Below are 288,358 nucleotides of genomic sequence, written 5' to 3' on the forward strand. Positions count from 1 at the left end.
GACCTTCTGAAATCAAATATAATCTCACTACCCAAAAAGTCCTGACTGCAATCTCTAGTGAAGGCTCTGTAAACATTGAGGGTCACTGAACTGAAAGTCAGGAGACATGGCCTCGGGCCCATCTCTACTGCTAACTTGCCACGAAACTTTGGTCTCTATGTTTTTCAGACCTTAGTTTCCTCATCTATGAAATGAGACAGGTGAGTTGATTTAAGAGGTCGTAAGTCCATGTTTCATTAGGTTAATAAGGTATTTTGGGTAACTTTAGACCGGGGTGGATACACTCTCTAGTTTAACTCTCTTTTTTACCACACTAAACAGTAAAACTTACTACCTTATACCTGGACCACTTTACTCCTTAGTGATCTGCATGATCTCTGACCACGTGGCTTTTCCGGACCCTCCCCGCTGAAAGGCATGACGCTAAAACTCTGCCACGTGTACACTCTCCTACCACTGAGGAGACTGCTCTCTCATCCGTCTTCACTGTAGCGTGAACCATCTGAAGTTCCACCCACTGGGTGAAAACAGGAAAACACACATGCGAAAAAATGACAATGAGCTCCTCATTGTGAAAAGTAGAGACTGTCATACCTGGACAGAAAGATGCCCGGGACAGTTTGCAAGCAGCTGCCTTTCAAGTAGCGAAGGTGTCTGGATGAGTCTTCATGGAATAAAAGTAAAATTATTTGAATAGTCCACAAGCTTATTATTCCTGCAAAAACAACAACAAACAAAAACACAGCCCTCCATCTTAAGAATATATGGTTGTCAGTAGATTATACCTAAGCTCTTTGAGGGTAGGATCTACTCCTTAGTTGTCTTTGTATCTCAGTCACACAATGTAAGAACCCACATAGTGTACACTCAATACATGTTTGTAGGATGATTTATGTGAATAATTTTTTCTGCCACGATTTGCAAGTCCTCTGTGGCATCATACACTCTCTTGCTTTTAGGTTTCAAGATGCTATTTATGGCCTCTGACAGGCAGTAATTTTCTCCTTTCTCCTATCTTACCTGGTGACTCCCTAGACACCTAGAATCCAAAAAAAAAACCTAGGTTGGGTGCATTCCTTTCTCTCTTAAATCCATTTTGCATAATTATGGGCATTATGTCCACTAGATTCTAAATCCTGTAAGTGCAGAAAATAAGTCTATTTCACTCCTTGCAGTAAACCCAGCATACAGAACAGTACTTGGTACAGAAGAGGCACGAGAAACGCGTATCTGGCCAGAGGAAGGAAAGCTGATGACGAAAAGAGGGAATGAGAGGAAACAAAGACTTAAACTTATTTATCAAGAAAGATAATTCAAAGTCTTAAAAAATCATTTGAAACAAGTTGCAAAATGATTGCTGAAAAATTAAATGGAAGAATTTACATAGATCATAATCCTCAATATTGGTTTTTTCTCCTAAGAATTGTTCCAAATAGGTAGGAACACGATGCCATTAGTTCAAGCGAGGATACTTCGTTTGGGTCAGGAAAAGGTATTAGAATATACAACTGAATAGTTACGAAGAAGTGTTCACGCATGGCAAGTATAGTATCAGATGGTTACAATGTCCAATAGCCATATTCACATTCAGAATATATTGATTTCAAAGATTATAATGCACAAATGCTGCCTGGTAATATTTGTTATTCTATAATATATAAAGAAATAGAGTTGTGAAGGACATGAGGAGGGTCAAATTTCAGAAAAAACCCCACCAATATAAGGCATATGCAGTCTCCATAAACTAATTAAGAAGTAACTTAGTCTTCATTTTAATATTATTTAAGCTGAGTTGTGAAATTTTAAATTCCTGAAGCTAGATTTCTGAATTCCTCTGGCAAAGTTTATCTTCTTGGGGGGGGGGGGGGTTGTTATTAAACCGATTAACCTTGCAAAGGGAAGGTTAAAAGGACTTCTGTAGGCTGCATTCTCACAGCATGAAAGAGAACAGGCAGAAGCCCAAGTGGACTGCTGGTAGGGTTCAAGGAAAGGCTTACACTAGCAGATGATCAGCACTGTTCTTGCTAAAATTTGGCAAAGAAATACACTGTGGTTTTTTCAGATGACAGCATCATAATTCATTTAGTTCTCCCCTACCTTTTCACAAAAAGGCCAAAACCCCACAGGAAATGTGAGCACTGACATTTTCTACCCAGGATCAAAAACTGACTATTTTGCCAGAAATTGAAAACAATATAGCTAAAACAGTAAATACACTGTGATGTGTTGAAAGAAATAGGCTGCTGGACTGGCCAGTGACACAATCCATCATTTCTATTTTAACTTCTAATGGATAGAATGAATACACACACACACACACACACACACACACACACACACACACATTTAGATTGGCAGACTTCCATGAAAGTATAATGAAACCCAAATAATATAAAAGAATCCCTTTGCATTAATTTACAGATTATGCCCCCAAAGATTTCCACTAAATACTGTGCCTTTAATGGCAAGTTTGATTATACATTTCTAGCTGATTTCCACGCAGTTAAAAGCTAGCTTAAGGGCCATCTAGAAGGCATGATTTCTTTTCTTTCCACAAAATGCTAACGCTTCTTTATCATTCTGTATTCAGTCATGAACTCAGCTGCACAAGCCAAACGTAAAGATTTTATGGGGCAATCTATCACTCGAATTCGTGAACAAGAATACAAGTCTCCTCATGCAGACACAAAGGCAGATTTCCATTTTTATGAATGAAAAAGAACCTTGCATAAACATTCTTTATTTAAAGTTTCAAATGAAGAAAGCTGCAAAACAAAATGGGAGCATTTTGTTTTATATGTCAATATCTTGTAAGAGGGGCGAAGTAAGGGATCTGGCTCACATGATTCCCAAGACAGCAGTATCTCCTTTGCATTAAGTACATAAATGAGATTTATGGCCACTGACCTAATCTTAGATGCCAAAATGTACAGCAGGAACAGCTTTCTGAAAAACTTAATTTAAAATTATGGTGTTAACAAAAGCACTTTAGGAAGCAGATAACACCCCCGGCACACATACACGCATGCATCTAGGACACGTGACTGCAGAAGGGAGCCGTGGTTATTTGCATAAAGCTGAGAATTCATTTCAGAGATAATTCAAATCTACAGGTTTTACTTTTTCTCCCTACCACCTTGATGTTTATGAATTTCTAAATAAATACCTATCCTCAGACAGTTGATTTTCATCACTACTGGTCATTTTAATACCAGATATTCAGAGATTCAGGTTTTGGGGAGGTTTCGAATAAAGAAAAAGAAGGAAATATGTTAATCGATTGTATGAATTTTAAAGCACTTTCCTTACTAAGTACTAACTAAATTAGCACCTTGGCGAGAAGAAAGGCTTGACCTGCTGTACTCATAATACTTTCTTCTCTGAAGGAGAGAGAGGGGCTGGGATGTCACTGATCCACTGGGAACCACTTGGAGAGTTTCCCGAGTAACTGAGTTTTGCCCTTAAAAAGAAAGACCAAAAAAAAAAAAAAAAGGAAGAAAGAAAACAGTACATGAAACCTATAATGACAGATGCCAAATCAACACTTTCCTTAAATAGTCCTATAAAACAGAATTCCTGGAAAAAATAACATCCTGCAGAATAAAATGTCAAGTGAAAGAAACACATTCTTTCCTTTCTTACTGGGTTTTAACAAGTGAACTAGGCCTAGTTAGGGTAGGTCAATGTAGAGCAATGAATGTTTTTCAAATGATTTCGAGATTTTGCTCTTCAGTGCCGATTTGAAACACTGTGCATTGCAGGTGTACATACACATAGCACCCCTGAAACAGCTCAATCGTGCAACCAGGTAACAATTTCATAGGGCTAAGACGGTTTTTTAAAGTAACATTAAAATTTGAAATTAAAATGCAAGATTAAAAAGGACACTAGGTTCTCTATGTTATCTGAACATTCAATTCTAAATTCCTGTCTTAGTTTAGATCGTCCCAAAAGAAGGTCTAGAATAAGAACATGGATGTAGGTAGTTTATTTGGGAGGAGAATCCCAGGAAGCTGAGTGAGGAGGCATGGGGAGTGAGACAGGGAAGCAAAAGCCAGTTACGCTATCGAGTTGGTTAATGATCTGGGCAACCAAGCATCAATTCTACCGGGGATTCTCTGAGGAACTCTGTCGAATGTGCCTTAGAATTGCTCATCTGAAGGATGTTAGGCTGGTGCAGTTATTCACAGTGCCCTGTCTCCCATTAGTTGAGGGTTGCTGCAGGTGGCAGTAACTCCCTCACCCTTGCAGGCTTCCCTGGCACAAGGCCGAGGAAGCTCCGCTGGCTTCAGAGAAAGCCCCGAGGCAGAAGAACGGAGAAGTGTGCAGCCGACTTTGTGCTCGAACCTTGTCAGTGTGCCCAGAACGCTGGCTCGGCACTGCTATAGCTGGGATCAGAGGTGGGCCAACCGCGTGTGACGGAGGCACCGCAACCTTGTGTCTCAGATGCCAGGCCACCTACAGCAATTATCACTATATTACTTTGAATCCGTTCACAGGATGGAAATTGGTAAAACTCTTCACACATCTAAAGTTTTTGCATTTAAAAATATATTATTATTCCTAAATTTAAAAAAAGCTGAAAACAATCTAATTTACAAAAATAATATGTTCACATACCCTATTCAATTTTCTATCCAATTAACTTTTTTTTTTGGTGTGTATGTGTGCACTTTCAGAAGAAATTAATGTTTAAATTAGGAAAACAGATACATTTAAAGTTTAAGGAAAAAGGGAAGGAGTCAATGATAAGAGAAAGAAAAACTATCCCCTAAATAGGTATTCATAACAACTAATTCTTACATTGCGTCTGCACTACAAAGTTACTTAAATGAAAAATAATGAACTTGATCAGTTTTATTCTTTTTTTATTTCAATAAAGAACAATCTGGTTTGGATTAATTTTACATTTTTCAACTAGTTATTTTGTCATCATGAACATACACATTGTCTTCATTGTATTTTTTAAAAGGCCATATATCATTGTGGTTAAAATTGCTCAGGCCTTGGGGTCAGACGCCTGTGCTTGAATTCCCACTCTACAACTTATCGAAGGTGCAAAGTAGTGAAAATGACAGTATTTAGTAATATATTCAGTAATTGATACTTTAGGATTAAGTTATATAATACAGACGAAGCCATCAGAAAAGTATCCACCTCATAACTGCTCAGTAGCATTGGTGATTATTAATATTATTAATATTCTGCAAAAGTTAGAAACTACAAAGTCATAACAGCAAGTTTGTAATTATGTGTACATTCATATGCATTTATACTATAAAGCAATAAAGGAGAAAAAGAGTATATAACTGAGTAAAATATAAACTCAGTTTTATAGAAGGGGAATCAATGATTTCCAGATGGGGGGTGCAGTTCCGTTCTGGTCCCCTTCCTCTGTCACAGCGAGGATGTTATCCTCATTACAGTTCACCGCATATGAGCAGTTACCCATAAACAGCTTGTTTGAGGATGCCAAATGCCGAGAAAAAAAGATTAGTGAGCAGAATAAGAAATGATGAACCAGGAAGCTAAAAGAACCCCCCAAAAAACAAAAACCCAGTGGAAATAGGATAGTAAGGGCAATTTACATTTGCGTAAGATATGACTAAAAGGAAATGCAAGAATTCTGTCCAGTAATAGGAAAACTGAACTTCTAAGAATGGCAAACAAGTTGATACTGGTGACACAACATGGTCCATGACCAAAAGTATTACTCTGTAATAGCTACAGTTAGGTGTGAATGATACAGAGAAAGGGGAAAAAGATCACATAGCTATTAAAGGCAGAAGAGACAAAGTAGAAAAGCATCAATTTAAAATTTTTAATAATTAAAAAATTCCAACAGGAAAATATGTTGGTCATGCGGTGGCAGGCCAGCATAGAAAGTCATGTGATACCACCATTAAAAAATACAATAAATCATAAACTAATAAAATTGTCTAAAGTAGGACAAAGTAATATGAATGAATAAACTTAAAGCATTGGGCATACCTGTAAAAAACCAAATTTATGTTCCATCTGGGCTATATTTGTTAGCATATTGGTACAATGGATCTAAATTACTGTAGGGAGCTAATGGGCACCAAATAGACCATAGATGCCCTTTTTTAATTCTTCAAAGTTCTCTAATTTTGAATTTAAAAGTAGAGTAGAGAAGGACACTATTTGAGATTCTGTAATTTTGGGTCTAAAAGAACATAATTTTTTCTAAAGATGAAAACTATGTAAGGTCACTTAAAGAACAGCTTTCATCAATTAATCCCAATGGACGATTGAGTTTCTAATAAAATCTGATTAAAATAGGTAGACATACCTATTTTATAGGTATATAATCTTAAAGGTATATAATATAATCTTGAAGGGATATATAGGTATATAATAAAATATATCTTGAAGGTAAATTTGTATATCACAGTGGAAAATAAAGTACAATTCCCCACCCCACCCCAAGTTTTTTAAAGTGGTTTTTAAAACTGTTTTCACATCAAAATATGGGTTTTCACAATATGAACCTGAGAAAAAAAGTGTTTCTGGAAAACTAACCAATAAATTTTTAGAAAAGTCAAAGATGATTAATTCCTGCTCCTCAGGTCTGCTTTTCTCAATAATTTTAAATGGAGGGCCAGTAATTAATGAGTTATCTGACTTCCTTCCTTTGGGTGTGGTCAAATTACAACACGGCCCAGGCCAGTCTTAGTGCCACCCAGTGTTCACAGTGACCACCTCAAGGCTAATCTTTTCCATCTAAGCTTTCACTTACTTCTTTTATCTTCATCATGACTATGTTGAAGGAAAATCCAGATATTCTAGCATTTCATGCATATATCTCAGCAAGTAAACATAAAGAATTGCCTTATCTTTTCAAATATAACCACAATAAAAAGATCATGACTAAAAAAAATTCCTTAATATCATCATCTACCTTGCCAATGTTCACATCAAAATTCGGTGAAATACAATAAAATGTAATATAATTTACCAAACAGTACAATAAATGGCGAAAGCAAAACCCACATCTAATCTGTACATATGCCTTAATTTTTAAAACACATTTTGTAATTAATTCAATGTTGTTTTTTATATGAATTATTATCAGGTAGAGTTCTTAAGTATCTGAAATTATTTAATTTAAAATCTCTATTAAGCAATATAGAAGGATTTGACTTTAAGATTCTGTACTCCCCAATGTATCCACTTTTCCCTGCAAATAATTGCCTTATCTATCCTCACACATGCATACAAACTAAAAATGGGTGATGCTACTTCTATGCCCATCACACAAAAGTCTATGATGTATTTCAAGTTGTACTCCTTCTTCATTTTCTATTATAAACTGCTTCATGTTCCAATAACTGTTTTGTGTATGGTAGCAATGAATAGCTAGGGCCCTGGACTACTTTAAAAGATGGCTTTTATATCAATCATCTACCCTCTGACAAATTTAAAGAGTTACCTAATTCACTACAACTTAATTCAACAAATACTTATTGGGTGCCTCCTAACTGCTAGGCTCCGTGACGTTATATGTACTGTGATGTTATCAGTCAATAAGAGAGAAATAATCTTCTCATCAAGTTTATAATCCAGTCTAGTAGAAAAACTATAAAAATATACCAAAGCACTGATCATGTAATCTACTTCTAAAATTATGAAGTGTGATATTTAAAACAATCGCTATCGGCATTTTTTTCACATGTTGAAATACGATTTTACTATGAAAAAAAATGAGGAGAGGCAGAAAGTTTTGCATATAGAAGGCAACTCAATTAACATTAATGGGACGAAACTGATTAACTTAGGTTTTTTTCTGGATAAGATATTCATTACTTTTCATGCTTCATACCAGTTAGCTGTGTTTAAGGCAGGTTAAAGAACTTAACAATTAAACATGAAGTAATTAAGATCAGTTTGAAACCTCAAGTTTGTGTTTTACCATGAGATAGTGTTCTTGTTTAGAACTTTATGATTGCCACTGACGATACAGAGAGGCCAGACTGGAAAGGACACACGCTCAAGTTCAAAGAGGAATGTAAATTGCCAATCCTGAACCCATTAAAAAATGTTCTCAGTGTTTTAGAAAAGTATTTGGTCCAAGCCGAAAGCCCCATTATATATGCAATGGAAATGAACTTTAGCTTATAATAAGGTGGGTCAAAAATCTAAACCAGAAATTCAAAATATACTTGAACACTTGATGTGAATAAGGAAAGAAAGTCTCCAGCTAAGTGAAAGCTGTACATCTGAAAGTTCTTGGGAGACTCAATTACTAGCCCCCATTCTTTTAGGAAACATAATTCAGTAGAGGCTTAAAAGGAATGTAAAAAATGCTAGATTCCCAAAGGATAGCATATTCTCTTATTAGATATTCACTTACTTAGGGAAATAAATGATAGGTATGAAATTGAATCAACGAAAAGAAGCAATTAAATAGGATATGATATAATACAAGGCATACTTTCCTACATGGGGACCAGGGTCCAAATGATAAACAAAATAAAAAGTAGGTTATTGGAGTCCATAATTTTGTTCTGAACGTTATTTATGTATTATGTCATAATTAAAGAACAGACAAAAATATAGCAGACACCAGTTCCTATCTAATTTCAAAATGAATTAGAACTACCTTATGATCTAAATCAAGGGAATTAACTTTAAAATAGTGGAGAATATAATTTTTGCAGTGACTTTAACCCTTTGCCATTAGTAAAGTATTAGAAAAAGAGCCACTTAGAGAAGAAAATGTTTTTTGTTAAAAACATGTTTGAATTGGATCAAGAATCCATTCTCTCTCTCTCACACACACCCACACCCACACCCACACCCACACACAGGGAAATATATCAACAAAAACTGTCAAATATGTAGTTGCAAAGTATCATATTAGATAGTATTTGATCCATAAGGATATAATTCTTTTTTTGAAATTTGAGGTTGTTTATTACACAAGGTTATTACAATGTACAATTCTATTTTTTAATAGATCTTATTTGATGCCTGTTACATTCATGCATATCACACTTATTTTAGAGATAAGAAACTGAGGTTGTTATAAGTTTTATAGCTTAACTGAAGGCACAGAGCTACACAGTTTAAAAAAGCCTCTGACTGTTGTCTTTTAAACATTTTTTTTCCTTAAATTTATTTTTTCAATTACAGTTTACATTCGATATGACTTTGTATTAGTTCCAGTGGACAGCATAATGGTTAGGGACCCTGTACTCTACCCCGTGTCTCCCCTGATATTGCCAGTACCCACCTGGCACCACACATAGTTATTAAAATGTTATTGACTATATTAAGGGTAGAATTCTTGGTGGCATCAAACATACTGCTAACAATCATTCTGAAAATAGTATCATTCAAATACATCAAAATTTAAACATTTTCTATGATTATAGGAGCCATTTCCTAATTAATAGATATCATTCATTATTAATCTTATTATATAATAATAGTAATATTAAATATTAGATTATTTTTAATATTTGAGATGGACTTTTGGGGGTTTTTGCATTAATCATTAATTCTCCTTGAAACATTTTTATTTTCTATTCTGTCCACAGCTGCTTTACTGCTTCTAGGATTAAATCCTTCATCCCACTTTTAATATACTGAAAAGGCAAATATAGCAATAGAAGCATTATATTAAAAAAAAAATCTTCTGGCCCTGGTCAGTGTGGCTCAGTTGGTTGGAATGTCATCCGTATACCAGAAGGGGTGGGTTTGATCCCCAGTCAGGGAACATACTCAGGTCTCAGCTCGGTCCCTGGTCAGGGTGTGTGCTGGAGATGACCGATGGGAGATGATCGATGTTTCTCTCTCACATCAATGTTTTTTCTCTTTCTCTCCATTCCTCTCTAAAATAAATTTTAAAAATTCTTCTGTTTTCTTACAAGTATTCTGTATTTGCAAAAGATTGAAAAGTTTCCCCTGCCTCTAACATATAAGTACAGATTGTGTCTTTGATTATAGACCATTAACATATTTTTAAAAGTTCATTAATGAATTTTAGCACAAATAAGAGTTAGACGCAAAAAATCTAGAATTCCCTCCTAACAGATCATTTTCCATGTTTCTTCTTGTTTTTTTTTTTTTTTTAGATGCATAAATTTTACACATCTACAATCATACCATAGGCATGATTGTATGCAATTGATAATATGTAATTACCAATGTCCCTTTAAAATAAGTATTTTCAGTGGATCTATACTATTCCATTGAGTTGATGCACAATAATTTAACTGTTGTTATTAGAAATAAAAAGGCAAGTGTGTTCATATTTAAAATATTAGAAGAGTATCTGGTATATGGTTAAGTTCTACATTGGTATTGGTTTTGGTTTTCATTATTACTACTGTTATTGCTATTATTATTATAATTTGTTATTAAAGTAATAAAAATAAAACTTAAAAAGAATAAAATGAGATATAAAAATATTCAAATAGGATTGATATGTATATATTCTTGAGTAATCCTAAAGAATCAACTAAAATGATACTATAAATAATAAAACTTTGTAAGCTAGTTCTATAAAGTGAATTTATATAAAATCAGAAGCTTTCTTTATGCAAACAACAGCTTGTTATAAAACATATTGGAAGAAAGTCATAATTAGAACTAACATTGCTCAACACTTGTGCATATGTGCAAATAGCACTGTTGCAAATAATGTATTGTATTTGCCAATTTAATTTTCACAACTATCTTGTGAGGTGCTACTACATCATCCCTATTTTATAGAAGAAACTGAGGTGCGAGATCAGAAAATTTGCTTAAGGTCACTCAACACGAAAGTGGAAGGAACCTGGTTCACTTTCTAACTATTTCTTGGTATCCATAAATGAAACTTTTCCTAAATTAACCCTGTATCCAGGAACCTTACAAAACCCATACTAATTCTAAGAATATGTCTGTAGATTTGTTTTAATGTTCTATTTCTACAATCATAATCTGCAAATAATGATAGTTTTATTTCTGTCTTTTCCTAATTTACATTTACTCATTTTTCTTGTCTTCCCCACTGGTTGAACTGAAGTAGTAATTTCAGGCATCCTTACCTTGTCCTTAAACTCCAATGAAAATATCTCCTCATTTCCCACTAAGTGTGATGTCTGCTACACTTATTGCCGGTGATCACATGTTTTTGTCTTTATTATTCTGCTAATGTTGTCAATTCACTGACTGATTTCCGATGTTAAATCAGCCTGGCATACCTGGAGTAACCCAACGTGGTCTTGATGTAGTAGCGTTCATTTTTATATCCTAGGTTTAATTTGATAATATTTTGTAAAGAATTTTTAAACCTATATTTATGAATGAGATTGAGTTACAGTTTTCCTATTTCTTAATGTCATTATCAGATTTTATTATTTCCCAGTATACTTTAATAAAAATAAAGAATTACAAATCTAATGCAAATATAGGTCGAACATGTACCAAATGTCAGTAGGTCAATTTAATCTATTGAGGAAAGTTGGCCCAGAAGAATCTGAGGGAAGACACATATGTCATGAGAGAACTCTGGAACAGACATACAAAACTGGATACTATCCTACAGGGCAATAAAGTTGTAACTTCTGATGTTATCTTTTCTACTTTATGGAAATAATTTACATCCCTAATAAGCAAAATCCATATATTATTTAGTAACTTCATTATAGAGTGTGGGCCTTAATTAGTAAACAATAAGTAAAATAAAAAGTTCATCTCCTGGAGAATAAACATACTTTGAGTGGGCTTGTTCAACAATCTCCAGAATAACATTGAAAAAACATGCAGTCATCCTTTCCAAAATATTTTCTACAGAAATGTCAGTTATACTTAAGATTATAGATTATACTAACCTCATAAAATGAGTCCCCTCTTTTTTTTTCATGAGTTTCTGTAAAATTGTCAATTTCCCCCTTAATTGCTTGGTAAAATTTCTACCTATAAGCGATAATACCTGGAAATCTGTGAAGGTTTTTAGTAATTAATTTAATTTATTTAATATATATAGGTCTATTCAGATTTGCCATATTTTTCTGGTGTTGAGTTTTTTTTGTTTTTTGTTTTTTTTTTAATCCTCACCAGAGGACATTTTTCCATTTTTTGTTCAGGTAGAGTGGGAAGGAGAGAGAGGAACAGAGAGAGAGAGAGAAACATCGATGTGAAAGGGACACATCGAGTGGCTGCCACCCGCACAACCGACCAGGGCCGGGGACAAACTGCAACCGAGGTACGTGCCCTTAGCGGGAACCGAACCCGGGTCTCTCAGGACCGCAGGCCGATGCTCTAACCGCTGAGCCAAACCGGCCAGGGCTGGTGTCGAGTTTTTAAAAAATTTTTCCATTTTATTGATGTTTTCAAGTTTAGTAATATGAGTGGTTGGCAATATCCTCTTTTATTTTTTTTAACATGAAGAAACCATAACGATGTCTTCTTTTTAAGATTTCTGGTATTGATCATTTGTGCCTTCTCTTTTTGTCTCGATCAGTATTGCCAGAGATTGCTCAAGCTTAGTCATTTCCAACTGGTGGCTTTGGTGACTTCTCCATTTTTATCTTTATATTTTATTTCATTAATTTCTTTTAAAAACTTTATTATTCTTTATTTCTTTGGGTTAAATTGCTATTCTTTAACTTGTTATGAAACTCATTGATTTTTTAGCCATTTTCCCTATATGTTTGAGGCTACAAATTTCATTGAAAATTCTGCTTTAACATTATTTCACAATTTTGATATATCAGAGTTTTCATTAGTGACTTGTTCAAAAGTTACTAATTTCCCTTGGGATTTATTCTTTGTGTCATGGATTATTTAGAAATTTATTGTTTAATTTTCACATGCTTAAAGATTTTCTAGCTATCTTTCTTTCTTAATGTGGTAAAAAAAAGAAGTAACAAAATTTACCATGTTAACCATTTCTTTACTTTTTTAATTTTTATTTTTTGGTGGTACATACCACTAGTGGGAACCGAACCTGGGACTCTCTGGTCAACAGACCGATGCTCAACCGCTGAGCCAAACTGACCAGGGCTCATCTTAACCATTTTTAAATGCATAGTACTGTAGTAACTATTTGAACTTAGTTGTGCAACAGATCTCTAGAACTTTTTCATCTTGTGAAACTGAAACTTTATACCCACTGAGTTTTTCCCTCTTTTCCTCCTCCCCCAAGTCCCTGGAAACCAACATTCTACCTGCAGTTTTTAAGAGTCTGAGTACTTTCGATATCTCATATAAGTGGATTCACACAGATTTGTCTTTTTGTGACTAGCTTATTTCATGTATATAATGTCATCAAGGTTCTTCTATGTTGCTGCATAGGATGGGCCTCCCTTTTTTTGAAAGGCTAATAGTCCAGTGTATATACATATTGTCCACTTTTCATTATCGGTTCATCTTTTGATGAACATTTAGGCTGTTCCCACATCTCAACTATTGTAAATAATGTTACAATAAATGTGGGGATGCAGATTTCTCTTTAAGCTTCTGATTTCAATTATTTTGGATAAATTCCAAGAAGTGGGATTGCTGGGTTATATGGTAGTTTGATCTTGAATTTTTTAAGGAAATTCCATCTGTTTTCCATAGAGACTGCACCATTTTACATTCCCAACAGTGCACAAGGGTTCCAATTTCTCTACATCCTCATCAATACTTGGTGTTTTTTTATGGTTTTCTGATTGGTCATCCTAATGAGTATGACATGATATCTCATTGCAGTTTTTATTTGCATACACTCGGTGATTAGTGGTGCTGATCACCTCTTTATATACTGGTGGAACATTTGTAAATTTTCTTTGAAAACGAGTCTATTCAAGGTCTTTGCCCATTTTTAAATTGGATTTTTAAAAGTTGTTTTTGTTATTGCCAATCGAATATCATAAATCTTTTCCTGTTTCCTGTATGTTTTTTTTCTAGGTGCTTTAAAAAGTCAGGTCATACATTTAAGTCTTTGATCCATTTTGATTAATTTTTGTATATGGTGTAAGGTAAGGGTCCAAATTATTATTTTTTTGTATGTGGATATCCAGTTTTCCCTGCCTCATTTGTTAAAAATACCATGCTTTCCCCACTGTGTATCAGGGACACCCTTGTCAAAGATCATTTAACCACACACATGAAGATTTATTTCTGGGTTCTTGATTCTGTTCCATTGGTCTATACATGTCTGTCTCTATGCCTGTCCCATACTGTTTTTTTTTGATCCTCACCCGAGGACATTTTTCGATATTTTGTTCAGATAGAGTGGGAGGGAGAGAGAGGAAGAGAGAGAGAGAGAAACATCGACGTGAAAGGGACACATCGAGTGGCCGCCACCCGCACGACCTGACCAGGGCCGGGGACAAACTGCAGCCGAAGTACATGCCCTTAGCGGGAACCGAACCCGGGTCTCTGTAGACCGCAGGCCAACCCTCTAACCGCTGAGCCAAACCGGCCAGGGCCCATACTGTTTTAATTACTGTAGTTTTGTAACATGTTTCAAAATAAGGAAAGTTGAAGCCAGCATTGTTTTTTCATCTCAAGTTTGCGTTTGCTATTTGGGGTCCTTTGAGATTCCATATAAACTTTAGGATAGTCTTTTTTTTTTTTTTTAATATATATAGTTTTATTATTGATTTTAGAGAGAGAGGAAGGGAGAGGAATAGAATCATTGAAGAGAGAGGACATCGATTGCATGCCCCCCACTGGGAATTTGGCCCACAACCTGGGCATGTGCCCTGACTGGGAATCGAACCAGCAACCTCAGCAACCTCTTGGTGCATGGGTTGATGCTCAACCACTGAGCCACACTGGCTGGGCAGTCTTTTCTATTTTTGCAAAACAAGTGGCATTGGGATTTTGATAAGGATGGTATTAAATCTGAAAATTGCTCTGGGTAGTCTATATAATTTAGCAGTAAGTCTTCTAAACTATGAACCTGGGCTGTCTTTTCATTTGTGTCTTTAATTTTTTTTTTTTTTTTAAGCAATGTTTTGTAATTCTCAGTGCATAAAAGTCTTTCATTTCCTTGGTTAACTTTATTCCTAAGTATTTTATTTTATTTTTTGAGGCTATTGTAAATGGGACTATTTTCTTAATTTCTTTTTCAGATTGTCTTAAGTGTATAGAAATGCAACTCATTTTTGTTGATTTTGTATCTTGAAACTACTAAATTTGTTCATTAGTTCTAACATTTGTGTGTGTGAGTGTGTGTGTGTGTGTATGTGTAATCCTTAAAGTTTTCTGCATATAAGATCATGTCTTGTGCCAACAAAAATTTACATCTTCCTTCTGATTTGAATGCCTTTTATTTCTTCTTCTTATCTAATTGCTCTGACTAGGACTTAGTACTGAGTTGAATAGAAGCAGTGAAATTGGACATCCCCCAATTTTTCTTAATTGTAGGGGGAAAGCTGTCAGTTTTCACTATTGAATATAATAGCTATGAGCTTTCACCTATAGTTTTTATTATGTTGAGGTAACTTCCTTCTATTCTTAGTTCTTTGAGTGTTTTCATCATGAAAACATGTTGAATTTTGTCAAATACATTTTCTATATCAATTGAGATAATCATGTGTTTTTGCCCTTCATTCTGTTAATGTGGCATATTATATTAATTTTCATATGCTGAACTATCATTGCATTCCATGAATAAATCTCAGTTGGTCATGGTGCATAATTCTTTTAATGTATTGTTGAGTTCGGTTTATTTGTATTTTGTAGAGGATTTTTACATAAACATTTATCAGAGATATTGGACTGTAGTTTATTTTTTCTTGCAGTGTTTTTGTCTGATTTCATATGAGGGTCATGTTGGCCTCATAAAATAAATTTCAAAGTGTTCCCTCCTCCTCACTTTTATAGAATAGTTTGAGAATAATTGGTATTAATTCTTTATATGTTTGGTAGAAATCTTCAGTGAAGCCATCTGGTCCTTGGCTTTTCTTAGTTGGAAAGTTTTTGTTTTGTTTTGTTTTTTAAATTTTATTACTGCATCAATCTCCTTACTAACTATAGGTCTGCTCAGATTTTAAATTTCTTCATGATTCAGTCTTGGTAGGTTGTATAGTTCTAGAAATTTATCAATTCCTTATAGGCTATCCACTTTGGTGGGGGGGGTGGCATATAACTGTTCATAGTAGTGCCTTATGATTCTTTTTATTTATGTGATACCAGTTGCAAAGTCTTCTCTATCAGTTTTGATTTTTTGTAATTTCAGTCTTTTATTTTTCTTTGTCCAGGTAAATGACTGTCAATTTTGTTGAGCTTTTCAACAACCAACTCAGTTTCATATATTTTTCTGTCGTGTCTCTATTCTTTATTTTGCTTACTTCTGCTTTAATCTTTATTATTACCTCTCTTGTGTTAACTTTTGGTTTAGCGTTTTTTTTTGTTTTTTTTTCTGGATGCTTGAAATGTAAAGTTAGGGTCAATTTGATATCTTCTGTTTTTATTTCAACTGAACTTGTTTAGTTGTGTGAGGTTTTAACCATAAATTACAGATTTTTAGTGATGTATATAATTGTAGGAGTTAAGAGTAAAACAATGCTTTTATAAAAGTTGACTGAAAATATAGTTTTCCTCAGTTAGACTGCTCCTTCTCTTTCCATGCATATATGTATGCATCTTACATAAAATATATAACTATGAAATTCAGCATTTGCATTCTTATTTACCTAATCCTAAATTTTTTAAATTAAATTTATTGGGGTGACATTGGTTAATAAAATTATATAGGTTTCAAGTGTATAATTCTATGATACATAATCGGTGTATTGAATTGTGTGCCCACCACCCATATATTTGACCCCCTTTGCCCTTTACTACTCCCCACCCCTTTCCCACTGGCAACCACCATAATGTTGTCTGTGTCTATAAGTTTCTGTTTGTTCATTAGTTGCTTTGAGGTTTATATTCCACATATGAGTGAAATCATATAGTTCTTGACTTCTTCTATCTGACTTATTTCGCTTAGCATGATATTCTCAAGATCCATCCATGTTGTAACGAATAGCAATATTTCATCTTTTCTTATGGGTGAGCAGTACTCCATTGTATATATGTACCACTTCTTCTTTATCCAATCATCTATTGAAGGACACTTTGGTTGCTTCCATATCTTGGTCACTGTGAATAATGCTGCACTGAACATAGGGGTGCATATATCTTTGCAAATAAATGTTTTCAAAATTTCCAAGTAGATACCCAAAAGAGGGGTTGCTGGGTCATATGGTAACTATACTCTTAATTTTTTGAGGCACCTCCATATTGTTTTCCATAGTGGCAGTAGCAGTTTATACTCCCACAAGCAGTGAATGAGGGTTCCTTTTTCTCTGTAACCGCTGCAACACTTATTACCTGTCTTGTTGATATTAGCCATTCTAACAAGTGTCAGATGGTTATCTCTTTGTAGTTTGAATTTGCATTTTCCTAAGAGCTGGTGAAGTTGAGCATTTTTTCATGTATCTGTTAGCCATTTGTTAGTGTTCTTAGAACTAGGTGTTCAAGTCCTCTGCTCACTTTTTTATTTTTATTTTTATCCTCACCTGAGGATATTTTTTGCATTTATCTTCAGATAGAGCGGGAGGGAGAGAGGGGGGAAGAGAGAGAGAGAAGCATTGATGTGAGAGAGACACATCCACTGGCTGCCACCCACATGACCCCAACTGGGGCCAGAGACAAACTGTAACTGAGGTATGTGCCCTTAGCAGGAACTGAACCCAGGACTCTGTCTGCAGGTCGATGCTCTAACCACTGAATCAAACCAGCAAGGGCAAGTCCTCTGCTCATTTTTTAATTGCATTGTTTGTTTGTTTGGTGTTGAGTTGTATGAGCTCTTTATATATTTTGGATATTAACCCTTTGTCAGAGCTTTTGTATGCAAATATCTTCTCCCATTTAGTTGGTTGCCTTTTTGCTGTGTCAGCAGTTTCTTTTTGCTGTGCAGAAGCTTTTTAGTTTGATATAGTCTCATTCATTTATTTTTGCTTTTACTTCTATTCATTGCTTTTGGGTTCAAATTCATAAAGTCCTCTCTAAGACCAAGGTCCATAATTTTAGTACAGATGTTTTTTTTCTATGGAATTTATTGTTTCAGGTCTTATAGTTAGGTCTCTGATCCTCAAACAGTAGTCTAATTTCATTGTTTTGCATGTGGCGTTCCAATTTTGCCATTCTGCCAACATCATTTATTCAAGAGGTTTTGTTTTTTTCTAAATCCTTACCCAAGGATATTTTTCCATTTATTTTCAAATGGGGGGGGGGGAGGAAGGGTAGAGAAACATTGATGTAAGAAAGACACATCAATTGGCTGCCTCCCACACTACTCCGACCAGGGCTGGGGACCGAGCTGAACCAAGGTACATGCCCTTGACTGGAACCAAATCCGCAACTCTTTGGTCTGTGGGCTGATGCTCTAACCACCAAACCAAACGAGCCAGGGCTGAAGAGTCTTTGTTTTAATCTCCACTGTGTTTTTGGCTTCTTTGTTGAAAATTATTTGTCCATATACATGTGGGTTTATTTCTGGGTTCTCAAGTCTGTTTCATTGGTCTGTGTGTCTGTTTTTCTGCCAATACTATGACATTTCAATTATTGTCACTTTGTAAGATAATCTAAGTCATGGAGTGTGACACCTCCAGCTTCTTTTTTCTCAGGATTGTTTTCACTATTTGTCATCTTTTGTGGTTCTATACAAATCTGATTTTTGTTGTTGTTCTATTTCTTTAAAAAATGCCTTTGAGATTTTAATGGGGATTGCTTTATCTTCCTTGTGAATGGACTCTTTTATCATTACTGAATAACCCGTGTCTCTTAAGATAGTTTTTTACTTGGAGTCTGTGTATCTAAGTTTGGCCACCCTATTGTCTTTAGGTACCATTTGCATGGAATATGTTTTTCCATCCTTCCACATTCAGCCTACGTATGTCCTTATATTTGAAGTGAGTCTCTTGCAGACAGCATAAAGCTCTATCTTATTATTTTTTATCCATTCAACCACTCTGTGTCTCTTGTTTGTAGAGTTTAATCCATTTATATTTAAAGTAATTACTAGTAGAGAAAGACTGGCTATTGTTATTTTGTCAATTGTGTCTTTATGTCTACTAGTTATTTTGTCATTTTTTCCTATCTTGCAGCTGTCCTTCATGTTTTGTTGATTTTTTTTGCAGTGACATGCTTTGATTCCTTTTTCATTTTCTTTTGTGCATTTTCTATAGGTATTACCTTTGTGGTTATCATTGGGATTACATGAAATATAACAATCCATTTTAAACTGATAGCAATTTAACATTGATCACATATAAAACTCTATTCCTTTACGCTCTCCCCCTCCCATACTTTGTTATTGATGCAAATTATATCTTTGTATATACATAGATATACAAAATATATCTTTGTATATTTTGTATCCTTTAACAAATTTTGTAGTTTCTAATACTTTTATTTATAAAATTCTATACACAATTAAACATAACTTACACACTACCATTACAAGATTATGTATATACCTATATATTTATCCTTATCAAAGAGTTTTATATTTTTGTGTGCTCTACTGTTGCTACCTAGTGTCTTTTTCCCCCTAACTTGAAGAACTCCCTTTAGCACTACTGTTAAGGAAGGCTGGTCTAGTGGTGGTAAACTCCCTCAGCTTTTGTTTATCTGAGGTCTTTATTTCTCCTTCCTTCACCTTTTGGCATGCTTAAATTTCACCTAAATAAAATGTTGGGGTAAAAAAAAATTATTATAAGAAAATTTCAAACTAATACTAAAGAAAGAAAAGAAAAATAGTACTAGCATATACACACCAAAGGATATTAAAGGATATTCAGGTCTTAACATAAATGTCATTAATTAGAGTTAAATATGTATTTCTTGAGGACAAATATTACAGTAAAATGAACAAATCATATGTAAACCATAAAAAGATTTGACAAATGCATTATCATCATACTAAAAGTTTCCTCATTCTTATTTTTGAAGGATATTTTTGCTAGGTGCAGAATTCTAGGAAGACAGTTATTTTCATAAAGCACTACCAAAGATGTGATTCTGTTGTTCTAGCTTATTTTTTTCCCCTCTTAACATTTAGGTTTCATTCTAATAGCTGCTTCTTTGAAAATAGCCCGTTTTTAACACACTTTGGCTGCCTTTAGCTTCCAGAAGTTTTATCATCACATGCCTAAATATGGTTATCTTTTCCCTTTGTTTGTGGTTCATAAGACTTCTTAAATCTGTACCTTGGTGTGTTTCAATTTTGGAAAGTTCTCAGCTAATATCTTTTCAAATATTGCACTAAATATTGCATTATCCCTCTCCTCTCTTTTTGATACTCTAATTACATGTATTTTAAGCCTTTCCCCGCTGTTTCTATTTCTCTTAACTTCTAATGTATATTTTCTATCTTTGTTTTTCCCCCAGATTTCATACTGAATATTGTCTTTTTACTTCTCTTCCAATTTACTAAATAACTACTTACAGGTTTCTGGCAAGAACTTTACCCTTTCCATAACTTATTCCTAACACCACAGCTCACCACCACCATTTGCCATATGACCAAAGGACTCCTCTTATTACCCTCAATCTGGGTTTACATCAGTCACCACGGAAGCCCAGGTATCTCAGAGCATTCTTTTAAAAAAAATGTTTTTATTGATTTTTTTTTTAGAGAGACAGGAAGGGAGAGAGAGGCACAGACATTGATGTGAGAAAGAAATATCCATTGGCTGCCTCTTGCATGCCCCCTACTGGGGATGGAGCCCACACCCGGGCATGTGCCCTGATTGGGAATTGAACGGGGACCTCCCAGTCCATGGGATGATGCTCCATCCACTAAGTCACACTGGCTGGGCTCTCAGAGATTCTTATTCCATAAAATCCTAACCTCATTTCTTTGGGCAGTGAGGCAACTTTCCCACCATCCCCTCTATTTTATATATTGGATTAAGTTCTCTGTTGCGTTCCATAACATGCAAGCTCCATGAAGGAAACAATTTCTGGATGTTCAATTCAATATTGTATCCCCATTGTGTGAGCAGTACCAGGCATACAGATGGAAACACTCAATAAATATGTTAAATGAATAAGTAGTGTGCCACTTCTCTTTCATAAAAAAACGTGAAATTTTATTAAAACACTAAATAGAAACTTCATTTTTTTTAAAAACAACAATAACAACAATAGGTTGCATGGGAGAGCACAACGACTACAAAATATATTTTTAAATAAAGATAGTCAATTAGAGTTTGAAAGCTGAGAAGGAAATCAATTAACTGGGTATTTTTATTATCTTCTCCCAAACTGATGAGTCTACCAGATTCTGGGTTCAGAAACAATCTTCCACAGTCCAATTTCATTCCTGATTCGCTGACACAGTGGTATATTGTTGCTACTACTGAAATCTATGCATTTGGGACAGAAATGAGTCAAGAAGCTTTTTAAATTTGGGTGAATCTGATGCTTGGTACATTAAGGTGCTTCACTGATCATTTGTAGCAGCAGTAATTCAGGGCTACCTAAGGCCAAAATTCATCTGAGACCCAAGTTACATCATTGAGGTTTATGGAATTAGGTTTTAAAACCTGCCAAATGCCTTGCTCCCTCTTACTAAACCCGTTTTCTCTCTTCAGCCTGAGGGCTAACAGGGGGAGAGGGTGGGGCGAGATAGGAAAGTTGTGCTAAACCAAGTGTTGGTAAGTAAAAGTCATCCTTTTATCTTCCTCCTTCCTTCCTCTCTTCTGTAAGAAAATACAGGGGTGGGCAAAAGTAGGTTTACAGTTGTTCATATGGAGTATAATACAACAATTAATAAATAGTAGTAATACAAGAATAAACTCTGTGTTTCACTTACTCACATTTATAAACCTACTTTTGTCCACCCCTGTATTTTGAGGTGGCCGCATATCTCCTCGGAGGGAATCTTTAAATTTATACATATTGCTAAGAGCGGTGAGAACGAATTCCTGGGTACGACATACTCAAGAGACCTGCCATTCAAATACTTTCAGTCATCATCTCTATATTTTTTCACTTGTGCTCTAAAGGACCCTGGTATGTCTCTTTCTACCTAGACTGCTAAACTGTTGTAGAATAACATTTAAATATTTATTTATCACAGGAACTCACTACACCACCCCCTCACCTCAGTTCATTTCCTTAATCAAATATTTTAAAATGTAAAACTATATGCCCATTGTACGGAGTGAGGAATTATAAAGAATTAAGTTTCTCTGTATTTTTCCCCTGCATGCCTGCTTCTCCTAAAGAAATCAGTATTATCAGTGTGATCATTATATGCCACTTCTTATTATCCTCATTTAAGTGTAAATAAAAATATAAGCTCCCTGCCTCCACCAGTATTTCTTAGAAAAACAGAATCATATCTTACACATCACTTTTCACCTTGATTCAATGGGATGGCCATAACTTCAGATTAGCCAAACCAGTGATATGAGTCATAATGCTTGGAATAATGATTACCTATAATAACTTTAATTCAAAGTTATAATTAAAATTACACTGTAATTTGCCAATGTGGACCTAACAGTTTTTAAAAAAGAGTAGGTGCTCACAGTATTTGTTGCACTGAAGAGCAAATAAAAGCACAGAGACAGTTTACTGTTATATATTTTTTCAGTATATTTGATATTTCAGAAATAAAGTAAAATGAAATGAAAGAGCCAAGAATGGGCTATGAGAATATGGTGTTTTTAAAATTTACAACTTCTAGGAATGTGAGATTTTATAATTATATAACATATGAATTGTTACATGAGATTACTTCAATAAAAAAAATAAAATGCTAAGTGATAATAGGGTACATTAGTAAGATTGGGGCTAAATTTTTGTGAACCTTATCTTTTTATAATGCAATGGCTTTGCCAACAATTAATTTGAAATACTGGTTTTCCATAAAGCTGTTTGAAAAATCTAAAGTAACTACTATATAAAAAAGAAAAAGCTTCTGAATAGTTAAAAGTAAAACTCTTGATTCTTCTGTAAAGGTTATGCATTTTAATACGATCTTTTGGCTGATTTATGTAAAGCTTTGTATTTTTCATTTTCTCAAGCCTGTCACTGTAGTGATGTATGGTATATTTTAGCATCAAGTTTGCCATGAGCAATAAAGTCAGGGCCCCCAAAGAAATTTTAATATATTTCTCCATTTTTAACCTGGAGCTTACCATTTTTTCAGTTATTTTGTTGGGATCCCATGTTTAGTTGATATATTTGAAACATTCACATAAATAATTTAAGATTTTTAACTTAAGAAAAAATTTAAATAGAGTAATTATTCAGTAGAAAAGTTTAAGGGTTATCATATATAAAGTGAAAATCTTAGTGATAATTTAAATTTACATTAAATACTCCTCTAAAAGTTGTATTTTACATTTCAGTGTGCTCAGGTCATTTTTCTCTAACAAGATATAAAAAAAAATAAAGAAAATAATGACTCTTGTTAAATGGTATGCAAAATAAAATGGAAGCACATGTTTTTAAAATTCTGTAAGAAGAAAAAAATGAAGTATGAAAATAATGATCAGTTAAATTAAAAAGTTTGGTGCTAGAACTGCTAGATATCCACATATTTAAAAATAGAATCTAGACATAGTCCTTATGTCCCTTTACAAAAATTAACTCAAAATGAACCTTATGTAAAGTACAAAACTATAAAATACCTAGAAAATAACATAAGACAAAATTTAGATGACCTTGGGTTTGGTGATGACATTGTAGATATAACATCAAAGCCAGAATCCATGAAATAAATAATTGATAAGATGGACATTATTAAAATGAAAACCTTCTCTGTGAAAACACTGTCAGGAAAAGGAGAAGACAAGCCATAGGCTGGAGAACATACTTGTAAAATATAATGTTAATACAACACTACTGTCTGAAATATGAAAAGGACTCTTATATTTCAATTAAAAAACAAAGAGTCAATTAAAAAATGGGCAAATGATCTGAACATACACCTCACTGGAGAAGATATAGAAATGGCAAACAAGCACATGGATAGGTGCTCCACATCAGTGTCACCAGGGAACTGCACATTAAAACAACAATGAGATATCACTGCACACCTAGGAAAATGGCAAAACAAAATAATGACAGCATCAAATATGGAGAGGATATAGAGCAACAGAAGGTTCCCACTCATTTCTGGTAAAAGGCAAAATGGTTCAGCCACTTTGGAAGACAGGTGGTGGTTTTTTGTAAAACTAAACATTCTAACCATATAATCCAACAATTGTGTTCCTTCGTATTTACTCCAAAGAGTTAATAAAACTTATGTCCACACAAAAACTTGCACCTGAATGTTTTGTAGCAGCTTTATTCATAATTGCAAAATCCTGGAAGCAACCAAGATGTCCTTCAGTAGGTGAATGAACAAACTGCGGTATATCCAGACAATGGATTATTATTCAGCACTTAAAAAACTCATGAAAAGACATGGAGGAACCTTAAATGCACATTACTAAAAGAAAGAAGCCAATCTAAAATGCCAATATATATTATCCCAACTACATGACATTCTGGAAAAAGCAAAACTATAAAGGCGGTAAAAAGATCAACGATTGCCAGAAGCTGGGGCAGGGGTGAGCAATCAACAGGTGGAGCACGGAAGGTTTTTGGGGCAGTGCAAATGAAAGTACATAGCGATGGGTATATGTCATTACGCATCTGCGTGCAACCAGCATCCAAGAGTGAATCATAATGTAAACTATGAACTTTGGGTGATTATGATATATTAATACAGGTTTATCAATTATAACAAAAATACCACTCTGGTGGGGGATGTTGATCATGGGGATACTATGTTTGTGTGGGGGCAGGGTGTATATGGGAACTGTACTTTCTGCCCAATTTTGCTGTGAACCAAAATGGCTCTAAAAAAGAAAGTCTATTTTTTTAAAATTAATTAATTAATTAATTATTTTATTTCCTCACCCGAGGACATTTTTCCATTTTTTGTTCAGATAGAGTGGGAGGGGGATAGAGAGAGACAGAGAGACATCGACATGAAAGGGACACATCGAGTGGTTGCCACCTGCACGACCCAACCAGGGCTGGGGAAAAACTGCAACTGAGGCACGTGCCCTTAGCGGGAACCGAACCCAGGTCTCTCCGAACCGCAGGCTGACACTCCAACTGCTGAGCCAAACTGGCCAGGGCAAGAAAGTCTTTTTTTTTAAAAGTAACCTAAAATCAGCACAGGTCATACTGAAAAATTGCTTTTAAAAAATTAGTTATAAAATAACCAGTAAGAATTAATGATAGTCTTCCTGATGGTGCAGTAATATTGAAACAATGAATATACTATAAACAAAAATCATACAGCACTTTGGTGATACCCAATAGAATCAACTTGATTGGCTAAGTGATTGCCTTTTCATCCTCATTTCCAAATGCTTCTTGTGCACCATGATACTATTGGCAGACATAAGAGCAGTAAAGAGACAAAAAGGAAAATAAGCCAGTGTGACAAAAGCAAAATATGTCACAGAAGTGAGGGCTGTATATGAAGCAAAACTAAGAAAAAAAAGGCACATATCCTATAGAGTATAGAGGACATGAATAGGATGTGTCAATAAAAGTCAGAGTAAATCCCGAGTAACTTGACAATGTAATGAACATGGCATTCACATTCCCCCAATTAATCAATGGTTCCATTAACATTTTTCTGATGACAAAGAGGTTGTGAGAAAAAGCTGGACATAATAATTGAGAAAATACTATGTAATTTTTTCATGTAAAAATGGCAGCTCAGTAAACATTGTTCAAAAATGCTTTTTAAGAATTGTGTATGTAATTAGACGTTCTGTAGTTGTCAGGAACTGGGGACACCTAAAAGAAAAAAGGGAAATGCACCATATTTATTCAGTGTCAGTAAAGATCCACGTTAAAGAAGTAACATTTTTTTCTGCAAGTGGGAAAATCGGACTATGAAAACCAATGAAGTACCAAAACAAAGTGAATAATTAGCTGCTGAGGTAGAGAAGAACATATAACGGCTACCATGTCTAAGCAAGGATTCAGTGGGTTTGATTTTCTGTGTAAGCACAGGGCAGCAAAAGCAGCAGAGACTCAAAACAAGAGGTTCCTTTCAGTGGGTCTGAAGGACATTTGGATAATACAGCTTCCTTCTCTTGAGCGTTACCAGCTTTTTGGTAAGAGGTTACCAATAGTCATTTTCTGGCTCAATTCAATATCTATTTCCAATTCTGTTTATCCTAATTTTTATGGAGAAATAACACCAATCATTTTTCTCTAGTTTTGGAAAATCTCTCATGCTGAGAATTCTGGGGTTACCATTTTTTTCCGTTTCTTTGCCAATCCCCATTAAGCCTCTTGATTCTTCAGATTCCCTATCAGATAGATAATTGTGGGCATGTCTCAGGACTTGGTGATAGAATGTTAAAGATGCAGAAGACTTTCCCAATCCTTTACATCTCAAGGAGCGAAGCTTTCAATCAAATGGTCTACTCTAGGTCTTTACCTATTCTACAATACATCTTTAAACTGACATTCTGCTGTATCTTGATAATCAGTGTATTTAAATAAAACTCTTGCCCTGGTCAGTGTGGCTCAGTTAGTTGGAGAGTCATCCTGTGCACCAAAATGTGGCAGGTCTGATTCCCAGTCAGGGCACGTACCCAGTTTTTGGGTTCGACACCCCCACCCCACTGGTACATGTGTAGTCGGGGCATGTGTGGGAGGCAACCGATTGATGTTTCTGCCTCACTTTCCATCTTTTACTTGAACTTCTGTTCCCTTTGATGCTTTTGGAAAGCTTTTATTTCTGCTTTGCTTCTCTCTTAAACTTTGCAAGACAAAAATCCAATTCATCCTCAAACCTTTCCCCTAAGGCTTATGCACTACTACCTAATTCTTATTTTACTAGATAATTTAAAATTTGGTTATATACTGTCTTACCTTCTCCTTGATATATATATATATATATATATATATATATACACACACACACACACATATATATACACACACACACACACATATATATACACACACACACACACACATTATTCCCTTTTCAAATGAACTACAAACTCTTCAGAAATGTAATATCTTTTGTATCATATAGAGCTCTTAAAATGATAAACATTTACAAAATTCTTAGTTCTTGACAGAGGATCTAAAAAAAAATCACTAATGATAAAATAATTTTTACCCTTTCATCTGTTGTTATAGTATATTATATATACAGAGCCAATGCACACATCTCAACTGTCTCTTGAAATCACTGGGAATCTCAGGTGTACTTGCCTTGTCCTCCAGGTGCAATTCTAAGAAGCGTAGGTAAGCCACAGGTGCAAAGGCATCAGCTGAATGTATGACTACTTCTGATGAATCTCTGAAATACAAACATTTTATTTATTTATTTATTTATTATCCTTACCCGAGGACATTCTTCCATCTTTTATTCATATAGAGTGGGAGGGAGGGAGGGAGGGAGGGAGAGAGAGAGAGAGAGAGAAACATCAACATGAAAGGGACATATTGAGTGGCTGCCACCCACCCGACCCAACCAGGGCCGAGGAAAACTGCAACTGAGATACGTGCCCTTAGCGGGAACCGAACCCGGGTCTCTCTGGACCGCAGGTCGACGCTCTAACCGCTGAGCCAAACCGGCCAGGGCTGAAATACAAACATTTTATAATGCACTTATTTACTATATAAATTGTGTCAAATCAGTCCTGTTAGTGACTAGAAGAGACTCCCCCAAATCCTCATTTTGTATTTATTTCCACTAGTATACAATATTTAGTAATTAACATTTATTTTTAGTAATCCAATATTTAATTGACAAAATAATCAAGAATACTAAACTTTCAAAAAGATAAAAAAGCTTTTCATCTTTATGAGAACACAGTTCAACTTTCAGGTTCATTCAATGGTCTCTGAACAATTTTGAGACTTAAAACTCCTATTCAATTTCATTTTCAAAAATTTCCTTGGTATGGGCTAACCATTAAACAATAGTGCTTTATCTTCATTATTCTTTTCATTTTCAAGAGGTAATTCATTCAGTGTTTCACACACAATCTCAATTATCCTTCACAAAAGCAGTACTGGTGATGGTTTTAAGCTCTAGATGAACTCTTCACACTGCAATATCATTGCTATTAAAATTGATTGCCTGACATAGTAATTACCACATGCAGGTAAAATGGTATGAACTGCTTGCTGGCACCATATGGATACATGTAAATTAACTCAACTTTTATCAGAGATACCCTGTAAAGCACATATGAATAACTAAGATTATGCATGAAGTTCTAATAACTAATTATTTTTTATTGTTATTTATTAAGAGAAAGCACTAGTGTTTTACATTTCAGCTAAAATTTAAAAATAGAAATTCCTCACATTTCTTAAATGCCTCAGGAACTGGTGCAACTGTTTTATTAACACATTGTTAGCATTTTACCCATTGTAGAACTGCTAAAAAAAGTGACTTAAATATTTGACTCTGACATTAATGCAAGATATTTTTTGAATCAACTTGTGAAATGCAAAGTTGTTTAGTGGCAATGGAAGAAACCTCAAAATATTTGGCTCCAAAATACTAAATTTTCATGGGCAAAATCTGTTTACTTTCCCCTTGAAAAATCAGAGATAGAGAAAAATGTTTTACGGTAATAAAAAAGTCAACTACTATTCATGAACCTTTAGTATCAAATATGAATCTTGTTAGTGCTTAGGAAAATACAAATAAAAAGGGCTTCTGTGACATTAAAAAGAAACATAATATAATATAAATAGAATCATTAAGGAGTCAGAATACCAATAGAAAGATATAACCTGCCTTCACAGGCTACATCAACCAAAAGATGCCTCCAGGTACAGTGTGCAGGAGGAGAAAAAGAAAGTAAAGGGAGGGCCTCTTCCTTTCTACCACCTGGCTTGACCTCTTGGTTTGTTAGCCCTAGTCTTGCTGTTTCTCCATTTACTCAGGACTTTCCTGTCCTGGTCCTGTCGTTTGGCTCATCAATCAGATTCAGATTCTGACTCCTGTGTACAATCTCGCTCTCAGCAATTTCTGTTCCTGATCCCAGGCTTAGAAACGGACCCTGAGCCTTAATTATGCCTAATCTAGGCAGCTTGGTTTTGATACCCTTGACAGTGGAGTGCACCCAAATTATCATGAACCCAACCAATGCTATGTCAGGATAGAGGGTTCCAGGCCTTTCCCACTCATGCCAGTTATCCCCACTAGAAACAGAAGGATGATAGCCAACAGATCACATAATTGATGTAACTACTCCATTCTGAATCACGATTGTTATCCACAGAAAATATATAATATTCTGATCACTAAACAAAGAGAAAAAGGATTTTTATGTATTCTAAAAAATCTATAATCTCTAACTGACCAACATCATTTCACTGACATATATAAAGCCAGAGTCAACGGGAAAGACGAACTCTCAAAGGAACAGGTTTAGTTTCAAACAGAGTAATACCACTAGTGTTCTTTTCTCTTTCAGAAACTAGCACGTGAGACTCAACTGCCCAGGATCTCTGGTTTCTGTCTGCTTCACGGATTTCTCTGAAATTTAGAGCAGAATCTGCCAGAATATCCTCAGAGTAACCCAGAAAATTAATAGCATTTATGCCACAATAAAAATGTTTACGAGGGCTACCCTCCTCCCCTTTCCCTATTAATACAAGTAACAAGTGTGGTCAATACTTCTTCTACAACCAAGGCTTCTCTGTGGCCAAGAGCTGGTCTGTGTTCCCTTTCACTGACTGTGAGGCCTACCTCTGGCTACAGCTTTGAAAGGGCAGCTAGGCAGGCCCCAGCCTTTGTCCTCTGACACCATGCTCCCCAGGTGTGCCGCCAGGCTCTACCCCCTCACTTCAAAACACACACACACACATACACAGATATGATCTCTTGAGACTCAGCCATGGTCTTGATTCCTATCTCTCCTCTAAAAAGTCAGCTGCACACAGATACTCCCTGTGGACTCACACCCTCAGACATCTCCAGTGTCATTTCTGTGAAGCCTCCCCTGGCATCCTCAGTCAGTGCACGTTTTCCTTTTGTGTGTGTTTTGGTAATACATTTATAACCCTTTCACAACACACCCACTACATTACAACCATAGCCTTGTGCATTTGTCTCCCGTAGAGAGGGATGAAGTTTTGTTCACCTTTGTCTGCCTGCCCCTCACATCTCTTCCACCAGCTCAGTACAGAGTATGTTGCCTGGTATTCATTAGACATTTATTAAATAAACAAATACATGTATAGTTAAACTTTGTTAAGTATCTTCATGTTTATATACTGTCTATTGAAATTATCACAAACCCACAATGGTTTTTCAATTACTTAGCCTCACATAAATATATACTTTTTCCTACATGCACACTCCATGTATCACATGAACATGTATATAGCCACACATGCATTCCGTAACACAACATAGTATCTCTAACATAATACAAATAAAGCTTCATAGGTCTAAAAACTTAAAGTGCAATTAATATTTTTAAAATATTGTAGGAAAGACTGGTATAAGTCTTTGGAAGTAATTTTTTAAAATTCTAACTGGAGCCCGGCTGGTGTGGCTCAGTGGTTGAGCATTGACCCATGCACCAAGAGGTCACTGGTTCAATTCCCGGTCAGGGCACATGCCCAGGTTGTGGGCCTGATCCCCAGTTGGGGCATGCTGGAGGTGGCCAATCCTTGTTCTTCTCTCTCATCGATGTTTCTATCTCTCTTTCCCTCTCCCTTCCTCTCTCTCTAAAATCAATAAAGAAAAAACTGGAATATTTACTATAAACTTTTCATGTCAATTAATAGGTGAGTAATCAGGTGAACTGAACAGTTCGTTTTGGCATTGGAGGGGTCTAATAGACCTGTCCTGACATCTCTCTTTAATAGCATGACTAATTCCCCTCATCCTATTGTGTCAGTCAGGCTTAGGTTTCCTTGTTTACAAAAGGAGGAGGTGAAAAAGATTAATTTTTCAGGTCTAAATAGGCCTTCCGGTAATGTAGTATTAAGGAGCACATGGCTCAACCCAGCCAGTGTGGCTCAGTGGTTGAGCGTCGTCGACCCACGCACCAAGAGGTTGCCGGTTTGATTCCCGGTCAGGGCACATGCCCAGGTTGTGGGCCCTATCCCCAGTGGGGGGCATACAGGAGGTGGCCAATCGATGTTTCTATCTCTCTCTCCTTCTCCTTTCCTCTCTCTCTAAAAATCAATAAAGAAAAAAAATTACAAAAAAAAGAAAGCACATGGCTCATAATTCTAGGTTGACCGTAAAGTCTTCTGGGTGCTCTAGGACCTCAATTTGTCAAGTAAATGGGAAAAGCATTATTCTTTGGCACTTTTTCTTCTATCATGTTTTTTTGCTTTACTAATTTGGTCCCATATTAATAAGTAAATATACTGCAAGTTTCCAATTATACTATAATTTCACCCTACTATGCAAATTACTTTCTTGAATAACCAGAGTATTATTTCATAGAAATAAGACTTAATGCACAGTTCATTCATGAGTTGTTTTTAATCATCATAGCCTGAGAAATATCTTTCATTTACGAACTTACTCTTAAGACTCTTACCCTTTACCATCTTGTATCATAACATATGCAGAAGTGCCTTCCTCCCACCCTTTCAAGGAAGGAACTATTTGCACATCAATGGTGCTCAGAAGAAAGCTTTGGACATAATAACTACTTGATAAATATTTGCCAAGTAAATTATTATTATGTTGATGATTACTAATGCAAAAAAGTTAGGAGGACAAGAAAGAAGCAAGAGTGAGTAAATATTGCATATGGTAATACAAATGTTTTGGCCACATTTCACAAGATATGTGTATTTTTTGGAAACTCCACCTAAAGTTGTCATAATTTTCTTAGATCACACCTTCCCTCATTATGTACAAAGAAGTCCCCTCTTTGTGTCAAAAACACGAAAGCTGTCTGTTCCATACAGAATTCCAATCTTGTATCAGATGAGGTTTCTGAAATCAAGCATAATTCTGACATTTTTTTCCAAGAAGCACAGGAGCTTAGAAAAAGCAGATAAAGTGCTCTCTTAGCATATGAGAAGAACAACATAAATTAGAGCATGGATAATAATGTAACAAACTGGAGAAAGTTCCTGTTTTTCGTTACACCAATTTTAACAATTTATGGCAAAGAAATCACACTACTCACCATAAACCAAATTCACTTAAAAACAAAGTTTATTTGTAAAAATAACCCCAAATAATTGAAGAGAGATGTTTTGTGTTACCATTCTATGTAGTTAAAGCTAAGCAAAAGGAAAAAGAGGATGGAGTTAATGGAACCCACAGGCTACCGATGTGGCAGTTTATCAAATGTAGCTGTAATGAAAGATAAATAATACAGGCAATTCACACTTCATGAAAGGATAAAAGTGTCAGTGTGTAGGAACCAGTTTTACTGCGGGCCATAATCAGCAAGTAAACGAAAGTGCGGTGTCTAAAAAGTTTATAGCCTTCTATGAAGGCCTCGTCTTGTCAGGTATTGATTTAGGTATTCAGACGACTTCACTGGTATTAAACAAATTGAGTGTTTGTGAACTTAGAGGACATGTTCTATTTCTCCCAACAAAAGTTGCCTCTAGCTTAATGTTAAGTTGCTCCCATCACTTAAATTTAAGGAAAGGGAAGAAAATGCTGAAATGATATCTTACACAATTATTTTCTTCTTAAATAGAGGGCAATCCAAAGTGAACGTCTCATACTCTCCACCTTCTCCACAAACATGGACTCCGTATTTCTTAGAAAGCTAAAAATAAAAATAAGAAAAAGATGCAGTATACTTAAAATTAGATAGCGATAAGACTCAATTAACATATTACTTTGTCCTAAAAAATAACCATGTAAGAAACTTTAATTACAGAATAGATATAAACGCTACAGGAAAATAACTTTATATTTCTGCTTCAAACATGTATTTAAAGCCATTTGAAAAATGTTATGATGAAGCATGAGTTTTTTTAATAATCTCCAAATCCTTATAAAAGGTGTAAGCAACCGACATTTTTATGTCTAATGAGGAAACTTAAAGGATCCTATGAATTTTAGGACTGTACTAGCTTTAGATTGGAAGGGAGGCTCAGAAAGACAGGGACTAAGTCATTATGTAGTAAATGAGAATATATGCGGCCAACCTGTGCTTCTCCCCGCCCTGTGACCTATATATAGAAGGGAAGAAAAGAAGTGCTTAGAGCATTTTTCAGAGATAGGCACAGAAAGCAATCCAACAGTTTTTCCTTAGGCCTGTGAACAAAAGAAGTCACACACATGGTTATTATGCTTACGGTGATTATTAGTAGTCAAGTTCCAAGGGTACTGAGAACTAGGAAGTTCCAAAGCTGACCTCAAGCCTTAGCAACTAACTCCAAGAATGACTGGGATAGCTTATAATGCCATCTAATTAAACATGAGATTAAAAACACAAACAAGCAAAAGACAAAAACCCTGTGATTTTTTTTTTTTATAATTTCTTTTCCTTTATTGATTTTAGAGAGAGAGGGAGAGAGAGATAGAAACATCGATGAGAGAGAACATTGACTGCTGCCTCCTGCATGCCCCCCACTGGGGATTGGGCCCACAATCTAGGCATGTGCTCTGACTGGGAATTGAACCAGTGACCTCCTGGTACATGGGCTGGTGCTCATCCACGGAGCCACACCAGCCAGACAAAACCCTGTGATTTGTATTAAATGTAAGCTATATTATGTAAATGGTCCTGCCACGGACAGAGAGAGTCTCTTACTTGGCGGGTCCATGGCTGGCATCAGCGCTGGGAGCATGCTCATTAGCTGTCGGAATCTTGCTGCTCCTGTGCTGGGGCTTTATCACCACGATTCCATCTCCTTCATTCTGAGTTTCAGAGCTTTCCCTGCTTACAGCCGCTCCTAGCCCCAAGTCCTCATAGCCCAAAGCAACAGTGACTCCCTTCATGTTCTCTGTTGCCAGTGCCGGGACTGTGGTCCAAGTCTTCAGTTTTACCTGCACACTTATGCATTTATTTATTTGGTTATTTTTGTGGTTGTGCTACAATTCTGAATCCATTACATTTCAACTACTGACTGTGTGCCTTTAGGGACTTAAAGCATGGATCTATAAGAATTCTACTGTTCCCTCCAAGGATCAGTAGTAACGTGAATGACACTGTAAAGCCACACAGCAAGAAAAGTGAGGGAAAGAAAACTTCTATAAAAGAGCTCACAAGAGCAAAGCAGATAAATTTTCACCATGTTGGGTTATGAAGTAGAGAATCAGCAAGGCAGAACTATGGCAGTTGGTTCTTATAGGAGCAGATAACAGGAACATTAGTTTTCCATGTAACTATTGTTAAGATAAACTTGTTAAAAAACATTTGAACAGATATAAATGACCTGGGTCATTTCATGGCTTATCAGAATGTCTGGGACTCTGAGCATGTAAAAAGTAAATTCTTAGTAAATAAAAAGAAAATTACTTATGTATTCTATTTTTTTCTGACACACTTATTTATATAAATATTCCTATTCATAATAACTCCATTTGAATGCTACAGATTATTGAATTGAAAAGGTTTAAGGGTATCATGATTTCCTTGTCTAATTTTTGATTCCTTTAAAAAATTGTAATAACCATAACTGTGAGAATGTTTAATTAAATCAAGGGTTTCCTTCTTTTAAACCAGACTCATTTATCTGTTAGTCATCTTAAAATTGAAAAAAAAAGGGCAGATGAATTTGCACTTTACCCTCATCCTGCCTCCTACCACCTAGAGAAAACTATGAGGTTTATAAAATCTGCCACAATTTTATTGTATAAGTGATATGCTTAACAAACAAAATAATTCCATGCTGCATATATTCATTTATAACACTTATTCATGAGGTACTTACTGAATATCTACTTTAGGTCTGGCATTATTTTAAGTGCTGGGGATAACAATGGGAGCAGACATAAATTACAAACAGCTTACTGTCCGGAGGTAGAGAAAGAACGTTAAACAAGCAATTGCAATAGAGGGCAGTGGCGGCTTTGATGGATGCACTGGATGCTGTGGAGCGTAAAGCAGGAGACTCAGCTAGAAGGAACTCAATAGGCTTCTCAAAGGAAGTACAACTTACGTTGAGATATGAAGGACGAGGAACTAGGAAAGGCTAGAGAGAGCGATGGAGGGAGAGAGGGAAAGGAAGAGAAGACAATAGAGAAGGAAAAACTGTTCCAGAAGGAACAGCGTATGTTAAGACCCAGAGCATACGGCGGGTGTTAGAAATGGAAACATTTGGCATAGCTGGAGCATAACGAGAAGAGTAGTAGAGAGATGAGGCTGAAAAACTAGAGAGAGGACAGATCTTATGGGGCTTCATAAGTCATACTAAGTCATTACCCTAATGTCACTGAGAACCTATGGGTAGGTTTTAAACAAAAAACTGACCTGATTTCATTTTTCTTTTAGACACATTCTGTCTACACAATGGAGAATGGGCTGGCGGGGGAATACGTCAAGAAACAGAAAGAACTGAGAAGTTGCTGGAGGAATCTAGGCAGAAGGTGAAGATTCCATGAACTCAAGAAGCAGCAGTGAGGATGAAGAAAAGAGGGCAGATATTTTGAGGGAGAATTTTAGAAAGTCAAAATAATGATTAATTGAATAGGAGAGTAAGAAAAGCTAATAATAATAATAATAATGAAAATCCCCAGCTTTCTGCACTGGGAAACTGGATAGATGTCTACTGGTATCTCAGCACAAGCAACAGTTTGCTGGGAGAGTCCAATGACCTGATCCTTTTGAAATTTCATGTGGCATGTGATACCACTGGTGTCTCAAATCTTTGTGATTACTCCCCTCAGGCTTCCATGATACTGCATTTGCTATGCTATTGTTATGCTTCTCTGGTTCCTTTCCCTCCTTCTGCTCCTAAATTAGAAATATCCTTCAGAATTCTCTCTACAAGATGTTCTTCTCTCTCAGTTTATTCGCTTGGATAGTTCATGCACCTCATGGCTTCAAGCATCACCTTTACACTATTCTGCTGCTGCTAATAGTAACATTGTCACTACTAATTAAAGACTATTTGCTTTATTCCTTAAAGTTAAGAAAATGATCTTCAAAGTGACTTTTAATAAAAAAGCATATTGGCCCTGAAAGAAGATAGATTTAAAGAATAAATTCCAGTTCTGCTACTTCTCAGCAATGTGACTTTGAAAAAGTAACTTACCCTCTAAGTGATTCTTCATCTATAAAATGTAAACATCAATAAATCAACAAACAACAAGTGCTGATGAGGATGTGCAGAAAAAGAAACCCTCATGCACTGTTAGTGGGAATGCAGACTGATGCAGCCACTGTGGAAAACAGTATGGAATTTCCTCACAGAATTAAAAATGGAACTGCCCTTTGACCCAGCAATCCCACTTCTGGGAACATATCAGAGGAAACTCGAAAGAATATATGCACCTCTATGTTCACAGTGGCATTATTTACAACAGCCAAGATCTGGAAACAGCCCAAGTGCCCATCAGTAGATGAGTGGATAAAAAAACTGTGGTACATTTACACAATGGAATATTACTCAGCCACAAAAAAGGAACTCTTACCATTTGAAACAGATAGCTAGACTTTGAGATTATTATGCTAAGTGAAATAAGCCAGTCATAGAAAGACAAATACCATATGATCTCACTTATATATGGCCAATGAACAAAATAAACTGACAAACAAAATAGAAAGAGAGGTATGGATACATAAATACATGGATATACATATATATACATATACATATATATATAGCACAAAGACATAGACAAAAGTGTGGTGATAGCCAGAGGGAAAGGGGGGTGGGGGCTAGGTGGAGGTGGGCAAAGGGGCAAAAATGGGGAAGAAAGAGACTTTGCTTGGGGCTATGGGTGCATGATGCAGTGTGCAGATGATGTTTTGTTGAGTTGTACTTGAAAACTGTATAATTTTGTGAATCAATATCATCCCAATTAAATTCAATAAAACATTAGAGCAACCATACAGGTTTGTTATATGATTAAGCAAAACAATGCATGAAAAGCACTTAGCACAGAATACGGCACTTAGTAATAAGCACTTCATACATACACAGCTAACTGTAGAAACAGGTAAGGCACATATCATAGCAAGCCACAGTCAAAGCAGCACTACATAACTGGTTAAAAGCAGTAGCTTTGGAAACACAGTCCTTTGTTCAAATCCTAGCTCTGCCACTTTCTAGCTGTGCGATTTTAGATCATATAAGCTACCTGAGCCTCAGATTGCTGATCTGTAAAATAGAGATAACACAGGACCTACCTTATAGGAATGCCTAATGTATTTTCCAGCACATAATAAATAATAAAATATCTACTAATTTTATTTTTCCCTTTTCCTGAGGGGAGAACCGGATTGATCTGAAAAGGTTATGTAGGTTGGAACTAAACAAAAGCAGAATTTAAGGTCAAGTCCTGACTTACAGAATGATGATAAATAACAAACCTTAAGTCAGTATAGCCTGAACTTCTCAGTTGTGCTCCAAGATCATAGTTTAGAAACACATTCCTTTGGTTTATGACATCATTTAAACTCAGTCTGTTTAAAGCCAATTTTATCTTGTTCTTTCCCATCCTGTTCTCCTGTACAAAAATATGTGCTTCTAATCTCCCCAGTCATTATGCGTGGACTAATTAATCTTTGGTTTTTCCTTTCCCAGCTCATGACAGTTTGGTGCTCATTCCTTTTTCATTTTTCCATCAAAATCTTTCTCTCAGTTGTGTTCTCCATCCCTACTGTCAGGGACTTAAGTCCTCACACCTGTTTCATGTAACAGCATCTTATGCTCTATTTTCATTTCCAATTTCTTCCTCTCCCAAATCTATAAATACTGCTGTCTGACTAAATTTCCTGAGATACATTTTAATAATATAAATCCCAGCTGATAAGCCTTCTATATCTTGTTATATCTTACCCCAAAATTGCCTGGCTCATCTCTAAAGGCCCATTATGACTGGGTCCTAAATTCCCACCTTACACCAGCTCTTGGTTTCATTTAAACCAAGTTCCTCATTGTCTTTGCATGTCTTCTTGCCAAGGTATCTTCATTCTTATCGGTTCACTTTGTTGCCACTACCCATGTGAATTTCACCCAATCCTTCAAACCAGTTTAAGTGCTAACCTTTCCAGGACATCATCCTTAGCTCCTCCAGGACATGTGGCCATCTTACACCTTCCCCCTACTTGTTAGACTCTACATTTCATGAAAAATTCCAAATCTTTGGCTTATTTTGTTCTCCTTATAGCAATTACCATAGAACAAGGCACATAAGAAGTCCTTACAAATACCTATTATTCAATTCTGTTAGTACCACATGACATTGATGATTATGAGTTCAACTATAACACACACTCAGGAGAACGGGAGGGACATGTTTAAAGCCATATGTTGCAACAGCCACTAACTAAGGAGGACCTCCACAATCAATGGACACTACTGCCGGTCCAACTCCTTCAGATATGCCTTTAAGAATGGTACTCCCTTCCTCTAAAACCTTCCAGTTCTCTCACTGTTTAGATCACTGAATCCTCTCTTCAGTAGTCAAAATCTTTCACCACTTGGCTTCAGTCTCCTTTTTTAGCTTCCTTTGCCATTTCTCCAAATATCTTACAAACAATCCAACCAGTTAAAAAACCTTACCCATCTTTTAAGCCTAGTATGGCTGTCAATTTATCTCTAAAATTATTCAGCATTCTCTCAACAACATGTGATTATTTTTTTCTCTGAAATCCTAAGGCACATATTTTTTTACTTTCTTAGGGTACATTTTAATATACCTTGTAATTTATATTTATAACAGTTATTGGACATCTCAGCTATAAAATTTCCTATATCCTTCCAACTCAGTTATGTTCAAAATTCAAAATATCCTGTCAAAGACATTCTGCCTTCTCTTGACTCTCAAGGTCAGTTAAGAGTGTTCCTTTCCATAAAGTCGGCACTGTAGAGAACAAGGCTTAAAATTTTGTCTCTTTCACCCACAACATCAAATCAACTCTGGTGAAATTCTCTTTCTCTTTTGCTTTTTGTTTAAGTGATAGATAGCAGGGATTGCAAATTGTGCTTTTGTACAACCATAAAGAAGACAGGTTAACTCCTAGAGAATAGAGCTTGAAGCAAAGCTTTAAGCTTCAAATCTGCATTGCACTTATCCTGGTTTAGCTCTTACAGCACCCAGCAGAGTGGTATACTCCTGAAGGAGTCAACACACATCTGCTTACCACTGACTCAGGCTAGACGTCTGATTTCTCAATTATATGGGGACAGTCTTGGAAAAGCAACCAAATCTATATATTCATAATTTTTTAATGTAATATGGTTTCACTCTTTCATCTAACAGACAAATTTTACTTAGATGATCTTAAGAAATTTCTTGATTAAAGAGTAGCTGCTGCTGGTAAAGATGGTGGACTGAATCCATGCATCTACTCTCATTTCCTTCTAAAATATTATTGGAAAGTATGTCATAAAAAGGCATAAACTCACAAAGATGGAGAACAGAAGAAACAAAGTGACAGAATCAACCAATTTAGCAGAACAAGGTATACCGAGTCCTAGACCAACAGTGGAGAGTGCAGAGGACCAACCCAACTGACAGGGCAGAATAACTCCTTCCTCTAAAACAACAGGGCAAGGAACTAGTGACACCGGACACCTCTAGCAGTGAAGGGAAATGAAAAGGGCACCAAAATAAGAAGGATTGATTGGCAGTCTGTTTAACAAGCAGAGATATCCCTGGATCCCTTCCCTCTTGACTGTCTCCCTTCCACTTGGCAGAATACTGGAGGTACCTTCTCTTAGAAAAATTGGCTTGAGATAAATGAGACACAGCTGAAGGCAGAGGCACTACGCTATAATAAAAGAGGGATTCAGTTAATGTAAGCATGCAAGATTCTGAAAACTCTACCCCTTTTCCCTGCTCAACTCCAAGTAAAAAAAAAAATGCAACATATCTTCACTTCAAGACAAGAGACTGGAGAATCCTTTTTGGGGAATCTAACCAGCTCAAATGAAATGGCCTAACTTTACTTCCCTACAGTGAAATTCAGGGTCAACGACCCTGTCAACACACTTTGTGCTTAATATAAAAATGTTTGGCCCTGGATGGGTGGCTCAGATGGTTGGAACATTGTTTTGCACACCCAAAGGTGGCTGGTTTGATTACCAGTCAGGGCTTGTGCTGGTTGTTTCTCTCTCACATCTATGTTTCTCTCTCTCTCTCCCCCTCTCAATTCAATAAAAAAATTAAATAAGAAAAAAAACCACATTAGGATCTACTCCTTTTTTTTTCTTTATTGATTTTAGAGAGAGAGGAAGGGAGAGGAAGAGAGAGATAGAAACATCAATGAGCAAGAACATCGATTGGCTGCCACCTGCATGCCCCACACTAGGGATCTGGCCCTCAACTTGGGCATGTGCCTTGACTGGGAATCGAACCGGTGACTTCTTGGTGCATGGGTCAACTTGGCTCAACCACTGTGCCACAATGGCTGGGCAGGCCCTACTCTTAAATAAAAGCAGAACACCAAAGATTAGCAAAAACATCTCTAAAATGAAATCTAGAGATCAAAACACACTATGCAAAAGGGAACAAAACAAAAATCCACGAATAAAAAGAGGAGATTACATTATAAGGACATACTATTATAGATTATATATATATATATATATATATATATATATATATATATATATATATATTAGAGAACAAAACTGAGCTTTTAGAAATTAAAAATATAATATGAAAAAAAAACTCTATTGAAAGGTTTGAAGGTAAAATTAAAAAATTCTCCCCAAAAGGGCAAAATAAATTAGATAAAAATTAGGAGAGAAAAGTGAGAAATTAAAGGAACATCTAATTAATAGAAATTCCATGAAACAAAAATAGAGGGGAGATAAATACCAGAGAATTAATTCAAGAAAATTTCCCAGAACTGAAAATTTCAATCTGAAAATCCTACCTAACCCCAGCAAAATGGATAAAAACATACACATTCAAGTCACGGCACATAAGAGTCTATAATTCCAGGGGCAAAAGAAATAGCTTACATACTCTCAGAGAGGAGATGAAGAAATGATCAAGGTCACATATGAACAGTCAGGAATGAAAACGACTTTGGGCTTCTCAACAGCATACCAATCTGTCAGGAAATAAAACAGTACTATCAAGATCCAGAAGGAAAATATTGAAAAATGGAATTCTATGAACTGCTAAAGATCCAATCAAATGTGAGAAAAGGATATAGTCATTTATAGATACACCCAGTGTCTCAAAAATTTACCTCCTATGTACCCTTTGTTAAAAATGTTCTAGAAAATGTGCTTTACAAAAATTAGAATAAACAAAGACAAGAGAGACACTGGATCCAGGAAATGAGCTCCAACACAGAAGGAAGGTAAAGGGACCTCCAGAACTACGGTGAGATGTGAGGATGACAGGCACAGAAGGAAACTGGTCCAGATCACACCAGTCAGAAGGCCCTGGAAAAGGCTTCTACAGGGGCAGGAAGCTGACAAAATACTTAGTATGTTTGAACACCTGGATAAGAATTAGAAAACTGGCAAGGAATATAGTGTTGAATTCATGACAAGTACATAGAATACTAAATAAATGAAGAAAACAAGAAAATATTAGTTCAAGGGAAAAAATAAAAAGTTGTACAGGAAATGTTTACCACCAGAGTTTACTACCTAACTCAGCTATAAATTGGGGTTTCAAGGTTATGATAATATAAACATTGACTATTGACCCAACGAGAATTGCAATATAACCATATGGGAAGATAGAAGGAGGGAAAGTGTACACATAAGTGATGGAGGAAAGGGGAGCTCAGACAGCTAGATGTACATATTCTAGAGTGGGAAAACAATAAATAAGGCTAAAATAGGGGGGCGGGGTCATGAAGTACCAGTGAAGATGTAATTTAGAGACATGAAGGTAAATATCTAAATAACCAACTTTAAGAGATGAAAGGCTGATGGTTTACTGGGAGGAGGAAAAGACTCAGAAGGTTGTTTCTGTACCAAAATTTGAAGAACTATTTGAGTATGAACTGTGACAACATTGTAAATTATCACAAAAATAGGAATGCTCTTAAACATTTAAACAAACAGTTCTAAACTTCTGAAATTTGATACAACTTAATTTTAAAAATATTTTTTAGAGAGAAGAAAGGAGTGAGAGAGAGTGAGAGAAACATTAATGTGAGATAGAAACATTGATCGGTTGCCTCCTGCACACACCTGGATGGGGATCAAACCTGTAACCCAGATATGTGCCCTGACCAGGAAGCAAACCCGCCACCTTTTGGTGTACAGAATGACACTCCAACCTACCGAGTCACACTAGCCAGGGCAATGCAACTTTTTAAATTAAAATTCATCTCTTTTTTCTAAAAAGGAGAAAAAAATCCTTGGGTGGGGATGACAAAAGATAAACAGAATCCACTGTTCACTTATCAGATGATTCAGATGATAATTTTAGGAACCTGCAGAAGTTTAAGAAGCAAAGGCTAAAATTACTCTATAGTTAATTTAGATTAATAAATATATAAGCTTTAAAGTTGTATTTTTTAACCCAGAAATTACATTCCTAGGAATTTATCTAAAGAAAATAATAATCAGAAATATACATAAAGATTTACTGGGGCTCTGGCCAGTGTGGCGCAGTTGGTTGGAGTGTCATCCCATACACCAAAAGGTGGTGCATTCGATTCCTGGTCAGTGCACATACCCAGGTTGTGGGTTCAATCCCTGGTTGAGGGTGCATGTGGGAGGCAGCCATCAATGTTTCTCTCTCTCTAAAATATAAAAATAAAAATACTTAGAAAGATGATAATCATATAATCATAACATTATTTACAATAATTAAAAAATAAATAACATTATTTTAAATAATTTAGAAATAACAAATATTTCCAACAAAAAATAGTTTGTTAAATTTGTCATGACACATTCATATGTAGAATATAAATATGATGGAATCTATACAACTTTAATATAATTAATATATTAATTAATATATTTTCAAAGTAGATTTAGTTTGTGGAAAAATAAACATTGAATAATGTTAAGGGAAAAAAGATAACTTGCATGTATAGTTGAAACTATGTAAATAAAATGTGTGTGCCTATACTTCTAATATATTTCAATGTTTATTTTATTTATCCAGCACTCTGCTGTTATATGCACATTGAGTTTATTTTTCTAACAGCAAACGTGTCCTTCATAATAGGCACCTACCACATTTTAACTACTGGCCCTCCCAAGAATAGACATCCATATAGCCTCCAACAACATTAATACCATGAAAAAGAACCCTACAAAGAATATTCTCACTCACGCCTTCTTATGGACTGATAGAATTACTACTTCCTGGAGGATACTAATATTTAATCTAGGTATTGCAACATTGCCCTCCACAATGGTAGTACCAATCTACCTTCTTAGAGGGCTACTATCAATCCCCTATTGTCAACAATTGGCATTATCAAGCTTTATCATTTGTGCCAAACTACTACAACGTAACATCTCACTGTTTGCAAAGTTGAAAAGTTTCAGAATTATTCTTCAGTAATGACAAATTTTACTCATAATAGTAAATGTTGCTAACATTTATTGAACACTTAGAATGTGCCAGAACCTGAGCTAAGCACCTTACATATCATTCCATTGTTGTTATTCCATTTTATACATGGGAAGCTAATAGATCAACATGTCTGGTAAGCAGTTGAGTCAGCATCGGCATGTGGGCTCCTAGGCACAGACTGAATGAACTATTGGGTCTGAATGAACTATGGAAAGGATTCTTGCATAAAGGTATCATCTTCTCTCCACCATTCCTGCCACTGACCTCTGTAATTCTCACAATTAAATATTCATTTCTGCAAGGGAAATCATTATGTATGCAAAATTCTCTTAACTAAAAATAATAACTTTTAGACACAATATATTAAAGGTAAATATATTAGCTAAAATAACATTATATTAAAAAGTCCACATTACACAAGGGTACATGAGAGGTGGTTCAGGAGCTCTGAGGCAGGTGAACAGGCTGGGTTCCTCTACCTACCTCTTCTTGGCTATTCAGGAGACCTGTGTCAACAAATTGAAAAATGAATATGTGGTTGATCTTTTATCTCACTGAATGAGGTTAATACCATTATTCATAAAGATAAGGAGATATAGGCATACCTTAAAATCTGATTTGTCTTAGGCAATAATGCAGAAGAGAGAATCTAAGGTAATAAGTTAAAACTATACCCTCTAATTGCAGAAAGATGATAGTGTTTGACTGATGATTAATTTGCTTTTATACTAGAATCACTGTTCTCTTGGTACATCAGCCAAGTGATTGATTCCACCTTTGTGAGTATATGCAAAATTGAAGGGAAAAAAGAAGAGGGCAAAAAACCTGGGTAGTATGAATTAAAATCTGGGTTGTGTCAAGCTGTTTTGAAAGATGAGAAACACTAACTGTAAAAATTTATTAAGCACCCACTTTATGGCGAGCTCATGGACACACAGATTAGACTATGGAGAAGCCAAAGAAAAAGACAACTATTGGGAAAAATCCAGTTTAAAATATAAATTGTCCATCAATATTCATCCATCTCCTTTAGAAAGAAGATACTTGCCAAAATCAGCAAAAATAAGCACAGCTAGGTTCTACAGTAAAATTTCTTCACACATCTTCTGTTCTCCCTCTTCTTCACTCCTGCAACTCCAATTACAAGTATAATAAAGTTCTCTCCTTCACATCTGTTATCATCTTTTCTCTATTTTCCATCCTGTATTCTCTGTGCTTCAGTCTGGATATTTTACATCCCCATCACCCTACCTTCCAGTTCTTTAACTGTCTATACAACTGTATCAAATCTACTGGTAAACCCATGTATTGTAGTCTTAATTTCAGGTACTGTATTTTTAAGTTCTGGAACTCTCTTTGATTCTTTTATGTAAATTCAAAGTCTCCCCTAAAATAGTTCAGTCATTTTAAAGTCTAAACATGATAACTGTATTATATGAATATCCCCTGAGCCTGTTTCTAGTGTTTCTACTGTGTGTTTTTCTCTCACTTTCAGTTATCTCGTCAGGTCTCCTGATATGCTTGGTAATTTCGGATTGCCTGCTGCAAATTGCATGCGAAATATTTTAGATATAATCTGAGGCTCTGAATCACCTCATTTTTCTCAAGAGAGAAATGGTCAGTAAGAGTAGGATTAGATTTCTTTAATTCAGTCTGGGATTGATGTGATTCAAAGTTAGATATAAGTATTTGCAAGAATGGGACTATTTCCAGTTTGCCTTTCTTCTTAAGGTACAGCCCATTCAAGACTCCACCTGAAAACCTGCAGCGCTAACCAGGTTCACTCCAATTCGGTTCGTCCTGAGTTCTAACTGCAGTATCCACAGCCCTATTAAGCTTCTGAAAGCCCTACTCAGCTTCTCAGCTGAAGTTTTTGCTGCAACTTCTTGGCACCCCTGAATTATTTTTACTCAGAAAGTGCCTTGAGGGGAAAGGAGATAATGCGAAGGGCTTTCATTCTCTCTGCAGTTCTGACCATTCAAATTATCTCGGTTTTTATACTTTCTTAATGCCGTCCAATATTATTTTTGTTTTAAGTTCATACAACTTTTCTAGTTGTTTGTATTCAGAGAGTTTGTCTGATGCAAGTTATTCCATCAAAGCTGAAAATGACTTTCAACAAAATCTATTAAAATTAAAAACATATATATCCTCTGACCCAGAATTTCCATTCTAGGATCTTATCCTACAGAAAAACTCATACGTGCCCCAAAGCATATATAAAATAATGTTTATCTAGCATTATTTGTAACAGCAAAAGACAGAAGAGATATCAGTAAAGAATAAAGTCCATTAATAAAAAACAGGTTCATTATAGTATCTATGTAATAGAACGCAATGATGTTGTGGAGACAAATGACCAGGGTTTTCATGTGTTAAAGTGGAAGACAGAAAATAATGTATTTTTATGTTCTAATTTAGGCAAAATGAATAAACACATGTATATATATTTACATATGCAAAAATGTTTTTTGAAGAGATATATTAGAATACATAAGAGTGGTTGATCTGGGAAAGAACAGAAAACCTGGGGACTTTAATACAGTGGAAGATTTGTCATTATTTTATAGTGTTTGAATTCATTTTTTATATATTACATGCCTAAATTTTATAAAAAACATTATTTAAGAGAAAAATAAAATATAACATGACAAGTGCTACATACTAGCAAAGAAGAAAATGGCAGCCAAAGGAGGCTTACTTAAACCAGAAAACCTCACAGTATTAATCTCTGAGTTTACACTTCAAGGACAGGATGGACTTAGTCAAGTGAAGGAGAGAGAAGCATGCAGAGAAGGGAAGTGAATATACAAGTAAAAGGGGATACTCACTCCAGGAAAACCATCAATTGTTCTAAATTTATTAAGGATAGGGTAGATGTAGGAGACTGGCTGTCTTATAAACCTCATTTTCCCAAGGACAGACTGTGCCATGTTATTTTGAGGCAATGGGGTATGACTCAAGAAAAATATAATATGATCCAATTTGCATTTCATATATATTATGATAGCAGTACTATGGACAATGATTGACAAGGGGTAAGGCAGGGAGGAGACAGACTTGAGCTATAAGATTGCTGCACTCTTGTCTTTCTCTGACTGACTTATTTCCAGGTCCATCCATGCTGTCACAAAGGATAAGGTTTCCTTCTTTTATACAGCTGGGTAGTATTCCATTGTGTGAATGTACCACAGCCTTTTTATCCACTTGCCTACTGATGGACACTTGGGCTGCTTCCAAATTTTGGCTATTGTAAATAACACCACAAGTACCATATGATTTCACTCATATATGGAATCTAATGAACAAAATAAACTAACAAACAAAACAGACACAGACTTATAAATATAGAACAGACTGATGGTTGTCACAGGGGAGGGGTGTTGTAGGACTGGATGAAAAAGATGAAGGGATTAAGCAAAAAAAAAAAATCGTAGACACAGACAACAGTATGGGAAAGGGGGTGGAGGAGGTAGAAGAGGGTATGGGAGAATAAATGATGATGGAAGGAGACTTGACTTGGAGTAGTTTGACTTAGGGTAGTGAGCACAATACAATATACAGATGGTATACTACAAAATTATATACATGAAACCAATATAATTTTATTAACCAAGGTAACCCTAATAAATTCAATTAAAAAAAACAAAACTGCTGCAATAACCTAGGGTAGACCTTAATGTAGTGACAATAAGGATTAAAAGGGATGGATAATAAGATATTAAGAAGTCAGAATTTAAAAAAACTTGGGGCCTTATTAATGAATGATGGAATATGTAAAATCATTTATTACAATTCACATTTTTTTTTGGCTTGGACAACTGAGAAGACAATGGGACCCTTCAATGTCAGGAAAGAAATGTTCAGTTCTGCACTTAAGTAAGGTTCAGGTGCTTGAGGACATCTAAGAAAGGAAGGCTCCAATGGCAGCTGAAAACACATGACTGGAGCATATGAAGGCAATGGAAGAACAGACTTAATTGTCATAGAATAAAACTTGCAGTTGAAGTCATGAGAATATTTAACATCACCACAGGAGGAAGGTTGTGGATGGAACCAGAACGTATAGGGGGTGGAATATATATATGGTAAGCCTCAAAGTGAGCTAACAAAGTACTCAGAAAGGTTTCAGAAGTGAATGGTATCATGGAAACCAATGGATGTCAGTTTCAAGAAGGTATGCACTCTTTCAGAGAAATCTGGAAAAACAAGGCCTGAAGTGTGTTGTTGGTATTGAAGAACCGGAGATGATATTCTCAATCACTTTTTCAGAATTGCCCAGTGCTTGTTTAAAGATGTCACCACAGATACAACACTGGCCATAGAAAAATCACTGTAATAAGAGTGCATTCAGCAGGGCATGGGAAGCAACCATGTCCAGTAGACTTAATAAATGACACCAAATTGTCTAGAAATCAAACATAATTTGTCATAATTATATAATAATTTCAGTTTCAATCTTTACTACTTGCCTGGCACATATTAGGTGCTTAATAACACTTAACGAAAGAGCAAATGAATTAACATTTTAGGGCTTTCTAAGCATTTGATACATATTGATAAATCATAAAATAATCAAATACAAATAACTCAAAGGAAATGTGAAAGCTATAAAATTGGTGAACAGAATAACTGCTGACAGTTCACATCGCAGCAACGGTATTAACAATGCTGGTGAACTGAGAGTCTGGGAGGGGAACATAAGAACTTATTAAAGGAGATCAGTTCTTTCATAAAAGTAGGGTGATTTGCTTTCTTCCATCTAATTGTGAAATAAAAACTCCAATAATTAAACTTTTCTAGTTCATGAAATACTGCCATACTATTCATAACATTTGTCCCAAAACTTGAGTAAAATACAGAGTGGGCAAAAGTAGGTTTATAGTTATAAACTATAAACAATACAATAATACAATAATTAATAATAATACAAGAATAAACTCTGTTTCAAGTACTCACAACTATAAACCTACTTTTGCCCACCTCTATATAGTTAATAGAAAAGAGTGAAAATATTTGAATCTGTAATGTTTATAACACATTTAGGATTTGACAACTGTAAGGGCTAAGCAAGTGTAACTTGAAATCTTGGGATAACATCTTAACTACTCCACAAATTAATGGCCTAATTGGTAAAAGAGAAGAGGTTAAATGAGATATTCTCTAAAGGAAGTCTCTATTCACCTTTCTGATGAAAAAACATCTAATCACAATGACTAATAGATACTTCAGTAGGATAGGACTTTTTATAAAGCAAAAATGTCTATTTTAATGAAAGTAAACTTTCTGACAGAACAATTTCTTTTTAGATACAGCTTATGTTTATATTCAGGCCAACAAACTGGTAATACTTTTATAATTAATTTTAGATATTGTCATACCCATTGGAAGTTTGTTTTTCATTAAAATGTATCATGAATGTATCTGAGTTTTTTCAGAATAAAATTGACTTCATAATTATCATAACATGTCACTATTTTTTCATCTGTTAGATGCCTATATTCTGAGAAACATGTAGTATAAATTCTTACCTCTAAGAGATAAGGCTCCATTTGATCCAGAGTTTTTCCAAGATGCTTATCTGGATTTAAACCTGCCAAGAAAGTTTAAATTTTAAAAATAAATATCTGATTAAAACTTTAAAGACACATTCATCTTCCCTTGGCCCCTCCTCACTTAGCAAATCAGCATGTGTGTATTTTACATTGCTTTGCTCCAAAAATAAAATGTACTTCGTTAACATTTACTTTTCTATTCCCCTTGGGTAACTTTTTCTTGCTCCTGAAAAATGTTTTCTTCCAATTCACTTCAATTGTATTGTGTCAACTACCAGATGCATTGTTTCAATTCACTTTTCCTTATTTGAGGAATTGTATGTCATTAGGATAGGAAAATAACAAGTATCATTTCAAAGATATAAAATTTAAATCCTTGGTATTTTAATTTGAACCCATGGGCAATAGTGAGAATTTTCTGATATACCTATTTTATCTAAACTTCTAACATCTTACTTCGAGAAGAGTGGAAAATAGAAGAGCGGTAGTCTCCTAGGCCTATCTAGTTAATTCACTGAATAGCAGTGTACAGACACAAATGGCTGTATCATCAAATTAAATATTTCACTGATGACCACTTCAGTGACAATGTATTTTCCAAGTAAATACAGAGACAACTCTGAAAAACCATTATGTACCAATAGCAGGTGCATAATCTCATAAAGATGTTGAATCAGCGGCTGTAGCACTAGCTTTGGCCAAGGCACAGCCCTGCCACCATCCTGCAGGCTGAAGGAAGATGGGGGCCAGCATTCCTGCCCCCTGGAGGGTAGAGCAGCCTCTGCAGTGGTGACACAGCACCCTCAGTCTCAGCTCTTTTCCCACTGGCTGCCAGGGACAGCGGCCCGGAGAAGTTGAGGTCGGACCTGACACATGCAGGGCACCAGAGGAACGGGCCCTCTGCGTTCCACCCATCTGGGGGCTACACACCGGATCTCCAGATTCACAGGATGTCTAAACATTAATGGAAAGAGAAGCATAAACCTATTTTCTTTCACTAGAGTTAGACTTGCTGATGGAGAAGTTGACTGAACTTCAAACTTGCCATATTCAGAAGTTGTTAAAGGTGGAGACACTTGGTGATAGCAAAAATGTCATTGGGCCATCAATTGTGGTAGCAGTGAAGAATCTCAACTTCTGACACCAGGAAAGATAAGTCAGCACCAAGGGAAAGAAGATGATGCCACCCAACCAAAGATTGGTATCAACAGTCTTTTAGTCCAGCAAGTCCTCATAGCCAGGGTTTTCAAAGAGGAAAGGAAGATATTTCTTAAAATAAAGATGATTCTTCACTTTCTATGTCAAAAAGCAAGTCTGAATCTAAACTTCAAAATGGCTTGGAGAAGGACAGTTCAGCTTTGAGCAAGCTCACACAGAAAAAGAATCTCTCAAGGTGAAAAAAAATTACCGAGAAGGAAAGAGCCATAAAGGAGTTAGTACATTCACAGATCCTTCTGTTATTCTTATGGCTGACTGGTTGAAGATTTGTGGTACTCTAAAGAGCTGGACCAAGTTTGGTGTGTGTCCAAATCAGGGGTGCTACTGATCTATAAACCCCCTTAAAATGGTCAATAGGTAGGAACAGTCCTTCTGAATGCCTGTGAAATTACTGAGTGTCCATCAAACAAGGATGGCTTTTGTTTCAAACGTTTTCATCCTTTGGAGCAGTCTATTTGGGCAGTCAAGGGTCTAAAAGGCAAAGCAGTTGGATCCATAACTCAGCCCTTACTTAACAGTTACTTGATCATCCAAGCTACTTCATGGTCAGGTGGAAGGTGTTGGATGGATGCTTTGGAGTTGGTTTTGAAATGTTCTAGTCTTCATAAACATACAGTGAACAGGAACATGAATTGAGCATTTCATCAGAGAACACACTTGTGACTTTGTGTGGCTTATTATGTGCTAACAATCTCCAGAGTGGTGACAGCTTCCAGTTAAATGGTACTAAAATTGAACGACAGCATTTTAAGGACCACAGTATGTTTTCTGACAAATCCAATAAAGAAAATGATCAAGAGCATGATGAGTCTGACAATTAGGTGATGGGGAAAAGTGGGAAAAGGACACTGATAACATTAGAAAGGCAAGATGACTCATATATGGACCTGAGACTTCGAACCTTTAAAAGAGACAGCCTACACTGAATAGAGCCATGAGGTACTGGGAGAGGCGAGGGAGGCTTTTCAAACAGAAACTGTCTGAAGAAAATAAAAGTCTTATCTGGATACTGCTGAAACAAGTCTGTCCTGGCATGGACCTGTCCAGGGTGGTTCTGCCTATATTTATTTTGGAACCTCGGTCTTTCCTGAATAAATGTTCAGATTACTACTATCATGCAGATTTCCTATCTGAGGATGCTCTTAAAGAAAATCCTTATTTTATTTTATTTTTTTTTATCCTCACCCGAGGACATTTTTCCATTTTTTGTTCAGATAGAGCGAGAGGGAGAGAGAGGAAGAGAGAGAGAGAGAAACACCGACATGAAGGGACACATCGAGTGGCTGCCACCCGCACGACCAACCAGGGCCGGGGACAAACTGCAACCGAGGTACGTGCCCTTAGCGGGAACCGAACCCGGATCTCTCTGTACCATAGGCCGACGCTCCAACTGCTGAGCCAAACCGGCCAGGGCAGAAAATCCTTATTTTCATTTGAAGAAAGTAGTGAAATGGTATTTGTCAGGATTCTATAAAAAGCCAAAGGCACTGAAGAAACCTTATCATCCTATACTTGGTAAGACTTTCCGTCATTTGTGAATTCATCCCAGAACAAACAGTAAAACCTTTTTATATTGCTGAACCAATGCCCCATCATCCACCAAGATCTGCCTTTTATGTTAGTAACCAAAAGGATGGATCTTGCCTCAGTGGTAGTACCTAAGTCCAAGTTCTATGAAAACTCATCTGCAATATTAGATGGAGAAGCACAATTGACTTTCTTGAATAGAGGTGAAGATCATGTAATGACCATGCCATATGCTCATTATAAAGGAGTTCTTCATGCACAGTGACACTGGAGCTTGGTGGAACAGTCAATATTACAAGTGAAAAAACTGGATGCAGTGCAATACTTGAATTTAAACTAAAACCATTTCTAGTAGCAACTGTTAATCAGATATCAGGGATACTTAAACTGGGAAAAGAAGTCTCAGCTACTCTGAAAGGCCACTGTGATAGTGAAGTTTTTTTTTTTTTAATTAATTAATTTTTTTATTAATTAATTTTTGTTACAGATGTTTCTCCTTTCCCCCCATTGATTCCCCCCTCCCCCTCCCTCCCTGCCCTGTCCCCAGTTTGTTGTCCATATCCACTGTTCATGCATACATGCATATAAGTTCTGTGATTTATCTCTCCCCCACCACCCCCTCTTCTGGGGATTGTCAGTCTGTACCCCACTTCCACATCTCTGGGACTACCCCATTCCTCAGACTGTTATGTTCATTATATTCCACAAATAAGTGAGATCATATGATACTTGTCTTTCTCTGTTTGGCTTCTTTCACTTAGGATGATATTTTCCAGGTCCCTCCATGTAGTCTCAAAGGATAAGAGATCTTTCTTTCTTACAGCTATGTAGTACTCCATTGTGTATATGTACCACCGCTTTTTTATCCATTCGTCTACTGATGGACACTTGGGCTGTTTCCAGATCTTAGCTATTGTAAATAGTGCTGCTACAAACATGGGGGTACATCTATTCTTTCTGATTGGTGTTTCAGGCTTCTGAGGGTATATTCCTAGAAGTGGGATCACTGGGTCAAATGGAAGTTCAATTTTTAATTTTTTGAGGTAACACCATATTGTTTTCCATAGTGGCTGCACCAGTCTGCATTCCCACCAGCAGTGTGCTAGAGTCCCCTTTTCTCCACACCCTCGCCAACACTGTTGTTTGATGATTTGTTGATGGCGGCCATTCTGACAGGTGTGAGGTGATACCTCATTGTTGTTTTAATTTGCATTTCTCTGATGCTTAGTGATGATGAGCATTTCTTCATATGTCTCTTAGCCATTTGTATGTCCTGTTTGGAGAGGTGTCTATTTAGTTCCTCTGCCGATAGTGAAGTTTTTATTAGTGACAAAAAGACTGATGATTCAGAGGTTTTTCGGAATCCAACACCAGACAATAAGCAATGGAGATTAATAAGGCACATTAAATTTGAAGAGCAGGGAGATTTTAAATAGGAGAAACTCTGGCAGCGAGTTACTAGAGCTATACATGCAAAAGACCAAATAGAAGCTACTCAAAAGAAGTATGTTTTAGAGGCAGCTCAAACACGACCTGCCAGCGATCAGAAAACAAACAGTGAGGAGTGGACTTGTGAATTATTTGAACTTGATCCACTCACAGGAGAATGGCATTACAAGTTTGCAGATACCCCACCATGGGATTCACTTAATGATATGATACAGTTTGAAGCAGATGGTGTTATCCAGAACAAAGTGAAACATTGCACCCCCAATGGTTAATTTCCCCCCAAAATGAAACATAAGCCAAGGAGGCATCAGAAGAAAGTGAAAGAAGGCTATGCATCCCCAGACCCTGATGTTAAGACTCATCTGGAAGTGAAGCTCAATTAATAAAGCCAAGTACCGGAATAAAGAAAGGAATAGAATTGGGAGCCACTCAAAATTCCATCAAATCTATGACACACAAGAAGAAATTAAAAGAAATATTATGGCTCTTTGAAATCATTTAATTTCAAGTGCACCTGCCATGGATTATTTTCTGCAACAAAAAGACTACTTCGTTGTTTTCCTCCCGGTTTTGCTTCAAGCCATAATAAACTTCATGTTTAAATTGTTCTTTACAGTTGAATCAATGAACTGGAATGATCAGATCTGGCCTAGGACAATGTTCACGTTGGTTTAGTCTTTATTGAAACGTCAAAATATTTCTGAAATAAAAACCATAGGGATGAAAGTAGATGTGTTGACCTTTTATCCTTTTCCTGCCCCAGGTCATATATGTAAGTCTTTTATATTTTCTTTTCCATTTTATAATTTTGCTATTCACATGTTGATCTTTGATCCAAGTAGAATTTTCTTGGCTATAATATATGGTGTATTATAACTGTCTCTCTCATTTATGGATAATAACTACTGTTTATGGAATCACTTCCCTACTGATGTACTGATGTACAAGCCACCTCTGACAAACACAAAGTTTGCATACATACATATGTAAATCTATGTCATGTCACCTACAATTTACTTCACCCTATTTCAGTATCACTAGTGCAATATGTAAGTGTCTGCTTAATCGTATTAGAGATGGCTAGTTGGCTAATAACAGACTTTAATCAGAACCCATTATTCCAGAGGCTACAAGTTCTAGTTGTCTTTATCTTACATCAGTAAGAGAAAGTTTGCTAATTAACCTAATGGCAGATAAAAATTATTTGCCTTGTGAAATTTATTTAAAAAACACATTATATAGTACTTACTATGTGCAAGGCAGTTACAAGTGCTGTACAAATACTGCCTAGTTGAATTCTCAAAACAATCCAATGAGTAGATACCATTATGGTCCTTATTTAACATAAGAGAAAATTGAGGCACAGAGAAGTTCAGTGACTCTTCAAGGTCACTCACCTCCAAGAGATAAAATGAGGATTCAAACCCAGGCAGTTTGGATGTAGAGTCCATGTTTTTAATACCATACTATGCTGTTTCTCTATGATGGGTTAAGGATGTTTCCATCTCTACCTCATTTGTTAAGATTTGTTTGTTTTTAAGCTTGTACTTGTTAAATCTGTTTATTAGAGCATAAACACACACCAATTTTGTAAATACTTTGTCCAAATCTACTGAGATGTGTTCCCCAATATCTTCATCAATACTAGATCATATTAAATTCAAAACTTTTGCTATTCTGATAAAAAAAATTGATATTTATCTCATTAGTTCTTTTATTTTGTATGATTGAGACTGAACATGTTTTTCAGACATTTATGGACAGATTTATAATTTTTTTTACTATAAATTGTTTATGTCTTTGACCAGTTTTCTAATAGACTACTTACTCATCCTTTTTAAAATAATACTGAAACACTTCTAACCCAAGGCCATTAGTCCTGTGCTTATCAACTGTATTTTTTTTCTAGGGTTTGCCATTTGTTTATGAATTTGCTTACTGCAGAATACTTTATTGGTGATTGGTCTTTTAGACTTGATAGATCTTATCAGATATTTGGCAATTTGGGGTCTCATCAAAGTGCCAGCTATTTGTTTTGTTTTCAATGTTTTCTCTCTTTTTAATTTCAAAATTTTATTCTTATTTTTCTAATTTCTTTCCCTTTGCTTTCTTTGTGTTTAATAGCTTCTTTATTTCTAGTTTCTTGAGTCATTTATATTTACACATTTCTTATTTTTAAAATAATAGAATTTAAGTCCCAATTTAGCTGCAGCCCAGAAGATGTGAACAGTAGTACTTTTATTGTCATTCAGTTTTCAATATTTTGTCATTATTACTGAGTCAAATTATTTTTTGAGTCAAAACATGTATTTTCACTATTTTTGTTGTTTTCTAATTTGATTGCATTGTGATCAAGACAGTAGTCTTTATTGAGACAATTCTGCAAAATTTGGTAAAGTTCCTTCGTGATTTAGAGCATATTTGAATTTTATGAACATTTCATTTGTGCTTGAAAAATGTGTTCTTTATCTGTTGGGTGCAAGATTCTGTACCTAAACACACAAAACCATGATCACAATTTTTAATTCTGCTTTTCAAATCTTCTACGTATGGCCTTAAGGGTGGTAAAATCTTCCATTATGATTTTGATTTTAATAATTTCTTATAATTCTTTTAGTTTTCTTTATATAATTGATAGCTATGTTGTTATGTGTATACAAATCCATAATTTCTAATACTTCTTGATATGGGATTATTCCTTTTATCAAAAGTAGTGACCTTACATCTCCATATGTGATTTTTATCTTATGTTCTATTTGTCAACATTATAACACCAGCTTTCTTTTGTTAATATTTTCCCATTATTTATTCTCAATTTTCTGTGTGTATTTGTTTTAGATGCCTCTTATAAACTACATATAACTTAATTTTAAAAAGTATCCTATCATAAATACAAATAAAAAGAATTGAGATAAACAATTTTACACTTTTGAAATTTTAGATTATATGTCTGGACCTGTTTCTATAATCTCACTGTGAATTTTCTGTTACATTAAGTTTTGTATATATTTTTTCCTTTGTTATTTTTTGCTTCACATTGGATTAAAAAAGAATTTTGTTTTCTCTACTGATTAGGAAACTATATTTCTACTCTGTCAGTAATCACTTGTAATTTTAACACACATTTAAAACCACAGTATTTTGGTTTTAATGTATTATCTAAAAATTTATGAATCTTAAGAGTATAAATCTAAAAATTTATGTTTAGCATCCCTCTGACCAAGAGAAATTACGTTTTAACTAGACACTATTAAATAAGCTCCATAATTTTAGTTGTTGTTTTTGTGTTAAATTTTAGTTTCATCATTTTGTGCAAGAAAAATGAAGCTTACCGATATATTTTACAATGTCTATGCTCTCCATTCTCATTCATTTCTCCTGGAATTCAATCTATTTCTGATCAGAAGTCCATTCTTTATTTGTCACTAAAAATCTGTGAGTGGTAAACTCTCCCAGTTCTGTCATCTCTCACCACTATATCCATAATAGCTTAGCGGTACAATAGTACTTCTGCAGGCATTAGCTGTTTCTAATGAGATTTATGCTGTCGGTCAAATAGTGGTTCCCATATAAGGAATCTTTATTTTCTCTGTTAGACTATACAATTTTCAGTTTACCTGCAACATTCTGTAATTTTAATATAATCTGTCTAAGCGTATGTTTATTTTTATTTATATTGCACAGCACCTAATATGTACTTTCAATGATAAAACTTCTACTTTTCTTCAAGGCTAGAATATTTTCAACTATTATATATGTAAGTACTGTTTTTGTGCCTTTACTTGTATTTTTTCTGAAAAATCTAATACACAAATATTGCAATTTCCCAATATCCTCCATACTTAAAAAAAATTTTTTTTTCTTTGATTTTAGAGAGAAAGGAAGGGAGAGTGAGAGAGAGATAGAAACATGGATGAGAGAGAACATTGACTGGCCGCCTCCTGCCTGGCCGCCTCCTGCATGCCCCCCACTGGGGATCAGCCGACAACCTGGGCATGTGCCCTGACTGGGAATCGAACCAGCGACCTCTTGGTGCATGGGTCGAAGCTCATCCACTGAGTCACACCGGTGGACAGTATCCTCCATATTTTAAAACTGCTCTTTCATCACCCCCACCCCGATTCTCCCTCTGTTGCCTTCTGGGTGAATTACTTTTCTCTGCTTCACTCATTCTCTCTGACTTGGCTCTTCTAGAGTTTATTCTGCCCACTGAGGTTTTCAAATGACTGTTTCATTTCCCAAATTTCTAATTAGTTACTTTTTCACATCACTCTGTTGCTGTTTCTTTCTGGGTGATTTATTTTTCTAACTGATTGCTTTTTCTTTAATGTGTGTTATGCTTTTCTTTGTCTCTTTGAGGGTCTCCCACATATGGGGCACTTGCAGTCTGTTTCCCCACAGGATTATCATCTCCCAACAGTTTGTCTGCTTCCTGATGCTTTGTATTACAGCCCACAGCTTCACTCCTTCTTATTATTGAGTATATCTTTTCATTTCTACTTCACAGAGATGTTTATAATGTTTTCCAGAACAGCTATGTCTTTCATACTTTCCCTTCATGTATTCATCTATTACTGTCATGGGTTTGGAGTAAAAGCCTGGAAAACTCAAAGCTTGATTGTACAAGGCCAGTATAGCTAGGTGTCCTTTTTAGCTTCCCTTCCAATTCCTTGTTGGCCACACAACACACACATATCACACTCAGCTTTCAGGCACTAGGTTACACATCATTAAAATCATTTTAAAAGTCTTTCATGATTGAATCTAAGAATTTATGTTTTGCATTCTCTATAAGGATCAGGGAGTATATATATAAATGCCTGTCAAAAAAAGCGTGAAAGGGAATTTAAGAGCATATACCTTATACAGGTGGGCACTGGAAGATCAAACTGATGATCTTCCCTTTTTTCTTTCAGTCTTTTAATTCATTGTAGCATCATCAAAGCCCAGTTCTGAACTGTTAAACTACAAAAATAGCTGTTACATCTCATTTCAGAGACGGCTGAAAATTTGGCTTGCCTTTAGATCAGAGAGCCAGTAAGACATGCAAACATAAGCCACACTGGGCACAATTTTTCTATGTGAATTTGTGATTATTATACCTTTGTAAAAATGACAAGTCATTGGAGACCTCATGATCACTGCCCATATGACATGCATTTCAGATTGTTCTGATAAAATACAGGGTGGGGCAAAAGTAAGTTTACAGTTGATCAGATGGAAAATAATAAATAAAAAAATAATAATGCAAGAATAAACTGTTTCACATACTCACAACTGTAAACCTACTTTTGCCCTACTTTTGTATTTTCTTGGATAAGATCCAGAGATTCCCTGGCAATTCAAGCTACTGTGCTTGAAAAATTAATGGCCTGAAGCCATCCTGATCTGAGCTCTCTTCTAAATCAGTTGAAACTATTATATGTAGGATATTGGTTAGGGATGTGGTAGAAAAATTATTCAACCTACTCCAGAATATATCAGATATAGAACTTTTCTCAAGAAATTCTTTGCTGCTTAGAGCACTGATAATTCCATAAATATTAAAATACATGCCACTAAAAAACTCTTTGTAGCTTATTTTTCTAAATATAATGAATGACTGAATATTTAACTTTCTAACACTTCCACATATTTTTTTCCACAAGTTTCCTCATTTAGAAACATCTTAGCATCGTATGCACCATCTTTATAATATTTACTTTCTTTTAATGGAACAAGACAATTAAAATTATTTTAAAACAAGGGTCTAGAGAAACAGATCACTTTAACATAAAAAAGTTAGCTTTTCTATAATTATGAAGATCAAAGACATTAGTATTTCATCTCATGCATTTTGGTTTGGTATTTTCTAATTATTTAATATGCATGGAGAATTCTGATATCCAAGATTCTTCATAATTGTGAATGAAAAGTCAGGGTCAGATTAGCATCAGTAAAACATATTTATGATTGGAATTATTTTAAATTTTATGCTTTAAATGGTTTAGACAAAAAAACTTTTAAATAATTAAATCAATGTTTGAGTTAAAATTTAACACAAAGCTTAGACAACATAATTTCTCAGTTTAATTTATTTGTTTTACCAACAAGAATCCACTTATATTTCTGAGCACAACTAAAGAACGATGCTAATATACCAATATATTTGCTCTTGAATGCTTCTATTACACAGAATCATTTAAAAGTATAAAAATATAAAACAATACCTCAGCAATTTTTAAATCCATCTTATACATTCATTTAATTTGTAAGCAGTAGTCTTTTAACTGGGAAAGGCAGCTAGTCCAAAAGGCATAATCTTCTCTTGCTTTAAATAAACCCTAGTATCTAGACCTAATACAATTTCAGCATAATTTGAAAATCTCTCTCCTAATCTTTGTAATGTCATCATTCCCATTTTATTTTATATAAAACTTTATTTACATTACACCCTTTGAAGTACTGTAAAAAGTTGATGAAAATACCACAATGGTTCATGGGTTTTTTCAATACAATTCGACTTTCTAAGAGCTTCAATTTATCCTTGTCCTTGGAAAAGGTGGTTCATATTAGATTCATTCAATTTAGGTGCCTCCTTTCTAGTGAAGCCTGAGTCATGAATGGACATAAACTGGGCTTCAGCAAAACCCAATTGTCTGTTCAGTTTCCCTCCTGAATCAGTCAGCTGTGGAATGCGAGTCTCAATGTGTCTTTCTTATGAAAATCTTTATAATCATTAACATGATTACATTTATTAATGTTGATATTAACATCAGTATCAAGAAATATCAATATTAATAAAGACGATTACAATCCCTAGGATTCAGGATGATGTTATATTTAGAGTACATTTTAACTCAAATATATAAATAAGTTACTTTAAGTTACTAACAAAATCTTCTCTGAAGTGCAAAAAAAATTTACTGTAAATCCTGACACCTAACCATTTAAATCATATCTTACAGACACTCCTTGATGGAAGCGGGGTGGATGAAGAAACCTACAACAAGACCTAGGCACTGGATAACTCCATGCAGAATTAAGAAGTTAATTAGAAGGAAGAACCATAATTTGCAGAACTGACATCTATTTTACTTTACTTGCATGTATCAATGGGAAGTAATTACAATTCAATTAAAATATTCAATTTTATTACTTTACTGACTGACCTTGAAGTTAATGCCTGTTTTATTTAATTGCATCATCTATGAATAAATGTTAGCCCTACGATGTTATGCCCCATTATTTTCAATGCATTTTTCAACTTCCCAACTGAATTATATTAGTCAATTTATTATCTACTGTCATGAAACCAAGTGGAGGTTTATTTCTTCGGGACAGCCCAATATATGATATGAGAGAAACATCACAAAATGTTTGATAATGCTATTTTTAACAGTCAAGTAAAATGAATTGTGTTTTCATCTCAATTTTTGTAGCCTAGACTTTTACTGTAAAATCAGTAGGTGATATTAGAAAAGGTATAATCACTCTGAAAAGTAATTTCCAGTCTGCCTATAATTCCTGATAATTTCAATGCAGACAGGAATGGAACATCCCATGTATTTTGAAAGTTAACACACACACACACTCTTAATGATCTCTTTTTATTTCTACCAGGCTCACTGGCCACCAGAACAAGTAGATTGCCTTTAAGAAACTATAATGCTTCTGTTGGTAAACATAACTTTTTTTGGTTCCCAGACTCTAGATGAGCACATTATTATTTTGTAATTGAGCATTTAAGAAATAAAATGACTAAATTTGTGTTAAAAAGAATAAGAAACACTGATTATATAATCTCTAAAGCAAAAATTAGCTCACATATTTTGAGAGTTTGACAAAAAACTTTGGGGAAAGTTTTTATTTCAGCTTCCAGATTTTTAATTTCTACAATTAGACCACTAAATGCTTACCTGTCTTAGAGGTTGTGTTAGGACTCATCTCAACATGGAACTAGTTTCTAAAATCTATGAACTGGTATTTTGCTTCAGTGTAAGTAATAAGGGAGACTCGGGTACTTTATGGATTCACTTTTAAGATCCATGGCATCCATGAAAAGAATGACAAATCACATTAAGTATAATTATGTAGTTAATGATAATCAATACTTGCTGGTGATATAGCCCAAATGGTCCTTTTTTCTCAACCTTTAAAAATACCATACAGTTTTAACATGTAAACAATGAATAAAAAGGAAAAGATATGTCTCAACCAAAAAAATCTTTAAAGGGGAATTTGATATATTTATTTTAGAAATATCTTCCTAATCCTTGACATTAGTTTTCAACATCATGAGTACTGAAAACTGAAAGAACCTCGATAAGAGTATGGAGTGTCTAAAGGGGTGAAAGTTGAGGTTAAAAAAGTGACAAAAAGCAGATCCTACAGAACCTCACATTTCATTTTAGAGAGTGTACACTTGAATGGAAGGTTACAAAGAAATTCTAAGCAGAGGAATGACACAATCCAATTTGACGTTTGGAAAGACTGTTCCTGGACAGGAAACAAGACTGAAGGTAAGGAGGCAAATAAAGGGGCTGCATTAGTTAGTGACAGACGATGAAACAGACAAGGCAACAAGCATGGAAGGAGGAGTACAGGTTTGAGAGCAAAATATAGTAGGCCGGATATACATATGCTAATGAATTGGGTCTGGAGGATACAGGAGAGAGAAAAGGCAAGGATGATTCTCAGGTTTCCCACTCTGATCAAATTAAAAGGTGGTGGCACCAAACACCATTTATTTCAGACACAGGAAAAACAGAACAGAACAAAGTGTGGGAAGGAACATAAAGGGCAGATTCAATTTTAGACATGTGTGTGAGGTTCCAGTGAATCACCCGAGAAGAGATAGCTAATTGGCAGTTAGGTATATGGAGTTAGAACCCAGCACAAATGTCTGGGCTGGAGATACTAATATAGAAATAGAAGACATGAGATGAAATTACTCAAGAAAAATATGTGAAGTGAGAAAACACAGGAAAGAGCTTTGATGAATATCAAACTTTAATGGACATGTCGTCAGAGAGTTGTCCAAAATGCAGATCTGATTGGGTCATTTTTATTTTAAAACCCTTCAGTCATACTCCTGGGCAAGACAGTTATATGAGCACTGGCATCTAATTATTTTCTTAGAGGGTTTTTCTGGATGAGACTGGCATCTGAATCAGTGGTCTCAGTGAGGTAGGTTGCCTTCCCCAATGTGGGTGGGCATCATCCAATCCATTACGGGCCTGGACAGAATAAGGACAGAGGAAGGAGAAATTGCCACCCCCACCCCCTTTCTGTCGCAGTGGATGAACTGGAACACCTCATCTCATCTTCTCCTGCCTTCAGACTGGAATTTACATCATTCGCTCTCCTGGTTTTCAACCCTTCGAACTTGGACTGAATGATACTATTGGCTTTCTTGAGTCACCAAGCTGCAAACAGCAGATTGTGGGACTCCTCAGCTGCCTTGATCATGTAAGCCAATTCCTCATAATACATCTCTTTTATATCCTAAAGATTGTGTTTCTCTGAGACACCCTGACGAATACATTTCTCTCTCCATTCCAACCTCCACTGAAAAGGTTGCTGAGTAAAGGAAGAAGAAAACATCAGGACTGAAACTACCTCGAATTTCAACTAAATTCTGCTGGAATAAAGATAAAATCAAATTCAGAGGAAAGTCTGTTTAAGACCTTTCCAGTGAAAGAATAACATCATAGAAAAAGATGGAAGATGAGTCTGGAGAATCCTGAGTCTAGCCCATACCACAGGATCTCGCATTGTGAGATGCAATAGCTTACCCGCTTCTTATGTGAGTTTACACTGACTGCGACCTATACATGCTTAACACAGATATGAGTCATCAACCAATACAACAGTACCTATCTGAAAGAAAATTCATTAGAGGACAAGCCCTACAAACTGTGTAACACATCTTTTTTCTAAGCAGTTCTAATAAATAAATGTCAGCCCTCAGCTAAGATAGGAAGTCTCACTTTCCAACCATGGCAAATATGAAGTTATACTGATAGTAAGGCACTAAACATAAATATTAGTTTGGACAGTATAATTATTAGTCTTACTAGTAAATAGACAAATAGAAAAAGACTCATAGACTTAACCTTTCCAGAGGAGTTTTCAGTTTAATAGTGAAGTTATTGGAAGTATGTTTCAGTGTAAGTGATCTGACACAGCCATGAGCATTACTACAGAGGGCTAACTTTTATAATAGTATGTGTTAAAATAAGATCTTAATTTGTGAATATTGCATTTTGTGTATTTTTTGATTTTTTAAAAATAGAGGGAATTGTAGCTATTTAGCTGATATGAAGGTAGATTGGCAGGTTCTATAATTATAATATAGTACTTATTTCTTGGAAGATAATATATAATATTTTATATACACAGAGAGACACATAGTAGCTCTGGAACACACAGAATCACAATCTATTAAAAAATTCAAAGAACATGTCCATACCAGTACCAAGAAGTTATAGGCATAACTTATTTTTTAATGGCCTGCCTTATCTAGTAAAGGAAAAGATATGTTAGCAATAAAATTAACAGAATCAGCACTTATTTCGTCCGCTGTTATAATCTGTTACTCCCCTTGACAGCCTGAGCAAAAGGCACTCTATTCGGAGAAGGGTCGCTGTGGGACTGGTAGTATTTGTATATAAATCTGAAGAAAAGATTATATCACATATACTTGGAATTTGATATTTAAACCTTGATTTCCCCTCCTCAATTTAAGGTAGTAGGTAGTTTACAACACATCTAGGGAATGTTAAAAGTTCCAACTTTTGATGTTTTAATACTTGAGTGATAAGTTTAAAAATTCTGTGTTAAAGTACTTTGTATAAAGGTAGAAATATATTTCTCATAGCAATTAACTGTACTTCAATGCACATTAAGTAACCTTTTATTAATGTAATACAGGAGCCCAGCCCATGTGGCTCAGTGGTTGAGAGTCAACCCATGGACCAAGAGGTTGCTGGTTTGTGTCCTGGTCAGGGCACATGCCCAGGTTGCAGGCTCAATACCCAGTGGGGGGCATGCAGGAGGCAGCCAATCAATGTGTCTCTCTCATGGATGTTTCTATCAATCTCCCCCTCTTCCTTCCTCTCTCTCTAAAAATCAATAAAAACATATTTTAAAAAAATGTAACAAGAATTACCACTGGTGAGCATGTGTAGGAGTGAATTCAGCTATTGGGAAGGCTGCACAATTAAAGTTTGTGTTCTAATTAGTACGCACCCCTCTTAATGTTTGCCCAAAGAGTGAGGCTTTAAAAAATATATGTTAAGCCCAGCCAGTGTGGGTCAATGGATTGAGCATTGTTCCATGGACTGAGAGGTCCCAGTTCGATTCCTGATCAGGGCACATGCCCAGATTGCAGGCTCGATCCCTAGAAGGGGGTGTGCAAGAGGCAGCTGATCAATGTTTCTCACATCGATGTTTCTATCTCTCTCATTTCCTCTCTCTCTGAAAAAACAAAAAAAATCAATGAAAACATATTTAAAAATATACATGTTAAAAGTCTAAAGAAAAACAAAAATGGTTAACAGCTCTCTAAGAGGCAAGTAGAGTGTCTAAAACCATCCATGCTGCTAGGAAGACAGATAAGGATGCTAGCGATGAGAGATATATGTGCCATTATTTAAAGGTCAAAAGAGCAATCTGTGGATAGTTTTATTAAAAAACAAAACAAAAAATCCTGTAAATAACTCCACACAGACTTTTACAAACACCCTAAAAGTATTTAGAACATTTTTTTACACAACATTTTTTTTTTCTGAAGTAAATAACAGAAATATATTGTCAAGGAAAAGATACATTTGAAATATAAAAAGACAAAGGTAACGTGGGGCCTAAGGAGCCAACATGAGTGGTTGGACCGGCGGCTGAGTCCCTCCCAACAGTGAGGAACCTGCAACAGGACAGCAGGTTGGAGAACGAGAAGCAGCACAGAAGGCTGATCCGTTTCAGCTGGCATTGACCTTTGCCGTACAGGACACTGGGGAAACGACTAGTCCAAGGGCACTTTCTGAGAGAGCCAGTGGGGCACTAGCGGAGCGCGATCTCCTAGGAGGAAATAATAGGGCAACTTGAGAAATTCCACAGCAATGAATCACCACGACCAGATGGTATTCACCTGAGAGCTTCTGAAGGAAATAAAGTGTGAAACGGCTGAGCTGCAGACGAGGATGTGCAACGTTTCTGGAAAACCAGTGACTGTTTCCAAATATTGCGATTTTACTAATATGGTATCTTTTTCGAAGGAATGAAAAACAAATGAAGATTTATAGAAGTACAGAAGAGTGGCTCTCCTGGTGATAATGGAGAAAGTGATAGAGTCTAATTAAGAAGAGCTTCCTTGAACATCAGGATAAGGTTAACCTGCTAAGGTCAAATCACCACTGAGTCTATAAAGAGAACACTGTTTCTCTCCATCCTATTAAACTTATCTGGAAATGTCAATAAAATACCAGATAGAAGTAAACCAGTAAATGAGGCTTTTAACAAGGTCACATGAGACTACTGGGGAAAATAAATAAGCATGGTCTTTGGGAGGAGAGGCCACAAGAGAAACTTCCGTCATTAATTGTAAAACTTGCTAAGGAATGAAAATAAAGTTTCAGGGGCAATTTCTCTTTTCTTTCCCAACACTGGATTACCTCTTCCAGAGGTAGAGATCATCTGCAAATTCAAAACAAGCAAACAAACAAGCACATTTCACTAGAGACAAGATGCGGAGTAACAGTAGGGAGGAAAGATGTGCTCCCAAATCAAGACAAAAACAAGAGGATAACAGGTGATGTCAAGATAAACATGTAACACAATTTTACTATCAAATGGAATCAGAAAGCCAACTGGATTTAAGTTTCTCATGACTGTGCTCTGTGTAAGCATCAGATTTTAATGAAAACTAACAAGCAATAAAGTAATGTGACTGAATTTTATGTGTTCAGATGAGGGCTGTTGTCTTCAAAGCAGTCACCTTTAGACACTGTATGCTCATTCCAGAAGTATATATTTGCCTTTAATCAAGCCATTTCTAAAATGCCTTTAGTGGAACTGCCTTCAGAGCCAGTGGCACACTGTTCTGAAACTATCCAATGCCACAAACCTCCATCCTTCAACAGAGACAGAAGTCATGACGAGGATGGAACTGCCCTTCAAAAGCAACCTTGGCTAGCCCAGTTCTATAACCTAAGCTTACTTACCTCTTGTGTCTCAGCACCAAAGAGGGTATCATACAAAAAAAGAGCAAGGGCCATGCAGTAGAGGCTTGAAGAAATTCACACAAGGGCCTGAGGTAACCTCCTATATCACTAGTTGAGAGATCCAAATGTTAGGAAGTCCCAATACCAAACCAAGGCTTATTACACTATATAAATAACTTCCTCTGGCTCTTGGAACTGAGCTCTGAGCCACAGAAAGAACTAGCAATCTTTGAAATACTGAAGATTGCCATAAAAAATCCCTGTTTTCCTTGGCCCAGTAATCTGCTGCCATCACCTCAGGCTAAATATATAGTTCCTTTAAACGGTCCTCCTTAGTACCATTGCTCGTCTTTGTTCTGGTCACTCTCTACCCACTGAATTATAGTTATTTCTGTGTCCATTTTCATTCCATCTTTTCCCCCATTTACAAGAGCAGTTTCTGTTCATTGTAGGACATGCAGAAGACATAAAAAAGAAAGTTTAAATTTTTCGTATTAACACTTTCTGGAGATATCTGCTGCTAATCCATTGCCATCTTTATTTTTAGATTTCCCCCCAAGTTCCTTTTTTGTAGACTTTATCATACATTATATACATAGCACACACAAGATCTGTTGCTTTTACATAGGAGATGTGTCTTTGAAAAACTGCAAGTAAATTAAATCACATTTTATATATCAACAGATTTCAACACTGAAAGGATTATCTGTAATAAAAAAAAAATCTATCCCTAATATGGACAACTTTGTTAATACTATTGTAACTGTATATTGTTGTATAGTTTTTATGAATTAGGAGTGGCAAAATCAAAACAGTGATTGAATGGAAACTAGATCCTACGAGACTGGACAGAACAGCTAAAACTAGTCTGTGGGGGAAAAGCAGATATATTTGGAGGAAGCGATTAATTTGTTAAAGTGGATCTGGGTCTTGGGACAAATTCGACCGTGTAAATTTGTAAAGATTAAATAAAAAAGAAAGAGTTACTTGTTCAAATATGTGTTAAGTGAAACTTGGACTCTTCCAGGGAAAGAAAATGAAGGGAACAAAGGACAGAGTGGTCTGAAATCACGGTGATGTGACTGATCAGTCACAGGCACAGTGACCGCGTGCTAGCAGCCGCACTCACTTCTGACTGCGGCTGTGATCTGTCCATGCACTCAGCGCCGCTTGGTTATAAAGTACATACAGTTATTTAACTGAAAGATAAACACATAACCTGTACTTCAACATTTTTGTCACTTGATATGTTAAGCAACCTTCATACTTTAAAAAATAACCAATTATTGAGGCAAGGCCGGATGGCTGCAGAGCACATAGGCTCCATTAAATTTGCTTACATCTAATTACTACTGCTTGAGGCAGGTGAGAAATTCATTCTTATAAGATAATTCTTTATCCAGTAGCCAAAAAATAAAGTGAAAGAAAAGCAGTGATTTTGAATCTAATTACCATCTAACACTATTTGTAGTATTTGCTCTTTAAGCCCTTATAAACCGAGACTTTGTGCAAAAACATAATTATAACTAAGTTTTTAACTGCTTAATACAAAGATTTCCTTCTAAAAAATTGGTATAAGTCATCATCAATGTCAACTATGAAATCATTTCCTGTTTTCCATATTAAACATTTTACAGTCATTTAAAAACACTGTTATTTAGAACTTGTGATACTGCTCCAGTCTCCCAAAATATAACTATATCTGATCTGAAATATCTTTAACAAAGGAAATAAAAATGTGAGATTAACAAGTACAGAATAGGAAGCCCCAAAGCCTCAAGATTTAACTTAGACACTTACTTTTTTGAAATTGTTAAAAAAAAAAAAATGTATCTCCTAGCTCCAGGTCCATGGAAAACCACAGGCTTAATGGTCTTGCCAATATTCCATCTGTTGCATGGGAGATGTCCAATGGTTTTCAGAGATGAAGACAAGGAAGAGAGGTGTACTGGATTTATGTTGCAGTACCGTTACACAACACCCAAGTTTCTTTTTTGCCGAACAGGAAAATGAAACAGCAAATAAAATCTAGTAGCAAAGCTTACCCACTAATTTTATTTGTTCACATATATTACAGCATATCAAAAGTTGCTCATAATTGCCCTTATACCTTCCTGGCAGCAAAAATAATGTGTATAAGATGTTAAACTGTTCAAAAACCGTCACACATACTGTCCCATTTTAGTAGTAAATGTTTAGTAGAACAAACGCTAAAACAATGTTTTGTGGAGGCTGTGAAAATGGAGGTTCTGGGTTTACGTGAATTCTCTAGGTAGCAAGGCTAAGAAGTGATAAAATTGGGCACTGAGATGATATGTTTTGATTCTGAGTCCAGTGCTTTTCCTTAAAGATCAAATTAAGCCATAATAAAATAAAAAGTGCTCCTTAAACTCAAGTGTAAAAACAATCATGTGCCACAGGCTCCAAAAGATCAGATGAAAATGGCAAATCTTCTTGGAACAATTTTGTTACAAGAATTAGAGCAACAAATATCCAAAACAATGGACTATAAGGAGGATGAGCATTTTGATGTTAGGCATTGTGATACTGTGATTTACAGTAAGAAACAGTTGGTCTTTGTCCTTTTCTGGTGAAGAGCTCCTAAAACCCTTGGAATTTCTTAGCGATGAAAGCTACAAATGTGTCTTTTGTTATGTTAATGAGGTGACATTTGGATCCAGTTTAAGAATGGGGGCTGGTTGCCAGGAGAACCAACTTTGTATTGTTCATCTGTATCTTTTATCATATACTTTTATAATAAACTGGTCAATATAAGTAAATGTTTCACTCAATTCTGTGACACTAATTAACTGAATCAAAAGGGAGAGGTTGTCATAGCCAGTCAGTCAGAAGTACAGGTTAACAACCTAGACTTGGGCCTGGCAGGTGAAGTCTAGTGGGGAGGGGGTGTCCTTGAAACCTGTTGGTCAGAAGCACAGGTGTTAACCTGAGCTTGTAATTGGCTTCTAAGTAGAGGGTGGTTTTATGGGACTGAATCCTTTACCTGAATCCAATACTATCTTCAGATAGACAGAGTCAGAATTGAGTTGAATTACAGGTCACCTAGCTGGCATCATGGAGAATTGTTTAGTTTTGGGAAAAACCTCCACACATCTGGTGACCAGATATGAAATATTCTGTGTGAGGAGTAAAGAAGACACAGGAAGTAAACAAAGAGCAGGAAAGAACTGGGTTTCTCCCTACACAGGAAGACTGAACGGAGTTTTTCTAAAAGAGAAAGTATAAAGGTAGGAATAATAAAGATAGCAGCAGAAATTAACAAAATAGAGAACCAATTATTAACATATCAACAAAATTCAAAAATTAAAATCAATAAGCCTTTATAAGACCAAAAGCAAGTAAAAAAACAATCACCAACTGGAATGAAGAAGATGACATCACTACCAATTCTACAGATGATAAAAAGATAGTAAGAAAACATTAGGAACTCCTTTATAGCTACAATATTCAAAATTTAGAATCAATGAATAAATTCCGAAAAAAACACAACTTATTTAATTGAAATAAGAAATGAAAATTCGAATAGCCTTAATCTAACAAAGCAACTGAATTTCTAATTAAAAACTTTCCCCAAAAGAAATCTCCATGTTCAGATGGCATAAACAATAAGTACTTTAAAACTCTAAAAAAAAAAAATGTATGCCATCTTAAAGAAAATCTTTCAGACACTAGAAAAAGAGAAAATCTACAAAGCTTTATGAGGGTAATCTTATTACCCATACATGTCATCACTAGGAAAGAAACTTATAGGTCAATCCTTGTTATGAACAGATATGCAACATTCCTAAACAGAATTCCAGCAAATTAAATCAAACAATACATATAAAGGACATATTCAACATGGAATATTATATGGCAATAAAATAAATCAAATACTTAACCCATGCTATAATATAGATGAACCTTAAAAACATTAATCCAAGTGAAAGCAGCCAGTCACAAAAGACTACATACTGGCGAATTCCATTCATATGAAATGCCCAGAATAGGCAAATCTATGAAGATAAAAAGATGCAAAGTAGTTTCATAGGGCACAGAACTGGGGGTGGGAGAAGAAGATTGGAGAAAAATAGAGGATGACTGCTAATGAGCACAGGTTTCTTTCTGGAGTTACAAAAATGTTCTAAAATTTGATTGTGGTGATGATTGGACAACTTGGTAAATTTACTAAAAAACAATGAACCGTACATTTTACATGGGTGAACTGCATGGTATGTTAATTATAATTCCATAATATTTTTTAAAAAATAGTATACAGTAATATAATAGTTAAATGCTCAACACAACATATATGGAACTCACAAAGATAGGAGGGAAAACTTGGGAAAGCATATGTACAAAAGTATTTTTAATTGTTCTCAACAATCATATTGGTGGTGGTGGTAGTATTAGCATTGCTATTCTGAGACTGTTCTGTATATTGTTAAAAATGTAATATCTATTGATATGCTGAACGCTAAAATAAGTTTCCTGGGGCAGAACATATTACTATTACTACTTACATATAACAAGTAGATAATTACATTCTGGCTCTTCTCTGACCCAGTTCTTACCCCAAGAACAATGTGATGAGAATGATATATGATATTTTAAATAATTGCATCTACTGTAGGTAAGGAGTCCTGCAAAAAATAAATCTGAATCTGAATGCTTACTTAGGAAAAAAGACAGTTGACCCCCGTCTCCTTCTGAGAATGTCCTTGTAAAAGTAAAGGACATATGTTTTTACACTTCGGAATGTAAAAAAAAAAACAAAACACAAAAAAACTCTATATCTATCTATCTATCTATCTATCTATCTATCTATCTATCTATCTATCATCTATCTATCTATCTATCTAATCTTGCGAGGGTGGATAAAACTAGTGTCTCCAGCTTTACAACCCAGAAGATGTCTCCAAGGTCCTGGTCTCATTTCCCCATCCTAGAAATGTAAACCCGTACCTCCAGGGAAGTAAATCTCTCTGGATTTCTCACTGTCTATCCAATCATACATTAAATCCTAGGTCCCAAGTTTCTGTGAAATTTGCTCAGAAAGCCTTAACTGTGCAGAAACATAAACATATTTCCTTTACAACCCCACATATGTAATGTGATACAAAACAAATGAGAAATTGAGTTAAATCAAAAGGTTAGATTGTCAAATCAAACTCACAAATATGGGACCTTATCCAGTATCAACCTTAACTGATCACTTAAAGGACAGAAGTAATCAAACAGCACAGCAAATCAGGGAGAGGTCCAGGAGCGTCAGAACAGTTTTCTAGGTCCTTCCTTGTCATATTGGCTATATTCTGGTTCAGGTTAGCATAGGAGGTCAATTGGAATTATTATTATAGTACCATTCTCCATTTCTTGTCCAATAAAAACAACTTTTCTTATTGCACAATCACATTCATAGTGACAAGAAATTGTTCAATAACTTTTGGATTGATTTGAAGATACAACTATATCCCAGATATCACAGTACAGGTTTTAACAACCATTGCTTCCAGATGTCATTATGTAATGTGCTCTCCTCAGGACAACAGGGTGTTGTTCCTTTATCAGTCTAATCTGAACCAATGTACCATGGGAAAGACAAATCCCCTTTGTATTTGCGGTACCTGGGCCATTAGCAAACAAATATAAATGCCTCACTGTCCATGTTCTACCATAATCTAGGCTAACCACAGTATCCCTATAAATTATCATCCTTAGCTAGTCTTGTGACACTCTTGGTCATTCATCTTTAAAAACAACTTCCATAATGATTAAATATTCAATAGTCTTTTTGGGTAAGGATACCCAAAAGGCCCTCTTCCTGCACTGTTGACTGATACGATGTTCTACTAAAGTAAATACTGTATTAGTCCAGTCATTTGAAGCTCTGTGGCTCCTCTAGGGCTCCCTCTAGCATCTGCATTTAGACTAGCAAGTCCTTTTCTTCATTATGAGCTTTCAGGACCATTATTTGGGTCTGACATAGTACTCAAGACCAGAACCAAAAATCCCTACAAACATTGGTGCAATTTAGTAAAATGGTTATGCACTAAATAATGTAAGTTCCATGAGAGTGTCAATTAGTATACCAAATACAGCTCTGTCTGGTGCCACCGGTTTTCCATAAATGTATTTTGCATAACTCCAGAGAGATATTATTGGTAATGTCAACTCATAATCTCTCTCCCATATCTCTCTCCTTCAAGGGTGGTGTTTCAATTTCCTTAAATGAATTTTATTTATATTAACATATTCTATATCTGAAGAACTAAATCAAGCTATGGTAGGCAGTAGAAATCTGCTCTCCATCATACCTAGGTAGATATCTTAGCAACATATTGTGTTTTTGTTTGTTTTTAACACTTATTTATTGTTATTGAGGTAACACTGGTTAATAAAATTATATAAATTTCAGATGTTCAACATTATCATTGAGTATCTGTATACTCTATTGTGTACTAACCACCAGAAGTCTAGTTTCCACTGGTGACCATATATTTGACCCCCCTTACCGTTTTGCCTTTCTCCCACCCCCATTACCCTCTGGTAATCACCAATCTGTTGTCTGTACCTATGAGTTTGTTTTTGCTTTGTTTGTTTGTTACTTTTTAGTTTTATATTCCACAAGAGCAAAATCATACAATTTTTAGGTCCTTTTCCATCTGGCTTATTTCTCTTAGCATAATACAATCTAGGTCTATCCATGTTTTAACAAATGACAATATTTTATCCTTTTATGGCAGAGTAACATTCCATTGAGTGTGTGTGTGTATGTATATCTATCTATCTATATAATCACTTCTTTTAATATTTTTTCTTTATTAATTTTAGAGAGAGAGGAAGGGAGGAGAGAGAGAAGAAGAGAGGAGAGAGAGAAACATCGATGAGAGAAAACATTGATTGGCCAACTCCTGCATGTGCCCTACTGGGGAATGGGCCCACACCTGGACCAGGAATTGAACCGGTGACCTCTTGGTGCATGGGTCGACACTCAACCAGTGAGCCACACTGGCTGGGCTATCTAATTACTTCTTTACTCATTCATACACTGATGGACATTTTGGTTGTTTAATGACGCAGGTACATATATCTTTTTGAATTAGTGTTTTGTTTTGTTTTTAAATTTATTTTTCAGATAAACACCCAGAAGGATTGCTAGATCATATGTTAGTTCTATTCTTAATTTTTTGAGAACCCTGCATACTATTTTCATAGCGGCTGTACAAATTTACATTCCCACCAATAATGTATGAGGGTTCCCTTTACTCCACAATCCTCTCCAACATGTATTATTTCTTGTCATTTTGATAACAGCTATTCTAACAGGTGTGAGGTGATATCTCATAATGGTTTTTATTTATATTTCCCTGATAATTAGTGATGTTGAACATCTTTTCCTGTCTGTTCACCATCTTTCTTAGAAAATTGTTCATTCGGATCCTCTGCCAGTTATTTAATTGGGTTGTTTGTTTCTGAGTTGAATGAGTTTTTTTAAAAAAATATATTTTGGATATTAACCCTTTATCAAAATATCATTTGTAAATATCTTTTCTCATTTGGTTGGTTGCCTTTTTGTTTTGTTGATGGTTTCTTTTGTTGTGCAAAAGGGTTTCAGTTTGATGTAATATGATTTGCCTATTTTTGTTTTTGTTTCCCTTACTTCTGAAGTCAAATTCATAAAAACTCCAATGAGTCCAATGTCCAGAAGCTTAATGCCTGTTTCCTTCTACATATTTTATTGTTTCAGGTCTCACATTCAAGTCTTTAATTCATTTTGAGTTAATTTTTATTCATTGTGCAAAATAGTGGTCTAGTTTAATTCTTTTGCATATGGCTGTCCAGTTTTCCCAACACCATTTATTGAAGAGCTTGCTCTTTCTCCATTGTACGCATATTCTTGGCTTGGTTTTTAGCTGTCAATACATGTGTGGAGTTATTTCTGGGCCCTTAATTTTGTTCCATTGGTCTATGTGTCAGTTTTAGTGCATACTGTTTGGATTACTATGGCTTTGCACTGGAGTTTGAAATTGAGGAGTGTAATACCCCTGGTTTTGTTCTTTTTTATGAGAATTGCTTTTTTGGTTCCATACAAATTAGAGAATTTTGTTCTGTTTCAATGAAAAACGTCATTGGAATTTTGATAGGGATTACACTGAATCTGTAGATTATTTTAGGTAATATGAACATTTAAAAAATGTTAATTCTTCTATTCCATAAACATGGAATATCTGTCCATTTCTTTGTGTCTTCAGTTTCTTTCAACAATATCTTATAGTTTTCAGTGTACAGGTCTTTCACATCCTTTGTTAAGTTTATTCCTAGGTATTTCATTCTTTTTGTTGCAATTATAAATGGGACTGTTTTCCTCAATTCTTTCTGATAGTTCATTGTTAGTATATAAAAATGAAACAGGGTGCCACCCTGTGTGGCTTGCTGGGCCCTAGGTTCTTAGTTCCTTAGGAAGGAAACAGATGTTCATGGATGGCAGTATCGTATTTTTCTGCATCTGTGTAAATGATGGTGGCTCCAAAAACACTACTAGCAATCCCTTACTCTAAAGTTTGCTGTGAGATCAAGAGGGACCCTGATCTGCTCAACTTTTCTTTAGGACTCCATATCTACATTGCCTACCAACTGAAGGAAGGACCTTGGACAACTCCCTGAGAAGGTGGCTGTCATTGGAGGGGCCACATCTTCCATGTCATTACAGATAAGGACACTTCCTGGGCTCTACAAGTTCCTCAAGGTGGGTAAATGTATAAATAATATAAAATGGAAAATATGATATCTGTGAAGAAATGAGAAAAAATAAAAAATAAGCTTACACCATTTCTTAAAAAAATGCAACAGATTTTTGAATATTAATTTTGTATGCTGCAAATTTACTATAATTATTTATTATTTCTAATTTTTTTTTTTTTGGTGGAGTCTTCAGGGTTTTCTAAATCTATAAAACCATGTATTCTGAAGATAGTGACAGTTTTACTCCTTCCTTTCCAACTTGGATGCCTCTTATTTCTTTTTCTTCCCTAATTGCTCTAGCTAGTACTTCCAGTACTATGTTCAATAAAAATGGTGAGAGTGGGCAACCTTGTCTGGTTCCGGATATTAGAGAAAAAGCTTTCAGTTTTTAACCATTAAATATGATGTTAGCTGTGGGCTTGTCACATATGGCTTTTATTATGTAAAGGTACTTTCCTTCTAAACCCATCTTATTGAGAATTTTTATCATAAATTAATGTTGCATCTTGTCAAATGCTTTTTCTGCATCCACTGAGATGATCAAATAATTTTTATACTTCATTTTGTTAATGTCCTCTAGCACATTGATTGATTTGTAAATGTTAAACCATCCTTGCAACCCTGGAATGAATTCCACTTGATAGTGGTGTATGATCCTTTTAACATACTGTTGTATTTGATTTGTTAGTATTTTGTTGAGGATTTCTGCATTAATGTTCATCAGAGATACTGGCCTGTTATTTGCTTTTTGTGTGGTTTCCTGACCTAGTTTTGGCATCAGGGTAATGTTGGTCTCATTAAATGAATTAGGAAACATTGCTTCTCTTCAGTTTTTTGGATGAGTCTGAGAAGGATAGTTATCAAATCTTCCTTGAATGTTTGGTAGAATTCACCAGTGAAGCCACCTGGTGGTCCTGGACTTTTGTCTTTTGGGGGGAGGCTTTTGATTACTGCTTCTATTTACTTACTAGTGATTGGTTTCTCAGCTTTTCTGTTTCTTCATGATTCAGTCTAGGAAGGTTGTATAAGAATTTGTGCATTTCTTCAGGGTTGTCTGGTGGTATATAGCCTTACATAGTATTCTTTTAAGATCCTTTGTATTTCTATGGGATCATTTGTAACTTGTCTTTTATTTCTGAGTTTATTTATTTGAGTCTTTCTTCTTTCCTTTATTAGTCTAGTTAGGGGGTTGTCAAATCAGACTCATACAAACCAGACACCTTACCTAGTATAAAGCTTTACTAATAATTTCAGAACACAGGCAATCAAAGCGCCAGGTGAAGCAGGGAGGGGGGCAGAACCATCATTGTTACCCTCCAGGTGTTTTCTGGATACACCAAACCTGCTGTGATATAGGTTAACATGTAAGGTCTCTAAGCAATGCATATAGTTGACATCACTTACACAGAAGATAGCTATTTCAGTCACAAAACATCTCTAATTCATATTCAGATAGTTACATACCATACATGACACATTCCAGGGAGCCATGCCCCAAATCCAAAGGTTTTGGGTTTGTTTACAAAAATCAATCAAAGCAACCAGATATTTCCTACTAAAAGCAGTTCAAAGATAAGGACTCTTCCCAGACAGTAAATATCATTAGTGACTTTGTTCTGTTTGTGTGTTTTTGCCATGAGGTCTGTAGTTGATGTTTATAAAATTATATGAGTTCTTCCTTCTTTTTAGGACATTTACACTAGATACTAGAAAGAATATATTGTAGACCCGCTATTTGTTTTTGTTTTTCTTTCTTTTTTTGTTCCTAATAATTATGGGATTTTCTAATAAATAATATATTCTGTGTCCTTGAGAGATTTTTCAATGTGAAAAAAAGGAAGCACAGATGAAATACAGAATTATCACCGTTCTTACACAGCCCGAATCTGACTTCAAAATGTCATGAGCTCATGAGGCATTATATATATAAAATCCAATTAAAAGAAATCTGGGTACCTTGAAGAAATGGAAACTAGAAATCTAGGTCTCAGGCAGAAAATGTACAAGATGACCTCATATGTTCATAGCACAATTTACAGTCATGTGCCACTTAATGATGGATATGTTCTGAGAAATGCATCATTAGGTGATTTCATCACTGTGCAAACATTGTAGAGTATTCTTACACAAACTTAAATGGTACAGCCTATACACACTTAGGCTATATGGTATAGCCTACTGTCCTAGGCTACAAGCCTGTACAGCATATTATTATATAAAACAACACGAGATTAAATCAAGCAAAAGAGGAAATGATGCAATCAAGATACATGGTAAGCATGAGATGTACAGGGCTGCTGATAAAAACAAACTTTTCATTTGTAAGTAGAAAGAGTACACTCAAATAACTATAAGAAGTATAGTATAGTAAATACATAACCCAGTAGCATAGTCATTTATTATCATTATCAATTATTATGGAATGTACATAACTGCAGGTGCTATACTTTTATAAAACTGGCAACGCAATGGGTTTGTTTACACCAGCATCACTATGAACACATAATGCTTGTGCTACAATATGATGGCTGCAATGTCACTAGGCAACAGGAATTTTTCAGCTCCATTACAATCTTAGGTCCACAATTGCATATGTGATCCGTCATTGACCAAATTGTGTTACACGGTGCACCACTATAATAGCACCAAACTAGAAACTAGCTACATGTCATCAGTGATAAAGTAGACAATTAAATTGTGGTACATTCCTACAATGGACCTTCATACCATAATGAGAAGTCAACAAATTATTGCTTTATTCAATAATGTGTAGGAATCTCATAAACATAATGTTGAGCCAAAGAAGCCAGACATGATGGGAATATATTGTATGGTTCAATCATATTCAATTTAAAAACAGGAAAAAAAACCCACAAAAAACTAAGCTACAGTTTTAAGTGTCAAGAGAGCTGTTTCTTTTGGTAAATACTGACTGGGAGGATTTTAGCGATGTTCCACATCTAGATTTGGTTGTTGATTACACAGGTCTTTTCACTTTGTGAAAATGCATCAGATATCATCAAATTCATCAATTCTTAGTTATGCACTAAGAATCTGTTCACTTTTTTGCATTTATGCCACACTTCCATAAAAGATTACTTAAAAACAAAATGTGATGTAGATCTGTATTTACTGACATAGAAAAAATCTCTAAGGTGTATTGCTAGGTAAAAAAGGGTACATTCCCAATCAATAGATACCATTCACGCAGTATTGTAAAACATATAAAACAATCCTAATACTTCTACACATACACATACCAAAAAAAATGTGATCTAGAAATATGATCAGTCATCACTCTAGTGTGTGCCCCCAGGAAATGAAGTGCTAGGTGGGAGAGGAGAGGCTAGCAAACACATGTAATCTTTTCTTAATCTATGAAAATTTAATATTATATAGCAAGAGCGTTTTCATGTAATACTCATGCAATTAAAAATGAATATTTCTGAAAGGCAGGACTTTTCTTAAACCCAATGTGCAAATGGCTCTTTAAATAAGTCTAAAAACTACAAACTTTGAAAATACTAAGTTGTTATGTGAGAATTTCACGAGTTCACTAAGCCCACAGACACCAAGGTTATCTAACGCAATGATCAGAAATATATTTGTATAATTCATGTAGAACCAATCCTTTTCTAAGACCACTCCATAATCTAAAGGGCCCAAAATTTGCTGAATCCCTCTCCCCATGGAAGGATCCTATTGTGCCATATTTTTCTTGGAAACTTACCCAACAACTTTAAAAGGAGCGAAAAAGATTGGAAGCCTATACTATATTTTCTGAGTGATGAAATGTGCCATTCAATAAACCTTTCTATAATACTGTTCTCGAACATAACTTTCATCTTTGCATACCTATAGGTCATCAATAGAAACTATGTGCTATAAATGTTAAAATCAAATCTACACTCCTGTCATTGAGAAACCAAGGAAAAATTAGCACAGTTTTATACTTTACCCTAAAGTGTAATACAATTAATCACCATCTCTGATCCCTACATAGAAGTACACACACATCCACACACACAAATAAAAGGACACACAATATTAGTTACATGCTATAATAAAAGTGGCAGCAGCAAGGTCATATTCTTTGGCTCAGTCTTTCTAATGAGCAGGTTCTCTCTGGGTTCTAATCCGTCCCATTCTCCAGTAGTAAAAGGGATTGTGTGTGTACTGTCAAGTGACGTGTCACATAAAATTCATTACAGAACTAGGCAATCTTAGAATATACAAAAGAAAGAGAGTATACTCTATATAGATTCATATAGAAAATTTATGACAGATATACCTATAGTGAGAACTGTAATCATAAGAGTTGCTCAGTAACTTTTTCTCAAAAATAAGAATACAACACCACTTCAATTCTTTTCCTTTTATCAACTGCAGGTCCTCTAAACAAGGCTTTCTACTAATGGCAACATCTAGACTTCAACAAGAAGAGTGTTTACCAAGGAGAAATAGTATGGGACCTTTCTTCTAAAATGTGAATTAAATGCTATTTAAAATGTGAATTTATCTAAAAAATATTCCACAGCTTGAGACCTCATTATTTCAGAGATCACAAAAGTAAACACTCTCAAATGAGGTATATGATTTAGGCTTTGAGAACCCTGAGGCTCCAGGGCATTTCCTGTAATAGGTTCATGAGATAAATGTATTGGGCTCAAACCCTATGGTTTCTTGAAAATGAATATAATTATAAAAATGCAAAACAACAAATTAATGTGTTAGTATGTAACATCCATATTTGAATCAGATTACCACCTGCCTACAATGTTGTGTCTATGCTAACTGATCAAATGACATTCCTTCAAATGTGATTTTCTCACCATCCCCAACAAAAACCCACTACTCTGTTTATTTCTGGTACCACGAACAAAGCCAATCATTCTATTTTAGCATTATTCAAAATATGTTTAAAAAATACAAGGGAAATAGTATGTGTTGTGCCTAATACAGTTTTTAAAAAGATTAGAAATGTAACCTGTATTTCCTGTTTCCTATGAACCTGAATTCCAAATTCTATAAAAAGAACTTAAAGGACCATAATACAATACCAGTTTTAAAGGCAGTTAAACATTTAAAAATAAAATGATGCCCTGGCCGGTTTGGCTCAGCGGTTAGAGCATCAGCCTGCGGTCCGGAGAGACCCGGGTTCAGTTCCCGCTAAGGGCATGTACCTCGGTTGCAGTTTGTCCCCGGCCCTGGTTGGTTGTGCGGGTGGCAGCCACTCGATGTGTCCCTTTCACGTCGATGTTTCTCTCTCTCTCTTCCTCTCTCTCCCTCCCACTCTATCTGTACAAAAAATGGAAAAATGTCCTCGGGTGAGGATAAAAAAAAATAATAAAAATAAAAAATAAAAAAAAAATAAAATGATGAGGCTCATTATCAATTACTTTGGTAAGTGGTCAAAAGCTCATTTTAAAAATTTCCCCTTACTCAATTTCTTGTGACTCCATATTTTTATATTCTAAATCATTCTTCCTTTGTTGTTGTAACTGCTTATTAGTGAACTCATTATCTGTGTGATAACAGACAGCTCCCTTAAAAGTCTGGCTACATACCCAAAGCTGCTACTTTGATGATGATCGCCTGAATGTTAGATGATATCATCTCTCGGAGCAAATCTTCTTGGTTTCTCTGCCAAAGGTAAGCTAACGGCTGAAGATTAAGCCTTTTACACCTATAAAATAAAAAGAACAAAAACAGATGTTATCTGATGATATCTTAATGTACTATATTTGGCTCCACAGCAATTACTTTGATTTTAAACATAACATGTCTCTCAAGGATTTTAGCATTTAAAATGCAAATTTTCAAAACATGTTTTGTATTATGAAGTTTATATATATAATTTAAACAGATAAAAATAAAATCTCCAGGCAGATTAGAAGTATTAATTTTAGTAACACTCTCTAAGTTCAGAAATCTATGCAAAAACTTCCAAATACCAATGGATAATTATTCTTGTTTTTAGAACTTCCTTGGATATCAAAATTGTGAAGCATATGAAAATAGGCAAATAAATTTAGTCTAATAAAATAATTATGTTGATTAAATTTACAATACCTATGGTTACACAAACTATTCTTATCTATTACCTGAAATTTTTAAATAGAATTTGACTGAGTGGGGAAAAAAGAACAAAAGACACAATATAGAGACACACTGTACTACTACGTATTTCATGTGATGGTGCAGTAGAGAGAACTGGGTTGTAGAGTCAGGACAAAGCTGAGTTTGAAATCTACTTCCGCACTCACTAGCTGTGACTTCCGCAAGTCAAAACTAAGCTTGAGGTATTTAGTTTCCTAGTTCATAAATAGGGACAAAGATGTTTTCTTTTACAATTCTTGATAAGATTAAGAGATTAGAAAGTGTGGTTATCCTTTACTCCTCTTTTCTTCACATTCCTCATTCAATCTACCACAAGGCAGAATATGATCACTTCTCACCAATAACACTACTAACACCTGGTTGGCGGCACCATTACCTCTCAATGTCAGTCTCTCCGAACCTCATTCCCTGCTTCTATCCTTGCCCTTTTAAAATCAGTTTTCCACACAGCAGCCAGTGTGATCCTTTTAAAACATAAAATGGATCATGGGATTCCTCTGCTCAAAACCCTCTTCATCACTCCCAGTGGGAGTACTTACAACAGACCTACATGGACCTCAGCCTCGTTAGCGCTCACCCCTTATCTCCTACTACTCACCCTCACTCCCGCCACCCCTATCCTGCTCATTTTTGCCTAATACTAGCCACGTGCCCTACCTTCTTCACTTGCTTCATGCATCTGTATAACTGTCACTTTCTCAAGGAGGACTAAAATTGATTAAAAGTAATAAAATGAATGTAGTACCATGCCTGGATAAGATAGGTGTTTGCTAAGTGGTAGTCAGAGCCAAGTGACTTGCCCATGTCACACAGTAAGTGGCTGAGATCAGATTTCAAACAAGAAATATGGCTCTAAACCCCATCATCCCTAATGTCTGTAAGGCTGCCTGGTTGACTACTCCAGCCCACACTGATCTCTTTCTCTCAGAAAATCCCAAACTTAGTAAATGTACCACATGTTGGGTCATTTACTCATCCATGGCCCTAAAAATATTACTATGTTTTCATGTACATATACTCTGACTTTCAAAGAAATGAAAACCTTACAGCAGAGACTTGTGGATATATTTTTCCTTTGTACAATGTCCCAGAGCATACAGAGCAATGTTGAGGCAGTTAATACAAGGAGGAAACTGAAACTAATGATGCTACACAAGTATTACAGTTCTTGCTGTCCTCACCAATGTTCAATGACCACTGATCAAACCAGTCCCTCTACCATTTTTAGCTGAGACTTTTTCAATTGAAAAAAAAAAAAAATTGTATTCCTTTCTGTCCTTATTATAAAATTCCTGACTGCTGCTTTAATATCCACAATCTGTTGACTATTTGTAGACTTAAATCAAACTTAGTTTGTAGACCAATGGATGCCCAATAAAAGTCTTTAAAATTTTGAAGAATAAAATTATTGCAGATTTGTTTTATGGTATAAAATCTGGGCATTTTAACCATGTGTTGAAGTGTTCCTGAGACTGCATTTTGAGAAAAATCTATCCATTAGTACGCTATGGGCCTTCCTTCCAAACAGCCTACTAATTAATAGCACATTTTCATTTATCTTTTTAACTTTCATCAATAGATAGCAGCCCTCTCTATACTTTGGCTACCCCTTAAACCATGTGGGTTTGAATGTATTCAAAAACAAAGATTTGTAAACTAAATTCTCAGAGAAGATGACCTAAAAACTAAGGAGAATAATATTATTTCTAATGTATGGCTTAAGGGATATGCAATCCAGCTCCATCTATAGTTTAGTTGTTCTTAAATACAGGCAATCAGAATGTAAGGAAAACTTGTTCAAAATACGTGTATCAGCTCTCCCATTTCCACCTCCACTCTCCAGAGACTCCAATATATCCCCAAACATGAGTCATAATCCCCTTCACATAATTATGTTTTGCCTTGCATTCCTGTCATTTACTTTTAAAATTCTGTATTGGGGGTGGGAGGGTTATTCCTCACCTGAGTATTTTTTTTTATTGATTTTTAGACAGAGTAGAAGGGAGGGAAGGAGAGCGAGAAACAATGGTGTAAGAGAGACACATCAATTGGTTGCCTCCCACATAACCAGAAATGAACTCACAACACTTTGGTCTGAGGCAGATGCTCTAACCTCTGAACCAAACCAGCCAGGGCTAAATTCTGTATTTTTAAAAGCCTTACATTTACTGTGGAATTGGAGAAAACAAGTAAGATAAAAATAAAAATTCAAGTGTTCAAGTCCATTAATATATGTTTCTTTTTTTATCCTCACCAGAGTATAAGTTTTCATTAATTTTTTAGAGAGAGAGAGAGAGAGAAAGGGAGAGAGAAACAGTGGTATGAGAGAGAAACATCAATCAGTTACCTCTTGTACTCACCCTGACCTGGATGAAGTTCATAACCTAGGTATGTGACCTGACTAGGAATTGAACCCGCAACCTTTTTGGTGTGTGGGATGGGTCAACGCTCCAACCAACTGAGCCCCCTGGCCAGGGTAATATGCAAGTTTTTAATGAGATAGTCAATATGAAGGTTTCTTTATCGAGAATAAGAAAACTATTACATAAATACAGCCCTTATCTTATTTCTATTTACCCTCTTGAATGGCAGAATTATTTAGTTAGAGGCTAAGTTTTGCTTAAGATTAATACTGGAGTCCACACTTTTATTATTGCTAATATAATTATTTATAAAGCCTCTATACAATATTTTATTTATCTAAATAAATAAAAAATAAAAAAAAATTCATTCACGTTATTTTGCCAAATAAACATTAAATAATCATTATCATTTGACCTTATTTTTTTAAAAAGATTAATGAAATGAACTGTTTTGGTGTTTGTAGGTACAGACAATGCTCCTAGCACTACATCTCCTGGAGGGGGAAGGAAAAGAGTGGGGGAGCAACAACCTACAACCTCCTTGAAAGATGAATAACTATAAGTATTTCAATCATGAATATTTTTGGCCAAGAACTGAATCCTATGAACCAAAGAAGGGGAGATTCCTTAATTAGCTTTTGTTTTTCTTTAAGATATTATTGCATTCCTTTTATAAGCTCCTAATTTTTTATTACAAATGATGAGGAGTAAAAGAAATTAAAAGGGTGTAGTAGTTCAAATAAGAAAAACTGAAAGTAATACTTTATACTTTAAAAGTCTTTGCCTCAATTTTTTATTACAAATAATGTATTTTCCTTATGCTAAGGAAGTTTACATTTTCTCCATGTGTGATATAAAAATAGAACAACAACAAAAGTACAACTTTTGTTACTTAGTTAAATATATAGTTCCATGGGGCAGGCAGAATATCATATCATTCTTTGGATACAATTATATTTTTTATTTATTCACATTCTTAAAATACATATGTATTTAAATACAGAACAAATAATGTTCTCTTACACATTTTCTACTCGAACACGCTGATAGTCAGAAAGTATAGCACCTACTGATATCCCTTCCACTTCTTCTTTTTCCTGAAAATAAAGAAAAAAAATATAACATCAAAAATAAACAAACATGTGACACTGTATCATGCTTGGAAAATTATAAATGAACTGTGTCTCACCTAGGAAACCGCTGGAAGTAGAACGATTTACTGAAAATGCAATCCACATTCAGAAAAAACAATACATGTATTTAAGTCATTCTCTCATCTGGGTAGAAAGTAATTATTCTTTTTACTTAAAATCCAAATAACTAGAGACCATTTTCCATGAAAAAGGAAAAGACTAGGGAGCATTACTAAAATATTTTCTCACTTAACGTACTAATAAAGACTCACTGATGTTTGATGGAAATATTCTGAGAAATTGTCCTATTTAAGGACAACATTTTCCTAGATTATCTTTAAAAAAAAAACAAAACAAAAAAAACCGCAATGGCTTAAGTAGATAAGGGAACACAGTGATTTTTATCTGTATCTTAGAAAAAGATGATTGACAAAAAAGAGGAGCACCAGGAAGCAGAGATGTTAGAGCCATTGCCTAGATAACAGTATATATAGTACAGCGGATAAAAAAATCTATGATGGGAAGGAAGCAATGAATTATTATCAACAGAGTTACAACTGAGAACACCCAGTAGTATACCCAGCAGCGTCCCACAGGGAAGAGGACTAGTCTATCCAGCATTCTCATTAATGACCTGGAGGAGAATGTAAATTCCAATATGATCAAGTTTGCAGATGATACAAACCTAGTATGGATGAAACAAAAAAGAAGAGAAGATCAATCAAGTACATGGATGAATATGGACAACTTGGGGATTTGGAAGGACAGGCCTAAGATGAGATTTAATGTAAAGAAGTACAACATAATATACTTACAGAAGAATAATATACACTACAGGTATAAACTAGGGAACTATTATCTAGAAAATAGATATAAAGAAAGTGACTAGGGGGTAATTACTAACAACAAACTAAATAGAAATTCTCTGAATAGGTATAAAATAAAATCCATCCTAGCATATGAAGTACAGAAGGAACTACTTCAAGGAGATGACTTCATTATTAATACTCTAGTCTTTCCAAACTTGGAAACCTACAAAGAAAAACAATAGTGTTTCACATAAAACCAAGTGTAATATTTCAAGACATACTGAAATAACCCAGTGTGTCCTAAAAGGGTGCCATAATAAATAAACAAAAAAGCACAACAGGAATCTCTCATGTCTTTGGAGATAAAGCCAATTTAAAGTTTCCCCTTCAAAATGATAGAGAAATATCTGCCAAACCTCTCCAAAATAAAAAGACTCTTTCTATTAGATAAAGTGTCCAGGAAAAGAGCTATTTCCTTTACTTTTCTATTTCAGCAACCTTGTGAGAACATTTGCTTATAACCTTACTCTAACCTTCCTAGCCATTTTCTTTTCATAAAAGTCATTGTATTCATTAGAAAAAGTCAAGGCATAGTGCTCCTCATTAAATGCAAATATGGCATAGATCACAGAATAGTGAACAGTGTTACTGAGATATCAAAATTTCAGTTCTGCCTTTAAAAAATATAAAGTACTAAGTAGTGTGTGCATGTGTGTGTGTTTCTCTATAGATCATGGAAACAAAGACAAGAGTTACTGGTGTTTTTAACTAAGTCAAGTCACTGTTAAAATAATCATTGGCATTTATTTTCCATTTAAAATGTACTAACATTCTATGGTTCTCATTTAATGCTCACTATAACCCTAAAATAATAATTATTTAATTCTTCTTAGTCTACATGCATTCACTGAAATTCCTTTCCACTTCCATCTCTTTTATTTTCTATTTGATAATAGCTAATAAATAAGTTCTAGAATTATATATCCAGCTGAATTCCGACCGTTCTTTAAAAGTAGGTCTACATATAGATCATTAATTTTTTTAAATGTGAGAATCTTTGAAAAATAAAGGCAGTATAAAAATAAACTGATCTGAAAAGTTTAAAAATAGCAACTAAAAATAAATATGTTTACAGAATATTGTAGCAATAATACAAAAGAGGGTTAAAATTCTCAATGAGGAAAAACCAAAAATGTGTCCAATTGTAGAAAGGCTCTTCCCTTGCAAGAGAAATGGACAAAGCTAAAGATCTTGTTTGGTTTTGCTACCGAAAATAAATATATTAGAAAAACCTGTTAAGGTAGAATGTTGTAAGCCCACTATATACCTACCTAATGTTTTCTTTTTTTTTGTGGTACGTGCCCCTAGTGGGAACTGAACCCGGGACTCTCTGGTCCGCAGGTCAATGCTCAACTGCTGAGCCAAACTGGCCAGGGCTACCTACCTAATCTTGATTCGAGGATCCTTGATAACCATGGTGCAAGGCGGAGCTGGTGGTAGGACACCAAGAGATTACCTGGGAGTCCATAATTTAAATATAGATTTAATATGACTTGTTCATCAATTGTGATTACTACTACTCATTAGAAATCCATCCCTACCACTGATAAGCTCTGTGAATTTGAATACGTTACGTAATAAGCTATATACTTTCTCTGTGTTTCAGTTTCCTTATCCTAAAGTGAGGATAATAATAGTTCCTTTCTCCTAGGGTTACTGGAAAGATTGAGTAAAGTAATTCAGATAAATAAGAGTGTCCAGTACATAGTAAGCAATCAGTAAATATTTTCTCCTATCACTACAATAATCTTCATTATTACAACTACTTCTATAACTACTTCTGTTACTACTTTCACTGCTAACTACTACTGAGTAGTACGACCACCACCACCATCATTAGCACTATGAATTAAAGGCCTAACTTGATAGACAAAATCCTTCATTTTGGGGTTTTAGTTCTCAACATGATCAGTTCTCAACACTAGCCTACTAACCAGTGATAGTTAATTTTATGTATCAACTTGACTGGGCTAAGGGTAGCCCAGACATCTCATAAAATAGTATTTCAGTGAGAATGTTTGTGGCGCATACTAGGATATGAATTGGTAAACTGAGTAAAGATAGCCCTAATCATGTGGGGGAGCATTATACAAATGGTTGAGGGCCTAAATAGAACAAAAAGGCAGAAGAAAGGCAAATCTGCTCTGTTGGAGCTAGAAAAGCCATCTTCTGCTGCCCTCCAACACTGGCACTCCTGGTTCTTGGGCATTTGGACTTGGACTGGGATTTATTTCTTTGGATTCCCTGTTTCTCAGGCTTTTTGGTTTGGAACTGCATCACCAGCATTCTTGGGCCTTCAGCTCAGTTTGCAAGTGGCAGTACAAGGGCCATTGCCTCTATAATCAGATGTGCCAATCCCTCCAATAATTCTCCTTCAATATATCTTCATATATCTTATCAGTTCTGTTTCTATGGAGAACCCTGACTAGTTCAATTCAGAGTGAAGAATATGAGCCAAAGCAACAAAATAAGGAGCTTGGCACACAGGTATGGTCAGCAGTTTAGGGAAGGTGAAAAGCACATATCAAGAAGTAGAAGTGAAAAAGGCTAGAAAAGTTGAGATCAGACTGTTCAGAAATGTGCCCCGCATCCTGAAGGCAAAGGAGAACCTCTCCTTTTATGATTTGTTAAAAAGTCAGCTCTATGCTGGTTTTTTGAAAAGATAAACAAGATTGATGGACCCTTAGCTAGACTCACCAAGAAACAAAGAGAGAGACCCCTTATACACAAAATCAGAAATGAAAGAGGAGAAGTAACAAGTGACACCACAGAAATACGAAGGATTGTTAACAAATACTAAAAATAATATGGCAACAAATTCGACAATATAAGAGAGATGGACAAATTTCTAGAAACACATAGTCTCCCAAAACTGGACTGGGAAAGAGATAGAAAATGTGAATAGATCAATAACAACTAAGGAAATTGAAGAGGTAATCAAGACTCTCCCAGCAAACAAAAGCCCAGGCCCGGACAGCTTCACGGGGCAGTTTTACCGAACATTCAAAGAAGAACTAACACCCATTCTCCTCAAACTATTTCAAAAAATTCAAGAAGAAGGAAGACTTACAAACTCATTTTATGAGGCCAGCATACTTCTAATTACAAAACCAGAAATAGACACTACAAAGAGAGAAAACTACAGGCCAATATCCTTGATAAATATAGATGCCAAAATCCTGAAGAAAATACTAGAAAATTGGATCCAGCAATACATCAAAAAAATTATTGCCCTGGCCAGTTTGGCTCAGCGGTTAGAGCATTGGCCTGCGGTCCAGAGAGACCCGGGTTTGGTTCCCGCTAAGGGAACGTACTTCGGTTGCAGTTTGTCCCCGGCCCTGGTTGGTCGTGCGGGTGGCAGCCACTCGATGTGTCCCTTCACGTCGATGTTTCTCTCTCTCTCCCTTCCTCTCTCTCCCTCCCACTCTATCTGTACAAAAAATGGAAAAATATCCTCGGGTGAGAATAAAAAAAAAAATTATTTACCATGACCAAGTGAGATTCATCCCAGGGATGCAGCTGGTACAATATTCACAAATCAATAAATGTGATACACCACATAAAATGAAGAATAAAAACCACATGATCCTGTCAATAGATGCTGAAAATGCATTTGACGAAATCCAGCACCCATTTCTGATAAAAATGCTCAGTAATGTGGGAATAGAGAGATCATATCTCGACATAATAAAGGTAATATATGAACGACCTACAGCCAAGATCATAATCAATGGGAAAAAACGAAACGCATTTCCCTTAAGAACAGGAACGAGACAGGGATGCCCACTTTCGCCACTCTTATTTAACATAATACTGGAAGTCTTAGCCACAGCAATTAGACATGAAGAAAAAAATAAAAGGTATCCAAATTGGAAAGGAGGAAGTGAAACTGTCATTATTTGCAGATGACATGATATTATATATGTCATAATATCATGTATTATATCATGTATCAATACATATATTAAAAAAACACTAAAGACTCCATCAAAAATATACTAGACTTAATAAATGAATTTGGCAAAGTAGCATGATATAAAATTAATGTAAAAAAATCGATGGCATTCTTATACACCAATGATGAACTCACAGAAAGAGAAACTAAAAAAACAATCCTGTTTACCATCGTGGCAAAAAAATTAAGATACCTAGGAATAAACTTAACCAAAGAAATAAAGGACCTATTTGCAGAAAACTACAGGACATTGAAAAAAGAAACAGAGGAAGATATAAAAATGTGGAAGCACCTACCTTGTTCATGAATTGGAAGAATTAACATCATTAAAATGTCCATATTACCCAAAGCAATCTATATATTCAATGCAATCCCCATCAAAATACCAACAACATATTTCACTGAACTAGAACAAATACTTCAAAAGTTCATATGGAACCAAAAAAGACCCCAAATAGCCACAGCAATCTTGAAAAAGAAAAACAAAGTAGGCGGGATCACAATACCGGATATCAGGTTATACTACAAAGCCACTGTACTCAAAACAGCCTGGTACTGGCACAAGAACAGGCATACAGTGGAACAAAATAGAAAACCAGAAATGGACCCAAGACATTATGCTCAATTAATATTTGACAAAGGAGGCAAGAGCATATAATGGAGTAAAAACAGCCTCTTTAATGAATGGTGTTGGGAAAATTGAACAGCTACATGCCAAAAATGAAACTAGACCATCAACTTACATCATACACAATAATAAACTCAAAATGGATAAAAGACTTAAATGTGACCTGTGAATCCATAAAAATCCTAGAAGAAAATGTAGGTAACAAAATTTCGGACATCATATGCAGCAGAATTTTCACTGATACATCACCTAAGGCAACAGAAACAAAAGAAAAAATGAACACACGAGACTACATCAAACTAAAAAGCTTCTGCACAGCAAAAGATACAATCATCAAAATGGAAAGGCAACCCACTGTATGGGAGAGCATAATTGCCAATGATACATCAGATAAGGGGTTAATTTCCAAAATATATAGAGTACTCATACAACTCAAAAAAAAGAAGACAAAGAACTCAATTTAAAAATGGGCAGAGGAGCTAAATAGACAACTTTCCAAACAGAACATACAAATGGCCAAGAAACATATAAAGAAATGCTTAACATCACTAATCATCAGAGAGATGCAAATTAAAACAACAATGAGGTATCACCTCACACCTGTCAGAATGGCCGCCATCAACAAATCATCAAACAACAAGTGTTGGTGAGGGTGTGGAGAAAAGGGGACTCTAGTACACTGCTGTGGGAATGTAGACAGGTGCAGCCACTATGGAAAACAATATGGTGTTACCTCAAAAAATTAAAAATTGAACTTCCATTTGACCCAGTGATCCCAATTCTAGGAATATACCCTAAGAAGCCTGAAACACCAATCAGAAAGAATAGATGTACCCCCATGTTCATAGCAGCACTACTTACAATAGCTACAATCTAGAAACAGCCCAAGTGTCCATCAGTAGACGGATGGATAAAAAAGCGGTAGTACATATACACAATGGAGTACTATGCAGATGTAATAAAGAAAGATTTCTTATCCTTTGAGATGACATGGAGGCACCTGGAAAATATTATCCTAAGCGAAACAAGCCAAGCAGACAAAGACAAATATCACATGATTTCACTTATTTGTGGAATATAATGAACATAACAGTCTGAGGAAGAGGGTAACCAGAGATGTGGAAGTAGGGTACAGAATGACAACCCTCAGAAGATGGCGTGGTGGGAGGAGGGAAGAGATAAACCACAGAACTTAATGCATGTATGCATAACTGATGGACATGGACAACAAAGCCGGGGATGGGGTGGGGGGCATGGGGAGGAGGGTGTCAATGGAGAAAAAAAGGAGAAACATCTGTAACAGAAATAAATTAATAAAATAAAAAAGTCAGCTCTATGGAGGTACAATTTACATAAAATAAAGTACATCCCCAGTCTTTGCCAATGCAAAACATACCTGCAAGTCTGATGAGAAGCTAGTCCCAGCATGGCCTATCCTAACAACAGAAAAGGTACTTGCAAAAGTAAACACATCCTCACAAACTGTTACAAACACAGCTTCATTATTACCACTACTTCTACACCTACCTATATGCAAAATGATAGATATACCAAGGATTTATTCAGAAAGAGTCAATATATCAACACTCTAAGAACCTAAGGGTTGAACACAGATGGTCAATCATGCTTCTTAAAAACATTTTAATTGTTAATGTGGAAGAATCTCAGCAATCTATAAGTTTCTCCATTGAGACTGGGACACAGTATGTATGTAGAAAACAGCTGATTTATTCAGTACCAGTAATGTTGATATGCACACACATGCAAAACATGTATAAATAAAGCCAAGTCTTTTGACTTTTAACAAAAATGCTAAGAATTGAGTTTTGATTAGCTTTTTTCTTCTTAAGGAAAGAAAGACCAAATCTTTCTGAAAGAATGCATAGTACACTACAAATAATAATGACTTACTTTGCAAAGCAGGATTGAGTGAAGAATGAGAAGTAGGGAAAGGGACTTATACTTTTTACTTAAAAAACTTTTTTTTTTTTTTACTGATTTTAGAGAGAGAGGAAGGGAGAGGCAGAGAGAGATAGAAACATCAATGCGAGAGAACATCAATTGGCCACCTCCTGCATGCTCCCCACTGGGGATTGGTCCCACAACCTGGGCATGTGCCCTGACCAGAAATCGAACCAGCGACCTCTTGGTACATGGGTAGATGCTCAACCACTGAGCCACACTGGTCGGGCCTTTTTACTTTTATATAACATTGTTTTTCTTGATTTTTTTTTATACCAAGAATGTACAACAGTAAATTTCTCAAAATTTACATTAAGAAAGGGAAAAATAGTATTCTTGAACAAATTATTCAGTTCTACATAGCTTCATTTCTTCCACAAGATTCCAGCATTTGAATATCCTGGGTAAAACACTTCTGAATTCTGAGTTAAGTTACAGCAGGAAAAAAAAAAAGTATAAAAATCTTTAGTTATGTTTCTGGAAAACAGGAAAGGAACTATAAGAAAATTTCAGGCCTAGCCCTGGCCGGTTTGGCCTGCGGTCTAGAGAGACCCGGGTTTAGTTCCTGCTAAGGGCATGTACCTTGGTTGCAGTTTGTCCCCGGCCCTGGTTGGTCGTGTGGGTGGCAGCCACTCGATGTGTCCCTTTCACATCAATGTTTCTCTCTCTCTCTCTCATCCTCTCTCTCCCTCCCACTCTATCTGAACAAAAAATGGAAAAATGTCCTCGGGTGAGGATTAAAAAAAAAAAAAAAAAAAAAATTTCAGGCCTAGAAGCTTTAGAATAGTCATGAAAAGTACCAATATCTTAGCCTGGATGGATACTAGCGCCTGTCAAACCTCAAACCTTTGCACAGCTCCACTGTACCAATTTTGGTAAGCAGAAAAAAATAATTCCCACCATATTGTGCCTACCAAAACTGCTGCATTGGTGGGGAGAGAAGAGAGGACTCAATATACAGAAAAAACAAGTTTGTAAAAAAATGATCACAAGGACAAAAGTGAAGTTTCAGAAACTATCATGTACACAAAATAAAAAATTAAAAAATGAATAAAATAAAAGGAGATGAAAAGAAAAGAGTTGAAAAGAAAGGCAGGAGAAAATACAAGAGAACTAGACTTAAAAAAAATAAAAAGACTGTAAAGAAAAACACAATCACAAAAATAATTTTGGCATAAAAAGTAGTAAAGATCCAAAATCTATAACACAAAAGAACACAATTGCAAGGTGAAAGATACAATGAAGATGCTTGCTCAGATAACAGGAGAAACAATACAAAAGATGAAATTTTGTACAAAGAGATAAAATAAGGATATGTGAGAGGGAGCAGAAATCCAATAACTGTAATTAATGTTGCTAAAGAATAAACAACAAACAAAATGCAACAGATAATCAAGTTATCTTAGGAGAAAATGTCACTAGAATAAGACAGACCTGAATCTTGATGGAGAACTAGTAAAATCAACAGAGAAGGACCAACCCCTAGACATAAGTTTCCAAAGGCTGCATTTTAGAGACAAATAAAAACTATAGGAGATATAGATATCTATGTCCACAAATCCTCCCTTTCTGAAACCAAGTGCATAAAGGGGGAAATAAAAATCCTAAAAAGAAAGAAGGTGAAGAGATTAGCCAAAGGATATATATGCATAACCCACAGACAATGACAACAGCGGGGTGATGGCCAGTGGGAAGGAGAGGTCAGGGTGGGGGGATGGGATGGGCACATCTGTAATAGTGTAAACAATTTTAAAAAGTAGGAAAAAATCTTTTTTTCATTTATAATGAGGTTAGGAAGGAGCCTATACTACAAATAGAAAGAACAGTGGCCAAAGCACAAGAGAGCTTGCATCAAAAGGAAAGACATGCTGAGAGTCAAACCACAACCTCTGCCTGAAGAGCCCAGTGTAGATTTGTAACATACAAATGCAGAAAATTCTAAGAAGCTCACTATTGTCTCCCAACTTGAAAAGACAAGGATTAGATGTGCACTCACAGGTATTCACACATATTTTGAAAATGCTATAATTAAAACAGTATGGTACTGACTCAGGAATAGTCAAATCCATGAAACAGAACAGAATGTACGCAGAAGACCTAAGTGTGTATAGGAATGTGGTGCGTGATAAAGTCGACAGTGAAAACTGCTGGGAAAGGATTCTCGATATAAAAATGCTATTAAACAACGTGCTAACTATTTAGAATGATAGAAATTTATATTTTTAGTTCTAGGGTCTAAATACAAAATAAATAAAAGCATAACTATGCAGAATACATATGTGAATTTTTTTCTGCTCTTAGGAAAACTATTCTAAACATTTAGAAAGTAAAAAAAAACAAAAGCCTGAACAATTTCACTAAGGTCTAAAAACTCGACCAACCAACCACCATCTGTGGCCATAGATTTTGCTGCCTCCTATGAAAATGGATAAATTGACCCTGCCTTTATCAGGATTCCAACCCATCTGGACAGCTTAAGAACCAGACTTTTTTTTCTGCACTATCTATTTTTACTCCTGCTTCATGTTCATCATTATAGAATATGTTATAATAGCTGCTGAAAACTTATGTCCTCTTTCAGGTACCACTATTTCTCCCTATTAAAGTAAAACACTTCAAAAGAGTTTATATATTTTTCTTCATTTCCTCATAACCTATTCTCTTCTAAACCCACTCTAGCAATCTTGGGGTCCCACTGGTCTACTAAAACCTCTCATGTCAATCAGTGACCACTAAGTTTGCCAAATTCAGCAGTCAATTCTCTGTCCTTACCTTACTTGATTTCTTCCTCCTACCTCAATGGCTATTCCTCATTCTCCCTTACTGGCTCCTTTGTCCATTTCATGACCTATAAAAGTTAAAGTGCCCAGAGGTCAGTCTGTGGCTCTCTTCCCTTCTCTAGCTACATTCATTTCCCAGGGTTTCATCTGGTTGCATGGTTCTAAATATTATCTATAAAGTTAATAACTCCTGCTTCTCTCTTAGAGCCAGAATCCAAATGTCTGCTTTAATGTCCATCTGGGTGTCTACTAAGTATCTCAAACTTAAGCAGACTCAAAACAAAACTTTGATTCAGGCACATACACCCATCCCACATAGTGATCCTTCCACGTGGCTCTTCATCTTAGAAAATGGCACTGCAAATATATTATTGTTTAGGCCAAAAATCTTAGAGCCATCCATGATTTCTTTCCTCTATAACCTACATCTAATCAAGCAACAGTTCTAATAACCTCATCTTCCAAAAATATCCAGAATCCAATCACTTCTCATCTTCCCTGCCATTACTACTCTAGTTCTAACCACCATCACCTCTCAACTGGACTACTGCAATAGTTTCCTAAATGGCCTCCTGAGTCCACTCTTTTCTACTACAGTTTATCTCCACATATTAACCAGTGATCTTTCAAACAATACACCAAAACATGTAGTTCCCTGACTGAAAATCCTCCAATGGCTTTCCATACTACTTCAGAGTAATATCCAAGCTCCTTGTGGATAACATACAAGGTTCAGTATGACCTGGACCCTACCAACTTCTCTGACACCACCACCTACTCCTGTCCTCCTAGTTCACTGCAATGATCCACACTGGACTTCTTGTTCCTCAAACATTTAAGCTTGTTTCCATTTTAGGCACTAAGAAAGAAATTATCAGCTAACAAATCTAAATAATCCTAAGCATCTATCTCCATTTGGTAGCTGATTGTGTGATTGAACCTACCATATTAAACAACCAATAAATAAGGGCCATTAGTCCTATTCTAATCACCAAAAGAAGTAGGAAATAGACCTGCCTATATGAGTTTATAACCTAGTCCTAAAGACTTAATAATGACTACGCTTAAAATCAGAACCCTAAAGTACCAGGAGCAGACACAAGAGCTTAGAAATGGATTTCTACTGTGAAATGTACCTGACGTGGTGTCTCAATCATATGCAAAGCTCTACCACATCACAGCTAACAGGTTCCCAACACAGAGACCGGGATGCTGAAAGTATTCAGCCATATGAGACTAGTGGTAACTGAAAGTTTAGAAGGAGGCTTTAAAGGTAAAAATCTAGACCTAAATTAGATTTGTTCACTCCATATTCGCTTGTCTACATACAATTAAAGTTGGTTCACAAAGCCAACAAGATAAATTGAAAAGAAGCTGTCCTTTTTCACAAATGAAATCTAGGCCTACTTATTCTAAAGATGAGAAGATATGCAGCCTGCATTTATCGGGGATATTATTTTCTTTGAAAAATGCTTCAGTTTCCAGTATTATTCCGTTAATGAGTTCTTGCCTGTTGAGAAAAAAAATGATCTGCTGAATTTAAAGTGTTTTTCATCTGAAAGGCATGCTAACATTTATAATATGAACCATTCATTAAAGAAGCACACTTGCATTATAGCTCTGAGTGGCGATATTTGGACTTCTGGCAACATGACATTATTAAATAAGAAACATTTGTGCATGCCAACAATGTTTTAGGGCTTGGGTAACAAAACAAGAAATTTATATAGCCAGTAAAGCACTAAATACTTTTTCCTTTAAAATAAGGAGAAAATCCTTTCATTTGCAACATTGCTGAAGTTGGACGACATTCTTTACTTTAGCAGAGTTATACAAGTCCAGGTTAATAAAAATAATAGAAATGAATACTATTTTATAAGAAATAATACTGAAAGTGACACCTAAAATTTCCATATATCAGGCATCTGACTGAAATTTTTTGTGACTTGTTAAAAAGGCTTGTTTTTCCTAGCATCACCAATGTACAACATTTTAAAATGGAAAATGGTAACCATCTGGAGTTCTTCCATTAAACTGTGAACTCGTGACAGAGCATTAGGTCACTAATTTGTAGCATTATTGTCTCCCTTTGTGAGCTCTCTCAATTAAATAGGGAAAATGTTGTTAAGGCTGAGAATTAAATGACAAAGAAACTTCAGAGAGTCATAATCATTTGTTATTTATTTCTGTTTAAAACCATCAATGTATTATTTTGCGTCTCCATCTTAGTTGCCACAGTGCACCACTCCCAATTTTGAATAAGTCAGCTGTTTGCTACATAATGTGTCCCAACCTCAATGGAGAAAATTAGAAACTGCTTATCATCCTAGACCACACAACATTTCTGACACCAGATGTGTGTGCATGTGTGTGTGTGTGTGGAGGGGTGGAGGGTGCCCATACCAAGCAATAATTCGCTGGGTGTCCTAACAATTTAATGATGACACTATCTACCTGGAGATGGCCTCAGATCCCACAGGTTAATGGCTCAGTCCCACAGAACTGCTGATTGCAAGTAGGAGATCTGCAGGTCACCCCAACTTGTATCCAACGTTGGCTACAAATAAGAGGTCTTCATGAACATTCTGAACATTTAAAATTTTGAACCAGGTAAATGCTGCCTATTCAATAAATAGATAAAAGTAACAACAACATCAATAGCAAAATCCTCTATATCTTTGCCCTTAGCAAATCTGGCAGGAAACTGATTTATAAACCAAGTCAATTTTTCTCCCCTCTCTCTAAGAGAGAAAAATTCAAGAGTAAAATTTCAATTATCACTGATCTACATCATAGTGCCTGATGTGCTGTTACAACTATATTCACTAGGTTTAGAACTCTAGCAAAATGTTGAATTTTAAATGATAAAACACATTAGATGACTTATAAAAGCAATAAACATATGGAATGGAGCAAAGAAGCAAATACTGAGCACCAGTTACATTCTTAACTCTTCTTCGCTCTTGATAAACTCAAAATAAAATAAAAAATACCCAGAGCCATAAAATCAAAGTTTCAAGGCAGAGAATTCTTTTAAGGGTAATCTGCTGATGGACTGCACATGGTTACATTAATTAAATCAAAACACAGATCTATTTGCCAATTTTTCTTGGTAGATCATCTTTTAGTTATATCTTCTTATTTAGCATTCCTGAGAATACAGAATGCTTGCTGCCAGCCAAATAGTGTTTCTTTCAAACCATACTGGAATACTACGTAAATGTACAGAATTGAAATAAAGAAAAATTTAATATTTATTAATAGTCATCAATAAGCCAGCATTATCTAATTAATGAATATTAGTTCCATACTTGTACTCAAAAAGTAGTAAGTGCATGAAGTGTCTTCATTCAGAAGATCTTTGATATCAAAAGTGTGACATAAAGGCCCAGGCCTATGAAGGGATAATTAGAATACTGCCTCTCATGCTACCTGCAAACTACCACATGTGAAATAATTGAAAACAAACTTAAACAGCTACTACCATCCTGGATTTTTCTCTCTCCTTCGGGCTTCACCCCACATCGGAATAATGAAGCACAGCACCAGCAGTAAAGTATATTTAATCTAAATGCACAGTTATCCTGGTTTCAACTGCCGACATTAATATTGTATAGAATAGAGATAGACTAGAGTAAGAGTTGAACAAAACATGAAAAGGGTTTTTTTATAGGTCTTATGCTCATATATTAAACTGCACATCCAAGATCTCGCTGGTGCGATTCTGTAGTTCCAGGGTCATGTGGTCAGCTTTAGGGCAGATCTAGAAGTAAACTCAAAGATCAGTAATGGTTTTAGAAGCTTCAGACATCAATGTTTATTTAGCTTCTCTGAACTCTCTCTGCAATCGAAGACCTTCAGAAATCATAAAACTGGAGAAACTAATCGGAGCCAGCATTCCAAACTTGCCAAGGTCTTTCCAGACTAAGCATTGACTAAGATAACATCCGGCTGCAATTAAAGAGATAGCAACGTTATTGGGACACATTGGTTAAGTTGAATTATGTATTTCTTAGGTCAAGTCTTTGATATTCTGTGGTCAAATACAGAAAAGCAACCTCTTTTGATGCAGTTGCTAAAGACACATGGATTTGCAATGTTGCTTTGAAGAATTTTGTATTTTGCCAGAGTTGTATTGTTAATATTTTACTTATTTATTTTCCTTTTTCTTTCTTGTTAAAAAGAAAAAAGGTATTAAAGACTGTTAACATTTTAATATCATTAATTTCTAGACATAAAGCACCAGAGGAACCTTAAGTTAATGTAAAACATACTGGATAAAAAACACAGTCAAGAAGAGGATAAAAGTGGCAGAACAAAAATAGTAACAGTAATAACATAAACAAAAACAAAATATGTGAAGAAATATTAAAAAGCAATATGAGCTACAGTCTCTGCCCTCAAGAAGCTTTCATGTAGCTGGGAAAAAAAATGTATATAAATAGAGAATTAATAATACAAAACCGTAAATTAAAAAATCATAAAAGAAGACATTAAAACATTGCTCTAAGAGGCTACAAAGGGTACATAGAGGAAATAAAAAGCAAAGATTTGGGACAAGAGAAGACTTATTAATTTTTTTTAAAAAGCTTAAATACATATAACTGTTTTAAATGATAAAAACCATTAAGAGATTTATAAAGGTAATAAATATTACTAACTGATTGAGTTCCAAGGATAGAAATAGTATCTTATAGGGTCTATATTTCTGATAATCATTAAGTATGGGTCTTTAGCCAAGAACGTCTCTGGATCTCAGTTCCCTCACTGGTGAATAAGAGGTTTAGACTTCTTCCTATGTGTATTATTCTGATACTGAGCTGTTGAGATTAACAAATACGGTCATGTCTAAAGTGAGTATGATGAAATAACAAATGATCTGAGAAGGTACACTGTGATTAAGTCCTGCTGGGTTAAATCAAATAAATGAATCACAGCCTCATTTTTTCTAAAGGAGATTATCAAAGAAACTAGGAATGATCTTTAATTCTGAAATAACAGAAAATTATAACACTGTAATTTAAAAACAATCTAAAAATCTTAATTTTTCTAAAAGTCCACACAGAAGCACAAAGATTCTGCTTTTTCAATTAGATGATTTTAGTTCATTGCTACTATACTATATTCAATGTACAGAAGAAAAAATAAATTACACTAAACTTTGCAATTACAAAGTCTTCAAGATCCATCCTATGGTATTACTTAGAGGTGAAACTTCTTTAAAACAAGGTCCTATGATTAATCAAGTACAAGAGAGACTAACTTCAGATTGAATTACACTTGCCTGTAACAATGTGTATTACAGAGAAATCCCAATGCATTTACTTAGTGTTCAAAAAAAAAAAAAAAAAATCATTATAGAACACTAAGTGTTAAGAAAAATATAGGTTACAAAAGACTATCCACATTTCCAGCGATTAAAGCTTTTCATTTTTATAATATTGTCCTTCCTTGGAAACTACTAAACTCTGTTCTGAGAATGAACACAACACAAGACTTTTAAAAACCAAACCAAACCAAACAAAATAAAAACAAATATACTGTGAATTGTGACAAAAGACATTTATAAGTGGCACAATACTTTATTATAACTACAAACATAAGACTTCTTAATTATAGGTTTTATCTTTCATATAAGCTGAAATGATTACATTATTTTAGTTTTTATTATACTCTGTGCATATAATTAATGAAAGCTAGAAAAAACCCTAGAGGCCTACTGCTAGATTAAAATATACAATTATACAATAACTATAAATCAAAGTACAGCATTTATTGTTTGAATTACATAAAAATTTAAATAAATCCTTTTTAAGATTTTTTTTGTTGTTGGCCGGGGTGGGGGGCGGCGTAGGTTTTCTCTTAAATATCAACTTGGAGTTACTGTGCTTTGTTACATAGCATGAAATATTTTTTCCAAGAAAAAAGTGAATCATATTATGAAGTGTTAAGAGATATATAACAAACAAAGGTACTGCAAATGCCCTATAGCATCAGTGTGCTCCATCAACTCAGCATATTCATTCATTAGAGTAGTGCCATCATACACACAGATGGTAGTTGATGCATTAGTTCCTGGTAGATGTATTACTTTTACAGGTCAGACCAGTGTAATATTTCATAAAATTACAGTACATAGTGATTTCATTCATTTAGAAATTTCATTTCCTTGTCACAGCCTAAAATGAGTTTTTCTGAACATGCATAGTAGTTTCATTTTCTATCTCTAAAATGTTTTAACTGGCCAACTAACCAATTGTTTAAATTGGTGTGACTACATAGGTTTTCTTCAATTTCACATTCTCACTTCTTATCTAGCCATCTTAGGGTTCAGCAAAAAGAAAATTAGTGATAATGCTTTCAATTTAATTAGTATATTACATGCACTGTAATTATTAGCGGGAAATGTTATATTAATGAATGTAAAAGTTAGCAGTAAATTACCTTGTAGCTATTATCAATTTCCCAAGCTACTGCTCCTTAAGATAACCCTCTCCCTATGGTCCTTCCGGTAATTTTTCTTTGCCTGATAAACATGATGATTAAATAGCACACAGAGCAAACCTTTGATACTTTTTAAATTAAATCCATGCCCAGCCTAAGGGCTGTGTCTGATTTCAACTAAATGTGTCAGTTAATCAGATAAAAAATTATCAGTAACTCAAAGAAACAGCAGCCTTAGGCTTCATCAGTGCCAGGGAAAGCTGAACAAAATAAGACATTCAGACAATATCACATTATGTGTAAAGGTTACTGATAAGCCTATAACTAAACAGAACTGCTTACCACCGTAACAATGTCTGTCTGGAAAGAAATAGTATACCCAACATTCAAATTACTCTAAAATTCTAAAGAAAAAAATGTTATTTAGAGAAAAGTCTAGGGATATTTTACCTGTACAGTCATACAAATACACACATTCATATATAAATAAAACCTACATAAAGATAATAAAAATATGCAGTGGTTTAGGAAAATGGTATTCATAAAACTAGATACTCAGAGACATTATATTGAAAAAGAGCTTATTATCACAACACTACTTCCAGGATTCTTAAAAAACTACACCAAATAAACCAAACATGTAATGGTTTGTTAAGGAAAAGTGAATATGAATTCAAGATCATTTGTCCACACAGCTCTATCTAGTGCTTAAAATGATTCAATTTCACAAATTAAAAAAAAATCTGAGTAGTCTAAAACTATAGCAAAATCCTAAATCAATTAAGAAAGCAGATAATTTTTAACCTGTAACACTGCAAACCAACAGTCATTTGTAATATTACCAATGAAAATAATATATATTATCAAGGGCCTGATTATTTTAGTAAGAGGTTTTTAAAGCTTCAACCATTATTAGATAGAGGTTGGCAAACTCTTAAACTTTTAGAGCTTATTATGATTTTCAAAGCATTCTTAGATTCCTAATTAAGATTGCTTTAGCTATAGAAAAAGGCTGTTATAAACGGATGTATCAGTAACAACTGTAAGAAACTACATCCGAAAAGAATAGAAAATTATCTTTGAAATACATAATGGGCAGTAGCTATGAAAAATCCATTTATAAAGCAGAACAAGAGTCCCAAACTCTCTGACAAAGAAAATTTCAAATGAATACCCTGTCACCTTTATTCTTCCATTCTCGTACTATGATCAGATAATGTATTCAACTGCTACAAGATTCTCATTCCTCTTTATCTACTGCAACTTTTCCGTAAGCCTACCTGTGACAGGAGAATTGAGCCAATTCTACACAAATATAAGCTGCTAAATATCAGAGATCCACACAAATTAAAGCTTCCAACAGAATTTCAAACTTACTACCCACATAAGAATATAGGATCATTATATCTTCAAGTTTTCATCCTCAATATATTGAAAAGCTTAATACAGACCCCCAGAAGTCACTGCTTTAGTTCAGAATTATCTGAAGTGCAGAGGAAGTAGTTTTGCTTTCCTAACTGCTATAGGCAACAATGTATACCTTTCAGGAATAGCGTTGACAACGGGAGTCAATCAAGGACTAACAGTGCTTAAAATGCAGTGTTAACTCTTAGGTTAATGCTTCTCTAAGACTTCTACACATTTCAGAGTTCACCAAAGAGCAGCTGAAAAATTATCTTAGGGTTACAAGATGAAATTCAAACTGGTCACCAAGAGGTGACTTAATTTAGCTGTTTCTAGCAATCCCCAGGGCTTTTTGGTCTGTCTCATACTACAGGGTACTATAATGCATGCTCCCTTTGACCTCTGCATGTCTCACATTAATGGTCACACACTGTCCCTCAGAATGCTCCACAACTTAAAATCTGTGCTAGAGTGTTAACAACTTGTTTAAATAAAAAGCAAAATGATTATAATGATTAAAATTCTAACTAAAAAGAAAATCATCACTTTAGTTGTGCTCTATATAATTACAGTACTAGGCCCTTCCTCTAAAAGTAACTAAAAGGTAAATAAGGATAACGTTATAATGCTATTTATTGAAATAATGTATTTACTACTGGATAAATAAATGCAATTTACCATTATTTTCAAATGTATTTTCCTGAATAGTGAAAATATTACTATTTTAAAAATCATTTTTTTTTTTTTTTTTTTAGTCCTCATCCGAGGACATTTTTTTTTTCCATTTTTTGTACAGAGTGGGAGGGAGAGAGAGGAAGAGAGAGAGAAACATCGATGTGAAAGGGACACATCGAGTGGCTGCCACCCGCACGACCAACCAGGGCCGGGGACAAACTGCAACCGAGGTACATGCCCTTAGCGGGAACCGAACCCGGGTCTCTCCGGACTGCAGGCGGATGCTCTAACCGCTGAGCCAAACCGGCCAGGGCATTAAAAATCATTTTAATGGTACAACTTATCTTGGTATATGACGATTGATGTAAATCACATTAAACTTTGAAGAAAACAAAATAAAGTTAATCGTGAATAATTTTCTAATTTTACAGTAATAACCAAATTTTGCTCTTAGGGTGGGTTCAAGTCAAAAGAAAACTTTATAACAACATTAGCTAAAAAATCTATTATCAGGTAGATGATTATTTGACTCAAATATATATGCATTGGTTTCTCACTTTAAAAGCTCAAATATTTATCGAGCATTTGCCTAAAGACAATTCCTTCGGGAAATCCTATGTAAAGATGATCTCCATCAGAGACCTGATGATGACTTATATTAAAAATGAATTTGGATAAAGAAGTCTCCCAAGATTTAATAAACTAGTATTATTCTGCAATGATGAGGTGCCAATGAACAAGCACAACAACTAAATCTAAAGGCTATATAGATTTTTATCTCATATAAACTACATGAAATAGCAAATATATTTGTGAGATTTTTACATAGGATGCCATAAAACCTATAGTAGTTTAATATTTTTATCTTTAAATAAAATGTTTAATGTTTTAAAAAGCACTATCACATTTTACATTCAGCATGGTAATCTCTAACTTAAGAATTTCATTAAAATAATCTAACAAGAGAATTTAAAGTACCTTACAGTTAAGATTGTACATTATCTTTAAGAAAATATTTTCAAGTAGGCTAAGAATTAAGAATTTGTCCTGTTTTTCTGATATGAAATGTATTACTAGGTAGCGAAATCATAGCTAAAGAAAAAGTCTCTCATTATAGAATATTCCAACAAATGAAACAGGAATGATAGAATCATTAATGTCATCATTTTGCAACCTCCTTCTAAATAATAAATTTAAGCAACAATAATTAATAGCTACTAACATCACGAAAAAGAGAGATAATTAGACAGTATGTCTCTCCTCGTGGAATAACATAAAAACATTTGTGACCTATTCTTAAAACGAAAAATCAAACCTGAATTTAATAAAACTTCTAGAGCAGTACTTTCCAATAAAGCTTTCAGCAATGATGGAAATCTGAACTGTCCAATATGGTAATTACTACCCCCCTGTGGCTACTGAAAAATTAACTCAAAATGAATCAAAGACCTAAATATAAGACCTGAAAAAATAATTACATAGAAGAAAACATAGGTACACATTTATGGACCTTTTATCTCAGAGAAGATTTCATGAATTTGATCCCAAAGGCAAGGGAAGTAAAGGCAAAAATAAATAAATAGGACTATATTAAACTGAAAAGCTGCAGAGCAAAAGAAACCACCAACAAACAAAGCAACCAACCAAATGGGAGATGATATTTGCAAACAAGAGCTCCAACAAGGGGTTAATATCTAAAATATATTAAGAACTCATACTACTCAACATTAAACAATCTAATTAAAAATGGGTAGAGGATCTGAACAGACACTTCCTCCAAAGAAGACATATGAATGGTCAAGAGATATATGAAAAGATGCTCAACTTCACTATCTATTAGGGAAATGCAACTCAAAACTACAATGAGATACACCTCACACCTGTTAGAATGACTATTATCAATAAGACAGGAACCCTCATTCACTGCTGGTGGGAATGTAAACTGATACAGCCACTACGGAAAACAGTATGGAGGTTCCTTAAAAAATTAAGAATAGATCCAGTACCCATTTATGATAAAAAAAAAAAAACTCTCAGCAAATCATAGCTCAATCTAATAAAAGCTATATATGAAAAACCTACAGCCAACTTTATACTCAATGGGCAAAAACTAAAAGCATTTCCCTTAAGACCATGAACAAAACAAGGATGTCTATTTTCACCACTCTTATTCAACATAGTGCTGGAAGTCCTAGACATAGCGATTGAACAAGAAGAATAAAAGGCATTCAAATTGGAAAGGAGGAAATAAAACTGTTATTATTCGCAGATGATATGATATTATATATAGAAAACCTAAGGAATCCACTAAAAAACTACTAGACTTAATTAATGAGTTTGGCAAAGTTCATTTTGCAAGTTCAGTTGTTATTGCAAGGAGTATTATACATTTTCTTCAGGATACAAAATTAATATCCAGAAATCAATGGCATTTTTATACACCAATAACAAACTCTCAGAAAGAGAAACCAAGAAAACAATCCCTTTTACTATACTTGGAAAACTATAGGTCATTGAAAAAAGAAATAGAGGAAGATACAGACAAGTAGAAGTATATACCATGTTGAAGGTTTGGAAGAATTAACACCGTTAAAATGTCCATAAAAGCAACTCATAGATTCAATGCAATCCCTTTTATTTTTATTTATTTTTTATCCTCACCAGAGGAAATTTTTGCATTTATCTTCAGGTAGAGTGGGAGAGCGAGAGGGGGGAAGAGAGAGAGAGAGAGAAGCATCAACATAAGAGAGACACATCGACTGGTTGCCACCCACATGACACCAACCAGGGCCGGGGACAAACTGCAACTGAGGTATGTGCCCTTAGTGGGAACCGAACCTGGGACTCTCTGGTCCATGGGATGACGCTCTAACCACTGAGCAAAACAGGCCAGGGCAACAATCCCTTTTAAAATATCAATGTTATATTTCACAGATCTAGAACAAATATTCTAAAAATTTATGAGGAATACAAAAAGATCCTAAATAGCCTCAGCAATCTTGAGAAAGAACAGAGTTGGAGGTATCACAATACCGGATATTAAACTATACTACAAAGCCACTGTAATCGACACAGCCTATTACTGGCACAAGAACAGGCATATAGATCAATGGAATAGAACAGAGAGACCAGAAGTCAATCCATGATTTTATAGTCAATTAATGTCCAACAAAGAGGCAAGAACATACAATGGAGTAAAAACAGTCTCTTCAATAAATGGTGCTAGGAATATTGGACAGTAACATGCACAAAAATGCAACTATACCACCAACTTACACCATACACAAAAATAAACTCAAAATGGATAAAAGACTTAAATGCAAGTCTCAAAACCATAAAAATCCTAGAAGAAAATATTGGCAATAAAATCTCAGATATCTCTCGAAGTAATATTTTTGCTGTAATGATTCCGAGGAAAATGAATACACAGGAAAAATAAGCAAATGGGACTACATTAAACTAAAAAGCTCTGCACAGCAAAAGAAACCATCAGCAAAACAAAAAGGAAACCCACCTTATGGGAGAACATGATACATTTGACCCAGCGATCCCATTTCTGGGTATATATCCTAAGAATCCTGAAACACCAATCAGAAAGAATATATACACACCTGTATTTATAGCAGCATTATTTACTATAGCCAAGATCTGGAAACAGCACAAATGCCCATCAGTAGAAGCATAGATAAAAAAGCTGTGGCACATTTACACAATGGAATACGAGGCTGTAAAAAGAAGGAATTCTTACCCTTTGAGACAGCATGGGTGAACCTGGAGATTATTATGCTAAGTAAAATAAGCCAGTCTGAGAAAGACAAATATCACATGAGCTCACTTACATGTGGACTCTAAAGAACAAAATACACTGACAAACTAAATAGGACCAGAGGCATGGCTAAATGGAACAGACTGACATCTCAGAGGGGAAGAAAGTGGAAAGGACAGGAAGAGATCAACCAAAGAACATATATGCATATATGCATAGCCCATGGGCATAGATAATAATGTGGTGAAGGCCTAGGAGGGGCTGGGGCAGGGTGGAGGGAGGCAAAGGGGAAGAAAATGGGTGACATCCGTACGAAGTCAATAATAAACAAATAAAAAATTAAGAATAAAATTGCCATATAACCCAGCAACTCCTCTTCTGGGTCCTACCCAAAATATTTGAAAACATTTATTCCCAAAGATATATGCACCCCTCTGTTTACTGCAGCATTATTCACAGTGATCAAGACATGGAAACAGCCAAAGTCTCCTTCAATAGATGATTGGATAAAGATGTGATACATATACAATGGAATACTACTCAGCCATGAGGAAAGATAAAATACTGCCATTTATGACAACATAGATGGACCTTGAGAGCATCATGCAAAGCAAAATAAGTCAGACAGAAAAAGTTAAGAACCATATGATTTCACTCATTTGTGGGATATAAAAGGCAACAAATGAACAAACAAGAAAACACACACAAAAAAACTGATAAAGACAATAGTAGGTGGTTACTTGAGGGCAGGGGAGTTGGGGATAGTAAAGGGTAAAGTGGGTCAAATAAATGGTGATGGAAGATGATATGACTTTGGGTGGTGAACACAATGCAATATACAGACGATATATCATAGACTTGTACCCTTGAAAATTATATAATCTTATTAACCAATGTCATCTCAATAAATTTAATTGAAAAAGAAAGAAATGTGCTAGTGAAACTGAGAAAGTAATCTTTAAATTTTGCTTAGTTTTAATTAATTAAAACAAATTTAAATAATGACATAAGGCTAATAGCTATCATATTAGATAAAACAGCTTTAGATCCAACTATCAATTTATAGGAAATCACAGATAACAGAGAAACATCACACTAACTGAGGGGATTTTGTGGGTCTGTAGAAAAATGTATTGGATAAGTGACCTACTTTATTCAACAAAGTTTAAAAAGAGAAAACATAGATTACAGGAGACTTAAAAGACATATCAACCAATTACAACACATAAAACTTATTTTTTTCTTTGTGATTTAAACAAAACAACTGTAAAAACAAAACAAACAAAAAAGTAACACTTAAAAAAAAACTGGAAATTTGAACACAGTAGATATGTAACAACTTGAGAAAAATACATAATTGTTTTAATGTGTGTTTATGGTATTGCCATTATATTTTAAAAGAATTTTATCCCTTAGAGATAGATGCTGAAACACTTACAAATGATATATAATGTCTGGTACAAGATGGGTTATGGTTTAATTGTCCTTGTAGCTGTTTAATACGTACATGGGGGTCATATTATGCGATTTTACCCTTCTTCTGTTTAATTATTTTTAAAGGGAAAATAGATTTTATTTTATTTTTTCCATCACTATTTATCCCCTCTAGGCCGTCTTCCACCCCCACCCCACACCCCCATTCACCACACTGTTGTCAATGAAAGGTTAAAAAAGGGAAAGTAAGGAAGTATGGTAAATTATTAACAAATCTCGTCCCTACCAAAGCAATGATAAACCTGGACAAACTGTCAAAAAAACCTATCTTATGGGTCTGAAAACTGAACAAAGGTATATGGTATATACCAAATTAAGAACTGGTTACATATGAAAAGGTACTGAACTCTGGGAGTCTATGCCAGTCTTGCTGTGGACTGCACCCATACCAAGGCAGGGCAAGCTGTGAAAAACAGCAGTTTTATTGACAGAGGAAGCTGACTAGATTTGGAGTGGGACAAAGAAAACCCCACAACTGTAGCAATGTCAGAAACCACTGTGATCTCCCTGGCAAATGAAGTGAGAAGACCAGTGACTCAGATATCCTGAGGCTACAGTCCTGGCTCGGTGAAACAATGGACTTTCAGACTAACCAAATACTTAACAAGGAGACCCAAAATGAGACAACATAGAACTACAGTGATACCTCGGTTCTCGAACATAATTCGTTCCAGGAGGACGGTCGAGAACCAAATTGTTCGAGAACCGAAGCAATGAAACCCAATAGGAAATAATGGAAACTGGATTAATTCGTTCCAAGCCCCAGAAAATGCCTATTTACTGGCCTAATTTGTATATAATATGTAGAAAAACATAAGTCTCAACAAGAAATAAAAGTGTACAGTATGTCTAAGGGTTAAATTCAGTGTAAAGCGTGACTCTCTCCACAAAGCGTGACTCTCTCTCTGCACTCACACTGATGACGCGAGCAAGGCGCGCTGGGCCGAATGAACGCCATTCGGCTCAACTCGGCTCATCTCGGAAGTTCGAGTTCCAAATATTTGTTCGGATTCCAAGACAAAAGTTTCTCGAATCTCCTGGTCGAATACCGATTTGGTCGAAATCCGAGGCGTTCGAGAACCGAGGTATCACTGTAATTGATAAACTCTACACCAATGCAGTGGACACCTGAGACAGCCGGAGCTAGCTACACACTCTGGCTGAAAGTAAGGCTGTGCAGATAGGGCACAAGCAGAGGCAGAGATTATGAAACTCTAAATTTACTATACAACCAAATAATCAAGATAATGGTACGAGAGTAATAACATGTACAAGCCAATGAAAGAGAATTGAGAGTCTAGAAATAAATCTCTATATTTATAGTCAATTGATTTTTTACGAACTTTCCAAGGCAATTCAAGGGGGGAAAGGATAGTTTTTCAACAAAATAGTACTGAGACAATTGGATATCCATGTGAAAAATTATTAGTTTGGACCCTTACCTCACACCATACACACAAAAAATAAAAATATATTACATCAGAAACTTAGAGGCATGAGAAAAACTATAAAACACTTAGCAGAAAACACAGGAAAAAATCTGAATGGCCTTAGCTTAAAAAGAGCACCAGAAGCACAATTCATTAAAAAAAAAAAAAGTTACATATTAGACTTCTTCATATTTAAAAATTTCATACTTCAAAAAATCCCATTAAGAAGATGAAAAGACAAGCTATGGACTGAGAGAAAATATTTGCAAAACATATCTAATAAAAGACCTGTATACAGAATGTATAAAAAATTCTTACAACTGAGTAAGAATACAATGAAAAAGTGAGCAAAAGATTTCAATACATATTCTACCAAATAAGACATATAAATGGGAAATAAGCAAATAAAAAGATTCTCAGCCTCTTTAGTTATTAGGGAAATGCAAATTAAAACCACAATGAGATTCCAATACATACTCACTAGCATGTCTACAATAAAAAAGATAGACAATCATAGCCCTGGCTGGTTTGGCTCAGCAGTTAGAGCATCAGGCCCATGGACCAAAGGGTGATGGGTTTGATTCTCGATCAAAGGCACATACCTGGGTTGCAGGTTCAATTCCCAGCCCTGGTCAGGGTTGTGTGGAAGGCAACCAATTGATGTGTCTCTCTCACCTCAATGTTTCTCTCTTTCTCTCCCTCCCTTTCCACCTCAAAATAAATGGAAAAATATCTTCAGGTGAAGAGTAACAACAACAACAACAAAAAGATAGATAATCACAAGTGGTGGCAAGAATGGGGGAAAAAAATGAAACCTCCACTCACTGCAGGTAGGAATTTAAAATGGTGCAGTCATGTCTGAAGAAAGTTGACAGTTTCTTATCTAGTTAAGCATAAATTTACTACATGACCCAGCAAGTCCATTCCTGGTGTCTATACATGAGAAATAAAAACACATGTACACACATTTATATGTGAATGTTCATAGCAAAGTCTATCTACTAGCCAACATTATATATAATAATAACATCACATACATACTAGGAAACATCAATTTTTTTTTTATCCTCACCCGAGGACATTTTTCGATATTTTGTTCAGATAGAGTGAGAGGGAGAGAGAGAGAGAGAAACATCGACGTGAAAGCGACACATCGAGTGGTTGCCACCCACACGACCCAACCAGGGCTGGGGACAAACTGCAACCAAGGTACGTGCCCTTAGTGGGAACCGAACCCGGGTCTCTCCGGACTGCAGGCCGATGCTCTAACCGCTGAGCCAAACCGGCCAGGGCAGAAACATCAATTTTCTATTGATTGGTGAATGGATAAGCAAAATGTGACATATCTATTTAATGTAATATCAATAGCAATAGAAAAAAATGAATTATTGATATATGCACAAAATGGATAAATCTAAAAAATATTATACTAAGTAAAAGAAACCAAATACAAAAGACTACATATTAGATGATTTCATTTAATATGAATAGGGACAGAAACTGGTTGCCAGGGGCTGAGGTTTGGGAGCAAGGAATGACTGCAAATGGCTCAGGGTAACTAGTTGGGGTTGAAACGTTTTAAAGCTGCACTGTGGCAATGACTACACCACTCTGTAAATTTACTAAAATCACTGAATTAACACTTGCAAGAGTGCATTTTACAGCATGTTGCCTCAATAAAGCCACAATAAATAAATAATCAACAAGGAATAAGGAGTAGGAAGATGATGAAACACGTTTTATAATATCATAAGAGTTTTTAAAGCTGATTGTATTATGTATTGCTGTATAAGAAAAACTTACTGGCTTAGAACTTATTACCCCAAAACATATTGGTTTAAAATTAAAAAAAAAAAAAAAAATTCACTGATTCTGTGCTTTCGGAATCCAAGTGCAGCTGAGCTGAACACCTCTGCTGTAAGGTCTCTCATGAAGTTGTCAGCATGCAGTCAGCTAGGGCTGTGATTTCATCTGAAGGCCCAACTGGGGTAAGATCCATTTACACAGTTGTTGAAGAAATTGAGTTCCTTCTGACTGTTGGACGGATGGTGCCAGTTTCTCATGACTGTTAGCCAGAGGCCTTCCTCAGTTCCTTGCCACATGGCCTCATGGGGAAGCTCACAACATGGCAACTGACTAACATCATGGTAGTTGAGCAAGAGAGGAGAAAAAAACACACGAGATAGAAAAAGAATAAAAAACAACAACACAGTATTTTTGTAATCTTGGAGTGATAGCCCATCACTTTTGCTGTATTTTGTTAGTTAGAAGTAAGCCACTAGGTCCAACCCATGTGCAAGGGGAGAAGATTACAAAAGGCCATGACTCTAGAAGCACAGATATTTGGGGGCCATCTCAGAGGTAGCCAAATGCAATAGATGATGGGTACTTGAGTTACCTACACTGCTCCTTCCACTTTTAAATATGTTTAAAGTTTTTCATAATAAAAGTTCAAAAAGAGAAAGAAAATACTATTTGTAGGAATAAATGCAAATAAGCATTTCTTAGGTTTAACAAAATTTCATAAGTTTCCACAAAGTAACAAAATAATAAAAATGTCATTAAGTGAAAAAAACAATGAAATGATAATTTTAACATTAACTGACCACTCACCATACTCCAGAGAGTGTTCTAAACACTTAACATATATTAATGTAATTTAATTTTCACAAGAATCCTCTAAGGTAGGTGTTAATATTATTCCAATTTTAAAGATGAGAAAACTGAGGCACAGAGGGGTTAAATAACCTGTCCAAGGTCACCTAGCTGGTAAGTAGTAGAGCCAAAAATTTCCATGGGTAATAGATGAGAGAGGGACAAGGACTGGATGGCACATGAGGAATATAAAGTTTAGAATTAGGAATTCTTGGTAAAGGAGATTGAGATTTTTGTGTTGTCATATTAATATTTAAATCATTATTACACAGTTTCTGTGTCAGGATATGTTACTATGTCAAAATAACTAAACTGCCTTAATCTCCTGTGTCAACTTGATTATAAGATTGGGTCATTATAAAAACAAGTTTAATTCTGTGGTTCACTTTCTGCTCAAAACAGTATGGATCATCTTCAGATATAAGCACTTGTTCACAGCTTATCTAATTTTTCATTTGTACATATAAATACGTTTCTTTCTTTTTTTTTTTTTTTTATCCTCACCTGAGGACACTTTTTCATTCTTTGTTCAGATAGAGCAGGAGGGAGAGAGAGAGAGAAACATCGATGTGAAAGGGACACATCGAGTGGCTGCCACCCGCACGACCAGCCAGGGCCGGGGACAAACTGCAACCGAGGTACATGCCCTTAGCGGGAACCGAACCCAGGTCTCTCCGGACCGCAGGCCGACGCTTTAACCGCTGAGCCAAACCGGCCAGGGCTAAATATGTTTCTTTTTAAATTATCTTGTCTTCCACCAAATCACATGATCAGTTTGTGATTAGTTGACAAGGCAAGACTTCCTTCTCCCATGCTTTATCCTCTATGTCAATGTCTAATAATAATAATGTCAAATGTCAAACTAAAAACTTGTTTGAATAGAATATGAATTTATAAAGTAATTTCATATACATTATCTTACTTGATCCTTCTCACAATGAGCCTGTAATAAATTTGACAGTTTACTGTAGTATAGCTATATGTAGATTATAGTGAAATGATGAGTAGATGGTGAATTCAAAACTTACGCCCAGACTCCTGCTTCTTAATCCAGGAACATTTCCATTAAACACTGTTCTCCAAATGGTGCTGGAGTTCAGGAGACCATAAATTGTTTGCTTATTTAAGTAATTAAATATCAATTTGAAAAGGAAAAAAAAAGGAATAAAGTGTACATTATGTAAAATAAACGTACTATGGGGCTATAAAAATAATTAAAACATGATGAGAGAGAAAAAAAAGAGAAAAACAACAAAAAAAGAAATTTAAAAAATAAAAGAAATAATGGGAAAGAAAATTATAATCAGGAAAATGGAATTAAGAAATCTGGTTTGAGGGCCAGAGACCCTGTAATTCAGAAATACTGAAACTTGAATTTTACTAAATTCCCTAAAAGTACAAGATTAATACTGTAACTTTGTGAACAGCAAGCTATAAAATCACTTAGAAGCTTGTAATTTCAGTCAATGAATGTAGTAAACACATACTTAGTTGTCAGTCCCTCATCTTTTTTCTGTAAAATGCCCACCCGCCATATATGTAGCAACTACAGCTATTTTTTGCAAGATTATTTTGTCCCCCACAGCAATAACTAATTGGTTCAACAGTGAGAACTCCAAGCTGGGCAACAGTTTGTTTCTCAGAAATTTAAAATGGGAACTAAAAGATTTCAGTCTTAGGCTAAGATGGATCTTAAAAAGAGAATTACAACCCTGAAAACTATGAGTAGCAATGTTTCCCACCACAGGAACTGGAGATCTGGGAAAACCAGTCTATTAGAGAAAAGAGAGTAGATAAGGAAAGAGAAGCAGAAGTGAGAAGTAAGAGTATTGAAACTGCTTCAATCCCGAGTCCTGGTTTCATGCGATTCACTTCTGTCCTTAAAACAGTTATTTAAAAAAAAGTGTTTTTATTGATTTTTTTAGTGAGAAAGAAAGGGAGAAAGAAATAGAAACAGCAATGTAAGAGCGAAACATCGATCGGCTGCTGCCTGCACGCCCCCTTACTGGGGATCGAGTCCACAACCCAGGCATGTGCCCTGACCGGGAATCAAACCCGGACCTCTCAGTCCATGGGATGACACTCAATCTACTGAGCCACACCAGTTGGGCCTTAAAACAGTATTTTTCTATCTTAAACGAGCTTAACTTGGTTTCTGTCACTTATAACCAGGGATCCCACTAAAATATTACATAAAGAGAATGTTATATTAGCCCGACCTGTGTGGCTCAGTGGTTGAGCGGTGACCCATGCACCAAGAGGTCGCCAGTTCTATTCTCAATCAGGACACATGCCCAGGTTGTGGGCCCAACCCCCAGTGGGGGGCATGCAGGAAGTGGCCAATTGATATTCTCTCTCATTGATGTTTCTATCTCTCTCCCTCTCCCTTTCTCTCACTCTAAAAATCAATAAAGAAACAGAAAATTTTTTAATAAAAAAAGTTATATTAATAAATATTAACTGAAATCACAACCAAAACTTGTTCTCTAAACTCTTACAGAGAAGGACCTATATTGTTCTGATATTAAAATTTCTCTGAATAGTCATCAAAAATATCTACTCAAGAGCAAATATTTAGAAATATCTCCATAATATATTGTGGTAAAGAAAATCCTGAAGTATACAACTGAGTACATAGAAAAAATTCCACTTTATCTACATGATAAAATATTAAATATAAAAACCATTTTTTTCTGGTGTAACATGTAAAAACTATTAAATAATTTCTTTGGGAGGATGGAAAACAAATTCTATACTGTCATGTTCAGTTATATTTGCCAAATAAGCACTTTTTTGTATGTCAACAAGAAGGTATGGGATTTGGGTTATAAGGTTATGGGATTACAGATGTAATAGATTATGGGTTATACTTTATGGGACTATAAAATGTTTTAAATATATTTTTCTAAATTAAAAACCTAATAATAATGTCTTTTAAAAAGTAGCAAAAAGAAGCAAACTATTTTTTGCAAACAAACAATTAGACAAAGCTCTTGAAAATGCATAAACCCAGGAAGAATGCCTTTAAGCAGAAGGGGCACTCAATTTTTTTTTTATCCTCACCCAAGGACATTTTTTCAATATTTTGTTCAGATAGAGTAGGAGGGAGGGAGAGAAAGAGAGAAACATCGACATGAAAAGGACACATCGAGTGGCTGGCACCCACACAACCCAACCAGGGCCGGGGACAAACTGCAACCGAGGTACGTGCCCTTAGTGGGAACCAAACCTGGGTCTCTCTGGACCGCAGGCCGAAGCTCTTACTGCTGAGCAAAACCGGCCAGGGCGGAGCACTCAAATTTAAAGAAAACACTCAAGACTAAAAGAAGACTGAGCTATTATCTCCTAACTTGCACTAAATCTCTTACAGGCTCACAACTCCTTTTTCAACTATACCTCAATTCTTGGTTAATCTGCATTTTATGTAATAGTAAAGTCTGAGATTTGTGTGGCTCCACCTTTGTTCTCTTAAAGAAAACCAAAGATGAAGATAGCCTGAATAGTCAGTCATAAAGAGATATTTTTAATAGAGCAAATGAATGTGGAATACAGCTAATACATGAAATATGTTCTATCACTGTAAAACACAATACCTTATTTGACCAAAAAGGAAAAAAATATGAATTATTATGTGTGTGTGAAACCACATAGAGCCACATGAGGGCAATCTCTTGTGCCAACATTTCATTTTCTTTAGGTCCAGTATTATACAAAATAATATTTTCTCATAATAAATTCTTGTGTGCCTCTTCATTCATGCTATTTTATTTATAATTTGTCTTTTCTGAGATAGCCTCCTGGGACATGTATCTCATTTTCATGAAGGTCCCTGAGAAACTTGAGCATACAGTATTTACTTCAGTACAATGTCAACAACATATTGCAGAACATTTCATCTAAAATAATAATAGAAAATGTTAAGCCATCTTTCCATTTTGAAAAATATATCTGGAAGAATGTGATGTCTGACAAAATCTACACTGCTTAAACACACTGTGTCATCACAGTTTGCTTTGGGAATTTGATGATACATATATATTTAAAGAATGGAAGACTAGAGACAGATAAAAGGCTGTATAACACCAAGGAAGAAACAATTAATGGATATCTACATTCAATGTCTGGCACAGAGTAAATAAGAACACCATAGGTTAGGTGACTGCCTGGCTTGGACAAAAGTGAAGTGACTGCATTTGTAGATAAAGAAGATTTTTCTAGCCCTGGCTGGTGTGGCTCAGTTAACTGGGCATTGTCTTATACACCAAAAGGTTGCCCTTTTGATTCCTGGTCAGGGCCCATGCCCGGGTTGTGGGCTCAGTCCTCAATAGGGAGCCTGCAATAGGCAGCTGATGGATGTTTCACTCTCACACTGAAGTTTTTCTCTTTCCCTCTCCCTTCCTCTCTCTTTTAAAAATCAATTTTAAAATCTTAAAAAAAAAAAGAAAATTTTTCTACAAAGTAGAATGTTACTGAAATTAGTGTCCTAAACCAAGTTCTTTCAGGTTTTGCCTAAAATCACTTCCTCAGTGGCATTGTCAATTAACCATCTGACCTGCCATGGTCAACATCAAACATGAAGCAAATGAAGAAAGATAATTAATTCACCTATCATGCTATTCAGGTTTTTTATTTGGACATAAAGCTACTTGCCAGCTAACAAATGAAAATTATTTCCCTCACTTCTTATCAGTAATAGTAATCTATATAAATAAGATTTTCTAAGACTGAAAAATATTTTACTCTAACAAAAGATTATTTCTACCGGCCACCACTGACTGAAATTTTCAAGTGTGAGAGCAGTGCTAACAATCACTGAGTTGCTAAATTTAAGTGCATACTCTCTGCTAAGAATTTTACATGTGTTATCTTATTTAATCTTCACTATAACTTCATAGGGTATGCTCTTTTACTTTTGATTTTATAAATACAAAAACTGAAATACAAAGGAATTAAGTAACTTGCTCAAGGACATACACCTACTGGTGCCACATGGCGCCAGGATCTGACCCAGGGCAGGTTGGCTCCAGAGTCCGGGTTTATAACCACTACATGAAAATAGCAACGTAAAGGAGCAGAAATAAATAAACAGTGTGCCACTGTTTTGGTTTACTAGACACAAGAGAAGACTTTACAAATATAGACCCAAACGTGTAAACTACTTAGATCTGATTTTTAGTGCTATTTTTAACATTAAAAAAAAAAAAAAAGATAGTTCTATTCTCTACCATAGAAAGGCCACTAACTTTAAGTTCTTTACCTAGGAGTAGTGGATTCATGCTGACCCACCAACATTCTCTTACCTGTAATCAAAATAAAACATATGTGAGATGGTTCTCCTTGTTAGAAATTGAATCTGTAGTCATAGATAAAACAGAGCTAATGGGCTCACTCATTATTTCTAAATAAATGAATTAAACAGCCACAAATATCAAGTGTGTGTATGTTGTGTACACAATTTCAACCCACAAATCTATTTTAAATGATGCTTAGACTCCCAGGCTAACTTACTGAACTAATACTATACCCATAGATGCACTTATAATGAAAAAAAGTAGAAACCAGGAGTTAAAATTTTAGTAATAAAACAAAAATAATGAAAATAATTGGATTTACAAGAACACAAAAGCTTTTATCTCATTACAGAATGCCTAAAGTAAAACAGGTTTAATGGGAGAAAGAAAAGGAAGTAGCATGAGACATTCTAGGATGCCTGTAAGGGTCATTACAGGCATTTCTAAGAGTCTTGAAGGTTAGATTTAGCAATTCCAGAATTTTAGAGATTACATAATTCAGTTCTGTTTTATTCACATGGAAACCGAGGACCGTAACTCTCCATTCCATGTACGTTTACTCCAGGACGGCTTTGTGCGCTCAGGAGCATGTGAACGGGCTGGCAGGAAGGGGAGTGCCAGGGCAAGGGTTAGACTGAATGGTTCAGGGCTGACAGGAGGGAAAGGAACTTGCACATGTACAGGGGCAAAGGGTGAAGTTAAATGTGGAGAACTTTGTATTTCATGTGGGAGTAATTTAATAACATTTTTGTTTCTCCTGCTCTATTTTTTTATCTGACATTAAAATATACTATTATACATCAATTTTTAGATTATATTAATACTAAATATTTCTATCCTAGCATAACATAACATAGCCTCTAGACAAAGCTCAGATCCAAGTGTCTGGGTTCAAAACACAATTTCACCATTTACTAGCTTTGTAAGACCCGGATGAAGTAAGTTAGTTATCTTTCTATGCCTCAGTCCCCTTATCTGTAAAAAAGGATGAATAAAATAGCATTATGAGAGTTATTATATCAACTGTGTTGATACATGCAAACCCCTTAGAACAATGACTGTTCAAAATTTTTTTTATTTGCTCAAAAAATATTACCTTTAGTTATTATTACTCTTACTGCTATTATTAGTACTACCATTATGACTATTCTTTGTCTTCTGAATGACTCAAAGTAAAGTCTGTGATATACTGTTCAGTGATTTCTAGATAGCACCAAATGATACAATTTGTGCAATGCACAGTTTAATGTTTGCACATACTCATTATTTTAGAGAACCAAACTCCAAAATACCACAGCAAGAAAACCACAGTCGTTATTTCTATTATTAACTAAAAATAAATGGAATAATAACATTGGATATCTATTTGACAAAAACTAAAATGAAAATTGTGTTAAAATACTCATTTGCTGATGAGTATAAATATCTGGAGTTTTAGAAACAATAGGTAGCTAAGTTTTTAACTTTTTCAATGAAACTCACACTTCAAATTAATTGTCCTCCAAAACATTCCCTTTGAATTTCACAGAAACAAGGAGACATCACAAAGCTCCAATTTCCAATGAGCAAAAAAATTCCATTCTTCCACTATTCTCCATACCAAAATTATCCATCAGTAAACCCTATCAACTTTTCTCCATGATAGCAACAATTAACATTCAAACAGTCTATGAGCTTCAAAGTTAGTTCATGATTTAAAAGAATCGTTTAACAAATGAGCAATAGAAAGATAATCTGATAAAACATTAACAAAGAGCCCATAGCAAATATTTTACTTAACAGTCAAATATTAAATGCTTTTATTCTGAGATCAGTCATTATTCACAGGTAACATGATTTTGTATGTAGACAATCCAAGACAATTAACAGAAACACTATTACAATAAATAAGTGAATTTAGCAAGGTCACTATACATAAGGTCAATATTCAAAATTAAAATTGTATTTCTATATGTCAGCAACAAATAATTTAATACCACTGTGTCTCTCCAAAATTCTTATGGTGAACTCTAAACCCCCAGTACCTCAGAATGTTACTGTATTTGGAAATAGGGTCTTTAAAGAGGTAATTAAAGTAAAATGAGGTGTAATCCAATATGGGTGAGCCCTAATCCAACGACTGGTGTCTTTTTTGTTTTTTTTTAACCCTCACCTGAGAACAGTTTTGCATTTACGTTCAGATAGAGCAGGAGGGAAAGAGGGAGGAAGAGAGAGAGAGAGAAACATCGATGTGAGAGAGACACATCAACTGGCTGTCACCCACACAACCCCAATCGGGGCCAGGGACAAACTGCAACCAAGGTACATGCCCTCAGCAGGAACCGAACCTGGGTCTCTCAGGTCTGTGGGCCAATGCTCTAACTGCTGAGCCAAACCGGCCAGGGCATGACTGGTGTCCTTATAAGAGGAGATTAGGACACAAGCACACATGCAGTTACAGAAGGAAGACCATGTAAAGACACAGGTTAAAGAGGGTCATCTATCTGCCAAGGAGAGGCCTCAGAATGAAACCAACTCTACTGATACCTTGATCTTGGACTTTAGCTTCCAGAACTGTGAGGAAATATGTTTCTGTTGTTTACGTCACCACAGCAAACTCATACATATTGGCACTAGCATCACAAAACACCCACACATAGGTCTAAGTAAATACGTGCATGACATCTACACAGAAAACTTCAAAACATTAGTGACAGGAACTAAAGAAGACTCATACAAACGGAGGAGTGTACTATACCCATGGATTAAAGACTCAATACTGTAATGATGTAAATACTCCTCAAATTAATCTATAACTTCTGTGTAATCCCAATAAAAATTCTAGCAGATTATTTTTGTTGGAACTGGCAACTTGATTTTAAAATAACTAAAAACATCCATGACACTCTTAAAGAACAAAGTTGGAGAAATTACGCTACCAGACAACAAGACATAAAGTTATAGTAATTTTAAAAGTTCTAATTAGCCAAGGAACAAACTGAAGATTTCTGATGTAGATCCATGCATATACAGTCACTTAATTTATGACAAAAATGACAATGAAGTTTAGTGAGGCCTTTTCAATATTTAATACTGGGACAAATGGATATCCACTTGAGAAAAAAAATGAATTTTACCCCTAGTTTATACCATACACAAATCAATTTCAAGTGTATATCTAAATGTGTAAGTAAACAATAGCTTCTAAAGGATACTATAAGAGTGTATCTTCATGACTTTGGGATGGAGAAATATTCCTTAAACAAGACATAAAAATGTTTTATCTAATTATAAAAAAAATTGATCGTTCTAATTACTTTAAAAAATTTTTTTTTGCTTTATTGATTTTAGAGAGAGAAAGGGAGAGAGAGAAAGCAATAGAAACATTGATGAGAGAGAACACTGATTGGGTGCCTTCTGCATGCCCCTCACTGGGGATTTGGTTCACAACCTGGGCATGTGCCCCAACTGGGAATCAAACCGGTGACCTCTTGGTGCATGGGCCGACGCTCAGCCATAGCCACATCGACCGGGTGATCATTCTAATTACTTTCAATAAAAAGAGTAAAAAGATATTTTTCTACCACAGAATAAAAGTTATCTACATCTATCTGACAAAGGACTTATATCAACTATATAAAGAACTCCTAAATCAATATGGGAGACATTGAATCAAACATTAAAATGGACAACAAACTTTATTAGGCACTATCCCCTAAAAATATCAAAATGGCAAAAAAATATTAAAATTTCAATTTTCGGTGGAGAAATGCACATTAAAACCATAATGCAGGCACTGTATACCACCAGAATGACTAACACATTTTTTAAATACATATATTCTTATTGATTTTTTAGATAGAGAGGAAGAGAGAGAAGGAGAGAGATGGAAACATGGATGACAGAGAAACATTGATTGGCTGCCTACTGCAAGCCCCATACTGGGAATCGAGCCCGCAACCTGGGCATGCACCCTGACCAGGAATTGAACCAGCGACCTCTAGGTGAATGAGACAATGCTCAATCAATTGAGTCACATCGGCTAGGCTTAACACTTATTTTTTTTTTAAAAACTGTCACTGCCAAGTGCTAACAAGAATGAAGAATAACTGGAACTCTCATACATTGCTGGTGGAAGTATAAACTGGTAAAACCATTTTGGAAAACTATATGGTCATACCTACAAAAGCCTATAACCTAGCAATTTGACTCCTACACGCATTCTTAACAGAAATGGGTATATGTGTACTCCAAAAGATATACACAAAAGCATTCATAGCAGCCTTTCTGCAAAGCCCTGAACTGACAATAACTCAAGTAGAAGAGTGAGTAAATAAAACATGGTATAGTCATATATTGGAATACTTTGCTTCAAGAAAAGTACACAAATTACTGCTATGTGCAAACACAAAATTTCATAGACATAAAATGGATCAAAAGAAGCCAGACATAAACTCATAAATATTTTGATTCCAGTTATATATTTAAGAACAGAAAAAAAAAATCTATGGTGATTGAAGCCAGGGTAGTGGTTGCCTTTGACAAAGGGCAAGTTGTGACTGAGAATGTATATAAGGGCATTACTGAGGTGCTTTTTTGTATAAAGCTTTGCAGCCTTAACCTATTCATTGACGTGCAGGCAAAGATTTTTTAAGTAAACTTTTTTTTTTATTGGAGTATAATATACATATAAAAAAGTGTTATCAAAGGGGATTGTTCGATGAATACTTACAAATAAAACAATCTATGTAACTGCTACCCAAATCAACCTACTTCTCAGCCTCCTCACATATCATCTTAACTCATGCTGGGCACTGCAGCCACACTGGCTTTCTCTCTGCCTAACACCACTCACCAGGCTGCTCTCCCGCCTGCGGGGGCCGTTGCTCATGCCCGGCTCTGGGATGGCAGCACTCTTCCTTCCTGGCACTTACTCAGACACTGCCCGGATGCACAGACCTGACACGCAAGCCCCACTTCAAGACGACTTTCCTAATCTCGGGCCAGTTTAAATTCCTTCTCATGGCCTGTACTTTTCTGTCATATCTATCATAGCTGCAGTTTCATGTTTTAGATGGTTTATTTGATTAATGTCTGTAGACACTATTAACTAATTAGTAATTAACATAGACATTAATTATTAGGCTTGAAGCAGATGCTCACCATTATACTCTCAGCAGAGAGCATAGGGCCTGTCACACAATAAGCTCTCAGTGAATATTTCTTAAATAAATGAAATTAAAGAAATATAATGAAAGCAAACTATAAAATAATATCATGAAAACAAGAAATGGATACTGATGAGTTTTCCTTAATACTGAAATTTTAATTTTTGCTATTGTTCAAGAGTAAATTTCCAACTATTTACACATTTTGGAAAACCTCATTGACATCAAGATACAAAGTTATCTAGCAGAGCTGGAATCAACTCTGTACTCTAAAAAGTGTTCCTTTATCATACAGCAAGTTTCCTTGCCCTAGAAAGGGTACTCCTAAGTTTTTTATAACCAAACCATAGTCAGAAATTAATAAGGCAGAGCTCCATAACAAGGTTAACTAGTTAAAAACAAACAAACAAACAAACAAACAAATAAACACAAAACTCCTTTGATCAGTAGGAGGGGAAAGTTAAAGAAAAACCTACTAACCCTGTCAATATATAAAAATTTCACTCAAGCATCAATAAAATGGAGAGAAAAGGATGACTCAAAATCATAAAGTAATAAAACAGAAGCCCAAAAGTGACCTAATTCAAACTTACTTAGTTAACATTACCCAATGTCATTCCAAAACCATTTACTGAAAGTACCAGGTATTTAAAAAACAATTGCTATTCTACTAGTGTAGAACATTGCCCAATAGTGTAGAAATCATGAGTACAAAAGTTTAGAAATATCAAATACCACATGAATAGAATAGACCAAATGAATGTCATCTGTTAAAATGGTGCATTATTGTTGACTGTTAAGAGCTATGCTGTTCTATTTTCAACACTAGAAGGAGGCCTATGCAACATCATATTATTGCTCTGCAAACCATCCTCTTCACTTTCTATAGGTTGACCGTACACAAGACTATTAAGCTCAGTTCCATGGAAAATCACTTAAAAAAATTTTTTTTTCTTTATTGATTTGAGAGGGAAGGGAAAGGGAGAGAGAGAGAGAAACACCGACAGGAGAGAACATAGATAAGCCACCTCCTGCATGCCCCCCACTGGAGATTTGGCCCACAACCCAGGCATGTGCTCTGACTAGGAATCAAACTGGCAACCTCTTGGTGCATGGGTTGACATTCAACCACTGAGCCACACCAGCTGGGAGGAAGATCACATTTTAATAGTACCTTCTCTTGGTTGAGTTTGGAGACATCCTTCAGTTCATAAGTTTAAAAACCCATGCCCTTAATACTATCTCAAATGTCTTTCTAACCACATTCCTGGATGTTCTTAAGGGCTCAGAGAGGGTCATCCTGAATAAATCTAGAATGATAAAATGTTTAAAAAACAAACAAAAACCTGATCTTAGTCTCAGGTCCCGCATTTTTAACAGCAAAGTCACGACGTTACAGGGGTACTAGTTTCTCTCTTCCCTTCCCTCACTCACCCTTTCCTTCTTATTCTCAGTTTTAAAAATTATACTTCTTTAAAATTTTTTTTCTTTATTGATTTTAGAGAGAAGAAGGGAGAGGGAAAGAGAGATAGAAACATCGATGAGAGAGAACATAGACTAGCTGCCTCCTGCATGCCCTCCACTGGGGATCGAGCCCATAACCTGGGCATGTGCCCTGACCGGGATTCAAACCTGTGACCTCTTGGTGCATGGGTCGATGCTCAACCACTGAGCCACACCGGCCGGGCTAAAAATAATACTTCTTGGGAGCGAATTTGAAAATCCTCTCATCCCATGACTAACTTAAGAGACAGATTTTTGCACAGGTTGTAACAAGGTTATCAAGCATAAACTCAAGGTTATCCAGGAATCTTCTACTCATTCTCCTCACCCTGTGCTACACCTTCAACTTCCCAGGAAGCCCAGCTAAGAAATGGCCATCTTTGGAAATATACACAAATTGTTGATAGGAATGGGCCCTTCTACTGTGGGGTTAGTCACAATGTGATCCTCAGTGATTCCAAACAACAGACCCTTCCTAATGTATTGTATTTTTCTTCATGACACCAAATCCAGCATACGATTTAGCACTCCCAAGTAACACAGCCCAAGTAATTTTTTATATGTATTCCCTTTTTAGTCTTCATTCAGATAGTTGTTTTTACATAGTTGTTGTCAAAGTATTTGTGTAATTTTGTATCTTGTTATATGCTTTGATGTGTTATAATACAGAATTTAGCACTTACTTTAAGACTGCTCAAAATATCCCACACATTGTTACTCTTAGAGTAGTGAGTTCCATAGTTTGCTGTTACTTGGGTACGACACTTTATATTTTCTATTTTCTTAAATTTTCTCTTGCCAGTTCTAGAATACCAAATATAGAATGAACTTATTCATCCTTCTCATACTCTTTTCCAATTCCCTTTTCTCTTAACAAAGTTTCACTTGAGATACTATAGCTCTAACCAAATAAAATAGTCTAAGGGCAGGACTTTCAAAGCCTATGCAAAGGTAGGATCCTCCCTCCTTTTCTCATTCTTCCCTCCCATTCTTTCTTCTCTTTTTCATCCCCAAGTTCTTTTTCTGATGGTTATGAAACCTTTTTTACCTTTCCGGTTACAAATGTATATTAGGTTGACATTTGTACATCCTCTGTCCCAATCTATCAAATTTGGGCCAAGTGTAAATTTTATTAATGGCACAGAATGCAGAAATATCTTTATACTTTACCCCACCCCTATGGAAATCTGGTAAAAGGTGTAGGTATTAAGTAGAAATGTTTCGACTGTGTGTTTTGGGGGAAGAGAGAAGAGTTAAGAGAGATGACCCCTGCCTATTGCTATAGGAATGCTCCAAGCCCCTAATATCAACAGCATGGCTGTCATTGTCAAAATCACTGGCATACCAACAAGATACCTTGTTTAAATATTAAGGAGAATACCAGTCATTGCAGCTGAAACCACAGTTTCAGGGGTCTAATGGGTACTTGCCTTGTCACTTTCTGGCCACTGTGTTGCAGGTCTGCCTGGTGGGCACAGGTGCAGAGCATCATGCTAGCCAGCTTCCCATTTAACTCAGGAAGTACCTTCCCAATAGCTGCAGTGGTGTCAACAGAAGCAGGAATGACGGTTCCTGGCAATAACATGACCATAACAACCAGCTTGCTGAAGGGACCATTTAGTCTAGGTGTTGACAAGGGCACAGACTGGAATGACATAGCTTGCTTTCCACAGTACAGAGAGGTCAAGAAGTTGATGAGATAAGAGGAGAAGCTAATAATTTTAAGAAAGTTGTCACATGCCCTGGCCAGTTTGGCTCAGTGATTGAGCGTCAGCCTGCAGACCAGAGAGTCCCGGGTTCAGTTCCTGCTAGGGGCACATACCACAAAAAAAAAAAAAAGAAGAAGAAAGTTGTCACATCAAGAAATTGAAGGCATTCTTATACACCAATAATGAACTCACAAAAAGAGAAACTAAAAAAAAAAAAAAAATCCTATTTACTATTGAGGCAAAAAAATTAAAATACCTAGGAATAAACTTAACCAAAGAAGTAAAGGACCTATTTGCAGAAAACTACAGGACATTAACAAAAAGAAATAGAGGAAGATATAAAAAAGTGGAAGCATGTACCTTGTTCATGGATTGGAAGAATTAACACCATTAAAATGTCCATACTTACCCAAAGCAATCCATAGATTCAACACAATCCTCATTAAAATACCAATGACATATTTCACAGAACTAGAAAAATACTTTATATTTTTAAAATTTATATGGAACCAAAAAGACCCCGACTAGCCACAGCAATCTTGAAAAAGAAGAACAAAGTAGGAGGGATCACAATACCAAATATCAGGTTATACTACAAAGCTATTATAATCAAACAGTCTGGTATTGGCACAAGAACAGGCAGATAGATCAATGAAAAAGAACAGAGAACCCAGAAATTGACCCAAGACATTATGCTCAATTAATATTTGACAAAGGTGGCAAGAGCATACAATGGAGTAAAGATAGCCCTTCAATAAATGGTGTTGGGAAAATTGGACAGCTACATGCAAAAAAATAAAACTAGACGACCAACTTACACCATATACAAAAATAAACTCAAAATGGATAAAAGACTTAAATAAACTCGTGAAACCATAAAAATCCTAGAAGAAAATGTAGGCAACAAAATTTCAGACATCACACGCAGCAGAATTTTCACTGATACAATGCCTAAGGCAAGAGAAACAAAAGAAAAATGAATACATGGGACTACATCAAACTAAAAAGCTTCTGCACAGCAAAAGAAACAAGTATCAAAATGGAAAGGGAACCCACTATATGGAAGAGCATAACTGCCAACGATACATCAGATAAGGGGTTAATTTCCAAAATATCTAGAGTGCTCATACAACTCAACAAAAGGAAGACAAAGAACCCAATTAAAAAATGGGCAGAGGAGCTGAATAGACACCTCTCCAAACAGGACATACAAATGGCCAAGAGACATATGAAGAAATACTCAACATCACTAATCATCAGAGAGATGCAAATTGAAACAACTATCAGGTATCACTTCACACCTGCTAGAATGGCTGCCACATACAAATTATCAAACAAGTGCTGGCGAGGGTGTGGAGAAAAGGGGACTCTAGTACACTGTGGTGGTAATGCAGACTGATGCAGCCACTATGGAAAACACTATGGTGTTTCCTCAAAATATTAAAAATTGAATTGCCATTTGACCCAGTGATCCCACTTGTAGTAATATATCCCAAGAAGCCTGAAACACCAATCAGAAAGAATATATGTATACCTATGTTCATAGCAGCATTATTTACAATTGCTAAGATCTGAAAACAACCCAAGTGCCCATCCGTAGAGGAGTGAATAAAAAAGCTGTGGTATATATACACAAAGGAACACTAAGCCAGCTATAAGAAAGTGCGACTCACCCTGGCCGTTTTGCTCAGTGGTTAGAGCATCGGCTTACAGACCAGTGAGTCCATGGTTTGGTTCCCGCTAAGGGCATGTACCTCAGTTGCAGTTTGTCCCCAGCCCTGGTTGGGGTCCTGTGGGTGGCAACCACTCAATGTGTCTCTCTCACATCGATGCCCCCCCCCCCTTCTCGCTCTATCTGATGATAAATGCAAAAATGTCCTTGGGTGAGGATTAAAAAAAAAAAGAAAAGAAAGAGCGATCTCTTACCCTTTGAGATGACATGGAGGGACATGAGAGTATTATACTAAGCAAAATAAGCCAATCAGAGAAGACAAATACCCCAAGATCTCACTTATTTGTGGAATATAATGAACAAAATAAGCTAATGAACAAAATAGACCTAGAGACATAGAAAGGAGTATGGTTCAGACTGACAAACCTCAGAAAAGGTGGGGTGGGGAGGAGTGATGAGATAAACCAAAGAACTTATATGCATGTATGCGTAACCAATGGACATAGACAATGCTGGGGTGGGGGTGGGGGTGGGGGCTGGGATTGGGAGGAGGGTGTCAAGGGAGGAAAAAGGAGAAACATCTGTAACAAAGATAAATTAATTAAAAAAAACAGTTGTCTCATTTTTCTAGGTTCATGCCTATCATGAGTGAGGAAAATTTTGGTCCTATCCTTTCAATAAATGCTCAGTTTTTCCAGGGTAATATATATGTCAGTGTATGCTACAACATAATCAGTATCACTGATTATGATGCTGATGGGTGTTACTCTGGGAAGACAATGATGGGCTCTCCCTTGAGCACAGGTTTTCTATTCTCAGCCACACCTTATACTTTCCATAGTCAAATAGTACTGTTACATCAATGAAGAGTCATTGATGGCTATGCTCTCTGCCTTGCAAATGTTTTCAGCATACTAACAAGAAGCTCAATAAACCCAGGTCAATTTAATTTGATAATTCACTACCTTTTCTCAGAACTGCACCTGTTAGCAATGCAATATAGTGATCATGGAGAATGAGAGTGTGAGGGCTATTTTTATAAATAAGTATATATGAATTCAGGGATCCCTGTCAGGATTTACATCACTCCACCTATCATTCTACAAGCATTGTTGGTTATTTTACTACATACTTGTTCACACAAAGGCTGAACTACTACTGCTTTGTTCACTGGCATGTATTGATTAATACCTGGGGTGCCCAAAGTAAACAAGGCACCATGCCCGTGCAAACCTGATATCCTTTAGCATTTTGTTTCTGTTAGGAATAAAATGCAAGCCAGAAGTTTTTAATATGTACTCTTTGGTCGTGATAAGTAGGTTTATCATTAAATAAAATAGGGCTTAGTTCAATTATGAATTACTTAAACTTATCCACTCAGAAGACAGTTATTTCTTCCTTTTTTATCACTCTCTCATTGTCCATTTTCTTTTCAAAAGCTATTTCCTCTAATTCCACATAATAATTGATGATAATAGTAACCTAAGACATGGCAAAACATTAGAAGCTTCTTTTCACATTTATGTCACTTTCTGTTGGAAAACGTGGCTCTTAGGAATACCTTATATTTTTCATTTGTGAGTAAAATGATGCTCATGAATTCCAGGGCAGCTTTCCTGTTAGCTTAGTAGAAACCTTAATTAGCACTCTAAACTGCTGACGTGGGTCAATTTTCAACAAGTATAACTTTTCCTGGGATCTTCATCATGTTTCATATAAAAGATGAAGACTCCTTTGCCCTGGCCGGTTTGGCTCAGCGGTTAGAGCATCGGCCTGTGGTCCGGAGAGACCCGGGTTCAGTTCCCACTAAGGGCACGTACCTCGGTTGCAGTTTGTCCCCGGCCCTGGTTGGTCGTGCGGGTGGCGACCACTCGATGTGTCCCTTTCACATCGATGTTTCTCTCTCTCTCCCTTCCTCTCTCTCCCTCCCACTCTACCTGAACAAAAAATGGAAAAATGTCCTCGGGTGAGGATGTTAAAAAAACAAAAAGATGAAGACTCCAGAAAAGTTAGTTGCAATGTTACAACTTTTCTTCAACTTCCTGGTGTAAAACAAAAGCACAGTTTCTGTTTACACAGAGAAAAAAAATTAGGAACCACTGAGTAGAACTGTGTCCTGGAAAGTCAACCTAGTTATTTATTTAGTTTTTTAATAAGTAAATATGATGTTGAAAAGTAAACCATGATATAAAATTCTGACATTATTTTTGTTCCTTCATTAAGAAACTTCAGAATCTCAATTACTATGTTTATCTTCTGGAGAAAAAGGAAGAAGCCATTGTGATTTTAATTTTATTCCTATACTTTTAAGGATGGCTGTATCTGAAAATACTGCAGTTCTCAGTTTTCCTAATGAGGATAAGAAGGACTTTTCAATGGGTCAAAGACTCTCTCAAACCAGACCTTCATACCCCATGTAAGTTTAGTATTAACAAGGTAAGTGATGTCCTTATAAGTCCAAAGTCCATGTCCGATCACCCAAATGGTAGGTATTCTTTTTAAAAAATTTTTTTCTTTATTTATTTTGAGAGAGAGAGGAAGGGAGAGACAGAGAAAGATAGAAACATCGATGAGAGAGAACATCGACTGGCCGCCTCCTGCATGCCCCCCACTGGGGATTGGTCCCACAACCTGGGCATGTGCCCTGACCAGAAGTCAAACCGGCGACCTCTTGGTGTTTGAGTTGACACTCAATCACTGAGCCACATCGGCCAGGCTGGTAGGTATTCTTAACTTAATTAATTTCTCATTAGATAAATAATCTAGAATTATGATGCTTTAATATTCCCAAACGGAAAACAATAAAAACAATGACTTTAAAATGCTCATTTAGAGTATGGGGCCCAGCCGGTGTGGCTCACTGGTTGAACATCGACCCACGCACCAAGAGGTCGCCGGTTGGATTCCTGGTCAGGGCACATGCCCAGGTTGTGGGCCCGATCCCCAGTGTGGGGCATGCAGGAGGTGACCAATCAATGTTCTCTCATTGATATTTCTATCTCTCTCCCCCTCTCCCTTCCACATCTCTCTAAAATCAATAAAGAAAAAAAAATAGAGTATGGGGCAAAAAACTTATTTCTTCAGTCTGTTTATGCAAATCTGTGCTTAATTTTAAATGCTCCTCTGGGACTTCCCTATATTTATAATTAAGATACAGTTAATTATTATATTGACATCAAGATATCCCAAGAGCCCTGGTCAGTTTATCTCAGCAGTTGAGCGTCGGCCTGCGGATTAGAGAGTCCCGGGTTCAGTTCCCGCTAGGGGCATGTACCACCAAAAAGAAAAAAAAAAAAAAGATATCCCAAGAATCTGTACACTTTAAATGAAGCATTCCATTAGTTGAAAATTATTGAAGTTGGTAAATAACTACATGGGGGTTCATACTATTCTCTTTATTTTCACAAATGTTAGAAAATTTCCTAAATCAATAGTAAAAAGGAAAGAAAAAAGAAAAATTAAGCATTAATTGAGACTCTGGGTAGTTATCAGAGAGAGAGCACACAACAAAATATCACCAGAATCTCTACATTACTATTTCTAACCACTGTTCCCTACTGATAAATAATCTCCTATTCAGAGTTTCGTTTTCTACCGATGAATCCAAAATTACAAGTGCTCCATTTCTCAACAGTTAAAGAACAGTAATTAGGTGACATTGGGGGTATTTATTAATCCTCTGTAATATCAATTACTGTAAACCAAGCGATAGGATTTAAAAAGTATTCTCAACTTTAAAAATAAAAAACTATTTTACCAATTAGATATAGAATATTTTAAAAAATATTTGAAAATTAAAAAGTTAATTGGAATAACTCCAAAGTGACATGTAAAAAGAAAAAAATGCAACAACACGTTGTTAGGCAGACATCTGTTAGACTTACTGGTGGATACCTCACTTTGTTTTTAATTTATTTAAGTGGGCAATACAGACACCTATTTCTACATGGCATCTTGCTAAGTGCTATTTGTTTGACTGTTTTTGGCATGTGATTTGTTTCATCTCCAATACAGTTAAGTGATGATCATGAAGTGATTTCATTTATCTTTTGTTTGTTGCCCAGAAAGGTAGCCTTTGAGCAGCTGTATTCATTTAAATTCATATTAATGTTCTATTCTCCCCTCTGAAGTATGGAAGGTTATTCTCATAGAAATTTTATTTAGCAATTGTTGTCTGCAATAACTTCTGGAATGCTTTATTTATATATTCCATGATAAAACATATTTATTACTTACTTTTGTTGTAAGTTACTTTCAAGAAAGTGATCTTACTACCAAACATCCCTAATTTTCTTTTCAATTTAACTGCAGTTAAACTTTAAAGACTATCTTCTTTTCAAATTTCTGATTTCCAACCACACATGGGCTCTAGGCATTTGGCAACCCTCAACCCCCTTTTCTTTCTTCTAATAAATCATTCCAAATATTTAAAATTGTTCTCAAATCCTTTAATTATTTCCATCTTCTCCATCCATCTGAGGTATATGGTCTTGTCTCAAAGATTACAGAGGAAAATAGCAGCTGTCTCATTTCTAAACATATCTCTATTCTTCTGTCCAGAGCTCACCCAGCAACCTGTGCTCTCCACATCATCACGTCCGTATCTTCCTGGATCTTATTCAGTCACTTTACCGTCAATAACTTCTTTTCTATTTGGCTACTTTTTTAAATCCTCACCTGAGCCCTGGCCGGTTTGCTCAGTGGTTAGAGCGTCGGCCCGTGGACCAGAGAGTCCTGGGTTCGGTTCCCACTAAGGGCACGTACCTTGGTTGCAGTTTATCCTGGGCCCTGGTCGGGGTCATGTGAGTGGTGGCCACTTGATATGTCTCTCTCACATCCATGTTTCTCTCTCTCTCCCTCCCTCTTTCTCTCCAGCTCTATCTGAAGATAAATGCAAAAATGTCCTTGGGTGAGGATGAAAAAAAAAAGAAAAAAATCCTCACCTGAGGATATTTATCCATTTATCCTCAGATAGAGTGGGAGGGAGAGAAACACTGATGTGAGAGAGACATACCAATTGATTGCCTCCTGCACCACCCCAACCAGGGCCGGGGATGAACCACAACTGAGGTACGTGTCCTTGACCGGAACTGAACCTGAGACTCTTTGGTCCATAGGCCAACACTCTAACTGCTGAGCCAAACTGGCCAGGGCTACTTTTTCTTAATTTATAAACACATCCCAATCTCTCCCATTTCATAAAAGTCTTTTCTTCTATTGATTAACTACTTCTTAGTCCTTATCAAAACACTTCATGGGGAAAAACAAAACAAAACAACTCTACTCTTAATTCTAAGTAATAGCATAACTATAATAATAATAATAACAATACTACATTAACCCATTCAATCCTCCCAGAAATTCTAACAAGGTAGGCAGTTTTAGGCTCTGTGTTATGGAAGAGGAAACTAAGGCACAGGGAGTAAAGAAACTTGCCCAAAGTCATATAGCTAGTAAGTGGAAAACCAGGTACCAGAGCCCAAGCTCTCTCCCACTGCGAAACACTTCATCTCCTGGGCGAGTGCATTCACACACATGACTCTGGTTATCGATTATATGCTGATAATCACTATCATCAATTTATTCAGACTTGATTTCTCCATACTCAGTTTCACTACTTCCTATTTTGAGATACTGTAATCTCAATATATTCTAAAGACCTAGCCTCCAACTCTCCTCTCCCTATGCTTCCTCTATGCTACTACTACAAAATATAAATCTATCCATTTCGCCTCTTCACATATAAGTCTTCAGTGACTCTCCATTACCTATAGAATGAGATCTCCAAACTCTTCAGCAAGGTGCACACGGCTCTTCACAATCTATTCCCAAATTACCTTTCCCTCTTACTCCTTCCATTACTTACTCACACGTCTTCTAATCACCAAATTTTGAAAAGTATGCAACACTTTGTCACATCCCATGCTCCACATAGAACGTTCTCTCAGTTTGAGCAGTCATTCTTTATCTTCTCCTCTTGATAAATCATTACTAATCTGTGTTTTCCCAACTGCCCATCCTGTCCCTTGCCCAGGTAAAAGCCAATCTCTCTCCTAATTCTATATCCCCACAACATTTATTTTAAAAAATAAAATCATTGTATCATCACAATATCATATTATACTATCATTACTAATCTAGACTATGAGCTTTTAAAGAACTGGGACACTCTTTTATTAATATTTGTATCCAGTACCCAGAGCAGAGCAGTCACTCAGAACATATTTGACGGATGAATAGATGTAGCTCTTCATTAATATTCAAAATCAATGTGCCCTGGACATGGGAAGATAAATTAATAATCATAGAAGATATCATGATCTTAATTAATCATTATTCGCCTGTGAAACACCTAAAAATTTAGCAACATACAGAGATTATTTTTGTTTAAATACTAATACAAGTATAGACTCTCTTTCTGAAGTGCCAGTGAACAAAGAACTTACCATCCATACAACAATAAAATACAGTAAGACAAAAAGAAGTCATAAATGTTAGGCCTGTATCTAAGCCATGAGGTTTGATCCTAAACAGCCATCAAATTATAAATAATACAAAACATCCTCATGAAACAAACACTGAAGTGTTAGTTAGTCTCAAGTTTCCCCCACTACACTAGTTCTTAGATATATAAAATATTTTGGCACTAGTATGACACAGCCATGGCATTTACCAAATGGTTTATTAAATTACACCTATAAATCACAAAGATATCCGCTTACATGCGCAACTGCATATAAGTGTGAAGTGGACTGAGGCTGTCTCCCTGAGCCACAAGTGTGGGAGACGCATTGCTCAGTTTTGCTAGAAGAGAAAAGGTAAACAGCATTAAGTGGATCTTTAAAAAATTTTTCAACCAAAAAGCAAGATGATTTCCAATTTGTTCTAAATGGTTGTTTCCTCTGCAGTCATTTCCTCTGAATTCTATTGAGAAAATAAAAATGTAAAGGTTATAAAATAAGGTGATGAGAGAAATGCAAGTAGCACTAACAGAGCAGAGTAAGCATAAAATACCCAAGCAATTTGGTTACTTAAACAACAATGAAGTCAATTAAATGTGTCTTATTTCTTTAAAAACTGTTGAGTATCTCAATAAGAGTTTTTTCCTAATTTATATAAATTTGAATATCAACACTGTTTGATAGTTTTTAATAATACGAGTGCTCTTGAGTGATTCTGATCCTGAAGTTACTGTCTGGCTTATATGCTAAAGTTCACACATGGGCTGGTCTAAAGTTCAGAGTTCAAAATAATTCAACTTTTAATATATATAATGAAAAATTACACCTAAGTCACTCACCAGAACACAAAAGCAACATTAATATTGCTGTTGTAGACTAAACAAAAGCAGGAGTCCTTGTCAGTCTTTAAAACTTTTACTGTTTTTCTAGCCTCAAACAGGAAAAGCATTTTGGAAATTTAGGACTCATTAAAGAAGCCCTTTAAACTACAGATGGAACTTAGGGTTTTTGCCTCATAGGTGGAACTCTATGCAAAGATTTAATGACCATTTTTATTTGTATTTGTCAGTATTTTAAAATTTTATACTCTACAGAGAACAGCTGACTTTGGACATCACAAAGTTCATCATTAAAACTTTAATATATTATCATGTTCAAGACACAAAAAGAGAAACAAAACTTTCATTTGCTAAGGAAAACCTTACCATGTATGGTTTACTTTTTTCCTGTTTCACCAAATTTATATTTTTATCTTACTTAGGAACTATGGCTTAAAAATAAAATGAATTAAAATTAATTAAAAATAATTCAATAAATACGAAATCACCCAAGTACTAGAATTAAAACCAATCTCTAGGAATGCTTAAACAAAAATTTTGGAGCTTGAGAAAGAGCTACTTATAAGCTTTCCTGCCTTAACAAAGGGCAGGTAATAATGACGGCTTGTATGACAATATTGTCTTTGTTAGTTTAGCCCCAACAGAACTAAAGATTTCCTGATTACAACTTTGTAATCTAAGTCAACTGAAAAGATTTCTGGAGAAGGAAAACAAAGAGGAGTCTGAGTGCTAGCATTTAAGTGGAATATATTACCTAAGTTTACTCTTCAGTGAGGGACACTATAAATAAGAGGAGCCCTTACTTCCACAGCCCATGCTAGGTCACGACCTGAACGCACTGTGCTGGTGTAAAAGAGAAAGTTGTGCGGGAGGCTCAGAAGTGCGTGCTTCTCCACTTCACCTTCAGGATCCTGTAATACGCAGGGCCTTACCACGACGTGCTCACTCTGTACTGTATCGCATTGTCAAGATTTTTAAACAGTTGCTTTTTTATTGTAATGAGCCAATTATGAGCCAGTCACTCAAGCAGTCATGAACAATAGATTTTTTAAATTGCATTTTTAATGAATTTTATTTTGGATAAAAGCCCTTAAAAGTACCTATGGCAAAGGGTAATCATACACTGAATTAATAGCAAAATCTGTTTAATAATGACTTGTCTTTTATTTACTACAACAAAATAAATTCCAGTGAGAATGCTAAAAAATTGACAGTGTCAGAAAAAAAAGGTTGGGGGTGGGTTGGGGTGGAGGAGGAAGTTGTATTCTACACTGCTAAAAAATTAAAATAAAAACATTTTTCTTTTTGCATGTAGCTCTCTGTGCCCTTTCTTAATTTTAATGCACAAATAAAATATTATCTTATCAACACAGACTTTGCTCTATAGAGAGAAATGATCAGGATTATTAATATTTTACACATAAATTAATAATGCTTAATATAATTAAAATTAAGCTAAATTAAGAAAAAACAAATGTAATGTTTTCATTTATAAAGATATGCTAAAAGTTATTTTTTAAACTGTTGTTTAAACACTGTAGTGTAAAAATCTTTATTTATAAACATATATATATAATTTTTTTATGTGCATATACAAAACTATTCCCAGAAAAAGTGTCACTACACATTCTGATTTTGTTTAAAAAAAAAACAAAAAAGCGTCTCCTAAAGTTGAAGATTTTAAAAACCTTGTATTTTCTGTCTCCAGAATGGGCTGACTGAAAGCAGGAGGCTCCGCAGCCTCTGGTTAATTAATCTGTCGGCTGAATGACAATGCGCCTAGGGGCACGGCGCTGGCATCCCACACAGGGTCCCAATGTGCTCCAAGCCTTGGATAGCTACATTCTGCACGCCAAGACTTTGCCCAACAAATAGCAGAGAGGCTTTCAGAGCCTTTCTTCTTCTGCCTCAGACATTCCATTTAATTAATGTAATCCCTCTTTATCTTAAAGTTTTAATAAATGTAGGTGAGGCAAAATCAACACATTTATGTTACTGAATGCAGTAACTAGTTGCTCTAACACTTTTCTTATGTACCCAAAGGCTTCTTTACAATGCATAAAGAAAATGAACACAAGAAATGAGATTAGACATTCAGAAATTTTCAAACATGCTACTTGATCTATTAAAACAACATATTTCTACAACCCAATGTTGAAGAATTCAATGAAATGAATCTGGCAATTTCCATTTTACTGGGCTTAAAGATTTTATGTTATAAAAATAGAAATCATATACCCACCCCAAAATACCTTGAAAATTACTAATATCTAATCTTGAGCAAGGTAAGGCTATTTTTAAGCAACAGGCTACAAAGGACATTTTCCTAATCCTTTTTACTGACACAACAAAACATCTTTCAAATCAAGATAAAATCACTACATCATGAATGTTAATATCATTCATAATGATTCGTAATATCATAATACCTTATGACTAAAAAAGACCACCCCTTTAGGGGCAAATGATGTATGTGTTAAAGTGGATTATTCTTTTACTAGTATAATAGAATGGCTTCTACCTAGTCCCAGATAGAAAATCAAAACCTGCATTTAAATAGAAATATTTTAAAACACATAGGACAAAAGGCTAAAACCATAAGCAATACGTCCTTCTCTACATTTTAAAAATCCAGAATGTGTCATGAGAACTTTTCTGGAAGGTATGGCTTTGAGATTTTGTTCGTATGTTTGTTTCATTTTTATAGAGAGTTTGCAGCACAACACACTTTCACAGGTTCGAGAGTTAACACATACTATTTGTGCCTATTATATCAAATCCACAAACTGGATCAAAAACTTGGGCGGCAAAATTCATACTGTTATAAAAAAGATTTATGATTCAGGCTTATGCAGAGTTAAAACGAGTCCTCTATTTTCTTCCTATTTTTTAACCATGCCATTTCATATGTAACTCTTAGAAGGCAATAGCAGTTTGTTGAAATCAAATAAAATCCAAGTTTCTTCAGCATTGACTCAAATCACCATCATGGTTAGAGTGAAAAGAAAGCAAAATGCTAGGCAATATTATAACAACTGCTCTTTGCGACCTGAAAGATTATTTTCAGTTCTTCGATAGTTGGAGCAATTTTCTTAACTCCTTAAGGAGTCTGACAGCACCGCACATTTCTTAATGCTTGCATTTACTTTTACATTATAAAACAATAAAGCAGCAGGATAATGTTCATGCAGTTTAGAGACTTGTAACATTACCACAAATAATTCTACTGTATTATGGCAAAACATAAGCTTTTTAAATGTAGGCTTACTAAAGAAAGGACAATCTATATTCATTGAAAGTAGTACATAGACAAATAAGATTGGAAATATAACTTAAATGTGGCACCGGTTCTATAACAATATTTTTAAAGGCTTGAAAAAGTAAAATCTATGCTGGATAGAATTTTCTTTGTCATAAATTAAAATACAATTAATTTTCAAGCACAATGCCATAATGCTTACCAACAAGGGAATGGCTTCCCACCTTTCTTTAAGTTTATAATAGAGTAAGTGGATTCTGCCATCTCAGAAACCAACCATGTTAGGTAATTTGATCCTTTTCCCTCAATGATGTTGTAAACGAAAGTACTTTACAATGGCCATGTTTAAAGACTCGGGTGTTTTGACAGTGGTCACATTTGACTGTTGCACTGCAAATAATGGGCCAACCTACAGACCTTGGCCATATCTTTTCTAAAATCAGTTCATCTTCTAATAACTCTGCTGCAGGTTCTGATACATCCTTACTGCTAGAAACTGCCTGTTTTGTACAGGAAACCATGTGGATCTCTTTATTTAAAGTACATAAAAGACATCTTATTAAAAGCATAATGGGAACAACTCCTGCATATATATTGGTGATTTTCTCACTTTCAATAAGTAATGCATTTCAACGCAGTTGTCCACAACTCTCCTAGTGATATTCACAAGGATGAGAAAGAGGAATGATGGCACAGAAGATCTGAGACTCACGGACTTTTAAATCAAGGTGCTTCACCACTGCCTGAAATAGAGAACAACTATAAAAACACAGCAAATTATGTTTTAAAAGAAAATGTAAACCCCTCATCCTTATAGGTAATGTGCAAAGAAACGGACTTTTAAACTAACATATTCCTGCTCTAAAATAAACTATACTCTCAGTCAGGCGACCAGAATCTAAAAGCTAACTACTTACTTCATGTGGCCTCAGACCAGCAGCACTGGAATCACCCTGAACACATGTTAAAAAAAATCTCAGGCTCCACCCCAACCAACTGAATCAGAACTTGAATTTTAGTAAGATATCCCAATGATTCATGCACACTAAAGTTCATGAAGCCCTATCATTTTTTCTTCATTGAGAGACATAAAACAGTGAAGGACAGAACAGCTTGTACTAATAAAAACACATAAATGTTACTGATGACCACAATTTAAATAATAAAAGAGAAATAAATGTAAGTAAAACTTCCGTAATTAAATTAGATCTATGACCTGCAATCTCTGTTTTAACACCTGAAAATTCATGTATGTGTATGTATGTGCAAGCACAGATGGATGTGAGAAATGAACGAGGAAAAGTGAAGATAGACTAAAAATGAAGAAAAATAAGGAGAGAACAGAACCATAAAAGTGTACATAGTGTGTATGTATAGATGTGTTTAGAGCTGAAAAGCAGAAGAAACAAAGTGAGATCCCAGCAGCTCTTCTCAACAGCACCCCACACACTTCCTCCTACACACACATGCCCAAGCCAGTATGGTGGAAATGTTTTCATATCACTAATAAGAAACTACCAAAGACTAAGGATTAAAAAACCAATTATGTTACACAAGCCACTATTCACTAATTAGTTTTGCGAAAGTAAGGAAATCAACAGCAAAAGGTAGTTACAATACTGAAATGGGGATCTATTATTCTTTTCCAAAGTTTAAACAATCATTTAGTAAAATTACCATAAAATAAATACTATATCTTTCATTCTTACAGATGAACTATGATAGTACTATTATTATTGTTATTATTTTACTAAGTTCACTAACTAAATTCAAAACAGCAGCAGTACAGTCTTGTTTTGTTTGTTTTTAATGGCACAGTAAAATAGCCTTAATAACAAAATTTCATTAAAAAAAAAAGAGAGATAGAGTGAGAGAAACATAACATATTTTCTAGGGAGTAGTTAGTGGACATAAAGTAGTGGCTTAAACCTGCAGTAATTATTTGTAGAGTCTAAAATATTACATTTGATATTAAAAATATATACCCAAAATGATTAATCTACTATGATCTCCATTATCATTTATTTGATGAGAGAAAATTAGAAATAATTTCCTAACACTGCCAAACTTAGTGATGCCAATAGAAAATAAACTAGTTGATATCTAGGAGGAGAACACAGTATATGGCTCATCAGAAAATAGAACCTATGCAAAAAAAATGGGTTGCAAATAACATAATATATATAACTGTTTTTAACAATAACATATGTATTTATAACGGTATCTGAGTTCATGCACATGGCACATTATTTGTATACAATATGTTAAAATTCAGCCCTTTTTGCAACTGCTCATCTACTGCAGCAAGTCCCACTAAATCACTGGAAACGGACTTCTCACAATAATAGGGGGTAAAAATCACCCTATGCCTTGCAGTACATGACTGAGCTGCCCTAACACATATCTCTGGGTTTTTTTCAAGAATGAAATACAGTCAAAGATGGGGAGAATGCTACTTCCAGCTTGCATTCACCAAATTCCAGGAACTATAAAAACAGAATTTCAAGTTGAGGTTTCATATACATTAAACAACCGACTTAGAGTTTCAAAATACAAATAACATATGTATAAAAAGGGATATTATTTATGGAAATCAATGAGGTAATATGTATCAATGGTCTTAAAAATAATTAAATACTTTGACCCACTAATTCTACGTCTAGAAATCTATCCTAAGGAATTAATTTTTAATGTAGACAATAATTGATGTACACACATCAAAGTGCTATTATTTACAGTAAAAATTAGATTCAACCTAATTTATAAAATTAAGGAAATTATCATACAGCCACATGATGGAATATTAAGTAGCCATTAAATTATGTTCATAAAGAGGTTTTAATGGCATGGAAAATGCTCTTGACATTTAAACTTAAAAAGTGCACTCTACAAAGTTATATACACAAATGATTACACAAGTGTGTGCATGTCTATGTATGTGTTTTAAATATATGTATGTGAAAATATGTCAAAATGTTAACTCTGGATGATTGAATTTTAAGTAAGATCTTCATATATCTTATATTGTTATGTATTTCTTCGATTGAAAAACACAATTGTTATAAATATCAAAGAAAATTAAGTAATAATTTAGATAAAAACAAGAGAAGAAGAACAATGTAAAAACTCTGCAAGTTAATGATAAAGCTGTTCTACTAAATAAAGAAATTGTGTGTGTCTGCAAGAGGAGTATGAAGAACTTAGTCTCAGAAGAAAGAAACTTTCTTAGGACTACATGTGAGGTAAAAGATAAAAAAACAAAACAAAACAAACAAAGTGCAGAAAAGTCAGTTCTATTAGAATCTAATAACTAGACAAAGAAAGCAATGACAATGTTATTTTTACTGTGAAAAAGTATCACATAATTGCAGTAAATAAGTTAAGAAAATAAATTATAAGAACAGTTACTTTGAGAAGGGCTACTCCAAGTCTTGGGTCAACTATAAAGAAAGAAACTAGTTATTATCAAATCATAAGAGAATAAAATTTACAGATCCTCATTTTGTTTTCTACAAAATTGATAGCTACAATGACTGCTTTTTTCTTTGTTTTTGTCAAACCCCGTTAAAATACATCTTTAAACGGTCCAGATAACAAATACTATATACTTAAATATTTGTATAATTCACACACTATGTCTTTTATAAAACAATATTTTAGCTACTACGTTAATTAGTAATAGTAAGTTATAACTATATTTTCCCTTAACTTTGCTTCATTGTAAATGCTTCACAGTCATTTCCACTTCAGAGTGATCAATTGATTCCAAGTCAGTAAAAACATGGAGCACAGAGTAGTCACACTAAAGATGTCATACAAAACCAAGAATTCAGTGAGCAGATTTTACACACAGTAGGGGATCAGTTATTATCAATTAATCATAAAGTAGAAAGCATGAACTCGTTTGGATTCTTAAAATTATGTGAAATCTTCACAAACTAGATTAGTTTTACCTAATATATAGCATGGTTTTGCCTAAGATTTACACAAGTAACAGCCTGAGTGAAACTATATGCACAACAGGGTAAAGGAGAAACCAAGGTTCACGTGGACAAACACCTTATAGTAGTATTGTGTTGCAAACACTGAAAAATAAATTAATAGGAAATCATCTGTTCTTTCCTGGGGAGAACCAGGACAGGAAAGAAACCTGGAAACTCTGAGATTAAATTGGTTAACAATAACTAATAAGTTATTTAAAAGTATTTATCTAAATTATAAGCTAAATCAAGAATCATAAGTACAATTCCCAAACAGGCACAGACAGAGTAATACTGAGCCTTTAAAGACCACAGGAGTCTTAGGAGAAACTCAGTGATAAAGGTCAGACAGGGAAGGATAAATGCCTAAATAGAACAAAGAGGTACACTAAAAGAAACAAGATTTTTAAAAGAGTGAAGAATTCATAACAAATAATCACTGTGATGAATATATAGTAGTAACTTTCTCCCTTAAAATTCAAATGCTAAGTCCTTAAGACAGGCACTGTACCTTGATTATTTACATCTTTAGCAACTAGAAAAAAACCTAAACAAATTACGAGGAAATATAATGTTATGTTAACGTTCTACAACTCACTTCGCCTGGGTAAACTTTATGAATAATGGTTATATAATGTGTGATTTCTTATCTTTGTGACTCTTGCATTTATCATTTTACTGAAACTCTAAGAAAGCATATAGAATAAAATAATCTCAGGAAGTTTCTCATCATATTGCTTTCTCATATAAACTTTTCAAATTCTTATTGATGTGTGCATTTTCTGCCTATAAAGCTTTCATAAGTTGATAAGTTTTTAGTATGTAGGCACTTGAAAGACCCTTTAGAAAAACTGAACCCTGGAAAATATTCAATTAATTCTGGTATCAAGCTAGGGCAAAGTCCAAAACACACATATTGAAATGCACAAACTTCGAGATCATAGTCACCAGTGCCAAAGAATCTAATACATGAAGCACTATAAGAAAAGACAATTAAAGACAAAATAAGAAACAGCAGAATTCCTACCACACTACACCTTAAAACATAGAGGGCACGGTTAACTTCTCTAGAACTAGATCAACAGATAAATCATGGCAGAAAACAATGATCTTATTTAGTTAAGTATGAATAATACTCTATTGCTCCAATGCAAGAGAAATGTTTATCTAGTGACTAGTAATAATAATAATAACATAATAATAATATAATTAAAATTTATTGAGGTTTCCTTTATTATTTATTTTACGTGGATTAAGCCATTAAATGCTCAAAACAACCCTATGATGTAGATACTATCACTAGCCCCAATGTACAAATGTGAAAGCTAAAGTGTAGAGAAGTTAACTAAACCAAGGTCATGCAGCTAGCAAGGGGTAGAGCCTAGAATACAGACAAGTCTGACTCCAGAGTCCTCACTTACTCTACAGAGGGAAAACAAAACAACAAAAAGACCCATTAATATTCTTTTCTATATGTAATATTTGTTTTCTTAAATATACATAATTTTGAAGATATCATTAGTCATGTTTAAAGTAAGAGATGAAAATATACAATATAACAGGTTTCACAACCTCTTTTTGGTCTCTAGACACTGACATGGGCAACATATTAGACCTCCTCACAGCCCAGTGATGGAGTTGAGGAGGAAATACCACCCAGCTAATACTGATCTACCCAGAGCTGTCTGCTCCACCTAGAGAACTCAACAGTATACATACCTACATCTTTATTTGTAAGCATTATTACTTATGGCACCACCCAAATCCTGCTTGTGACTCCAAGAGATTTTTAAATAAAATATATATTCAAAGATTTGCCACATATCTTTCATGCAAAACTCAAGCAAAAATTACATATCATCACATATTTCAATATCAACTCATAATAAAGAAAACTGAATTAATACAAATTAAAATGTGCTATTTTTTTCTCACATTTAATCTGTTTCATTCAGCAGCAGTAATGATCTCATCTTATATTCTACTATCTTGAAGAAATTTAAAGAAGGATTTTTTTTTTTTTGAGGACTGCTATAAAATTATCACTGACATTTTAATTAAAAAAAGAAATGCATGTAGAATAAACAGGGCATTTCTTCTAACAGTCTGCAGTGGCTGCTCCATTGCTTCTTTGTACAGTCTTGGTAAATTATGCAGGCTCTCACTAGACAGAGCAGCTGTATTTCACTGTCTTCAGTAATGTAATCTACATTTATCATTCTTTTAATTAAGCAGATTCTTAATTTGGTACTTTTATTGCAAAGAAAAAATATCTTATTCACTTTTTTTTTTTTTGTAGACAGCATCTTGTCAGTCTTGTAAACCAAAATTTAACTTTAAATATGTTTCTTACTGCAACTGGTCCTTATTTTAAAAAGAACTACCACATTCGGTTTACTGAGAGCTTGTTCGTTTTCATTTTATCAGCTTAAAGCATTGGTTATCTTCTTTATAATGATAAAAAAGATACTTTTGCAATTCTCAATTTGAACCCAAGTGATATACTAAAAACAATATGTGGTTTATTGTAAAGTTAAATTCAAGGTTATTTAAAATCAATATGAAGCACAAATAAGAACTTTGTAAGAAAAACAGTGGTTTACTGAATGTACTGAAAATTCAATCCAGAAGTTCTCTGTGCAAGATTTTTTTTTATCATCAGGTCATTTGAAATGTCTGAATCATTAGCTAAATCCATTATTAGATAATATGACTGCTTTTAATCATCTTGAAGACAGGTTCTGGTTTTACTTTATTCATTTCCCATTATCATTTGTAGTTACAACAATCTGGTTGATTTTTAAAGAACAAATTAATGAATTACAGTGGACGTGTGCTTGTTTAAATGGTTCATGGAGAAACAATCACTGTAATATTATATTGTCACATTAACTATACATTTTAATACATATGGTAACTCAAATATTATATATCATAAGAGAATGCCTGATGTCCAAAAAATTTGATTTTAGCACTCATTAATTGAGCATTTATATGCCAGGCACAGAATTAGATGCCTTGAATCCAAATCAAAGTAGAACAAAGCCTTTGCACAAAACAAAAGAAATGTGTGTGTGTGTGTGTGTATACACATACATATATGGTACAGCATCAAGAGGTTTTTAAATTTGTTCCTTTGAAGGGGAGGAACATTAGGCCCCCACCTCCACTTCTGCCAGAAAAGCTCCACTTTGCTCTATTTTTATGCATCAGTCCTTTTGTAGCTGGGTGGAGAAAACAACACCTAGCAAATAGGAATAAGGGCTCCAAATTACTTTAAGAACACTGGTAAATGAAAAGTATCCTAAGTGTTCCCATATGTACTAAGAAAGAAAAAAACAAAACTCCTTTTTTTGAGTTTCATTTATTATCAGTTTTCACATTACCAAATATTGGTTTGTGGGTGAATGTCTACTAAAGTTAAGTTTATAAATATGACCCATTAAAGAAGTTTGGGAACGAAGTCTGTAAGGAACTGAAAGTCAACGCACATCTCAGTCCACATCACCAAGGAATGACATGCCAGCTTTCAGATTCACATGTATCATCAGAAGTTATGATATCGGAATTAAAAAAAAAAAAAGTAAAATGCATTAAATGTGTTCTAAATTTATTTGAAACTTTCCCATAAGAAACAACGCCATTTACCTTCACATTGTGATTTGGGGGATAAAGCTGCCATTTGAGCATCAAGAATGACTTGGCCAATTAATATACATTATCTGTAATACTTCACAAAAACCTCAAAAGATGAGCTATTTTTAGCTCCTATTTTGCAGATAAGAAACCAGGCTCAGAGATCAAGAAATGTGTTCCATACTGCATAGTGTATACATGGAGAAGCTAGGATTTGGGCCCATGCTCTTCTACTAAAACACTTTTAGAAGCAAAATAAACTTGACTCATGGAATTTTTCTCTTCTAATCATAGCTAAATATGATGCCTGCTTTTATTATCATCTAATATCTTCACATAAATTTGTGCTTTACAACAAAAAAATTAGCTATCAACATATACAATCAAATAGGTAAACAAAAAAGGGAGGGAGGAAAATCTAAAATTTAAATCAGTGCTAACGAATGACAAATACTCTACTCATTCTGTGACTCCTTTGCTTTGAATTTAAATAATGTCATGTATAAAGCCTGGGTTACACAATTCAGGAACAAGTAATAGTTAAGTTCTAGGCAGCCCACTCAGGCTCTAATTAAATAGAAGAAATGAGTACAAAGGAACTAAATTATTTTTTAAAAATACTCCTATTGCAACTCAACTTCAAAAAGATATTTCATGAAGAGACAGTAGAGCTTGTAAGATTCCTTCTATCTCAAATTACTCTGATGAATGTCTGATAAAACTTGAGATTTACCACTGGGTAATAACAAGAGGGAGCCAATAATTCTAAATGAAAACTCAGAATGGTCTTTTGTTCCCTTTGTTTAAAGTAAAGCCGCTAGTGAAAAACAAGAATGTCTAGTTAGGAAAAAAGAGTCTCTTGTCTGAGCAAAAATTAAAATGAAATATCCTGCTTCTTACCTGAATATTCCAAATCTTCTACATTTATCTACTGTTCACTAAAAGACTATAGAGGGCACTGTTGCATCAGCTTTGGAGCTTTACAATAGAAGCCTAGAAAAACTGTGGGTAATGTGTAATTTCTTTAAAGGGTCAAATGCATGGAAATCTACTAAGTCTAATATAAGGAAAAAAACCAAAATGTATGTTTTTCTAAAATAGGCTGGACTTCAATGGGACACACACACACACACACACAAAAAACTTAACAAAAACAACTGTCAAATTGAGAACACTGTATTGCACACATTTTGCATTTCCCTTTGTAGTGTTTTCATGAGAAAGGTAACTAATCATAGCACCTCCTTATCCAATGGAAACAGCACCCCAGTGTAGAATCCTCTTCACAATCAATAGCGAAATGAATGTGGCACCTCTTGCAGTCCTTCCATAATTCTATCAACAGAAAGAATGCAGTCTGTTTGCATACTTTTGTCTAAAAGGCCAATTCCATTTGTCCCCTGTTTGGGTAAAATGACAGCTACAGATCAATCACTCTCACATGAAAGTAAACACACTACAAAAAAACAAAAAAAAAAAGAATCAAAACTGAAATCCTCACCTTTTTTAAATGTAATTTTATTATACATAAAAACTCAAACTCAAAGCAAAATAGAAAAAGCAAGTTTTTCCTTATAAGCATATATTTTGTGCTGTTGCACAATAGTACTAGGATATATAATAAATAAGTTACATACAACAATACTCACAAATCTTATAATTACATATGGATAGCATTCAATTAAGCTTCCATGTATTTTCTGCTCTCTCACAGAATTCCTGTTACAATTCTTTGAAACTAAATTAAATTAAGTACAGTGCCAAAGATTTTTTAATACCTATGTTTAAAATATAATAAGACTAGTATATAAAATATAAGGCTTCCTAGTAAACTACCACTTGACTTTTTCCACTTACTCATTCACCAAAATTTTTAATTTTTGACACTATAAATAATACAAAAGTTTTTTAAAAATCTAGTTTTTTTATTTTGGTAATTGAAAAATAATGTCCAGAATTGCTGAACTTCTGTAGAAACACTAATCCTCACTATAAAAATCACAACAGCATGACCAGGCAGCTAGAGATAATATGTAAAACAAGAAAGTAGGATAGTCCATTAATGCGCATCAAATCATAATACCACATCACATGTTACTTAAATCACCATTAATAAAGGTACCATCAGAAAACTAAGGCCCTGATAAAGAATCCCAAACTCCCTAGGAAAACTGTATACAACTCATTTTGTCACTCTCAAACTTCGGAGAGATTAACACCTCTGAAATCAAAGTGCAGAACTGTGAAAGTGTTAAAAAAAATCTCCAATAATACCTCAACCTACTCATAAATCAAAAAGAAGGGAAGGGGCTTCAGATGGTATGTAGATTTCATTTTATTACAAAAGCCCCAGTTTAACAAGTTATTTTCAGCCAATAAAAGTCAAAAGTAAAGCATTGTTAAAGTGGCCAGCCCTGACTCTAAGGTTTTCACTTATTAACTTAACCAAAATGCAGCTTGAGCATCAATCCCTTAAATTATTAATTTATGAGTTTTGCTTAGTTTCCTCCTGAGGCAAGGCAGTTTGTAGGTATGTTGAATGCATGTAAATAAAGAGAAAGCTTTTATAATAGTCTAATAATACACTAAACTTAACGAAACAACTCTTTTTAATGAACACAGAATACACAATCTTATGAACCAAGTTTATATAAATGGGCTATATAATGGAAAGAAACTGTAAGATCCTCTAGGACGTAAAGGCACAAATTCAGAAAAATTAAACACAAGCCTATTGCTTTTCACTGATGTAATAAAATGCTTACAACAGAATCAAAGTGTTGCTGTGACTATGAAGAGTATATCACATGCAATTTCAAAAAAAATCTAAGAAAAAATGTCTTGAACTGTGAGAAAATTTATTTGCAATACTGCTTTCATCTACCCTAAGGATGATTGCCAAAACAACAATAAAACACACCAAAAAACAAAAATCAATCATGTTTTTTTAATATTCAGGATATTTAACTAGATATTTTAGTTTACTATTATAAAAAGAAACATAGCATATTAAAATCAATTTTAGTTAACTCTAATTTATGCAAAGCTTGATTGTGAGCAATAGCTGCTAAAAGGATTCAGCATTGTTGATTCATATACAAGCATTTTACTTAACTACATTGGATAATAGCAGTGCTCTAAAGGAGTATAAAAAGCAAAGTGATTAGCAGTCATTACTGTTAATTAGTGCTCACATTACACTCCTTGGGATGAATCTCCTTTAAGTTGAATACATGGAAAGTTTATTTTTGAAGGATTGCCAAACCTTGCCTAGGTAAGTATTGGAATAAGCCCTCAACTACCAGTAAGCAGAATAAAAAACAGGGACAGATCAGAATCCAATTAGCATGTCAAAGTTTTTAAACAGGAAAAGGGTTGAGAGGAATGAGTAAAACTGGAAACTCATACTTCACATTCTGCAATCTCACTGATAAAAGGAGGAAATGTGTGTTTATCAAACTTGCTGTGAGTGCACAGTTCATTTGGAGTCCTGTAAACAATTGCCTGACCGCCCATTTTCAAATGCATGTGAAAATCTTGGAGAGTCAGAGCATCATATTCAGCAAGCAAGGTCACTCTAGTGATGCCCTGGAAATGGGAAATTAGGAAAACGTGGCAATCAGAGGTTTAGGGCTGACCAGAAAAAGCCCTGAGGCTGGCTTACCATCTTTCACCACCAGTCAGGCTGTCTCTGCTTATTCAGTATTAACACAACAGGACTGCAAGTGAATGAAAAGAACTCCACACACCTAACTGGGACATTGGCTTTCTTGTTTAGAAAATGATAGGCATTTGTCACAGAAAAAAAAAAAGAAGAAGAAAACTCAAACACAGCTTTCAAGACCAGCTCTGAAAGAAAAACAGGCTCCTGGTGAACATTCAGTAAAGGACCTGGGGAATGGCAACATCCTGTTGATTATCAGATTTCCTTTCCTCCTATACCATTCTGTGCATTTAAAAATGGAGTCCAAATATTCAACAAAGAGATTTCAAAAGCAATACATGCATGCTATAAGAAGGAAATTAAAAAATTAAAAAGTGTAAAAATTATATAAACACTCTTAATACTTTAAGAGTATTAAATAGAAAGAAATTCAAATGGCCAAAAAATGTTCAACCTCAACCTCATACATATATATATATATATATATCCTTAATATCTATCCTTCAGACATTCTCTACACATATATTTGTACAAATACACATATAAAAATATAATTATACCATACAGAGTTTTGATGATCTAATTCCTTCTCTTAATAATATATACAAATGCATTTCTCAGCTTCATTTTTGATGCTATACAGTATGCCAGTGTTTTCTAAATCTATGAGTACATATTTAGTTTTTTCCTTAGAACAGATTCCCCAAAGTGGAACAGCTTCATAAAGAGGCAATGCATTTTTTGTCTGATGAGTTCTGTGAAATTACTCAGAGAAAGGTTGAAACAATTTACTGGGCTGCTGGGAAGCATGTAAGGGTACCCATTTTTCCAACACCAATAGCATTTCTAGATCCTGCCCAAGTGATAGCTGCAATTTTGAGTTAATAATGTTTAACATAATTTGGCTGTTTGAATTCCTTCCTCTTTGAAGTGCCTGTTCATATCCTTATCCCATTTCTTTATTTGGAAGACAGCTTTTAAACATACAAAAGATAGCTAGGGATTCCTTATCAAATGATACCTTAGAGGTCACCAGAAAGATTATTTTTAAAAGGAGATAGTGATTGTATGGATATTGAAAAGCCCTATTAAGGTTGGCAACTTTGCATGAAACTATTTTACAGCGTATTATAGAAGGGGATGTCTCAACCCACCCAAAAAGAAAAAGAAAAATTAAAAACTGAGCTGGTGTTGCAAATATCTCAATGAAGCTACCTTTGTTTTCCCTAAACAGGAAAATCTATTATACTACACTGGCATCACCAACAATATTTTATTGTTGCTATTGTCTTTTGTAACTTTTCTATTATTCCAGAGAACAATTTGAATATATAAAATAATCAAATTCCTCATTAGCTATTTTTATAAGTCAAGAAAAAAGACTGTAACTATGAGTGATTGACAAGTCCCTCACACTATTATTTTGGATCAAGAATGTAATTAAAATGTGTCATTCTGGAGAAAAGTACGAAGTATAAGAAAAAAATCACCCCCCCCCCCAATCCACTCAATTTAGGACTTCTCACAGAACCAATAAGCTAACAAAGTAACCAAATACACTAATTCGTAATTCATCTTCAGAAACAGGTATAAATTAGAATGTAATTTCAAGCTGCAGATAATGCTTTTCTTTTTTAGACAAACAATAGCTTAAAAACTTAAAAAGCTGTTACCTAGAACTGTGCTTCTCAAATTATGTTTAACAACCACTTTTTAAAAAAAATTTCTAAACCTTTGAAGACCAAAACTTCTGTAAAAAACAATTTCAATAAATTGCCAAAAATTAAATTTTAAAAAAATACAAAACACAAGGCCAAATTCTTATTATTAGATCAACACATATAAAATTACTCTCAAATGACTATAAAAGTTTCTCAATGCTTAGTTTCATTTCTATAAATAGCTGACCTTGGACCAATAACAAACACTTCATGGACTAGACCACACTTTGAGTAGCAATGATCTAAAATTATTCTGAGAACTCTGAATGAGATGAAATCAAACAGACACATCACTTTGATCTTAATAACCCTCTCCCCTTATCAAAACACATGCCTGCCCGTGTCTCACTGTTAAGTCACACACGCCTTACTGGTTTATATATGCACTATATGTGTACTGTTATATGGTAATAGCTGTATGAATTAACATATATGTAATGTGGGGAGGCAGCAGAGCACAGTGATTAAAAGTACATGTTCTACCACTTTCTAACTGTGTAACCTTGGATGAGTTAATTTAACTTTTCTATATCTCAGTTTACTTATCTGCAAAATAGGGATAATAAACCAGGGTTGATGTAAGAATAAATTAGAATATAATGTATAGGGCATATAACAGTGCCTAGGCAGGCAGTACTACATAAACAATAGCAAGTATTATTACCATAGGACAAAAACATTTGAGAAATTCACATGGCTCTGGGCTTGCTAACAATCAATATAAAGAGGAAAGCAAATGAATTGCATGATTTACAGTGTCCATACAATAAAAACTATCTAATATTTATAGTAAGGCAAACTGTTATAAAGACTAAGTCCTGAGAGAAATTTCACCATTGGATCATCATAAAGTTGATTGTGTGATATGGTAAAAATTCTCAACAGCTTCCCTAAAACAATATTCAATAAAAATTTTTGAGCACCTCATATGGACGAGGTATGACGATAGTCACTGCAGAGTATCCCAAGTTGAAAAGCACATAGCCCATGCTTTCAAGAGGTTATAAATTAACAAGGAAGATATATATACAAATACTAGTGTAAAACAAGGCATAATGTAATAACTACCCCAAAGAGTAACTAAATGAAAGAGAAATTAAAAAAAAAAAAAAAAAAGCTACACTTGAGGAAATCAGGAACAATGCCTTTTGCATCCCTATCATTCGCTCCTTCAACATCAAATACAAAGGCCTATTAAGAACCTGCCAAGAAACATACAGGGTCCAAGTCTATTTCCCTTTCTTTGGTCCCCATCACTTCTAACCTGAAATTGTAAAATGCTATTTTGCACTTTATTATCTTTGAGATCTTTATGTCCTTTTGAGAGATGCATGGCATCCTGGGCAGTGCTCGGGTGCTACTTCCATGCGCTCTCCTCTTCACTCTTTAGAAACCCCAGAAGGCCCTCTGACCTCGCAGTGCAGAGCACAGTTTGTATTACAGGCTCAGAAGACAACTGATTCCTGACTTGAGTAGTTATGAATACCCCCTAGCTACAAAGCTTTCTGCAAGATGGTTAAAACAGCAGCAGTTCTTAAACTTTTAAAAAGAATAGACCACTGTGAAATTATGATAAAATCTGGATCTCTCCCAAAAAATTTAACAAAATTTTAGAGTTCAAAACACCTTTCCTCTCTAGATTAAGAAACACTGTCTTAACGTATAACGTGATCCTCAGTTGAAGTCCACTAGACTGATTCTTATTAGTTTTCTGTGATCAAGTCCAGGTTATATGACCATTCAAATAAGTAAGTAAGGGTTAAGGAAGTCATGAAAATAACTAGGAGACCAATAAATATTAAAGGAGCTAAACTGTGAAAGGCTCAAAAGGGAAAACTGTGGGTTATTTATCAAATAATGATGATTCTCCCTTTCCTCACCACATTCCTGTAAAATTGCTATGTAGAAAAGAATCCACAAAAGAAACAGTCTTAAAATAGTCCACAGTCCAGTCAGTGTGGCTCACTGGTTAAGCATTGACCTACACACCAAGGGGTCGCTGGTTCGATTTCCGGTCAGGACACATGCCCAGGTTGTGGGACTGATCCCCAGTGGGAGGCATGCAGGAGGCGGCCAATCGATGTTCTCTCTCATAGATGTTTCTATCTCTCTCTCCCTCTCCCTTCCTCTGTCTCTCAAATCAATAAAGAAAAAAAAATTAAAGAAAAAAATAGTCCACAAACCATTTCAATGGCTCTAGAACCAATCCTATGGTAGGTAGCAAAAAATTGTGCAAATAGGAAGTAATAAATGTCTAATAAATAGTTGATGCTGCTTCTCATTTGTCAACTCATTTTTACAGAAATCTACACGGATCAATATTAGATGAATTTTGTCAAGGTTAGATAGGCTTAATTTTGTTCAGTAATTTTAGTTTAACAACAGCTCACTAAGCACCCACTGTGTGCAAGTAAGTACACCAAGTACCCACAAGGTCCAGCACTGTAAATTCTATGAATAAGTGTGGTATAATTCTGCTGGCATTGAGAGGTAATTGTTCTTACATACAGGGGTGTACATAACAGCCCGGTTCTACTTCCTCTGGACATTCTAAGAGCCATTTTTAAACCTCTTAATTTTTCATATACTCTGAGAAAATTCGAAATTCTCTAAACTCAGTTCATGTCACTTTCAATGGAAGTCCTTGGTTGAGGCTTTTTACAAATGAGTTAATAGAAAATGTGTTTCAATTTTTAAAATAAGCATAGGGCTAAATCCTAAAAGAACATGTCAAAATAATTTTTAATAGAAAGCACCTATAAATAAGAACCTTTGTCATCTTTGATTTCATGTTTTTATCTTCCTCTGAAACAACCTCATCCTTCAGTTTACTCATGTAGGAAGCTAGATAGGAAACATTAATACCTCATGTCTCTTGGAAGGCTGAATGATCTGAATGAAAGAAACTAAAAAAGACTCGGAAGGATCAAAATTATAGGCAACAAATGTTGAAGGATAAATTCAATCCACTATATAATATAAATTTGCCCTCATTAAAACCTCTTTTACAATTTGAACAATTACCATTCTTTTTCTTCTCTGTATTAACATACTAATAAAGTCAAGAGAAATTACATTCATCTCAATGCCAACTTGCAGCTACTATATAATAATAATATACTAATGGAACTTTGTATGCAATGAAAAAAAATGACTTTATTCAGCTTTACTAGATTATTTTGGAAGCAAGGGACTAAAAAAGAAAGAAGACCTGAGACTACCATGAAATTGGCAAGCAAAAAAAAAGAAAAATACTAAATTATACAACATCAATCTTTCTAGAAACTTAAAGAGGTTCTCATATATTTTCTCATTTATTCTCAAAAACAGATTAAAAAAACAACAGGGAAGATATATCCACATTTTACAGATGAAATAACTGAATTCCAGAGGAGAATAGTAGAACACAGTGTCTTCAAAATCCACCAGTTGGGGGGGGGGGGGGAGGAGGGAGGAGGAGGGAGGAGGAGGGAAGAGGAGGGAGGAGGAGGGAGGAGGGGGAGGGGAAGGGGAGGGGGAGGAAGAGGGGAGGAGGGGAGGGGGAGGGGGAGGGGGAGGGGAGGGGAAGGGGGAGGGGGGAGGGGAAGGGAAGGGGGAGGGGGAAGGGGGCGGGGGAAGAGGAGAAGGAGAAGGAAAAGGAGGAGAAGGAGAAGGAAAAGGAGAAGAAGGAGAAAGAATGAAATATAATACCCGCCCCTTGAGGTACTTAAAATTTTTAAAGAAAAACCCATAATGTAAAATAAAACAAAACAAAAAGCAGTAGTTCTGTATGTAAGGATAGATTAAGCACTATAAAAAAGATAAGCTTTCTGCCCTGGCTGGTTTGGTTCAGCAGTTAGAGCATCGGCCTGCAGTCCACAGAGACCTGGGTTCGGTTCCTGCTAAGGGCATATACCTTGGTTGTAGTTCGTCCCCGGCCCTGGTTGGGTCGTGTGGGTGGCAGCCACTCGATGTGTCCCTTTCACGTCGATGTTTCTCTCTCTCTCTCTCTCTCTCTCTCTCTTCCTCTCTCTCCCTCCCACTCTATCTGAACAAAAATTGGAAAAAGGTCCTCAGATGAGGATTAAAAAAAAAAAAAAAGATATAATTTCTTATGCAGTTTCCAGAGAGAAAGAGACCACACTCAGTGGGGGCATATCATGGAAGATACCAAAAAGAAGAATGCCATGTAAAAGAAGGAATTGGAGAGGAAGGCTCTTTGTCACTAAAATACAACACTCTGCAGGAAAGACAGAGACTATGTGGGGGAATAATAACTAGTTTAGGGTGAAACATAGGTTCCATGTAGAGAAATACCAGGTGGGAAAGAGGAAAGATAAGTTGAAGTCATATTGCAGAGCACCTAACAAATCAATGATAAGCAACAAAAATTTGTGATGAAGAGAAAAATGTGATTGAATCTACACTTTAGAAAGGCTTTCCTAGCAGTAGTTTACAGAATAAATTAAGAGGGTGACAGACTGAAAAAAGACCCTAAGAAGTATATAAGAAGTCAATTAATTTATAGTTCTGAAGCCAGGTGTAATTTGACATGGTACCCAAAAGCCTACAGAACCTATTAATACTTTATAATTTATAAATAAGTGGGACAAAATCATACTAAAAAGCTTCTGCCCAGCAAAGGGCACCATCACCCAAAATTAAAAGGTAACTAACAAATGGGAGAAAACATTAGCAAATCTGATATTTGGTAAGGGGTTAACATCCAAAATATATAAAGAACTCAACAGCAAAAAAACAAACAATCCAATTTTAAAATGGGCAGAAGAGGGAGTGGAAAATGGTGGCAGAGTAAATGGAAGCTACACAGACCAAACTGGAATTAGAACTAAAATAAAGTCAAATCATCAGGAAAAACCAACTGAAAAAAATCTGGAGAGAACCCATACAACAGGGACAGAAAGAGGACGCCAAATCAAGCCTGGTGAAACTGTGGAGGCACGTAGGGCAGAGTGGGAGCCTATGGACAGCAGTGGAGAGCTGTATTAGCTAACATGTATTTCCCACTAAGAAAGTGGGGGTTTTAATAAGCACCAATATAGCTACAGGCACTCACCTTGGGCTCCAGCAGAGGGAGGGCAGACTGGATTGGAACTGTGTGGAGAGAGCTCCTGGCTCAGGAGAGAGCTGGATGGGAAAATACTGGGAGTTTTGTGCTGTATCACTCCTTCACAGGACAGTAGCCATTTTACTCAAAGAGCCCTGTCCCAGAGCCCCAGGAAGAAGCAATGGCCCTTCATGCAGAAATTCAACACTACCAGGCCAGGCCATAGAAATGCAAATTGAGACTCATTAACATCGAGGCTCATTAACATCGAGGCTGATAGCAAGCAAGTGACCCACCTGCTGGAAATTCTTACACCTGAGGGATTTTTCACTCAGCCGAGGGCTACAAATCCAGGATCATCAAGTGCCTGAAACTAATAGCCTACGGGCAAAAACCTAGAGGATAAATGAACCTTTCCTGGGCTTGAAAATCTACTCAGGAAAATAAGACTTTACAGTGGTGTTTAACGTGGGTCCTCCCACACTCATCCAAACCCAGTAGAGGGAGCCACAACCAGCAGAACACCAACACACACAGGGAAAATTTGGCAGCCTCCAAAAATCACTGAGACAGCCAAAATGGCAAAACAAAGAAACAAATCCCAAATGAAAGAAAAAGATAATTCTGCAGGAGAAGAAATAAATGACATAGAATTAAGCAAGATATCAGAGGGAGAGTTCAGAGTAATAATCATGAGGAAGCTCAACACCATAAGTAAAGATATAAAACCAATGAAAACCAACCAGCTGAAAATGATGAATGACATAGCAGAAATAAAGAACACATTTAAAAAAATAACCAGCAGAGTAGAAGAAGCCAAGGACTGCTTCAGTGAATTAAAAGATAGGGTAGAAAAAAATCACCCAATTAGAAACCAAAAAGAAAAAAAATTAAAGAACAGGAAGACAGCCTAAGAGAACTGTAGGAAAACATGAAACATAACAACATCTGCATCATAGAAATACCATAAGAAGAAGAAAATGAGCAAGGGTTAGAGACTATATTTGAAGAAATAGTGACAGAAAAGTTCCCTGGCATGGTGAAGAAAAAAGGTATACAAGTTCAGGAAGCACAGAGAGCCCCAGGTAAGAACAACCCAAACAGGCCCACACCAAGACACATCATAATTAAAATGCCAAAAATTAAAGACAAAGAGAGAATCCTAAAGGCAGCAAGAGATAAGCAACAGATTACCCACCAAGGAACCCCCATAAGACTATCAGCTGACTTCTCAAAAGAAACACTACAGATTAGAAGGGAATGGTATGAAATAATCAAGGTAATGAAAAACAAGGATCTGAATCCAAGACTACTCTAACCAGCACATCTATCATACAAAATAGAAGGTGAAATAAAGAGCTTCCCAGACATAAAAAGATTAAAGGAATATATTAGGACCAAACCAGCACTCCAAGAAATGTTATAAGGACTGTTGTAATAAGCAGAAGAAATAGTAAGAGAAACATAACCATAATAAACAAAAATGGCAATAAATAGATACATATCAATAATAACCTTAAATGTAAATGGATTAAACAAACATTCCAATCAAAAGACACAAAGTAGCTGAATGGATTAAAAAACATGACTCATATACTGTATATGTTGTTTAGAAGAGACCCACCTCACACAAAAGTCTCACATAGATTGAAAATGAGGGAATGGAAAAAAAATTTCCAAGCAAAAGGAAAAATAAGAAATGCTGGGGTAGCAATACTCATATCTAATAAAATAGACTTCAAAATGAAGGCCATAACTAAGAAAAAGAAGGCCAATAAAAATATTAAAAGGATCTATCCAACAGGAGGTTATAATCTTGGTAAACATATATGTAACCAACACAGGAGCACCAAAATACATTTAAAAACTTCTGGAGTACTTCAAAGGGGAAATGGACAGCAATATAATCATAGCAGGGGACTTCAACAACCCGCTGACATCACTGAATAGATCCCCTAGACTAAAAATTAACAAGGAAACAGAGACTTTAAGTGATGCAATAGATCAATTGGATTTAATAAATATCTACACAGAATTAAACCCCAAAACTGAAGAATTCACATTCTTCTCAAATGCACATGGGACATTCTCAAAGACAGACCACATGTTAGGACACAAACTAAATCATTACAAGTTCAAGAAGATTTAAATCATATCAAGCATTTTCTCAGATCACAATGGCATGAAACTATAACTCAATTACAACAAAAATACGCAAAAACAGTCTAATACATGGAGACTAGATAGCATGTTATTAAACAACTAATGGGTAACCAAGGAAATCAAGGAAGAAATTTAAAAATTCCTGGAAATCAATGAAAATGAACACAAAACAACACAAAATGTAGAGAGGATGCAGCAAAAGCAGTCCTGAGAGGAAAGTTCATAGTACTACAGGCCTACCTCAAGAAACAAGAAAAATTTATAATTGACTTTCTAACACTACAACTTAAAGAACTGGAAGATAAACAAAAAGAAAAACCCAGAGCAAGTAGAAGGAAAGAAATAGTAAAGATCAGAGCAGAAATAAACGACATAGACACTAAAAAAACAACTCAAAGATCAATGAAACAAAGAGCTGGTTCTTTGAAAAGATAAACAAGGACTTCCGGTCAAGATGGCAGTATAGGTAAACACGGTATCGCGTCCTCCCACAACCACATCAAAGTTACAAACTGCAGAACAACCATCATTCAAAACTGTCTGAAATCAAGCTGAATGGAAGTCCTACAACTACGAAATTAAAGCAGAAGCCACATCCAGACTGGTAGGAGGGGTGGCGGCGCGAAGTGCGGCGGCGGAGGCGGCGGGACGAGCTGGTCCCACACCCAAGTGTGGCGGATAAAAATCAGGAGGGTCCCTCAGCTGGGAAGGTCCTTCCTGAGGACTGAGGGGTCCCCGTCCCACACCAGGTGCCCTGCTCAGGGTTCCAGTGCCAGGAAAAGAAGTCCCCATAACTTCTGGCTGGAAAAACCAGCGGGAACTGAGGCTCAGGGAAGCTGAAGCGGCCGGAGCCCCAGGCAGCTCCCTAAAGGGCCCGCGTGCAAACTTATCGGACTTGCTCCCTCGAAGCTCGGAGGGGAGGCAGCTCGAGGGGCGCCAGAGACATACAGGGAAGAACTGAGCTGTTTGGCACTGGAGCGAGGGCTGGAGAGGGGGCTTTCTTGGGGACAAACGTGCTGTCAGAGGCCTTTGTTCCTTTGGTGAGCCCTTCCCAGGGGCGGCAGACAGTCACCATATCTGGGAATCCAGCAACCTGGCTCACACTGGTAGCCCCGCCCTGCTGACTCCCTGAGGCCCCGCCCCGCCCCACCCCACCCCGCCCAACTTTCAAGCCCACCCAAGCTCTTGCCACTTGCTTAACCATAGGATTGGCCTGTCTTGGATCCTGCTTCAGGTTTTTCCTAAATTCTTTCAAACGAGCAGCATCTGGTCTCAGCGAGCCCCATACCTCTATTAAGTAATACACTGAAACAAACACAGGGAGGCAGCCAAAATGAGGAGACAAAGAAACAGGTCCCAAATGAAAGAACAGAACAAAACCCCAATAAATGAACTAAGCAAAATGGAGATAAGCAACCTAACAGATACTGAGTTCAAAATACTGCTTATAAGGATGCTCAATGAACTTAGTGAGAACCTCAGTGAACTTAGGGAGGGCCTCAAGAGCATAAAAAAGACCAGTTCGAAATCATGGATACACAGTTAGAATTGAAGGAGGCATTAACTGAAATAAAGAGTAATTTACACAGCTTCAATAATAGAGTATGTAAATCCAAGGAGCAAACCATCGATTTGGAATATACGGAAGCAAAAAATGCCCAATCAGAACAGCAAAAAGAAAAAAGAATCCAAAAAAATGAGGAGAGTGTAAGGAGCCTCTGGGACAACTTCAAGCATGCCAACATTCGCATCTTGGGGGTGCCAGAAGGAGAAGAGAGCAAGAAATCGAAAACCTGTTTGAAACAATAATGGCAGAAAACTTTCCTAACTTGGTGAAGGAAACAGACATACAAGTCCAGGAAGCACAGAGAGTCCAAAAAAGATGAACCCCAAGAGGCCCACACCAAGACACATCATCATCAAAATGCAAAAGGTTCAAGACAAAGAGAGAATCCTAAAAGCAGCAAGAGAAAGGCAGCTAGTTACCTACAAGGGAGTTCCCATAAGGCTGTCAGCTGATTTCTCAAAAGAAACTTTGCAGGCCAGAAGGGAGTGGCAAGAAATATTCAGAGTGATGAAAAGCAAGAACCTACAACCAAGATTACTCTATCCTGCAAAGCTGTCATTTAGAATCGATGACCATATAAAAACTTTCCCAGACAAGAAAAAGTTAAAGGAGTTCATCACTACCAAACCGTTATTATATGAAATGATGAAGGGTCTTTTTGAAGAAAAAGATAAAATGTATGAACAAACAAAATGGCAATGAATACATATCTATCAACAATGGAATCTACAAACAAAATGAACAGGTAGAACAGAAACATTCTCATAGATACAGAGAACATTTTGTTGGTTGCCAGTTGGGAGGGGGGTTGGGGGAATGGGTGAAAAAGGTGAAGGGATTAAGAAGTACAAATTTGCCCTGGCCGGTTTGGCTCAGCGGTTAGAGCGTCGGCCTGCGGTCCCGAGAGACCCGGGTTCGGTTCCCACTAAGGGCATGTACCTCGGTTGCAGTTTGTCCCCGGCTCTGGTCAGTCGTGCGGGTGGCAGCCACTCGATGTGTCCCTTCACGTCGATGTTTCTCTCTCTCTCTGTTCCTCTCTCCCCCTCCTACTCTACCTGAACAAAAAATGGAAAAATGTCATCGGGTGAGGATAAAAAAACAAAAAAGAAGAAGTACAAATTCATTGCTAGACTGACAAACCTCAAAGGGAAAGGGGTTGGGGGTGGTGGGAAGAAATAAACCAAAGAACTTATATGCATAACCAATGGACACAGACAATAGTATGGGAAAAGGTGGGAGGGGGGCGGGAGTGGGGAGGAGGGGGTCAATGGGGGAAAAATGTGGAGCATCTGTAATACATTTTACATCCAACAATAAAGATTTAAAAAAAAAGAAAAGATAAACAAGATTGATGGACCCTTAGCCAGACTTACCAAGAAACAGAAAGAGTGGACCCATATAAACAAAATCAGAAATAAAAGAGGAGAAGTAACAACTGACACCAGAGAAATACAAAGGATCATTAACAAATACTATGAACAATTAGATGCCAACAAATTGGACAATCTAGGCAAAATGGGCACATTTCTATAACAACACAGTCTCCCAAAATTGAACTGGGAAGAGATAGACAACTTGAACAGACCAAAACAACTAAGAAAATTGAAGATGTAATCAAGAAACTCCCAGCAAACAAAAACCCAGGCCTGGATGGCTTCACGGGGGAATTTAACTGAACATTCAAAGAAGAACTAACAACCATTCTCCTCATACTATTCCAAAAAATTCAAGAAGAAGCAATACTTCCAAACTCGTTTTATGAGGCCAGCATAATTCTAATTCCAAAACTAGAAAAAGACACTACAAAGAAAGAAATCTACAGGCTAATATCCCTGATGAACACCGATGCCAAAATCCTTGACAAAATATTAGCAAATCGAATCCAGCAATAAAAAAATTATTCACCATGACCAAGTGGAAGTCATCCCAGGGATACAAGGCTGGTACAATATTCACAAATCAATAATGTGATATACCATATAAACAAAATGAAAGATAAAAACCATATGATAATATCAATAGATAGTGAAAAAAACATTCGACAAAATTCAACACCCATTTCTGATAAAAATGTTCAGCAATGTGGCAATAGAAGGATCATATCTGGACATAATAAAGGTCATATATGAGAAACCTACAGTCAACATCATACTCAATGGGCAAAAACTAAAAGCATTTTCTTTAGGAACAGGAAAAAGACAGGGATGCCCACTTTTGCCACTCTTATTTAACGTAGTACTGGAAGTGTTAGCCACAGCTAAGAGAGAAGAAGGAAAAATAAAAGGGATCCAAATTGGAAAGGAGGAAGTGAAACTATCATTATTTGCAGATGAAAATGATATTGTACCTAGAAAGCCTTAAAGATTCCATCAAAAATCTACTAGAGCTAATAAATGAACTTGGCAAGGTAGCAGGATAAAAAATTAACATCCAGAGATTGAAAGCATTCTTATGCACCAATAATAAACTTACAGAAAATGAAACTAAAAAAAAAAAAAATCCCATTTACCATGGCAACAATAAAACTAAGATATCTAGGAATAAACTTAACCTGTTCACAGAAAACGATAGGACATTGAGAAAAGAAATAGAGAAAGATACAAAAAAGTGGGAACATATACCTTGTTCATGGATTGAAAGACTTAACATCATTAAAATGTCCATACTACCCAAAGCAATCTATAAATTCAACATAATCCCCATTAAAATACCAACAACATATTTCACAAAACTAGAACAAATACTCCAAAACTTTATATGGAACCAAAAAAGATCCCAAATAGTCACAGCAATCTTGAAGAAGAAGAACAAAGTAGGAGGGATCACAATAGTGGATATCAGGTTATACTACAAAGCAATAATAATCAAAACAGTCTGGTTCTGGCACAAGAACAGGTATACAGATCAATGGAAAGAACAGTGAATCCAGAAACTGACCCAAGACATTATGCTCAATTAATATTTGACAAAGGTGGCAAGAGCATACAGTGGAGTACAGACAGCCTCTTCAAAAAAAGGTATTGAGAAAATTGGACAGCTACATGCAAAAAAATGAAACTAGACCACCATCTTATACCATTCACAAGAATAAACTCAAAATGGATAAAAGACCTAAATGTGACCCACGAGTCCATAAAAGTCCTGGAAAAAAATGTAGGCAACAAAATTTCAGACATCACAGGCAGCAAAATTTTCACTGATACAATGCCTAAGGCAAGAGAAACAAAGGAAAAATGTATACATGGGACTACATCAAACTAAAAAGCTTCTGCATGGCAAAAGAAACAAGTATCAAAATGGAAAGGGAACCCACTCTATGGGAGAGCATAATTGCCAACCATACATCAGATAGGGGGTTAATTTCCAAAATATATAGAATACTTATACACCTCAACAAAAGGAAGACAAACAATCCAATTAAAATATGGGCAGAGTACCTAAATAGATACCTCTCCAAAAAGGACATACAAATGGCCAAGAGACAATAAAAAATGCTCAAGGTCACTAATCATCAGAGAGACGCAAATTAAAACAACTATGTGGTATCACTTCACACCTGCCAGAATGGCTGCCACCAACAAATTATCAAACAACAAGTGCTGGTGAGGATGTGGAGAAAAGGACACTCTAGTACACTGCTGGTGGGAATGCAGATTGGTGCAGCCACTATGGAAAACACTATGGTGTTTTCAAAAAATTAAAAGTTGAACTTCCATTTGACCCAGCGATCCCACTTCTAGGAATATATCCTTAAAAGCCTGAAACACCAATCAGAAAGAATATATGTACCCCTATGTTCATAGCAGCACTATTTATAATAGCTAAGATCTGGAAGCAGCCCAAGTGTCCATCAATAGATGAGTGGATAAAAAAGCTGTGTTACATATACACAATGGAACACTATGCAGCTGTAAGAAAGAGAGATCTCGCGCCCAGCCAGTGTGGCTTAGTGGTTGAGCATCAACCCATGCACCAAGAGGTCACTGGTTTGATTCCGGGTCAGGACACACGTTCAGATTGTGGGCCCAATCCCCAGTGGGAGGCATGCAGAAGGCGGACAATCAATGTTCTCTCTCATCGATGTTTCTATCTCTCTCTCCTTCTCTCTTCCTCTCTCTCTAAAATCAATGGAGGGAAAAAAATTATTTAAAAAAAAAAAACAGAGATCTCGCATCCTTTGAGATGACATGGCGGGGCCTGGAGAGTATTATGCTAAGGGAAATACGCCAATCAGAGAAAGACAAATATCCCACAATCTCACTTATTTGTGGAATATAATGAACAAAATAAGCTGATGAACAAAACATACCCAGAGACAGAGAAGTACGGTACAGAATGACAATCCTCAGAAGAAGGGGATGGGGGGAAGGATGAGATAAACCAAAGAATTTCTATGCTTGTATGCGTAACCAATGGACATAGACAACAATGCTGGGGGTGGTGGTGGTGGGGGGATCAGGAGGAGGGAGTAAATAGGGGAAAAAGGAGAAACATCTGTAACAAAAATAAATTAATAAAATAAAAAATAAAAATAATATTGAATATAAGCTGTAACTGAACAAAATAAAAAGTTAAAATAAATGGGCAAAAGAAATGAATAGACAGTTTTCCAAAGAAGATATCCCAATGATCGATAGGTACATGGAAAGGAGCTCAACATCACTAATCATCAGGGAAATGAAAACCAAGACCACAGTAAGATATCACCTCATACTTCTTAGAATGGCCATCATCAAAAAAACAACAGGTAACAAGTGTTTGTGGAGAAAAGAGAACACTGTGCACGGCTGATGGGAATGTAAATTGGTTCAGGTACTGGAAAACAGTATGGAGGTTCTTAAAAATAAGCGAAACAAACCAAGCAGAGAAAGACAAATATCACATGATCTCACTTATTTGTGGAATATAATGAACATAACAGTCTGAGGAACGGGGTAGTCTCAGAGACGTGAAAGTGGGGTACAGACTGACAATTCCCAGAAGAAGGGGTGAGGGGAGAGATAAACCACAGAACTTATATGCATGTATGCATGAACAATGGACATGGACAACAAAGCTGGGGACAGGGAGGCAAGGGATGGGGAGGGGGGTATCAGTGGGGGGAAAAGGGGAAACATCTGTAACAAAAGTAAATTAATTAAAAAAAAAAAAAGAAATACAGTCAATAATCTTGTAGTAACTATCTATAGTGCCAGGTGGGTACCTGAAATATTGGGAGGAACACTCTGCAAAGTATATGATTGTCTAGCCACTATAATGTACACCTGAACTAAAATGAAATGATGTTGAATATAAAAAAAATAGAAACAGAACTAGAATATGATCTAGTAATCCTACTTCTAGGTATATATCCAAAGGAAATGAAATAGGATCTTGAAGAGATATATGCACCCCATGGTCACTGCTGCATTATTCACATTAGCCAAGATGTGGAAACAACCTAACTCATAAATGAATGAATAGATAAAGAAGATGTGGTATATATAATTGAACATTATCATTAAGCCATGAGAAAGAAGGAATCCTGCTATTTGCGACAACTTGGATGAAATGTGAGGGCATTATGCTAAGTACAGAAGTCAGACAAAGAAAGACAAATACTGTATTGTATCACTTATATGTGGAATCTATAAAAGCCAAACTTAGGGAAACAGGGTAGAGTGGGGAGTGAGTGGCTTGGAATGGAGAAAATGAGGAGATGTTGGTCAAAGGGTACAAACTTCCAGTTTTAAGATTAATAAATTCTGGGGATCTAATGTACAGCATGGTGATTATAGCTAGTGATACTGTAAAATTATATACTTGAAAGTTCTTAAGAGAGCAGACCTTAAATGTTCTCACCATAAAAAAGAAATGGCAATTAAGTGGCAGAATGGAGGTGTTAACTAATGCTATGGTGATAATCGTTTTGCAATATATAAGTATCAAATCATCACATTGTATACCTTAAACTTACACAGTGCTGTATGTGAATCATATCTCAATAAAGCTATAAAGAGACTTTATATTTGCTTGATTACCAGTAAATACGTTTCAATGTAATTACTCTGATAATTAGAATACCACCTATATGCATTATTATTATGTTAAATGCGCTAATATCATACACTTTGTTTCCTAAGTGTTTTATTTAGTTAAGAAATAGGATAAAATATTTTAGTTAATGTGTACCACATATAACTCTATGAAGAAAATGTTAAATATTTAATTAAAAGGATCATCAAGACTAACATTTATTAAGAGTCTTGACCAAATGAACATAGAATAATATGAAACATCTTCTATACTATCCTATATCAGATTAAAGAGATGATAAAGATAGAGTGCTATAAGATTTAGACCACAATACAGGGCGGGACAAAAGTAGGTTTACAGTAGTGAGTATGCGAAACACAGAATTTATTCTTGTATTATTACTTCTTAGTTACTGTATTATTTTCTATTTGAACAACTGTAAATGTACTTTTGCCCCACCCTGTATATGTGATACATAGCTATCATAATTCTCTCTGATTATCAACATTGCCCAGGTTAAGCTGAATAAATTAGCCATGCAACTGTCAGTTTACAAGGTACCTTAAATAGATTTCCTGTCACTTTTTATTTAAATATCACCATCAAGCCCTATCAATCCACCTCTTCAATGTCCCCTCTTCACCTTCCCCAGTGCTACTCCTCCAGTTCAGGTCCTCAGCATCTTTCAGCTGGCCTAGTATCTCAATTTCCAATTTGAACTCCTCATTTCCAGGGTTCCACTTCCCTAATTTATTTCTTGCATTATCATGGTTCAACCTAATGATTTTAAAGTTCCTTTCACCATACAATTATATATAATTCCTTTTGCAAAATATTTCAAGGTAGTGGCTTTCAAATTTATTTTACCATAAGAATTTGCTTAACAGCAAGAGATATATGTAGCAGCCTTTTATACACATAATATACATACACACACACATACACATTCAATTCACAAAATAGTAATTAACCTTGCTATGTATAATGCATTTTTATATTTTTTCTTAATCTAGTCTCTTTCACTAAAAAAAAAAAAAAGGAGCCCTGGCCGGTTTGGTTCAGCGTTAGAGCGTCGGCCTGCGGTCCTGAGAAACCTGGGTTCGGTTCCCACTAAGGGCGCATACCTCGGTTGCAGTTTGTCCCCGGCCCTGGTCGGTTGTGCGGGTGGCAGCCACTCGATGTGTTCCTTTCACATCGATGTTTCTCTCTCTCTCTCTGTTCCTCTCTCTCCCTCCCACTCTACCTGAACAAAAAATGGAAAAATGTCCTCGGGTGAGGATAAAAAAAAAAAAAAAATGGTTGTGACCCATACAACTGAGTTTGGAAAATACTGCATTAGGGGTGCTCCACTAACTTAACAATCCTAAAATGTAAGACTCTCCTTTTTTTGGCTTTAATCAACCTTTCTAGACTTATTTCCCACTACTCCTTAAACTCTGGGCTCTAGCCAACCACTGTATTTCCCTAATATATCTCATGATTTCCTGCTTTCATGATGTCGACTACACTGTGCCCTTAATCTGCAACATTCTTGTAACCATTCTCCCATACCTGCCTTCATCAAAATCCAAACAACTTTCAAGGATATCAAATCTAACTTCCCTCATAAGGCCTCTCCTGATCCTCCAACACGGGAGACTTTTTTTCTCCTCTGAATCCCTGTAGCTCCTTAAGTGCACACTCTAATGGCAACTTGACCTTGTATTAGTTTCTTTGTGTGTGTCTCTTACCTCCTCAGGGTCTGTGAAGGCTGAGACTGTTTCATACATCTTTTTACTCAGCAGTAATGGTACATTTTAAGCATCCAATTAATATTTGCAGAATAGAAGACATAAGAAAAGTCTCTAAATGGTAGTGGTATACATTAAAGTTAATAGTAAAAGTCAAGGTCAACTAACATACCCCTTTGATTCACTCAATTTTTTATCACATCATCATATCACAGAACAAGTCCCTAACTGAATTATCTCTTACCAATATTAAAAAAAACAAACAAACAAAAAAACACCTCAAAATATTTATTGATAGTATCACCGGTTTTTATGGCTATTTTATGATTTAGGCATTCCAAATTTACAAAATGAAGATGTTCCAAATTTAAAAGGGAAAGTCGATGAGAAAGATCAAGATCTATCATATTGTTATGTGACCACAATAAAGTCTTGTGCAAAAAATACATATATAAAGACAACAATAAAGGAAAAAGAAATTCATACTTAAAAATCTTGGCAATGTATTCTTCACAATTAATGTCATGTAACATAGAATATAATAAAGACAAGGTAAATTACAGATCTAGAAATGAAGGAAAGACTATAGGACAGAAACATACATCTAGTGTCTTAGACAACACAACTTCAGAAGTAGACATCTACAAAGGGTTTCTTGAAAAATACATGGTAAGCAGAGTCAGGGAAAAAGAAAAAAAAAAGTCATCAGGACACAGACACCAAAGACTGAAAAGCATAAAGAAAGAAATTTGAAAAACAAGTCATACATATAGAACACACTTTAAAATATATAGAGTAGAAGATAAGATAGAAAGAAATCTATAGTTCATAGAAGAAAGGAATGCAAAGACATAAAAACAAGTCAATTGTTGAATTTATAGAGGCACTGACTCAGGCAAAAGATAAAAAGAAAGAGTATATATGCATATGTCTAATATACACTCACACTCATTAATACCAAGTGGAAAAAGTTCAAGGTCGAAGAGATAGAATGACAGTTTTGTTAGAATGAAGGAATCACATTTTCCATGCTTTAGGGGGGAATCTATAGATGAAAACTCTAGACCTGTGATAAGTATAAAAACAAGTAAATGACAAGTATGACCCAACATTTTATTTCCAGACAGATCTTCCATCATATGTTTTCTCATGCAGGCTTGACTTGATCATCTGCAAGGACCAGAGATAGCACAGCCTCAGTACTGCCACACCTGGAAGTCAAAATGACACTGGTCTGTGCTAATTCCAACTCTTCTGTTTAGATCTTCCAGAATCAATAATAACAAAGCATTCCTTGTGCCAATGGACCAGGTTTAATGTCCAAAATCTTGGGAACTGACAGGGCTTGAGGCAAGCTGTGCAATGCTGAAGAGCCAGGAGCAATCTGTACAGGGCTATGTGCCTGTTTAATTAGCATTATATCAGGGTCCTCTCTAAGGCCATCTTATATGCTCCTCCCACTCCAAATCCTTTGGATGTGCTTGAAGCTATCCAATGACACTCCCCACCAAGATCCAAAGTGAAAAGAGATCAACAAAATAATTTTCCACCATAATAAGCAGGTTTCTAATAGGCAGTTACCAAAAATGATCTGAAAAAGTATCTGCTCAGAACTTTTATAAAATATTCTGCAGCTGGAAATTTTTCTTGGTACATTAAGTGGTTACACTACCAAATCTAACTGAATACCTTATTTTGAAAAGTTTCACTATAATGCCCATTCCATTTATGCTTCTGAATGGAAAAACAAAAATAAAATGAATTTAGCATAGTTTTATATCATATTTTGTAACAATGTCATGGCTCCTCTGCATCAGATAAATTATTACATAAAAAGCAATTTGTTTTTTTGGGGGGGCTAATTTGTTCAATAGTCCTTTAAAAGGCAGCCATATGCCAGGAACACTGCTTGACAACAGAGACATAAAAATAAAGGGCATTGAGTGTATCTATGAGGGATTCACAATCTAGCAAAAGATAGCCATATAAACAATCCTAGCAATGTTCTGAGAAGCACAGTGCAGGTATAGACAAGCTGCCACAGAACAGATAGGAGATGCTAAATTAGAGCTAGTTTCATAGAAGGGTATAAAAGGAGGAGGGGTTCTTAAGGAGAACAAAAAGATAAGAATATACAAAAGCACAGGCAAAAAAAACCCCCACTCAGATATGAAAAACAATCTCCTAGAAACATAAGTAGTTCAGTATAACTTGAATCCAGAAGCTTGAGTCGGAATGGTAGGATCAGAGAGGTAGGACTGCAAGGATCTCTTCTTAAAGAGTCTTGTGTCAGGCTAATGTGTTTGGGCTTTATCTTAATAGTGGGTTATTTAACTATGTGCACAGACAACAATGTGACAGAAGGGCTGTATGGGGCACAGGGCAATATGGAGGGCAAGTTGACTAGTTAGGAGACTCTTGCACAGTACGGATGAAAAGCCAGTAACAGTGGGAATAAAGTCAAAGGGTCAGATTTCAGAAGTCATAGAAATAGCAACATGGCCTAGAGATCTGATGGTGTGGCCGCGGTGGGAGGAGACTGATAAAAAGTGGAAGTCTAGTAGTGAGGTCGGAGTTTGATTTAGATGGTGGGATACATGATAATGTTTTTAACTAAGAGGGAAAGACAGGAAAGAAAGCAAGTATGTGCAAAAAACCCACTTATGAATACATTTTGAACTTGTTAAATATATAATGCCTATATGACATTAAGGTGAATAGATCATAAGCAACTGAATATACAGGTCCTAGAGTATAAGCTTACTGTTGTGGCCCATGATCAACTACTTTTTAAAGTACGTAAGACCAAAGAAAGAAAGGGAGGAAAAGAGGGAGAGGGCGGGAAGGAGAGAGATATTGAAAGAAAAACCATCTAGGAAGGTTCCAGTTTGTAAGCAGTTGGAACCTATTTATTTTCAGAAAAATTCTTGCTCTTTGCTGTTCTGCCACACTTCACCCTTATACCAGCAACAGCCTGCTTTATATTTGCAGATTCACCCTTCCCACAGGGGGTTCTGTTGTTTCCGCCGAACAAAACGACTCCATCTCTTGTTCCAAGGTGGCATATGACCTAGACTTGCCCAGTCAAACAAAATCATCTCCCAGTAGTGTCTGGGTTCATGAATGTTACAAGTCAGGACACTGAGTGACAACAAAATGTAACTGTATTTTCCTACTAGAATGTAACTGGAGCCATTTACAAGGGTCTTCACTGAGAATAGACCCAACAGAAAGTAGAGGCAAGAAATGGAAATAGGAAAATGGGAGGGAGAAGGACTTTGATTATATAATTTGTGTCCTGCATCTAGTCTACTTGAAACCAAACTTATTTAGGTTATTGTCAAGAAATCCTCATTTTATTTAAACCAGGTTGAATATGACTTTCTATTCCTGGTAATCAAAATAATTCTAACCAATACAAAGAGTAAACGGCAATTCATGTTTACTAAAAATATTAAATTAAAATCATTTTTAAAAGCCAGTTATTTGTTTACAAACCTATCAATAGTCAATATTCCATTTAAAAAGGCAGTTATTCACTTATTGTTATATTCAAATCACAAACATCCATTAAATAATTCAAGGTTATCAATAGAAGATACCTAATGAGAAAAAAAATATGAAAGAAGAAAAGCACCAAAGATTAGAACAGGAAGACTAAAATTAAATATTCAACTTAAGGAAGAACATTAAATTAATTACATGAGAATAAAATGAATACGTTTCTGGATCAAAAGATTCCATTAAAATGAAAACAAAGGTAAAACCTCCAAAACATAAAGAGAACGGGAAGTTAATTTCAATTAACTTCTTGAGTCAGAAAGCAGATGAAAAGGAATGACAACTGATAAATCAACAGAAAAACTTACAAACCACTGTTTGCATGAAAGAGAAGAAAGCTAAGAAAGGAATCAAACTAGGCCACATATCCTGAACTCCAGGTATAAAAAATGTGAGCTATGAGGCTGGAAATATTCTCAAGTCAAAAGTGTTCACTGTCAGCAATGAAGACATTTGAGAAAAGCCTACCATATGAAAGAGACAAAACATAAGAAAAAAGACCAAATAGAAAACATCGATACTTCAAGGAATTAATGATAATGTTTAAAATCTCTAATCTGTATTTTAAGAAGGATACAGGGGTATTATACCATAGGAGAAACAAGTTGGTATAAAAAAAGAAACCATGTATACACAACTAAAGTTCTTGGATATTAAAAATATGATTGCTAAAATAAAATGTGTAAGAAAAGACAAGAAACATTAAGTTTAATTTTAAGCATTCTAGCTTCTGACCAGTGAGTGCCATAAAAAGGAAGAGAGAAAGTCAAGGGGACAAAATTATCAGACAAATAATGGGAGTCATCCTCACACTGCAATTCTACTGGCTTTGCCATTTTTAGTGTCAGATTTGACATCAGGTTTTCTTTCCTCAAGGGGAAAGAAAAGGCCATTGCAATTCTAGGCCACACATCCACACATCCCTTTGGACAACAGAAAGAGCTTATCTTGTGCCAACCATCCAACATCCTAGGCTTCATTTTATTTGGTACAATGTAGGTTAACAAAACCAGGCCAATCACTATGGCCAGGAGAACGCCAGGTTGTGACTGGCTTTCACTTGGATTAATTCCATCCCTGAACTAACACTAAGGGAAAGAGGGCAGGGATATGCTGCTACTCAACAGGAAGACGCAGAAGGGATGCAGGGGAAGCAACCGTCAATGTCCAATTACACCAAGCATAAAGACATAATCACGTAAGTTAACAGACAGAAAAAAACGAGTCAGCTAAAAAGAAACAAAAGTCACATCAGCAAAATGCTAGAATACCATGAAGCATTGTCTTCAATGATTTGAGGAAGAATGATTTTCAATGTAAAATTTTAAATTCAACAATGTATATATCAAATGTGAGAACAGAATAGGAACATTTTTAAAATGAAAGGACTTGAGAGTACCTTCTCTAAGGAAGTTTCTTGAAGATGGACTCCATTTAAATAAGGGAATAAACCAAGAAAGAGGAAGATAGCAGATCTATTAAGAAGTGGCTCCAAACCAGTGGAGAAAGACAGAATATATCGATCCTTAAATATATTCTCTATAGAGATATGATGTTTATAGGTATATTTTAGTAACTACTACATTGCTTATGTGACTTAAGAAGAAAACACACAGAATTTGAAAATTACTATATATTCAGGAAATAATGCAGGTTATTTATATGCCAAATTATTCCAAATGAGAACCAAAGTGACATTTTAATATTCAAGAAATTCTAAAGAATAAAAGACTAGCAATATGAAAATCAGATATTTAGCAAACAGCTTGGAATATATATTTCACAATCACCTGATCTATGAGATACAAAGGCTTATTATAGTTTTAAAAGTTTTCATGACCTCTACAAAAGTTAGGAAATGTTTAACTCTGTAAATTCTTCCAAATCTTTCCTACTTCTTTTCAGTAATCAGTCAATTAACCTCTTTACAAAAAGGAGCATCTCCTACTCAAAAGTCAGCTCTCGTATTTGGTGGGGAAAAAGAATTACAAAAACAAAAGACTGACATATATGAAAGTCACAAAATTGCAATCTGTTATAAATAAATGTTTAAAATTAAATAAATCTAAATACTTTCAATGCTCTATTAATATTCAAAGGATTAAAAAAAGCAGTTACATATTTTTCTTACTAGTGAAGACTAACGTGAAGAATTATAGGCCTTCTAGATTCATTTTTCCCATAATTATTCAATTACTCATTAGAATATGTAAGACCTCTATTGGAATTTTTGCACCAGTGTTTCATAAATGTATTTAACTATTAAAGTCTGATTATACAATCTCTTACATAAAAACAATATATTTCTGATATTTATGTGCTTAAAATATCCCAAAGTAAAATTAATATTCCTACATAGGAAAAGAGAAATTATTTAGTCCCAGAGAACTTGATAACATCTCTTTCAACTATAGTTATAATTATCATGTACAAACTTCCAAAGCAGAAGTTGTCAAGATTTAACATTAGCATTAATATATGTCATAACTGACAGTTATAAAAGATAATGGCAAAGCATCCATTTCTCCAAAGACAGCATGGATTGAAAGAGTAATTTCTTCATAATTACTACTAATCTGACCATTTTTAATTAAACTAATTAGTAATTTATTATCTTTCCCTTTCTTAGAATGCTGTTATTATCACAGAGCTTCTCCAAAGTTATCAGTGATTTTTAAGCAATCCAATTAGTTCTTGAGTGAATCCCACCATTTTGTAATACTGGTTTATACTAAAACTTAGTAGTATTTAATTTCTTTATATGCTGAGAAAGAAATTTTGAAAATGCAAAATTGCACTCAGTATTTCATACCTCAAAGTGAACACTCTCAAGATCTTAGTTGCCTGTATGGGGAGAATACATTTAAAAGTGGAACTCTTATGCCCTGGCCAGTTTGGCTCAGCGGTTAGAGCGTCGGCCTGCGGTCTGGAGAGACCCGGGTTTGGTTCCCGCTAAGGGCACGTACTTCGGTTGCAGTTTGTCCCCGGCCCTGGTTGGTCGTGCGGGTGGCAGCCACTCGATGTGTCCCTTCACATCGATGTTTCTCTCTCTCTCTCCCTTCCTCTCTCTCCCTCCCACTCTATCTGTACAAAAAATGGAAAAGTATCCTCGGGTGAGGATAAAAAATAATAATAATAAAAAAATAATAATAATAAAAAATAAAAAATAAAAGTGGAACTCTTATGCTTTCCCCTTGTTTGATAATCAAAATAGTTTTTATTAGCATGTATCTTCCCTAATGGAAGAAACAAGGACCCTGTGATTCCTTTGAAAAGTATCTACTTTTATGCAATCCAGAACTAAAGAGGAAATTATGGAATTACTGTTTCCCCTATCAGTTTCTTTTATAAAGAAGAAATAAAAATGAAAATGTTGTGACATACAAAATAAGAAATACTTTAGTTGAGTAAACTTTAAAGAAATTTAAGTACTTTATATATTTTTAAAATCAAAATCCTTAACTGATATTAAGCTTTGATCAGCATCAAATTTAAAGTATAGACTGAAGTAGTTATTTGTGACTAGTCAATTTACACAACATGGGTTCATGACTAACTTCTGAAAAACCGAACTTCTCTGAAGATTAATAAAATGAAATGCAATGATAGGACATATTAATTTTAATTCTCTATTTCATTCGATATGCTAATATGAATTGACTGTAGTTGACTGGATAAAATTTATATTTAAAAATAATACTGTGGAAGACAAAGAACTCAATTAAAAAATGGGCAGAGGAACCCATTTAATAGACACCTCTCCAAATAGGACATACAAATGGCTAAGAGACATATGAAGAAATGCTCATCATCACTAATCATCAGAGAGATGTAAATTAAAACAACAATTAGATATCACCTCACACCTGTCAGAATGGCCGCCATCAACAAATCGTCAAACAAGTGTTGGCGAGGGCATGGAGAAAAGGGGACTCTAGTACACTGCTGGTGAAAATGCAGACTGGTACAGCCACTATGAAAAACAATATGGTGTTTTCTCAAAAAATTAAAAACTGAACTTCCATTTGACCCAGTGATCCCACTTCTAGGAATATACCCTAAGAAGCCTGGAACACCAATCAGAAAAAATATATGTACCCCCATAATTGTAGCAGCACTATTTACAATAGCTAAGATCTAGAAACAGCCCAAGTGTCCATCAGTAGACAAATGGATAAAAAAGCTGTGGTACATATACACAATGGAGTACTATGCAGCTGTAAGAAAGAAAGATCTCTTATCCTTTGAGACAACATGGAGGGACCTGGAAAGTATTATCTTAAGCAAAACAAGCCAAGCAGAGAAAGACAAATATCACATGATCTCACTTATTTGTGGAATATAATGAACATAACAGTCTGAGGAACGGGGTAGTCCCAGAGAGGTGGAAGTGAGGTACAGACTAACAATCCCCTGAAGAGGGAGTGGGGGAGAGAGATAAACCACCGAACTTATATGCATGTATGTATGAACAATGGCCATGGACAACAAAGGTGGGAACAGGGTGGGGAGGGAGGGGGAGAGGGGAATCAGTGACGGAAAAAGGAGAAATACCTGTAACAAAAATAAATTAATTAATTAAAAAAAAAAATACTGTGCCCTGGCCAGTTTGGCTCAGTGGTTTGAGCATCAGCCTCTGGTCCAGAGAGACCAGGGTTCGGTTCCCGCTAAGGGCACGTACCTTGGTTGCAGTTTGTCCCCAGCCCTGGTTGGGTTGTGTGGGAGGCAGCCACTCGATGTGTCCCTTTCACATTGATGCTTCTCTCTCTCTTCCTCTCTCTCCCTCCCACTCTATCTGAACAAAAAATGAAAAAAACGTCCTCGGATAAAGATTTAAAAAAAAGAAAAGAAAAATACTGAATTGTATTCAAATACTTGGCTATCAATGAAAATGAAAAGATAATTTCCATTAATTAACATTTACTGAGTATAGTACCTACTAGATAAATGGGCCGCACCCTCCCCACTTTCTCTTCTAAATTTTGTAGAGAAATTAACAATGAATATACAACACTGCCAAAATCTGACATGCAGGAACTTTAGTATTTAATTCATACCTCTTCTACTAGATTTAAACAAGGCTCAGTTGCTCACTTTCTGTAGGTCTATTTACATTTCACCATGTCAGAAAGATCTTGCTTGACCACTCCCTGCCACCACTCCTATCATCCTGACTCTGCTTCATTCCTCTTCCTAGTCCTCTTCATCACCAAGCATGTTATTTATTTGTTTCCTTGTTTATTGTCTGTCTTCTTCCACTGGAAAGTAAGCTCCAGCAGAACAAGACTTTGTCTGATCCATTCATTGTCCCATTCCCTAGTTCCTATAACTATATATCAAGCACACAGTATGTAGTCAAAAAGTATTTGCAAAAAAAAAAAAAAAATGATTGAAAGGTCATCAGCTTCAAAATCCTAAGGAAAAGAGAAACTTCACTAATTATCATTTGACAATCCTGGGTGCCAAACTACATCAAAAGTTTTATTTTTAAATACTATTTAATATAAAGGAATAGTAACAATTTTTTTTTTTAATCCTCATCTGAGGATATCTTTCCATTGATTTTTTTCAGATACAGTGGGAGAGACGGAAGAGGGGGGAGAGAGACAGAGAGACACACACAGATTGGTTACGTTCTACACGACCCTGACGAGGGCTGGGGAATCAGACCCTCAACAGAGGTACATGCCTTGGAGCGGGAACTGAACTCATGACTCTTCCATTAGTGGGCCGACGGTCTAACCACTGAGTCAAACCAGCCAGGGCACAATTTTCTTTCTTTTTTAAAATAATTTTTCTTTATTGATTTTAGAGAGGAAGGGAGAGGGAGAGAGATGGAGACATAGATGAGAAAGAACACTGACTGACCACCTCCTGCATGTCCCCCACAGGGGATCGGGCCCACAACCCGAGCATGTGCCCTGACTGGGAATTGAACTGGTGACCTCTTTGAGCGTGGGTCGACGCTCAATCACTGAGCCACACCAGCTAGACACAATTTTCTTTTCTATTCAAAAAGACAAAATTGCCCTGGTTGGTTTGGCTCAGCAGTTAGAGTGTCCGCCCATGGACCAATGAGACATGGTTTTGATTCCAGTCAAGGGCATGTACATCGGTTGTGATTTGTCCCTGACCGTTCATCCCTGGCCCTGGTTGGGGTTGTGCAGGAGGCAGACACTTGATGTGTCCCTTTCACATCAATGTTTCTCTTTCTCTCTTCCTCTCTCTCCCTCCCACTCTACCTGAACAAAAGTAGAAAAATGTCCTCGGGGAAAGATAAAGAAAAAAGACAAAATATCCTTTCATAGAATAGTTGGGCTACTAGCAGTTACAAATTATTACTAAATAAGTCAATAAATGTAATTTCATAAATTACACATTAAATTCAGTAAACGTAATTGGTCACTCTGCATACCTTAACAAGTTTCAAAAGCTCATAGAGATCTTCAACCTCATCACCTTCACATTCGGTGTACACTCGTCCTGTGTCCACACTCTTTCCTCTGATGGTGCGGCGATAGAGGGGAAGAGCCATTGCTTCTGCATACAAATCAATGGCATGATGACCCACCGTCTGATACATGTAGCTATCCAGCTCGTCTGACTTCACTGTAACAATTAAAGTGGAAATAATCAGTATAAAAAGGGTGAAAAAAAGTGGATTTAAAAGTCCATCGAGGTTCTACTGCTTAGAAAGCAGTTTAACACATAACTTAAAAGCTTACTATACTGTATCTCTGCATTCATGAAGTGAAATAAAATGAGCTGCACATTTATCCTTAGTTACATCCTGTTGACATCAACTCTAGTCACCTCTACTGCTAATTATAAATACAATTATATCTAAATTTTCAATACTATATATAACAAATGTTTAAAGATAAATCTATTAAATAAATTTTAATTATTCATGTAAAGATTTTATTACATAAATGTGTTTTAAATTCATTCAAGGTTATTCATAAAGTCATTGAGTTGGGGCAGGACACCTTTCTTAATTAAATATCTACTTAGTTAACAAGTGACAAAAGTTCGTAAAAGAATTTAGATGCTCTTGCTATGTTTTATATTCAACACTTCAACAAACATATATAAATTCTTTTTTTTTTTCAGATAGAGCAGGAGGGAGAGAGGGAGAAAGAGAGAGAGAGAAATATTGACATGAGAGAAACACATCGAATGGTCACCACCCACATGACCCCAACTGGGACCAGGTAAATCAATATTTTTAAAGCAGTTACAAAAGTGTATAGAAACATAACTTAAGCTAATTAGTAACACAATCACAGATTGTCACAAGATTCCACAAACATTAATATATGGGTAAAATATTCAAAACGAATGAGTCACATCAGAATCATTGGTGATGTAAATGAATTTAGAAATATATTGCAATAGACCTTGTGATTTCATAATTTTACTTTTCAGAAAAAAATAATCATGACTATACACAAAGAGTATTTGCAAGGATATTCATCACAGTATTATTTATAATAGATTGAAAATTATACTATATTCATGAAAGAAGATGTAGCCACCAATATAATTTGAAGAACTTTTTCTAAAGTATATTCTTGCAGAAAAGAAATAACCAAACATATTAATAGGTATTAATGAAAAAAAGGATTCCATGGTCAAATAAGTTTTTTAAAAATGGAGCTAAAGCGCTAGCCAGTTTGGCTAGCGTTTGGAACATCGGCTCTCAGACAAAAGGGTGTTAGTTTTGATTCCTGGTCAAGGGCGAAAACCTGGGTTGCAAGTTCAATCCCCTACCCTGGTCCAGGTAGTGCAGGAGGCAATCAATCAATGTGTCTCTCTCACACTGATGTCTCTCTCTCCCTCTCTTCCCTCCTCCCTCCCTTTCACTCTATCTAAAAAAATCAATAAAATATATCCTTGGGTGAGGATTAACAACAACCAAAATTGGAGCTAAACCATGTTAAATAAGTGTATTTTCTGCAATTCTTCCTAGGTATTGTGTTTAAGTTGCTCCACTAAAGGGACAAAGTATGAACTCTCACAAATTTATCTATTTACGGAACACTTACATTCCATGTAGTCCTTGTATTCCAAAGAAGATATCTAGGAAATGCCATGGTAAAATAATACTTAATGGCATGAAAGTGGTTCAAAACATGTTAAGTTAAAAAAAAGAAAAGAAAAGAAAAGATTATAAAACAATTTGTTTGGCATATACAGATGTATTTGGGTATGTATGCATATAAGCCAAGCAGGTCCAGGCTTTCCACTGAATGTGAAAATAGCCTATCAAAAAGCATGAAAACGAGAGTGTAAGGAAGGGCCCCTTCAATTATCAAAATCATCAACCACCTGCTATCACATTTTGGCTCACCAGTTTTCTGGACCCACACTCAGATTGGGACCCACCCTCATACGATTATTATAAATCCATCTACTCCTGGTCCCAGTAGGGAATAGAGATACAGCCAAAGCTACCTAAGAAATTTTCAGCCTACCTTTATCACAAACTTAGACTTTAAATGTATTAGTTTTAAAAAAATACTGATATAATAAAATTAATATATCTAAAGAACTTTGAGCTTCTTAGCAAGAAACTTCCCGATGTTAGCACAATAATTAAAACATTTTACTGACTTCAAAAACCTAGACAACTCTTTCCCTTAAAGGCTCCATTAAGTCCTAACCACACTGTAACTTTTATTAAGGAAACAATGGTATGAAATCAAGTAAAACCAAAAGGCTCCACCATTGCCTGAAGCACCTCAATTAACATGCCACAAAAGTTCCTACTACAAATTTAAAGAGTTTGTTTTTTGAATTCTATGACAACTTCAAATTATCCCCACTGGTGGGGATACATTCCTTTCCAGACAACCTATTGAAAACTCAGGACTATGAATTCACTCTAACCAACTTTTTACACTGGAGTCATCTCTACCAGTCATTCCTCATTAAGGTTCATTTTGCAACATGTTTGGGCAGAAAAGAAATCAATCAATGAATCATTTAATCACCAACTTCCTGCTGACTTTAAATCAAGATTAGCTAAACCCTCTCCATCTCCCGGCCCCTGCCATCTATTCTCCCACTACAATTACTGTTTCAGCTGACTATTTCCAACTTTTACTTCACAACATTCCAATGACTTCTTTCTCACTAACAATATTCTAAATAAATGTCTCCATTCCATTGTGAACTATAAAGATGTACTTTGCTTGTCATCTTACCCATCCTGCCAGTGAACCATTAACCCATGGAAGGTTATACAGTAATGATTCAGTACGAGGTACTATAACAATTCACACAGAAAAACTGAAGATAAGACAGAAACTCCAGGGAGGGCAATCAGGAATATGTTATATCAAGTATGTATTATGTTACATAAATATCTACTTTTTTAAAATAACAAGACCTCTCAAGATAGAAAGTTTAAAAAACCCACTTGCCTGATTGACCACCAGGGATAAAGGAGTCTCTTTCCTTTTGGTAACAGAACCTAGCTTTAAAACAATAATCTGTTTCTTTTGTAATACAGAAGTTACAATGTAGTTCCCACTCACCCTTAGAGTCTTCTCTTTATTATTTAAAGTACAGAAATAGGAGGTTATTTTCAAAACAGCTCACTTCTAAAAAGCTATTATCATTCATCATCAGAACCCCAGTCCGACACCTTATGTTTACCATGGCCCTCTATAGAGCCTCTTCTGTTTCTTCCTATAAAATATCTTTAATTTCCATCTTCTCAGTTCACTTTCAGCATTACTTGGGTCTTCATCACAGAAGGAAAGAAAATTCAATTATCTGACAAATAACTACTGGCTATTCCAGGGTTAATTCTAGTTAGTTTATTATTTATCTGTCCACCAATAAACTGAGTGAATGCCTTCCAGAGGCACAGAGCTGACCCAAGTGCTGAGGAACAATTAAAGGAATATAGAATATATGACCTTTCCTCTGAGGAAGCTTATAAGCAATCTATTTGGGGGGTAAAATAAAAAGATAAAATAAATAGAAAACAACTGTAAAATGCTATAAAAACAAAAATTCGATAGACTGACAGCCCTGAAGAAAAAAGGAAGGCGGGGAGGAGGAAGGACTGATTAATTTAGAGCTAGCTTCAGATTCAACTACATTTACTGTATGCCTACTTCTTGCCAGGAACAATGGGTAGCATTTTCATATATACTCTCATTTAATTCACCCTAAAACAACAGTACAGCAAAAGTTTAATCTTAAAAGCGGTGAGTAAAGTGAATGATGAAAAGATTTTACCAGAAGTATGAGCAGTAGTAACAAATAAACGTCTAGACAAGTATTAATCTTTCCCTATTACATTTTAGCAATTAATATCTATAGTTATATGGGTATAATACAAGAGTATAAAAAATTGGTGAATATTTTTCTTTTTTCAAGTTTTAATTGGGATAAATAATTATACCCATGTGGTGATGGATGTTAACTAAACTTGTGGTAATCACTTCACAAATATACATATGCTAAATCATTATGTTGTACACCTAAAACTACAATGTAATATGTCAATTATATCTCAATTAACAAAAGATAGTGTTGAGGATGAATGGATCCCTCCTAAATCCTTATTTTGAAGTCCTAGTACCTCAAACATCCAGTACCTCAAAATGTGACCTTATTTGGATATAGGGTCTTTGCAGATGTAATTAGTTAAGATGAGGTCATTAGGGTAGACCCTTAATCAAATATAACTGGTATATTAAAAGAGGAAATTTAGACACACATATGGACACAGAGGAAAAAAAGTTCTTATTGGGAAAATTTCATTGGTAGTAATCTAAAAAAAGTAGCTAAAATGAAGTTTGTGGATTCCTTACGGATGTCCTTGTTATCGCAGACAAATAAAAAGTTGAAATGTATTACTTAATATCTCTATCAAGTCTCACACATGCAGCTTACATCTAAGGTGGCTAAAATGGATCCTTTTTTTTTTAATCCTCACCTGAGGACATTTTTCCATTTTTTGTTCAGATAGAGTGGGAGGGAGAGAGAGAGAGAGAAACATCGATGTGAAAGAGACACATCAAGTGGCTGCCACCCACACAACCCAACCAGGGCCAGGGACAAACTGCAACTGAGGTACATGCCCTTAGTGGGAACTGAGCCCGGGTCTCGCAGGACCACAGGCCAATGCTCTAACCGCTGAGCAAAACCGGGGAGGGCTAAAATGGATCTTTTTAGTAACAAAATTCATACCTTATCAGAGGCTCTATCTTATTATCTGTTTATTCCCTGCAACACTTGGGAATGTGTTGTAGTGGAAGGGCAGGGTGAAATAAGAGGGTTCAAGTCTCAGCTCTGCAAGCTTGCTCTAGCCATTTTCCCCTGGACAAATTTATAAAACTGTGAGCCTCAGTATACCTGTCGAATAAACTCTAAGAGTTCTTGTGAGGATTAAAGAATATGCAATTTAAAACACTTAGCATTGAACTTAGCATCTAATAAGTACTAAAGATATATTCGTTCCTTTTATGTTTTTGCATACTGTATACCATAGAATATAATAATGAAGTTAGATTTTCAGTCACTTAGAAAATTTCCAATAAAGGTATACACTTACTTTGGTTTTCAGCTGGTCTTAGATTTGCTAAAGCAACAATCTGGTGCCCAGCAGCAATGCACTGCATCATATTGTAACAGCTGTCCTTCCCACCACTAAAAAATAGAGAGACAAATATCAGGTCACTGACTACTATTCAACATAGAATCAACAGATATCAAAATAGAACAAATTATTTATTCAGCTCTCTTCAGAATCTGAGGGACTACCTTACATTTAGAATGCAGAATTCCACATGCAATTTCCTTAGAATAAGCTAACTGAGAAAACCAATCTGAATGGCTAAGGTAGATACAAGAACTTATGAAATTATATGCCATTATAACAAAGACCACTGTAAACAAAATATAATAACTCTTTGGTTTGTGATAATAGCTTCACTTAATATACAAAGTGCTTTGTAAATAACATGATTTGTTTATATTCCAGCTAAACACTTATTACATATATTCTTTATATGAAATTATCTATGAAAAAGTAGAAAAACATCTGTTCACTGTAAGAAATCTAACTACTGGCCTCCATCACCAATTAAAGGATCAAATTAAATATCTGAGATCCACTCTAATGACAAACTATGACATACTTGTCGGGTTCAAACTCTGTAGAGACAGAAAGCGAAATGCTAAATTATACCAATTATGCCATCACTATATGATGGCAGAATAAGGCTTGAGCACAAATCTAATTAACACATTACAAAGAACTTCTAAATTCTGGTACCAAATTTACCTAAGGTAGAGGCTTAGTCAAGACAAGTGGCACTTCCTCTGTAATAAGGTTGAATGGCAAACTCTATGCTATGTGGGTCTCATACTCTACTGTTTCTCACTATACCTGTTTCTTGCCTCTCTTCCCCACCCCCTTTTTTTTTGCCCCTCCCATTTCTCTTCTTTTCAATTTTTGCTTAAGATCTGCAAATGTAACCGCCCCTGCTCCCTGTAATGTTTAGATCTATTTATAGCCCAAGAAATTCAAAGAGACTTTTTATTCTGGAAACTGGCCCTTTTGCCTTTTTAATTTCCAATATTTGTCTGGCTCTACCGCATTCTGATCAGAAACAACTGTTATTCCAGAACTTTTCAAGGGGAGAGATTGTAAGGGGAAAACTGAAGTCAGAAATCCTTTCCTCCGATTCTGATATTCCCATAAATCCATCTTCCCTATTGAACTTCTATTTCCGTAGGACAAAATTATCTAATTCTTTAGAATATATAGAATAGTTAAGATTAAAGGGTATATCCCCACAATACTAATTCCTTACAATATTAAAGATTAAAGGATAAACATTCTCAATCAGTACTTAGCCTTATAATTTACTGTAAAATGCTAAGCTTTCAAACATGGTTTTAATAGTATTTCCAAAATTGTGTCCTGTGGAACACTACCGTCCAACAAATACTGTAAGAACAACTCTTTTCTAGGTCAAATAAGTTTGGGAAATACAGAGCATCTTACCCACTGAAAAGTCACAAAGTACGTTAGAATATGTTATGTAAGAATTCCAACAAAAGATCAGAATTTTAGTTTCCAACTCTTGGATACTAAGCTAAATTACTCATATGTTTGTGTTTACATTTTAATTATAAAATTAGAGAATGGCCTAGCTAATCCTCAAGGTGTCATTCAACCATAAAATTCAATGAGCGTAAATTTTATGTATTAGGAAATTAATGTTCTTTATGGTCTAAAGATATGTAAGAATCTTTGTTTCACTTATTTCCTAAAACACACACATATCCTATCTCTCATTTTACCACAAACACACAATACACACACACACACACACACACACACACACACACACATATTAACTCTGTACATATTCAAGTGTATCTGCACATAAATGCATATATAGGTTTTTATCTGTGTATTCATATTTATGTATATGTAGAGTTACGTATTCATACCTATAGTTATCTAACATTTATGCAGATCTCACAGTGTAGCAAGAATTTTCCAACAATGCCTTTTGTACTTTGCTTTTTTATTATGAAAGTAATGTATGCACATTACAAAATATTCGATGTAATGGAATACACCCATCTTCTCTCCTCTCCCAGATTTCCGAGTCTTCAGTTTCTTCAATGGTTAAACTTTGGCAAACTGCATATGGATGTGAATTACACATTTCCTGGACTACTTTTAATTTTTGTCGATCTAGATCAAATGAAGACCACAATGGTCAAAGCTTAAGCATTCACTTTACAGAAGAAGAAATTCACTGAGTAACAATACTTTTTTGACATTATAATTTTCTAAAATGGAATTGAAATAAAAGAAACTGGAATATTCTAGTCACTCCAGAAGGGGTTAGTGTTATGTAAAGACCTTCATAAGTCAGTAGCAACTACCTAGGGCATTGAACAATAACATGAAATTTTCAGTGGGTTTACAAAGGAAATACATTGTTGTAATGTAGCTCAGACACTATATAGAAATCCAAATCTTATCAAACAAAATTCAAGCAGCCTAAATTCCTCTTTTTAATACTGTTATTGTTTCCTTTTGCTTCAGTTTACAGGAGTATGGAAACATTTTAACTGGCCTGTCCTTGGTTGTCATAGGACCTACTTTTAGACATTTAAATATGATGGGTTACCATAAATTTCAAACTCCTTTTCGAATATATTAAGTGTTACCATAAGGTCACTCTAAAAGCAAACAATGTGTGTCTGAAGTACAGCAACCAGATCTGAGGTGGGGGCCCATGGACACAGACAATAGTGTGGTAAAGCCCTGGAGTGGGGTGGGGGCTTGGTGGAGGGGGGCAACAAAGGGGGTAGGAGACCTCTGTAATACTGTCAACAATAAAAAATAAAAATAAAACAATTAAAAAATGGTATAATTCCATCTCTGTCCTTGAGCGCCTAGGTAAAATACATCCATGTCGTAAGTCACACCTGGGAGGCAGGTGAGGGCGAGGTGGACTCCTGTGGGAAGGGGCGGGACATAAACAGCCCAGGGTGGAAGGTTGCACTCGGAGGACAGGCCTGAAAGCCTGAAGGTTTATACAGACGAGGACGAAGCAAGCCAGAAGAAGCGGGCTGGGTGGCTAACTGATCAAGTAGTCAAGCACCCGCCCGCAAACTTCCCATCAATTACAGCTTTTAGGGATCCGAACCCGGGCCGCGTCAAGCTAATCTGACCAGCGCTCTGGCCGTGAGACGACCGGAGCACCGGTAGTTTTCAAAACGCCCCAGGTGACTCCACAGCTTGAGGGATAGGAGAACAAAGGGGCGGCGACCCGCAGGGAGGAAGGGCGCGAGCCCAAACCGGCGGGACCAGCCGGGCCGGGCCTCGGCCCGAAGGCCCCGCCTCTTCCGGTGGCGGGGAGGATTCGCCTGAACCCGGACACGCGGCTTCTGCACCGACGGCCTCCTTTCGCCGCCAAAAGCGGCGGCAGCGGCACTTCACGCCCATTAACAGAAAGGGACTGCGGACCGCCAGGGGAGGAAGAAGGTGGCAGCAGCGCCACGTTACCTGATCAGAGCTGCGACCCTCATGCTGGGCGCAGTGCGCGTGCGTGCGGCGGGCGGGATCGTGACGTCATCCCAGCCGCGCCCAGGTTGCCGCGCCGCGGGCCTCAGCCGGGTGTTCGCTCCTCTGCCTGTCCGCGCACCGGCGGTGCGGCCCCTGCGGCTGCCTGCGGGACACCTGGCGGGGCGACGGGCCGCATTGGCGCTTTGTCTCTAGCCAGGGACATCCCGGCCCAGAAATCGTGATGTTTAGGCACAGCCTAACCACCTAAGTAAGGGCACTGAAGCTGCCAGGAAAAGGGCAACATCCGCGTTGCAGAGGCCGAGCACCGGGGTGATGGGTTTTTTTAGGTACGAGATGTTCAAAGTCACTTGTGCTGCGAGTTGAAGCACTTGTGGATGTTCAGAGGGAGAGAAAGTTTGCCTTACTTCATCAGCCACCCCCAAGAAACGACCTGCACCCTTTAGATTTTTTAGCTTGTAGCTCCTCTGCCTTCCAAACTTAAATCTGGAGCTAGTCTCGAGACCTCTCGTTTCCATGTGGTTTGGGTCCTTTAGTAATATGAAAGCTGAGAAGCCAGTTAAGGCTCATCACCAAAGTGCAGCGGCCTTGAAGGAAGAAAATCTAGCCTCTAAATTCATTTACTGAGTACTTATTTATTTCCTTTCATGTGCCAGCCACTGTTTTAGGCTCTTGGGGTCATCCATGCATAAAGCTCTCCCCTCATGGAGTTTATATGGAGGTAGGGAGAGCAGACAATATACAGCTAAAAAATTATATGGTATGTTAAAAAGTGGTAAGAGCTATAAAAAAAAATAGAGATTGAGAGGCATCAGGAAGGAGGTGGAAGGGCAAGTTGCAGAATTAAATAGAGCATTAAGGTGAGACTTACTAATATGGCAAAAGTTGAACCAACTTAAGGAGGAGAGTTAGCTGTAAAACGGGATGTGCTCTACACAGAAGGAAAAAACTAGAGCCAAGACCCTAGGTGCTATGGGGGAGGAAGAAACTTTCCTCTACCCTCTTTCATTTTTTTTTTTTTTTTTTTAGGGTTTAATAAGTAAATCTTTGTGAGACCTTAACAAGAGAAAATAAATTTAATTACATGCCAATATAAGGAGACACCACATACATGAGGGAATTGGAGACAGAAAGAAAAATGAAGTATATATGGTGTCCTGAGCTAAGGATGAAGCAAGGCACCTTGGGGCTTCAGGAGGGTCATTGCAGTACGATAACAGCAGATGTTCGATAATTAGGCATTTACCTTGACACATAGATAGGTCAGAAAAGGTTATCTCTGATAATTTCATTATAGGCAAGGACCTTAATTAAAATTCTTCTCATAGTTAAAGGGGGCTGTGCAGAAGTTTCTTTTGAGTCCATCGGATCTTGGTTGCCTTTAGCTCAAAATAATCTGCATAACACAGAGCATATCTAGGGGTGACTTATTTTGAATCCCTACAGTGCATTGTGTTTTTGTGGAAGAACAAGGCCAGTCATTGTGGCTGGAGCACAGAGTGAGCAAGGCCAAGAGGAGTGGGAGATGAGGGTCCAGTAATGGAGAGTGGAAGAAGATTATATTGGGTCTTATAGGCCATAAAGGACTTTATCTTTTACTTTGAAGTGGGTGGCCATTGCAGGGTTTTGAACAGAGGTATATGACTTAAAACTGAAAGGATTATACTGTGCTGTCTTTGAGAATACAACTATTAGGAAGCTATTGCAGTGACCCAGGAGAGAAATAATGGAGCCTGGAGCCAGAATGGTACTAGTGAATTTAATGAAAAGTGGGAGGATTCCAGCCCTATTTTGAAGGTAGAGCCAATAAAACTGGATGAATTAGATAGGGGACTTGAGAAAAAGAAAGCCTTGAAGGATAGTGCCAGTGTCATGAACTAAATAAATGAATATATGTGAGGAACTTAGAATCAAGCCTAATATATAGTAAGCATTGAATTTTATTATACTATAATGTTCTCGTTAACTCTGATACCTTAGCATGGGGTGACTGGAGTGGAGACTGACAGTCTGCGTACCAGTTTCAACATCTAAAACCATGCAGTTTTTAAATTCTTCAATTGTGGATATTTACCAAATGAGTCAAGCATTTAAGGAGTTTGCAGTCTATTTGGGGAGATAAGACAAATATATTTAATAAAAATTTACAATACATGAGGGCATATTTTGAAAGTAACAAGTATGTAATGCATATGGAAAGAGCCCCATGAGGTGAATTGACATGGTAAATGCTAGAATAAGGGCAGAACTTGAGAAATTGGCAGAAATGAATAGGAGGAACAGGTGGACCTTATAAGTAAAGGTAACAGACGTGTGAAGGAGTTCACAGCATTTCCTCAAAATCTACTGCTTTGGCATATTCATTATTTTAACTTATAGTCACTTGAGAAACAGCAGATGCAAGAAGAAACTCTGACCCTCTTTTATTCCTAAAAGCAGGAGATAAAATTCCCATGTAAAAGGTGCCCTCCCTGTCCCTGGAGGAAAGAAGACATTCTTATCGCCAGAGACAGAGCATCGGGGAACTGAGACGGAAAGGGAAGAAATCTGTACAAATAGAACTTGTTAAAATAACTCTTTTAACCTCTCCACATAGCTTAGTTACTTTTCCACAACTGCTTCTCTTTGTTCAACCTACATTAAAAGCATGTATGTTTTGCCACCTGTTTTGGAGGGGGGTCTTTATTCTCTTGTTAAGGCTCCTATGTACATGTAAGAAATTTTTCATAGAACTTCTATGCTTTTGCCTGTGAATCTGTCTTATGTCAGTATAATTATACCCAGCTAGATACCCTAAGAGAGTACAGGAGAATTTTTCCTCCCCTGCATAGAAATGAGGGTGGTGTGCTGAGCCCCAGTAAGACCAGTCTGACAAGTGGTGAGGGTATATTGAAGAGAGGGGAAGTAGATTGGATGGACAGGATGATGCTAGGTTATTCAGGGTCATAGAAAACCAAACAGGCACTTCAGCACCAGGAAAGTTACTCTGGCTATGTTTGCCATCATTTTTCAGGAGATTATGTGAATTAGAAATAATTAACATGGTGAGTGATTTTAATGAAATAGATTTAGAACACCCCTCAAATCTTCCTCTACATTTTCCACCAGGGGATAGATATCTTTTTCTTGCCACTTTCCAGGAGGGGCTGGAGAGAGGAAATACTAAGAATCTTTTCCTAAAATGACATCCTTAAGATGATGATGTTTTCTGTTTCTCTCTGGCAACTAGGCTTTATAAGCTTTATTTTAAGACATTCTCAACAAATATAGTATGTATATCCTGGAGTTAAACACGTTGAGACTATTCTCCAAAGGCACCCTGTCTTTGGCTTGATGGTGTTGCTCTCCTCCGGACTCAGCCTAATGCCTTGATTAACTTTTTATTAAGCATCTCTTCTCTAGTCCCCCTCGCCCTTTTAAAAGATTGTTTCTCTCACCATCTCTCCTCTTCTGTTGGAAGCATTCACTCTGAATTCTGTTACTTAATAAATTTTTCTGGTTGCCTAATGTAACACTACTACATGTGTTGTGTCTTCTTAAAACATGTCATGATTCCTCACACTAGCACCTTGCTCTCAGAGTTGCCATACATAGGCTCTGTGCTTGAGTGGACCATCAGGGCCAGAATACAAGTAGTGTATTTCCAGCTTAATAGACCGATTTGCAGTTCTGAAATCGACATGTATCAGATTGGTCTTAACCCAGCCACCAGATTTATTCTTAGATTCATACGTATTTTTTAAGGCGTTTTAAAAATAGCTGACTGAACAAAATCAAAGCAATTTTTTTTAAAAAAAATTGATTTTAAGAGGGAGAGCGAGAGAGAGAGAGAAACATCGATGAGAGAGAATGTCGGTTGGCCGCCTCCTGCATGGCCTTCACCAGGGATTTGGCCCACAACCTGGGCATGTTCCCTGACTGGGAATCAAACTGGCGACCTCTTGTTGCATGGGTCGAGGCTCAACCACTGAGCAGCACTAGCTGGGCTCAGAGCAGTTCTTGACCCCAGAAATAGTTCTCTTAGAAACTAAAGGTTAAATTATATTCTAACTTTTCCCTTTGAGGAACTAATAATCTTATGTGGATGTGGGTATCATTTTCTTTTGCTGAAATTCTAAAACAACTGTCAGTTACAATCCATTGAGAAGCAAACACCAAGAAAGGGTTAGATGGGCAAGAGATTGATTAGGGAAAATGCCTTTAAGGGATAAAAGGAGCCCTGGCTGGTATGGCTCAATTGGTTGGGGCATCATCTTGTACACCAAAAGGTGGCGGGTTTGATCCTGGGTCAGGGCAGGTGAGCGAGGCAGCCAATCTGTTTCTCATATTGATGTTACTCTTTCTCTCTCTCATACTCTAAGATTTAAAAAAAAAAAGGATCAAAGGAGAGGAAAGAGAGGCAGATTAGATTCCCATTAGAATCTGGGAAAGCAGACAGGAAAAACTCCCAGGTTGCAGAGTGATTCTGAGAGTCTCAACCAGACCAACAGGGAGTCCTGAGCTAAAGTTGTCCATTAGAAGAATCCAAATTTCAAGAACAGCCCAGTTCGAGTACTTCTACTGGGCTCCATCATTGTCTGAGAGCAGTGCAGGAAAAGCTTGGCCTGGTGCAAACTCGGCGGTGGATCCCAAAGTGCTTCAGCTGGAAACTGTCAGCTCATAATAATGCTCCTCGCCGATTCCTATGAACCCCTCTTGCTAAGGGTAAACTTAGAAAGTGGAGATTTATGGGGCAAACTATAGTCTCTGTCATTGCAATTTGGGGCTATTCTGGTACTTATTCTGTCTTCCACTATGCGCTCCATACCCCGTCTCTCAGATATGATCTCTGCAGCTCTTGTTGACTTACTTGGTCATACAAGCTAAATATTCATTCCTAAGGGGTCTTAAACTTTGGTCATTATGCTCTTCTTCCTCCAGGGTTTCTGCATGTGTTCATTCACAGTTCCTATTGGGCAAAGAAATACCAACTGGCACCCAAGTAGATCACCAGGGTTCCACATGTGTTCCTCCTTGTCTCCGCTGTATAAAAGCAGCCCCATCTCTTCCTGCTAATCATGGTCAATTTTCTCTGCTTGCTGGCACTTGAATGTGACAGTTAAAAGTGCCCTACTACTAGATAGCTTGTAGTCTAATGGATCACTACTGTGACCCCTGGCAAAAGAGAAAACCTTTGAACACTAGGATCTCTGACTCTGCTCAGCCCCGAGTTAGGAGGCGAAGCACAGAGTTCCCCAGTGGGTCATTGGGAGCGACTATAAATGAGGCCATTCTTGCTCTTGCCCCTTGGTTCTCAGATTCATATATTCTTTATATTGGAGACACAGCGCCATATAGAGATCTCTGATTTAGTGCCTGTACTATATCCTGAGGAATGGTGTGGTACCATTGCAAATTATTGTCTCTGAGCTGCCGAGTTAGCTCTTACTTCCGCAAGCCTTTCAAGTATTCTGTGAGGCCAGCTTCATGTCAATAACACAGTATATGATATGACAGGTCCTGTGGACGTGGGCCCACTCCCACACCTCCTACTCAGTAAAGTGGATTTTCTTATTAAACTCAGCTGGATGGGCCTTTGAGCCTGTGAAGTTATTGGTGCCAGCTGAAGCTGTGTTTGCAGGAAAGGCCAGGTTAAGGCCCCTACTGTGCTCAAAGGCTGGGAGCAGCCCAGGGGAGGCATGGCCTGCCATGAACTCCACAGTGGGTCCAGAAGTGAGGCAGCTGAAAGCTGTCGGCAACCTGTGCTCACTGCGGCAGGTGTGTTTGAAAGGAGGTCTGAGTGGGTTACCTCCAAGGCTGCCCCACCAAGATGGGATGACTCACAAAATAGCAGAATGAGAAGAAACCTTTACGCTATTTGTTTGACATTATGCACTGTTGGAATAAGAACTGCAGAATGAAGAGTGCATTCAAACTAATAGCATTTGAAGGAAAGCCAATCTGTATTCGTGAAAGCTAAGTTATAAACAACAGTGTTTTTAAGGAAATATTTTAATTGACTTTCAAACGAGTATACTAATCCTGAACATAGAAACATACTAATATTGAATCCTGGCAAAGTGTTTTTTAAGAAGACTCATAAATTAATAGGAAAAACTTAGTTTTAACTAGTAACATCCATTTACCTATGAGTAATTTGCCTAAATTTCAAGAAAACTGGAATTAGCAAGGCCCCTGTGCCGAGTTCTGCATAGATCGTGTAGAGGTGATTATAGCCCGGTCAAAGTCAACAAGTAGAGTTTAAAGTAATTTCCTTTATACAATATCGAAATGATTGCCCAAGATTCACCTTTTAAGGGCCTTTGTGAGCTCACTTCCTAAAGTCTAAAACTGTTACATATAAATGACGCCATGAATTAGTTTGTGGAGCCAACAATATAGGTGAAGAGAAAATCAGCCTCAAAAAAAAAATCTCAATCCCTTGCCAGTTTACTTAGGGGAAACTCTCCATAGCCAAACACTGTTGCTGGTAATAAAAAAGTTGCAAGCTGTTGCTGAATTCTGCTTCCTTGGCAGCACATTTCGATGATGTACTGATTGATGAAGACTCCTATAATCAAATAAAAAACACCGCAGGTAGTTTACTCCTCAGAGACATTGAAAGGATTTACATCTCAAGTCAGTGCATGTCCCTAAAGCCAGGGCAGACAAGAAGCCATCAGAAGATTGCCTAGTGAAGATTTAGGAAAAAAGGAATTAAGTAATTATTTGGAGCATAAATGGGAGGCATCATGATACGAGTTTCTGATGAATCTAAAGTAATAATAATGGCTGCTTATATAGGCCAGGCACTTTTTGAAGTGTTTTATGTACAGTGGCTCACTTAAGTATTGCAGCAAACTTGTGAAGTAGGGTACATTTTTTATTCCCATTTGTATATGAAGACACTGAGCCCAAGGAAGTTAAATAACTTGACTGTCTTAGTTTGCGCTGTTCTAACAAAATGCAATAGTCTGGGTGGCTTAAACAGTTCTGGGGGCTGTTCAAGATCAGAATGCCAGCGTGGTCAGGTTCCGGTGAGAGTTCCCTTCCTGGTTTCCAGGTAGACACACCTTCTGCTGGATCCTCACAGGGCAGGGAGAGCCTCTTCTTATAAAAGCACTAATCTCATTCATGAGGGTACAATCTCACGACCCAATTTCCTCTCAAAGGTTCCACCTCCAAATATCATGGGATTTCAAGTGACAGTCCGTCCACAGCACTGTCCAAAATCCTAGAACTAGAAAGTGGTGGAACCAGGATTCAAACTGAGGCAGTGTAGTTATAAAGTCTACAGTGCTCTTAACCACTATACTATATCTGCCACTGAAATGGCCAGATGATTATTTTGGCTAAAATATCCTATTCCCAAGATATGTACAAAAGGACACTGCCATCATTTACTTCCTGAATCTCCTTTATCTATTTTCCAAACTGACCAACCTTTTTTTCTGAAAGGCACAAATTGTTGTTCATATTAATTGACACAGTGCATGAGATCATTGTTAAACAGTGTATGCTTGAGATTCATTCTGTCTCTTTTACATATTTTTTCTTTACTCCGTCATGGAGAACAGCAAATTCAAAAGTTATAGAAGCCAGGCAGGTAACATAAACCAGCGAAGTGGCTTGGTATAGGACAATTTGGAAGGGCAAACCATTGCCCACTCAGGCTCCAGCTGCCCCGTGCAAATGTGGACCACATGTTACCAAATACTCTGATTTTCTTCATTTTAGTTCCTTCTTCTTTGATGCTGATAACTAATTTAAAAAATTTTAATCACTGTGTACACCAAATAAAACCTACTTGCTTATTATTTATTTTATAAGTCAACTTTAAAGATTTATCTTTATTCCTTTAATTAATATTTATTGATGGCCTGTTATATGTTTATTCATCAAAATTGTAAATGCTTATACCCTTTCCTAGAGAAATATTTTCCACTCACATATGTGCAGAAATGTACAAGAATGTCTACTGCAGCATTATTTGCAAAATAGGAATCTCCTCAGGACAGAGACTTTGTGTTATTCATTTCTAGAATAGTCCTGGCACGTGGAAGGTAATTTATATATATTCAATGAGAAAAAATATATATGTAATTAACCTAAATTTTATCAACAGAAACTGGTTAAATCAATTATGGTAATGCCATGTAATGAAACAGTGTGCAACAGCTAACAGTTTTCTGGAGGGCACTATGGGCTTACACATTAAACCTTTGATGTGCATGTTCTCTGATTAAGCATTTTCATCCCTAGGCATTTATCTTAAGGTAATTGGACACTAATACAAAGATATATATATATATACTAGAATGTTCCTTGTGGTGCTGTTTATAACATTGAAAAATAGAAAACAAGCTAAATATCAATAATTATGGATTGGTTAAATAAATGTACCATGGTATATCTAGACAGTAAATGTGTCACAGTGCATCCAAATAGTAAAATATTATATAAACAGTATAAAGGGTGATGTATTTTTTAGCATGTCAGTGTAACAATGAAATGTAATATGGTTGGTCATATTAAAATACAAAGAACACACACAGAAACATAGGCATATATATATATGAATGACAGACAGTACCAACCATGGTTAAGTACTTGCACCCTGGAGTCAGCCTACCTCAATTTGAATGTCAGCATCGCCACTTAACTAAGCTTTGTAATTTCAGAGAACTTACTGAAATTTTATTTTCTTTAGTTTTATTATCTATAAAATGGGGTTAAAATATGATCTACCACACATAAGGATTGTAAGAATCAAACAGTCCATTATAATAATATAGTTAATTGTTATTTTACATAAAGAGAAGTCTGGAAAAAATTCATCAACATTTTGACGGTGGTAATCTTTGGGTGGTAAAATTGAATGGATTTTTTGGGCTTTCTGTATTGTTTTAATTTCCCAAAATTAACACATATCTTTGTAATTAGAGTAGCTGATAGGTGGAAGAATGGATGATTAGTAGAATGGGAGGAAGGAAGGAAGAGAGGCAGGACAGTTTACGGCTTTAGACTAGGTCTCACAGGTAGGCAATACTCGGATGTAATTACGGAAAAGTATAAGATCTAGTCTTCAGTTCTATAAAGTAAAAAAAGTGAACTTTACCATTAATCTGGTATAAAACTGACTGAAGGGAATTGATGGAAGCTATGCAACTTCATGGAAGACTAATTAATAAAACAATGTATATAAATCAGATAATTATTTTGCCAATAGGAAAGCACAAATTGGGAATACAACTGTTTTGCTGAAACATTGCTTGATAAAACCACAATGAGATACCAATACACATACACTAACTAGAATAGCTAATGTTATATTGACAACACTAAGTGTTGACAAGGATATGAAATAATGAAACCCTCATACATTGTTAGTAGGGATGCAAAAATGATACAGCCTCTTTGTAATACAGTTGATAGTACTTTATAGAAAACATGCTTTATGACTCAGCAATTTCACTCCTAGGTACCCCAGATGAATAAATACATATCTCCATGCAAAAATATGCATGTGAATGCTCATACAGCATTATTTATAGTAGCTAAAAACATAAAGCAACACAAATCTCTATTAACTGGTGAATGGATAAACAAATTATGATATATTCATACCATGGAATACTGCTCAGCAATACACACAGTAACATAGATGAATTTATTTTTTATTTTATTTTATATTATTTTTTCTATCACTCTTTATCCCCTCTATGCCCTCTTCCACTTCACCCCTCACCCCCCAATCCATGTAATCACCACAGCAACATGGATGAATTTCAAAAGCATGCTAAGTGAAAAAAGTCAAACACAAAATATGACATTTTGTGTGATTTCATTTATATGAAATTCTAGAAAAGGCAAAGCTACCAGTAATAGAAAGGGGATCGCATTACATAGGGCCAGAGATGAGGAGAGGTCATCAAGGGCAAACATCCTTGAGGAGACTTTTTAGGGTGAAGAACTATGCTACGTCTTTTTTTGTTTTTATGTTTTTATTGATTTTTTTAGAGAAAGAGGAAAGGAGAGAGACATAGAAACATTGATGTGAGAGAGAAACATCAATTGGCTGCCTCCTGCACACCCCCTACTGGGGATCGAGCCTGCAACCTGACCAGGAATTGAACCAGGACCTCTTAGTCCATGGGACGATGCTCAATCCACTGAGCCACACCAGCTGGGCTCTACATCTTGATAGTAGTAGTGGTTACATAATTGTATGTAATTACCAAAATTCATCAAACTATATATTTATAATTGGTTAAATTTATTACATGCAATTAATATCTTAATGAACAAAAGTTATTGATAAGGATGGAGTCAGATGTTATCTGATAAATGGTATCATTCTATTAATTCCTTTTCTCAAAATGAGTATATACATATACTAGAATGGACTAGAATACTGTATCCATTGTTGGGCATCCTTTTTTTTTTCATTGTTTCCCCAAACAATGGTAGGTCTAGAATTTCCATATTTGCATTACATACTAATATTATCAGCAACATATTTTAAAACTTTGCCTTAAGGGTAAAGTTTTATTTCTGCAGATAACTAATTTCTTCATTGTTCTGTATTGTTATATTCCATTTCAGACAAAGAGTGTTAACAGTATCATATTATGGAATTTACTTTCAAATCTGGCAAAGTATGTTTTGGAGTGAGGCAAACTTGGTTTGAATTCTGGTTCTGAGACATTAATTTGTAATTTCAGCAAAATATTTTTCCTTCATCTATGAAACAGAAATATTTATGTGAGATGGAGATTGCATACACACACACACACACACGCACACACACACATATATATACACACTGGTCACAGTATCTGTCACATGTAAACCCTGAAGCAAACACTAAAAGTCATGGAACAGCCCTGGCCAGTTTGGCTCAGTGGTTGGAGCATCGGCCTGTGGTCCAGAGAGACCTGGGTTCAGTTCCCGCTAAGGGCATGTACCTCGGTTGCAGTTTGTCCCCGGCCCTGGTTGGGTCGTGTGGGTGGCAGCCACTCGAGGTGTCCCTTTCACATTGATGTTTCTCTCTCTCTCTCCCCCTCACACTCTATCTGAACAAAATATTAAAAAAAATATGTCCTCGGGTGAGGACTAAAAAAAAAGTTATGGAACAACGACTTATACCTGATAAGCCAAAAAGGAGTTTAGATGTAATAATATAAAAAATATAAAAGTAATCAGTCCAAAAGAGGACAGAAAAAAAAGCAGAAAAGGTGAAAGAATACAAATATCAAGATGGTGGATTTAATTCCAAAAATATCAATAACGTATTAAATGTCAATGTCTAAATACCTAAAATGCATGTTGAAAGACTGATCAAGAAAGACTCAACTGGACCCTGTCTATAAGAAACTCACTTAAATATGAAGACACAGTCAGGTTAGAAGTAAAAGGATGGATACAAGATATATTATGCGAGCATTATTCAAAAGAAAGCTGGAGTGACTCTTTACATGTCACACAATGTACATTTCAGAGCAAGAAATAAAATTATTCTTTCTCCCTCCTCAGAAACTTCCAGTCCCCCAGATCCCTTCCTGTGAGGCAACACATTACCAATTTTTCTGTATCTTTCCAGAATGAGTTTATGAATACATAAGCATATACTGTATTGCTTTTATTTTTCACCAGAGGGAGCATACTATATTCACTGTTGTGAACTTTGTTTTTTCAAGTATATCTAGGACATTACTCTATATCACTACATATAGATTTATCTCATTCTTTTTAACTACTATATAGTAAAGAACAAATAGTTTTTTAAGGTCTCCATCAAGAGCACCAGGGTCTTTGAATTCTATTAAATGTGGCTAGGTAAAGCCTCTGCAAAATATAATTGGAATGTAATTAATTTCAAGAACCCTGGATACCTGTATCTCCAGCACATTAAAAGCTAAATTTAATATATTGATATGCCACCCTCCTTCTCCCATTACCCCTACTCACACTTCTACCAATTTATTGATTTTTGAGGATATTAGACACTCCTATGTAATTCCTCATTTCCCTTGCTTCCTTATCCTTCCCCAGTCAGTAACCAAGTCTTGTAGATTCTACTCTCAAGCTGTCTCAATAAGTTGGAGATGGTTGGTGGAAACACTTTATTAAAATTCATTGTTACCTAGTTAATGTATTGGGAGTTAGATTAATATCTGTGCCCAATTCCAATCGGTGTTGCCAGATGTTTTATTTATCAAATTGTACCATAGAAGAACTTTAAAAGTTGTAAAGTGAGAAATAGATATATTTAATATTCTTCAAAAGTTTTATGTCCAGATTTTTTTTCTTAATAATGTTATTCATTGTCCTGGTGTGGTGGGATGTATAGTGTTGTATAATTATTAAGTGGATTTCTAAATCATCTTTCTTTTGGCAAGCTTCAAGTACTTTAACAAGTTCTGTTTCATAAATTCTAATAACATCCCTGTGAAGTAGGTAGAAGAAAATATTTTCTTTCTAATTTACAAATGAAAGAACAGAAAGATAGCTATATCAGGTAATTAGTGCTTGTCTACACAGTGTGTTAGTGACAGAATTGGGGCAAGAACCCAGGTTTCTGACTTTCAAGCCAGATTATATATTTCAGAATCATAAAACTCATGACTCTGCAATTTTGAAAAGTAATGGCACACACACACTCTGAATTTCTAGTGCTGTGATAATAATCCATTAAAGAAGAAAAAAAGTCTTCAAGAAACTCATTGGAAAGAACATTTCTCAAGAAATGTGGAGAATACATATTTAACCATTGATTCTCTTTATGGAGAACTTCTCTATAAAATGAGCTTAAAATTTGATGACATCAAGTTCAATGTTACACCTATTTTTCCCCCTCTAAAATATTGTCCAAATATATAACGCCCTAGATTCTAAATCAATCATTTGGAAGTGGTCAACTACAGCTTTGAAAATACTGGGCACATCATAAACATCATGGCCATCTGTCATTGCTTTTTCATCGTGGAGCATGTATAGCTTGTAATAATTCATAGCACTATCCCATGGCTCTGGTAACAGCATATGAATAACCTTCTCTGTCCAGCTGTGTATTTCTCAGTAATTAGATGAATTCAAAAGTCCAACAAACTAAATTGTAAATGGCAACTCAATAACAACAGGAATATTTGAGTAAACTAGTTTATTTAAATGGAAAACGCGTATTTCTCTGTAGTAGAGCACTTTGTTAGATGAACTGGAAAAACTACCAATGAAAAGGGAATTTAAAGCTGGAAAATTTTCTCAATGCAATTATAATACTATGTTAGAATTTGACTGAATAACATTTTAAATATGGTCATTTTCAATTTGAGCTTTCATTTTATCAATAAAATGTACATACATTGGCTTTGCTTTTTTTGTAGAACCCAATACATGAACATTTAATTGTGTTTAGCAACTGTGTATTTTGGATTATGTACATCCATAATTCTAATATTGTTTTTCATTTCTCATTTATGTATTTGAACATGTGCAAATACATAGAGAATTAGTGATATTTGAGAACTATTAAGGTTTGAGCAAAGAGAACTTATCTTTGATATGATTTAATTTAGCTACAATAAAAAACATGCCAGAAATGAAACAGATGAAATTTTTAAGCAAGCAAAAAATATATAATCTGGCTTGAAGTAAATCGTGTTATTTACTGTGTAAAAATTGATGAAATAAAAACAATGGGGAATGTTTGATAGATAATAGACAATAAATACTTAAAATTATTCATCACAGCCCATGAGCCTGTGTGGCTCATGGTTGATGAACAGTGACCCACATACCAAGAGATTGCAGGTTCAATTCTCAGTCAGCACACATGCCCAGGTTGTGGGTCAAATCCCCAGTCAAGGTCATGCTGGAGGCGACCAATCGTGTTCTCTCTCATCGATGTTTCTATCCCTCTCTTTCTCTCCATTCCTCTCTCTAAAAAAAAAAAAAAAAAACAATAAAGAAAAAATATTGTTCATCACAGAATTGTTACTATAGTTTCAGAAGTTAAAAGAAAGAACATTTTTTGTATCTTCTTACAAATATTGATTTTAATTTTTCCACATTTAATTATTATTAGTGCCTATGTACTCATAATTTTAACATGATTTTTTTTAGTGCATATAATTTTATTGTCTGACTTGGAAACATAAACACTTTTTACAGATAAGTAATTATTTAGAAAATTGTAGTGGATATCAATTTGATTTGATAATTCAAAATATTAATAATAAAAATAAGTAGAAAGGGTCTTTTCTAAAATTCATTCAAATATTTTTAAAAACCAAACATGGAGATATAAATTAAAAAATAACAAATCAAGCCCTGGCCGGTTTGGCTCAGCGGTTAGAGCGTCGGCCTGAGGTCCGGAGAGACCCGGGTTCGGTTCCCACTAAGGGCAGGTACTTCGGTTGCAGTTTGTCCCCGGCCCTGGTTGGTCGTGCGGGTGGCAGCCACTCGATGTGTCCCTTCACGTCGATGTTTCTCACTCTCTCTCCCTTCCTCTCTCTCCCTCCCACTCTATCTGTACAAAAAATGGAAAAATATCCTCGGGTGAGGATAAAAATAAATAAATAAATAAAATAACAAATCAAGTAACTACCAGGGTTGTTAATAGGATTTTCTTTCTTTTTCTTCATTGCTGACTCTTTTTCCTTCTCAGACAAAAGGATATTTATATGTCCTTAATTATGCTCTGTTTTGAAAGGCAGAATAATTATTGTCAATCAGTTGAAATATTCTAATACTATTAGTGTGGAGTACTAATGTGTAGATGGATAGGAACATTTGGCCTTATCAGTTAGACCTAGTTAAAAACTCAACATTAATTTTGTATCTCATGGAAAAGACTTTTGCTCCCCAAGACTTTTCAAGACTAAATGAGTTTGATCTATTGGCAAAATCCCATCTGGTAGATGTAGTAGCTTTTATTACTATTCACCAATTTTTCTATTTTCCCCCCCTATGGAGGAGTCCCTTGCTGAGAGACCATCCATCTCTGCCTGGTGATCGTGTTATTTGTTTCCGCCAAAGAAATGAACAGAGGGGACGGAAGTCACTTTCAAGAAGAACCTTTAAGAGTCAGCACACGGTTTACTAGTCCTCTGTTCCCTCTGCCAAGAGACTGGCAATCATCCGACGCTTGCTGTAGCAGCGTAGGTCCTGAAACAGAGCCGCCAGCTGAGAAATAAACCTTTGTTATTGCAAACCACTGAGATTTTAGAGGTCACTGGTATTTGGAGGCCTCTGAGCTATCGTAGAGAGGAGATAATTCTCCCAATTCGCGTGGACAGTGACCTGGCACACATGAGTAGGAATGGCTTCTAAGGGTTTTAGGTCAAAGAAAATTAACTGTAAAATTGAATTAGGCAAAATTTACCTTCTCCTAACAGATACAAATACAGCAAAATGTTTTGTTTAAAGTCACTTTTCAAGATCCTCAAATAGTTTTAGTTCACAGACCTCCGATACAAAGACAGAAGACTTGATTTGCCAAAACATAAATATACACTTACTTGCCTCTCTACTGCTGGTCAAATGATTTCACAAGACAGACCTTCCTGGATATCTCAGTCTCGGCAAGATCCCCCTCTACGTGGGCCCAGAGTACTTTGTACTTTTCACTCATACTATATTAAATGTCTATAGCGTCAGCGTCATGAAGGCAATCATGTCCTGTTCTACTGTATCAGTCAAGCTAATGGCAGGAAGCTGGGATTTGAAAACAATTGAAAGAAATTATTTTAGAGTTGAGGGTAAGATTAAGCAATTGCCCAGGATTGTGACACACCCCAAAACTAACAACGTCAGGAATGTAATAGTACCTGTAAGTCTGAATAGCCAAGGGAAGAAAATGGTGTCATTGGATCTTTTTTTCTTTTATGTTTATTTTTTAAACATGTTTTTATTGACTCTTAGAGAGAGAGAAAGAGAGAAACATCGATCAGCTTCTTCTGCATGCCCCTCTACTAGAGATCGAGCCCATAACCCAGGCACATGACCTGACTGGGGAATGGAACTGGTGACCCCTTGGTGCATGGGATGATGATCAACCAACTGAGCCATGCCAGCTAGGGGTCTTTGGATGTTTTTAGAAGCTAGAGGAATGGAAAAGAAGTCACTCAATAGGAGCTGTAGTAGCAGAGAGTTATAGCCACTATGGCAATATAGTGCACCAAAAAAGGGAAATCACAAAGCAAAAAATACCCTGCTCTCTTTCTCTACCCACGCTGCCGTTCCCTGCTAGTGCCTCCCACTGACTGAATCTCACAGAAAGTCGGAGAGTAAGTAAACCTATTGATACAGTTCACAGGGATTAGCTCCTTAGGGCACAGAGAAAGGCAGACAACGATGAAGGATGGGTTTTGGGAAGGCAAACAGAAGAACCTTCACACCTCTTCATTGTTACATTTCTATTTCCGGTTTTTTTGTTTGCCTAGTGCATAGGAAGTGCTTAAAGACATTTAACAGGTAAAAGAAAGAATAACAGACACTGAAAGCAAAGTAATTAATTTGGATGCTAAATTCTGGCTGCCTTTATTTTCTAAGAAAAGTATTGTATTTCAAAGAGTTGTTTTGTCATTGAGTATTCTCATAGGAGCCTTTTAGCTGCTTATATTAAATACTTCTGCACCACATTTTGAACTCCTATTCAGAACACCAAGATGGTGCACCAATGTGAGAGAGATCATATTAGTATGCAAAAATGAGGTGATTCAATTTGAACAAGTTTACTGAGAAGATAATTAAATGAAGAAAGTGAGTCATAAATTGTAATTCATAGCATGTAGTTACAACACAATTACTCAGATTATCACTGGTATTCGTACTGGGTGGAGTGTCAGCTGGGTCAAAACATTAGATTACATGTTGCTGTGGCATTTGATCACTATGGCAACAGTGATGATTAAAAGATTGAGGAATGGGTTGACTATCTCTACATTGTAAAGCTTACAAAAGGAAAATGATAAGCTTAGTGCTTGAACTTCTATCCCAATGCATGAAGGGAATAGCAGGGAAGTGTATGTGGAAGTTTTAAACAAGATTTCCTAACCTAGGGTCCACATTTTGAATTCATGTTTTTTGTGCTAAAATGGGGGCATTTTTAGGAACAAGTGAACACTAAGATTTGGATTGGGGACATCCAGGAAGGCATAGATGAGACTGAGCACTTAGAACCTCCAAATTCTCTTGAACCTGCCTTAAGAGAGGAAGCAGCTCCTTCTGGCTGGTTTGGCTCAGCGGTTAGAACATTGGCCTGCGGTCCTGAGAGACCCGGGTTCAGTTCCCGCTAAGGGCATGTACCTCAGTTGTAGTTTGTCCCCGGCCCTGGTTGGGTCGTGCGGAACCAGCCACTCAATGTGTCCCTTTCACGTCGATGTTTCTTTCTCTCTCTTCCTCCCACTCTATCTGAATGAAAAATGGAAAAATGTCCTCGGGTGAGGAGAAAAAAAAAAAGAAAGGAAGAAGCTCTCTCCCATTGTCTGAGGAAACCAGTCTTTCCTTGCAGAGAAACTTCTCAATAACTTCACTTGGGACATTTGCCTCTCAAGGTGGTATCTGTTCTCCTCAAGATAGGCCTGCCCCATTCATCACCACCCTTTATTGCCTCCAGGACCTTAATGAGAATTAAATCTCAGCTTAATTCTGAGAGAAAATTGGAAGGTCTGCTCCGGGAGGACATCATCTTGCCAATTTGTTTAAGTGAAAATCTGGCATGCATGAATTAGATTGAATTCTAAAGAGATTGGGTCAAAGCAAATGAACTGTGAGATTGAATTAAGCCAGTGGTTCCCAAAGTGTGGTCATTGAACCAGCCAACATCAGCATCACCTGAGAACTTGTTAGAAATGCAAATTCCCAAGCCCCCATCCTGACCTAATAAATCAGAAATTCTAGGACATGGGCCTGGAAATTTGTTTTAACAAATCCTCTAGGTGCTTCTGGTGCACGTTAAAGTTTGAGAACCACTGATCTGTGATACACACACACACACACACACACACACACACACACAGTGGGGCAAAAGTAGGTTTATAGTTGTTCGTATGGAAAATAATATAATTATATAATAATACAACAATAGACTTTGTGTTTTGCATACTCACAACTATAAACCTAATTTTGCCCTACCTTGTATATATATTATATATAAATACTATTGATTGGGTTGCAGTCAAAGTCTCCAACTCCCTCCTCCCTTGATATATGAAAAGTATTCTGAGAAACAGGATGTTCCAGAACACTTCCCCAGGTGTCCAGGTTGAATCACCCTGCGAGTGAAGACCCCCCTTGGTCTCCTTGTGGTTATACCTACACGAGTAGCCAAATCACACTGACCTCTCCCTCTAAGGGCTGCCAGCGCCTCCCCCATACATCTCCTGTATGACCCTGCCTGTTAGAGATAGTGGCGCTGACCCCGCCCTAGGAGTCAGCCCGGCAGGTAACTCCCCAATAAAGTTCTCTTGCCTGAACCCAGATGTGTTCCTCCTTCGGCAGACCTTTCAACTATGTTTGAGATTTAGTATTTTAGCTAGAACAGTTGGGAGTGACTCTAATGGTTGACTATCAGAAGCCTGGACTCAACAGTTGACTGTGGCCAATGAAGTTACAATTATAGCATTTTCCCGACACAATGTAGAAAAGAAAGCTTGATGGCATAGAGAAATGAGAAAGTTAGAACAGATTTAAAGTGTGCACTTTGTTCCATCATTCTCCTGCCTTCCTTACCCGAGACCATCCTGGAGGATACCTCCTTCACAAAACATACTAAAATGCACTGGTGAGGGGAATAGCAGCATCCTTGAAAACTTCTGTGGTGGCTGTCCCTAACAGCTGATGAAGGACATGGGAAATGTGGCCATGAAAATGAGCTCACTGATTTGTATAGAAAATAAAAAGCTGGGGGGGGGGGGGAGTTTCCTAGAGGATTAGGGCCAAGTGTCATAGAAAAAGTGGGCATAATTATTCTTTAAAAATGAATGTGTGTATGTGTGTGTATTTTTAATTTATTGGACATTGGTTAAGATGTACAGAGTGGTAATCAAAGTGTTTTGACCAGCATGAATACATGCCAATGACTAGTTGATCATAACTTCACTGGGAATTAAACACATGGACAACCTTCTAAGGTGTTTCTTGACTTATATAATATAAACTTAACTTGTCACAGTGAGAATTCTTAGCTTCATACCCAGTTCCCAGACTTAAGCCAATTCACAGATCTGAAGCCCTTTAATTAAGGAGCAGGCCAGGTCCCTTTGAGGAAAATGTGCCCTTTGATATGGCCACAAATAGCCTCTATGTCTTTTCTCAATGAACCTATGGTCACTTGCCAGGATGATTTTAACTGGGAAAAGGAAATCCCTAGTTCTTCTGGAAATTTTTAGATAGTGATTCTGAGATAATGCTAGTTCTTAGACTACAAAACACTATCATGGTCCAGTGGTCAGAGTATGGATTTACAGAGTTCAGTTGATGAACTAAGTCTTGATGCCATTCTGACAGCAGTTGCAATAAGTCAAGACCTATCCTGTGACTATTTCACAGTTTCTGAATATATTAAATATCAGACATTTTTATCAGCTGAGGTTGGTCCAACAGCTGGAAAATTCAGGTTACTATGCTACAGAATGTACCATGCCTTAAACTAACAGTAGATAGTGCCATCTCCCCACAGCCAACTTACAGAGGTTCAGGAATCAAAAGGTGGAGGTGCGAGTTACCCCTCTCACTATTGTATCTTGTATTTCACTGAAGGGTTTAGAAGTTTTAGAGTTCTAATTCTCAAGGTAGGACAATTTTTTTCCAGAAAACATAGTCATTGTTCCATTACTTTAGAATCTGAGACAGTCCTTTGGCTATTTGGGGCTCCTCATTTTCCTCATGTTCCTTCCAACAGGAAAAGAAAGGGGTTACTCTACTGGCGAAGGTAATTGGATCCAATTTCACAGAGAAGTTGGGTGATTGTGACGCAATAGGGTCAAGGTGAACAAGGTGGATCTCAGGGGTTTCCCTGAGGAACCCCATGAGAATGGTCAGTGGGAAAGTGTGGATCCTCAATAAAGACAGCGCCTTTAAGAATTTTAAGTTGTGAAAGTAAAATTTTAGGTCACTCTATCAGGTAAAGTACCTCAATCATCAAAAATACAAGACAAAAAAGTAATGGACATTATTTTAGGTCTCATGATCAGTCACAAAGGCAGGTATTATAGTGACTATGTCTTATGGTAATTTATGTTTTCCTTTTCCCCTTTCTCTGCAACTGAACACGAAAAGTTCTGATGGTAGGTTCATTACAACTTCAGTTTCAGGAAAGGGCACTATTGAACTGAAGCCTGCCATGATTATACAGTAGCTGACGAGACTTAGTGTGACTTTTGTGTGACAGGCAAGCGTTTCTTCATGCGATGGAAGGGGAATAATGAATGCTGGGAGGTAAAAATGGTGAACTGGACTCCTCATTCTCTGCCCCCACTCTTTCCATGTATTATTTGTCGCCGTATAACAAATTGTTCCCCAAAGCTGGCAATTTTTAAAAAATATTTTTAACTGATTTTTAGAGAGAAAGGCAGGGGTGGGGAGAAAGAAAGAGAAACATCGATCAGCTTCCTCTTGCTCATGCCAACCAGGGTGCAACCTGGGCATGTGCCCTGATGGGGAGTTGAACCAGCAACCCTTCAATGCACAGGACAATGCCTATCTTACTGAACCATACTGGCCAGGGGCAAATCTAGCAAATTAAATATCCTTTATCATCTCACGGTTTCTGTGGGTCAGAAATCCAGACATGGCTTAGCTAGTCCTCTGGCTCGAGTTCTCTCTCACAGGGCTAAAGCCTCACCCAAAGGCTTGACTGGTGAAGGATCGACTTCCAAGCTCATTTGCGTGGATGTTGGCAGGATTCAGTTCCTCATGGTCTGTTGGACAAAGGCCTCAGTGCCTTGCTAGGCTGGAGACTTATTCATTTTCTTGCCTTGGGGGACTCTCCATAAGGCAGCTCATAACATGGCAGCTGGCTTCCCATAGAGTGAGCGTGTGAGAGCACGAGAGAGTATCCAGTGTAGAAACCCCAGATGGAAGCCAGAATGGAACCATGTCATGGAAGTGACATTCCAACACTGCTGTCATATTCTAGTCATTAGTAGTGTGTAACTACGCCCATTCCACCTTTAAGGGGAGGGTATGACACACACGAATGAATACCAGGAGGGAAGGATCATTGACAGCCACCTTAAAGGCTGCTTCTCATACCCCCAATTTACTCTCTGCTCTATTTTTCCACAGTATGGATCCCAGTTGGACTGTATTAGACTCTTGCCCTCTGGCTTTTTTTTGGGGTTTACCAATGGGGGAGGGGGGTGGCAAGGAATGAGAATAAAAAAGACAATTTGGAATATTTTTTTCTCTGCTTTATTTCTGCCTTTATGCTGTGTTTTTGGTAGTGGCTGCTCTTCTGCCTCATGGCCCTGCTTCCCGAGCGCTAGCTCTTGAATACTAGTAACACCATTTCCTTGCCTTCCCCCTTCAGAACTAGGAATGGTTTAGTCTTCCCGCAGTTGCCAGTCTTTGGGTATCTCAGCGTCCCTTGCTGATGCTTCCGTTCTGCACACCCCTCTATAATTTTATTAAATTATTTTGTTTCCTGCTAGTACTTTGAATGAGATATGTAAGAGAAGAGATTACATATTATTAATTTTTTGTCCTCATGCCTAACACAGTAGGCACTTAATTGGTATTGGACAATTAAGTGGATGGGTAAATGGATGAACCTAGTTTGAGTAATACAAAAGAAAGAAAAATATTGTAAATTATAGTCATTCTTCACTAGTAGAAAGACGTTAGACCACTTACGTTTTGTGTGAAACTGTGAGGAAGAAAAAAATTAAATGACCTCTAAATAAAAATGGCAATTTTAAAGAAGCATTTTTTTTTTTTTTTTTTGCTTCTGATAGAGAAGGAAAACAAGAAACTTATTTATATCAAGCCATTGAGTCTACAGTAGTGTAAGGGGAATTTTCCAGAGAATTACCAAATTTATGGAGGCAAAATGCATTCTGAATTGGCTTACTGTTAAATAATCATAACCAAAGGGTATGGTTATTTGTATGCCATTCCTAAACAACTAAGATTATTCCAATCATATGGGTCATGAAAAAAAATTACCAATGATTTAAAAGTGTATGTTAATAACCAAGGGCAAGTAAACTGATGTTTGAAAGTATTTAAGAGTTTCAGACATAAAATCCTTCACAACAAACCATACCATGTTCTAAATATTAATGTACATTCAGTGAGGAACTTTGACCTACTGAAGAAAGACAACTAAGAGGATTTACTGTGCTGGATGACTTCATTCTGAAAGATGTAATGGTGTGGAAATCTGGCATTTTCACAATTTACTTTGTCAGGACAAAGTACCATATTCTCCGGGATGTTGGTTTCTGTCTTTTTGTCACCATACCAAAAAATACCCTTTGTGTTCCCTATCATATAATGCAAATCTTAAAGACCTGTTTTCATTCTGTAAGGTGTGTTATATCAGCCTTGCAAATAATTTTAAAAAATGGATCTCCTCGCCCTGGCCTGTTTGGCTCAGCAGTTAGAGCGTCGGCCTGCGGTCCCGAGAGACCCGGGTTCGGTTCCCGCTAAGGGCATGTACCTCGGTTGCAGTTTGTCCCCGGCCCTGGTTGGTTGTGCGGGTGGCAGCCACTCGATGTGTTCCTTTCACATCAATGTTTCTCTCTCTCTCTCTCTGTTCCTCTCTCTCCCTCACACTCTACCTGAACAAAAAATGGAAAAATGTCCTCGGGTGAGGATAAAAAAAAAAAAATGGATCTCCTCTATATTTCCCCCACCTGCCCTTTCATCTCAGGAGACACATACGTGAACAGTAAGCTCATAGTCTTGGTTACTCCCGAGGCCCACATGGTTTCTTACGGTGGGCGAGTGAATAAGGGGATGTTCGCAAGGCTGCAGCAGAGACTTGAGGAAGAGCAAACTTTATAGGTAGAATCCAGTTGACTCCAAAGCATTTTATTAGCAGGGAATTTTTTTTTTAATGTATTTTATATGGCCCAATTACTTAGCAAACTTCTGTTTAAAAAAATCTCTAGGAGTACCTTTTCTTGTCTTAATTGGCAGTTTTATTGGCATAGCGTTGACAACAACCCTTATTAATACAACATTCATTGCACTTAAAGAAACCTAAGATGGTGTGCTGCAGGGTGTAAAAATATCTCAGGCAACTCTGCACCTTCTTGCCAACATTTTCAATCAGTGAAATTACAAAGTTGAGAAAGAGATTAATAAAGTGACAGAAACCAATGATGTTCAAAAAGAAATTCTAACACTAAAAGACTCAACTTTTTAATTAGGCCTCCTCTTCCATTTCAAACACACACATGCACAGGCCTACATATATCTTCCTATCAGCATATTCAAGGATACGCTCACTTTTGCAGATTTGAATTACCTTACAGATCCCCAAAGAGGTAAAGGTGCAGAACCAAGAGTTCTTTTAATTAAAAGTATTTGTAATCAACCTCCCAAGTGGGTAATAAAATATGTAATTGAATGTGGAGCAGGCAAGAGAGAAAAAGTCACAAATCCATGTATTTCTAAAAATCAAAACATTATATCGAGAAATCTGTTACTCACTCACCTGCCAAGTTCTAAGATTAGAAATCTTTGTTTTCACTGCAACAGTGGATGCTACTGAAAACTGCTAAGTCACTAAAGGAACCCGCTCCCGATTCTATTTCAGATGTTTCTCCTTCAATAAATTTTAATTAAAAGCTTTACAGATCACCCTAAACTTAGAGTCATAGGAAAAATGCTTTCAGATTTTTTTCTCTCTCTCATTCATATACATATCTGTACTTCTCCAGATCTATTAAATAAGTATTGTCCTGCAGACTGATGTAAAGCTACAAGTACACTTTCTGTCTTGGTTCTTTAATTAACTTATAAACTGATTCTGCTGACTGTATGGTGCCTTCTTTTAGTATCAGCTGCTCTCACTCAGTGTTGTTCATGGTTAAAAAAATTAAATCCGTTTTTTCCCTATAGGTTTCATTTGAACACAACTTGACCAATCACCACGGCTAATTAGTCGCCATTTCATTAAGACATCACTTCTTTATGTATACTATTACCATGGCATATTTATGTCTTTGTTTAGGGTAGAGAGAAATGAAGTAAATCACTAATAGCGTCATGGGTTAAGAGGTGTTAAAAGACCAGAGTGTGCTGAAAACCATTATTCCTCCTCCATGGTGTAGTGTATGAAACTCTCACCATCAGGGTCACTTCGCTCAGTTAAGTTGAAGGGACCAAGACAATTATATAAACTGATAATGTTACAAGGGAAATAATCCAATAACTGAGAAAATCTTAGAAGCTTGGGGTAACTCAAAACCTACCTAAACAAAACAGCCCCATGATCATTTCCAATGAGTTTAGGACCAAACTATTTTCATTACGTCTTCAAATTCTACGAGTTCCTATGATTTAATGGGCATTCTTCAAAAATCCAGGAGGAAGTTAAAGAAAAAAAAAATCTTCTTCTCCCCCACATAGAGCTGAGGTTTAGAGAAAGCTCCAAAGATTAAGGAATGAGTGTAAAAGATCTTAAACGACAGAGCTGTTTTGTGTTCGCTCTCCCCTCCCCTGCTACAAAGGAAAACAAGAACATGGGTGACCCAGAAGGATAAGGGAAACAGATTTCCATGTGTAAACCCATAAGGGGCCATTGAAAACAAGGGTACGAAAAAAAGTTTCAAATGTTATGAACGTTATGAGTAACACATTCAGAGAAGACTTTCACAAGAAAACAAGCAAGTAATAACTTGGGTAACAACAGAAATTGAGCATATGCCAAGACCTGCCAAGGCCTGCTATCTGTCTCATGCCTCTGTGGTGAGAGAAATTGCTTTATTTTACTATGTAACCCTATCCTAAACTGTGTGACCTTTGGAGGAAAGGAAGGTGCTCAGGAAATAAAATTAGGATTATCATTACTGGTAACAGAATAAGAGATTAGTGGGTTTATTGTTTAGGAATCATTCCAAGTAAGAACACCAAAGCAAGGAAATTAAAGTTCGTCTGAAAATAACCTTGATACAAAGAACACATTGTAGCTGTAAGTCTATAAAGTACTAGCTAATGTACTGGAATAACTACATGGGCAATAAAAAATGACATTTTAAGGAGTTTGTTTATAAATGCAAATGCTTAATCTGGATAATTTAAAGAAGCAGCTGTGAACTTGGGCATGTTTGGTGATCTCTCTTGATGTGCCTCAGTTTCCTCATCCTTAAAATAGGAATAAAAAAAAATCTATCTTATCATTTGCTGTGTTGCTATTAACTGTACAATATTTAGAACTGCCTGGCACAAAAGAGGCCCTCCATAACTATTATGACCACACCCTTAGTAATATAGAGAGTTTAGTTTAAAATATCTGAATACGTGCTTCAGTTCTCCAGTATACCTCCATAAGTAAACGTGTTATAGGATGCCTGTAATTGGCTGAATGATATCCCCTAAAGACATCTAGGTAGGCCCTCATCTCTGAAACCTGGGAGAGTTACTTTCAATGCCCAAAGGATCTCTGCCGATGTGATTAAGTTAAGGATCTTGAGATAATGAGATTTTCCTGAATGATCTGGGTGAGCTTTAAATGTAATCACTAGTGTCCTTATAAGAGAGAGGCAGAGGGAGATTTGGTGCAGAAGAAGACAGGTGATGACCAAAGCAAGATGATGCTTTGCTGACACTGAAGGTAGAGGACGAAGCCAGGAGCCAACAAGCGCAGCCAGAAGGGGCAAAGAAACAGATGCCCACCGGGAGCCTCTGGGGGGAGTGTGGCCCTGCTGACACTTTGATTTTGGCCCAATGAGACTCATTTTGGACATCTGCCCTCTAAAATGATAAAATAATACATTTGTGTTGTTTTAAGCCACCGAGTTTGGGGTAATTTTTATAGCAGCAATAGGAAACTAATACAGTGTTGGGCCATCTTTACTATAATTAATTAAGTGTAGCTATTCAACATGTCCTAAAAATTGAAATGGGTATGGGAAACCATGATTCTCTGATTTATACAGTCAAAATATGGAAGTATTTTCTTGACGTGTATACACTGGTTTTTCCTACCCCCACACCTTTCCCTATATCCATGACTATTTTATTTCAACTGTTTAAACAGAGCTATGGACATTTAGTGGGAGGCTCCTTTAGCTATCTTTCTATGCTTAATTTACCACCTCAAGCAAGCACTCCTTAATAAAATTAAAAATTGATCTGCCTTTTGACCCGGTGATCCCACTTCTAGGAATATATTCTAAGAAGCCTGAAATACCAGTTAGAAAGCATATAGGTACCCCTATGTTCATAGCAGCACTATTTACAATAGCTAAAACCTGGAAACAACCCAAGTGTCCACCCATGGATGAGTGGATAAAAAAGCTGGGGTACATATACACATTGGAGTACTATGCAGCTGTAAGATACAAAGATCTCTTATCCTTTGAGATGACGTGGAGACCTGGAGAGCATTATGCTAAGTGAAATAAGCCAATCAGAGAAAGACAAGTATCAAATGATCTCACTTATTTGTGGAATAATGAACAAAATAAGGTGATGAACAAAAGAGACCCAGAGACATAGAAGTAGGGTTCAGACTGACAAACTTCAGAGGAGGGAGCAGATGGGAGGGAAGAGATAAACCAAAGAACTTATGCATGTGTGCACAACCAGTGGACATAAACAACAATGCTGGGGGGGGGGGGGGGCAGTGGGATGGGGAGGAGGGTGTCAATGGGGGAAAAAGGAGAAATATCTGTAATAAAAATTAATTAATTAAATAAAACAAAATATATATACATTTACCTGAGGAATGATGACATTACTTTTCAGGTAGTTGTCTTAAATATAGGCATAGAGACCTGCCAAATTTTACAAAACAAGAAGTGGATGGGTTGGGCCAGGAAACAGTTGGTGTTGTGGGAAGGTTCTGGCTTTAGGGCCAGGCACATCCAGGTTTGAATCCTGGGTCTATCATGAGCTTCAAGACTCTTATCATCTTTGGGCTGTGGTTTCCTCCAGTGGAAAATAGGAATTTATAGCAAATGCCATATGTGGTAAAACTGGTCTCATTTATATTTCTAACCAGAGTACAATGCTCCAAATTCACATTGCCTTTAGTATCAGGAATTCTAATCTTTTTTGCAGAAAAGTTCCTCTGATCATATGTTTCTGAGAGCCCTGGCCAGTTTGGCTCAGCGGTAGAGCGTCAGCCTGTGGACCAATGAGTCGTGGGTTCGATTCCAATCAAGGGCACGTACCTCAGTTGCAGTTCCTCCCTGGCTGTGGTTGGGGTCGTGAGGAGGGCAACCAGTAGATGTGTCTCTCTCACATCGATATTTCTCTCTCTCTCCCACTCTATCTGAACAACAACAACAAAAATGGAAAAAATATCCTCGGGTGAGGAATAATAATAATAAAAAAATGTTTCTGAGAATATGGCTCCACTCACTATCTGAGAATGGAGCAACAAATCAGATGATGTCTTGAGATGAAGTTCAAAACTGCTGGCCCTTTAAAAGACCTTGTCATCTACTGGTCCCGGAGGTCCCCTTACTAGCTCTGCTGCTTGCTCCACCTCTGAGAGAGGCTACAACCTGCTTTGGTCCCTTCTGAGCACATCTACACTGAGTCTCCAGTACCAAAAAAAAAAAAAAAAAAAAGAAAAAGGCAAGAATGAATTCTTGAGGTGAGGGGCTAGGCAGAGAATGAAAGATGCCTTTTCTTCTATGTTACACTTAGGGTTTGTTTCATAGCAGATAGCTGGGTCACAGAGCAGCAGCATGGAGATTTTATATTTCAGCTTTTTGGATTCTCTCACATGTGACTGTTTTCCCCAGGGCCTAATCCGCAGTACTGCTCAGTACTGAATTTGATAAAGCCAGAAGGAGGGTGGCAAGAAGAATTTAGATAAATTCACAGTCAACAAATTCAACAACTATTATTAGGGAGATGTCTTCTTTGTTTAGGAGACCTTTTTAATCTGTTGTAGATGGTGTCAAGAAAGAACTGTGACCTTCTAGGAATTATCCCACAGTGTCACTGACTTAGACACAGCACTTAGTCCAGGTTAAAAATTTAGCCTCAGGCTCTTCTCTGCATTGAATAGAATTTATTAAATTTGCAGATGTTTTCTTTCAAATTTACCATATTGCAAATTCTTCAGAATTTATGTGATCCTTATGAGCTTAGAAGCTACAAGCCAGTAAACTTAGAAAACATTTGTTTACCAGAAAAAAATGGTTAATCTGGTCCTCTGACAAAATTTTCAAGTCTTATCACTTTCTTCATCTCACTGTGAGCTAGCCACCTCATTCATTTGCTAATATTTCATTTTCTATCTAACCTGCTAATTGAAATACATAGCATTTGCCCTGGCCAGTGTGGCTCAGTTGTTTAAGCACCATCCCATGCATTGAGAGGCTGCCAGTTCAATTCCTGCTCAGGGCACATACCCAGGTTGTGGGCTCAATCCTTAGTAGGGGGTGTGCAGGAGGCAGCTGACCAATGTTTTTCTCTCTCTCTCATTGATGTTTTTCTCTCCCTTTCCCTTCCTCTATCCCTAAAATCAATAAAAACATATTTTAGAAAAACATACATAACATTAGATTTTATTTCTATCAGGAAACAATCTGTATTGCCTATTGATTAGTCAACTAGAATGAGTATCCCAATACTTAGTGGTTCTTAACTTTTCGGGAGGACACGCTTCTCTCCATTTCAATGAATATATGCAAAGCTCACAAAATGTGGTATATATAAATATCAAGAGGCTTCTGTGGTCTGTGGACCCTAAATTAAGAACTCATGAGACATAAAAATTTCAAATTTGAAGCGAAATTTTCTCTCTACATCTGTGTAACAACACAGAATTTAGGGGTCAGGTTGTGTTTTTGTCCTACCAAAAGAATGAGTTGCTAACAGTCAGTTGGATTGTGTGTGTTTTGACACATTCGGTGGTAGTATTGGCCAAAAACAGTATTGTATTTGATTTGGTGTCATAAGTAGATTTTTTAAAAAAATTCCAATTTATAATGCATAGTGTATTAGTTTGCTAGGGCTGCCATAGAAAATACTACAGACCAAATGACGTAAGAAACAGACATTTATTTTCTTACAGTTCTAGAGGCTAGAGGTGCAAGATCAAGGTGCTGGTAATTAGTTTTTTCAAGGTCTCTTTCTTTGGTTTGCTGACAGTCGCCTTGTTGCCTCTTTATGTGGCTGTCCCTCTGTTGGTGTGCACCTCTGGTTTCTCTTCAAGAGTCCAAATTTTCTTTCTCTTTTAAAATCTATTACTTTTTTTTTTCTTATCCTCACCCGAGGACATTTTTTTTTTTTTTGTCCAGGTAGAATGGGAGGGAGGAGGGGGGGGGGGAGAGAGAGAGAGAGAGAGAGAGAGAGAGAGAGAGACATCAATGTGAAAGGGACACATCGAGTGGCTGCCACCTGCACGACCAGCCAGGGCCGGGGACAAACTGCAACCGAGGTACATGCCCTTAGCGGGAACCGAACCAGGGTCTCTCGGGACCACAGGCCAATGTTCTAACCGCCAAACCGGCCAGGGCAAAATCTATTACTTTTTAAAAATATGTTTTATATTGATATTTAGAGAGAGGATGGGAGAGACAGAAACCTTGATGTGAGAGAGAAATATGGATCCGCTGCCTCCTGCGCGCCCCCTACTGGGCATCGAGCCCAAAACATGGGCATGTGCCCTGACCAATAATTGAACCAGGACCTCTCAGTCCATGGGATGATGCTCAGTCCACTGAACCACACCAGCCAGGCCAAATTTTCTCTTCTTAGAAGGACGCCAGTCAGAGTAAATTAGAACCCACCCATATGACCTCATTTAACCTTAATGATTTCTCATCTCTAAAGGCCCTATTTCGAAATATTCTGAGGTACTAGAGAGCTAGGGCTTCAACATATAAATTTGGGGGGGGAGGGGCACAAATCAGTCCATAACACAGTATCTGAATTTAATTGCCTTTATTTGCCTCTAAAGGTGTTATATCACACGTTCAAATTTTCGTAGCTGAATTATCCCTCAGGTTAATTGCAACTCATTTTCTCAGGTCAACTTGATATAAATAAAACTCACAGTGGTTGATTTGTGAATCAAAGCAAACATCCATAGACAAAAGGCTTTGTAAAGTACAAATAATAAGAACTGGAGTTGAAAGAGCTTTTCTCGAGTGGAAATGTTATTGTGGAACAAGTAATGTAAATACTTAATATATAGTTTTGAAAATATTTTTAATATTTGCTTAATTGTTGTGCTTGCTTTTTACGTAGAAGAACTGGCGTGCCGGTTGTTCTTGGCAATGTAAAGACTGTACAAACGATATTTTAACCCTCACCCTGCTGCTGATTTTGCTGTGTTACAAACATATCAATAATGTATTTACAAGTCTGCGATCTAAGAATGGAAATTGCAAAGGAAAAAGATTTGGTGGGTTTATATTACAATAGGCCAAAAGATCAAACATTAGACATTTATTTAGAAATAATATGTTTATTGTTATCTTCCACTGTTAAACCAACCTTCTCAAATAAAACATTTTATATTGGTGTGCATGCAGAAATGACAGAAGGTGAATACAAAGAAGGGAAACATTATACAACTGAAGCATGGACACAAATCTAAAGCAAATAAAATTAATATTGGATATTAAAATGGTAAACATTTAGGCAATAAATCTCAGAATATCAAGGTTATCAGTAGGTCAACTTACACATTTTTGAAATAGGTATCAAAAAGAGACCAGTGTAGTTAGTCCTTTTCCCTCACCAAAAATCTTTTTGTCAAAGAGGAAATCAGTATTTTGTGAGAATTACACTTTTTTCATTTTTCAACCAGTTTCGAGGAATATTAAAGGCATCGAAACCCAGAAAATATGAAAATATCAAAAAAATCTTAACACTATTGCACAGTGTGTCAGACGAACAACAGAAATAATTGCTGTCAGTTTGTACTTTTTTGACCAATAATTCTCTATATTTCCTGCAAGTAACTTGAGTGATGCAAATGACCTTATTTTTACAGCATGCTTTTATTAAATAGTTTATTATTTTGGCAGACTAATAAAGATTTTGGTATTTGCTTTTATTTGCAATAATATTACCACCACATAAAAAAGGATTTTATGTTCTTTTTGAGGAACAAGGAGGATAAAAGTGGTGATGGATAGCGCAACTGAGGCATCAGCAATGAGCTGGAAATGAGACACATAAATATGAAAGCAGAGCTAAGAAAATAGAACTGCACCCTTGGCCTTTCTTAAAAGAACATGCACACTTCATGGTTCATTCACACTGTTGCAGAAACTTCTTTTGTTTCCAATGAACCAGGGAATGCACGGAAAGTCGGAAACACTCTTCTTACTCATAGCTGACTGACTCCTTCTACGTAATTAGACCCATTCCAGGAAAACATTTCCAAGCTTTCTGAAAATGTTTGGATTTAAGGGGAAAAAATAATCAATTGTCTGAAAAGTTGGCGGATGGAGGGGCTGAAGGGGAATCAAAACAGATTTACTATTTTCACCATTATTTAGCACAGAGCACAGAAAGGCTAGTATCCCACACTGTAGCATCTTCAGAGTTGATCGAGCAATTGTCTGGTACTTAAGTACATTTGATGTAGGTGGCTAGGCAATGGAATGTGTCTTTAAGAACAAATAATATTCAACACATATATATAGAAACATTGAGCAGACTACATTAGATGGAGGCTTTGGGGCTTATAGAATCATATTTTGCCAGGGATGGTATATGTTTATTCAAAAACTATAATTGCGTGTGTTTTGACTTATTGTCAGTATGCAAAATTTACATATTGAATATTATCTATTTGTCAGCAGTGTGTTTAGCATCAATTTTATCTTTTATTAATAACTTGTTTCCTTATAGCAGCATTTCACTGTGACTACTAATGAAAGCCAGTTGTGAGGAGGAAACCACGGGGAAGGTAAATCTGGTATTTAAGGCCAGAACCCGAACTGGCACACGGTAGCACTTAGCTCAGTAATATTCAAACGAGGAACTATTTTTCTTTGCACACGAAAGCGCAACCAATAAATGAAAGTAGGAAGAAGTAAAATGTTGTGAGCTGAGAAATCCACTCCTTCATTATGGGCATGATTCGTGTCTTCCAGAGGGAGAGCGCTCTACCATTTGGACTCTTGTCGCAGAGGCTTACAATAGACATGATTCTGACAAGAGGTTGGTGGTAGCAGAACAGACTTAACAATTAATGGTATGCCAAGGCTGGGTTCAGAGAATTGCTTTACCCAGTGCCAATCATTCATTCCTGGCAGTAGCACTTCACATCTTTCCTGGGATGCCATCCAACCACAGTGGCATCTAAAATATATCAAGCAGTGTTGTTACAGTTGGAGGTGAAATTGAAATTTGCGCCAAACAGAAGTGACAAATTCACATGGCTGAGTGTTGCCTAGCAATCAGGTCCAAGGGGGGCGTGGCAATTCTGCCTTTACCCGTGAGGCTGGAGAAAGGAGGAGAGAAACATTTACATTCGAGCCTGGGTGGTCTCACAAGCAGAGCCAGGTAGAAGGGAAACTTCATTTCACTTCCAGGTGTAAAGAGGGAAGGTATTCGGGGGCACGGGGAAAGGCAGCAGCTGAAGTTGGTAGAATAAGTAGCTTTCAAGGCAAAAGTTCTCAAGCAATTAACCCACGGGAGGGGGAGAGCAGCTAGATGCCAAGATGCCAGACTTGCTGCAGAAATTCATGGCAATTGGCCATCCTGCTGCCTTTTGACTGTAGGCCTCTGATGCACCTCTGTTCAGCTAACACGTGGCAGCTGGGTGGCCCCAGGGTAAAGTGAGCAAATGGTGGCTTTCTCTCCCCAGAAATCCACTTGGGCGCCAAGCTCCAAATGGACAACCAGACTCAAGAGATTAGGGGACGAAATGGGACAGTCAAGCTGAAATTCTTTTCTTGTGCCCTCATTTACTGTTTGTTTTGGGGGTTCCCCATTTCACCTAGTTTATTTTTATCTTTTCTTTATCTTGGAGAATACTATCTCAACTCCCCTTACCATATCCTCTAAGGTGTGAAGTAACTAGAAAATTAATGATTAACATATGAAGCAGCAAGTGGATATATGTATATATATATGGTTTTTTTTTTTCTTTTATTGATATTGGAGAGAGAAGAAAGGAGAGGGAGAGAGAGGTAGAAACATCAATGAGAGAGAACGTTGATTGGCCACCTCCTGCATTCCCCCCACTGGGGATTTGGCCCACAACCTGGGCATGTGCCCTGACCAGAAATCGAACCGGCGGCCTCTTGGTACATGGGTCAATCCTCAACCACTGAGCCACACCGGCCAGGCACAAGTGGATATATTAAAATACCGACTCCGGGGAAAGAGGCCCAGTGTTTGGCCTATAGAACTTTCTCATTTACAACTGGAGAAATTTTGCTTAAATAATTTTGTTTTGTGTTTTCCACCACTCCTTATTTGGAAGCACATACACCTGGGCCTTTGCATAGTGGATTTAACTGTTTGATGGAGAAACTCATGGAGGTATTAAAGCCACACCATAGCTTGTTTTTCCCTTTGGCTACTTTTTCCCTTAAACTGTTGGGGGCCTTGTTGACTTGCTGAGTCCAGCCTCCAGAGCCCTGTGTGCGAGAAGAACCTCACCTGGATTGAGATGCGGATCACTCCCTGGTGCATTGCGCCCCTCTCCATAGGCCCACCCTTACTGAGTCTCAGCCTGAGTCAGCGTCCATCCTTAACGCCGCAAAACTTCAATATCACGTCTGTGGTGTTGGGCTGGATTTGGATGTAGCACAGAAAGGTTAATCAAGTTCCCAAATGGTAGCAATGGCTGAAAAGTGAAAGTCGCATTCTAACTGGACTTCAGAAGTAACCCCTAAATGATACTAATTAATTACCATGTATATGAAGATGTAAAATTTGGAGTTCTCCTACTTGAGTTCTGTAAGCACGAAGAGCTAAAGCAGAATGCAGTCAGTCCAGTTTTGTGGTGGGCAGAATAGTGGCCCTCCAAAAAGGACCATATTCTAGTCCCTGGAACCCCTGAATATGTTAGGTTACATGGCAAAGGGGAATTAAGGTCGCAAGTGGAATTATGGGGTTGCTAACCAGCTGACCTTGATCTGGGGCGAGAGTATTGTGGGTTACCCAGGTGGGCCCAATGTAATCACAGGGATCCTTAAATACGGGAGAGGAAGGAAGAGCGTCGTCGTCAGAGAGATGCAATGTGAGGAAGTCTTGACTGTCTGTGACTGGCTTTGAAGATGGTGGAAGGGGATCATGAGCCGAGAAATGCGTACAGTCTCAAGAAGCTGAAGAAAGTAAGTGAATGGATTTTTTTCTCCCTAGTCCCTGCTGATACCTTGGTTTTAACTCAGTGTGAGATACTATAAATACATATGGTGGTCTCTGCCCTGGTCCCTGACACAAAGCTCTTACAACCCTTCAATTTCCTAAATGATAAGGGCACTGAAAGCATCTTTAGTTCTAATGAGGTGTCCCAGGGTGGGCTCCCGGATGGCTCCTAAATGGGGGCTGGTCACCAGAAAAACCAAGCCATGATGAGAAGCTTGGAATTTTCAGCTTCTCCCCTCATCCTCCAGAGAGGAGAGAGGAGATAGCAATGGAGTTAATAATTAATCATGCCTCCTTGGTGACGCTTGCAGGAAATCTCCACAGTAAGACATTTGGAGACCTTCTAGGTTGGCAAACACATTCCCACTGGAAAGGTGAGGGACCTCAACTCCACGGACACAGGAGCCCTTGTGCTCAGGACCCTCCCAGACTTTGCCCTATGTATCTCTTTGTGTTCATCTGTATCTGTTTCCTATCTTTTAATAAGCTGATAAATCTAAGCAGCTGTTTGAGTTCTGTAATCTACTCTAGTAAATTAACCAGACCCAAGGAGGGAGCTCTTGGAACCTCCAATCTATAGCTGGTTGGTAAGAAGCACAGGTGATAACCTAGGTTTGTGACTGGTTTCTGAAGTGTGTGTGTTTGAGGGTGAAAGAGGCAATCGTGTGGGACTGAGCCCTTGACCTGTGGCAACTGACCCTATCTCCAGGTAGATAGGGTCAGAATTGAGTTGAACTGTATGACACCCAGTTGGTGTTGCAGAGAATTGCTTGGTGTGGGGAAAGACTTCCACACATTTGGTGATCAAAAATGTCAGAAGTGAAGTGTTCTGTGTAAATAGTAAAGGAGATACACAGGTAACAGAAATACATGAAAAGAAAAATCCAGTTTTCGTTTGTGTGTTTTGTTTTTCCTGTACACCCAGTGTGATCCATGTTGGACTTTTGGCCTCCCAAGCTGTAGAGTGATAAATTCGTGTTGTTGAAGTCATTAAGCTGATGTAACTTGTTGTAGCAGAAATCAAACTAATAGACTTTCATTCCAAGGTTACAGAATACATGTCAGTTTCTTGCTAATTCAACACTGTCTAACTTCCAAGAATTGGAAGTTGGAATGCTTGGCCTGACTTTGAGTCATTATTTTTATCTTCGTTTGAACTATGAACAAGGAAATCTCTGCATATCTGACAATTCCTGAACAAAAGCAATGTCTATTTTTAATTTTAGGCATATTAAGATATTTAAAATCATAAACATAGTTACCAAGAATTACCCCCCCCAAAAGATTCATCTATTCCTATGGTCTATAATTTAAAAATTTCTGCCTTGTTGCCTTGCTTTGCCATTGTATCTCCTTCCCATTTGCCTGTATCTGTTATTTAACTCTCAAAACAATATCCTGGAACCTGATACTTCTCCTCTGACTAAAGATCCAGAAGAAATGTACTTAGAAATATTAGGATATTGAAACTTTTTATATTCCTTTCTTTTCTTCTTTAATAATAGATGACATTTATTAAGCACTTACTACGTGCCAATATTATGATAAATGCTTTCCATACATTGTATCATTCAATCCTCATAAAATTATAGAACTTAAGTACTATTATTATTGTAGGTCTTTTTTAGATAAGAAAAGAGGCATAGAGAGAGTTAAAAACTTTCCCCAAGTCCCTTAGCTCAAAAGTGAAGAGCTGGGATTCAAATCCAGAGAACAGTCTACCTTCAGGTGAGTGATCTTAACCCCACATATGCTGCTCTTTGGCTCTCCTGAGAGTAGCTGTTAGACCCCCTTCTAGGCAGAAAGTACCTAGATTATGCACAGGACTTAGGACAGGAAAAGCTAACAGCACTTAAGGCTCTGTTCCAAGGAGAGCCTTTTTTTTTTTTTTTTTTAGGTTAATTGATCGTCTGACTATATTGACAAGGTATGGATTGGTTACATACTGAAGAAAACATACAATATGAAATATGGAAAAGTTGGTTCCATCCCCTCCCACTCCCCCCTTACAACCCCACCCCCAAATACTTAGTCATCTTGATTTGATCAGAACAGTGCTCAGAGCCAATTGTCCCAGTGACTAAGGAGTGCTTGCGTGTGTGTGTGTGTGTGGGGGGGGGGGGAGCGCAATGGGCTTCTGCCTTTCACAATGATGCTGTTGTAGCCCTGTGGTTTCTCTCACAGCTGTGAGCCTGATGACAACCAGGCGAGGGAACTGCCTTTCCCTTCCCTAGTAGCCCCTAGGGACTTCCCCAGCTCCCATACCCAAGGCCACTCCAAACAGGGTCAGGATATGAAGGCTCTTGCTGAGTCTGCTGATCAATAAGAGGTAGGCTGCTCCAGTCTCTTCCTCCCTAAGGGTAGGGGACAGGGGCATGTGGCTACAGCCAGCAAAGGAAGAGTGGGAGAGCCTTAGAAAGACAAACGCTGGGGAGGTGAGCAATCCAGGCAGGTGTGTGGACTCCAAAGCCAAGGTTTTCCATATCAGAAAGGAGAGGACCTGAGCACATCTGGAAGGCCCCTGGTTTATCCAGTTTCATGTTTTGAGCACTGAGCACCAAGCTTGATGTGCTGTGTGTGTTCGACCTGTGATTCTAAACTTGGGCCTACTCTATTGACTGTTTTATAGTCAATATTCCAAAATGTCAAAAGAAATTATCCATCTACAATGATAAGGCTGCACTGACTGTTTAAAAAGAAATGTTTGGGCTGTTGGCTAGAATTCTACTGGTTTAGTAAGACTACATAGTGGTTACTGCATAATAGTTGGAAGTTTTGAGTAACAGATGTGTATGTGTAATAAAATGGGAAACCAAAATAAATTGTTTGATAAAATACTTCGATCATGGTGGCCAAGGAATATTATGAATTATAAAAGCTTTACCTAATGGTGAAAAAATTGAACCACATTGTGTACTCAAGAGTTTATTAATAGTTGAATGAATATATTCAAATCTTGTTTCTTCAGATATACCCAGTTGTAACCAAATGCTCCCATTAACAGACTAATGACTTACAACTTCTTCATCATACTCTTGTATTAATTAGCTTATCAGCTCAACTTCTATGACCGGTGACTTACAGTGGAGATCAGGTCAAAAAAGATGTGAGCTTTACTCTAAGGGAAGTCTCATTTTCTAGAAAGGGCTATAAAAATGTACCTAGTAGGAAGTGGCTTGTTCCATTTTGGCTGTTGGTATAGGCATAGACAAGGGTAACATAAAGAGAAAAAGTTGGCCCTGGCTGGTTTGGCTCAGCAGTTAGAGCGTCGGCCTGCGGTCCAGAGCGACATGGGTTTGGTTCCCCCTAGGGGTGCGTACTTCAGTTGCAGTTTGTCCCCAGCCCTGGTTGGTCGTGTGGGTGGCAACCACTCGATGTGTCCCTTTCACGTCTATGTCTCTCTCTCTCTCTCTCTCTCTCTCTCTCTCTCTCTCGTCCTCTTTCTCCTTCCCACTCTATCTGAACAAAAAATGGAAAAATGTCCTTGGGTGAAGATAAAAAAAAAAAAATTATAAAAAAGAGAAAAAGTTGAAAGGAGAGAAAAAAGATACACCTAGAGACAAACATTGTCTATTGCACAATTTGCCTACTCCCGGCACTTTCAACCAAAACAAGAACAATTCATACATAATTTCTGAGCCTCTACTTAAAAGGAATGTGCTATACAGAATACAGTTCTTGATCTTTGTCCTCAAGGGGAAATGGGACTTAAACACCGGCTGGAACTAGGGTGAGGAGAACGAGGTACTTCATCTAAACAAGGAAAATGTTAGGAGTGACAAAATAAACCGTAATTTCCTTCAACAACATAGTAGATAGCATGAAGTAGTACCAAAAGAATTAACCAGGAATAGGAAATGATGCAGAATTTGGAGGAAGGAGCCATCATTAATGGCCTCAAATCAAGATGTTCTGAGCGAAGTGCTGGGTTAGGGAGGGCATAGTCATCTGACTTGTCCTGTCTATGTTCCTAGACATGTACCCTACTGGCTTTCTCTTACTAAAATATATTTTTTAAATTCTATTTTTTGGGGGGAGGGTACATGCCCCTAGCAGGAACCAAACCCGGGACTCTCTGGTCCGCAGGCCGACGCTCCAACTGCTGAGCCAAACCGGCCAGGGCTTAAATTCTATTTTAATAAATAGAAGAGAACAGTTGAAGCTCAGGGGACCTCTTTTTCTTCCAGTGGCATTCCCAAGGTCCTCAATCTAGCTGGCAAATGCTGTCACATTAATCAGTACTGGGCCCATGCATCTACTCAATCAATACCTACTAATTTTATGGTAAAGCATAAAAAACACTTCACTTACAGAAGATCTCACTACATGGCCACTCCACAGCTTCTTAGCAATATGAGTTAATTACATATTAGTTTTACCTTCTTTCAAGGTATCATGAGACAACTAGCTTGTTAACAACAAAAGGTTAACTGAACCACAAGCATAACTGAAATAACATGTATATATATCTGATCCCTATTAGCTACTCCAGTGTTGACAATGAATTTAAAGGTTGCCTGGCTGGTGTGGCTCAGTGAATTGAGCCTATCCCATGGACTGAGAGGTCCTGGTTCGATTCCTGGTCATGGCACATGCCCGAGGTTGCCAGCTTCATCCCCAGTAGGGACCATGCAGGAGACAGCTGATCTATGTTTCTCTCTCCCTCCCTTACTCTCTTAAAAACAAAACAAAACAAAAAAAACTGAAGTCCTGGGTTACAGCGTCGGCCCGTGGACCAGGGAGACCTGGGTTCGGTTCCCGCTAAGAGCACGTACCTCGGTTGCAGTTTCTCCCCAGCCCCATTGGGGTTGTGTGGGTGGCAACTAGTCGATGTGTCTCTCACATCGATGTTTCTCTCTCTTCCTCCCTCTTTCCCTCCCGCTCTATCTGAAGATGAATGCAAAAATGTCCTCGGGTGAGGATAAAAAAAAATTGAACGGTGACCATATGGAAAAGACAGATGGAAACTAACACGTGTAGTGGAGGAAAGTTATGTGGAATTTAGAAAGTAGGTCCCACTGGGCCTTGGTTTTCTTACCTACAAAATGAAGGCCTTGAACAAGTAGATTTGGAAGGTCACTGAAGTTCTCATGGTTTCTGTTTCTGAGAAGCGAGATGTTGATGAATGATTCTAATCAAATTCTTTCTAGGCCCCAAGACACTGATACAATATTGAATACAAAAAGAATGGAAAACTCATCACTAACTGAAAAGACAGCATTTCTCCACTCATTGGGCTTATTCTTAGATCTTGGATATATATCAGTTGGTGCTAATTGGTGATATTATTGACCTGGAAAAAACAAAAAGTAGTGAGCACTTTATTAACCCAAATGTATCCAATAAGTAACTACATCTTATTCAGGAATTCTTCCTACTGCTCTGATATCCAATTGATGTGAAGGTGATAAAAAATAGTAATGGTTTATTTAAATTACCTCTCATGAGAAAATGAAAAGTTAGCAACTCTCTATCAACTTGCCAATTTTTTATTGTGGTTAATTTTGGGGTTCATAAAATTTGAAAATCTAGAAATCACTGACCTATTGCACCAACCAATAAATCGTTTTATTTGTATCATTGGCATTGCCATTATTGCTAACAATGTTGAGACCGAGAGGCTGAGCTTCCTGAAAGGAATATCTGTTGAACTGTACCAAGTTTTTTTTTGTTTGTTTGTTTTTTCTTTATAGACTTTTAGAGAGAGAGGAAGGGAGACAGAGAGAGATAGAAATATCAAGAGAGAACATCGATTGGCTGCCTTCTGCATGGCCCCCCCCCCCCCCGGGGATTTGGCCCACAGCCTGGGCATGTGCCCTGACTGGGAATCAAACTGGCGACCTCTTGGTGCATGGGTCGATGCTCAGCCACTGAGCCACACCGGCTGGGCGGCAGTACCAAGTTTTTAAGATCTCACTTGCCTTTCTCAGCATCAAAGCCTGAAAACATGCCCCCTCTGTCCCCACTGAGGAAGAAAAGATGTGAGCAGAAAGAAGGGGAAGAGTCAGATTTCTTTTCTTGCTTTTGTCCCTGTGGAATCCTATGGACAGGAATATTTACAAGTGTGGAGATGGCACAGAGGAAGTCCCCCAACTGCTGGAGAAGGAAGGTCTGAATCTGGCTCCCAGCATCCTCAGTGAGCTGGCTCAGAGGTTTGTGCCCTGACCAAGCTGCAGGCCAGTAGCAGTTTGGGGGTGACTGATACAAAGAAGATAAAACACCCACAACAGTTTTAATGTCAGAGCTGCTGTTTAACTTGCTGCAGTCCCCGCAGAAGAATATAGTCACATTTTAGAGGATGAGATGAAATTTTAGCAAGAGTATTTTAAAAAAGCCGAGGGAAGTAACTCGATAAAAGTTTCAAGTCCATGCATACTGGTAGACTGAAAATCCATAGTGGAGGCTTGGTTTTGGCCACCTTCTGACTAATGTTTGGAGCCAGTTCTATTGTAAATGAACAAGCAAACTTTTATAATAAATGGAGATATTTTCTGCCAACTCAGTCATAAAATGGTTAATCTAGAAATCATTTATTGAATGTAAACAACTGACTTGCTATTTTTAAATTGCAGTATGTATTATTCTGTGTATGGTAGTTGACTTGAAAAATATTGTTTACTTGTATATGTCAACCTTGAGTGTTATGGTGAGTTATATCAAACCTGATGTTCAGACATGTTGACATTAAGAGAAACAAAGGGGACCGAGGAACGGCTGCTGAGAGCTCATCATATTACTCTTATCAGAACCAAGAACATACTTAGAAATTTGGTTTGTTCAAACTATATCAGGCCCATCAAGAGTCCTAGATACTCACTTAGTTTGAATATAGATTTATATATGAGGGACGTGCCAAACAAATTCATGCCCGTCAAGGACAGGAGTGGTTGCAATAATACGGACAGACTCGGCAACAACAATGATACTATCATAGAAATGTATGTTCCCTAGAGAAAGAACATGCCCTCCAACACGCTGGTGCTATCTGTTCTTCAGTTAGGGTTTGATATTTTACAGCTCGAGAGAGTAGTCCATCCTTCGACTTCTTCTGAGCTGAGAATTATTCATTGCTTGTGTTGTGATTCTCTGTATCTGCTAGAGGAGACAGGAAGGAGTTTCACCTCTTTTCCCATTTTTATGCAGCGTTTGGGATTGGGATAAAGAGTCATTTGCATGCGAACACTATAAATGCATGCACCTGTCGTCTTCAGGTTTATTTTGATGGGGTGTTTGGTAGTATTGGAAGAAAAGGTCATGTGTACAGCCAGGTATATTTTGACTAAACACTTCAATGTTATAAAGCAAAACTTAGTATTTTTTCTTGTTTAGACAATAAGACCATCCATTTACTCTATTACCAGCTGAACTGACTTGACAATTATTTTCTTGAACTGTTTTATTTTGTACTTTGACTTTGAAAATTATTTCCAAATTCGTTCTCCATCCTCATAGGCCTGTGATTTTGAAAGATGCTCTTGCCAGGCACAGTGGACCTCCAGGCCTGTGGCGTGGGAAGGTCGTGGAAAGGAGGCACACATAACCTTGACAGCTCTCCTGCTTGTAAACTTCTGCAGAATCCTTCAAAGGACATAATGTTTTACATCATCAACATTAAAAAACAGTTTTTTAAGGGATTGGTTCAAAATTAGAACGTTCTGTTCTAAAGAAGACTTATGACCTCATGCTGTACCTCAAGAACACAGGACAGGGATGGTTAGTCAAGTGTGGCTCCCTGACCAGGTCACGCAGGGTCAGGTGTTCACTTCTAGACTTTCAGAGATTTAGAGAATGGACATGTAGTCAATGTCTGTGAATTTCCTTGGAATCGGTATGTGCTCTTCTGGGAGAGTTAAGATATATATAGACTATATTAATGGGCAGGAGTTGAATGGACAGTTCTAAGAGCAAGCTGTATATTTATGTGTAGGCATGTGCATATATGCACACATTTAATAGCCTAGTATAAACCCATAGGTCTATATTCAAACGTAAGTGCATATATTCATATTTTGTGCTCAAGCACAATTTTGACATTATTGACACTTTGCATTGGAATAGGACAAGCTGGTGTCACCAAACAGGAAAATTAATTCACTCAATCCTTAGCATGCTCATAGAAGCCATACAATTTATTATAAGCATATTGCCAATACAAAGACAAACAAGCCGCATGTGTATCCTATTAGATCTGAATCATAGTTGGAAGCCAAGCTAGGAGAAAATCTAGTGCATCCAGCTTTGAGCATTATCCATTGTACTTGCGAATGACTTACTGGATGTCTGGTTTCCATTCTAGCTCCTTATAACTTACACAGGGTTATTGTACATTGTGTCTCTTCCCAAATCAGGTACTGCCATAAGAGACTCATGCATTATGGAGCTGGAGAGCACTAGGGACCAGTCCAGGAATTCTCTGTCTCGGGGGGAAAGGCAAAGTAAAAATTAGTGTCTATGTAAATGTACAACGAAAGCTGGTCCCTAAATATCAGAGGCTCCTAAAAATCCCACCTATGAAACCTCTAATTGCTGGTCTTAACAAGTATGTGACTGGCAGTTTGAATAGAAATAAACAGTCATGCAGTTGGGAAGCCAGGCTGGTTAAGTCTTGTGGAAGTCTGCTTCTTCAAAATCTCCTTCCAGTCTAAAGCGCAAACACACTTGATCGCTCGCAGGAAGGGCCGTCTTCTACCCACCCCACAACATTATTCAGACAAATGTAAGAATTAAGGCCAATGAAAGGGAAAAAAATATGTCTAAAAGTTCTTTGCTCAGACAAGAATTAAAAACGTTTTGGATATTGCAGACCTTGTTCACGAATTCCCTGCTTTTTAATTTCAGTATGAATTTGGTGATATTGTCCACTTTAGAAACCATATTTTTGAACCTATATAAAATGGATGTTTTGAGTTCTGTATGACACTTGGCTAACCAGTTGAAAATTGAAATATTCAGTGCCACTTTAATCAATGAATACGTTTCTGAGAAAACTAGACATAAGCCCTAATAACAGATTATATATATTTTGTTCACCATTGTATAGCTAGTGACTAGACTGTAGTAGGCATTCGATACATATTTGGTGAACGGGGAAAAGAACTTAATGGCATGTCAGATAGAACACAGCTCTGAACAGGCGATCTGTCTATCACCGTGGAGTTTACTTCTGCGTGTGTATGCTCAGAAATCCAGAGGAGAAAACGTGAAGCAAGTTTTAATAAAGGACATACTGATCTCTCTTCTGATCTGACATTTGTGTATGGTCAGGACAGGTCAAAGGCACCTGTTGGGGATGTTTTTGCCTGCGCATAACAAAAAACTGCAAGAGTGGCCCTAAAGTCAGTGCTCTTCCTCCTGCAACAAGAACTTTGGGGACAGGAGCATAGGGTAGGGGTGGCAACTCAAAAGTGCCACTAAGAGCCTAAATTCTTTCTTTCTGTTCTGCCGGACATAGTTTGCAGGCTTTCGGCCTTGAAGCCTGGCATCTTATGATTGCAAGAAAGGTGCTTGCTGCCACATCTGCTCCTATTTCATAGGTGAAGGGAAAAATAAGAGTGAAGAGGTCAGGAATGGCTGGTGACTGCATTAGGGAAGCAACAGCTTTCCCCTCAGAGTTCTGTGTACATTTCAAAGAGCAGGACTGTGTCATGGTTAAGGTGTCATGGAGTCTGGGAAAAGGGGTTTTCAGCTGGATGGTTTGCTGTGTCTCTAAAAAGTCAGACTCCTACTGACAGCGCCAAAATGAGGAAGGATGTTGGGTAGGCAACTAGCTGTGTGTGCCCCAGTACTGAAGTGAGGAATTTGTTTAATTGTCAGAATATAAAATCTGAGCAGGTCTCTGATTTCACCCATCGATGGGTTTTTCATTTTCCTAAGCAAGTGCAGGGTTTTCATCTTGCATTTATAGCTTAGGGAAGAAAAAAACAGGACAAAATAAACATTATTGCCTTTGTACTGCCCCAATTTAGGGTCTTCTTTCTGCTGGACCAGCTCCTTCCTTATTCCTCCTTCCAAAACCACCTTCTCTAAACGGCTCTCCGAGATGAGGTGTTATAAAGGAGTTTGTACCAACATGTGAATGGTTGACAGTGTCTTTCTCTGTTCTTCCATTTGAAGGCTATTTGAAGTTGAATGGGGTAATTGCCTAAAATCAATCTCTAATTTTAGAAATCACTGAGAGAGATTTTTGAATAGAGGAATCTTAACCTTAGTTATGTAATCACCCATGTGGGCAGTTGTCTGTCTTTCTTTCTTTCTTTTTTTTTTTTTTTAATTTATCTTTATTGTTGAAAGTATTACAGGTGTGTGCGCCCCCCCCACCCCCGCAATGACACCCTCCTCCCTGCTCTCCCCCCACCCAGGCCTTCACTGCACTATTGTCTGTGTTCATGTGTTATGCATATATGTATGTAAACTCTTTGGTTAATCTCTTCCCTCCCCCATTCCCTCTGATGTTCCTTGGTCTGCTCCCTGCGTCCATGTCTCTGGATCTGTTTAGTTTATCTTTTTATTTTGTTCATCAAATTCCACATATAAGTGAGATCATGTGATACTTGTCTTCCTCTGACTGGCTTATTTTACTTGGCATAATAATCTCCAGGTCCCTCCATGCTTTCACAAAGGATAAGAGTTCCTTCTTTTTTTTTTTGTCCTCACCCGAGGACATTTATCCATTTTTTGTTCAGATAGAGTGGGAGGTTTAGAGAGAGAGAAACATCGATGTGAAAGGGACACATCAAGTGGTTGCCACCGCACAACCAACCAGGGCCGGGGACAAACTGCAGCCCAGGTATGTGCCCTTAGCGGGAACCAAACCCGGGACTCTCTGGTCTGCGGCCCGATGCTCTAACTGCTGAGCCAAACCGGCTAGGGCAAGAGTTCCTTCTTTTTTATACTGAGTTGTATTTCATTGTGTATATGTACCACAGCTTTTTTATCCACTCATTTACTGATGGGCACTTGGGCTGTTTCCAGACCTTAGCTATTGTAAATAGTGCTGTTATGAACATAGGGGTGCATACATTCTTTCGGATCAGTGTTTCAGGTTTCTTTGGATATATTCCCAGAAGTGGAATCATAAGGCTGGGTCATAAGGCAGTTCCATTTTTAATTTTTTGAGGAAACGCCACCCTATTTTCCACAGTGGCTGGCCAGTCTAGTTGTCTTTCTTATCTAAGTGTAGGATCTTACTTTTACACCATTCTTAGTAAATAAAAATAACAATAATTTTCTCTTTAATGTTTGCAAATGTGCCGATGAAACGGTGATTCCTTTAGCAGATGACTTCTGTGCATCATGTAATTCCATGGTTCTTTGTTCATAGAAATATAAGCAATTTAATAGTAGTCAGGAGTTGGAGGTGCTCAAATCTTTAATGAAGTTTTGGCCCTTTCTGTGTTCAGTATTTTTTCATTAGGACAAATCTTTTCCTAACATAATATAGAGAGATGTTTGGCAGAAACGTATAATGTAAACTGACCCTTTGTAGATTTAAGGAAACTAGAAAGAGAGGATGGAATAAATTGTTCACAAAGGAAACAATGGAGACTGTTGTTGCAGGTGTTCATGAAATGTATGTGCACCCAGAAAGTTTTTACAGTCCTCAAACAATTTGTCTTCACCTACAAACAACACAGCTTCACCGTGTATTTACTGCTTACCACCTCACTTGCTCCTATAATTTTCCTTCTCTGCCTGCAGGCTTAACATTCTTGGCAAAGAAGAAGGCTTATGGGAAATATTCAGTGATTTTTCATTGAAGCAATTTTGTTTCTGCATGGGAGCCAGGTTCAAGGAGTGTAGCTGCAGATCCCAGAACAGCTTCCTTGATTTTACAAGACGGGCTCTGAGGGACCCTTACACCCCAATGATACGAGCAGAAACTCGCATTCTAAGGTTTCACAGAAATGCATCCCCACCCCCTTTGCTCATATTGCTGGAAGACCTTGCCTTTAAATAATCAGGACCTGGGCTCTAGGCATATCTGGACAAGAGACATCTGAGGGGGCATCATCTCTGTTTATTTGCCGTGGATACCAACGCAATCCATCTCTTATCTCCCACTCCGGCCTCCTTTAAGGCTGGGTAGAGTCCTCCTTTCTTTGGACTATATAACATCCCCACACTTTCTGCCCTCAGATGGGAGTGGGGGATAAAAAAAACGTGTAGAATAAATGTAAATGAATCTTATCAAATAATTGTAAAGGGACAAGGAGACAAGGAGTGTTAGAGAAAGATGCCTTTGCCCACACATGGAGCACATGGTCCCTCACTGTCCAAAATAAGCCTCCCTGTCTCAGGGAATCCTATCCCTCAGGAATGCCATAAGAATAGCCCCAATTAGCAGAACATAATTACTTGAGTGGAAATCATATACTTAATGATGAACTTCTCCTTCCAAATAGCATGGGCTCTTGAATAATTTAGAAGGTGAAGGCAATTAAATACAAGAGGACCCTCCTCAGAGTTCGGGGCCATTTGTGTGTCTGCTCAGGCATGTGTGTGCTCTCAGGGAGCATGAGAAAGAGAGCAGTTCAACTAGCAACAGAGTTGATATTTCCAGCTTCTAAAATGTTAATTTTAAACCAGAGAATATCAAGATCCCTGATAGAATGGACAAAGGTTATGAAGAGGCAACTTATCTGGGAGAAAATGAAACTTATAAACAAGGAAAATGTTCGCTTTCAGGAAGAATCCAAGACATGCAGATTAAAACAATAAAGGCCCATTTCGTTATCTATTAAAATAAGTAAAATTTGCCAATAAGATATTATATAATGCTGCTGAGATTGTAGGGAAGCCAGTATCTACTTATCACTGGCTGCACTGTAAAGCTCTTGGAAAGTAATTTGATCATTTTATTATATCAAAAGCCTTGTGAAATGTTTGTGATCAGTGATTCTAAGAAATAACTCAATAAAATAATAGCTACTGTCCAGCCAGTGTGGCTCAGTGGTTGAGCATCAACCCATGCACCAAGAGGTCACTGATTTGATTCCTGGTCAGGGCACATGCCCAGGTTGTGGACCTGATCCCCATTGGCAGCCAATTGATGTTCTCTCTCATCAATGTTTCTCTCTTTCCCTCTCACTTCTCTCTCTCTATAATAAATAAAAGGAAAAAAATAATAACTACACAAACTGATAGTAATTTCTATATTTTCTATAATAGCAAGTATTAGAAACAGATATTTAAAAAAGCTTAACAGTCACTTTATATTCAATTGAATTGTTATTTTATAATTTGTCTTTTACAATGGATGGTTAAAATATTCTAGTGTGGGATACAGGAAACAAAAAAATACAATTAAAAAATTTACAGTGTAGATACATATAGCTATGAAAACTATGTAACTGTACATACGGGCAAACACAGAAAATAAATTTATAAAATAGTATCAATGTGTGAGTGGGGTGTGGTTTTCAGGGATTTATTTCTATTCTAAAATTTATTTTAATATAAAAATATTTTGAAATCTGTAATAAATGTATTAATAGGCCTCACCTTGTTAGGGATAAACCTGAATTAGATGTATTTCTCTGTAATGCTGTGCTGTGCTCAGATTTTTGCTGAGGTACTACTTCCAATTCTATCTATTGCTTTCTAGTCATTTCAGTTATCAGGACAGTCTCTGTAGTTTTTTAAAAACTCAGTCCTGTATGTTTTGCAACTTCTGTGTTAGTCAATTCAAAACCCCTTAATTCTCCCTCCAGCTTTATTTAGATTTCTGACTTGCTATGGACTTTATGTTTGTGCTCTGCCAAAATGTATATGTTGAAACCCAAACCCCCTGTTGTGGTAGTGTTTGGAAATGAGACCTTTGAGAGGAAATTGGGTTTAGATGAGGTCTTGTGAAGATGCAACGAGAAGGTGGCAGTCTGTAAACCAGGAAAAGAGCCCTTCTCAGAACCCAGCCATGTTCGCACCCCATACTCAGATGTCTCAGCCTCCAGACTAAAAAAAATATTTGTTGTTTAAGCCACATGGTATTCTTTTATTATAGCCCAAACTGACTAAAACATGACTCATTTCCTTCCTTTTATTCCATACTTCTACTTTGATTGACATGGCTTCTTTTCTTACATGTTTCCTTCCAAAATGGCTATCCTCCATCTAATGTTGAATGGCCATCACTCTCCTTTGGTTTCTTGGTGAGCCCCGGGTTAGGGGAGATGGAGTTCCAAAGCAAACTTTATTAGGATGAACACCATTACTCACATGATGATCAGCAGAAATTTTGTTTCATTTTCATACCTATTTCATGACTATTTATGAACTCATAGGCAATTAAAGGACCTGAGGTCACAAAACCTCTGTCTCTTTAGTAAAATTCCCAAGTATATTTAGTAAAATTCCTAACACTAAATAATGTGGATACTACTATTTTGAATCATCCCTTGACTTGTAAGACATGGTACAACTCTAAAATCAATCAATTTTTCATGGCTAAAAATGGAAATACGAGAGAGAGAGAGATTGAGAGATTGAGAGATTTTCTTGTTTGTTAATGAACTTTTAAAAGTTCAAAATATTTCATCTAAGCCTAAATCTTTGGGATGCTTTTCAATTTAACCCAAAATATTATTTCAGTGGGGTTACTTATCTAGATTTCAACAAACACTATTCATTTTCTCATAGATTTTGCTTGATATGTGTATTGTAGATATATTTTTTAATTGATCAGTTTGACGTAATAGTCTAAAATACAGGTCTCCTCAGACTCAATGACTTTGAAAATGGGAAACTTGAGGTTGAAATAGCTTAAGGCAGAGCTGGAAAAAAATGGCCTATATTAATATCGGTAAGCTTGTTTTGCTTTTGATCACATACAGACAGAAAATCATGTCCCAGAGGTGAAATTGTTGTGTATTATCAACATGCCTCTCCCTTATTCTTATGTTCTGCAGTGAAAGCTGTTAATGAAGATTTTTTATTTAGAACTTTTTGCTCAATTTTACTATATTATCTTAAAAATAACATATATTTGGATATAATAGTCTCAGTAAAATATAAAAAATTATGTGCTAGAGAAATCTATATAGTAGCTGCTATGGTAAATTGACTTTGGAAGTACAAGAGCTAAATGGTCTGTTGACTGTCATTTTGATCTGTACTACATGATGCCTACCTCTCAAGAAACAACAGCCAAACAGTGTAATTCAACATAAGCTTCAGATGTGGCCAGTGAATACACATTTGACCTTTTTTGAAAATTATACAGGCTCAGATGATATATGTTATTACCATTAGTTTAGCTACAGTCTTATTTTCTATTTAACTTGATATATATGTAAAGTTTTATATTTCTTTTCTACTTCTACTTGGTGATCAATTTGTATATCTGGAGGATAAAGAAGATGGAAAGCAACACCCTAAACCATAGGATCAGGCTCTCCTTGTGTTGATCTACGTACTTGTTCTGTACCTTGAACTTGGCATGACACCTGAGGGCCTGTCTTTTCCTTCCTGCAAACTGGTAATATCTTGTTACAACTTGGATGAACTTCTGGAACTCAGATGTGGCTCGTCTCGTAGTTTCAGTCTCACTTGTGTTCCTTAGCTCACCCCATACCTTGGGGCAGCAAGTAGCAAATTAGTAAGTAGCTTATTGATTAGGAACAAATCCTGATAGTCTCTCTCATGCTTCTTTTACTGGGAGTCAGGAGGCCAAAGGCAACAAGTAGCTCGATTTTGTTGAAATGATTAGAGTTGATTCATGGTAAATGAAATCTGGTATTTTTCCTCTTGCTTCTGGGTTAGGAATTTTGGTTTACAACAAGCATTGAGTACTGAATCGAAATGGTAAGAACCAATGGAAGCTACATATACGTCTCTGAAAACAATGATTAATTATATAGGTTCTAAAAAAATCCAGTTCCACTCTATGTTACTGAAATCTGCTGAAATTAAATATTTTTTCTACTTCAAGAAATCAGTCCACAAATTTCAAACTTTTGTAAGTCATGGTCTTTGAAACCACATTTCCCATATGTTTTACATTGTCACTGCATGAATTCTCTATTCCTTTGATGTTCCCAATAATTTATTACTTTTTTGCATTTTTTGTGTGTGTGACAGATGAGAGCTATAAGAAGCTAACCATCTCATGCAATTTGGGTTTAAGATATGATAGAAAGAATAGTAACAACAGTCACTGTGTATAAGTTGACTACACAAGGCGTTCTGTATAACAAAGCTTATTCAATTCAATGAGCTCCTGGACAAAACAACGATCTTATAACAAATTTTATATAATGACTACTGTTTCTGCAATAAAATTCTTTTGCTTGTCTCTATTTTATAATCACCATCACTAAGCAACAGACTTATTTGCTGCTTATAATAATGAAATATACATGAATTCATTATAATTGCCATATCCCACCATCAAACACCAGTTACGCATCAATTCCCCTGAAGTTTTCACTCTTTTTTTTAATCCAAAACCAGTTTAGCCAGAGAAAGACTCCAATACCTAAAGACTGATAACATTATCACTGATAACAATTATAACTAAGCTCAATATGGTGGATATTGCATACATCTCTCACTTTTCCTGAGCACAGAACATTTTTTCCCCCTCATAAGGTAATTCTAGGGAAACTATCAAATTCTTTTAATCTTTACCACCTGCAGATGGCAAATTTAATCTCAAGTAAGATGCTATTATGAAGCAATTGGAATGCCTCATACAGTTTGTTATAATGTGTTTGAGCTTTAGCAATTTAGTAATCCAGAAAAAGCTAATGATAATTCTGTGTGTGTGTGTGTGTGTGTGTGTGTGTGTGTGTGTGATTTTGCTGTTCATAGAACTGGGCAAAGATACTGTGTTCTCTCTACTAGAAGTCAGAAATTAATAACTCTACAATCTTAAAAATATTCATACCTTCTGTAGTAGTTATAATACAATCATTCACCTGGACTAATAGAAAACATTTAAAAAGAATCTAATATTGGAAACCAAATCAGACCCTATTCTCTTTCAAACTTTAAAATGGATGAAAGGAATATACTAAGGCACAAAAAATTGTATTTTATCAAAGTCAACTATGGCTATCTACTGGAGAGAAGCGTGAGTCAATTCCCCTGAGCCTCCCCACCCCCCCAATACTTTCTAATACTGAAATCCCAGAAGGCCACCATGACAAGGGTCTTAGCATCCTACAGCTACTCTCGAACACTTATTCTCTTACATTTGTTATGGTATTTACAAATTTTATTTTTGCCTTTTATAGAAATTACTAGTTATTATTATTTTTCTATGGCCTACAGTTATTTTTCATTACCAAAATTTTGTTGTTTTTTGTTCTCACACATTTTATAGTACGTGTTCCTTTGGAGTTCACTTTCCTTTTTGCTGAAGTACATCCTTGTGTTTATGGTGAGAGTCTGCGTGTGGCAAACTCTGTCTTTTTAAGTCTGATAATGTGTTTACCCTCATTCTGAAGTAATACTTGAAGCAGATATAAAATTTTAAGTTGACACTTTTTCTTAATATTTTGAAAATATTATTTCATTGGTTTTGGTTTATATTGCTTTAAATATCATTGTCAATCTATTTTCATTCCTTTATATGTAAAATATTTTCTATATTTTACATGGTAGGTTTGAGACAGCTTTTATTTCTCTTGATAACTTACAATTAATTTAACATGGGTTTTGGTGTGGGCTTATTTTTCTTTTCTTGTTATTTGGGATACTTTCTCTATTTCATGTTTCTTCAATTCTGGAAAATTCCCAACAAATATCTCTTTACCTATATCTTGTCTATTTTATTCTTTTGGAATTTTTATTAGATGAATGTGAGAGTCTCTCAGTTTGCCTTATGTTCTCAAAATTGCTCTGACCCTTATAAAAATCTTATTCTCTTTCATACTGAGTGGTTTCTTCACTCCTTTTTCTACTGTAACTAATTCTTTCTTTAATTATATATAATTTAGCTTAATCCACCCATTGCATTTTTATCTTAGTGACTATATTTGTAATACTACTAATTGACCTTTTTATATAAATTATATTTTAATTTTTTATAATTAATTTCTAAATAGATATTATAAGCTCATTTATCTCTACGAGCATACAGAATACACTTATTCTGAAGTCTCTAAGTCTTTTTCATGAAATTAATTTTCTATGAAGCAAATTCATGTTCTGATTGTTTTTATAGTTTTGTTCTTATTGGTAGATTTCTTCATGTATTTGGAAACATTGATACGTGGTTTATCTTGGATGAAAAGTTGTTTGTTCTTTCTCACACTGGCTTATTCCCTTCTTCTCTAGAAAATCTGAGGGCTCATCCACCTGGACCCTATTTATGTACTCTCCTACATTTTTCAGCCTTCCTTATATTTACTTTGGGCCTATGTGACTAGTTATGGCAAGTGGGCCGTGAGTGCAAGTAAAATGTGTCACACTTAATCAAAACATAGTTAAGGGCATGTATGAGATAGCCACATTTTCTATCTTATGGATGTGAAGAACATTGAATTGGAAGAGATGTTAGATGGAATCGTCTCAGATTCCCAAGTTACATGGAGGACAGCTACAGCTGCAAGAATCACCTGAGCCACATTAGACTGCGATGTGAACACAGAATAAAACATTGTCTAAATCTGTTGGTATTTCGGGTTTTCTTGTTTCTGCCAGATAGCTTAGCCCTAACTGATATACTACATGCCGTCCTACCTTCTGCCCAGCCTCTGATCCAGAATCAGGTTATAAAGTGATGGCTCAGTATTCCTACCCTATTATGATATTTGAGATACTGAGGAGTAATTCACCAAGCCAGCAGGCAGGTTTTAGTTCTTACGATAAAGTTGCATATATTTAATTAAATTAATAAATAATAATGATCACGTCAATCATCATTGAGGTTCTTGAATCCTTTCTCTTTATTCCCAATTCCTTAGGCCTGGTGGGGGGTCTTTAGTCCTAGGCAGCAACCAGCAGGAATTCTCCTAAACTGTGGCTCTAGGTTGTGAAGATGACTCGGGTTCTTTATCGGAAGCACTTTATTCTTCTGATGCTGAACTGGTCTGCTTCTGGGTCTGATGCCCAGCAAGCAGGAGCTTCAGCCTCACTTACCACAATCAACTCTGAGGGGTGTGTGTGTGTGTGTGTGTACGTGTACACATGTGTGTGTGTGTGTGTGTGTATGTTGCTTTGTATCTTATTTCCCTTTCATACTTATATATATTTGGAGTAGAGGGGTATGCCAATCCATAAACTTACTTCACTAGCTTAACTAAGAAGACTTTTGGAGCATAACTCTCCAATCTAGAGTTAAAGATTGATGTTCAGGAAAAGCCACCGCAGTGCAGGTAGGCCTTCTCCGAACCCTGTGGAGGTGGGAGCATGTGCAATTGTTTTCAGCCGTGGTTTCTGGAGTCATAATGGACTTTGTGAAGTTCTTGGCTTTCAGTATGCATTCACTATCAATTGTCCATTTCACACTCTGACAATTTTTATGATGCTTTTCAGAGATGTTTGGAAGCTCTGCTGGAAGTAATAAGCTAGGCTAGTGATTCTCAAATTTGAATGATACATAGCCTTCTTTTAAAAGAGAAAGGATTCCAGAACCTCCTTAATGTTGATTGACGTGATCATTATTATTATTTACTAATTTAATTAAATATATGCAAATATAAAACAAGGTGTATGCTTTGTGACTAGAGCTCAGATACAACTATAAACAAAAACAAGCTAATAAATTAAATACAAACAAAACTATAAAACCAGTAAGATCCAGGGTAACACATTTATTTTAACATGACAGATGCTGCTGCTTTGCTGAGGCCCCATGATGCATGTACTAATGAGCAGAGTGATAATGACCATTGAAGTTCATTGTATCAGACAGATCATGGTAGAAAATGACAGGCATGGATGTCAGAAGTTTTTGAAGAGGGTTTAATACAGGAAATACAGGGGTAGGCAAAAGTAGGCTTAAGTTGTGAGGATGTAAAAAGTTTATTTTTGTGTTATTAACTAATTATTGTATTTGTACAACTGTAAACCTACGTTCCCCCACCCCATTTATAGAAAGGTGTAAACGGGCTTAGAAGAAACTACAGAGGTTTGAATATAGCAATAGTGAAGAGCCCTTACCAGCCGCGAGACGATAGAGGCCAATGAAAGAGTCAGAGCCTTCAGAGTGTGGCTGCAGTTTCTGAAGAATAAAGAATGACTTAGAGAAGCTGAGCTCTCTGTTAGAGAGATGCAATCAACCTGTAGCAACCCAGCCGAGATGAAGCCACCACAGCAAATACCCTCACCGTACTCTTCTCATGCTTCAATCTCCTGCTCTCAACTCCCATTTGCTGGAGCCAGTGAGGAAGGCCAGAGGGCAAGGAAGCCCCTTGAAGGTTACGGGCATAGAACAGTGGAGTAGGGTACCGAGAGTAGTCTCCAGAGGCAAAGGAAAATATCCATTTACATTCTTGGAGTTCAATATGTACTCTCAGGTAATTTGCGATAACATAGTTCTCCCATAAGTTTTATTTATTTAATTCAAATGAGTAGAAAACAACTGTTGCCTTTCCCTTGGCATGAAGACATTTACATTTTAAGTTGTCTTTATTTTTCCTTATTAGTCTGTGACGATTTAAGTTGTAATTAGTGCCAACACAATGATAAACAGAAGGAGAGCATAAGCACTGAAATCTGTGGCAATATTCAGTTATAATGTGGTCATCTAGCTGATCCTGAATTTCATTTAAAAATTATCACCAAAAGAGCCCTGGCCGGTTTGGCTCAGCGGTTAGAGCATCCGCCTGCGGTCCTGAGAGACCCGGGTTCAGTTCCCGCTAAGGGCATGTACCTCGGTTGCAGTTTGTCCCCGGCCCTGGTTAGTGGTGCGGGTGGCAGCCACTCAATGTGTCCCTTCACATCGATGTTTCCCTCTCTCTCTCTTCCTCTCTCTCCCTCCCACTCTGTCTGTACAAAAAAAGGAAAAATGTCCTCGGATGAGGATTAAAAAAAAAAATAATAAAAAAAAAAAAAAAAATTATCACCAAAATCAATATGCACTATGTTTAAATGGAAAAAGAAAACAAACAGGCAAATTACAACAAAATCCTCAAAGAGAACTTCACATTGTGCCAGTAACATCCACTTGAGTTCTTGGACCTCAAAGAGAATCATTGAGCGAAGCCATCACATGCTTCATTCTGGATAATTTCTTTCGGTTCCAAAACACCCTGCACAGAGCTGCTGGAACAATGTACCTAAAGTTCAACTGTGATTCTACAATTCTCTTCATATAGAACCTTTCGTTTCTCTGCACGTCCTACAGAATTAAGTACAAGCTACTCATTCTGGAATTCAAAGCCCTCTACTTACCTTTAAGCTTCATTGTCCATGACTATTCCCTTTGATATATCATATACTCTAGCCAAACTTGGATGTCTATTATGACCAGAATTTTGTACTTTTTTTGTACTTTTATACTTTTTACTTTCTGATCTTTCTACTTTCTTATCTTGGTACCTGTTTTTTCTCTGCTTAGAATGTTAGCTGCCTCATTTCTGCCTTATCACATTCTAAACACCCCTCAAAGCTCATTTCAGATTCCACCTCCACCATGAAGACTGAGCTAACTCTAAGGATCAGAGTGTCAAATCAGACTCATATGAATCATATCTTCTCAGGCTCTCCAGCTACTTGTGAGAATACAATAATTCAAAAGACACAGGCACGGCAGAGAGAAGGCTAGACATCTCTCAAGACTTCTTGTTCTTGTTTTTGTAGACATGCCCTCCAGGCCAGAATTATAGATGAGGTCTCTAAAGAGGATTACCTCACACAGTGGGGTTCAGTTTAGTTAGGAAAAATCTCTATTTTATGTTCCAGAGAGTTGTATAGTTTATATCACAATATATCTACAGCACCCTGCATTGCAAATCCATAGGTTGTACGCTTGTGTACCCTACACAATTTTAAATTACAAGAGAGACATTCTGTATAATCGGTCTATTTGTCCAAAATTCCAGTTATCTTTTTTGGTAAGACTATTACACTGAGTCAATGCATTCTTTCTTTTTCTGGAAGCATCCCATGCTAATTGAGAAAGGAATGAATCACAGGCCAATTGCTTTAACTCGTTCCTCTCCAAACACTTTCCTGATTAACCTTACAGAATTTTCCTATCACTTTGTGCCTCTATCATATCACTATTTTTCTGCCTTGTGTTATACTTGCTTAAATTATGTTCTCTTGCAACCCTGCAGAAGGGGCATGATTGATTCATTCTGGGATCACTAAAAGTACTTTGCAAAGTGCCTTGCCTATCACAGTTACTTAATAAATATTGAACTATGTTAGGAGAAACATTCTCATTGTTTCCCCCAGATATCACTGTTGAGACCTGAGCAGTGGAGGGAATCAGAACCAGTCCGAGTGTGTCTAAGTACCTGGTTGTGTAGTTAACTTAATGACAACCCCATAGAATTATGCACACTTCCACATTAAAGTGGTTTTCATGGTTTTTCCCTCTCCTTCCTGAGCACCATTTTCCTCTCTCCTTAGGTGCCTATATCTGGATCTTGTTTGTAGGGATTTTGCCCAGATGAGACGCTGGCTAAAAAGCACTTCACTGTTTTCAGGGCAAGTCTTAGGGGATGCTATTTAGAAATGTATCTGGGGAGTATTAGAATTAATGGTAGGAAAAGTAAGAGCAATAATGAAGCCATGCTTGGAAATGGGGAACTTGAAAAGTAGTTCATCAATGTCTCAACTAGAAGAAGGCAGAGACATTAACCTGTGAAACACAATGATGAAGAGAGAGGATAGGAAATGCACTGGCTGTTGAAGTGAAGGGTCAATATCCAGGTCTGCAAACTTAGGGCACTCTGGGGGGTATTGCTTTCTGTGAGTCTTAGAAAGCTTTGTAGGGTTAAGGGCAGAAACTTGAGAGGACAGAGAGGACCTGGCTGAAGGGTTCTCATGTTCTTCCCCACTAATGTGAAATTTTATTCTCCATATATGAAATGATTGATAATAGTTTAAAGTGTTTTCCTTCCAAGGACTATAAACATATGCCTAGAACTCAATCTTAGGCTAAAATTTTGGTTTTGGGGGTTGGAAGATGGATGTTTTGTAACCTTTGTTAATGCATTCTTGAAAACCTGGCCTGCCCAGGTTGCATTAAGTGCTTCATTTGCATGTGAATAAGGGTTTGTTATCTTTTGACTTCAAAGTCTTCCTGTAAAAAGCAAGAAACAAGGCTAGAGTGTATGGTTTGCAGAAACGCCATCTCAAGGAAATAATTTACATAAATCTGCTTGTAACCTGGGGATACCAACCTGCAAATAAATGGGACTGTGTCCAGAGATCTGGAGCATTTGCTCCCTTGAAAAGCTCCCCCTCACTCCAAGCAGTGTGTGCTTGTCATTTCATTGCATTGCATCCATCCTGGCAGGCTGAGAGATGGCAAAAATGATGAAGGGCATATTTCTATTCTTGGGTTGAGGAGAACTGGGGACATAGGAACTTTCTTAATACTACTTAAATTACCTGGTTGGATGTCATGATGTGACAGTCCTCCAATTTGGCTCCCTAAGATTGAGAATGTATAGACATTTCTAAGCCCAACCTCTCTAATAATAAAATACGTTTCATGCTATTTCTTTTCCCTGCAGAGAGAGTTAAAAAAAAAAAGCCCACAGATATAACTAATGTTTTTGCTGTTTATATATGCTTTTCCTTGTCTGTTTTAAATAGTGTTCTTCTTGGAGCTATATTAGTTTTCTATTGGTACATAACAAATTACCACACACTTGGTAGTTTCAAGCAACACACATTGACTGTCTCCCACAGTTTCTGTGGGGTGAGAGTCTGGACATGGTTCAGCAAGGTCCTCTGTTTGGGTTCTCACGAGGCTGTAATCAAGGTAGTATACAGGGCTGGGCTCTCACAGGATCACCAAGGGAAGGCTCTATTTCCATGCTCCCTTGGCTATTGGTGGATTAATTTCCTATCAGCTGTAGAATTCATGGCAGCTTATTTCTTTAAAGCCAGTAACAGAGGGGAGACACCAGCAAGTTGGGTGCTATACTAGTATGTGATCACCTAATGTAACCAAGCTTATCCATCACCTTTGCTATATTCCGTTGGGTAGAAGGAAGTCTACACTCTAGGGGAGAAGATTACACAAAGATGTGAATATCAGAAGGCAGTGATGGCTGAGGGCCACCTAGGGACTGTCTGTCATAGAGGGTATAATACTGTTTGTATACATCCAAAGTGCAAATTAGTCTATACTTATGTAGGTTTTGCATAGCTATGTAGTGACAATGACTCTAATGATGATGCAGGTCATGAGACTCAGGGTCAGGTGTCAAAGATTTGTACAACGGCTGTAGGGAGAAAGCAGTTTAAGGTTAAAGACCTTCACAAGCAACATTCAGCTTGATGCATGTCATGTATAGTGATGAAATATTTTCTAACTAGGAGCTACATTTCCATCCTATGCATCTCACAAACTTGCAGTTCTTAAATTTTATGTGCCCTTCACAGTGTTTTGGAATACATAAGGTGTCTATGTCCTCCACTGAGACTTACACATATGAAGTAGATGGATAAATTATTATGGTTTATTTATATCCTGAAATAATAGGAGAATAATTCCTCTGGTAACTTTTGTGTCTGTTTTGGATTTTGTAACTAATAAAGCTACAATAAGAAGGCTCAAGCTGCTTACCACTGTTTAAGAATTTTATACCCAGCAAAGGACCTGTGGGGGAAGACAAACCCTTGTTTCATTGCATCAAGAACTTTATTAATTAACCTTTTTTTGTTTTGTTTTGTTTTGTTTTAAATATACTCAACATTTTAAAAAAGGAATATGGGGGAGAAGGGTATGGAAAGAACTTTGCAATGATCCCTACAGTAAACGTCTAAATGTAAAGATCTGCGTTTCAGACCTGCAAAGAATGTGCTCCTACTGTTTACTGCCAAGAGGAAATGTGCCCCATAGGAAGAGAGCAGTGCCTGCCTTCCCAAACTACATGGGGCTCCATTATTTTGTCACTGCTCCCACCTATCCTGTGATTGCAGACAGGGTTGTCAGTGGCTTCTGAACATGACCTATACGTTACTGCCCTTTCTTGCCCTACTGAAAGTGTTCTCTCTGCTTCCACTGCTAGTCTTCCTCTTGTATCTTCCTTTGCATTATAAAATGTAGCCAGTCCTTCAGGTTCAGCTCAAAAATCTATGACTATCATTGGTGTTCTGGTCATTCCATCCTCCTTTATGTTCTCAAAGTGCTTGGCCACTCTGTTATGGCTCAATGGAATCCATACGTTTTTTTAAAAGGTTAAAATTCACGTAACATAAAATGGACCATTTAAACCATTTTAAAGTGTATGATTCAGTGGCTTTTAGTATATTTACAGTGTTGTACAACCATCACCAATGTCAAATTCCAGAACATTTTTATCAATTACACCTACGAATAAACTCCTGTACCTGTTAGTTCTCATTCCCCTTTCCCCTGAGCCCCTTGCAACCACCAATATGCTTTCTGTCACTATGGATTTGCCTAGTCTGGGTTTTTCATATAAACAGAATCATCATACAATATGTGACATTTTGTTTGGATTCTTTCACTCAGCATAGTGTTTTTAAGGTACATTCACGTTGTAGCATGCATCAGTACTTTTAATGGATGAATAATATTCCATTGCATGAATATACTACATTGATGGTCATTTGGATTGTTTCTTCTTTTTGGCTGGTATGAGTAATGCTGCTGTGAACATTAATCTACAAGTTTTTGTTTGAACACCTGTTTTCAGTTCTCTTGGGTATCACTTGGAGGTGTAATTGGTGGGTCATATAATAACTCTGTTTAACATTTCGAGAAACTATCAAACTTTTCCACAGCTGCTGTACCTTATTTATTTATTTATTTATATTTATTTAAATACTCCCCTGAGCATATACTTTTAGAGAGAGGAAGCAGGGGAGAGAGAGCAATATTGATTGGTTGCCTCCTGTATATGCCCTTACCAGGGATTGAACTTGCAACCTTTTGGTGTATGAGAGGACACTCCAATCAACTGACTCCCTGGCCAGGGAAAAGTACAAGTTTCTTGAGGATAGGATCTATATTATTAATATTTAATCTATCAGGGGATTTATTATATTGATTTGGGCTCAACAAATGCTTACTGACCCGATGTCCTGAGTTATAAATAAATATTGTGTTGCCTGAGTCAGCCCTTAGGTGAAATCCTCATATCATGTATTTTTAGTATGAAACTATTCTTACTCAAGGCACCAATAAACTCTTCTTTAATAAATCCATTGGATCTTTCCGTGGCATCTGAGCTGTTGACCACATACTTCTTCCTTAGATATTTTTTTCTTTGGCTTCTGGGATACCACCCTTCTCCAGCAATAGTTCCTGCTTCTCCATTAGAATCAGTCTTCTGTGTGGGCTTCATTCTTCTCTAATGAACATTGACTATGAACATTCTCTGGACATCTGTCCTTGGTCTTCTCTTTTTCCTGATGTAAATGTTTCCCAAATGCTGGTTTCCCAAAGGGTGTCATTTAATGATAAAGTCATTTTGTAATGGAGAACAATGGAGTGAGTTTTTAATAGACCTTAACTGGTTAATCGAAAGTATTGTCCTTCATCTTAAGATTGTCGTTCATACTTCTAAAAGTTAAAATGTCATCTTCTATGAAGTAATAGTGATATACAGGGATACTTATATTACTTTTAATGTCCTCAAAAGAGCAAAATTTGGCAACCCCGTGTTGGTTTCCCTTCCCTCCAACCATTTAAAAATATGCTAGACATTGATATGTTGTTCTATATTTATTGCCAGGGTAACTTTATTTATGGATGTAACTTTAGTTATCACTTACACGATGACCTCCAAGTCAAAAATGTCTCTGTTAAGATCACATCTCTATTTCAAACTTCTTACTGAGCACATTTCCCATGATGTTCACAAGATCCTCTGATTTAGCACATGTAATCTAGACCTCATTGGCCACCCATTCACCTACTTCCCCACTCAATTTCCTGGCTCATTGAATGGCATCTGGTCAGCTAAGTCAGCAATCAGAAAGTCCCTCTTCAACACATGTTCCACACCCAATTATCAACTGCTTTCATGTTGCTCTTTATCATATTTCTGTAGACCATCCTTTTACTCAATTTTCTATCTTCGTGTTGCTACCTTATTTAAGACAACTAATAGTTGTCTGGGTATAGTGGATTATAATCATTAACATATATTTAAGTGTATTCAAATATCACCAGCTGTTCTCTTAACAACTGGAGGAAAATCAAAGCATGGGAGTAGGAAGGGTTGGATCAAGGGACTTGACCCAGGTAGCAATAGGGAACAGGATCTCCACCTCCTACACTGTGGCTCAGAGCCAGGGCTATAGAATGTGCTGCTATACTAAGTAGGGCTCGCAGAAACACCAGGGTCCCAGACTAGGGGAAGAGTCAATGACCACCCCCCCCCAAAGAAAAAGGAAAAAAAATCTGGCTGGGTTCAAAGGAGGCCAGCAGAAAGGAAGCAGAACTGACTCTCTGGAGTGGATGACTATGCAACTTCCCTTGCAGTCTTAACCCTGAGCAATGTCCAGTGCTTTGATGTTTCAGGAGAAAAATATCCTACTACCTTTTATACTTTTCACTTGGTAAATTATTCAATTCTGGAAACTATCCTTCCTATTACATTTATTTTGCTATTACCACCATCTCCCCTCCTCCACTCCCGCCTTTGAGACTTCATTCTTTCAGATTTTTTAAACTAAAATAGAGCTTGAAACATATTAATGCTAATATTTATTCTTCAAAAAGGCTGGGATGCACGTGTCTTTCAAACTTGCAGGTAATTTAGCTGCTTTGCTGAATTCAGTATTATGGAGTGCCTATATGTCCAGAAAAGTTTGCAGAAAGAGAGCAAACACTTCACATACCCTAATGGTCCTGAGATGGATCCCTAAGATGTATATTTTTATTAGTGTCTTGATTTTTGTTAGCTATTTCAGCTATATTCTGGGTAAGAAAGTGGACAGGAGAAATCAAGAAGTAGAATAAAAGAAATACATGGAACAACTTCCTTTATAATCCTTAACTCAGGGGTGGGCACAGGGGAGATCACCATCGTGATAACTCAGATGCTGCAGATTCAGAAAGCTACCCTTAGTTGCAACATTTGTTTAGGGGCCTGACGGGAAACTTTTACTTAGGAGCTGATGGTCTGGGATAGCATGTTTTTTTATTGATTGATTTTTTATTTTTTATTGAGTTTTAGAGAGAAAGGGAGAGAGAAATATTGGTGAGAGAGAACACTGATTGGCTGCCTCTTGCATGCCCCCCACGGGGGACTGGGCCCACAACCTGAGCATGTGTCCTGACCGGGAATTGAACCAGCGACCTCTTGGTGCATGGGTCGACACTCAACAACTGAGGCACACTGGCCAGGCTGGGACAGCATGTTTTTGAACAACATTCTCCAACCAGAAAAAAAGAGCAGAATTAATTGTCAATAACTGTTAGAACATTTCCAGGTATCGTCCTCCATGGCTTTTGGGCCATTTTACAGACATTTAGAATTTTTGTATTGAAAAGAACTTATTAAATGTAACTAAATTGTTAGTAGCACACTGTCCCTAGGACTATGTCCCCATTTTTTCCTATTCAGTGTCCTTTCCTTATCTGATACTTAATATTATCCTTCCTTTGTTGATAATTTCCTTCAAATCCTCCTTCGAAGAAACTGATTGAAACCAGTTTGGAATGACTGCTTGCCGAGTGTTTCCTCACTTGAAATCCATTTTTATTCTTTCACAACAGTAAGTTCCTATGATTATTAAAAAAAAAAAAAAAAATTGAATAGTAGAACTGGAAAGCATACTGGTGGCTTCTAAACTCCTTACTTGACAAATATAAAATCAAGGCCTGGGGGTCAACTTGTCTGAGGACACCCTGGGAAATAAACTCGAGGTTCCTGTGATTTAGTGACTTTGAAAGAGCTTCACGACCTTGGGAGAGACATTTCTTCTTCCAAGTCATGTGCATACTGATTGAACACATGATTGCTATTCATAAAATTAAAATTTAGGAAGACTTAGGACTTTGGATTTCATGAGATACAGTTGCTCCAATATACCATGGTTCTTAGACAATTAGTGAGAAAATAAAATAGCAAAAATTAAAAAAAACATAAACAAATTGTAAATCAATATTTAAAGGGGATCTTAAAATTCCAGAGATAATAGAGAACAATTTGCGCTTTCAGCAATTGTGGATTAATTAGCAGCTTTCCTGATGTTAAAGACTGGTGTCCAATGTTTTTTCATCTAGAAAATACAAAGAGACCAGCTTGTTCTAAGGCTCCACGCGATTCCCGTGGACCGTTCTTGGCTTCTGCTGTCACAGACTATAACTAGAAAAAGAAAATTGACAGACAGAAAGAGAAACCCTTTGCAGCTGGAGCTTTAATTTACCTACACGGGGATCAAGATTTTGGTGTCTGAGATTTCTCCTAGGTTGCCTGGTTTGGAGGTAGAAAGAGAAGCCAGAAGAAAAAGCATCAAAAAACTTGTTAAAAGAAATACTATGAAAAGAGCAAACCTTGAGAATGGTGTTTAATAACAGCAATGATGAATTTCCTGGCAGTCTGTCCTGAGCAGCTAAAGACTAACCAACATGAGAAGGAGGCTGAATTAGTTAGAATGGTCTAGAGCACCCTAATAAAGGGTGCCAGATTTATCCTCTTATATGTATCATTTTGAGAGATGAATAATTCTATATTTAAGAAATGTGTTATAACCAACAGATTAATTTTTACTAAGAGCTTCCAGTTGGACTCAAAGCAGGGGCTGAAAAATGGAAGAACAATGCTTGGAGCTACCAAGTTAGTGCCCCACAGAATATTTTAAAATTATTTAACACACATCAACTCGATGTCAACAACTCATCACAGATAAACTATCTAATTAACAGAACCCTTCATAGTATTTTATAACTGAGTCTTGGCTCAGTTTTTATACCAGAAGGGCAATCCTTGATAAGCAGAAATTATAAAAGCAGATTTCACAAGCATTAATTCAGAAATAAAATTAAATCAGTCTTAAATTAACCCCTGATGGGAATTTAAACTTATTCAAACCACTTGGCTTAAATGTAAAACTTGGAGAGGCTGCCTTTGACCAGAGCAAGGCTTTGTGTGGACTGTCAGCCCCTGTATTTTGGTTCCCTTTGTGGTGCACCAGCCCCCACATGCCCACAGTAATTGATATCGTTTCTGCGCTAGGGACAGATGAGTTTATCCTGTCATTGAAGCCCTTCACAAGATGCCTTAATTATTAGAGCTAATTCGAGAATTGGTACTCCGTCTTCTACTTGAGAAGCTTGATTGTTTTCTCTTTCCAAGTCCACGTTGGCAACATTTCCAATGACAAATCCAATAATTAGCAAGTTGGCTCCCCATGGTCATGGAAAAAGAACAAGAATGAGCAACCATAATGGTTTCTGTTTGTATAGTTTTTTTTTTTTTTAAATACAAGAATGTTATTATCACTACAGTTTAGGGACAAAGACTTATGAAAAAGTAGTGACAGTCTGCATAATTTCTATAAGACCTGTCCATTTTGATTCTTGGATCTCTTCTGATAATTAATATCCATTTTGCTACTGAGCAGGAAATTGCAGTTTCCAATGAAGAGAATTGGGGATTAAGCAAACGTAAGCCATTCCCATTAAGTATGGTGTCCCCATGAATACAAGAGACAATCAAGAGGAGACACAATTAAATTGAGGTTGTTGCAGTTGGGTAAATCAGATTCCCAAATGCTCAACGTAAAGATTTGGGAGGAGTGAACTCTTTTGGCTGGGAATATTTCTTTGGGAACACATGTTTAATTCAGGTTTGCTTAATCTCATTCTCTATAATAGCTGGAATAGCAGAGGCATGCATATATTAGCAGAGAATATACTTCTCAAGATCCCCAACAACATGTGCTGCTTGCTTTCATTTTGGTGTTATGGATGTGTTGATACCCAAGTATTACTTGCAATTACCTCTGGGTGGTGAAACTGAGTCACTTTATTTTCTTTTTTTGTGTGTTTAACTCTATTTTCTGAAATTAGTACACATTACTTTTGAAAAATAGTTGTTTTTAAATGTCTGATCTGTGATATTTCTTCAGATGCATATATCCTGATTTCCAACAAAGAGGAAACTTTAGCATTGGTTTTTCAATATCACATTAGCATAGTACAACTTAGCAATGGGGACAAAAGTATAAAGATTGGGTTTGTGGAGCAATTTTCTTGACACACAACTTGTAAACAGACACTTCTAGGAAAGTAGACTTTGATGTCATTGTCGTCAGCTTCACAGAGTGGTCCCCATGAGTCGCGGCCCCTAGGAGAGAAACTTAAGTTCCCTAGATTTTCTTCCTGTGTTTTGGGATCATTTTACCCACTGAGTGATACTTTATCTGAATGAACATTGAGAAGATTCTGGGATCTTGTATGGAAGCTGAATATCAAGAACTAGTTTTTATTTTTAGCTAGATTTCTCCTCTTTGATCCATTTAAAAAATGTCCTGCATCTGTGTCCAGATCACTGCATAGAGCGCATTCATGCAGTTACAGGCCACTATCAATCAATCCCTTAACATCTATTCTAGGTCTAATCTCCTTTCTTTTAGAACATATATAACTTCTGTTTTTCTATATGAGAAATGGGGATGGAAGTCACCCATATGGAGGCCACCCCTCCGGTAGAATGAAATTCTCAAGCTTTTATTTTTGAGAACTTAAGGCAGTAGTTCCCATTAGTCATGGTTCAAAATGACACAAGGAACCACATCTCTGGTGACACTGATTTTGTAGGTTTAGGGTACAGTACAAGCTTGCTCTTATATTTCTTAACATTGTTTTTTGAAGAAAATAATTTTAATTTTGATTTATCATTTATTTATGCTGTGTAATTTTTGAGTCTTATTTAGAAAATCCTGCCTGACCTAAGGTGAGTAAAAATTTCTTCTATGTTTTCTTCTAGAAGTCTTACAGTTTTAACTTTTAAATTTGGGTCTATGGTCCATTTCAAGTTAATTTTTATAGAGAGAGGTAAGGGTCCAGAGTTGTGGGATGTTTGAGGGAATGGGGCACGTGAACATTCAATTTCCAGTTGTCCTAACACGGTGAAAATAAGTTGTCTAGGAATTGCTTCAGTGCCTTTATCAGGTATCAATAGACCATAAGTATATGAGTCTATTTATAGACTTCTATTTCACTGATCTATTTATTTTTATATCAATATCTTGATTATTGTAGCTTTATTATAAGTCTTAAAATCAGTAAATGTAATTCAATTTTTTTCTTTGATTTTAAAATTCTTTTGGATATTCTAGATTCTTTGCATTTCCATATGCATTTTAGAATCAATTTATACATTTTTAAAAAAGTGTCTGTTTAGAGTCAATGCAATCCCATTCAAAGCCATAGATTAATTTGAGGAGAATTGACACTTTAACAATTAATCTTTCAATCCATGTACATAGTATACAAGTATTTATTTAATGCATCTTTAATGTCTTTTAATAATGTTTTATAGTTTTCAGTATAAATATGTCATATTTTAAATTTATCTCTTTTGTATTCTAAATTGAATTATTTTTATTATTTTTTATTTCAAGTTATTTACTTTTATACATTTATAGAGGTATAATTGAAGAACAACAAACTATATATAGTTAATACATGCAATTTGATCAGTTTTATTTATACACTCATAAAACATTGTTGCAATCAAGACAAATAACATTTATCACTTAAAAATTTCCTCATGCCCTGTGCAGTTAATCCCTCAGACAATAACTAACTTGCCTCTATCATTATAGATTAGTTTGTATGCTCTAGAATTTTATATAAATTGAATCATCCAATATTACTCTTTTGACTTCTTTCACAAAACATAAAGATTTCAAGATTTATCCATGTTGTTGCATGTATAAATAATTTCATTTTATTGCTGAGCAGTATTCTATTGTATGGATACCACAAGATTTGTTTCTCTCTTCACCCATTGATGAAATTGGGTTGTTTCTAGTTTACAGTGGTAACAAATACAACTGTGATGAACATTTGTGTATGAATCTCCGTATAGACATACACTGTTGTTCCCCTCTGGTAGATAACCTAGAAGTGTAATGGCTTGATTGTACGGCATGTGAATGTTCAATATTTTAGGAAACTGCTGAACTGTATTTTTAAAATTTCTGATTATGATCGTTCATTGCTAGTATATAAAAATGTAGTTGATGTTGGCAATTTGCTAGTATGTAGAAATATAATTGATTGTGTTTTATAGCCTATGGCATTGCTACTTTCACTTGTAAGTTTCATAGTTATTTTGTAGATTCCTTTGGATTTTCAATAAAGGTGATCATGATGTCTGCAAATACAGACAGTATTACTTCTTTTAAAATTTGTATGCCTTCTCTTCCTTCCTTCCCTTCCATCCTTCCTCCCTTCCTTTCTCCCAATTGCCCTGGCTAGGATCTCTGCTATAATATTGAATAAAAGTGGTAAGGGTGTGTATCAAGATAATGATGGTCCCTTGTTGGAATTGGAAAGAATTCTCTCTGCTATTTTTGGAAAGAGTTTGTGTATAACTGGTTTTATGTCCTCATTAAATGTTTTGTACAATTTGCCAGAGAAGCCGTATGGGCCTGAAATTTTCTTTGTAGAGTGTTATAAAGTTATAAATTCAATTTCTCTAATAGATACAAGTACATTCAGCTTAATCTGTTTTTACTTTAATGGGTTTTGGTAGTTCATGTCATTCAAGGAAATTGCTCATTTTATCTTAGTTACCAAATTATTTGGTATATAATTACCTCATTACTCCTTTAATGTCTATAGAATCAGTAGTGATATCCTGTTTTTTTTATTCATTGTATTGGCAATTTGCATCTTCTCTTTTTATTTTCCTGATCACTATAACTAGAGGTTTATCAATTTTATTTTTTCAGAGAAGCAGCTTTTGATTTTCTTAATTTTCTCCAGTTTTTCTGTTTTATATTTTGTTGCCTTCCGCTCTGATCTTTGCTATATCCTTTCTTCTGTTTACTTACGTTTAGTTTTCTCTTTTTAACATTTCTTAAGTAAAAGCTTAGATATGATTTAATATCTTTCATTTCCCCCTAACATTAGTATTTAATGCTATAAACCTTCCTTTAAGCACTGCTTTATCCATATTTCATAAATCTTATGATATTGTATTTCCATTTGCATGTAGTTAAAAAATACTTCCTAGTTAACTTTGTGATTTCTTCTTGGACCTGGGAGTTACTAGCTGCGTGTCATTTAACTCACAGTATTTGAGGATTTTTCAGATACTATTTTAAAAAATGATTTCTAACTTAAATCAATGTGATCAGAGAACATAGTGTGCATGTTTTCCATTTTTTCCTTTTATTGAGACTTGTCTTAAGGCACAAAATAATCTATCTTCCTAAATGATGCATGTGCACTTGAAAAGAATATGCATTTTAATATTGCTTAAGAGTATTGTATAAGTATATACTAGATCAAGTTGGTTGATAGTGCTGTTCAAGTCATATATATACACTGATATTTTCTTTAATTTGTTTATCAATCACTGAGAGTGGAATATTGAAATCTCTATAATTATAGATTTCTTGAATTCTGCCTTTTATCAGATTTTGTATCATGTAGCATGAATCTCTGATATTAAGTATAAATACTTTTAAGATAATTAATGCCTTTTGATAAATTGACCCTATTAGCTTTATAAACTTACTCTCCCTATCCTTGGTAATACAGTGATACCTCGGTTCTCGAACGCCTCGGTTTTCGACCAAATGGAGATTCGAGAAACTTTTGTCTCGGAATCCGAACAAATATTTGGAACTCGAACTTCCGAGATGAGCCGAGTTGAGCCGAATGGCGTTCATTCGGCCCAGCGCGCCTTGCTTGCGTCATCAGTGTGAGTGCAGAGAGAGTCACGCTTTGTGGAGAGAGTCACGCTTTCCTATTGGGTTTCGGTTCTTGAACAATTCGGTTCTCGACCGTCCTCCTGGAACGAATTATGTTCGAGAACCGAGGTATCACTGTATTTTATCTTTTGTTATAACAAATCAGTGTTTATTTTATAAATTCTTTTTCTATCTTTAGTTATCTATTTTACAATAAACTTTATATATTTAAATTATAAAATGTGATCAGTTTTTTTTAAAACTTATATATGCACTAATAAATACCCATCATCACAGTCAAATAGGGAACATGTCCATCATCAAACCATTATATTGTATGGGGATTGATATGGTCAGGTTTAAATTTGCCATCTTATTATTTAGGCTTTATTTGTCCTATCTGTTCTTTTTCTCTGTTTCCTTTTCTTGTCAGATTATTTCTTTTTAAAAATAATTCTATTTTGTCTCCATTATTAGTATATTAGCTATACTTATTTATTTCATTTTATATATGGTTGATGTATGTATGGTTGATATACATGGTTGAAGAGTTTATATACTTTTATCTTCAAATAATATAAATATTTCCATGTGGTATAAAAAATTATAACCATTATTTCTATTCTGCCCCTCCCAGCCTTTGTGCTATTTTTGTAATAAGTTGTACTTCCAAATCTACAAGCCACACAATATAAGATTATTACTTTTTTCTTTAAGGAAATAAACAATAAACATGCCTTTTATGATTTGTCATATGCTTACCTTTCTTATGATCTTCATTTATTTTTTATTCGATTCACATTTTCATCCAAGTTTATTTTCCTTCTCTCTGAGGAACTTTTTTAGTCTTTTCTGTAGCTCTAGTCTGCATGGGACAAATTGTCTCAATTTTTAATAATCTAAGTTTTTATTTCACCCTCATTTAAAAAAATTTTTTTTGCTGGGTATAGAATTCTAGGTTGACAGCTCTTTTCTTGTTGCACTTTAAAGATGTTGTTCCACTGTTTTCTGTCTTGCATGGTTTTTTTTTTTGAGAAGTGTATTACATTCTTTTTCTCTTTGTACATATATCTTTTACTCCCCACCTGCTTTTAAGAACCTTCCCATTCCCTGGTTACATTAATTTTAGTATGATATGCATTTGTATAGTTTTCTTCTGCTTGAAGTTTTAAAAATTTATTGATTTTGGAGAGAGGAATAGAGAGCGAGCCCGATTTTTGCTGTTCCACTTATTTATGCATTCATTGGTTGATTCTTGTTATGTGCCCTGACCAGGGATTGAACCTGCAACCTTGGTGTATACTGATGATGCTCTAGCCAACTGTGCTACCCACCCAGGGCTCTTCTGGTTGAATTTTAATGAGCTTCTTGGATTTGTGGATTTACAATTTTTTTAAAAATCAAATTTGGAATCTTTACAGTGATTATTATTTTAATTTTTGTAACCCTTCAGCTTTCTGGAACTTCAATTATCCTTATGTTAGGTTTGATATTGATATTTTTGTAAATTCTTTTGATGCTCTCTATTTTCATTTCACTCGATTTTTCTGTTTTATTTCGTATAGTTTATATTGCTATTTTTATAAGTTCACTGATGTTTTTCTTCTGTAAACTTTCTTCTTTGCATGTTTGGTAATTCATTGTTGTGTGCTAGCAATATGAATTATAGGTGGTGGTTTTCTGGATTTTTGAGGGGAGTATCCCTTTAATTTGGGAGCTTGGTTTTGGGATAAAGCTATTTGGATCCAATTTCACCCTTTAGGGTTTCCTTTCGAAAACTGTTATAAAAGATTCAGACATCCTTTAGTTTAGGATAAGTTGCAGAGGTAATACACTTCTAAGGACTCCACCCCATGTCCTTGGAGGTCTTCTATTCTGGCTGGTGAGACGAAAACCTATTTTTGGACCAATTAATCTCTCAAGAATTGATCTGCCTGTTCCTTTCTCATGGTTTGTTTCCTGGACTCTCACTCATGTGCAGATCAGTACCCAGCCAAGGGCTCAAGTAGAATCTTCCTTCAACTGTCCTGCATTCTTTCTCTTAGTAGCAACCTCCTCTCTCTCCTCTTGGGTACTGTGCTGTCAAGGTTGAGGCCACTTGGGCTTTTCCAGACTCTGAAATCTGTCTCTTAAACTCAGCATAACTGCAGTCTCTCTTTGTGCTGTGGACTAGATAATCTCTTCAAGCAGTGAGCTCAGGCACTTGTAGGGATCAAACCATTTGTTTCTACTCGCTCTGTGATCACTCACTGTTCCGTGCTTCCTATGTCCAGTGTCCATTCCACTTCTCGTTGCTTAAGGATATAAGGGAAACCCAGTACCGTCTGCTTTATCATGGCTGAGCATAATAAGTTTTAAATGGTAAAAAGAATTTACTGTAAAGATAGAAGGGCACATCATAAAACTCAAGGACAAGAATAAAAGTAAGATTTAAGAATAAGGAATTAATAACCTTTGCAACCCAGGCAATACTTTATTTCCCTCTCTCTCATCTTTGCATCTCTCTGCCTCTCTGCCAGTCTCTGTGGACTGGACTGGACTGGCTTTCTGTGTTTCTCTAGGCTGTGTGGCCAAATGTGTCCACTCCACAGCTGCCAGATTTACATATTATTCCTGACACATGCAGAAACTTCTTTTCGGAGTATTTTCTTTTACAAAATGAATTGATTTACAAAATAGTTTGAAATTACTAAATATATACATATTATATATATATATATATAAAATTAAATATTTTAGCATTATTTACCTTTTCAATAATATGTTTAATGTTATTAAATCTTGATGAACTTAGGTAGTGTTTGGTAGGTAAGAATACTAATTTAGCCCTGGCCAGTTTGGCTCAGCGGTTGGAGCGTCGGCCTGCGGTCCTGAGAGACCCGGGTTCGGATCCCGCTAAGGGCGCATACCTCGGTTGCAGTTTGTCCCCGGCCCTGGTTGGTTGTGTGGGTGGCAGCCACTTGATGTGTTCCTTTCACATCGATGTTTCTCTCTCTCTCTCTCTCCCTCCCAGTCTACCTGAACAAAAAATGGAAAAATGTCCTCGGGTGGGGATAAAAAAAAAAAAAAAGAATACTAATTTAATTCAATATTTAATATAGTAATATCAAGATATTCCCCACATTATTATTTTTTCTTTTACCTTTGTATAATCTGAAGTCTTAATTTAAAAAATACTTGTGCTGCCCTGGCTGGTTTGGCTCAGCGGTTAGAGCATTGGCCTGCAGTCTAGAGAGACCCAGGTTTGGTTCCCACTAAGGGCGCATACCTCGGTTGCAGTTTGTCCCCGGCCCTGGTTGGGTCAGGGCTGTGTGGGAGGCAGTCAAACGATGTGTCCCTTTCATGTCGATGTCTCTCTCTCTCTCTCTCTCTCCCTCCTACTCTATCTGAACAAAAAATGGAAAAATGTCCTTGGGTGAGGATAAAAAAAAAAATACTTGTGCCTTGGCTGATTTGACTCAGTGTTTAGACTGTTGGCCCACAGACCAAAGAATCTCGGGTTTGATTCTGGTCAAGTGCATGTACTTCAGTTGTGGTTTGATCCCTGGCCCTGGTTGGGGTCATACGGGAGGCAATCAATTGATGTGTCTCTCTCACATTGTTTCTCTTTCTCTCCCTTCCTTTCTCCCACTCTATCTGAAGATCAATGAAAAAATATCCTCAGGTGAGGATTACAAATTTAAAAAAAATTTAAAAATACATGTTATGGTTATGTTGATATACTCATAATAATGTCTCCATTTGTTCTTGACTTGTAGAACTGATTTAGAACCCATGCGTCAACAAATAAGTGAAAATTTCCTGTCAATGTGTATTACTTTATGTTCATCTGCACTCAATTTTATGTTTCATTGCATTGTCTGATTAGTTTTATTAAGGCCTTTCTGGAAGCTATCAGATCTTCTCAACTTTGCCTCAACTAAATTGTATTGTGTTGTCAATAATTTTTACCTTTAAACAGTTCATTAAGTACATGGCATATGAATTTTATTTCTAGTAAATTATTCTGTCATTTGACAACCACTACTGAACTTGTCCCACTGTGAAACAGATATCACTCCTTTATCTTGAATAAATTAAGAATTGATTTGGAACAAATTAAAGTTTATAACTTTACATCTCTGGGTACCTACAGTACAATGTAAAAAATACCACTGGCTTAAGAATCAGTGTATTTTTTAATGAAAGTGAGTGACAGGTTATGGCAGGCATGGAATGTGAACTAGACTCCTTCATAAGTTAACCATGAATCTTATTGAATTGGGAAGAAATAGACCATCTCCAAATATTATCTAATAAAATATTTGATTATAATGACTACTATAAAACCCGGTTGTCTTTCTCATTTTTTCCCAGTCTGTAAGGCTTACTGCTGTTTGATTTTAAAAATAATTTGTAGATGATCTTTGAAAACACATACATTGCTGATTGTATGCCTTCCTAGACTGCTTGAATTTTATTTTTATAGGTGTACATATTTCTTCTCAGAAATAAAATTCTTATTAAAAATTCAAAATGAAAACAGTCATAATGAAAATGGTTACTCAGCCTTGACACCAAAGTTGTAATTTATAAAGGAAAAAATTGATAAGTTGGACCTTATCATGATTTAAAACTGTTGCTCTGCTAAAGACTCTGTTCAGAGGATGTAAAGACCAACTACTGCCTGGGAGAAAATATTCGCAAAGCCTATATTTTGACAAAGAATTTGTATCTAGAATTTATAAAGAGCTTTAAAAACTCAACTGTAATCAAGCAAATAATTCCATTAGAATATGGGCAAAAAACATAAGCAGACATTTCACCGAGGAGGATAAACAGATGGGCAAATACGCATGTGAAAAGATGTTCAACGTCATTAGCTATTAAGGAGAGGCCAAATTAAAACCACAGTGAGCTATCACACACCCCTTTGAGAATGGCTGAAATAAAAAATAACACCAAATTCTGCTGCCAGTGAAGAAAAATTGGTCCATTCATTCATTGCTAGTGCACATTTAAAATGGTACACTTACTCTGGTAAAGTGTGTGGCTTTTTTTTTTTTTTTTTTTTTTACAAAGCTAAACATGTGCTTACCATATGACCCAGCAAATGCACTCTCGGGCATTTATCCCAGAAATATAAAAATGTACATTCACACAAAAACCTCTACATGAATATTCAAAGCAGCTCTATCTTGATAACCCAAAACTGGAAATAACCCAAATGTCCTTCCATGGATGAATGATTAAACAAACTGTGGTACATGCTTCCTACGGAACACTACTCAGCAACAAAAAGGGGAGAACTTGTAGCGTATCTCTTGGATGGATTTCAAGAGCATTGTACTGAGTTAAAAAAGCCACTCTCAAAAGGTTATATGCTATATGATTTCATTTATATAATAGTCTTGAAATGACAGAATTATATAAACGGAGACCAGATTAGTGGTTTCCAGGGATTATGGAGGGATGTTGCTGTGGTTTTGAAGGGTAGCATCAGGAATCCTGTGATGGAACTGTTCTGTATCTTGACTTTGTGGTGGGCACATCTATCTACATATGTGATAAAATTATACAGAATTACAAGCACAAACGAGTGCATATAAAACTAGTGAAATCTGAATAAGATCAGTGGATTGTATCAATGTCGATTCCCTGGTTGTGACATTATATTCTAGTTATGCAAGATGTGACCACTGGGTGAAACTGGTTGTAGGGTATTTTATATCTGTTTTGTTTTTGAAACTATGAATCTTCAATGAACTCAGCTATCAAGTGACTGATTGTATCAGGTCAGACAGCATTGGGGACTCTCCTGAAAGGAGTGATTAACTGCGAACCCCGAAGGAAAGAGGCGAAGGAAAGAGGCTGAGGGGTCTGATTCAACTGGAGGATATTGTCAGTGCCAGCACTCATGCCATCCATCCAGGTCGACAGAAGTGTGACTGCAGACTGGGCTTTCTGGAGGTGGATGATGAGATGGAATTTAGGGTGTTTACTGGGGATCAGTATCTATGAATGAAAAGCAGAGGATGGAGCAGGATGGAGCTTTGAAGGGAGAACTGCTTTTCAGAGTCACCCTGAGTGGCATCCATGGCCTTGCTCAGTCATCAGATGTGGACCACCCGCGGTGGGAGTGACCTCAGGTGAAATGGCTGTCTGCAGCTGATGCAGATCCTGAAATGCTGACAGCTGGAGGTTGTCTGCTGGCTGGACGCAAGTCTTCCCTGGAAGGGGAGCTCAAGCACTGCATCTCTGTCTACCACAGTTGGCTGCATGGACCCACGTCAGTGACTGAGTTAATACTGAACTCAAGAAATGAGACTACCATGCAGGTCTCCTCAACAACACAATGGGATGTCACTTCATCTAAGAATAGGTGTGATGCAGGAAGGCCCTGGTTCTTCTGTCAAGCTGATGAGGATATCAAGATATGCAGTGAATGTGGTATGCAATTTGATCTTTTAGGTCTCGCCTTTTTTTTTATTTTTTATGTCCCATTCTAGGGAGTGTTTGCAGTTGTTGAATTATTAAGAAATAGCAGTTGAAATGGTACAAGGGCTTTTATTATTAGAATGGATGTCTTGGCTTTGCAGAGTAAAAGTTTTAACCCACCACTCCCTGATCTAAGGGGCAGCCTGCTACCTATCTGTCAGTTGCAAAAAATGTTGACAAAGTCTCACTTTCTGAGCTGATTTCACCCTCCGTTTGAGCAATGTGTGATATTTTACAGATACGAGAAGTTGCTGTTTATGTTCCACTTAGGACTCTCCCAATGCCTTCATAAGGAGGTGGTTGGAACTAGCACATAACACAGGAAAGCTCTTCAAAGGAGCCCGTTAGCCTTTCCTTATGCCTGCTGTATGGAACCTGAAAAAAAGCTATTGTTACGTTTCGTATGGGGTTCCCCAACGCCTCTTACAAATGAGCCATATTTAGTTCTAAACAAATTTCCTGAAGTAAACATATATTTCTCTGATTTTCATCTATTTTGGTGAGTTTCCAAAAAATTTGGAAGTGAATTAGTGTGCAATTTGCATCCAAATCTCAGCCAAGGGGATGTGGTTTATTATACTACATGGTCCTCCTAATTATTGAACAGCTCAAGAAAACTCGGCCCAGTGTGCATCTGTTCTTGCTTGACCACACTGCCAAACATAATTTGGCAAGCACAGAAATGTACATTGAGCAGACCTACAATCTAATTTGCATTAGAGTTTGTGGTAATTATATGAAAGCTATAACTGAATGAGCTTGTGCTCCCTTTTTAGACCACTTCATTTCTAAAAAATAAACAAGAAGCAACTCCCCCCCCCCCCCCAAGAATTTCTTTTTATATATCTTTGAGGTTTCTCGGTGTGATTTAATCGTTGCCCAAGTGTTAGTTCTGCTAATACGCGAAGAGAAAACCTCTTTCCCACATATTTCGTGCAGACGTTCTTCCACTTTCCTTGATGTCTGCAGGTTGGCTGTGCAGGTTTCAATATATATTTGATATCATTGCTCATGAATAGGCTACTGCTGACCAGATGTCTGCATTATTTGGAAATTTGCATCCAAGAATCAATAAATAGGTTCATCTTTTAATTGTTTTAAGGACTAATAAGGAATCACAGAGCTGCAAAATAGACATCACAAAGTACCCACTGAATTATCTGTGCTGGGCAACCTTAAATAAATCACCAAATTTATCTGAGTTTCTATTTTCTTATTTATAAAATGGGGATATGGATGCCTGCTTTTTTTACCTTACATAATTGATATGGGCCAACTGGAAGAAGAAAAGACTTAAAAGTGTGTTGGTATACAAGGTATGAATACGTTGTTTAAAATGACATCATTATTGTGTATATACCGATGCATACACAGGATCTCCAGTGAGTATGCAGCCCACTGCATGAATTCCTCTGAGGCCATCAGGGAATCGAAGCTCCAGAAATCATGGGGGTTCTGGGCTTTGGGGTGAGCACAGCTCGCGAGCTGTACTATTCAATGTGGTAGCCACTAGCCATGTGTAGCCATGAGCACTTGAAATGTAGCTAGTCCAAAATGAGATACGCTGTATGTGTGAAATGCACACGTTTCAGACAGTATAAAACAAAGGGTATAAACAATTTCATTAATACTTTATGATGACTGTTTCCAGTACATTGAGTTAAATGTAGTGTATTGTGAAACTGTTTCTGCTACTTTTTACTTTTTAAATGTAGCCACTAGAAAATTTGAAATTACATACGTGGCTCACATTATATTTCTCTTAGACAGTGCTACTCTAGGGCATGAGGCTAGGGGATATCTGAATTATATCCAAAGCTAAAGCCAGGATCGGGAACTTAATGGGCAATTGAAACACAAAGCACAAAGCAACCAGAGTAGTGACTGGGGACACAAGCCAGAGCTAGTGGATTTGGAAGGGTGGGTAAGAAATGGAGCTTAGAGATATTTTTTGGAACATGTATCGGCTTTGTTTGTGGGTCAAGAAGGAGCTGTTAAGGGTGCCAACTAGTTCAGGCATACCAGTATTATTCTTCAAGAACAATTATTTTTAATAAAACCACTATAGTCTATAGCCTTCAGGGAATGTATAAGTTTTTTTGTGTTTGAGTACTCTGGTTATTTTAGTGTTTGTTCTTTAAATTTCAAAGCTAAGACAAAATTTGAAGGATTTCTTAGGGAGGTCTTTCTAAAAGTAGTATATTAGAAACTTTTTACCTTATACAGAACATACTGATCATAATTTTTGTGACATCCTATTTACACAACGTAATCATCATAGATGAAAAGTATAGTTTTATGTAATATATTAATAATCCATTAATTCATGAGTGGCCTCTTGCTCCAATGATAAATGGCCCCAGATGGGAATATGGCTCAAGTTATATATCTCTATATTTTTCCACATTTCTTCTTGCTATCAGACTACCAAACAGCACATTCTTGTATTCTCAATATGTCTGCAAGTAGCAATCTTCACCCATTGTTGTATCTAATCTGCTTTGGGACTGGACATTAAAAAAAAAAAAGGACTCTTTTGAACTATAGAAAATGCAAGTGTAAATATGTCCTGAGGATTCTCCCCCTTACACATAAGTTGTGATGGTGGATTTTGTGATATTTTGTTTAATCACAGGCATTTTTGTTGTTTCAAAGTTAGCTGTGATCTAAATTTATTTGCCTAAAAGCTAAAGTTTCAAATAGTTGAGATTTGAATAGGATACATTTCACTGTGACAGAGTCAGAAATAATGGACCTGTTCTGATTTGCCAAGTAGGATGCATCTCTTCCTATTGGAAAGGGGCATAATACGCCCAGCGTACTCATACTTAAATATGCATGGGTAAATTTAAAAACAGAAAGTCGGATTTCTGGTTAGGTCAGCGGTCTTCAATGGATATTTTCATCTATTTTATCTTTCTTTTACCATTAATTATATGTTTCATGAGCATAAAGGCATTTCATCTAAACTCTATGATAACCAAAAATATGGGCTCAGCCACTGTAGGTTAACTGAATAGTGTAAAAGAGAAAGTTTCAATGCTCCACTTTCTGTCTGTCTGCGAGACTTGAGCTCGCTGGAGCGGCACGTGCCACACCTTGTAATCACTCATCGTGCAGTCTGAAAGGGCAACCCATTGGTTGTCTCTAGGAGATGCCCACTGACTGTTCAGCCACTTAGGGCTGTGGTCCCTGTGAGCTGACCGCACAGTAAAATTCCAGAATGCAGTGCAGTTGGGATTATTAGCTCCTGTTTCTCATGCCCTTGTTTTGGCCATGTGACAGCTGTATGGTCCTTTTTTGTTCTAAACTCCTCCCTACTCATCTGTGATGTTGAGATAGTAATAATCCCTAATCCCTGGCACTTAAAGTTCATAGTTATTGTTGTTGCATTTAAGCCCGGTGACAGTTTTTCCAGCAGAGTTGAGAAAAGACATGACTTTTACTCTCTAGTTTTTGCTTCTGAACCAGTCAGAGCAGGACAATTTTATTTGATGTTGAGTTTTAGAATGATTCAACCAAGAATAAGGTGACCACCTTTACAGAAATACATCTGTGGGCTGTCAGGAAAAGCAGTAACAGCATTCATAATGAGAAACCTTACAAAGAGTTGATCAAATTTCATGCCACAAAATAAGACTATTGGTCTTGAGCGCTGCATAGTCACGTGCCAGCAGGACACAGGGAGAAGAATCTGAAGTCACTACAAGCAATACAGCACTTTCAAAAGGAATGCTATTGAATTAGCAGAAACAATCAGCAACCTTTCTGCCACCATTCTTTATCCTTCCCTAACTAATGTTACCACCAACACTAAAAAAGTAAAGTTTTCAAAATTCAAAAAAATATGTCACCACAAATCTAATAAAACAATGATCAATTTGTTCTAAATATGTTGTTGGAATTATAGGTTAAAACTTATTGTCACCTGGCTGGAGTAGCTCAGTGGTTGAGTGTCGACCCATGCACCTAGAAGTCACCAGTACGATTCCCAGTCAGGGCACATTCCCAGGGTGCGGGCTCAATTCCCAGTGTGGGGGCGTGCAGGAGGCAGCCAATCGATGTTCCATCTCTCTCTCCCTCTCCCTTCCTCCCTCTCTAAAATCAACAGAGAAAAACAAACATATTGTCATCATTACCATTGTTAGTGTAATGTGTGGAGTGCTTTCTACGAGTGTTTATTCTTGTTTAATTCTTACAGCACCTCCTTTATGATTTCCCATTTTGCAGATGAAACACTTGAAGCACAGAAGGGCTAATAAAATTGGGTTCAGTTACCTAGCTAGTAGGAGACAGAGGCAATATTTGAACCCAGGCAGGTTGCTCTTAATTATCCAGTGAGGGCAGAATGGTTCTGACAGCTCTTTCAGCTTAAACAACAAGCCAGGATCAGTTTATATAACCAAGACTCAGAAGCGATGATATATTAATTCTTCTTTATAGAACACACAGACTGATCATTTTGACCCAAATTGTTGTTAAAATGTTTCTTAAAGCCATTCAATATCTACTCATAGTAGAAATCAACTCATTTTTGTATTGTTGTTGATATTCATGGTGATTATATCCCAAAATATAAATAGGCAAACATTCTACCCAAAGAGCTGGTGTACTTTCAGAAAATCTTCATCTTTTTGATGAGCTCTTTTGTGGGGTCTACACTAATTGTGTCAGATTTTCTCTCAGGTTGATGTCTGGAGGTTGGAAGTCTGAGGTGAGGTGCCAGCATGGCTGGGTTCTGGGGAGGCCCTCTTCCAGGTACTACTATGGACAGCTCACTGTACCCCCACATGGCAGAGAGAGAAAGCAAACTCTCTGGTGACTCTCAGAAGAGCATTAATGCCATTCATGAGGGATCCACCCTCATGACCTCATCTAATCCTAATTACCTCCCAAAGGCACTACATCCTAATACCATTCCATTGGGAATATGTAGGCTTACACATCTAAATTTGGGAGAACACAACGCCGTGACAGTGGAGTATGACTATAATTCATTCATCAGATCCAAAATCTAGCTGTTGCATTAAATAACCAAATCCTTTGACATTTTCAGAGTAAATCACCCACGTGAAAGCATTTGGAAAACCACCATTATACAATTAATTGTGACATTATTTTGAATCCCTATTTTCTTTTTATTTATTTATTTTTATTTTTATCTTTATTGTTGAATGTATTACAGATGTTCCTCATTTTTCCCCATTGACCTCCTCCTCCCCACTCCCACCCCCCTCCTGCCTTTCTCCACAATGTTGTCTGTGTCCATTGGTTATGCATAAGTTCCTTGGTTTATTTCTTCCCACCCCCCAACCCCTTTCCCTTGAGGTTTTTCAGTCTAGCAATGAATTTGTACTTCTTAATCCCTTCACCTTTTTCACCCATTCCCCCAACCCTCTCCCATCTGGCAACCAACAAAATGTTCTCTGTATCTATGAGAATGTTTCTGTTCTGCTTGTGATTTTGTTTGTAGATTCAATTGTCAATAGATATGTATTCATTGCCATTTTGTTTGTTCATATTTATTATCTGTTTTTTCAAGAAGACCCTTCAACATTTCATATAATAATGGTTTGATGGTGGTGAACTCCTTTAGATTTTTCTTGTCTGGGAAACTCTTTATATGGTCATTGATTCTAAATGACAGCTTTGCAGGATAGAGTAATCTTGGTTATAGGTTCTTGCTTTTCATCATTCTGAATATTTCTTGCCACTCCCTTCTGGCCTGCAAAATTTCTTTTGAGAAATCAGCTGACAGCCTTATGGGAACTCCCTTGTAAGTAAGTAACTGCTTTTCTCTTGCTGCTTTTAAGATTCTCTTTTTGTCTTGAACCTTTTGCATTTTGATGATGATGTGCCTTGGTGTGGGCCTCTTGGGGTTCATCATCCTTGGGACTCTCTGTGTTTCCTGGACTTGTATGTCTGTATCCTTCACCAAGTTAGGAAAGTTTTCTGCTGTTATTTTTTCAAATAGGTTTCAATTTCTTGTTCTCTCTCTTCTCCTTCTGGCACCCCCAAGATGCGAATGTTGGCATGCTTGAAGTTGTCCCAGAGGCTCCTTATACCATCCTCATTTTTTTGGATTTCTTTTTCTTTTTGCTGTTCCGATTTGGTGTTTTTTGCTTCCTTATATTCCATATTGATGGTTTGCTTTCTTGGCTTTACCTACTCTACTATTGAATCTCTGTAAATTATTCTTTATTTCAGTTAGTGCCTCCTTCATTTCTGACTGGTCCTTTTTTATTCTCTTGAGGCCCTCACTAAGTTCACTGAGGTTCTCACTAAGTTCATTGAGCATCCTTATAAGCAGTGTTTTGAACTCAGCATCTGTTAGGTTGCTTATCTTTATTTCACTTAGTTCTTTTCCGGAGGTTTTGTTTTGTTCTTTCATTTGGAACCTGTTTCTTTGTCTCCTCATTTTGCTGCCTCCCTGTGTGTGTTTCTATGTATTATTTAACGAGAGGTATGGGGCTAGCTGAGGCCAGATGCTGTTTGTTTGAAAGAATTTAGGAAAACCTGAAGCAGGATCCAAGACAGGCCAATCCTATGGTTAAGCAAGTGGCAACAGCTTGGAGGGCCTGAAAGTTGGGTGGGGTAGGGTGGGGCGGGGCCTCAGGGAGTCACCAGGGTGGGGCTACCAGTGTGAGCCAGGGTGCTGGAGTCCCAGATATGGGGACTGTTTGCTGCCCCCGGGAAGGGCTCACCAAAGGAACAAAGGTCTCTGGCAGCATGTCTGTCTTGGAGAAAGCCCCCTCTCCAGCCCTCGCTCCAGTGCCAAACAGCTCAGTTCATCCCTGTATGTCTCTGGCGCCCCTCAAGCTGCCTCCGCTCCAAGCTTAGAGGGAGAGAGTCCGATAAGTCCGTGCGCGGGCCCTTTAAGGAGCTGCCTGGGGCTCCAGCCGCGTCAGCTTCTCTGAGCCTCAGTTCCCACTGGTTTTTCCAGCCAGAAGTTATGGGGATTCTCTTCCTGGCACTGGAACCCTGAGCGGGGCACCTGGTGTGAGACGGGGACCCCTCCCTCCTCAGGGAGGACCTTCCCAGCCGAGGTGTCCTCCTGATTTTTATCTGCCACACTTGGGTGTGGGACCCGCCCCTGGCGCCTCCGCCCCTGGCGCCTCCGCCCCTGGCGCCTCCGCCCCTGGCGCCTCCGCCCCTGGCGCCTCCGCCCCTGGCGCCTCCGCCCCTGGCGCCTCCGCCCCTGGCGCCTCCGCCCCTGGCGCCTCCGCCCCTGGCGCCTCCGCCCCTCGCGCCTCCGCCCCTCGCGCCTCCGCCCCTCGCGCCTCCGCCCCTCGCGCCTCCGCCCCTCCTACCAGTCTGGATGTGGCTGCTGCTTTAACTCCGTAGTTGTAGGACTTCCATTCAGCTTGATTTCAGGCGGTTTTGAATGATGGTTGTTCTGTAGTTTAGTTGTGACTTTGATGTCGTTGTGGGAGGACGCGATACTGCGGTTACCTACCCGCCATCTTGACCGGAAGTCTCTGAATCCCTATATTCTTTGGCTACATAATCCATAGGTGAAAGTGGCTGAGTTTTAAGTTGTTTTCCATATCTGCCCACTTAGACTCTGTCAAATCTCTAGTGGAAAGTGTTTGTTTCTCTGCGCAGTGAGGTACACGACATGCCCCAAGACAGCATCAGCTCTGATGGTGTTGTGAGGGCCTGAGATCTGGACAGAGGAAGAGTTGTTCTTGTTTGCAACTCTGTAAATTGTGCTAAGCTTCTTGAGTTACAATCGGACTAGGGCCTTATTCAACTATGTATCCCCGGCACCAAGCTGTAGTAGGCACAGTGCATGTTTGTGGATTTTAATTCCTTCTGGCAACTCCACTGATGTGGTGGCAGGGAGGAGGAGACACTGTGTCAGATGCTGTGTCCTGCCCTGGCACTGCCCGAGCTTTCGTCCTTGTATTCTGCACAGAGCACGGTAAGGAAGTCTGTTTTGTTTCAGAGCAAGGTGTTTATGCTCCATAAGGGTGCTATAAAAAGCCTATAACCCACTATGTGAATGCAGGTAACTTAGAGGCAGGGAGCTTGGTAAACAATTCCAGTTGTTCTTGACATAAAATTTCTTAGCCACCCCCCCCAACCCCCTAGCCCCTGACCATCAGCAATATGGGCAAAGAAACACCAAGGCCCAACAAGTCCCAAGGACTATCAAGTAAGGATCTCATAGCCGTACAAGATAAACAAAAAAAATAAAATTCCGAATGGCACTATTATGATGTCTGTTAATGATACTTTCCACTTCTGTTTGAATTTTTAATAAAGATGTACATATTTAAATTAATAGGAATTCTAGTTATTTATGATGTATCAATAGACTCCCTGTGACACCATTTTGATATTTATTCTTTGTCTCATACATCGTTTTATAAAAGTATTATAAAATCTAGACTGGAGAGACCCCATGAAGTCTAGATTACTTAAGGTCATATCTTATTCTTAGCCCTATAAATGTTTAGAAAATTGAGATGAAAGATGCTGAAATCTCGGATTTGCTATCACTCAGCAATACCCTGCAATGAAATCAACGTTCCTTTATAAAGTGCAAAAGTAAACACTAATATCCGAATCTTATACTGAATCTAATATTAAAGTAATGCTTAGACTGAACTGGAAGCTGGAGGGTATGGAGGAAGAGAAACTCTTCTTTATACACAGACTGTAACACTCCAGCCTTTCATACATTTCTAGGGAAACTTATTTAATCTACCTTGTCATGTGCTGACGTTTAATAAACACCTCATTCCTCTTCAGCTATTTTTAACATTGAGCTGCAGAAGAGTAAATCCCTGGCCGGTTAACAATATTGAAATGACCAAACGGCTTCTCTCTTGAAAAATAAGGTTAATGGAAAGAATTTCTATTTAATGTGATTTTCTTTATTCTATGCACTGTATACACGTGCACACCTGCAATGTACAGTATTGGCTATGCGGGAACCATTCTTTTTTGCAATGGTAATGATGCTTCTATAATATTATGCATATGGTTCCCTTTGAATGACACATAATTCATTACTCTTTTATTGGTTAATACTTTTATGAGGGGTTCTACCCCCCAGCCCCAGAACAATGCAATATGTGCATCCCTGTGCACAGTACACATCTTCAAAGAATGCTAACACTTAAAAAATTTGCAGGCTAATGTATAATCTACAGAGAATATTCGCCTCATCTGACAAACACCATCTCGGCTCAGGAAGCCGAGTTCAGTCCGCCTATCAGATCTGACATTGGCCGTGTCCGCGCTGCCCTTCCCCACACACAACCTGCCTTGAAAGACCTTCCCATCCCTGTTACTGGTCTCACAGATGATAGAGTATGACACTCCATAAACAATGAGCTAGGCCTTTTGTAGGCTGCTTTGCTTTTCTTGGCTTCAAACTGCCACTGAATGTCAAATCAATTTGGCTTTCATTAGAACAGCTTTATATGTGCAAATGTATTTGGGTCTGGTTGCCACTTTTTTTTTCCCCCCATATTTTCCCCCCTCCTTTCCATTTCTCTTCTTCTCTTAGAGATGATGTAATTTTTCTCTAATCCATGCCAACACCTGTTTCTTTAAAAGAGAGTGAGAGAAAAAAAGAAGAGAAAAAAGAGTAAGAGAAAAGGCTCAGTGTGCTGCTCTTTCTCACCATCAGCCTGAACACCAGGCTGGCACATTGTGGCTTACGTTTCCCCGGAACAAAGAGAGAAGGCCATGCTGCCATGCTCTGGTACATCACAGGCCCAGGGACAGTCAGGGGTCTGTGCAAACCTTGGTTCCCGATGTCTGGAGAGATGGCTGTCGAGACAGCAAGGTGCGTAAGCCGGTTGTATTGAGTGATGAAGCCAGCAGTGAATCTGATGCGGTGCTTAAGGAAGTCTGAGCTGGAGCACCCGCTTGATGGAAGACCATCTTCCTCTTGAGTTGGGAGAAATTGAGGGCTAACCTAGACAAGAGCACAGGCTTAAAGAGGCGGCAGGAGGGGGAATGATGAATAGGCGGCGGGAGAGCAAGATGAAAACATACTAGAGTCTGGCCAGTCTGTTCGTATTGACCTATATGCACTTCTCAGTTTGGGTGAGAGTATTTCCCATCACCACAAAACATAACTTTGAAGGTATCTGAATGAAATAAGTCATTTTAGTACTAAAAATAAAATGTACAATATATCTGATTGCCCTTTAAATTTTTTTTTTTCTTTATTGATTTTAGGGAGAGGGGGAGGGAGGGAGATAGAAACATCGATGAGAGAGAACATCAATTGGCTGTCTCCTGCCTGCCCCCCATTGGGGATCAGGCCCAAAACCTGGGCATGTGTCCTGACCAGGAATGGAACCGGCGACCTTTTGTTGCATGGGTCAGTGCTCAACCACTGAGCCACACTAGCCGGGCTATCTAATTGCCTTTTAAAGAAACGTGTGCAACTGGAGTTTGTCTTCACTGATACGTACTCTAGTTGGATTTGTTGCTATAAAAGAAATTGAAGTAGGGTGGATTGAATAGACATTCATAAACCAGTAATTATTATAATTCTTAATATGATGTGGTACTCCTGAGAAATTCAGGTGTTGGAGAGTTCACCAATGCATATTTACATGAATATTTATTAATTTATTGAACACTTACTATATACATGGTTTCTAGGTCCTTGGGATATAGCTATGTACAAAATTTAGAATAACTCCTGTCATTGTGGAAAGTGTGTTCTAGCAGGGGACACAGGCAATAAATAACCAGCCTAAGAAATACTTAAAATGTAAAGTCTGTTAGAAAGTAGTGTGTTACCAAGCTTTGTGCATAACTGTATAACCACTATGCTGAACTAATACAAAATAATATTGAATTGAATAAACTGTAATTGAAAAAAAAAAGACATGGTAACAAAAAACGAAGCTGAAAAACCCCCAATTTTTGCCCCTACTTATTTATAATTTTTTTCTTTATTGATTTTTAGAGGGAGAAGAAGAGAGAGGGAGCGAGAGATAGAAACATCAATGAGAGAGAACATCGACCGGCCGCCTCCTACACGCCCCCCACTGGGGATTTGGCCCACAACCTGGGCATGTGCCCTGACTGGGAACTGAACCGTTGGCTTCTTGGTGCGGGGGTTGACACTCAAGCACTGAGCAACACTGGCCGGATTATTCATAATTTTTAATAGGAGAATCAGTGTAGGTATTGAGAAGGCGAGTTTTGAATAAGCCTTGAAGGAGGGAAGGGAGTGAGCTCTTTGCAAATCTGGAAAAGAAGGCATCAGGCAGAGGGAACAGCCCATGCAAAGCCCTGATGTGGGGGCGAGACCAGACTGCATGTGCATGAAGGGCACTGGCCAGAGAGCATGCCCTGTAGCCTAGTAGGAAACCAAAGATTTTGTACTTTGAGCAAAGTGCAGGTGTAATGAAGAGTTTTGAGCAGAGGAATCATTTGATGTATACACCATATATTTGTTTCTATACAAGCATGTTTGTTTAGAGTTTGGAGAATGTCTCAGGAAGCCTGATACATGAAGACGTGTTAGACCAGGACACATTAGACTTTTTGTGGATTTCTAGGAAGGAGTGCCAATAAGGATGAAAACAAAACCCATACCAAAGAGATCTCTTAGGATGCCAGAGCAAAAATCTTGCTGGGTAAGTTACTAGAGAAGTAACAGAGGAATTACAAGTAATGGCCTATAGTGATCCTAGAAAGAAGAGCACAGGATTTGCATCCACTGAAGAAAATGCAAGTGAAATGAATGTTCCCAAGCAGCAAACATTGTAAGCAGACCTGTTAGAATCATACCCCAGCTATGCGCAATCCATGTGGTTTTAGAGTAGTTAATACCTTTGAAGCTTTATTTCCTCATGGTAAAATGGGAATAATAATATAGCTCCTTTGCACAATCATTTTGAGGGTTAAGTTATACATCCTATGTGTGCTTGGCATAAAGCATATGCTGAACACATTGTAACTTGCTTCCTCTGTATCCTCCATGGAATTCATACCCAGCAAATATTGACAAATTATTGCAGCGATGTCAGTGACCAGTTCGAGCAGTGGGGGAGAAGAGCATGATGACACAGAAGATATCCGATTACATCAGGCTCCCACAACTGCCCGGGCAGATGGTGCGGATAATCCATCCCCGACACATCGCTAGGCATCCCAAACCCTACCAGTCACAATGCTAATCTAGTATCCTAAAGACACGAAGACAAAGGGGGCTTCCTCCTGCCAGTTTAAAAACTGCTACAGGTTCAACTCTGCCAGTATTTGTTCACTGTGGCTCTGTGAGCATTGAGCTTGCTCTTGCCCTTCAGTGGCATCAGGTGTGTGGGAGGAGTTCCCGGTCGGTTGCACACGATTAGCTGATTCTTTCTCCTCAAATGCCGACTTTCAAGTCATTCATTTGTTTGGAATTCTAAATAACACCATTATCATCTATACCTTTTAGAAATATTCCTTTTGTTTGCTTGGTCGACAAGTAGTCACTATTATGTAAACGCGCTGGTATGAGGAGACTGGTAGGAACAATTGCATTGTTATATATTAGTGCTTCGTTGTAGAATTCATTGTTCTCCGGATGGTTCTTATCTCAAGGTCAGGGTAGCACTACTCAAGAGTGGTATTTGGATGATGGGCAGCAAGAGTTAAGAGACTTACTGTGTCACACACAACAAAGAACAAAATACTTGATTATTTTTCTGGCAGATATGAGCCAAACTCCTCCTGGAGTTGCTTTAATAACACTGAAGAGAAGAAAAGAAGTAAAACTTTCAAGCCCCGAAGATTCTTAAAAATAGTCTTTAAAGGATACAAAAAGAAAAGAAAAAAAAAGAACAGAAAAAATTCTTTAAGTTCTTGGGTCCCACAAATGAGATTTTAGTAGTGGCAAGTAAAACATATTGATTGGCACCAAAGTATAAGATCTTTGTCACCATCTGTTTCCTGATTGTGTCAGCAAGTATTTTTCCCCACGAGAGTGTGAGAAGACACCATAGCCTAAAAGTATCAAAGTGTCAATTATGCGCCACATTTAAAAGTTGGAAGCCCAGTTCATGAAAGTCAGTGACAAAAGTCCTGATTCCTGTTTCTTCTTGAAGTGAAATCTTTACACTTCATTCATTTTGCAACCTACAAAAAGACCCGATGGCTCCAGGGCTGGGCAGGGGGGGAGTTGTGGCAAAAGGAGAAGGGGGAAAAGTCATCTTAAATGAATATTTATTGAAAGCCTCCCCCATGCAAGTCACTCTGCTAGGATATGAAGTGATTATGAATGCTATATGCAAATAATTTCTAACAAGTACGGGTGACAGGGAGGAATAAAAAAAAATGAAGAGAAGAAGAATGAGTAAACAGGCACACATTTGGGAATCTGGGCTAGAAAAATGGAAATGAGACATAGATGGGACCAGTTAAAAAATTAGGGTACACACAATGGAAGTTTGAAAAGATGGGATCTTTCAAAATGATTCCAAGTCTGGCATTTTCAGGCTGAAATCAAGATGGTCCCCACTTCTTGTCTCTAGTGATTCTCCTGTTGTTGCTTAAGTCTGACCTGTGAGATCCTTTTTTTTGTTTCCCTCTTTATTGTAATCACTGTTCATGTGGATCACAGCTCCTGATTTTCTTTGAGTTCTTTTCTTTATTGATTTTAGAGAGGAAGGGAGAGGGAGAGAGAGAAACATCAATGAGAGAGAACATCGATTTGGCTGCCTCCTGCATGCCCCCCACTGGGGATTGGGCCCAAAACCTGGACGTGTGCCCTGATGAGGAATCAAACCTGTGACCTCTTGGTGCATGGGTGCTCAACCCCTGAGCCACACTGGCTGGGCATTCTTTGAGTTCTTCCTCTATCTGTTCTGATTATTTTTTGATGTATCTATAGCCAACATTTGGTGGGACTACCAGATTCTACACATTCTTTTACCTACAAGGTTTATAATATTGTGTGAAGACCATTCTTGTGTGCTTGGAGGATGGCCAAGGATCAGGTCAGGTTTTTATAGATACTGTCTATTGACTCAATTTCTCGTGTGGTCAATTCTGGGCAGTTGTTTCTCTGAGTTGACCCAAGTCCTTTGCTTATTGTGGAGATGGAAGATTGGGTTTTCATAGTATACTCAGTGCTGTTAAATTGAGGCCTCCAAGAAATTTTACAAGTTTATTTAAGCAAAAATCAATTTAAATTGGCCAATGCTAAACCAGAGTGGGTAGGAGCATACCACTGATGGGGGCTAAGGGAAAGCCTTATACAGAGAAGGTGTGGAAGCCAAGAAAGGAAATAATTTGGCTATAAAACCTGCTTGGCTGTTTGTGATTGGTTGTTCTTAGGTTTTGATTTCATAACCTTAAGACAGGTCAGGCATAGACTTTGGTTTGCTTACATAGGCCGCCGTGACGTTAGACTTACCTCAGTTGAAGGGTCTCCTTGTTTGATTAATTTGACGGTGCTTTACATCAAAACTCAGCATCAAGACAACAGGATTTGTGTTCTAACCAAGAGGTATATAGAATTATGGAGACAGAAGCCTGGTTGGAACAACCAAAACTTGTGTCAAACAGAACAAAAGCACCCTGCTTTGCTTTCTGGTACTCGCCCCTTTCAACCTGTGATGTGGCAGAAACAACTTCCCTGGAGGAACAACCAGCTCTGCATGGGGAACCGCGACGCCCCAAACTAAGGTCTGGGCTTCAGATGTCCCAGGGGAGTAGGCAGCCAGATTCTCTGTTCGGGTTTGCTTAAATAGAGTGTTAGAGCCTGCCAGGTGGGTTTCCTGGCATACTCTCAAATCATATACAACCACAATTTAAGTCGTGTGTGTGCGCGCGTGCGCATGCTCTGGAAGCCATGGGATACCATAGGTATTGTGAGTTTGATGTATTTGAATACACTGATTGTGTGAGAAGAGGTGAAAATGAAGAGCCCTTTGTCAAATAAGTATCAGGCAAAGCATCAGAACCATCAGAAAACATGATCACTCATTTATTCATTCAATAAAACAAATTGAGTAGCTATTATTTACAGGATGCCATAAAAATCACTGGATATATAATATTAAATAGGTCAACTGGGAAATTACATTTTACTAAGAAAGAGAAAAATACAGAAATGAATGAGAACCACGTCATATTACTATAATGTTGAAAGAAAAAAGCAGAGAGCGTAGATAGAGTGAGGGATAGGGACCATGGTGTAAGGGGTAAAGGTAAGTGTATCTGAAAGGTTAACAAACTGAGATATGGAAGATTAGATATGGGTGTTTTAAATAAATATTTTTAGTGGCATGCCACTGCTTTCTTAATAAACAACTTAGGCTGAGAACCAATGATCTGATAATATCCTACCTCTCCGTCTCAATCTTTCACTACTTGTCTCTATTATGTATTATGCTTGGAACAAGCAGAACTACTCATCATTTCCCATGCATACCCTGCGATTTCCCGACTCAGCATCTTCATTCATCATCCCTTCGGCCTGCCATGCACTTTTTCAGGACTTGGAGCCCCAAAGCCTGTTGCATGTCAAGGTCCAGCTCCAGTGTCACTTCCTTCAGTCCTTCTATCCTGGATCTCCAAGTTCCTTCTCTTTGCCTCCTACATTTGTAATTCTTTCATTACTCCTATTTTATACATTCTAATACATTTTTTTTTTTTAAATATGCAGCTCTGCCTGGCCTGTGTGGCTCGGTGGATTGAGCATTGTTATATGGACTGAGAGGTCTCGATTTGATTCCAGGTCAGGGCACATGTCCAAGTTTCAGGTTGATCCCCAGTAGGGGGTGTGCAGGAGGCAGCGGATTGATGTTTCTCTCTCATGTCAATGTTTCTATCTCTCTCTCCCTTTCTCTCTCTCAAAAAAAGAATTTGCAGCTCTTATTTCTCTTTCTAACCTAAGAATTCCATGGGTGAAGTGTCTTCATGATAATATAAAACTGCCTATTGTTTTGTAGGCATTCAATAAATAGTCTTTGAATAAAAATAATCAAGTCCAGCTGGCAGAAAGCCTGGAAAATTGAAATCACAAACATTTTGTGTCTGAGTCACAGATACTGTCTTAAATTTGCTTTCCCTAAAAGCAAATCCTATGATGAGGATTGAATATAAGGAGTTTTGTATGTGTGTTTTTTTAAAATGTTGCCTTAGGAAACTTTGTCATGAGAGAGAGATGGAAGAAAGGGAAGTCAATAAGGGTATACTGATGAGTAGTTTTCCACTGTGAGCCACTGGGACTCAGTCTTGCTGGGAATTCGGAGACTGTGAAACATGACTCAGGATCTTCCCTCTGAAGGCTGAGAAAGAGGGAGAAACCACCCTTCATTGGCTAGACACTGCTCCTGGGATGTTCAGCAAAGTTTACCCGGATTCTGTCTATTTGACATCCCTCTTTCTATGACTGTGTGCTCTTTCTCAAGCACCTAAACCGGGGAGGTGCTCCTTGATAAGACAGGGGCTTGTTTTACTACGAGTGTTGGGGCACTAAGCAGAATTCCAAAGCTGTGTAAGAGCCTTGTGCTCTCTGGCTTAGATTTTTGCTTTCTGTTTCCAAGAAACAATTAAAAAAAATGATTATATAGTTTGCCAGCGGTAACAGAGCCTGTTAAATATCCTAGAGAGAATGACTGAAGGCCATTAAGAAAAGCTGAGTTCTTTAAGAAAGTGGGTTCCAGATAGTGTCCAGATGAATGTGACAGTAGTGGCTGAAGTAGAGGGGAGAGGTGGTATTGGCATGCTTGGCCTCCCTCTGCTCCTCAGAATCATGGGAGTCTACCCCAAAGGCCTGGGACAGAGCATTCTACACATTTGAGAGCTCTCTCTTATTGAACCCAGTGTCTGTAAGAGAGATGATGTTCAAGTGCTGTTATTGTTCCCAGAGAGAAACAGCATGCTTGGATGAGATGATTCAGGAGGGGCAAGTGTTCATCACATAATATTTGAAGTGTCCCACAGAGAGCCTGGGGTCATCACAATAGATGTTGTATAAACTCTTATGCTTGATCTAATCTTCCTGAAGGAGGAGTGCTTCAAGGTCTCTGAAGAAATCATTTGGAGCATTAAAGAAAATCAAGGCTATGATGATGTTGGTTACATTTCAACAGAAAGTCTCCTGCTGTGAATGGCAATAGAAAAAAAAAAAAATTTGTAGATAAACCTTAGCAAAGGGGACTGCCTCTAGCTTTAAGATACATTGATTTTTGCCTTGACTCCAAGGAGTTCTGCTTAACAAAATGTTGTGGAAGTTCTAGCTGCCTGCAAAGAATCTCTGTAATGGTAATTTTGATTAATGAGAGTGTGAGAGACTAGGAAAAACCTTCCAAAGAATAAGAGTTTCTGGTGAGGGTCACCCAGAGTCAGGCACCTGGCCATGAATATAGTATCAGAAAAGAGTCATAGATGACACATTCCCCTTTACTCACCACCAGATCCCAGAGGGCAGAAGGAGAGACATTTATAACTTAAAAACATGATAATGTTATCAAAAGTACATGAAGTCAGCTGCATACATTGTGAAACAAGTCATTGTTGTATTTGTTCTTTGGCTGTGTAAGAATATGTTAATTGTTTCCATCAAGATAGGAAATAAAGATACAGAGAATGGAATCTAGAGGAAATGGGACACTTTACTAGTTATAAATGACTTCGAGTTGAGAGAAAGAATTGTAATCTAGATGTTTCCTAACTTGTCACCCTCAGAGTTGATACTTTGTGCTTATGTCTTAGCTTTTATTTTTTTACTGTCATATTCACTCATAGTACAATTTTTGGAGGCTTAGCTTTGCCTATGGCTACTTTGACTCACTGGCATTTACTGTAAAGACCTAATTTACTTCATCAACTTCCTCCTGCATGTCCCCCACTGGGGATCAGGCCCATAACCTGGGCATGTTCCCTGACCGGGAATCAAACCGGTGACCTCTTGGTGCATGGGACAGTGCTCAACCAACTAAGCCATACCGGCTGGGCAAGAGAAATCTGATTTTTAAAAGCATTAAACACAGACGATCTCTGCTGTTTTCATAACCTCTATTCTAAAGTTCTCAAAATGAAAAGGAGGAGAAGCATTACCCACATCCCTGAGTCTTTCAAAAATTTTATCTGTCAGATGCCCATACTGTAAAATTGACTTTTATGGTGTAAAGTTACATGAAATTTATCATGTGGCTCTGTTTATGTAGCAGCCACTATGATCAGGATACAGAAGAGCCCATCACACCCCTGTGCTATCCCTTCACACTCTCATCTCCTCTCCCTTCAAGCCACCACTCTTTTCTGTCACCATAGCTTTGTCTTCTTGAGAATTTCATACGAATAGAGTCACAGAGTAGGTTATCTTTTGAGAAGGATGATCTAGAGAGACAAGGTAATAAAAGGCAGTGAAATGTAACTTCCAGATGGCGTAATGTAGAAAATGGTAGAAAAAAACTAAGTCAATATCATTGTTGGACCAGGATTCTTCGAGATGTGTTTCATAGAAGAGTTCAAGGATGGAGGTTGGATCTTAGAGACATACAGAGTTTGTTTGATGGCAAAACTGGAGAGCATTTCAGAGAGCAGAGAAGGATAGGAATGTGTAGTTTAGGAAAGGAGGAGACCAGTGAACATAGAAAGGGAGAATCCAGACATCTTTGTGGGGTCTTAAAGTGGAAAGCAACGTGAACAAAACAACGGTATCTGAAGATTAATTAGGTGCAGATGCATGTATGCAACGTGATCCTTGGCATGTGATATTTGGAAGATAAAGATGGTGGCTGAAGCCTCAGAAGCTCTGTGGAGGAGAGAAAGCACAAGGCATTTGAGCATAGTGTCAACGTTTAAATAAACTTGAGTGACAGCTGGGAGCTGGAGGGAAGGAGACCTCTAGACTATTTAAACAATGAACGGTGAAAGAGCCATTTGTAGAGGTTAGATGAAACCCAGTTCTTGGAGGCAGGTGATCAAAATTAGAAATGTCATACAGAATTTGAAAGCATACAGTATAGAAGTAACCACTGGTGAAGCTGGAGAAATTTGATTTCAGTGGAATCATGGGGGTAAAGGTCAGATGGCAGTGTAGTGAAATGGTTACATGGAAGATGAACATGAAGAAATCAAGGCAGATTTGGTTATAAGTTGGCCCCATATTTAGAGGGAATGGTGGGATCAAGTGAAGGGTTTACTAACTGAGTAAAAAGGATAAGCATTGAAGGCGGAGAGGAGATATAGACGTAGTGAGTAAAAACAAGAGCTAAGAAATTCCCCTCAAGGTCCAGAGCTTATAACAAATTGCTTCAGTCAAATGACCTGTATGTGCATTTTGTCTGCTCAGATTCAGGGGTCAGATGGAATTCTGATAACCTCTATCTGCATCTCTTGTCACCACTAAAAGCAATCCTATTACACCTGTTATCTGTTACTTAGGTTTTCCATTTGTCCCAGAATTTACTCTCATCTACCACAAACTCCAATTGACTTGAGAAGGGGACTCTGCTAATTCTGAGAAAATGAATTAATATTGAAGTAAACGGATAGAAACTATTTAATGTATAAAGCTTTTCATTTCACCTAAAAGGAATATTTAGAGTGATAAAAGGACTACTTCAGGGTAGCAGTATGGAAAGGTTTTCTCAACCTCATTAGAAAGACAAAGTTCTCGCTCGGAACTCAATCATGCCAATCACACAGTCGTATCCCAAAGCATTGGCCTCCCATTTTCTTGAATCAAAGAATCTCTCATAGTTGTTAGTATCTAGGAAGATGAATTTTTATTTTTAAAAGCTTAGCTTGCAACCAAAATTGATTTCTGTAATTCTCTCTAGTACGGGTTTTCTGACAAGGCTATTTCTAGATTACCCAGTGTTTGGGCTCAGCTCATGTTGCTTATGCAACTTTAATTCTTGCCTCTAAGCTGCAACCTGGTCCCTCTGTCAATCACAGCTGGAAGCATCCTCCCATGTTATGAACCTTTTCATCAACTGGGCTCTACCAATCACTACTATCGACCCTCTCTACTCCTCATAAAATAAAAACAGAGATTTCGAGGGCTTCTTGACATTTTGTTCTGGCTCCCCGAAGACCCATCCAGGACACCTCCATGGGTCTGCTTTACTCTGTAAAGATGATCTATTTCACAAAGGCCTTACCATAACTCAAAGTAATCTTTAAAATAAACCTTGCAGGACAGGCTAGGGCATATTGATTATCTCTCTTCTACACTCTTGTCCTGGATGGAAGCCAACCAGACTCCTGTGAATTCTGGAAACTTGTAGCTTTCTATTACAAAGGGATGGCAGTATGGTACAGCTACCACCTGGGGTCCAGCCAGAATTTAAAATCGTAAATCCCTGAAACCCTTCAGAGGTCATTCTCTCTTGGGCTAAAGGGCATGTAAATTCAACTTTTAATATTTGCAAGGGGCCAGGATTTCACAAAAACTCGATAAATCTTTATGGTATTCTACCTGGAATTCACATCCTTGGCACTTAAGTATGTCTTCCTAAATTTATTGAACAATCAAAATGTGGCAGAGTCAATGTGGGGACCTATGCTATTCAATTCTCTGTAGCTTATTATTGTCCACATTCCCAAATGTCCAAGGTGAGTGTCACTGGGCTCTGCTTTTATTTTTGCAGAGAGGCAATGAGCGATGAGCAAGGGACTGTCTTAGTCTGACAGGACATGTGAACTCCCTAGAAGATGAATGTCTCTGCGGAGACAAAATGGAACAAGTACTTTTCCAAATTGCACACTGGGTCAGACCTATTTGAAGATGCAAAAATCAGTCACCTACACAGTACAATTTGCCAGTAACCTCTGCTTCCAATTTCTCTCCTGAAACACGTGTCATGGAGCCCGAACTTCACAATGAAAGCAATATATTTTGATTTAATATTACCTTCTTCCAGCAAGTTCTCTTGTGAGATGTAACACAATAAGTCATTAATACATTAGTACAAATTAGGCAATGGGATTTATCTTTCATCGTGTCAGGAGTGATTGTAGGTGCATGATTGTATTGTGTTGGAGGAAAAAGCACATGGGAAAAGGGAACATAGGGTTCATTCAGAAAAAGGAAAGTGGAAGTCAAAGTCAACCGTTTGGTAAGATCTGCTTCGGGTTGCCTTTGCTAAGCTGATGGTAATTTTGTGCTGAAATGTCATTGACCCCACCCTCCTCAGGCCATTGCAATGCTATGGGGCATGTCTTAGAAATGGAAAAGTTGGTGACACTTTACTGTGTGAGGGAAGGAAAGGCAGAACAGACCTTTACAATCATTAGCATTGTTTGTCTTAATGTAAGGAAGAAAATAAGAATTTCAAAATTTATCAAATTAAAGTAAATTATCTTACAATTTATTATAGTGAGAGAAGACATGTTTATTACATAGTGGTTTCCTTGCTCATTACAAATGAAATAACTGTAGAGAGACTCCCTAGTATTTCAGGACGTGGTGAAAAATTGTCTTCACAAATGGACTACTTTAACTAGGTCACCAGTTTCGGGAAGCAAAGTGGTCGGTAGAGAATAATGTCAAGAGAAAAACTATATAGTATATACTGAAATCTGAAGAAACTGTTATTCAGGGAATAGCTACAGGGCTTTAATGCTCAAATTGAATTGAAGAAGAAAGAATCATGCGTGGATGCCGAGGGGAAAGGTCAAGTGAGGCAGGAGGAAATCGAGGATTTACCAAAAAGCCAAGAGCATCTCTGAGAACTAAGAGGGAGCAGACATTAAAAAAAAAAAAAGAATTAGACCAGACATCAGTGAATAATAAAACAGTAGTGATGTGGAAAGAGCTTCGCTCTAGTGACGTGGGTGAGAGAGCTAAGGGAAGGTGGAGTGTGGGGAAAGCTGGGCTCAAGGCTACCCACCAAAGGACCCAGAGAGGTGCCGACCAGTAAGCAAACCATCTGCTTGTATGCAATGGCAAATAACAGAGCGGACAAGGGAAGCAGCTAAATCGTTTCCTGTTGCTCCACAGAAGATCTCAAATGAATTCATCTTTCCAGTTGTCATTAGCCAAAAATGAAAGAGAGGTGACGTGACCCAGGATCCATATAGAGATGCGCACAATCAATTAGAATGGGATCAAGGCAGAGAGGTGAGTCGGGTGAGAACGTGGGGAACCAACAAGAGCTCGAGTTTGCTTGTGTTCAGACCAGGAGAGAATAGAAAGGCGTTGGTCTTCTGCTGGGAGTAAAGAAAGTATGGAGAACAGATCAAGCAGAACCACTTAATCCCAATTTTGTATTTTCTCTGTCAAGAAGGAACAGACCTAGCATAGTTAAGAGAAAAATTTGTCGATGAAAACAGAAAATACTCCGGTGCTCTCAGGATTTACTAAGCATCCTCAAGTTTTTGTAGGTGTGATTCTATGCTATAATCGTAAGTACTAATTATCTTTTTCTTATTTTGACATGATTACTTAAAATTGTGCATTTTGAAATAATGCCTGTAGGTCAGTGCTTTTTTTTTAAAAAAAACATTTTTTTCTTTATTAATTTTAGAGAGAGGAAGTGAGAGGGAGATAGAAACATCAATGAGAGAGAACATTGATTGGCCACCTCCTGCATGCCCCCCACTGGGGATCTGGCCCACAACTTGGGCATGTGCGCTGACCAGGAATCGAACTGGCGACTTCTTGGTTCATGGGTCAACGCTCAACCACTTAGCCATACTGCCTGGGCAAGGTCAGTGATTTTAAATGCTCATATTGAATTGAGCATTACTGTAGGCCCTGATTTACAGTAAAAAATACTTTTTTATTGCCTCTTAATATACACACACCTATACATGACTAAGACATTTTCTCAAGTATCTGTTTTTCCTACGTGAGTTATGTTTGGTAGTGCTCTATTCTATGCTGTGCTTTGCTATTTTTTTTCTCACAACTGGTGTCATGGCTCACCCATTGCGTGATACCCCAAAGTTTAAAAAACACTGCTCTAGATTATGAACAGGATATTGGCTACATGGATTCAGTCCTGTGATTTTTTTTTTTTTTTTTTTTTTGTTACTCAAATATATTTTGCAACAGTCTTCTATTGAAACTACTTCTTAGTTGTTCCTTTTTCTTGGAGTAAAATAAATAGTGTCATGAGACTCAATATTGTGGGGCTTGAGGACAAATGTCTGAACCAACCCCTCTACCTGGAGCAAAGTGCTGACCTACTTTGCTGTTAATTACTGATGAAGCTGAACAGTGTTGCTAAGGAAAACCTTGGCAACCAAGTGCTTTACAAATTGCTTTTAGAGTTTTGATTCCAAATTTTTACGCATAGGGTCATATTGAAATGTATCAGGAAAAAACATTTAAAGAAAAGCATTATTGAATATGGTTGTGAATTGAGCTACCACTTCTATGGTTCAATATTTTGGGGTAGTAGGGAGTAAATCTGAGTTTTTAAAACAAGCTTTCTAAAGAGAACCACACAAACGCCTATATTATCTTAGACCCACTCCCTCTCCAAAAAAGTTTCGATATAGTTATAAGTTATAAAAGTGTGTAAATTATTTTCCTAAATAATTAGACAATGAATCCTGTTTGGCTAACATGCCCCACCTAGCTCTAACTTCATTTCATATCTTGGAGTTATCTGTCCAGGGCTCTCAAGACTTGGCCTATGTTTGCTTTACTAATTTCATGGTCTGCACCTCTTAGTCTGCATGGTTTGACATTGCCACAGCGTTGGGCAGTCATTTTACATGAGCATAGAGCGGGGCCTATCCTTTCCTTGTACTTACCCTCCTGTTTCATCTTGAGGCAGGACTGAGGCCTAAGAACTGCATCTAGATTGGGGTTGAGGGCAGTCACAGGAGCCAACCTTTTCTACTGTGACCCCTAGGTTGCTAGTCTTCTGTTCAAAACTTGAAACTTGTATGTAGCCAATGATCATGTAAGCTTCCATTTCTGAACCTTCTCCAAACTTCTCTCACAGTCACTTCCCTACAACAATTTTCTGATCCTTCTAAGTTGTTTGACCTACTGATTCTCAAACACACTTTGCATTTGCCTACTTGTATATCTTTGATACAGATGTTTCTATCAGCCTGGCCGGTGTGGCTCACTGGTTGAGCATTGACCTATGCACCCAGAGGTCACTGGTTAGATTCCACATCAGAGCACATGCCCAGGTTGTGGGCTCGATCCCCAATGGGGGGCATGCAGGAGGCGGCCAATCGATGTTCTCTCTCATCGATGTTTCTGTCTCTCTCTCCCTCTCCTTTCCTCTCTCTCTCAAATCAATAAACAAAACAAACAAAAAAACAAATATCTCTATCAGATATGACCTTTTATCTCCTATCCAAATCTTTGTTTCTTCAACCAAATCCCCAAACCTTAAAGTAAACCAATGCAACCTATTTTGGTCCAGCCATTTAAAGGTGGTTTTATCACCTTTTAAGACAAATGAAGATCTTTACTATAAGGCCAGTCATAGACATGACAGCGCGGTGCAGGGCAGGGGGGCAAGTCAGCAGCCTTTGCCACTGCCATCCACTGACGGCCCGAGATGCTCTGTTTCGTTCAGGGCCACGCACACTGGAGACACGAAGCACATTTCAGCTCCAGCCTGTGATGTGTTTGGGCCTGGCTCTCCCATGTCAGGTGCAGCACCCTCCCCTTGCGTGGTTGATGGCCTTTACTGAAGGCTCTCGAACATTTCTGCGGAGACGGCACAGAATGAGGTGGCTGTCACCAAGCCATCTGGCGCACGGGAGCTCGCCCCTCGAAGAGGCAAGTTTTCAGTGTGCGCAGCACTTCACATTCTCAATACACTTGACTAAGTCATTAATATTTCACTTTCATTACCATGTATTAATAACGCAGGAATTGGGGATGATCTTGTTCATCTAACTCCTAGAAAACAAAATAATTACATTCGTGCGTATTGATTGTCAGATAACTAAAGATGTTTCGCCTGGAGCTATGATAAATTTACCATCAGGCCCTGTTGTGGTTCTTCGCCGTGTTCCAAGTCTATCAAGCTGATTTCTCGGAAACACTGGAGACAGCAGGAGAGAACTTCTGGGAGCTAAAAGGGGGAGCCCTTAAATGGACCCCATACAGGTCTCCACAATCTTTTAGAAGGTGGTTTCTTCAGAAAGGGATCGGAAGTCCTAAATGATACTTGAGGGAAAGGCTGATCACTTTGGCCTGTGAAGTCTGGTCTTGATGCATTTTCTGGTGTGTGGAGTAGGGGCTCATTTTTCCCCTTTTCTCCTCTTTGTCTTGATTAATGGTGATAGGTTCTAATGGTGGAACAGGGCCCTTCCTCTCTCTCTAAAAAATCAAAACATTTAAAAAATTCAAGATTCGTTCAAATAAAGAGTTAATATGTGTCTACCAAGAGCTGAGTACTGGGCTAGATCACTGGCAATTTGACATGGAGAAAACTGTGCTGTTTTCTGCTTACTAGGGGGAGAGACAGATGATATGCAAGTGAGCTA

The 288,358-nt window shown here is 36.8% G+C and overlaps 1 protein-coding gene across 2 annotated transcripts; it reads right to left on the reverse strand.

The window, feature by feature from the left end:
• Positions 1-25,267: 25,267 nt before the first annotated feature.
• Positions 25,268-187,087, reverse strand: DPH6 (diphthamine biosynthesis 6). Of its 2 annotated transcripts, XM_036266574.1 has the most exons (9): positions 187,028-187,087; positions 183,545-183,639; positions 178,385-178,578; positions 84,833-84,906; positions 80,894-81,012; positions 49,162-49,223; positions 32,674-32,768; positions 27,259-27,346; positions 25,268-25,818 (listed from the first exon to the last, which is right to left on the reverse strand). In XM_036266574.1, exons 1-9 carry the CDS (start codon positions 187,048-187,050, stop codon positions 25,765-25,767), a joined length of 804 nt encoding a protein of 267 aa, XP_036122467.1. In that variant the 5' UTR covers positions 187,051-187,087; the 3' UTR covers positions 25,268-25,764. The 2 variants fall into 2 exon arrangements, with proteins under 2 accessions (XP_036122467.1, XP_036122473.1); XM_036266580.1 differs by lacking the exons at positions 25,268-25,818; positions 27,259-27,346; positions 32,674-32,768; ... (1 more) ...; positions 80,894-81,012; positions 84,833-84,906 and adding an exon at positions 149,904-150,089.
• Positions 187,088-288,358: the final 101,271 nt, after the last annotated feature.

This window comes from Molossus molossus, unplaced genomic scaffold (assembly GCF_014108415.1).
Source record: "Molossus molossus isolate mMolMol1 unplaced genomic scaffold, mMolMol1.p scaffold_m16_p_1, whole genome shotgun sequence".
In the NCBI taxonomy this organism is placed as follows: Eukaryota; Metazoa; Chordata; class Mammalia; order Chiroptera; family Molossidae; genus Molossus; species Molossus molossus.

Coding starts and splice junctions, on each gene's coding strand:
- DPH6 (XM_036266574.1), bottom strand. CDS start 187,050: ATGAGGGTCGCAGCTCTGATCAG. Junction 183,640..187,027: donor AGGGTCGCAGCTCTGATCAG/GTAACGTGGCGC, acceptor TCTATTTTTTAG/TGGTGGGAAGGACAGCTGTT. Junction 25,819..27,258: donor AATTGCACCTGGAGGACAAG/GCAAGTACACCT, acceptor TTTTTCTTTTAG/GTGTCCCCAGTTCCTGACAA.